Source organism: Dendropsophus ebraccatus, chromosome 11 (genome assembly GCF_027789765.1).
Source record: "Dendropsophus ebraccatus isolate aDenEbr1 chromosome 11, aDenEbr1.pat, whole genome shotgun sequence".
NCBI classification, from domain to species: Eukaryota; Metazoa; Chordata; class Amphibia; order Anura; family Hylidae; genus Dendropsophus; species Dendropsophus ebraccatus.
The window spans coordinates 73925653-74214010 of NC_091464.1; the positions used below are offsets into that span (position 1 = coordinate 73925653).

The 288358-nt window shown below is 40.7% G+C and overlaps 1 non-coding gene across 1 annotated transcript; it reads left to right on the forward strand.

Moving 5' to 3' along the window:
• Nucleotides 1-211931: 211931 nt before the first annotated feature.
• Nucleotides 211932-212115, forward strand: LOC138768242 (U2 spliceosomal RNA). Its single transcript, XR_011358968.1, has one exon. It is a non-coding gene; the product is annotated as a U2 spliceosomal RNA (small nuclear RNA).
• The last annotated feature ends 76243 nt before the right edge of the window (nt 212116-288358 follow it).

Genomic DNA, 288358 nt, shown 5'->3' on the forward strand with positions numbered 1-288358 from the left:
AGAATTGCCTACCTTTATGGCTGGAACCTTTCCTGACATACATAGTAAGGTTAGACCACTAACAGTATAGATCTTTTCCGGTTAAATCCTGTGCATTCTGCTACTGCAGGCTCTCCGGAGAAGGAACAGAGCGTTGGTGTGCATGTGTCGCCTGCAAATCCATTCACCGGTTATTTCAGGGTCCCCTGTGGATACGGTAGATACAGCGTTACTTGTCCAGATGTACTTACCCCTTTAAATTTATGGGTGGAGACACTAGAGAAATTGTTATCTAATCAGTGTTTTGATAACATGGGATATTGTGTTGAAAGGTTGTAATTTGTTATAAAAAAAATTACCCCTTTGATTCCAGCCATCTGCACTGGTTTCTTCATATGCAAAACATGCTGCTCTGTGCACTGGAGTCGGGCCTGTCACGCCCAGTGCTGCAATATCTCCTCCCCTCTGTGACACGCCTCTATCAGAACAAATCTGGTCGCATCACAGAGGGGATAACAGAGCATTGGGTGTGTAGAGTCCGTCTCCAGTGCATACAGCGGGATGAACTACATATAAACAAGAACCAGGTGGAGAGGGAGAGTGCCATCAGGATGTATGTTCTAGAGCCGACCACACAGTGTGTACATATATATATATATATATATATATATATATATATATATATTTTTTTTTTTTTATTTATTTATTTTTTTATTTTCACTAATTAAAGTGGTACATTCCCTGAAACTTATCAAAGGAATAAGGAAAACGAATAAATGAAAAGGACTAAGACTTTACAATCAGACTACAGGGGGCTTCATTTGTTGTATGTTGCCATAGAGATACATAAGAAAAACATGCTTCGATTTTCATTTTAGGTGAATTAGAAAATCAAAAATAATGTTTCGATGTGCATTGTCTGTATTGCTTCCTAATTGTACAAGTATCTATGAGTAAAGTAATTTAATGCAATGCAACTAGTAATAAGGTTTAATGCAATGTGTAACTATGTATGTACTCACATTGTATGTATTTAGCTTGATGTATTTTATGACTTCTGAAGGTCAACAAAACAGACCTTTTCATAAGCATATCACACTGGTGATCATTTATACAGAGAGCATTCTATTAATACTGATCACTTATACCCCCCCCCCCCCCAACCAGCATAAAGACAGTGGAGGAGCATGTATACTGCTCAATACAACTATGGAAGTTAAAGAAAAAGTTGGGTGAGTTTCCATAACCTCTAGACAGATTTATGGATAAGCAATGCCCATGCTTGCATAGGGTATAGAATTGTACTAATGAGGGGCAGAGGTAAGGGGATTTATGCATGCTGTTCTAATGATCTATCCTATGGGAAAAGGGGATAAATATGCGCTGGAAAACAAAATTAGCTTATAGCATCTATAACATCATGCTGATTGAGGAGTGAGAGTCAAAGGAAGTGTTCAATTCATGCAAAATGGGAATGGATCATTGAACATGTCTGATGACTCCACGTGTCCATTGAGGCGAGGGAGATACATTATATGATATAAATAGGGCGTATAATAAACATCTAATGAGGCCATCTTTGCATCTAATCCTCTGGGAAAACAAGAGGGTATAATTAGCATCATAAGACCCCCTGGTAACCCACCTACTAGTTAGCTATACAGATGCTTATTACGCAGCCAATTATCTTGAAAAAAAGTTACACTTTGCTCCTTTTGAAAATCCTGACCACTCCAAATGATAATTACCATATAATGCAACATTTTAATAGAAAAGACATGAATGAGCTTCATCGACGTACCGAAAGGAACACATATGAAAGCAAATGTCAACTAGAGCTATGATTTAATTTTGTTCTGAATGTTTAGCTATAAGGACTATGACATTCTTAAAGTTCACAATATGGAAAGTACGTTGTCTAGATATGATTAATACAGCGAAAGATCAATACAGAATTAACAAATGCTGCCATCTGGGAATTCTTTTATTTGCATAATTATATTAATAATCAACCCCCGTGGCTGCGACTGAACATGATCTATAATTGTAATGCCTTTGACTATGGCTAATTTAACTTTATTAAAGGAGCGGTTTGTCACAAAGTTAAGCAAGGCAGAATTCTGCAATATATTAACCCCTTCATGCCAACATTGCATATATAAACAGTAAAACTGATCACGCCCCGTGCAGTTAGAATGTGTATAAACACTCCTGGTGTGGAGGAGCTTTGATGTGCATGGGGCTGGTTCAGTGTAAGAAGCCCTGGATGCATTAATAAACCAGGAGCTGGGCATAGTGACAGACAGCTGCGGTTGCAATGCTTTCTGCCTATAAACCCTTAAACACCAGGATTTGTAGGGATCATGGCATTAAAGGGTTTGATTAGCAGCACTACCTGTCACTGGATGGTAGGAATCTGAGGGGGTCTTGGATAGTTTTCTAAGGGGGTCTCTGTCCAGTCGGATTGGTGATCCTCTCAAAGGGCTCATGCACACTGAACAAAAGGGGAGGAATTGAGGAGGAATCCACTCTTAAATTCTGCTTAATATTCCTCCCGTAAAATATGAACAAAGCAATGTCCCATTGTGTTTAACCCCTTAAGGTGAAAGCCAATTTTCGTTTTTGCACTTTTGCTTTTTCCACTTTATGTTTAAAAGGCCATAGCGCTTGAGCGCATGAGCCCTTATTTTTTGCGAAACCAATTGTACTTTGCAATGACAGGCATTATTTTTCCATAACATATGCTTCGAAACTGGAAAAAAATCATTTGCGCTGTCAAATTGAAAAAAAAAAGGAATTTGTTTTGATTTCGGAGAGTTTCGCATTTACGCCGTTCGCCCTATGGTAAAACTGACTTGTTATGCATGTTCATCAAGTCGTTATGATTACAACGATATGTAACATGTATAACTTTTCTTGTATCTGATGGCAAATATATGTTCCTTAAAATCGCTCCATTCCCAGGCTTATAGCGCTTTTATCCTTTGGTCTATGGGGCTGTGTGAGGTGTCATTTTTTGCGCCATGATGTGTTCTTTCTATCGGTACCTTGACTGCGCATATACAACTTTTTTGATCACTTTTTATTAAATTTTTTCTGGATTTGATGCGACCAAAAATGCCCAATTTTGCACTTTGAAATTTTTTTGCGCTTACGACGTTTACCGTGCAAGATCAGGAATGTGATTAATTAATAGTTCGGGCGATTACGCGTGCGGCGATACTAAATATGTTTATTTATTTGTTTATTTATTTATATTTATAAAATGGGAAAAGGGGGGTGATTTGGACTTTTAATGGGGGAGGGGATTTTTTATTAATAAAAAAACATTTTTACTTTTATTTTTACTTTATTTAGATGTCCCCCTGGGGGACTTATATATACACAGCAATGATCTCTCATAGACATAAATGCTGTGTATATACACAGCAAAGATTTATCAGATCGGTCATAGATTGCTTTGGCCTGCTGCAGGCCGTAGCAATCTATTGCCGAGCCGAGATCAGCGTCATTCCGACGCTGAGCTCCGGAACGGGCAGAAGAACGGATCTCCCCCCGCGATCGCATCACGGGGGGAGATCCGTCCCACTAGACACCAGGGACAGAGAGAGCACAGCATCTTAGTGCAGCTGTCAGGTTTGACAGCTGCACTTAGAAGCTTAATTAGCCAGCGCGGCAACGGGACCCGCGCCGGCTAATAGAGGTACTGCCCAGCTGCACATGTCATCTGGGATCAGCGCCGTTCAGATCAGATACGTCAGGGGTCGCTAAGGGGTTAATGGGATTTCCACTCTGTTGTTCACACTGCAGAATTTCCTAGCAGAATTTTCTGCCGCAGATCTGCTTTTTGCCCAAAGAAGTAACTTCTTTGGGTAGATTCTGCTAGAGGATTCCTATAGAAGTTAATGGGGCTTGGATTCTGCTTAAAATTCTGCTTGGATTCCACTCAAATTCTGCTCAAATTCAGCTCCTATTCTGCTCCTATTCTGCAAAAGCAGAGCAGTTTGCATGCGCCCATAGAGTTGGACCTCAGACTCTATGCAATCTAATGAGTGCTTATATACTTCCCCTAGTAAAGACCTATAAATCCCCTTCCACACTAAAAGTTTAAGTCACCTCTTTCACATCATACAGTACAAGTAAAATGTTCCATAACAACAGTGGAGGTAAATCCAGAACAGGTTTTTCTATTATAAATAGAAATAGATCCATAGATCCATACTTGCCATTGGTTCAAGTATATCAATAAAAATGTATACACATCTGCTTTCTATACAGATCCCAGACACTACTTGCTACAGTATACTGTAGAAACCATACTGGAATATAACAGACAAAGCTTACAATTTCTCCTCCTTTTAAAGTGAAGCTTGGCCTGACTAATATGCATATTCATGTTCCAGCTATCTTATTTGAGATGTTTATTAAAGGAATTATCCAGGATATGAAAAACAGAGCCATTTCCTTCTGGAAACAGCATCACTCTTGTCCTCAGTTTGTATGTACTGCAGCCCAGTTTAAGTGAATTAATAGGTTGGATTTTTACATGAATGTCGGTGTGTTGCATTTTAAATAAAACATGTTATAGTATTTGCATAATGCATTTTACGAGGAGTAGGGACATCTGCATTTGTCAAATGTACTTACTCTGTGTAGTTTTCTACAATGTATATGTAAAGTATGCAGGGGCGGTTCCAGGTTTTTGCGGGCCCTTGGGCGACAGAGCTTTAGCGGGCCCCTCATCCTTCCACTATGCACAATCACTTGAGATGCCACTAACATACACAAACACACATTACTGACAAGACACTGACTGACAGACACAGAGACTGACTGACACTGAAAGACTGACACTGACTGGCTGACACACTTACAGCTCAGTTTTCTCCCTGTTCCTCTCTGTTGGGCGCTCTACACACTGTAAGGTTGAGGACCTTCGGGTAATGTGATCAGGTCCTTCACCCTTTTCTCTCTGTGCAGGTCCTGCTCTGTCTCCTGTGTCTTATGATGTTCAGCCCCTCACCCTGCACTACAGTGATTGGGCTGAACAGGGCCGGATTAAGGTTGGTGGAGGCCCCGGGCGACAATCCCCCACCCCCCCCCCCCAAAAAAAAAAAAAAAAACTATACCGCGATGTATACAGATGGCTGCTTACTGTAGGTGAATTAGCACAGACCCCTCCTCGCTCCTGGCTGTATGGCTCAGCATCCTCCTCTGTTATGCACGTGGTCACTAGAGGCTGCAGTACAGGGGAAGATGCCAGGCCCTAGAGACAGGAGCAGAGGGGGGTGGGGGGTTGGACTAAGTATCAGAGTGTATTCCCACATTGTGTTTGTGTTAATAACGCAATGTGAGAACACAACACTTTCTGCGCACTGTTGCCCACTGTGTTAGGGTCTGATATCCTGGGTAAGCATCACCGTTCTGCTAGGGTTCGAGCTGGTGGGGGCCCCTAAGTGGTGGAGGCCCCGGGGCACGTGCCCCTGGTGCCCTCCCTTTAATCCGGCCCTGGGGCTGAACATTAGACGGGGCCCCTCTCCCTCTCTGGGCCCCTAGACGGGCTGTGGGCCTCGGCACTTGCCCAGGTAAGCCCTGTGCTGACGCAAGCCCTGAAAGTATGGAGGTTATATGCAACCCTATTTAACTGTCAGTGATTTACCAAGGTCACATTCAGACCCTAGAAAGTGAGTCATCATCCAACTCGTATAGCAAACTAATGCTGCTTGCTGTCAACTGCATACTGCCTCAGGGTTTTCAAGGCAGCAGCAGAATGTGCTGAATTTTGCCACATACCACAAGCACAGATAACACTGGAAAGGTAAAAAAAAAATATCCTGGGCTACTTCAAGAAGAATTATGATTCTAACTACTACTACTTAACCCTATATACTGTAAGTAAAAAAAAAGAGAGAGAGAGAGACACACACAAACAAAGGTTAACCTTTTTATATAAAAAACCGGAAATGCACCCCTTAACCTTTTTATATAAAAAAAAGGGTTCCATTATTAAAGTGACTCTGTACTGACACCTTGCCACCTCTGAACTGACACTACATTGTAGAGCTCCTCACGCTGTGCCCGGGTTGGGGGTCAGCCTGTCTCCTGGTGACGGTATGTAGAAGAAAAATTACCTTTATTAATGCAACGCAGTGGTCAGGCAAACTGGCGGGGCCTAAAGCATTAATGCCTTAGGCCGGCAGCACCTCTCTCCCTGCTTCCCTTCACTTTCAGAACGCCCTTGGGCTCGATGAGGTGGGGAGAGAGGTGCTGCAGGCTTAGGACACTGACGCTCTAGGCCACGCCATTTTCACTGCCCGTCTCACCGCAATGATAAAAGTAGTTTTTCTTCTAAATACCAGCAACGGGAGAAAGGCCGACCCCCGAACTGAGCTCTACAATGTAGTGCCGGACGTTTGGAGGCGGCAACGTGACGATACAAAGTTGTTTCTAGCTGCAACCTAAATTTAGCTTAAAAAAATGGCTAACACAAATGAGGGGCAAACCCTTTTTTCAAAAATAAATAAACCACAAAACTCAATGTCGTAGTGTACAGTAGTTTGATCATAAAATAAGAATCCTAATGAAGAATTCCTTGTTAACTGTATACATTTTGTGTGGTAAAAGCATGAGAAATCCCATTCTATCTAATAAAAAGTAAGGCTGGCACCATTTGTACAGGGTAGTCACCTATAGGAAGTGCTGAGAACATAAGAATGTGCATAACTGCTTATACGCCTTGGTACGCCAGCTAAGAAAAAGCTAATAGAGGCTACACAGCAATTATTTATTTATTTATTTATTTATGTCATTTTTGGTGCCATAAAAAATAAATATTCTAAACAAACAATACTATTTATACATGAACCTTAACAGATGGCGTAGACATTATTCATAAGCTACTATAGTGTAACACATCACATTGCATTGTGTTGGCATGTATTTATTTGAAGCATCACAAATCATTACGGATACCAGCAGACACTGGATGTTCTGCCAAGTCCTACTTAATTATCAATGTGCCAAAGAAAATAGTTGCTTGATCTGGGCATCAAACTTTAATAGAACTCTTTAAAATGCATTTGTCACTAGCAACTAGACAGAGACATTAAAGGGCATGTCCCAACTGGAACATCCCTTTGCATTCTGTATGGGGTTTGTAAGTTATGACCTTCATCTAAGTAACTCCTGCCCTGGGGAACTCAATACAGCCTTTTATAACATTGACCTTGGATTTGGATGTATGTTGTACTATATATTTGAATACTATACAGAGTAACTCAGTGACTTTGCCCTGGAGGCTTCCTGTAGAGTAGAGACCTGGGTCATGACATGTCCATTCAGCTCAGTGGGGCTGACATGTCATGACCCGGGTCCCTGCTCAGACCAGGAAGCTTCTGGAGGACTGGGAATCAGAGCAGAAGACAGTGGACCCCAGTGTTGGAGGTGGGGAGGTAGGTGCATGTTGATATGTTTTGCCACCTCTTCCCTGACTCTTTTGGGGGAAAAAAAAAGTCCAAGCCCAGACCTCTCCTTTAAACTCTATTAACTTCAATAGTACCAAGTTGCAAAACCACACCCTAACTGCAGACAATAGTGTTGCTGTCTAGAGATGAATTTCCCCCCAAAATATATCATATTGGTTCCTCCATTGATAGGCTTTAAGGCAATGTAGACCTCTGAAACCCCCCCCCCCTTTTTTTTTTTTTTTTTTTTTGCTTTGTACTTTTTGTATGTAAAAACTAAAAAGGCCATGTTCTCACCATGTCAATTATTGAAGGTGCATGGTCACATTTACCCAAGCACCACAAAGTGCTCGGTTGAGCGTCAAGCTCGATTAAGTGCTCCAATCCTTGATCAAGCACTATGCTCGACCAACCATGCTTGTTCAACACTAGTGGCTGTTTTTTATGGCAGTCCAGGAAGCAAAACCCCATTGTGGGAACATTGCCTTAGGGTTTGTTCACACATACAGGATCTGCTTTGATCCACAGCAGATTTGATGCTGCAGTTATTAATGTAACTAAATGACTGAACACAGCATCAAGTCTTCTCAGGTATGCTGCGGACCTGAAGACTGTTGAAGCTGCTTAATTTTTCATTCAGAAAAAAATCTTTTTCCATAACCCACTCTTTCTAGGCTTAGGAATCCAGTAGGGGGGTTATATCAGTGATTGACAGCTGCACACATTCAGGCAAAGCTGTGAATCATTGACTGATGTCATCCGCTTGGCTCCTAAGCCCAGAATTATAAAAAAAAAAAAAAAAAAAACTAAAAATGACTAACTATACTTAATTTGATAATATATGATTGGATCTAATTTATCCAATGATTAATCTAATTTATTTATTTATTTTTAATCCTTTTGTGTCGAGATAAAAATGGGAAGTTTTTTTTTTTTGGCATCTAGGCTTTAACCTTTTTATGAACCATAAGGAATGATCACCGGCTTGTATAGTTTGACACCCTGTTATTAATGCAAGGTAGCTGCACGATAATTGCATTTACCAGGTGGCTGATGTAATTCAAACATCAACAATTTTCTTAAGATGTCAAATTATTTTAGCAAATATCTAATTTCACAATAAAGCTGACAACTATTTATTTATAGCAATCACAACACCTAATACATGGTAAATGAAGCATTTTGATAGCTTTATTAACCACAAATATGTAACCGTTCTATATATATTCTCACGATTTCCAATTTATGCATTGTTGTTTAGAATTGGTAGAACCATGACTAAGGGCCCTATTACACCAGCAGATTATACAACATATTTTTTTTTCAAGCCAAAGCCAGGAATGGATTTGAAAAGAGGAAAAATCTCAGTCTTTCCTTTGTTACCCGATCTCTGTTTATAGTCTGTTCCTTGCTTTGGCTCAAAAAAAAATCTGTCAGATAATCTGTTGGTGTAATAGGGCCCTAAGGCTAAGGGTCCATTTACACAGAAAGATTATTTGACAGATTATCTGCCAAAGATTTGAAGCCAAAGCCAGGAATCGATTTGAAAAGAGGAAAAATCTCAGGCTTTCCTTTATCACCTGATCTCTGTTTATAGTCTGTTTCTGGCTTTGGCTTCAAATCTTTTGCAGATAATCTGGCAGATAATCTTTCTGTGTAAATGGACCCTAAATCAAATGCTGGACATGGAATCTGACAAAAATGCTGTAAAAAAGGCAATATGTATTAGTAATACACCAGTGTTGGTACAGAAATAAGGGGGTTGTCCTATCTCAACAAGTCCATTTCCAATTGAAGCCAGTTCAACAATCAACTGATCACCGGTCCTGCTTCTGAGGCTCAGATAATGGGATGATGAGCTATTACCACCAACCCATGACAGATTTTCCTTTTAATGATTTTTGTTAGTGGCTATCCTCTCTGACTCTTTGTGGCAAGGATGACATAATATCACTACCAATCATTATTATGGTGACATTTTATTCATGCTAAAGTGAATGGAGCTGAATTGTAATACCACGCAAAAGACATTTTAAACCTTTCCTGTTATTTCACTGTAAAGAGACATGACAGAGAGAGGAGAAGCCAAGGTGCCTTCTGTACATCAATAATGATAGTCGAACAGTAAAATGTTCGAGTTCGAGTCGAACCTCGAACAGTAGTGAAATTCAGTTCAAAGTTCGACTCGAACTCGAACTTGAACTCGAACCCCATTAAAGTCAATGGGAGATGTTCAGGTTAATTTTGACACCTATATGTAGTAGGAGAAACTGTAATTATCTTCCAGTAAACTGGAAACATGGAACAACTTATAGCCTGAAATGTGGCTTTAAGAATGAAAGAGATGGGTGAATAGTGAAATATTCGATAATTCGGATTGAATGGCTCCCGATATTGGTACGCATATTAAATCCCATTATAGTCTATGGGAGAAAAATACTTGGGACCTGGAAATCAACATTTGACCACTAGGAGGTCACCAAATGCCCAATGGAACCTCATGAAATGATGCCAACAGCTCTGGAATGCATATGGGACAGCAGGGGAAGCATGCCTGGGTGCATGAACGTAAAGTAGAAGTGTACGTTTTGGTATAGCGGTACCTGCCTACGTACTAGGGGGTGCGTAATATTAGGGTGTAGATTACGCACTTGTATGTATGATGCAATATGCACAATGAATGCAAGGCACCCAAGTATTGGCAGATCCGTTCTGAGATACGCTGTGGTGAGTAATAAGCTTAGAGCCTAATACTGGAGTGTGAAATATACTGGGGAGGGCTATAGAGAAAAACATGCAGCAAGGTAGATGATAAAAAGGAATGCAAAAAAATAAAGACCAACACTGCATACACAAATAACATTTTTATTAACAATAAAATAAGAATTTTTAAGAAAAAAAAATTAACTCTGCCTTTGGCCAGCATTGCCTGCATTTCTGCAAGCTCAAGTTGCAGGCCTCTCAGCAGGGGACTAACTGCATAAAGGCGGGTGGGGACCTCATACCGGGGTGTGTAATATGCTGTGTTCCTCATACTGGGGTGAATAATAAGCTGGGGACCTCATACTGGGGTGTGTCATATGCTGGGGACCTCATACCGGGGTTTGTAATAAAACAGCTTCTGACATGTGGGTACTGATTTATTTGGCAGAGCAACCCCAACAATGCAGGCAGCGTCCAAGACAGGCGGATCCTCTGCCCACACCTTCTAGTAAGTGTAAAGATATGTATATTAAACCCCTAATGACCAGTTGTAAAATGGGCTTAAAGGAGTAGTGCGGCAAAAAATTGTTTCCCCCATTCCCTCCCCACATGAAAAGTGCTTCATACTGAGAAAAACCCCCTCCTAAAAGCTATTGTACTACTAACAGTAACAACACTGGAACCGGATGGCAGATAAATAAAATGGCAATTTTTTGGCAATAAATATAAATATAATGGCAATAAAAAAAAAATTAAAATGAACCCTAGACTACATTATATAACCTATATAAGATTATATATATATATATATATATATATTGTAGGGATCTTCCCGGGGGATGGTGTGTTTGGACACAGTTCACAGCAGACTTGGACTTGTAAAATAACAGCTTGGCGTTTATTTGCAGCATAAACAGTCCATCAAACAAAATACAGCAGCACCGTGCTTTAAGAATAAAACAAACAAAAAGGTCTTGCCCGTCTAGGCGCTTACTAACAGGTTAGCTCACCTATCTGACACTTATCACAGTGCGTCTTTCACCTGGATACCGCAGGGTGTACACAAGCTCCAGCAGAGGCTTTATTCCCAGGTTGCTCCCAAACAGACACCCAGGCTGATCACTCCTGGCAAAGAGCAAGGACCTGTACACTGAGCACACCTTTTGCCTTCTCAGGCTGATTGGGATCAGAGCTCACCTGATCCCAAAACCCATACTGGATCGAGGGGGAGGGAATGGCAAGTCCCACTACCAAAACCTACCTGCCATTCCATGTAAATCCAGGCCCGGTAATAATAAATAATAGCTCAGCAGCATAACACTGCTGAGCACCGATGCCTCCTGGACTCACCATCTCACACTATGTATCAACCTGGGTGAGATGTACATCCCCTCGAGCACTTTTCACGTCACATGTCCACTATATATATATATATATATATATATATATATATATATATATACAGTGGTACCTTGGTTTAAGAGTAACTTAGATTAATAGCGTTTTGGTTTAAGAGCTCACAGTTTTTCAAAATTGTAACTTGGTTTAAGAGCATTGCTTTGGTTTAAGAGCTCCCTGTGCTGGGTGGGAGAGCGAGTGGGGGATGGGAATGGCCTGCATAGAGGGTCTACAGCACTGTATTCTGACCCAGAAAGTCTCCCTCACCTTCCAAATCATAGCAGATGCACTTCAGGCTGGGGCTCACATCAGGGGACAGGACTGTGGAATGCTAGGAGAATACTGCTATACTGTGCCCACATATGTCATGCTCATTCCTTCATACTCCCTGCAGTCTCTGTCAGTCCTTGTGTTTTTCATCCTTTCCATTATGGGGATCTGCAGCTCCATCCTGTATATAAAAACTGCTGCTGTGTTTTCAGGTTTATGCACATTGTATACATTATACACCACACACTGATTGCTATACTCTGCAGTAACTTATAATATCACATATCCAGCTGTAATTCTTTGTTTCATTTGTTTTACATGTTATTCAGAATAATAAATCATTATTTTTGGGGTGTGGAACCAATTGTCTGCATCTCAGTGATTTCTTATGGGAAGTTTTGCTTTGGTTTAAGAGTGGATTTGGATTGCAAGCACGGTCCCAGAATGAATTATGCCCGTAATCCAAGGCACCACTGTATATATATATATATATATATTGATTACAGATAAATGAAATGCCTTGTTTTTTAAATATAGCTGCTGCACCACAGAGGACACCATCTCCAGCAAGGAGCCCAGGCCCTCCCAATTCACCTCAAGTGATAAACGTAGACCATAATGGTAGGTACCTTACAGTTGGGCAATAACATAGCAGGGACCAAGCCTGCTCTGGGACACTGACCATTGTGCTACAGATGGAACTTCCTTCTACAATTTATATGCTAATTTGCTCTGTTTTATTTTTCAGCTCCAATCGTCATGGAGTCTCCAGGGGAATTTTCACCTTGGCCATTCCAAAATCAGCCATTATAGATGTCCTGGTCTGAGCTGCGGCTTGAGACGTGATGTCTCAAGGCAGCTCAGCCATTCAGCGGTTGGAGCAGAGTCCCATCTCGGCCGTCTCAAGTAGCGGCTGTACGGGAGAACGGGGTGGTGCAATCCAGGACCCGACAAAGTGATTGGGGAGGAAAGTGACCAGCGGCCTCTATTTCCACCCCTTCCCCGGCCATACTTTAAAAGTAACCACCGCCCTGAGTACCCCTCTAAGGCCTGGTAAGTACCGGCATGGGAGACTGACTGGGAATTCCAGCGGTTGACTTTGTTCTTAACCAGTAGAAAGAGGGAGATTGTGATTAAGCTGTATAGAGCTCTAGTGAGACCACATCTGGAGTACTGTGCCCAGTTCTTGAGAACTCACCTAAACAAGGATATTGATAAAATAGAACGGGTCCAAAGATGAACAACAAAAATGGTGGAGGGTGTCAGGCATAACACCAACCAGGAAAAACTTAAGGACGTGAATCTATATCGTCTGGAGGAAAGAAGGGAAAGGGGCAACATGATATGAAATCTTTATATACTGTATGTTAAAGGAGTAAATGAGGTTCAAGAGGGATGTTTTTTTTAGGAAACAACTGAATTCAAAAACAAGAGGTAAGTTGGGGGAAAAATCTGAAGCAACTTGAGAAAATATTACTTTACGGAAAGAGTAGTAGATGCACAGTGAATGAGGAGAAAATGGCGTCCAGAACGCAGCACAGTGACTTTTATATGAGATGGTCATGTGATTTTAGCAGACAATGAGACCCCTACACCTCAGCAATGACATTTCTGACACTTCTAACGAACAAACTCGAACAAACAGTAAAATGTTCGGTTCAGTTCGAGTTCGAGAAAATCGAGATGTTCGACTTGAACTTAACTTTTCTCGAACAGTTCGATCAACACTATACATCAATTATTGTCTACAAGGGATCCTGTGTTGTCTGATTCCAGCTGTGGAACAGAAGGCCCGTTACACATAGAGATTATTGTTAAAAATTGTTTTGTAGCGAACGATTCTGAGGTTATTACATTTAACCGATTACTGTTATGAACTATCATTTTTACATTACATTAAACCGCGGTAAATGGTTCCTCAGGACAGCCCACACAACATAGTTTATCGGCAAACAATGTATTACACAAACAGATATGCAAATAATCAGTAAACTACCAACCATAATTTTTCAACATGTTGAAAGACAAAAATGAACCATTTTTGTTTGTCATTTGACCATTGGGTATTATTACAGGACAGAAAATTGCTAATTTTTATTGTTATAGAGATTTGTGTAAAACTGAATTTCTGTTCAGGTATGATAATAAGACGACTCTTTACCCTGCTGCAATAAAACAAGCTGAAAAGCAATCTCTACTAAATGGAAGGCGTAAATTATATAAAATATAATTTATGTAAATTTGATCAAACAATTGCTCTTAATTTAGTAATAAGGTCCCTATAGGGTCCATTTACACAGAAAGATTATCTGACAGATTATCTGCCAAAGATTTGAAGCCAAAGCCAGGAATGGATTTGAAAAGAGGAGATATCTCAGGCTTTCCTTTATGACCTGATCTCTGTTTATAGTGTGTTTCTGGCTTTGGCTTCAAATCTTTGGCAGATAATCTGTCAGATACTCTTTCTGTGTAAATGGACCCTTAAAGCGTAACTGTCATGTTTTTTTTTATTGCAGAAATCAGTAGTATATGCGATTTTAAGAAACTCTGTAATAGGTTTCATCAGCCAAAAAAGCCTCCTTCTGTACTCAAGAAGCAATCTCCCAGCCTCCCCCCCTGACTTCTTATCTGTGCATTATCAGGCAAACACGTCTTCATTACAGAGAAGCCAGTGAAGACGGGTTCTGCTCTCTCCATTTTAAGCCTATGAAGGGGGGAGGGGCTGAGGGAGATGAGGGAGCAGGAAGAGGTGACATGAAGGTCAGCTGTTTGTAGACTGGGCACCTAATACGCAGGATTCTGGGGTCAGAAAGGTCAGTGCTTATCTATGAACTTACTGAGAGAAGATTGCAGGGTGTTGTGCTTTGCAAGACTGATCCGTGCTCAGTCACTCCTAACAGCCCCTCCCCTCTCCATAAACACATAATGGAGACAGAAATCCTGCTTCATCTGATGTGAGGGGGGAGGCTGGGAGATTGCTTTTTCAGTACAGAAGTAAACTCTTTTAGTACATAAAACCTATTACAGAGTTTCTTAAAATCGCTTTTACTGTTGATATTTAATGTTTTCAGAAAAATGGCCCTGAAATGACAGTTACGCTTTAAGCTTAGTAAACAAAACTAGAGATGAGCAAACCTCGAGCATGCTCGAGTCGATCCGAACCCGAACTTTCGGCATTTGATTAGCGGTAGTTGGAGCAGCCCCCCGCTGAAGTTCAGCAGCCCCCGCTAATCAAATACCAAACATTCGGGTTCGGATGGACTCAAACCCGAACCCTGTTCGCTCATCTCTAAACAAAACCATGAGTCATAATTGAAATGAGCGTAGTTGACTTAAAAAAATGCTATTTTTTTTTTCTTTTCAGTTAGATGCTTTTAAATCCCAAAATAAATCATATAATGGAACAATTTTAAATAGTAATATGCAGTGGTATCCATTTAAAATTGAAAGTTTTTCAGTAGTGGTCAATTAACCTTTGACTATACCATAAATTTCATTATATATGTGATGCTTTAAAGACCTAAGGGTTATTTTATGTTATGCCATGTCAATCCAATTTAATGGAGGCAACAATTAAGTAGCATTAATGTCTACAGTAATGGCTTTTTACATTTTGTCATGAAGTATATTCACTTGACAAATTTAAATCTATAGTTGAGGCGTCGCTTGGCTCTCCTCCACTGCACTTTGTTTAATATGTAATGTGGTAAACACACTGGCTGCAATTTATGGAGTATACAAAAATATAATGATTTAAAAAGGAAATAGAAAATCTTACTACAACAGTCGAACATGAAGAGCATTTCATATAAAATTAAAAATTACATTCATAATTTTGGATAGTCAACATTTTCTTTCAAAATGGTGACTGTGAATTTGTTGTCATGCTGCAGTGCGTGGTACCTTTATCTTCTTTTTTGCATACAATACATCTCCAATAGTAATGAGCAAGTAATAAAATGCTTGGGTGCTCGTTACTCAAGAAAAATATTTCCTGACACTCTGGTGCTCGTTTCGAGTAACGAACCCCATTGAAGTCAATGGGAAACTCGAGCATTTTTGCAGGGGCCAAAGTTCGGTAGAGGGAAGGTTGTGTGAAAACCTGTCAACCTCAGAAAATGATGGAAACACCACGGAAGTGGACAGGAAACAGCAGGGGTAGCATGCATGGATGCCCCTGAGGCTGCCTAATCGCACTATTACGCCAAATTATGGGCAATTGTATGGCAGTGATCACACAGTGAAGGATTAAAACAGAGGTAGCATATGAACTACCCAAAAATTTAGCCTGACACTGCATGGCGATGAGAACATAGGGAACCATTAAAACAGAAGTAGCATATGATGAACCACCCAAAGACTTTGCCTTACACAGCATGACGGTGAGGACACAGAGAACCATTAAAACAGAGGTAGCATATGAACCACCACAAAATTTAGCCAGACACAGCATGGCGGTGAGGACACAGGGAACCATTCGAATACGGGTAGCATATGAACCACCCAAACGCTTTGCATGACACAGCATGGTTGGGAGGACACAGAGAACCATTAAAACAGAGGTAACATATGAACCACCCCAAAATTGAGCCTAACACAGCATGGCAGTGAGGACACAGGGAACCGTTCAAACACAGGTAGCATATGGATCACCCAAAAACTTAGCCTGACACCACTGACCCAGACCAAGATGGACAATACAATTATCCAATTAAAATAGCTGGATTATGGCTAGATTTAGCCTAGCACCCTCATGCAGTTGTGTGTGAGAGGCATATCATTGGAGGTAGAAAAGAAGAATACCAATATAGTCTTCTTAAGAGGCGCCGGAATTTGAACGAATACACTTTTAATCCTTTAGGCCAGGTTCAGACTATGTAAGTGTGCGGCTGTAATTGTGCGGCGGTATTTTTGGTGGTTCATGCGTACGCTGGAAAGTATAGGATATACGGCTGCACAGTGCACACTATGTATGAATCTACGGCCCGATCGTAAACAGACCCGTAAAAAAAGAACAAGACCATTGTTTGCGGCTGGACATGCGGCCGTGGATTGACAGGCGGTCCGTACGGATTACTTAAAAAATAGCCGGCAATGATGCCGAATGCTGATGCCTCTAATAGTTAAGATATTAAATTAATAAAACACATTTTCTTTGTAATAAAGTCCCTTTCGTTGGTCAATAATTTAATTCTAACGAATCCATCATTTGGCAATTAAATATACTGTTAAAATAAATAGATATATAAATAAATGTATATTTATATATATATTTATTTTTTGACAGTATATTTAATTGCACAATGATGGATTCGTTAGAATTAAATTATTGACCAACGAAACTGAATTTATTTAATCGAAAATGTGTTTTATTAATTAAATATTAATTAGTACAGGAAGCTCCATAAGCCGTTAATTCATATTGTCGGCAATAGAGCTTTCTGTACTAATCATCACTTTACTTTAATGAAAACATCAAATGTTTCTTCTAATTATGTTATCACAATAGCATTATTAGAAGAAACATTTAGAATTATATGTGCGCTCAGCTGATTGGCTGATCGGCTCAGCGCACATATAATGAGCCGGTCCGCAGTACAGTGACTTCATTGTGCTGCGGACCAGCGAAGAGACAACATCGGGGTGAGTATAGAGCTCTCCCCACCCCCTCCCCAGCACTGCACCCCTCCCAGCAAGGAAGGGGGGGTCAGTTAACCCCTTCCTTGCTGGGATGGGTGCAGTCTGACATCAGTCTGGCCCCCAAGGGGTTAAGGGGGATGCAATACATCCTCCCTTAACCCCTTGGGGGCCAGACTGTAAGCAGCGATCTGTAAAGATGCTGCATACACCTACACCATACACATACTCACAATGATGGGTGTTGTGCTCCTGTTTGTGTGTTTTTTGTGTGTTTCTCCCTTTTTGTTTTTCAGATATCGGTATCCTGTGGATTACATCGGATTCCGTGGACTACGTCGATGACCAGCGTTTTTTTAATGTTTTTTTTAATAAAATGGTCAATGAGGGGTGTGGGGGTGTTTTTATCTGAATAAAAAAATGTTTTAACTTGTGTCTTGTCTTTATTTCTTTACTTTATAGACTTAGTAGTGGAAGCCGTCTAATAGACGGAATCCATTACTAAGTTGGGGCCTAGTGTTAGCCGGTATAAAATGGCTAACACTAACCCCCTATTATTACCCCAGTACCCAATGCCACCAGGGGTACTGGGAAGAGCCGGGTGCCAGTGGTCCCGGAGCGTCAAAATTGGCGCTCCTGGACCGGGCGGCAGCAGGCTGGTAAGATTTAGGCTGGGGAGGGCCTAAACCAATGGCTCTTCCCACCCTGGTGTTACCAGGCTGCTGTCGTTTGGTTTTTTAACCCGGCTGGTTATAAAAATAGGGGGGACCCTATGCGTTTTTTTTTATTATTTATTTATTTTAAAAAAAAACGCATAGGGTCCGGCTCTTCCCAGTACCCCTGGTGGCATTGGGTACTGGGGTAATAATAGGGGGTTAGTGTTAGCCATTTTATACCGGCTAACACTAGGCCCCAACTTAGTAATGGTTTCCGTCTATTAGACGGCTTCCACTACTAAGTCTATAAAGTAAAGAAATAAAGACAAGACACAAGTTAAAAAAAAAAATTATTCAAATAAAAACACCCCCACACCCCTCATTGACCATTTTATAAAAAAAAAAAAGGTTGGTCATCGACGTAGTCCACGGAATCCGACGTAATCCCCAGGATACCGATATCTGAAAAACAAAAAGGGAGAAACACACAAAAAACACACAAACAGGAGCACAACACCCATCATTGTGAGCTGTGTTGTGCACCTTACAGTATGCAGCATCTTTACAGATCGCTGCTTACAGTCTGGCCCCCAAGGGGTTAAGGGAGGATGTATTGCATCCCCCTTAACCCCTTGGGGGCCAGACTGATGTCAGACTGCACCCATCCCAGCAAGGAAGGGGTTAACTGACCCCCCCCTTCCTTGCTGGGAGGGGTGCAGTGCTGGGGAGGGGGTGGGGAGAGCTCTATACTCACCCCGATGTTGTCTCTTCGCTGGTCCACAGCACAATGAAGTCACTGTACTGCGGACCGGCTCATTATATGTGCGCTGAGCCGATCAGCCAATCAGCTGAGCGCACATATAATTCTAAATGTTTCTTCTAATAATGCTATTGTGATAACATAATTAGAAGAAACATTTGATGTTTTCATTAAAGTAAAGTGATGATTAGTACAGAAAGCTCTATTGCCGACAATATGAATTAACGGTTTATGGAGCTTCCTGTACTAATTAATATTTAATTAATAAAACACATTTTCGATGAAATAAATTCAGTTTCGTTGGTCAATAATTTAATTCTAACGAATCCATCATTGTGCAATTAAATAAACTGTCAAAAAATAAATATATATATAAATATACATTTATTTATATATCTATTTATTTTAACAGTATATTTAATTGCAAAATGATGGATTAGTTTAAATTTAATTAGTGAACAACGAAAGGCACTTTATTACAACGAAAATGTGTTTTATTATTTTAATAGATTAACCATGAGAGACATCGGCATACTGCAGAGGATCGCAAACCCCGGTAATAGCAATTCATGTAAACTGTGTTCCCTGCTTTCCCAGATGCATCCAGAGGTGTTTGCATCAGTTTCTTAAGATTTTATTTGTTATTTTTAGTTGAACCAGATTTCCAAGTAAATGACCGTATGTTTTGAGCCGCATGTCTATTTTTTCATCCGCACATTTACAGCCGCATAAAAAATACAGCCGCACAGTTACATAGTGTGAACCTAGCCTTAAAGAGTATCTAAAAGAGGACAAGTGCGGTAGCCTGTCTAAAAAGACCTTGTCAATCCTGCGTTCAAAAAGGCTACAACATCCAAGGAAGGTAGAAGGTAATGGTGAAAGACACAAAAACACAAAAAAATTCAACAGCTCACCATAATAGCAAGATACAGACCCACTACAGACATGAAAATATTTAAAAGTAGCCCTCCCAACTGCCAAAAAAAACTTATACAAAAATAATGAGGCTCTTGGCTACCATTTGAAAATGGTCTTATACCAGCACAGGTAATTACACCACCTGGGTGGGATAGGTGGAGTGCACGACCAAGTAGAGGCAGCCACTACCCCATCTGAAACACAGAAAAAAGGACAAATTTGGTCAGCTCTCCTAGAACACCATTCACACTAGGCAGGAGCACGTTGCTACGGCTGAAGTTGCAAACACAAAAACACAAAAAAATGCAACAGCTCACCGGAATGGCAAGATACAGACCCACTACAGACATGAAAATAGTTAAAAGCAGCCCTCCCAACTGCCAAAAAAAACTTCCACAAAAATAATGAGGCTCTTGGTTACCATTTGAAAATGGTGTAAACTACCGCACCATGTTATGGTGGCCTCATACACGAAGCAATCCTATTCCTATGCTCTGGGCATGCAAGATCTGTCTTATACCGGCACAAGTAATTACACCACCTGGGTGGGGTAGGTGGAGTGCACGACCAAGTAGAGGCAGCCACTCCCCCATCTGGAACACAGAAGAAAAGGACAAATTTGGTCAGCTTTTTTTTTTGGCAGTTGGGAGGGCTGCTTTTAACTATTTTCATATCTGTAGTGGGTCTGTATCTTGCCATTGCAGTGAGCTGTTGCATTTTTTTGTGTTTTTGTGTGTTTGCAACTTTAGCCATAGCAACGTGCTCCTGCCTAGAGTGAATGGTGTTCTAGGAGAGCTGACCAAATTGTCCTTTTTTTTTCTGTGTACTGGTGAAAGGCCGGGTCAATCCTGCCTTCAAAAAGGCTACAACAGCCAAGCAAAGTAAAAGGTACTGGTGAAAGGCCTGGTCAATCCTGCCTTCAAAAGGGCTACAACATCCAAGGAAGATAGAAGGTACTGGTGAAAGGCCTGGTCAATCCTGCCTTCAAAATGGCTAAAACATCCAAGGAAGGTAGAAGGTGCTGCTCAGCAGTTTGAGCACCGCCTGTTGGCGCCTACCCATGGAAGTGCTGCTGCGTCTAAAGCTACCGACTGAAGGCAACGTGCTAAAAAATTTAGCCTGACAAAGCATAGCGGTGAGAACTCAGGGAACCATTCAAACACAGGTAGCATATGAACCACCCAAACAATTTGCCTGACACAGCATGGTGTTGAGGACACAGAGAGCCATTAAAACAGAGGTAGCATATGAACCACCCCAAAATTGAGCCTAACACAGCATGGCAGTGAGGACACAGAGAATCATTAAAACACAGGTAGCATATGAACCACCAAAAAACTTAGCCTGACACCACTGACCCAGACCAAGATGGACAATACAATCATCCAATAGCAAAAAAAGGATTATAGCTAGTTTTAGCCTCACACTCTCATGCAGTTGTGCGTGAGAGCCATATCTTTGGAGGTAGAGACCTGGCCAATTCTGCCTTCAGAACAGCTACAACATCCAAAGAAGGTAGAAGGTACTGGTGAAAGGACGGCAGAAGACACCCGTAAGATGACATCCACACATAATATGGTTCGAAATGGACAAGACAAGCATGCTTAATTGAATTTGGCTTTGAATTTGACTGTAGCAGTTGGGGTAACATTCCCTGCATCATGTGACTCACCACTTCTTGCACCGCTGTTTTGAGTTTGAATTTGACTTTGAATTTGACTGTAGCAGTTGGGGTAACTTTTCCTGGGGTAGGTTTTAAGGAACCGTAACAACACTAGGTTGAAGACGTGGGCTAGGCATGGTACATGTGTGAGGCTGCCGAGTTGCAGAGCCACCACCAGGTTCCGCCCGTTGTCACACGCCACCAAGCTCACTGATAATCACACAGGGGCTCTGTCACACTAGTATTTGGAGGCTATCGTATAGAGTCTGTGTGTAAGTCATGGTCTGTGGTCTATGGCCCTGTTACACAGGACAATGAGCAGTGAAGTTCTATGCAGGTGTACTACAAATCACAGCAATACAATCTACGACAGCAGCACCACCAGCCACAAAATCATAAAATAGTACAGAAAATAGCACCTAATGTACCCTTTCTGCCACCAGCCGATCACCACAGTGTGCTGCTGAAATCAGGGTAGCTGCACTGCAAGTTCTAGCCAGCAGTCTGAATTACTACAAATAAAAAAACGATTATAAGCCCTTACAATGGCTGTTTGGTTCTTTTGCTAATAATCCCTGCTTCTGGAACGCTAATTCCCTCCCTAACGCTCTCCCTGACAAGCAGCAGCTCTGTCCCTTATCTCTTCCAGCATGCATGTGAACCAAGCGTCCGCAGCCGAGATTTTTATATGACAGGGTCATCTGATCTGACCAACAAATCGCTGCTATTGACATGTATGGGTTCCACGTGATCACAGGATGTACAGTACCAAAGAGTCTCTTGCATGTTGATTGGCTTAGAAATTGCACCCAAACTTTCAGGAAACGGATGATGAGATTTTCTCGAGTATCACAAGATACTCGTCCGAGTAACGTGTACCATTGAGTACCCTAATACTTGAACAAGTACCAAGCTTGGACGGGCATGTTCGCTCATGACTAGTCTCCAGTTGGTTTGAGGCCATGTTGACATACTGTAATACAATGGCTGTTGTTTAACAAAGTCTGTTGTATTACAGCGCAGTATCGTCCACATTTTTACGCTTTCCTGTAGCTGATACTGTAATATCGGCTGAAGGAACATTACTGAATGGTTACTTGAATTCCGGGCACCTTTGAGTGTGCCTGCAGTTCAACTAACCATTGACCTCAATACAATGTACGGCCATGAAAACAACCATACGTTGTGTGAACAGATTGTGAGCAATGTTCAGTCTACTGGCCGAAAATAATTGACAAGTCAATTATTTCCACGGCCATAGGGAAACAGCGGCAATTATGCAATACATTGTGTGCACAGCGGCTGCTGTTTTTTATAGGATTCAACACAGTTTGTTTTTTTTTGTACATAGTTATATAGATTTGTAAATGACTTATTTTACAAAAAAACTCATGGAATCAGCTGCTGTATGCCCTGCAGGAAGTATTTGTTATGACACTGCAGGAGTTTTCCGTCAGGGAAGGGACATGGTGGACACAGACAATGAACCCTGAACCCTGTCCCCGCCCACTGTTCCTGCCTACTTGCCTCGGATAGCCCTAGGTGACTGCAGGAAACTGGGCAACAGTCCCCGCAGTGGCGTGACAACACAGAACACATACTAGAAAAAAACAAAAATTTTATAGGAGACCAGGGACCCGGTCCAAAAGGTGAGCACCTGCCAGTCACACACTAATATGATGCTTCACAGCCTTTGAAGTATAAATCTCCTGCCTGTGACACAGACCCCCAGTGTCCCAGGTTGCTAAAGATGCCAACAAGTATCTGTGACACCACCTGCAAGGGATCAATGTATAGAGCATGCTCCTGCAGCTAGTTCACTGTGTGGCTGCTGGAGCGCGCTCCTACTTTCCTGGGGTAGTGCTCCAGCCACAGAGGAGGATGACACTGGAGTACTGGAAGGTGCATGTATAACAGTATTCTTTCCAGTCTGATACAGTGTTCTCTACTGCCACCTCTGTCTGTGTCAGGAACTGTCCAGAGCAGGAGGAGCAAATTTCCATAAAAAAAAAAAATATATATATATATATATATATCTGCTTTGGACAGCTCCTGTCAGAGACAAATGTGGCAGCAGAGAGCACTGCTTCAGACTGGAAAGAGTACACCACTTCCTGCAGATCATACAGAAGCTGATAATTACTGGAAGACTTGGGGGGAGATTTATCAAAGGGTGTAAAATTTAGACTGGCGCGAACTGCCTACAGCAACCAATCAAAGCTCAGCTTTCCTTTCAGCACTGCCTAAAGCTGAGCTGTGATTGGTTGCTGTGGGTAGTTTGCACCAGTCTAAATTTTACACCCTTTGATAAATCTCCCCCTTGATGTTTTAAAATAGAAGTAATTTACACATCTGCATAACTTTCTGGCTATAGCTGATTTATTAACTATTTCCTCCGGAGTACCCCTTTAATATATATTCCAACACTGAGCCTATTCCATTGCCATTCGCCATTTTCCATTAATCAGTGCCTTGCTGATATCAAACATTTTTGACAATTGTAATATTTTTATCAAACACTGAACATTTCATTCTACGCTTCTAGAATATTTATCATCTGACCTCGGTTTTGTTAATTTATTCCCCTAAAAATACAACAATTTATACGTCCCATAATAGATTGTAAGAATTAGAAACAGCAGGTTTCCGATGGGGCAGAATAACGGTGACAATCTTCCATTTATATTTGTGAGCTGTTTAATAAAAATGCAAATTATTTTTGTTAATATGCAAATGATATTGAATGATTGATTTTACACTAACTCACACGTCTCCGGTCGGTTTGAAAGTGCACAATGGAGCTTCTAATTGTTTCAGAACTGAGCCAGAAAAACGAGATTCAGGAGGTTAATACGACTCCTTCTGCACTTTGAAATGTGGGTTCGGATGGAGAGAATTGATCAGTATATCATATTTAGGCTTTATCAACCATATCATTGAGTCACTGAAGTACACACACACTTTATATGATCGCAGTTTATTTTATTTAGTTCTCTTAGTAAAATAGTAGAGAGTTTGCATCCCAATGGAAAAACAATTTTCTTATTTGAACATATATTATAGTAAGGCACTTCAGAATAAAGATGAGGAAACATGGTATCAGCAGTAAATCTCCAATTGTGGTGCCACATGCTGTATGCCACATAAAAGACAATGGAGGAACATATACTGAAATATGAATCTTTATTTTTTCAAATAGAAAATCTGACTATGAGAAATTCCACCATTGGTTAAACATCTTGAATTTTTTTTATAAATGTACTCAACCTTTTTTGAGGATCATGGAATTTATCCCCAGAAAAGCATCTGTTGATCAAATTAAAGAATATCTTTCATTTCAGTGTGTATAACTTGTATATAACATTTTTTACCTTAACCCTATGTCTGCCTCTGGGTTACTTGTCAATTCTTGTTTACCCCCCCCCCCCCCCCCTTGAAAAATCTGTACTCTGGCTGAACTTGGGACAAATTCTCAGACAGCAACAGATAACAGGCAGCTAGATGACAGACAGCTTTCACACTGTTGTGTGAGCAGCATTGGGTTCCAGGACTTATGTCAAGACAGTGGGCTGGGCACTTCAACCTGAAGAAACATGCAGGCCATGACCCCAATATGGTCTTTAGCCAGGCCAGGAGGTGAGTGTCACTGAATTGAGGACTACACTTCCCAGCACAACACATCTCTAGTCCTTCCATATTACATACAGCACTCACCATCAATCTGCAGCTGCCCCCCCCCCAATCCTGCAGTGTTATGAAAGCAGGTGACTGTCACTGCATGTATGTCACCTGATTGGAGGACTACAACTCCCACTAAACACTCACTGTGCATATAGTACTGCAGCAGGTGACTCCTCCTAAATGGCTGACAGTGCTGTGAGAGCAGGTGACTATGTTTGCCAGCAGTACACACACAGGTTCTTCCTTTCCCTGACTTCTCTAACCAGTCAAAGCACAATGTACTCCTTTTTGCTATTCCATGACTTAGCACTGGTAAGCGTACAGTAAATAGGCTTGCATTTTGTTAGGATAGTGCTTCATACTGTACAATACTATAGGTGACATGTGGACAGAGAAGCGGTTATTGGTGCAGTGCATTCACAAGGTGCTATGTAAAAAGAAATACAAGTAATAGCAGCAGTGTCACCACAACAACCTTAAAGGGGTTGGTCACTTTATAGTAAAATAGTTATGTATACAGTATTAGTAAGTGTACTCACTGTATATACTGACAGCACCTCCCTGGGTACCTCATAGAACTAATATCAGACTCCCCTCCTCCAGGCTGTGCTGTCCTTCTCTGTGGTGAGTCTCTCCATAAGATGGCCGACATGAAGGAGCATGTGACCATGCCACGTCCCCCAGTGTCCACCACTGAGCCTGTATATACCTATAGAGGACACCAGGGGCGGGGCATGGTAACATGCTCCTCCATGTTGGCCATTTTATGGACAGAATTGCCAAAAAGAAGGACGGCTCAGTCTGCAGCAGGGTAGTCTGATTGTCAGGACTTGAACCCAGAACCTCCAGTGTCCCAGGCAGCAGCTCTCCTCACTGAGCTACTAGCAATTCTGGACACTGCCTTTCCTGAATCTGTTGGACAGTTTCTTATTCCTTGAGAATCTTGCCTTGATTGCCTAATTAGCTTCATCCTTGGACTTCCTATTTAAGTCAAGCCTTGCCACTTCCTCCTTGCCAGATTATTGTGCTTCCCAGCCTATAGTCCAGCATTTTCTCCTGAGCTCCCTTCTGTGTACTGAACTTGGACTGTTATTTGACTACGCCTCTGCCTTAACCTACAACTGCTATTCTCCTGTGTACCGAACCTGGACTGTTATTTGACTACGCCTCTGCCTTAACCTACAACTTCTGCTATTCTCCTGTGTACCGAACCTGGACTGTTATTTGACTACGCCTCTGCCTTAACCTACAACTTCTGCTATTCTCCTGTGTACCGAACCTGGACTGTTATTTGACTACCTCTGCCTTAACCTACAACTTCTGCTATTCTCCTGTGTACCGAACTTGGACTGTTATTTGACTACCTCTGCCTTAACCTACAACTTCTGCTATTCTCCTGTGTACCGAACCTGGACTGTTATTTGACTACGCCTCTGCCTTAACCTACAACTTCTGCTATTCTCCTGTGTACCGAACCTGGACTGTTATTTGACTACGCCTCTGCCTTAACCTACAACTTCTGCTATTCTCCTGTGTACCGAACCTGGACTGTTATTTGACTACGCCTCTGCCTTAACCTACAACTTCTGCTATTCTCCTGTGTACCGTACCTGGACTGTTATTTGACTACGCCTCTGCCTTAACCTACAACTTCTGCTATTCTCCTGTGTACCGAACCTGGACTGTTATTTGACTACGCCTCTGCCTTAACCTACAACTTCTGCTATTCTCCTGTGTACCGAACCTGGACTGTTATTTGACTACGCCTCTGCCTTAACCTACAACTTCTGCTATTCTCCTGTGTACCGAACTTGGACAGTTTGACCACACTTGCTGCTATAACCACAGTCATCTGGATTGTCAGCCACTGGACTCCCACCTTGCCTTCCAGACTTTGACGATTCCACTATACCAGGTGAGCAATCGTATTAATATCATTACACTGATTTTAGCTCTATGAGGTACACAGGGAGCTGCTGTCAGTATATACAGTGAGTACAGTTTATAATACTGTACACTGAGAAATATTACTATACAGCGGCCAACCCCTTTAAGTAATTAACAGGCTGCACTGTTTTGGGGATGATTTGCACAGTACATTACTATAATAGTAGTGTGACGGAGGAGAGATTACTGGTGGACTGGGTTGGCAATGTGCTATATGCCAGTTCAATGATTGGTGTGTTTTGTTGGGCAATGTGCTATAGACAGTGCAAGCTCCACTTTTGAGTAACATGGTTTCTTAGAGTCCATAGTGGTGTTCATTTGCGTGTTTAGTACTGTGTAGGACCTCCGCTAGATTTTCCACCTGAACTCTTCCTTTATCATTTAGTTTTTTCTGTGTGCGGTCCCTAAATGTCATCTGCCACAACCAATCTGCCTGTCAATGACTATACTAACCCAACTCTGACCTATGCCTAGACCCCGACTTGCCTCATGTTTCACCCTTGGTGCCTTGCCCTGGTGTTGTCTGGTGTTTTGGACCAGACCTGGTAGCCCTCTGCATTTAGGTCCAGCTTCCTTATGCTGAAGAGTGATAAGGGGATATGTGTAGTTTTCATTGTGGATTTTAGTCCAAAGTCAAACCAGTTGCGTAGCACAGTGGGTCCATACCCATTATCACCACATCTGATGCCATCAACACCAAGACAAGCAACATCTCCAGAGGAACATGGAAATTCAGCAATGCTATCTGGTGGCTTTAGGGGCCATTGACAAACTGCATGTAACAAGGGCCTATCAGCGATACCTGTACCTAAATGGAGCCTTCATTACCATGACAGATCTAGCAGAAATTGTACATTGTTTGCATCTTTATTATGCATTCATACCATAAGTGAGATTTACACTTTGGAAAAACCTGAAGACATGTAAGAATACCTCACCAAAATTTTCTCAAAAGTTTCTTAATTGGTTAGTATTATTGTAATCACAACTTCCTAAGAGTCCATTCACCAGCTGAATACTAGGCTTATTTAAACCAAAATAACTTTTGCATTTCTTTAACTATATACTGTATATTGTAAGATTATATTTTTTTGTATAGTGTGTTTCCCTGAAAATAGGACAGCATATTAATTTTTGCGCCCAAATATGCGCTAGGTCTTATTTTTCCATGAAGAAGAATTGCATGCAAAACAGGGATGGACCTCTTGATGCCTTACCTGCCCATTTAAAAGTAATGGCCGCGGAACGGCTGGTCTCATATGTAGTGTGAACAATTTAAAAATCCAAAATCATTCATGATTAATCAGTTGTCTATATCCATCAGATCGATCCTCTGGGATCTGCTCTAGCACTGTCAAGGTAAAATCCACTGGGTCACACTGGTGTTTTATAAAAAAAAAAAAGTGTTTGGACACTATGTAAAAGGATTGCTTTTTTTAATGTTGAAACAATACTTATTCATGCAGCACTGCACCACCTGAACGGTGCGGCCCACATATTGAATACTATGGCTATGTTCACGCTACGTAAGTTCCGCAGAAATCACGGCCCTTTTTACAAAGGCCGTGATTTCTGCAGTACTTACGTAGTGCTGCAGGCTGAGGGATCCCTAGCAGTGCCGTAGAAAACTGAGATGTCCGTTTTTTGCGGTCACTATTCAGTGAATAGAGGCCGCAGAAAACCCTGTCAGTTCCCACAATGGAACGAGCGGCTCTGGCCACACGCTCCATTGTGTGCTGTGGGGAGTTCTGATGCGGGTGCTAAAGATCATCCAGGGAGGTAATTGTTTTGTTCACCCACCTCCTCCCTGTGCCCAGACTTTTCCTTCAATATATGTGTTAAAGGTGTACATTCCTCTTAAGTTATATTTATAGACTCATATTCAATGTTCACAAACAATGGCCAATGACTTTATGTTCACCTGGCCGATACTGCAGTATCGACCGGATGAACATCATTTAATTTTGAAATAAGGGCACATTCGGGTCTGTCAGCAATCCAATATACCATTAATTATACCATTAACTTGGCCTAAATGTGCATGATCAGGAATTCTGCTGTGAAAGGAGGGGGCAATTCTTGTCTGCTATCTGGGAGGTAAGCATGTGATGTGTTTGCTTCTCTTGTTTGGTGTTTTTTTTTTTTTTTTTTCAAATATATTTTAATTAAAAAAGATAAAACACAGATGAGTTAACATCTCTACACTTAGATTTCTGTGAAGGAGAATATTAGGGCAAACAAACCCCAGAAGACTGTATATAAGGATAATTAGTTGGAATGATAACACAGAGAGAGAACTTAATGAAACAGTAACTATGTACACTGTTTCCACAATTACATAGACAAATAATCACAGTAGAAAGTTATGCACAACAAAAATCAATGGTAATTAAACATGAGCAGGTTACTTCGGCAGATGGTTAATTCACATACACAAGCCAGTTATTCATTTGCTTACCATACAGTATGTGAGGGAAAAGTAGAAAGGTGGTCTACTGTTTACTCTGTTTAAAGTTAGATACAATTATTTAGCCTCGGTAAAGGTAAGCATGTCACCCTATAAAAGCAGAAAGAAAACCAAGCTTCCAACTCTTCTTACATCATAAAGTTCATTTCTAGGATTTATGTAGCGTGGATGTTAGAAGATGTCGGGTTTTACAGAATAGACTCATAAACAGTTTTGCTGTAGTTATTGCAAGAGTTGCAAAATCATTGCATTTAGGGAGAATGGTGCTTGAAGAAAGACCCAAACAGGGGTTAAAGGAAAAGTTTTTCCGCTGCTACTCCGTATATACTTTACTTGCTGCAATATACAGTAGCTAGCTATTCTCTTACCTGGAATAGGAGTGCAGAGGACCTCACCTCTGGGTGATTGAGCGTTGCAACATGGATAAAAGGTAACGTATTCCAGCAGTCCAATAAAATCCGGTATTTATTGTGTTAATTCCATAAAATCGTTTCATACAAAAAAAGTTGAAAAATGCTATGGCGGTGTAAAAGGATATAATGATTTTATGGAATTAAAGGTAGAAATCATCGGCACTACTCTCTATTTTGTGGCTTGTACATTGTATGCTGACATATAATGACGACTATAACTGGTTTGCCCTCGGGGTGCTCCTCATAAGTAATAAATATGGAAACGAAAAGAAGATGATGAGGGCACTCACCCGTATGTGGCAAAATAATTCTTAATTCACATAGCGTGCAGTTTAAAAGTCCATGAAAAACATCTCTCATGCGGGCAGACGTCATACCGCCTTCACAGCGTTAACATGATGACCATTTCGCGCACATGCGTGCTTCATCGGATGACGCCTTTCCCGTAGGTCTAAGGTGAAATACTTGTTCTGACGTACTAGGAGTGGGCGTTACAAAAGTGAGGTAAGGAAAACCTTCTTACATAAAGAGAAAAATAATACACTCTAAATACCAGGAGTGATCTATATAAACATGTTGAGTTCTATCTTGTCATTAAGACCGCACTTTCCTTGTGCTCCCATAGCTAAAATACAGCGTGCTTCTATCTTCAGTAGTTGTGTGTTCACATCTTGCCCCGTTTTACAAAATACTCTTTTTAGACCTGTGAAGGTGAGGCAGTTACTGTCTCCACTGTGTTGTGTGTTGACATGTTCTATTCTTGCTGCTTTTTTGTTTTTTATGGCATATATATGTTTATAAAATCTGCGGTTTAGGGGTTTTCCCAATGTAGAACATGCTGCTCATACACATAATAGCGTAGACTAAGCCTTTTGTTTTGCAACACTTGAATTCATTTATGTCATATCTAATCCCATCCAGAGTCACAGTTTTTGTTACTCGGGCCTGTTCACACCAGGAACACATCTGAACATGCCTTTAGGTGACATTGACTTAATCCACATGGATTCTTCTTTATTTTTGTTACTGAATATACTGTGGACTAAAATGTCTTTCAGGTTTTTACATCATTTAAATGCTATGGTTGGTTTTTCTGTGAATAATTCAGACAAGATTGGGTCTATATTTATTAGATACCAGTTTTTAATGATTACGTCTTTAATAGTTGTTGCCATGGGGCTATATTTGAAAGCTAATGTAAATTTTTGCTTTTTTTTTTTTTTTATGGCTAATGTCAGAAGTTTTTTTTCCGTTTTTTGTTGTATAGTAAAAATTATATCTTTGGAAAACGCCCTTTCCTCTGCACTGCGGAGTTCCTCCACTGGATAACCCCGCTGTACCAACCTGCAGGTAAGTTCTTTAGCTTTTTCTCAAAAGGCTGTATCTGTGCTGTCAGTGCGTCTTAGACACAAATACTGCTCATATGGTAAGGCAAGCTTTACATCTGGGGGGTGATAGCTATTGTGGTGCAACAAGGAATTACAAGCCGTAGATTTTTGGTAGCTTACTACTGAGAGCTCATTGTGAACAATTTTTACTGAGGTATCTAGGAATTCTAGTTCAGATGGGCTTATTTTACTTTTGAAATCAGGGCGGGCAGACGCCAATACATTTTTTACTAATTGTGACTAGGGATGGTCTGAACCCTCCGAGGTTCGGGTTTGTATGAACCCGAACGCTCGGCATCAGATTCCCGCTGTCTTCCCGCTCCGTGGAGCAGGTGGATACAGCAGGAGGACCGCCTGGAAAACTGGGATACAGCCTATGGCTATGGCTGTATCCCAGTTTTCCAGGCGGTCCTCCCGCTGGATCCACCCGCTGCACGGAGCGGACAGACATCGGGAATCATTACTGATTACTCATTACCGAACTCTGCTCGGACCATCCCTAATTGTGACCATAAAGATTCTATCCAAGTTATGAGTAGCAAAAACCTGGAATACAAAGTGCAACAACTAGCCGAGAAAGAACTAAGACTGTTCTGGACCGTTAGTTCGCTTAAATTCTATATTATGTGTGAACGTGTCCCAAGAGGCCTGCGACAATATAAAAGATGTTTCACAATTCATAGACAATATTGAATTCAAACAAGAGTGGGATCAATTACATCAGCAACATGCGTTTAATTTGTTACAACTGGTGTTAAAACAAAACGAAAAAGAATTTGAAAAAGTTACTGAAGATTTGTGCCGAGCTAAACTTGAATTGCGAACAAGATCACAAGAAAAAGACTTCAAAGTTTTCACAAAAAAATTAGACACAAAACCAGTGAGATTACAAGTGGAAATAAAAGAACAAAAAAAAGATAAGTTTATACGGGACAAAATAGATTATGACACAGGAAAGGCATTCGCAACTAAAACATCTAAAAAACCCTTTTCTGACGAAAAAAAGGAAGAGATGGCAAAAACCGCAGACAAAAACAACTAAGGGACAAAATATCACTAAACGAAAGAAAACATCAGATTTTTGGACAACAGAGTCCGATTCCTCATCCAATACAGATGAGATACTGCCAAAAAAAAAAAAAAAAAATCAACAGGAAAAACTTAGAGAAAAACACAAATACCCACTTGATGAGGCAAGATTGATGGAAACAGAAAAAAATCTTGGGACGCCATTTAATCAACCTAAAGAAACAACTAATGCAAAAGAAAGGTATGGAAAAGACGTCCCTTTAGAAAGAAAATCAGAAGAGGAAGGGGAAGGAAAAGAGCAAGAACAGAGAGAAGAAGCAAGGAGGAAGCAACTTGGAAACTACACTGAGTAAAGATAAAGACAACGATCCACATGACCCTCCTGTCGTAGTCAACCTGACAGATGTCTAACTTGATGAAGACATGATAAGCGTACTAAATAAGGGTTTAAATTTCTGCGTAACTGAGCCATTCAATCTAGCTGAATTTGAGATCGGTTTGTTTAAAAATACAAAAGCTTAATTTGAAAAAGTTATTTTCACAGAAAGGTGGTGGCAGCTCCGAGCTCAGAGAAGGTGAGACACCTGTTGAGTCAAATGGTTTGGGATTTTGTTTAGTGGGTGCTACCTCCGAAGAGGAAGTTAACTGCCTAAAAACATTATTGGAATTAGCAGATGGTCAAAAAACTAACAATGATGTATCTACATGTAACTATTCTCCTTCTTTTTTCACAGGAGGTGTGAAGTCCACATTTACCCCCCCCCCCCCCCCCCCCCCCCCCCCCGGTCGTGCCAGGTAGTAATATCGATTTATGTTGTATAAGTTATGGAAGATATAAGAGCCTTGGTCTATCCAAAACCTCCCAAAAATCTAACTGATAAAGCACAAGAAGCCCTGAGAAAACCCTAAGAAATGAAAAAGGCCGACAAGGGGGGTAACGTGTTAATTAGGAGTAGACATTACTATGTGGAAGAGCGTCAACTAGGAGACACATCCACATACACTAGACTCCCAAAGAATTCAATGGAAAAATTCAAAGACAAACTATGTACAATTAGAGAGAGGTGTTATCTCACAAAACAGAGCAGAAAAACTGCTACCCACTAAGCCAAAACATCCGTGCTGGTACCTCGTCCCGAAAATTCATAAATGTTTAATTTGCCCGCCCAGAAGGCCTATTGTTTCCGGGATAGGCAGTATAACTGAGCCCCTCTCACAGTATATTGACTGGCTTTTGCGGCCACTTCTGGACAAGGTACCAGCACTGATAAAAAATACGAATTATTTTTTTTTTTTAAGAGCTATAGACACATGTGTATGGCCAGAAGGTGCTTTCTTAACGTCAATTGACGTAGAAAGCCTTTATACAAGAATCCCTCAGTCTTTGGGAGTAGAGATACTTGGATCCCTCCTTAGGAGAATAGGTAAAAGTACCGATTTTTGTTTGTGAAGCCCTAAGTTTCATTCTGGAGAATAATGCCTTTTTATTTAATAATGTATGGTACCACTATGGGTACGCCAGTTATATGTACCCTAGCTAATTTATTTTTGGCAGAATTTGAGAGAGTTATGATAACCAGTGAGAAGAATCCATTCATGAAGGATATAAGTGTTTATTATCGATTCGTGGACGACATCTTTATTATTTGGAATGATACTCCAGAGGCATTTAGCGACTTCACAGCACACATTAAAAATGAATTTAATATGGCTTTCACAAGTAAAATAAGCACATCTGAACTAGAATTCCTACATACCTCAGTAAAAATCATTAACAATGAGCTCTCAGTAGTAAGCTACCGAAAATCTACGGCTTGTAACTCCTTGTTGCACCACAATAGCTATCAGCCCCCACATGTAAAGCTCGCCTTACCATACGGGCAGTATTTGCGTCTAACACTCATTAACAGCACAGATACAGCCTTTAGAGAAAAAGCTAAATAACTTACCTGCAGGTTGGTACAGCGGGGTTATCCAGTGGAAGAACTCCGCAGAGCAGAGGAAAGGGCGTTTTCCAAAGATAGAAAAAACGGAAAAAAAACCAATCAAACCATTAATCACAGAAAAACCAACCATAGTATTTAAAAGATGTAAAAACATGAAAGACATATTAGTCCACAGTATATTAAGTAACAAAAATAAAGAACCGATGTGGATTAAGTCAATGTCACCTAAAGGCATGTTCAGATGTGGAAATTGTTCCTGTTGTGAACAATCCCTAGTAACAAACTGTGACTCTGGGTGGAATTAGATATGACATAAATGAATTAATTTGTTGCAAAACAAAAGGCTTAGTCTACGCTATTATGTGTATGTGCGGCATGTTCTACATTGGGAAAACCCTGCAGCCCCTCAACCGCAGGTTTTATGAACATATATATGCCATAAAAAAAAAAAAAAAAAAACAAGAATAATAGAACATGTCAACACACAACACAGTGGAGACACTAACTGCCTCACCTTCACAGGTCTAAAAAGAGTATTTTGTAAACCGGGACAAGATGTGAACACACAACTACTGAAGGTAGAAGCATGCTGTATTTTAGCTACGGGAGCACAAGAAAAGTGCGGTCTAAATGACAAGATAGAACTCAACATGTTTATATAGATCACTTCTGGTATTTAGAGTGTATTATGTTTGTTTTTATGTAAGAAGGTTTTCCTTACCTCAGTTTTGTAATGCCCACTCCTAGTACGTCAAAACAGGTATTTCAGCTGAGACCTATGGGAAAGGTGTCATCCGATGAAGCACGCATGTGCGCGAAATGGCCATCGTGTTAACGCTGTGAAGGCGGTATGGCGTCTGCCCGCATGAGAGATGTTTTTCATGGACTTTTAAACTGCACGCTATGTGAATAAGGAAGTATTTTGCCACATACGGGAGAGTGCCCTCATCTTCTTTCTTTCTACTAAGCCAGTTTCACTTTACACCATGTTTGATAAGTTTCCCCCATTGAGTGTTTGGGCGTCCACTTGGCAAACTAGGTTCCATGTGGATAAATGTAAAGTTACACTGAGAGAGTCACTGGTAGAGAAGGATATAGATGTACTGGTAGATACTAGACTACAGAACAGCACACAATGTCAGTCGGCTGCTTCTAAGGCCAGCAGGATATTGTCATGCATTAAAACAGACATGGACTCTCGGGACAGGAATATAATATTACCTCATCTGGAGTAGGGATGGTCCGAACCTGCCGAGGTTCGGGTTCGTACGAACCCGAACTCTCGGCAATGATTCCCGCTGTGTTCTTCCTCCGTGGAGAGGGTGGATACAGCAGGAGGACTGCCTGGAAAACTGGGATACAGCCATAGCCATAGGCTGTATCCCAGTTTTCCAGGCGGTCCTCCCGCTGTATCCACCCACTGCACGGAGCGGCCAGACAGGGGGAAATCTGATGCCGAGCGTTCGGGTTCATACGAACCCTAACCTCGGCAGGTTCGGACCATCCTTAATCTGGAGTATGCTGTCCAGTTTTGGAACCTGATTAATAGAGAGCATGTCCTAGAGCTGGAAAGAACAGCACTGAGCAAGCCTGCAGGCTGCTCTCTCTCCCTATTTAGTTGTATCAGCAATTACTGATACAACTAAATACACTGCTGGCAGGAGCCCTCTGTTTTTTCTCCTGCTTTGTGTAGCGAGGAGCAGAGTGATTAGCTCCTCCCCCATACACAGCAGCTACACCTTGCCAGAGGAACCCAGAGCACCAGAGGAGAGCAAGAACAGGTGAGGGCATACAGTGGTGAACTACATGAAGGGTAAGACAGGGGCACACTACATGGATGGAACAGACAGGGGCACGCTACCTGAGGGGTAAGACTGGTACAGTACATGAGGGTGCAGGCAGGGGCACATTACATAAAGGGCAGACAAGGGCACACTACATGGAGGCAAACAGGGGAACAGTGCATTATGGGGCAGACAGGGACACACTGCATGAGGGGGCAGACCGGGCCCCAATACATGAAGGGGGAGACAGTGGCACACTACATGGAGGAGGCAGACAGAGGCATACTAAATGGAGGAGCAGATAGGGTCACACTACATGGAGGGGACAGACAATGGCACACTACCGGGGGGCAGACAGGGGCACACCTCATGAGGGGGCAGAAATATTATATACAGTGTTACCTTGGTTTAAGAGCGTTTTGGTTTAAGAGCTCACAGTTTTTCAAAATTGTGACTTGGTTTAAGAGCATTGTTTTGGTTTAAGAGCTCCCTGTACTGGAAGGGGCGAGTGGGGGAGGGCCATGGTCTGCATAGCGGGGTCTACAGCCCTGTACTCTGATCCAGAAAGTCTCCCTTACCTTCCAAATCATAGCAGATCCAGGCTGGGGCTTGCATCAGGGGACAGGACTGTGGAGGTAATCTCTCTATAGCTGTAACCCCTCTCTCCCTGGACAGAGAGCACTGCATGTATGTGCCCACATATGTTCTGCTCATTTCTTCATGTTCTCTTCAGTCTCTGACAGTCCTGATTGGTCCATGTTTAACACCCCCCCCCCGTCCCATTGCTGTCATGTGACCACACAGACCTCTGACAGCAGCCCTGCTTCTCTTTTCGAGCCCGTTGTACTACGCTACTGCATTATGGGGATCTACAGTTTCATCCTGTGTCTACAAATTGCTGCTGTTTTTCACATTTCTGCACTTACAATACATTATACTCCACATGCTGATTGCTATACTGTACAGTAACTGATAATATCACATATTCAGCTGTTTTTAAATGTTTCATCTGTTTTACATGTTTTTTAGAATATAAAATCATTATTTTTGGGGTGTGGAACAATTGTCTGCATTTTAAGTGATTTTCTTATGAGAAAATTTGCTTTGGTTTAAGAGTGGATTTGGATTACAAGCACAGTCCCGGAACAAATTATGCCCGTAATCCAAGGCACCTATATATATATATATATATATATATATATATATATATATATATATATATATATATAGAAATCTGTAGAGTTGCTAAACGGCACTGTGGGCTCAAGGCTCAAGTCGGGTGCTCTGCCCCAAGGTTCCAGACCCAGGTTCCAAGGTAATTCACAAACAAGGCAAGAGGCGGCACAAAGATCTCAACGAGTAGATTGAAACGTTGCATACTGGGTGAATAAACATCACTTTTTGTTCACTTTAAATTGGAGTGCCGCCTCTTGCCTTGTTTGTATATATATATATATATATAGTTTATTCATGAACACCTGGTGAGCTACGGCCCCCTTCGAAATACTGTAGATCGGACACATGCATCACTATGATAATGTCACTGTTTATACACAGCCATGATGCACTAAGAGATATATATTGTATAACACTGTTTTTCATATATTGTTTATTTTATATGTAATTATGGGCTGAGCTTAGGGACTTTAAATACCAGCCCCCTCTCAAACTTGTGTATGTGTTGCTTGAAAAAGGTTTCATTGGGAAACTGAAACGTTGTATTGCACATGATGGGTGAATAAATTAACTGTCTTATTCACTGAATTATGGAGTGCCGCCTTATCTCTATCCTCTCTCTCTCTCTCTCTCTGTATGTGTATATATATAAATATATATTAGGGTATTGTCTGAATCGGTGACAATACCCTAATATATTAAACTGTTTAAATATTTGTGCAACTGTACTGACACAGTAGCGCAAACATTTTAAAAGCATTCTGAGCTCCCTGAGTCGAGAATGGTCCATAGTTTAATACACTTTTCTCGACTCAGCATGCTCGCTCAACATTAGTACCTACAATTAAAATTTGAATGTTAAAAGTTAGGGAAGTTATAACCAGAGTGTAATCTCAAGTAGCTCAAAAAGATTTAGAGGTAAAAGTTTGAATACAATATTTAGTGGAAAGCAAATATTAAGCATTTGTAAATAAGGTATTCAGATATCACATAAGTAGAAATGTGTGTCATATAGAGTTCACTAGAAAATGTATCCGGCGCTGCCCGGGTATAAAGTGTCATTGTGTTAATTAGATTTGTTGTAAGGTGCCCAGGAGGCCAAGCTAAAGGTATTGTTTCATCTGAGTTAATCAGTGGAATTAGTGTATACCTGTAGTGCATAGTTGGAGGGGTTCTGTATACCCACAATGTATAGTTTTTAGGGCTCTCGCATATCTGTAGTGCATAGTTGGGGGGGCTGTATACCTATATTGTATAGTTGTGGGGGTCCTGTATACCTGCAGTGTATAGTTGGTGAAGGTCCTGTATACCTGTACTGTATAGTTCGGGGGTCCTGTATACCTGTAGTGTATATAGTTAGTGCTTTATCCTGTAATGTATAGTTGGTGGAGGTCTTGTATACCTGTAGTATATAGTTCGGGGGTCCTGTATACCTGTAGTGCATAGTTTGAGGGTCCTGTATAACTGTAGTATAGAGTTGGTGGAGGTCCTGTATGCCTGTAGTATATAGTTTGGGGTCCTATATACCTGTAGTATATAGTTGGTGGAGTTCCTGTATACCTGTAGTGTATAGTTTGGGGTCCTGTATACCTGTAGTATAGAGTTGGTGGAGGTCCTGTATACCTGTAGTGTATAGTTTTGGGTTCCTGTAAACCTGTAGTGTATAGTTTGGGGTCCTGTATACCTGTAGTATATAGTTGGAGGTCCTGTATACCTGAAGTATATAGTTGGTGGAGGTCCTGTATACCTGTAGTGTATAGTTTTGGGGTCCTGTATACCTGTAGTATATAGTTGGTGGAGGTCCTTTGCACCTGCAGTGTATAGTTTTAAGGTCCTGTATACTTGTAGTGTCCTGTATACCTGCAGGGTCGTATTTACCATTTAGGCACCCATGCTCTGGTGCGTAGGGTAGCACCTTGCAGAGGGGCAGTACCCTCCCGTTCAGACTTGCCAGAAAATCTGGTGTCTTTTTGAGGTGTGGGGGGGGGGGGTGACGGTATTGGTCAGGTCTGGTATAGAGGTGTTATCCAGTCACAGTATGGTGGTATTGGTCAGGTCTGGTATGGCAGTGTTATCCAGTCATAGTATGGCGGTATTGGTCAGGTGTGGTATCACAGTGTTATCCAGGCACAGTATGGCGGTATTGGTCAGGTCTGGTATAGCAGTTTTTTCCAGTCATAGTATGATGGTATTGGTCAGGTCTGGTATGACAGTGTTATCCAGTCACATTATGGCGGTATTGGTCAAGTCTAGTATGGCAGTGTTATCCAGTCACAGTATGGCGGTATTGGTCAGGCTTGGTGTGGCGTTGTTGAATGTGACGTCTGGAGCTATTACCTACCTATCCTGATGCTAATTGGTGAGTGAGGATGGGGCACCTTCAGGTTTAGTGCTTAGGGCAGCAACAGCTGGTAATACTGTCCTGTATACATGTACTGTATAGGTATAGATGGAGTAGGGGGCCCTGTATACATGTACTGTATAGATGAAGTAGGGGGTCTACCAGTTATTTCTGTGGATGTTGAGGCAGCTGCCCTAGTAACCATTGCTCCCTGTGAAAATGAAAGCAGTAATCCTATTGGTTGCTAAGGCTCCTAACTGCCGTTTACTGCTGGAGACATGCAGCTAATTATATCACCTGTGTTTGCAGTGTGGAGATTTTCCAATTCATCTCTATGGGCATGCTCTTACCCCCTCCCCCTCCCCTCCTGTACATCTGCTGGGAACGGGACCTTCGCAATAACCTTCCTGGGCACCCAATGTATCTGTGTTTTAAATATGGGGTCAAACGGTTCAGGCGTTTGGAAGTCTATTTGGGACATTTTTATTATATAGATGTTAGACCTTTTTGATGTGAGTCTGCATGCTGAAAGGTTATCACCCCACAGTCAAACAAAATTCTTGCACTTGGGTGGATACTAAGAGCAAAAGGTCCCTGTACAACTCTTATCTTTGGCCACTTTCCTTTTAAGTAACTCATATAGTACAACAAATGTATGTGGCACACAAAGCAGATGGAAAGAGTAACAATCACAGTTTATATTGAAAACTTTCTGGGTTATTAGAAATGGTTCCAATTCCGTGGTGCACCATGATATCTGGATATTGCACCATGACTATGATTGTTAACTTTCCTATATCTATGTTACACACATCAGACAAGGGCTTAAAGGAGAAGTTTGGCAAAACATTTTATTAAAGTATTGTATTTCCCACCAAAAGTTATACAAATTACTGATATATACTTATTAAAGGAAATGCACATTAAGTGCTCTTTTTCTCCTGCACTTACTACTGCATCAAGGCTTCACTTCATGGATAAAATTGTGATGTCACTACCTGACTCTCAGAGCTGTGTGGGCTGTGGCTGCTGGAGAGGATGATGGCAGAGGGATGCTCAGTGTGCCTCCAGTGTCCTGTGTCCCTCAGTGTTCTCCAGCCATCATCCTCTCCAGCAGCTAAAGCCCACACAGCTCTGGGAGTCAGGTCGTGACATCACTATTATATCCAGGAAGTGAAGCCTTAATGCAGTAGTAATTGCGAGAAAAAAAAGCACTTTATGTGTATATTGGTTATTTGTATAACTTTTGGGGGGCAATACAATAAGCAATTAGGTATAGAAGAAACACATTTACAATGGGGCTACAGCTTTTTAGCTACATCTTGGGCAATACACATATGTCCAACCTTACCTTTCCCTTAGGTAAGTTAAAGCATACCTGTCATTAGACAAAAAAAAAGTTTTAACATGTCTGAGTCTGAGAGGGAGATTTATCAAACATGGAGTAAAGTGAAACTGGCTCAGTTGCCCCTAGCAACCAATCAGATTTCACCTTTCATTTTCCAAAGAGTCTGTGAGGAATGAAAAGTGGATTCTGATTGGTTGCTAGGGGAAACTGAGCCAGTTTCACTTAACACAATGTTTAATAAATCTCCCCCTGAGTGTTTAGACTTAGACCAATCAAGAGAAGCCGAGAGGTCTAGTTCCTCTTTTAAGGAAAGTTTTTTACAATAACCTTTTACTACAGTATAGTGACATATTTTTAGCGTACTCAAAAGGCCTCATTCAGATGACAATGTCTGCATCTTTTCTCACTGACTTACCTTTGGTTGGCAATCGCAGAACATATATTACTAAATGTATTTTGCTTTGAGAGAAGATGAGACATGACCAATATGTCCACTTTCCATGTATTCCAGTAGTTGCCCTCTAGATTATCCAATGGATCTGCCATACATCTCCATAACTTCATCAATTATCCATATCTGAGAAAGGCATCACATTTGACGATAATGAGAGATCCACCATCATCTATCGAATTAATAGATACATTAATCATAATATTTTATGTTCCCTGAAGTTGTTGGGACTTTCTTGTTCTCTTCCCCCAGGAGACGGAGCAATAGGAAGCACAGTAATCAGCTTGTTTATAGAGGATTCACAATGTAAATAAGTCATTATATCTATATTACAGGGTAATGCGGTTTACCATTTTACCTTCACTTGGAGACATTGACGAACAAAAGGAAGGAAACCACTGTGTTCAAGTACTGCAGTAAACAAAGGCAGAGAAGACATACGTAATAGCCTTGGAAGCAACATGAATTCAGCGAATAGCCTACGGTTTTCTTAGCAAATAATTGACATTTTTCATGTTTAGATTTTAGTTTCTAGGAAAACTTATATGTTCATTTGAAATAAATTAGTTGAGGCAGCAGATGGCATGTTAATACAAATGAGTCATACAAGGCGGCTTTTAGATTCCATTTTATCTGGACAGGTTATGTTAGAAATCAGATAATATAAACACCACAGGAGTTATTCATCATTATAATTCCTTTCTGGTAAAATACAGCTTTCATGCTGCTTCCATGAAGAAATGGATAGAGCTATTTCACACAGAGAGAATTCTGCAGAATTATCAAAATAATATCAACAAGCTGCACACATTATCTGTCTGATGAGATCATCCCATGCTGTACAATGCAGGTTCTCAATATAGATGCAAATGAAGCAATCCTCTACACAATACTCGTCAATATGTCCATAAAGATACAGATGTGTCCACCCTTACCTTTTCACAAATTTTATCAAGGACCCCAATTGATCCCTTTCAAGATTTGATACATTATCACGACATGCTAGCAAAATGCTTGAGAAACTAAAGACTATCACAACTATTGGATACCACTGTTTGTTTGTTTGTTTTTTCCCCCTAAATCCTGGCTGCCTTTCATGACTGATCTCTGGATGTGTTGAGCTAAGAGGATAGAAAATCTGTTTATAGCAGAAACACTTTTACACAGGTGGTTTGTATATTTTTTTTCTTGTTCCACTATTGTTTCTCTAGGCTGTGTGTTTTATGCATGGTCTGTTTTAACACAAAATTGGAAAATGTAAATTTTAAAAAAATGTCAGCCAATCAATCAATAAATTTTCACCCTGGAGAGCAGTCGATGTTGATGGATCAGCGGCATAAAAATTTTTTTCTCCAAGGACAGTAAACATTGGTGGATCAGCAGTGTAAAATGACGCTTTCTACCACAATAGCAGTGGACATTAGTAGCTCATCTGCATCAAATCAAGTTTTTTTTTCCTAGGACAGCAATGTTTGTTGGTGCATCAGTGGTGTATACTTACCTCTCCTCCCTGGGAAGCATTGGACATTGGTGTATCAGCCTAAAATTATGCTTTCTCCCAGAACAGCAGGGGGCATTGGTGGATCAGTGGTGTATACTTACCTACAGTAGTTTCCATAGACATAAAATGACTCTTTCTCCCAGTATATCAGTAGACATTCTAAAGTGGCAGCACCATAAGCGGAATGTCCTATACCTAAAATTCCATAGAGCAGACAGCTGGAAGCAGCATCATCAGAAGTATAGACCCAGAAATGAACCTAGAACAGAAACCTTAAGGTGGCAACAGCATCACCCTGACTCTCTTCGACCCTGTGGGGCCTATAACAGATACCTGGAGGTGGCAGTGGCAGCACTTGGACTCTCACCCTGAGGGGGAAATTTACAATATTTTAACAGTTGAGCTGAATGGGCCATCCAACTGCCAAAAAATGGAAATGAACACCTAGACAATTAGAATACACCATAAAACCTCACTTACAAAAGCAAGTACCAAGCGATGGAGAATAGAATAGAGAAAAGCACAGATTCAAGAAAGCTGTACACTGATTGTATTAAATAAAAGAGTGCCAGATTTTACGACAACAAAAGTTGGTGAACATTTTCCCACTGTACTGTAACTTTAAAAAAAAAGAAATATGGCACAAATAATGTGTTCAATGTGTGAGGTGCAGAGCTCTTTTTTTCTCCCTGTCCGTAATGTGTTTATAAACCTTTCTGAATCTGGGCCTCCGGCTTTTTCAAAGACATGCATACATGTCAATAACAGGTTAATGATTCAACAAAGAAGCAACCCATGCACACATCTGAGTGTTTAAGCTGTCTCCATCTGAAATGAGCAGGGAAGGCGGTCACCCTCGATGGGGTATGAGAGTGACCTTCCCACCCTCACTTTAGTCACTCCCAAAAAAACCTTACCCTAATGACGCATTCACTTGTCACTCCAGGGCTGCTGCGTAAAACCATCATTGAATCTTTATGCCGGTCAGTACTATGTAGAATTTTGAAGTCCACAGTTTAAGTGTTAAATCAGGTAGTGTCACAATTAACTTTGTATTATCCGCCCACCCTATAGTACTGATGGTGGACTAAAAACAGCTGTGCATCCGCTGTGGTTTTAGGCAGCAGAAACCACAAAGCAACCATTCACAGATGAATGCACTATTAATAAGGAAAGGTAACCTGCCTCTTAGCAACAGATAGCTGCTGGCAGTAGCTTTAGAAATTTCTTATATCACATTTAGAAGGACATCATCCTCTGTGATATATACCCCATCAAGAACCCTTCCTATAGCTTTACACCACTCTATAAAACACCAGATCCATTAAAACATCACACAACAAATATCCTATTAGGAAACATTGTGCGGGTTCTAAGTACCCTCTTAATATCTTAAAAACCCCAAGAAAAGTTATTGTCCAGTTGTTACGCATATCAGGAACCTGAATGGTAAGATTCCTTGGCCAGGGTTGACACCCCATGGCTATTAACTATTATCATGGGGATTTGTGTCTGGATAATCCTGTTCTTAGGGCATGGGTTGTAGATAATGTAAGCCTTTGTTGGAAATGTTTTGGCATGGGCACTAAATTTAAAGATGGGGTTGTTTAAATATATCCAAACTGACTATGGATATTTGTTACAGGAGTATTGTAGTAATTTTGGGTGTAAAGGGTAAGATTGCTTGATATTTAAAAAAAAACAAAAAAAAAAAAACTTTACTTTACTTGGAAAGAGTGCCGACTGACGGCTGATGTTTCAATTATCAGGCTTGGTGGTGCAGGCTTGGTTCATCTACAAGAATGTGAGCCTCTCCACACTAAGGCAAGACAGCCTTGTCCTCCTGGGAGTCACAATGGCCCCTGTCGCACTAAATTGCCTCTCTGATGCAACGCTGCTGACTGGACATGAGAGCAGGGTGATAGCGAACTCCAACAGCTGCGGCCAGATGTTCAACTTTTCTGCCCAGAATTTCACCAGGTTGGAAATATTCAGGGGCAAGGGTGAGTTAAAGTATGACTTCACCTGGAACTTCAGCTGCTGCCTCATAGACATTTGAGTTTGTTGATGCTTGGATTCTTCAGCTGGTGGCTTGAGGAGGTCATTCATCATGCGGTTACTGTAGCTACTGCTGTACCTCCCGCCTCCACTACCAGTCATTATTGTAGAGACAAGTCACAAGAGACAAACCACACTAAAACAGCTAAATTACGGCAGCTCCACTAGTAGGACTATTATTTTCTGTGGTATTTAAAATTAGATTTTAGGCCTCCTACTAAAGAGGTGGCAATAGGGTACATTTAAAGTAACTCTTTGGATCCAATGGCTACATTTACTATTACCCCATAAAATGAATCAGGAGTGCAGTGTTTTCATTATTGCATTATTCTTATAATAGGATATAGTTCTTGTTCTGTAATTCTCTACATTTTTACATTTACAGATCTGCTGAACAACCACTTTTGTAATTAGTTTATATCTATGGAGACATTATCTTTATTATATTAAATATCATTTACTAATGTTACTCAATCTTCATTAATGTTTACTCTCTGGAGTAGGTTACCTAAATGCCACTGTGTGCCATGTATTTCTTCATTTATATAATTGGGCTTTTAAATTCACTAGGGGAAGCTATTATATGATTTAAGCCTGATGTCCTGATTCTCTTAATCAGTTTCCACCTATTACCTACAGTACATACACTAATGTGCCTGTATATTTCATCTTCTAGCATTAGAACTACTTGATTGATCGATTTTCAGCATCTCTTAACCATACCCAGTACATCCTGATGTTCTTCTGATGCTAGTATCCTCTCCAGGACATGTGCAGTGCTGTTCTATAGCCTCAGGTTACTGTACATGTGCTGATAATATAAATAGATGTCAGCATGGTGTCCTTATATGTTTCTAAAGCAACTTTATTTGCACATATATGAGTTTACGTTGTGATCTCTTTACTTTGTTAGTTGTTTTTTGCAGTAAAAATAACAATGATAGCTAATCTACTCACTACTATATACTTATCTACTTTAAAGACTTAAAGGGGTTGTCTGCCACCTCCAAAAAATGTACAAATAATACAGCTGCTTCTCCGTGGCCCCTGACATTAGTAATGGCTCCATGCCCAGCAGTGGCAACTGGCAGGGCAATCTGGGTCTATTGTCGTTTTTTATCTGCTTCTAGACAATTCCTTTAGTTTAGGCTATCTATTAATTAGACCATGCCTAGCCAGGACCACTTCTTTTTCAATGCTTGGGGAGGGGTGGTTGAAAGCAATTACATCCATTTACTTCTCTGGCTTCAGCACTGCCACCCACATTCTGCTGCTCTGATTTCCCAGTCTGCGGTTGCTACATGGTCTTGAGATGTGACATCACAGGCCCGCTCAGGCATTCAGTGGTAGAGGCGGGACAGAAAGGGAAAGAGTATATGTATGCTCAAAGCTACCAGTGAGGGTAGACGGATGAGGAGGAGGGGCATGTATCTTAACTTTGTCACGTCTTAGACCTAACTCAGCGCCATGGAAGGTGCCCTGAAATTTTTCCAAGGGGTCCATAGAAGTGAATACTTAGGATGAGATTTCTTTTCCCAACTCAGCAATTCTTCCATTTGGCAAAGGTTGTCCCCTTTAGTAAGCCAAGCTTCAGGCAACGAGGGTCTTTAGACATCCACAGCGTCGGAATCAATAATTTTGCTACAGGGAGTTACTGTGTGGCTAAGTCATATTTCTTCGGATTGAAAGATTGGTGAGGAGCCCAGATCAGTATGAGTGGAGCGTGGAGAAGTATAGTGAGGCCAAGCACCTTCTTAATGGTGGAAAAAATCTTTTCCGAAAAGGCTTGTAAGAGTGGACATGATATGCCAGAGGGGACCCAGGTCCCCCCCCCCCCCCACACACACACACACCTCCAGCATATGTCTTGTATATGTGTATATATGTGCCTTGTATAAGATTTATCTGGAAGAGCCAATCAGGGGTTCTGTACCAGTGTGTCAACAGTTTAAAAGAGTTTTCTTGCACTCTTACACACCTCGAGAATCGGTGGGAGTTGGCTAGTATAAAGGACTTCTCTTTCCGGTTCAGTTTAACACCCAGTTCCTGTTCCCAGGCCAGTATGTACTGTAGCTCGATGATTCAGGGATTTATAGACAATTGTAACTATTTTAACCCTTTGAGGACCAGGCCCAAAATGACCCAGTGGACCGCGCAAATTTTGATCTTAGTGTTTCCGTTTTTCCCTCCTCCCCTTCTAAGAGCTCCAGCACTTTCAGTTTTTTATCTACAGGCCATGTAAGGGCTTATTTGTTACAGGAATAGTTGTACTTTGTAATGGCGTCATTCATTTTACCATAACATGTATGATGGAATCCCAAATATATTATTTATGAAGATATAAATAGGTGAAATCGCAAAAAAGAATGCAATATGGTAACGTTTGGGGGGTTCCTGTGTCTACGTAATGCACTATATGGTAACAGCGACATGATACAATTATTCTATAGGTCAGTCCGAACACAACCATATGCAGGTTACACAGATTCTCTAATGTTATATATTTTTTTTAAATGAAATCCTTTTTTTTTGGCAATTAATTATAAATAAAATGGGACTATTTTGACGCTTATAACGTTTTTATTTTTTCACCTACGGGGCTGTATGGGGTGTCATTTTTTCTGCCATGATCTCTAGTTTTTATTAATACCATATTTGTGAAGATCGGACGTTTTGATCACTTTTTATTAATTTTTTTATATATATAATGTAACATAAAATCGGTAATCCGCGCACTTTTTCCCCTCTTTTCGTGTACGCCGTTTACCATTCGCAATGACACTTGTTATATTTTAATAGATCGGACAATTACGCACGCTACGGTATATTATATGTTTATCTATTTATTTATTTTTATATGTTTTATTTATATAATGGGAAAGGGGGGTGATTTCAACTTTTATTGGGGGAGGGGTTTTGGGGTTGTGTGTTAGTGTTTTTAACTTTTTTTTTTTACACATTTGAAGTCCCTTTGGGTGACTTGTACATACATTAGTCTGATTTCTACACTGATGAATGCTATGCCATAGGCATAGCATTGATCAGTGTTATCGGCGATCTGCTCATTGAGCCTGCCTGTGCAGGCTTAGAGTAGCAGATCGCCGATCGGACCGCATGGAGGCAGGTGAGAGACCTCCGGCAGTCCGTTTTACCGATCGGGACCCCCGCAGTCACACTGCGGGGGTCCCGATCGGTAAGTGACAGGGGACTCCCCCTGTCACTTACACTTAAACGCCGCGGTCGCGCCGCGATCGCGGCGTTTAAGGGGTTAATGACATGCGGCAGCGCGATCGCTGCAGCGTGTCATTACCGGTGAGGTCCCGGCTGCTCACTGCAGCCGGCCCCCACCTGCTATGAAGCGCGCTCCACTCCGGAGCACGCTTCATAGCGGGAGAAACACCCAGGGCGTACAGTTAGGCCCTAGGTCGTCTGGGGACAGACTTCCATGGCGTAACTATACGCCCTGGGTCGTCTAGGGGTTAACTATCGTGGTTATTCTGAGTAAGTTTTTTTTTTTCGTGACATATTCCTCTTTATGTTTGTGGTTTATTTTAGTTGATACACTCAGTTTTTAGTAAAAATTTGAAAAGATTTTCATTTCTTTATATTAAACTCTCTTTTCCTAAGAAAGATAGTCATGCCACATGAACTAATTATTAATGCAACATCTACAACATGTCTGCTTTTATGGTGACGTCATTTGGTGAATGTCCTTTTACTTGTTAGGATGTTAGAGGGCTTCGAAATTTTGCAGCGCTTTTTCAAATTTTCATGAAAATATCAGCTCTGATTTTATCAGGGACCAGTTCAGTTCTGAAGTGGATTTGTGGGGCCTGTATGTTAGTTATCCCCCACTGTAAAAACTGCACCCCTGAAAGTATTCAAAGTAACATTTCATAACTTTATTAACCCTTTAGGTGTTTCATAGAAATTTAAAAAAAATTGGTGGGGAAATCTAAAATTTTAATTTTTTTTGGCAGATATTATATTTTAATAATTTTTTTCCACAGCAAATACTAACTGAGAAATACCAATCACTATTTATTCCCCTTATTCCAGTGATTCTAGAAATCCCCCATATGTGGCCGCAGTGCGTCACCTAACTCAACTACAGGCCGCAGACATGACAGAAACCTGGTGAATTTTGGGGCCTTTTATAATTTCAGGGTTTTTGTTTAGCCAATATACCATGTCACAGAGGGCTCGGGGTGCCAAAATATTTGTGTAAGACGAGTTGACGTTTCCATCGGTACCATTCTGAGGGACATGTGACACCCTAATCATTTTTATTAAATATTTTATGAGGTGGTATGAATAAAAAACACAATTTAGAAGCAGATTTTCACCATTTTTTGCGCGCTGTTTACTGAACGTTACATATGACATGTTACCGTTATCCGTCAGGTCGGTACGATTACAGTGATATCCATTTTATATAGCTTTTGTTTTAGTTTATGGAATTTATGCTATAAAAACTGTTTGTGTCTTACATATTTTAAGAGCAGTAATTTAGCATTAACTACCTGAAATACATGACGTTCCCGAAACGTCATTTTGCGGCAAGGGGTTAAAAACACATTCATATTTTGCACGGAGTGGCCGGTCTCACACCAAATGTGAACATAGCCTAAGGTTATGCAAAGTTATAAGAAGTGTCATGGATTTCTTTTGCTACAGAAGCGTTGAAGAATCTGTTGAGGCTATACGAATAAATATTATCCATATTATTATTATGATATGATCTCTAAGGGGGAGCTTTATTAAACTAGTGTAAAGAAGAATTGTCTTAGTTGCCCCTAGCAACCAATCTGATTCCACCTTTCATTTTTCAAAGAGTCTGTGAGGAATGAAAGGTGGAATCTGATTGGTTGCTAGGGGCAACTAAGACAATTCTTCTTTGCACCAGTTTGATAAATTCCCCCCTTAGACTTTAAGAGGGCCTTCATGTGCACATCTCACAAGTACGGATCCCTACTTTTTTTTTCCTAACAGTAACAGATTTTGCTCTACAAATAATGGAAAATGTAACTATATGGATAGAGTTTTGTACAGTAGAGTAAAAGCACCAATATGAGCTTATTACACATGTTGTGACGGATTCATCTCCACCACCTGCTATTTTATATTAGAAATCGGTTTCCTGTAGCAGTCAGTATATTTACAGTGTATTCTTCTCACTCGTAACTCCTTCAGAATATTTATTTTTAAAATTGAATTTGGCACCGTATGAATGAATAAAAGCGCCACATTTATTTGCATATATTTCTTCACTTCCAAGTCTCATTGTCACATTCCTTTTATTAGAAATATTTTCGAGACTCAATAATCTGCAGCTGACAAAAAGTATTCATTTGCCTTCTCTCTCTCTCTCTCTCTCTCTCTCTCTCTCTCTCCTTTCTCCCCAATTCTTAACACCTAACAGCTGTGCCAAAATATTTTACATTTTAGGAAAGTCTGCAGTTTAGACAGATGCTATTTACAATTTACATGGTAATGACACTAGGCTAAGCAAAAATAGGAGTTTACTCTGAAGAATTATCTCATTTCTGTTGCAAGGGAAAATAAAAAGCAAATCGACTTTATCTCTGGAAAACATTAAATGTCACTTTTGCCAAATGTACACTTTCCGTACATAATGTATGTGCAAAAGCAATGGCTGCATCTATCCCCTTGGGTACTGCCTAACATTTTGAAACATCATCATGATCACCGGGGGAGTACTTAATGATACCCAGTGTTGGAATTTAGCTTATAAAGCTCGACAAGAAAACTAGCGGAGCGTTGTTTCTCAGAACAAAATGATTTCCTTTCTAATACAAGGACACTTACAGTAATCAGGTTTTACCTGAAACATTTCTGGCTGAAATTCTGAATAATAAACAGGAGCTGAACGGATGTGATTAAAAGCGGTATACATACCTGTAATATATTCATCATAGTAAAAAATTCCAATGTAGGCAATCCAATATTGTGTCATATATAGCAGGTGCACTAATGTGGCTGTCACTATCTATACCGGATGCATCATTGATGGATGTAATTCAGCTTTGCATTTCATTCTAAAAAATTTAAACTGTACATTACATTAAAGGGATAAGAAGAAAAGACTTGTTATCAAAAAATTATGGCATTTGGAGTAACTTTGACATGTCATCTGTAGTGCTGAGCCGGCACTAAAATGCTCAAGTGCTCGTTACTGAAGTCAAACATTTTTTTTTTTTATGCTTAAGTGCTTGACTCAAGTAACGAGTTCCACTTAAAGGGGTTATCCTGGTAACAAAAAGATGATTCTAATCAATCCCCCTTCCCAATGCCACCCTATGCCTAATATACATGTATAACCTATCTTGCACCTTTTTCCATGTTTTTTTAATCATTCTTATTTACTCTTGTTGTCTAAAATCTTCTACTCTCGGTCCAATCAGACCACGCTCAGCTCCCTCTCCCCCCCCCCCCTCCCTTTGTGGTCACAGGACATGTGATATTCTCTTTGGGGGCCAGGTTAGCTGTCTATTGATTTGATAACCCAACCCCTAGGAGACATTATATGGATAATCTCTATGCCCCTGTGCTGCTTCCATAGACTTACATATGTCCCTGAGCCTAAGTTTCTGTAATATGAAAAGTTCTAGTTCTATATCTGCTTGCTGTCAGTAAATGCAGGCATATGTACCTGTCTTTGTGTCTCAACTCTGTATATTTTAAGTCTTACCGATGTTCTTAGAGTCTGGATGGAACTAGAATGTTTTCATTCACAGTCAGCAAGCAGAGATCTAAACCTACACTACACCCCCCAAATGCCTGTTATGCAGCAAATAGCTACACCGTGTGCATAAGCTCTGCTATATCATTAGTTAGTATGGAATACATACTGGGGTGATGTGATGTAAAATCAATGAAAGTAACAGTCCTGTGTTTACTGTGCAATAGTAATTACAGCAGTGGGCAGGAAAGAAAGCTAAGGGGGCGAGTACACAAATGGACCAATCAGGGAAATGCATTATGGTAAATGTAGTTTCCTACAGTATCTTGGATATAGAACGGCTTTTAGAAAAACTTAGGAATGGCAGCAGCTAGAAAGACAGAACTTGGTGAGTAAGAGCAGCTAGCATTTCATTTTTCTCTCTTAGGTGGATAACCCCTTTAAGTTGATGGGAGACTCTAGCATTTAACCAGGTGCTCCTTACTCGGCAGAGCAGAGGTTGCATTGTTATTTTTTTTACCTTAAAAGAATGGTTTTAACAAAATGTACAAAAATTTGAGCAAAAAAATGTAATAGGTTTCTGCAGGAAACATTAGAACTCTGGTGGTATTTGACTATATTCTGCTGAATTTCTAATGCTAGTCTTGCAAAAACCAGTTATATTTATTTATTTTTACATTTTTATTTCATTTAGACATCCCTTTAACCCCTTATGGACAGAGCCCAAAATTACCCTAGGGACCAGGCCAATTTACAGTTTAGTATTTTTGTTTTTTCCTCCTCACCTTCTAAGATCTATAACCTAAGAGCTATAACTCTGTCATTTTGTCCAGTTACTGGGCCATGTAAGGGCTTATTTTTTAGGAACAGGTGTACTTTGTAATGGCATCTTTGAACCCCTAAAATACCCCCACACTTAGAAGGGGCCATTTTAAGGGCTAATGTTAAGCCCCTACTTTGCAGTGGTTGAGTTCTTTCATATGGTTGCCACTACTAAGCTAAAATAAGTTTATATACTCCAAATCAGTCCCAAAATTGGCATACAATCCATATAGAGGGAACCATGTGTCCAAAACTTCGTCCTTATACCCAAAGAACTTTGTGACTATTAATAGTTGGCACCAAGTTTGTTGTAATGGGGAAACTGTTGGCACAATAAAAACTATGAAACAGAATATGGACAGTATAGCAATTGCATCAGATGCAGCGCGCCAGAAGTCATGTTAGTGCATCATTAAAGGAGAAGTCTGGTGAAAATTTATTTGTATTGTATTGCCCCCTAAAAGTTATACAAATCACCAATATACACTTATTACATGAAATGCTTATAAAGTGATTTATTTTCCCTGCACTTACTACTGCATCAAGGCTTCACTTCCTGGAAAACATGGTGATGTCATGACCCGACTCCCAGAGCTGTGCGGACTGTGGCTGCTTGAGAGGATGATGGCACTTGAACAGCATGGATAAAAAAATAAATGTCTGAGTCTTTAAGGGTGTACATTATTTTTTATGAAAATAACACACATGATTAATTAATGCAATATGAGATCTAACATCTATGCATGAGCAAAGGTCAGTGAAATTATGCTAACATAGCTTGTTCTTCAAGAAATAATAATAATAATTTATTATTATTATTATTATTATTATTATTATTATTATTATTATTCTGGTGAAAGCATAGGTAGAGATGGTTGGTATGGTATCAGAAAGCAGGGCGCAGTGGTAGAGACTTGCAAAGAGGCCAAGAATGCTGTGAGATGCCTTTATTTTATTAAATAGCTGCACAGAGCAATGCCTCCATGGGGCTGTTAGAGGCAACTCCCAGCTACCGATAGATAGTGGCCAACTAGTATAGAGAGGCCTCATGTTGTGAGACTATTTAATGACATAAAGGTGTAAATGTATGTCCTTTGTTGTTAGGGGTTAAAGTCGTCAGGGCCTCAGAGAAGCATTGTTAAAGTTAAATCTAACATTTTTTACGTAAGTCTCCACACGTCTTTATGACGGGCTCTCCTTAAGGAGAATCACTATCTCTTTGACCCACGTTTATAGACCTCTCACTAGCCAGCCAACCCCCTGCTCTGAACTGATGAGGGGCAAATTCCCCCGAAACAGCTGTATTCAGATGGGAAATCCTTTTTTGAGAGATTGTTTGGCTTGGCATAAAATCCCCAGTCAATGTTCTAAGGCTCCTTGACTGAGTGAGACTTGACTTTAAAGGACATCTCTTTGTTCAAGAGGTGTGAGAGCTATTTTGCATATCCTTTCTTCCCTGACATTTAAAAAGAGATTATTTCATCCTTTTAAGCTTCAGCAAAGAGAAATCAAGTCTTTGTTAGCAGTTATGCCCAACCCTGAAACATGTGAAACATGTTGGCTGCAAAAACTGTATTCTTAGCTTTAAAAATTCAAAATTATTGAGGCACCGGAATACAGTATATGCTAGACTGAGTGGTGGATAGTAAGATGAGCCTGGTGACAGGACGACGTACTACAGGTATTAGCAGTCCTCCATTCAAATGCCTATATGGTTTATCCTTTAATATTTCAAGTTCATGAACACACCCAATTACTGATCTAAACTCAGGACTATTAACTGCCATCGACTGTCTCGATCAACAAGCGTTCCAAGGCACCCAGGTATTGCCTGGAGAGGGTGGGTTTGGGGACTAGGAGTTAAGGCCAGACAAATTGGCAGCCATGACTGCACACTATACATGCACCAATCATGGTTTGATTACTTCACCTATGTGACGTTTCACATTGTGCTAGTTTCGGAGCCCTTACAAATCTATTTTGTGGTGTGTTCCTTCCAATATAGTTATTCAAGTCACATTTAGCATTTTTGTAATTTTTAGGTGAGTAAGGTTGCAGTTTGATGTGTGCCATCATTTTGTACGTTATTGATTGACATTTAATTTTAGCTGAAAATGTAATAGTTATACACTAATAAACTCATTGGAAAAAAAATTGGAAAGATTGCCATCTTTTGCAGACAGAAACTTTTCTCCCTTAATGGATTTTTTTGTGCAACATAAACTGATGAGCTATATGCAGAATAGGCCATCAGTCACTGGTGCTAAATGAAGGTGCAGACACCCAGAATTCTAGCTGATCAGCTCTTAAGCGACCACACTACACTGTGAACAGGGCCGGAAGCAGATATTTCCATCCACTATGTATTGGCCCTATTAAAGCTCAGCTGCCCTTCACATAAACGAGAGCTGAGCGTCAATTATACGTCACCACTAGAGATGAGCGAACCTCGAGCATTTGATTAGCGGTGGCTGCTGAAGTTGGATTAAGCCCTAAGGCTATGTGGAAAACATGGATATAGCCATTGGCTGTATCCATGTTTTCCAGACAACCTTAGAGCTTTATCCAACTTCAGCAGTCACCGCTAATCAAATGCCGACTGATCGGGTTCGGATGGACTCGAGCAAGCTCGTGGTTCGCTCATCTCTAGTCACCACCGATACCCAGTGAATGGCACCAATGACTTGTGGTTCTGGAGACAAATGCTGGAGGCAAATTTGCACTCATCAGCTCAGAAGCTGAGCATGGGACGTAATTAGACATTCCAACATGATATGATCCAAAACACAAGTCCAAGTCATCCTGTCATTGGCTGCAGCAGAACAAAGTGAAGGTTCTGGAGGGGCCATCTCAGTTTCCTGACCTCAATATCATTGAGCCACTCTAGAGAGATCTCAAGCATGCAGTTCATGCAAGACAGCCCAAAATTCTAGCTGATGAGCTGTTCAGTGACCACACTACACTTTGAACAGGGCCAGTAGCAGAAATCTCCATTCACTGTGTTGTGGCCATACCTGGTTATTAAAGCTCAGCTGCCCTTAACTTAAACGAGAGCTGAGCTGCAGTTATGCGTCAACACCGCTACCCAGTGAATGGAACCGATGAATTCCGGCACTGTTCATTGTGTATTGAGTAGCTGATGTTGTGTACATTCACTGCACTAACCAGTGACAGGTGAGTCAATGGATAGGACAATGTAGGCTGGACTTACCTGAGCTGCAACAAGGATCACCCCCTAGCTTTTGAGACTCATTTACATATTAATAAAAAGGTAGATATTCCTACGCCAGTTCAAACTATCAAGATAAAAAAAAAGTTTAGTTGAAAAAAAAAAAAAGCGAAACCATTTGGGCGTCTATACAAAATCTGTAATAGTCATTCCCCTCATCTACCATGTATCATTTAATTTACAAGAGGCATCTGGTAAAATGCAGGAGCTTATGGGCAATTACTATTTTTACACTCCCTTTTAGAGATGGGTAAACTTTCAACTTTGGAAAAAGTCCTAATAGCCTTGAAGCCCTACTAAACTTGTGTATAACACTAACAGACCTAAAAGCTTACTGTTCATGGATGGGTCACATAGAGGTATATCAAAGCTCTTTGAACTATTTTTAAAGCAAAGACAATATCAAAGTTACAATGTGTATAGCTTTGGGGGAACAAGTGGTACTGGGTGGTAACCAACTATCTCTAAATGTCCTTCCTACTTTCTCTTTTTTATGTGGCCAATGCTATTTTCACTACACCCCACTCTCTGATGTCATTAACAGGCAATGTGGGGTTCCTAAAACAGAAACTCCTGCTGCCTATAACCCTCTACTATTTAAGCAGGTGTTGGGACTTGGGATGTGCGTTCAGCTCCTGGCGTAACCGATGCGTGCGGCCAAATCGTATATAACCGCTCAGGCCAGTTGTTAGGGGCGCGCGACAACAGCGTCCATAGAAGCCAGAATGCTTCTCATGTTTTTGTTCTACTCTGCTCTGCTATGTGAACTTTTGAACAAGTCATTTGGATGTTTTTAGTTATCATTGTGATTTTAAAAAGAGAAAACAATAACCACTAATCATGAATGGAAAAAACGTATTTTGTGTTATCATTCACATTCTCTGAAAAAAGGACAAGAAAGCAAAAATTCTGGGGTATATAGTAGATAGATAGATAGATAGATAGATAGATAGATAGATAGATAGATAGTAGAGATGAGTGATTCTACAGATGAGTGAAACGCTTCATTCCTATCTGCATTCTGTTGATCAGGCTGTGGGCTTTGAAGTCTGCTCCGCTCCGTGCAGCTCCTCCCCAGAAAAAGATTAATTCAGTCCTGGGAAATTGGGAGAAGTTTCCCAGAACTGGATCCATCTTTTCCTAGCACCTGGGGAGGAGGGGCATCGAACAGAGCAGACTTCATGGCCTTCAGCCTGAGCAGCAGAATGTAGATAGGAACAAAGTGATTTGCTTCTGTCCTACTGTAGATTCACTAATCTCTTATAGATAGTAAATTCCTTTTAAAAGTAAAGAGTTAATACAATGACCTTGAAAAAGAGTGGTATGCTGATGTGACTTTTTTTTTTTTCCTAAAGTGTTCTTATAATATTACAAGTGACTTATCCTTGTATGCCAAATTAGCCCAGTGCATGTTCTGGATCAACTAATTGACAATTTTTACATTAATTGACAGTCAAACAACAGTGAAAGAGTCTGAAAATTACTGGCAGTCAAGTGACCTTCATCATGAACAAAGGGTATGTAAATACAATGTACATTGATTTCTATTTTAGTAATTAAATCCATAATACATTGTGAACACTCTTAAGTAGCATAATACAATCATTTATCCATCTCTCTTAAACTTTTGAAAGCTGAGAACTCAGTGTGACATTTTTAATATTTTTTTTTAATCTCTACATCTTAACAAAATAGTGACTATAGATTACACAATGAGTTTAATGAAATGTACTCTGTTTACTAAAAGCTAGATGAATAGTAGTAATTTATATTTTCATTTATTGTTATCAATATGATAGATAGATAGATAGATAGATAGATAGATAGATAGATAGATAGATAGATAGATAGATAGATAGATGGATAGATAGATGATAAAATTAGCTATAAAAGACATCTCTCTCAATGTGAAAGACGTAAAGGTTGTAGTCTGTATTGTGACAGGATATATATATATATATATATATATATATTTATTAGTGGAGGTGCTTTAATAATACTAAACGATACTCACTCACCCTAATCCCCTGCCCTTTTGACAGCTCCCACTCAGCAGACTACCAAAGATTGTAATATTAACTCCCTCATTGCCTTTTACCTATTTATCTATTGACCCCTCTTTAAATTAGGCCACCAGGGCACTCACCCTTAATTAGAGGCAACAGCAATCCCGCTGCAGCCTTTCATTAACTCCTTAAAAGCAGAGATTGCGGCATGATTGCAGCGCTTACATGTCCTGTCACCAATTGGCACCCCTGCAGTGTGATTGTGGAAGTCCAGATCGCTTTCCTGGACTGCTAGAGGAGTTCAACTTACCTACGTGCAGTCTGATCGGTGATTTTGTCATAGAGCGCTGATTATAGTAATTATAGTAATTATAGTAAGTATAGTAATTATAGATGCAAAAGTGCTAATACTTGGCTCGATAAGGGGCTGTGCAAGGATGCAACCGAGTGCGCATGAATGCGATCGGTGCTTGTTTGCAGTGCCTTTAGAAGGCGCGACTGATCAAGTGGCCGGGCCGTGCGAATGATAACTACATTGTGTGGTCGTTTAAATGTATCGCTATTGGCCTTACATTACACAGGGAAATGTGTGGCTATGTTAGAGCTTGAGCCGTGTGTGCGGCTCCTGGCTCTGCCGGATCGCACGGTCAGGCTTGTGGAGACACCGACGGCATCCTTGGTAACCACTCAGGCCGGTTGTGGGGCGTGCAGGAAGCCTGTTTCTACATAGAGCTGTGGCACTTTGTTTTGATGTAGCTGTGGCGGTGCTGTGGGCCGATCGGCATAAGGTGTTTGCAATGTGTTTTGGATGACTGACAGCTGACACATCAGTCAGCTGTCAGCACCTGGGCGGGACCTGGAGTCTCAGCCCCAATCGCTTCTGGGGCTGGGAGGTATCTTCCCCTCTACCTCAGACCTTTCCTTCCATAGTGCCTAGTTTAGTAGTGTATCTTGATCTAGGATTATTTCCTGCACTGATTTTCATGTTATCTCACTACTGGGTCTTGACTGTTCGACTACCCTCTTAGATTCTGTATTGTACTGTGCTGCTCCTGTGTTATTGACTCAAACCTCTGATATTGCCTTATTGTGTGTTTTTGTCTTGTTTTGTTCTGTGTTGCACCTAGCTGAGTACAGGGTTTTGCCGTCTAGTTGTCCGATGCAATTTAGGGCTTCTGAGACAAGTAGGCAGGGACAGTGGGGTGGGGGCCAGCTTTAGGGCTTACTTGTCCTTTTTTCATCTTGCCCCTCATTCCCAACAGGCCGATAGTGATTATTGATTAGCGAGCATGCTCGTCCAAGCTTGGTACTCGTTCGAATATTGGGGTACTCGATGGTACTCTGTACTCCAACAAGCATCTCGCGATACTCGAGAAAATCTCATCATCTGGGCTAGCGGCGCTCGCCTTACATGCATGCTGGAAGAGATTAGGGACAGAGATGCTGATTGTCAGGGAGAACGTTAGGGAGGGAATTAGCGTTCCAATAGGCAGGGATACTAGACAAAGAAAATAACAGCCCTTGCCCTTTTTTTAGGAGTACTCCAGACTGCTGGCTGGGACTTGCAGTGCAGCTACTACGATCTTAGCTGCACACTGTGGTGATCGACTGCTGCCAGAAACAGTGTTAGGAAGGGAATTAGCATTCCTGTAGGCAGGGATACTAGACAAAGAACACAACAGCCCTTGTAAGGGCTTACATTTTTTTTTTTGGACTACTCCAGGCGGCTGGCTGGGACTTGCAGTGCAGCTACCCCGATCTTATCTGCACACTGTGGCTGCTGGCAGAAATTACAGCAGGTGGTGCACACAGACCCCAAAGAAGTCCTCAGTACTATTTTATTTTTATTTTTTTTTTGTGGCTGGTGCTGCTGCTGTACATTGTATTGCTGTGATGTGTAGTACAACTGCATAGAACCTCACTGCTCATTGTCCTGTTTAAGAGGTGGTATACACCATAAAGCACCACTTACACACAGACTCTATACGACCATCCATGCATGCTGCCCCTGCTGTTTCATGTCCATTTCCGTGGTGTTTCCATTTTCTAAGGTTGACGGGTTTTTACGCAACCTTCCCTGGGCCGAGCTTGGGTCCTCTGCAAAAATGCTTGAGTTTCACATTGACTACAATGGGGTTCGTTACTTGAACCGAGCACCCGAGCATCGGGAAATATTTGTTTCGAGTACCGAACATCCAAGCATTTTAGTACTCGCTCATGACTAATAGCGATACATTAGACTGCCTGCACAATACATGTGATCAGCTGTTGGGTGGGCATTTTCCAATTTCTCTGCTGACTGTTGACACCTTTACAGGTGCCAATTATTGGCCAAAAGAGCTTATCAAACAACGTTCCTGGCTAATAAGCGGCCAATGTAAAAAGACGTTTTTTTCCTTGCAGTTGTTAAAACACATTACATAGTTATCTAACTTTGTAATGTGCTTTAATTACCCTTCTAACCCCATTAACTATCCTGGAGGAGCGATCCACACATCCTGCTCCGGCCGGGCTCAGTGCTATAATGGCGCTAATCCCAGCTCGGCACTCGATTGCTTCCGGCTGCAGCAGCCAGAAGCAATCAAAGTGCCTATCTCATCGATCTATCCTGTATTAGTATACAGGATAGATCTCAATGAGAGATCAGAGTGCTTATACTAGAAGTCCCCCAGGGGGCTTCTAGTATAAATGTAAAAGTAAAAAAAAAAAGTGTTATTAATAAAAAGTACTCTTCCCTAATAAAAGTTTGAATTACCCTTTCCCATGCTATAAATAATAATAAATAAATAAACATATTTGGTATTGCCACGTGCGTAATAGCCCAATCTATTAATTTATCACATTCCTGACCTCGAACGGTAAACTGCGTAAGCGCCCAAAAAAATTCCAAAGTGCAAAATTGCACATTTTTGGTCGCATCAAATCCGGAAAAATTGTAATAAAAAGCGATCAAAAAGTTGCATATGTGCAATCAAGGTACCGATAAAAAAACACATCATGGCGCAAAGTAAAAGTGCTATAAGCCTTGTAATAGAGCGATTTTAAGGAACATATCTTTTTTAACAATGGTTTGCATTTTTTTCAGGCCATCAGATACAATAAGTTATACATGTTACATATCATTGTAATCGTAACAACTTGACAAACATATATAACAAGCCATTTTTACCCCAGGGCGAGCGGTGTAAAAACAAAACAAAAACAAAAATGTTTTTTGTTTTTATTTTTTCATTTCACCACACATTGAATTTTTTTCTGGTTTTGTAGTGTCCTTTATGAAAAAATTCAGCCTGTAATTGCAAATTACAATTAGTGGCCCAAAAAATAAGGGCTCATTTGGGCTTCTAGGTGAAAAAATGCAAGTGCTAGGCCTTTTAAGCACAAGGGAAAAAAAACGGAAATGCAAAAATTTTAAGGGTTAAAGGAGAAGTCCAGGGAAAATTTTTATTAAAGTATTGTATTGACCCCCAAAAGTTTTACAAATCACCAATAAACACTTATTACGGGAAATGCACATTAAGTGTTTTTTTTTTTCCTGCACTTACTACTGCATCAAGGCTTTACTTCATGGATAAAATGTTGATGTCATGACCTGACTCCCAGAGCTGTGCAGGCTGTGGCTGCTGGAGAGGATGATGGCAGAGGGATGCTCAGAGTTCCTCCAGTGCCCTGTGTCTCTCAGTGTCCCCCTGCCATCATCCTCTCCAGCAGTCACAGCCTGCACAGCTCTCTTTGTTTTCAGAGTAGTTCGGTAGTGTCACATCCGCGGCCGTGGCACATACCTCTCGCCGTGCCGCTGCTGCCCCATCTCCTGCTCTGTGCCGGGGTTCCTCCTCCTCCAGCTCCCTGTCAGCTTGACAGGCGCGTCCCTGTCTCCTAGGCAGCACGTGCGCGTGCTCTGCTTTAATTTAAAGGGTCAGTGTGCCTTTAATTGGCTGCTGCTCGGCAGCTCTCCTATAAATTGCAGCCCTGCCCCACCACAGGTTTTGGAGCCTCTGCATGCTTTCCTTAGTGTGTAGTCCCAGCTCTCCTGTATCCAGCCTGTGTATCCTAGCTGTATACTCCTGCCTGTGTATCCTGCTCTTGTATCCTGTCTAGCGGTTCCAGCCATTCCTGGTTCCTGCCATCTGACTGCGGTCTCCTGCTGCACCTCGCCACCACCAGTAGCAAGCCAAGCCAGGGGTAGCGACCTTGGGGTCGCCTGCCGCAGCAAATCCATCCTGCCTTGCGCCGTGCTCTGTTGAAGACCAGCGGCCCCTTTAGACTCCGCTCCCTGGTGCGGCTTACGTCATCGCTAGTGGTGGCACAGGGGAACCACAACTCCTAGCGTTACAGTAGGCTCCAACCATGGATCCCAGCGCGGTGCCTGATATCCGTGAGATTGCAAGAGTGGTCACCCAGCAATCTCAACAAATCCAGCAGCAATCTCAGCAGATACAGCAATTGGCTACTGCCCTAAAGCAGCGTGCATCAACACAACGGGCTCCTCCAGCAACTCCACCGCCTTCGGTGCCAGTAACATCACCTTTTGGTCCGAACCTACGCCCCAGCGGTCTTCCAGGAGTTCGGCAATGACATGTTCTGGGATCTCCTCTACATTTGTGTCATTGTGTACTTGGATGACATCCTGATCTACTCCCCTGATATGCAGACCCATGTGACTCAAGTACGCCAAGTACTGCGATGGCTAAGGGCCAACCGTCTGTATGCCAAATTGGAGAAGTGCATGTTCCACCAGTCCAGCCTTCCCTTTCTTGGGTACATAATCTCAGACCATGGTCTACAGATGGATCCAACTAAAACTCTCGGCAGTCCTTCAATGGCCACGCCCCGTTGGGCTCAGAGCCATACAACGCTTCCTGGGGTTCGCCAATTATTATAGACAGTTCATTACACATTTCTCCACCTTGGTTGCGCCAATCGTGGCTCTTACCAAGAAGAAAGCTGACCCCAAGCGGTGGCCACCCGAGGCTGAACAAGCGTTTTCCAAATTTGAAGTCAGCCTTCGGTTCTGCTCCAGTCCTCTCTCGTCCAGATCCTGCCAGGTCATTTTTGTTGGAGGTGGATACCTCCTCTGTGGGCGCCGGAGCTGATCTCACTCAGAAGGACCTGTGGCTTCTTCTCTAAGACCTTTTCCCCGTCTGAAAGAAACTATACCATCGTAGACCGTGAGTTACTGGTGATTAGAGGGGACAAGACACCCAATAAACATCTTCACAGACCACAAGAACCTCCTGTACCTCCAGTTGGTACAACGACTTAACCCCAAGGCAAGCCAGGTGGTCCATTTTATTCTCCCGCTTTAACTTTGTTATTCATTTTCATCCAGCGGAGAAGAACGTGAAAGCTGATGCTCTCTTGCGGGCTTCCGATGTCCTTGGACAAGAGGACACTCCCTTCCACATCATACCACCAGAAGGGCTGATGCCGGTCGCCACCTCTGTTCTCCAGAATGTTCCTGCCGGCAAAACCTATGTTCGCCCAGCGCTCCGAAGAAGAATTCTGAAATGGGGACACTCTTCGTTGATCACTGGGCATCCTGGAGCCCCTAAGGCAACTGTTCTCCCGCCACTACTGGTGGCCAAGTCTGTCCAAGGACATCAAGGACTTTGTGGCTTCCTGCACCATGTGTGCCCAAAACAAGTCCCCTCGTCAGAGACCAGCCGGCCTGCTGCAGCCTTTGCCCATTCCAGAGCATCCGTGGGCACATATTGCTATGGAATTCATTACCGATCTCCCGCCTTCTGAGGGAAACTCTGTGATCTGGGTGGTTAACGATCGGTTCTCCAAAATGTCGCATTTCGTGCCTCTGTCTGGTCTGCTTTCTTCCCCTTGCCTGGCCAACCTGTTTTTCCAACACATCTTCCGGTTGCATGGTCTACCACAACAATTGTGTCTGACAGAGGACCTCAATTCATCTCCCGGTTTTGGTGTGCTCTCTGTTCCCAGCTCCAGGTCAAGTTGGACTTTTCTTCGGCCTATCACCCGGAGTCCAACGGGCAGGTTGAGAGGATCAATCAAGTTCTAAGGAACTACCTAGGGCATTTTGTTTCTGCTCGCAAGGACAACTGGGCTAACCTACTTCCCTTGACAGAGTTCTCCTATAACCACCTAGACTCAAGTTTCACCGGCAAGTCATCGTTCTTTATCGTCTACAGTCGTCACCCTATTCCCCCGCTACCTCTATCCACATCTACTGAGGTACCAGCTGTGGAGGAACTAGTAAGAGACTTAAAGTCCATCTGGGAGCAGACACGCCAATCCCTGATACATGCAACCAGTCGAATGAAAGTGCAGGCAGAGAAGAAGAGGAGACCTGCCATAACTTTCAATCCAGGTGATAAAGTCTGGTTGTCGGCACACTTGTGTGGAGAGTGTGGCCAGAGCAGCACGCTCCATTGTGTGAGCTGACAGGGTTTTCTGCGGCCACTATTCATTGAATAGCGGCCTGCAGAAAACTGACATGTCAGTTTCTTGCGGTGCCGCTAGGGATCCTGGCCGGAGTAAATACTATTAGGGAGATTTATAAAAGGGTGTAAATATACACCTGGTGTAAACTGCCCACAGCAATCAATCACAACTCCTCTTATATTTTACCAGAGCTGAAGGCTGAGCTGTGATTGGTTGCTGTGGGCAGTTTACACCAGGTGTATATTTACACCCTTTCATGAATCCCCCCCCCATGTGTATACACTCCCGCCGGGATTCCCTCTGTCCTCGACATAACGTAAGGTCCGCAGTAATCACAGCCATTACAAAAACAGCCGTGATTACTGCGGAACTTATGTTGTGTGAACATATCCTATGTCAGTTTTCGACCACAGTAAAAAAAAAAAAAAAGAAAAAAAAAAGGAGAAAAATTGATGAATTAATGCGTAAACATCTGCACAACGTGAAGCTCATTATAATCCCTAAGTGGTTCCACACCTGCCATATAATAGATCTATGCATCATATCACAGATAGCACATTACAGGCAATCAAGATTACAGTTACACACTGTTACAGTCTGGGTAATATATTTATGCATATATACTCAACAGAATTGCCCTAAATAAAAGTGCCACCCGTGTACACAAGGTAATTTTAATTGAACACAAATATCCTGATGTGAACATGTCGAACAGCATGGAGGATCATCTCTCCAGCACTTTAGTGATCTTTTTCTACCCTTGTATATAAATAATGGAAACAGAGTTGGAATCAGGTTATAAAGATGCTTTTTAGATGTTTATTCAGATTTTTGCAGCATGTTAATAAAAGCACAAAGTACTCAAATGACAGTTTACACATAGTGCCAGGACTTTCTGTTCCTACAGCAGTATTGATTAACTTGCCCCATTATCAAAGGGTTCTGGGAAGGAGTTCTCAGAGTGTATGAGGCATACTCAGGCAAACATGTAACCAATACCCCGATTGCCATGCTCCTTTCTCTGTTACCTGGCTCGATGTCGCTTCACAAGATATTGGAAGACGCTTGAGACCCCTGCACTGCGGGAGTGGTTCACCGAGATGCAGGGAATCCAGAGGGCAGAGGAGTTCGTAGCCGAGGTGCAGGGCCAATCGGAGGCGTACCGCAGGGTCTGGACGGCGTGGACGCTCTTTGTTGAGACGCCAGATTTCACTAACTTTCTATAGAGGCGTTGTGGAAATGAGGCAGGTCCGTGGTGCCACAGGTCTGTGCTCTCTGCCCCCCCCCCCCACCCCCTCCCTTCCTTTCCCCTTCCCCCTTTTCCTTCTTTGTCCGTTATTTGTCTTCTGATCTCTTCCTTTTTCTTTTCTTTCAATCTTTCTTTTAGGGCCCTCTTTTCATTGTGATTGGGCTTTTTTTCTTGTTAGCCCTTTTGCTCAGGGGTCATTGGAGGGCTCTTGTTATATCCTATTTCCTTCAAAAATTATAGCACCTCTTGGTGCTAGATTATATATAGTTTCATAAAGGCTGATGCATAGCCATCTTGGGTCTCAAGTTGAGTCATTGTTCCGCTTCATGTTCAATATAAAAAATGTGATGTGCTATGTATCACGGTAATATTTTATACCGCTGTACTCATCATTTGTTCAAGTGTTTGGATTGTATCTGTGTGTTGGCTTTTACCAATAAAATCAGAGCAAACATAACCTGCCCCATTATTGCTTTAGATAGAACACAATGTCAATACATCTCAGTTAGTATAAAGTGGTTACAGCTCTTGTTGTTATATAAGATTTATGTTTGATTTTATTATAGGGGGAAAAAAACATACAAACAAGTGAATAAAATTGCCTTACTTTTCAATTAAAATTTGAACATTTGTGGTGTAAAGGTATGGTAAGGGATATATTCATTCTTGCTTTATGTTTAGATTTTTACTGATACCTTATCAGAGGCTGGGTTCACACTACATATATTTCAGTCAGTATTGTGGTCCTCATATTGCAACCAAAACCAGGAGTGGATTAAAAACACAGAAAGGCTCTGTTCACACAATTGTTGAAATTGAGTGGATGGCCGCCATATAACAGTAAATAACTGCCATTATTTCAATACAACAGCTGTTGTTTTAAAATAACAGCAAATATTTGCCATTAAATGACGGCCATCCACTCAATTTCAACATTGTGGGAACAGATCCTTTCTGTGTTTTTAATCCACTCCTGGTTTTGGTTGCAATATGAGGACCACAATACTGACTGAAATATACGTAGTGTGAACCCAGCCTAAACATGCGGTCCTGTCCCCGGGGAAAACAGTAAGTTTGGAACTGAGCCCTGCCCACTGTCCCTGTCCACTTGGACAATCTACACTAGACAGCAGACCCCAACTGGGAGACATTCTCTAGTCTTACCAGATGCATGGCTATTTAGGGGTAGCAACTTCACTAGACCTGTTGAAACTAAGAGTGCACATCAAAAAACTAATTGCATTGGATTCAGGCTGAGGGCCGACTATTATTGAGTTGACTGATGCCTTTGATGACCAGCCCCAGTGTTACACCCCTGGTACCTATCTGGCTGTCTGGATTCAGCGTCTGGGTGTCATACACAGAAACAGGTAAAATTGGTGATAAGTGGGGGTAACACTAAAAAACTAATTAAAATTAGAATTCAATTTATATTGTAAGGCGGGAAGGGGAGTGTATCACCTAACAAGTTTTACTAATTTAAAACCATATGCTGATAAATTTTTTCTTATTTGTTTTTATTTTCAGAATGTACTCCTTTTAATTCCATTTTATGTGCTTTTAAGGGAAAAGGTTTGCCATTTTGCATAAGCTTCTTTCCATGGCCCTTAGAAATATGCTTTATATCGCCCACATGGAAATGTAATGTGGAGCTTACCCATTGACTTCTATGATGCTTAGAACCGAGTCTAAGTGTCCTCTAGGTCTTCACCCTTTATCCTGCTCTAAGACACTGAAGCTGGACTTCTGCGGTTACCACTACAGATTACCCATAAATGTGGTCCCAGTGTGAGCTGCAGCTGGTCCCCAGCAAAGCACCAGGAAATAGGCCAAGTAATCGTAGTCAGGAGCCCAGGTTGACAGCTATAGAGCCATCATGGTACCAGGGTTGAGGTGAAAATTGTAGTCAGATAATTTATTTTGCTATATATAATTTAAGATAAATTTTAAAACCTTGCTGTTTCATTCTGCCCCCTAAGCCCAATGATTAGCTGAAACGTCTTGTTCTATCACTTTTCAGTAGTGTGCTTATTATTATAACAGTAAACAATGACTGCAGTGTTCATGATAGCCAATGATCAGAGCTCAATCTTGCCTGTTCCTTGCATGACTTTTGCATAGGAACTTTTTCTCACAAACTTCATTAGAAGTCAATAGGCCTGGTAGCAGTCTATCATTACTAGAGATGAGCGAGTAGTGAAATATCCGACTTTCGAAAATTCGAATCAAATAGGCACCAACATTCGACTATTCGAACGAATATTTGATCCCATTATAGTCTATGGGAAAAAAATTCTCGGCACTTGGAAATCCAAATTTGACCACTTGGAGGTCACCAAGTCCCCCATGAAACCTCCCTAAATGCTGCAAACACCTCCGGAATGACACTGTGACATCAGGGGGAGCATGCCTGAGTGCACCCAACACCCCAAAATTGCAGTATATTGCCACTCTCCGCAGTTGCGAATGAAAAATATTTGCGAACGCTTTACAAATGTTTACGGCAATGTTCACACATTTCCTTCGTAATTCTTGTGCAGCGTTACATACATGATTCCAATGTGCGTCCGTAGAGCGTCTCGTTATTTGCGCGTATCACACATCATGCTGTACAAATGTTACTGGAACAGTATGTATGACGTGCCTTTTACTAGGCTACTGGAACAATAGCTACACGTGCCTTTTACTGGGCTACTAGAACAATAGGTATCACGTGCCTTTTACTGGGCAACTGGTACAATAGGTATAATGTTTACGTGCCCTTAGTGGGCTAAACCAGGGACACTATAAGTCACTTGTACTCACAGGGTACTGGAATAAATACAGCTGCTGATGCTGCTGCTGTTATATCATCTATGTCTTAGCACTGAGAAGTGCTTTGGATTCAAAGATGCTACAAACAATAAAAGACAGCGCTCCATAGCATAATTCTGACAGGTAACAATGGTGAGTCAGTAATGGAGGTTCTCACCTAGTGAAGTTGTGCTAACTGCAATTCACAACTCTTGAGTAAGCATGCAAACAGGACCGCTGCCACTCCCATGTGATCCTCATAGGAACAAGCATATGACAATACACCTCCTCTCCAAGTATGGGTCAGCTGGGCGCAGGTCCAATGGACCTGCGCCCAGCTGAGCCATACTTGGAGAGGAGGTGTATTGTCATATAGTTGGATTCAAAGATGGCTTTTTTGCTGGATCTTAGCCCTGAAAAGGACTTTTGGGTTCAGTAGTAAGCCTGCCTAACCAAAACTCTACTAAAACCTATCTCTCCCTGCTCCAAGACCTCTCCCTGGTTAGGTTGAAAGCGCATCTGCGGTCGAGAGGCAGAAGTCAATTATTAAACATTCAAGGTCATGTGGTTCAGCCATCCAATGAGGGTAGAGACCGTTTTCGCGCTGTGTGCGTACTCCCAGGGTCCCTCACGGCCTCATCGCATGGTGATTGGATTTAAAAAAGCGCCAACTGCGATGGGAGGGCTTTCGAATGTTTCCTGCGTATTCGTCACACTACTCGATTGAATTCAAATCTTTCGAATACCGCAATATTCGCTCATCTCTAATTATTACCCATGTCCTCTATATCTCTAAATTCTGTGCAGAAAGCAAAGTGTGTGTGTGTGTGTGTGTGTGTGGGAGTATGCCCCTACACTGTTTCCCCACTCTATATGTTATTTAGCCACCATACTGTCTGTCCTATTGTTGTTAGGCTCCTATACTGTAGCTTCCATTATAGTAGGCCTTCATACTGTATGCCCCTTTCCCCACTTCTTACCACTCCTGCCTCCCCTGCAGCTTGTGTTGGGCAGGATAGGGTGGGGCATAACAAGTCTGGCAGAGATATGGTCACCTGACTTTAAGGAGGACTTATTTTTGGACTTATATTTAAATCCTATTCCAAAAAGCAATTCCAAAAATAAAGCTACATGTTAGGGGTAAAGCTTATTTTTGGAGAAACAGGGTGTGTGTATTTATGATACAGTACTTGGTTCTTATCTGTAAGGCTATGTTCACACAACTTAAATTTTCTATTAATCACAGCCGTTGTTGCTGATTTGCTAAATTTATATTGTGCTGCAGACATGGAATTTCCTTTCACCAGAGATAGTAGCTGAGCTGTAATTGGTTGCTGTGGCCAGTTTGCACCAGTCTAAATTTTACACCCTTTGATAAATCTCCCCTATAGTAAACGCTTCTTCCGGAATTGCAAGCAGCCACAACAAAAACTGACATGTCAGTTTTGTGCAGCCGCTATTCATTAAATAGTGACTGCACAATCCTGACAGTGTACATAATGGAGAGTGCAGCTCCAGTCACACTTTCCATTGTGTGCAATAAGGACCTGCATCCCAATTTAATAGAAAGGAAGCTGGGATAAACTTCACTAACAACGGGATAAGGTCGGGTCACAGAACAGCTGCTGTAATAAGTTGTGTGAACGTGGCCAAAAATATATATATGGCAAAAATATTTTATCTATATTGATTAGTGATGAGCGAATAGTGAAATATTCGAATATTTGAACCCATTAAAGTCTATGGGAACAAGTATTTAATTATTGAAAAACATCTATTCAACCACTTTGAAGTAAAAACCGGAAGCTGGGGGATTTGAACGCTTATCGAATATTTATCGAATATTCGGCAAACTATTTGATAATATTCAATAGATCAAATACCTTACTATTAGATCGAATATCTATTCGATCGAAGAGTATTCGCTCATCACTAATATTGATCTATGTTTAAAACTATTTCAGGTATCTTAACATGTTACACATGTAAGGAATATGGTGAAGTTGTGTGTGTGTGAGTTTTTATGGGGTTCTTGACAGCGTGTCACACTTCCCACCCTTGCCAATACAACCCAGTCATTCAATGGCTACACAACTCCAACATACCAATGAGTAAAAATGAAGACTACTTTCTTTACCATAGTAACTTGTCCCATTGCTGGGAGAAATAATTATTGTTCTAAAGTAAAGTGCTGCCTATTAATCCACAGAAACAAAAAGTTTTAGTTACAAATAATTCAGCTGGAAGTAATATGCTTCTTTAAAAAGTTTTAGGATATGTACTTATCTGCAATTTTTCGTCAACATGAAAATGTACTAATCTCTGTCACTGCTCCTTGTAATGTATAACTGAGCAGATCTTAGAGCTGCCATTATTACAGTCACTCAAAAACTGTTTACAATGATTACATAAACTGCAAAAATCATCATCAATGTCAAGGCAATGACAGGCATATTTTAAGAGTTTACGCTATTTTCTATTTTGCGCATGAGAAATATTAGTACAAAAAAGTAAAGTAAAAGAAGTACTCAAGATTTCAAATGCCAAAGTACTTTAAGGTCACGAGGACTTTACAGAGTCACTTCAGATGTTTGACATGGATCAGTGAAGTTTAGTATAATACTACTGTACACATTAATGAAATTTTACAGTCTATAAAAAACTAGTTTAAAACATATATTACATATCTTTTCAATCGTACATTAATTTGTATGTATTTAATTTTACTTTATTAATGTATATTAACATGTACCGAGTTCGCAGTGGATTTCACGCTGTAATTTAAGCAGGGACATCCGCTGCCATACTCTGAATTGTCATTGCCTGTTTTCCTATTACCTGTTTTTTTCCACTGTGAAAGTGTAGCTTCTGTCCACTTAACCTACCAGCTGGTTGGCTAATACAGTAACTGCCCACGCTCCCACCTGCTTCTCTGGCTCCGAGGTTACTGATGTCCCACTCAGCCAGTCAGTGGCTGCGATGGGACAGCGCACTAATTGGCTAATTGGGACATGAGTTACCAGGAAGCCGGAGAAGTAGGTTGGAGTGTGGGCAGGTAAAGTACTAGCATCTGGTGGGTTAAGTGGGCAGTGGCTACATTCTCATAGCAAAATAAAAATCTACTGCGAGAATGTAGAGCTATAGACAGAGTATCACAGCGGATTTTAGTTCTGAATTCTCAGCGTGAAATCCACTGCAGACTGGTACATGTGAAAGTACCCTTAGGCCATGTTCACATGGCGTATAACACCAGCCATTCTGTGACCCGGCCGGATCACATAACGGCCGGTGGTACTGAGGATCATCCCGGCTGGTACTGCAGTACCGGCCGGATGATCTTCACAACTAATGAATACAGATGTGGATGCATCAGTGCGTGCCCGCATCCTAATTTCCTGCTGCAATTAATGGAGCGTGCAGCTGAAGCCGCATGCTCCATTGTGTGAACTGACAGGGGCTCTGCGGCCACTATTCAATAAATAGAGTCCGCAGAAAACTGACATGTGAGTTTTTGCGGCGCCGCTAGCGATCCCGGACGGAGTGTATACTATTAGTGTATACTTTGGCCGGGATTCCCTCAGCTGCAGCACAATGTAAGTAAATCATCAATCACTGCCGTGTTGCAAATGGCCAACAATGGCTGTGAATAATACTTTACTTATGTTGTGTGAACATGGCCTTAAAGTGTTAATGACATAAAGACATTTTTAAAGTCGTGGTCTGAGTGTTCAACTTTGTGGGGAGAGAAAATACTTCCGCTTTCTCACTCGCCTTATAAATTACATTAGAAGAGTTGGAGTTTCATAAAGACTTATATGCCATGCATACTGCACTGGGAATTCTGGGAAGAATGTATGCAAAACAGCTCTCTGACTCCACATCATGGGGGTAGCTTTGCCTTCAAGTCAATGTTTGACACCAATAAGTATTCCTAAAATATGAATGTGGATTAAATAATCCAAGCCCTATAAATCTGTCTCTCATCCACCATTAAGACTTTCAAAATTAACCTGAAAACCCATCTCTTTAAACTAGGCTACAACCTATAATAACTCTGCACCACACTTTGACAGGCTGCACTTTATCTCCCCTCCCCTTACCTTATAGATTCTGTAAGCCCTTGCAGGCATGGTTCTCTCTCCCCATGTACCAGTCTGCCCTTTATCTTCTTAATTTAATGTGTTTTTGATCTTGTAATGTTCTTATTTGTTGACTCCCGTTGCTTGTATAGCACTCTGGAATCAAAGGTGCTCTAAAAATAAATAATAATAATTATAATATTACATTTTTGAGTTTTGAATGATTAGTGTATACAGGACCATTGCTGTTGTTATAAAGAAAAAGGGAAATAACCAGCATTACCCTAAAAAAGGAGTCAGATTGTCTTTGTTACATTTCTAAATGTATATAAAACACAATGTTTGATTTTTTTTATTGTTCCTTTTTAAAAAAAAAATGAATTTGTCAAAGAGTAGAACATGGTCTTTTCTCCTGCTTTTCAATAAAATGTCAAAGTTATTGTTGGCGTTCTCTTATTCAAAATCTGTTGCTGCATCCCGCAGGGTTAATTCTTTTTTAACGTAAAATAAAAGTAACTTATTTGAGTAAAACAAAAATGTAAATGTAAAAAAGTTTGAAAGCACTACAAAAATTTAAATTTGTATACCCAGTAGTGTATTTGACATTAGTGTATGGTTTGCATTCTTTCACCTGGTACCTGGAGGAAGACAACTGAATTGAGCATTACTTTCTTCAAGGCTACTTCAGTGTAAACTCTGAACTTGAGGCTTAAACCCTTGACCTATAAGCATTATCACTTACTTTCCCACTGTACTAGTACAATATTTGGCAGTAATTTATTATGGTATGGCAATAAAGACTAATTGGAAGCTATTCAAGGAAGATATTTATACATGATACAGATTTTTTTGGCAGAATTTTCTGCCACCGCCCCATTCATCTAATTGAAGCATGGATAAATCCATGTATTTGCTGCCAAACTCTCATATGTATAGAAATTATTTTTAGCTGCACATATTTCTTCAACAAATCTGTCAAATGTGAAACCACAAATGTTTGCAAATGTACAAATCCACATGGTAAATACTATAACTTTGTCTGTAGGTAGGTTATAGCCTGAGCAGATGCAGGGAAGGACACAGTGTGTCCAAATCTGGTCCCGCCAACTGACTCTGCCTATTTGCCTCAACAGTCCTAGGTGCCTTGCGGACAACCACAAAGACAGTCATTTTTTTGTGGTAAGGTGATGACACTGAAGAAACTTAGGAAACTTAGAAGGAACTTAGCAGGAAATCAGAAGGAGCAGAGCAAAAGGAGTAGGATAGTGTTCAGACAGAGCTCAGACAAATACAAAAACATATAATTCAAATACAAAACATGACTACAGGTGTAGCCTTGGCTGCATACCACAAGCCGAGGGCCACGACAAGCTCCAAACAGGCACCGGCATGACTAAATTCATATAGGTTTAGGATTGGGTCACAGTTTTGCTGCTAAGAATGACCTTTTGCTAGGCAGCTGATGCTGGAAGAACAGGTTGCTGAGGGAACCCAATCTTCTGGTGTCAGCTGAGTCTTCATATTGAATGGTGGAGAGAAGTTTGGGCCATAGAAACCAATAAAACTATTTCATACATGTAAAATTATGGCAAAGTAATTGTAGCTAATAAATAATGGTCTAAAATGTGTGTTGTTAAATCTCATGTCATGTTGGCTCTCACTGCTAAGATGAGTTCATCTGCGGAAATAACAGAGACTGCGGTTAGCGGGGGACTCTGAGACACCACAGGAGGAAACAATGGAAAGGTAAGCATAAGATGTTTATTATGTTTTATGTAAGGGCAGCACTATATCAAAAGATGTTAAGAGCTGGATTACCCATTCAAGAAGGATAGTGTCACATACAGTAAGTGGGTACATAGGTAGGGTACATTTAAAGGTACACATTTAGTGTTTTTTTCCACTTGTAGGCATCTATAAAATTGCAATATGTATAGTAGTACATAAATAATATACTGACTGTATTAGTTTGTTAGCACTTTTCTATAATAAGAGAAGAAGAAAAAAACAAAGTATTAAAAAAGACATACAGTATAAAGTTTCTAAATGTTATAAAGCATACACAGTGTATTTTCTCAGTAAGGTATTCCACCAAATGTAATTATTTTCTTTATCTGTTATTTTATTTAAAAAAGGAAACTAATTTACCATCGGCCCCATAAAATGAATGTTCCTTTCACCCGACATAACAAAAGCTGTGCAGAGATAGGAGTACAATAATAATGCAGTACAGAGATGTATTGACCTTTTGAAGTAATGCTAATTTATTTTGAAAAGCGATCATTATTTAAAGTGTACATGTTAAAATGATGATAAATAAATAAATAAACTGGCATTTTAAGTGCAATGTTCTTGATAAACTAACAGCTGCCAGTGAAATTGGAGAATATAGTCTAAAAAAAAAGGAAAACTTTTAAAGTTTGTCAGTATTTTTTTTTAAAAACTGGGTCAAGTACTGTAATTTATTATAAAGGATATTTATTTTTGTATACATGAAGCTTGTGATTTCTGATGTCAATTTCAACTTAGAAAGTTGTGATATTCAAATCAAATCATGATATTTTAGCAGATGCCAGATTCGATAGCAAAGCAAGTTTGGCCCACAATGCAAACAGTGGCAAATCATACTGCACATTAATATAAATTAATACACTCCTGTCCCACAGACTCAATACTATACTCAGGCACAACTCTGTGGAAATAATGAAGTCCTACCACCAATGGTATATGCCAAATGTAATAAATATCATCAATACAGGTGATACAGTAACTGCTAGCAAGAGAGGATTGTTTGCAAAGGATTCTAAGATGCATAAATAAATAGGTCTGGAATAGCTAAAAAAAAACAAAAAAAAAAAACAGTTTCCTGGACTAATGAAGATAAAGACAAATACATAGACAAAGCAAGAGGTTACACAAATAAGTAAATAACAGGATATACGTAGCTATGGATAAAGATGATGGCTGTTCAGAGGGAGGCCCTACATTGACTATCCAACACATTCATAGTTAGAGGGTAGTTGCACTTGAGCAGCAATGTCACACATGAACTATGTAGCTCCAAAAGGCCCACATTGTGATCCCTGCACCTGGATTTTAAACACTTTGGGGGATATTTACTAACAAATCTAAAAGCACGATTTTGTCAAAGATGTTTTGGCATAATTTCCAATCTAATGTGTTTAGTCAAATTTATGTAAATTGTCTAATAGCATAGTAAATGTGTCTTAAAAAATAATGTTCTTATAATTAGTCTAATAAATTCACCTGGTTCGGAGCAGACGTAGCGATGCGCCAATATATGCAACTTTTTAAAAAATTGAGCCGTTAATAGAGTTAGCTAAAAAAGAATTCTGGCGCACTTTCGTTCTAATTAACAACAAAAAATCTAATTCAAAAAGTCGCATCTAATTTGGATAGTCTTGTCTAAAAAAGCGTCATAAATTCATATTAGATTTATTTTGAGTGCAAACTAGATATATTAGACTAAAAACCGGTGCAACTAGTTTGATAAATGTCCCCCTTTATCTCCACCCTTTCTCAAACTTTCCAGAAAGAGTCTACACCTCCCCCATTTAGATCTGAATGTGGATCCTCAACCACCAACTGGTACAAGTTATAAACCATCCAATAAACACTTTCCAGTTGATTCCCAAGTGATAAAATATTCAGCAACTAAGACAACTAAGATAATTATTAGACTAAAATAAAAGGGAAGACAAAAATTGGAACCTTGGAGAAAGTCTAGTATGAACAAAGTAAGAACACATTTACCTCTTTCATATACATTTCATTCATGGCTACTCACTAAAACCATCTGATTTTACTTTACTATTTAAAGTTTCTTCTAAAAACAATGCATAAAAAGCTTATGAATATATTAATATATCTGCAGATTTAATAAGGAACTACCCACAGAAGTACAGCCAATCAAGCAATTAACTCATAGGAATTATATTCATGGGTAGATAGGGATAATGCCACCCTACTCTCACCCACAATCCCTGTTCCTACCTACCTATCCGCTCCAAACTTCAGAGTTGTGCCTGTAGTATTTACTTAATCCATAAAATCGGAGGCTATGCCATATGTCAAAATATATACAATAGCCAGTGTAGTCTGTAAATAGTTAGAAAAACTTTAATTATGCTTTTATAATGAAAATTTCCAGTGCTCTCTAGAGCTGCATATTGAGCATTCGGGTTCGGGCAAACCCAAGCGTTCGGTAGATTTGTTCATCACCAATGCTAATGCCTGGTTCAGAGATGCTAAAACAGTAGCATGAGAGCAGTGATTTAACAGGTGAGTAATGGGTCTTTTATAATTTTATAGTAACCCCACTTCCCAGGCGATTTTTTTTTTTTTTTTTTCCCCCTGACCTCAGAAAACCCCATTAACCCCCTTTATTAGTAATTTCCAAATTGGCTTGTTTGACTCTCCCCCTTAGTGTTAAATATATCTTCTTAGAGACTTAATAAGCCATAAATAAAAGTAATATCCTTTCCTTATTTGACACTACGAACATCATAATAATTTCAAATAACAGGTCAAATTTAAATGCAAAATTTAATAAATGTCCCTTGGTCCAAGTTCATTTAATGTCAAATCCTCTTTTGACTTTGCTTTAGTACACATATTAATTTCTAAGAGCTTTATTATGCAACCATAAACTGTAAGTACCTTTAAATATCTCTGCTAACTCCCTCTGCATGAAAACATTTATAGCTCACTTTCCATTAGGGATGCACAAATTGGTCCCATGTAGATCTGTGGGAGTGATTCCAAGCACAAGCAAAGCGCACAATCTTCAAAAAAAGAGCAAATGAAGAATATTTGAAACTTAATATTCAAATATTTTGATGCAGTTGTTGGTACTTTCAAAGAGACGGATATAAAAGGCTTTGATAATGAAAGCTCAGATTAACATTTTCTCACAGTAAAAGGTGCCGGTCTAATGTTCTTGAAAAAGAAAATGAGGGCAAACTCTTCCTTTCTAATATCTTGATTAAATGATTTACATAACAGTTGAAAATAAAGTATCATTATGTGTTTATTAACATTTCCAATAGAAAAAAAAAGATATTCAAACATTTATACTAAATGTCACATAAGTTTATATGTACTGTATGTCTATTGGTCCCACACAATGTATGCCTCCTCAGTATGTAGTACCATGGTTAAACTAATACAATGCCCAATTTGATTAAAATCTCCAAAGATAAATTTCAAGAGATTAGTTTACCATTAGTCATGATAATAGGTGCCACAAAGTTGTTCTGGATCAGTGGCTTCTAATCTTGAAGTTCGGGTCTTAATTGAAACAGAGACACAATAATAATAATAATAATAATAATAATAATAATAATATGCATGACCTCCGTTGGATCCAATAGAGTTTGCGATTGAAATTTATTTTTAGATAGCACCTCATGGGAACTAAAAAAAAAAACAGTATTTTTGTACTGTAAACACTTTGGCCATGATATATATAAGTGTGTAAAACAAATGTGGTGCAGACTGCCTACAATAGCAGATCACAGCTCAGCTCTTAGCTCTGGTAAAATGTTTGTTCTACAAAGAGACTTTGACATAAAAGTTCTTGACCATAGCTATAATACACTTCCCCTATATTATATTGCAGTGTATTATGATATTCAGCTTGGCCATGTAGGCACACTCACACACTGACGTGGCAGACCGGGGTACTTCCATTACATCCTTCCTGCCATGGAAGCCCATCACATGGAGACTGTGCTGCAGGGGAGGCCAAAAGAGTAAGCCCGCTAATTTCCGTGGTCTCGGGCAATATGTGGCACATTGGACCGCGGCGGTACAGTGCGGGGTCACTGCGCAGCCCCACTCTGAAGTCCCTAAGGTGGCCACAGGGCGTAAATATACAGCCGCAGGGTGTAAATATATGCCTACGGTCATTAGGGCCCATGTGCAGACAAAGAACAGAAACTGCAACAGCATCCTACAAGTATTTACCGTACATACTTCCCCCGGCATACAATTAAAACCTGCTCTTTAGATATTAAAAAATTAGGATCTTAGCAAACTATTTCATCAGAGTGTACCATGTCACCACGTTAAGGTGTCCTTAGAGACTTGGTCCCACTCTAGCATTCCCACACTAGCAATGGCCTCTCCTGGGCTAAGAATAACCCTTAAACTAGGCGAATAAACAGAAAGCTGAAGGTTTTGTGTGTGCCTTTACATTGTTTGTATGTTGTTGTTGTTGTTTTTTATAATTTTGTTTTGAATTTTGAATTGAGGTTTTAACAAACTCCATTCACACATTATAAAAGCTCTGTTGCAGATGCTAGACATCTAGACATTGTCAAATCCACAGCCTGACCCTTTTTAAATATAAAGTAGTTTTATAAAAAAAAATTGAGCCATCTTCTTACATATATTAATCGTAAAATCCATAGCTGCACTGTAACTGTGAATTCATATAAGTTATGGTCCTGATGGCTTTCTGCTGTAACCTTAACTCCATCATTGACTATTGCCAAGATAAAGCCCCGCATTGAACAGCACATTTAAATAACGTTCTCTGCTTTATGTAGAACATAAAGAAATCTTCATTGACTTTTACATTAGAAATTCAATTCTAATGTTCCTTTTACTCCTTTTTGTTTATTTCCTACACATTGCAGCAGCATGCAGAGATGATATGAACTCATTCACATCCTCATAAAATTGTTGCTTTGATCATTTTCATATTAGTAGTCAATCAATGACTCATGCCAATGCGCACTCCAGTTAAGCTCACCGGGGGGAGAGCTGAAGCGACTGACAAGCTCTCTTAAGGTTTCGTGCTGCTCCGCCATACAACTGGTGATAATTACACAAACAAAACATTTGTAGACCTATTTTATTTTAAGGATGCCCAAGTCGTATTGAGTTATATTTTGGTGGTTTGTATCCTGCACGAAACTTCTCAAGTGCAAAATCTCATTAGCGGAGCAATAATAATTAGCGATGAGGAGTGAAATTTTGTTCTGCATTTAGACCAAATGTGTTAATTGCGTTAATTATTCAGCCTGTGTCTTTGGAAAAATGAAAGGAAAAAAAATATATATATTTATCTCCTGTTAAATAGAAATATACAGAACAGACTTTTTATTACCCTACAATATACAAGTAAAATTTGGATGCACAAAGAAAATGGATTTAAAAAATATGTATTTAAACTTTTCTGGTGTCTCTTTTCTTGGTATCTTAAGGTAGGAAAGGGGATCAATATTTGCTTAACAAATGTAGGGTTTCATAGAGATGCAGTGGCCACTAACATCTTCACATCAAGGCCGGGTTCACACAGTGTGAAACACCAGCTTGGTCACAGAACAGCTGGTGTTAGTAAAGATCATCCCAGTACCATCTGCAGTACCGTCCAGATTATTTTTATTTCTGTTGAATTTGGATGCATGCGCCCACATCCGATTACACAATTGCACACAATGGAGAGTGCGGGCGGAGCCATTGTGTGAGCTGACATGTCTTTGCGGCTGCTATTCAATGAATAGTAACAGCACAAAACTAACATGTTAGTTTTCCATGTGGCCAGTTGAAATCCTACCTGGAGCATATACTATGTATATACACTCCGGCTGGGATCCCATTCATTAATATACAACATATGTTTGCATAAATCATGGCCATCGTTGCAAATTGCAACAACGGCAGTGATGTTTGCAAAACATAGGTTGTGTGAACATGGCCTGATACTGTTTACAAGAATGTATTTAGACGAGCAGGGACTACTGTTTATCACTGGGCTCCTAGCTTCTGTGCATTAAACAGTGACACAGCCTAGCAGATACTGTATATTGAGTGGTGATGCGCAGAGTACTGGACCTTCTACTTCAAGCCAGGTTCTAGTCAGCACTCATAAGCTATAACACTGCCACACTCATAATGGCAAGTATATATGTACTTGTAATCTGGTGCAGTGATTCTAAACCTCAGTCTTCAAAATACTAGGGAAATATTGGAAGCATGATCTGTTGGGAACCCTGGAGGACAGGAGTTAAAAAAAAAAACAGAAACACCAGTTTAGGAAATCTTTAAAAAATACTATTCATGCACAAAGCCAAATATAAGACATAGGTTATAAGAGATTTTAGTGTTTTCTTCTTTAAATAAAACACATAGAAAAAAATGATATGCACATCTTCATGAAGAAAAAGTAACAAGGAAAAATAACAGTTGGAAATGTTAAATGCTAGTGATGTCATGATATGAGGAGCTATAATTTAGTAAAGATCTATGAGGAGGTTAGTTTGCCCACTTGAAGGTATAACATTCAGTTTTATGTCAGATAAAAATAAGAAATGCCAATGGGTTGGAATACAGAAGAATAAGGAGAGAGGAATTGGTAATCTAAGGAGAATTGTTATTAAAGTAATGTAGTCATAGCTGTCACATAATTAGGTAAAGATGCTTTATTCTGTCATTTTTTATATGCAATTTTGAAAGCCACATCTTTATAGTGAATGGAGATCTGTCCCTCCATAACATAGAAATAAGCAGCTTTTCTGTTGACATTATGAGTGCAGATATGATTGTACATCAACAAGGGATCCTAAAGATGAGCTATTTCAATGAGCTGTGAGACTCATGCAAGTATCCTTACTGTTAAGTGTGCTTGTTCTTGCGATTGCATGTTAATGAATTTGTAACAGTGGAGCCAGACACTGCAGCATTGTCTCTGACTACAAGAATGGGCACATATAAACACTGAAGAGAATACAGGGCTTGCAGGAGTGCTGCACAAGTGATTGGCACAGGTGGAGAGTAAAGCTTCAATAACCTTTTAACTATATATTTGTATATTAAGGTAGAGGCAGATTATGTTAGATTTCTTGAATAAAACATAAGGCTACGTTCCCACAACGTATATTTTGAATTAATCATGGCCTTTGTCGCGATTTACAACAACAGCCGTGATAAATTTAAAATATGCATTGCGCTGAAATCTATGGAATCCCGATCGGAGTGTATACACATAGGGGGGGATTTATGAAGTTCGGTGTTTTTCACGCCGGGCTTACAAATGACCCCAAAGCTCCGAAACTCAAGGGATTTATGTAGAGGCGCTTTGCCTCTACATAAATCCTGATCAAGCTGAGCCTGTCCGTATGAAAATTTTTAAACCTACGCTATCTCGGAGCTGGCGTAGGTTTCAGTATCATTTTTTCACAGAAAAAATTATAAATGTGGCGGATGCTGCCACACCACCGGTAATGCCCTCCTCTCCGCCCCACTGGCAAAGATGGGGCAGATGAGAAAAAATATTCGCAAAAATTTTAGCAAATATTTTTACACCGATTTGCCCCATCTGCGCCAAAAAGGGCATTTATGCCTTTTCAAACATGTCCCCCATAGTATACACTCCGGCCGGGATCCTTAGCGGCTGTAAGAAAAACTGACGTGTCAGTTTTGTTCGGCCGCTGTTCATTGAATAGCGGACACAAAGAACTGTCAGTTCACACAGTGGAAAACGCGGCCCTTACTTGTGTGCAATGCTGAATTATAATGGAGGTCCCACTTTAATGTAAATGAAGCTCATCTGACTGGATGATCTTTACTTATACCTGCCATTCTGTGACCCAGCCAGGTCGCGGAATGGCCGGTGTCTTACGCTGTGTGAACCCGGCCTAAACATGTAAGTATATATTCATAATGCTATTTAATTTGCAATATTCATCCAAATATACTCATAAGGGCAATGGGTTTTGCAACCAAACCAGTTTGGATTTAACCACCCTTTTAATTGTCAGCATTGTAGCAAGGTCAGAGACAAGCAAAATGGTCTGGGTAGGCAACTTACATTCTTGTTCACCAGTCCAGGCCATAGACTAGAGAGATAACAATGTATAGGATCTGGCAGAAATAAAGATGGGAGCACAAGCAGTGGTCAAACCCAGGATATTGCACACTATAGGACTCCTAAAACCTAATGTTTGGGCAAAGGGGATTATGTCCCTTAAATACATGATACAAGAAGGTAGATGGCTGAGGGCAGGTTTGGGTGCCACTAAAGATAAATAACTTTTCAACAATTCAGTTTGACAGGTTTGCCATACTTTGAAACAAAGTTTGGGTTTGGATCTGGATAGATCTGAACTTATCATGTTTCCCTAAGATAATATAATTATTACTATTTTAGTGGATTATGCAGTTGCATACAGTTAGTTTTCTGTATGCTAGCTTTGTATAAATGTGATCCCTGTGTATACTGATTGCTTTCTATCCTGCCTGCTTGTTTTGTGTATATTTACTTATGATGGCATATTTTCGTTCCAATGTTGCTGTTTTTTTTTTCCTTCCAACAAAAACATTGAAGCAAAAACATGCTGTCATAATGAATCAATAAAGGTTCGATAAACTGAATTTAACCAATGAATGAATAGTGCTGTTGATAAAAGTTATGCTCGGTGTCCCCGGTGGGTGCTCATTGTCTTTAAGAAACAGTTTGTGCTTGTGCATCTCTCATCACTCCATTACAGAGGATGAACATTCATCTTCAATGTCTCTGGCATCCCAGTCTGGGCCTGTGTCAACAATTGTACAAGGCTGTCAACCTTTTTCTCATCATCTCCTTGTATCGTAAGACCAGTCTGGGATACCAGAAACATTGAGCATGGAGGGGCTCCTCCTGTAATGCTGGAATGGTGAGAAGACCAATAGCATCAACTGTTTTGTGCCTTGCGCCCCCTGAAAACAAGCACCCCAAGGGAACTACAAGCGTAGCTTTGTTCAAATCATTACTAAGAATCTGTTGAATTTAACACTTATACACAGGTGGTGTGCAGGTTTAAGGACCTTATGAGGACAAACCCTATCTAACAACTATATTGACTAATCCCTTCTGGATATTACTCATTCACACTGTTCATTGATTGGTTGAAATAGTGATACTGAATCGTTATCGATTCAGTATGACATTTTTTTGTTCCAGTGTTGCTGTTGGAAACAAAAATCAGCAACATTGGAACAAAAACATGCTGTCATAAGTAAATATACACAAAACAAGCTGTTGAAGTAAAAGGCAATCATGATACACGGGGATCGCATCTATACCCTGCCACTTTGTTTTATGTATATTTACTTATCACATCATGTTTTTGTTCCATGATGCTGTTTTCAACAGCAACATTGAAACAAAAACATACTGTAATAAGTAAATATACACAAAACAAGCTGGCAGGGGACACTGGAGACTCGTAGGAGGGCACCAGTGGAGAACAAAAAAGGATAAGCATAGGCTCTTTTTTTTTTTTTTTTTTTTTTTTTTTGTACATTAATAAAATAGTTTGGCCATCATATTTACGCACTGGTTATGAACTGCAAAAGAATTGGTTCAGTAACAAAGTTTGTAACAAATCTTCATTATTGATGTTCAGTTCGGTCATCTCTAGGTGCCACCCAAGAACAAGTAAGGAATTTTGCTATCTAAGAGGGAGATATAAAAAAAAAAAAAGCATGTTTTGTATGCTCAATATAGTAGTATAGTATAGAGATTTTCTCACCGGCATCCAAATGTTATCTTTTTTCATAATACACACACATTGCCTTTATGTTCCCCACGGCAATGACTGAACAACACATATTTTTTGAAGAATTTTCCTTCTAATTTCATGTTATCATCCTGTTATTACTATCATCAATCCATTTATCACTTCATTACCAGTATTTTGGAGATTAGACTTGAATACATATTTCATAATTCTTGCCTCTGTGATTATTTGTTATTGCTTGGCAACAATGTTGTACTGTAGTAACCAACTCCATGATCATGTTATATTTTCATATTTGTACTTGTGAGAGGCCATGAACTGTTACTGAATCTCTCAGTATACCGCAGGTTATTGCTCCACTCATAACTGATTATGCCTAGTACAAAGATTTTTTTCAGTGCAATTTTTGTTTTTTAATTTCATTGTTTAAGTAGATCATTTATGATGTTCAATATTTGGATTAAAGAAAAATCTAAATAAATATAAATGCATACATTTATATATAGACTATAAGGAGTACTGCTTTGAGGTATTATATCTTTAAATGTTCTACAGACTCATTTGTGGAGTCTTTTGAGAACAGACTGAGATTCTCAGTTACCATAATTATCGTCTCTCTTGTAAAGCCAACAAACCAACAAGAAAATACCACCTACTGTTTTGACAAAGCAAATTGTACACATCCGCAGGTGTGTAAAGCTACGTGCAGTATTGAAATGAGGATAATCCTGCCTGGGAACCACTTGTAAAATGGTAATGAAAAAAAAGAGAGAGAGAAAGTGTTAAATTTATTTTCCTGTCACGATTGACAATGAATATATTTGACACATTTCTCTATGTTTATGGATAAATTAAGCCTGAAGGAAGATATTGAGTAATATGGGATTGTGAATCCATTGGATTCAAGTGGTGTCCCAAAAAATCTGTAAATAATATGTAAATCTGTAAACTACTAAATTATTGGAGGTTTCTGGGCAAAACTCATAGGGCATCAAACAAATAGTAATTAATCACAGTATAAGTTACCAATCACTGATCATTAGGGTGCTGATACTGACCCCCCCCCCCATGATCAGCCATTCAGTGTCTGCACTAAAAATAAATAGAGCAGGAGGCAGGCTTACCTGTCTATGTTTTGTTTTTTTTTAATTGGGGGGGGGGGACAGCTTCACATGGCTGTGAATAGTGTCAAAGAGGCGGGTGTATCTTTCCTTAGGCCTTAACATCACTATGCCTGATTGTGCTTTGTACATAGTGTACGTCTCTGATACAGTGAGACATAGCAGTGCTAGGGCCACAAAAAAGATAGGCTCTGCCTCTTTGGCACTATTTACAGCAATAATCAAGTTTAAAAATATATATATATATACTAGAAAATGTACCCGGCGCTGCCTGGGTATAAAGTGTCAGTGTGTATGGGGGGTCCTGTATACCTGTAGTATAGAGTTGGTGGAGGTGCTGTATACCTGTTGTATAGAGTTGGTGGAGCTCTTGTACACCTGAAGTATATAGTTTAAGGGTTCTGTATACCTGTAGTGTATAGTTTGAGGGTCCTGTATACCTGTAGTATATAGTTGGTGAAGTTCCTGTATACCTGTAGTGTATAGTTTTGGGGTCCTGAATAAATGTAGTGTATAGTTTGGGGTTTTGTATACCTGTAATATAGAGTTAGTAGAGGTGCTTTGGCAGTTTTATCCAGTCACAGTATGGTGGTATTGGTCAGGTCTGGTGTGGCAGTGTTATCCAATCACAGTGTGGCGGTATTGGTCAGATCTGGTATGGAGGTGTTACCCAGTCACAATATGGTGGAATTGGTCAGGTCTGGTATGGCGTTGTTATCCAGTCACAGTATGGTGGTATTTGTCAGGTCTGGTGTGGCGGTGTTATCCAGTCACAGTATGGTGGTATTTGTCAGGTCTGGTGTGGCGGTGTTATCCAGTCACAGTATGGTGGTATTGTTCAGGTCTGGTATGGTATGGAGGTGTTACCTATTCACAGTATGACGGTATTGGCCAGGTCTGGTATGGCGGTGTTATCCAGTCACAGTATGGTGGTATTGGTCAGGTCTGGAGGTGTTACCCAGTCACAGTATGGCGGTATTGGTCAGTTCTGGTATGGCAGTGTCATCCAGTCACAGTATGGCGGTATTCTTCAAGTCTGGTGTGGCGGTGTTAAATGTGATGTCTGGAACTATTACCTACCAATCCTAATGCTAATTGGTGAGTGAAGATGGGGTGTCCTTAGGTTTAGCGCTTTGGGCAGCAGCTGGTAATACTGCCCTATATACATGTACTGTATAGATGGAGTAGGGGGTCCTGTATACATGTACTGTATTGATGGAGTAGGGGGCACTGTATACATGTACTGTTTAGATGGAGTAGGAGGTCCTGTATACATGTACTGTATAGATGGAGTAGGGGACCCTGTATACATGTACTGTATAGATGGAGTAGGGGACCCTGTATACATGTACTGTATAGATGGAGTAGGGGGTCCTGTATACATGTACTGTATAGATGGAGTAGGGGGTCCTGTATACATGTACTGTATAGATGGAGTAGGGGGTCCTGTATACATGTACTGTATAGATGGAGTAGGGGGTCCTGTATACATGTACTGTACAGATGAAGTAGGGGGTCTACCACTTATTTCTGTGGATCTATTGTGAGGCAGCTGCCCTAGCAACCACAACTCCCTGTGAAAATGAAAGCAGTAATCCTATTGGTTGCTAAGGCTCTCAACTGCCGTTTTCCAGCTGCAGCTAATTATGTGTGTGCAGTGTGGAGTTTTTCCAATTCCTCTCTATGGGGCGCTACTCTTCCCCCTCCCCTCCTGTACATCTGGCGGGGACTTGACCTTGGCTAAAACCTTCCCGGGCACCCAATGTGTCCGTGTGCCAAATTTGGGTTCAAACGGTTCAGGCGTTTGGAAGTCTATATGGGACAGACGGACAGACAGACAGAAGGACAGACAGACTTTCATTTTGATGATCATACTACAAAATGTACCCGGCGCTGCCCGGGTATAAAGTGTCAGTGTGTTAATTAGATTTGTTGTAAGGTGCCCAGGAGGCCAAGCTAAAGGTATTGTTTCATCTGAGTTAATCAGTGGAATTAGTGTATACCTGTAGTGCATAGTTGGAGGGGTTCTGTATACCCACAATGTATAGTTTTTAGGGGTCTCACATATCTGTAGTGCATAGTTGGGGGGGCTGTATACCTATATTGTATAGTTGGGGGGGTCCTGTATACCTGTAGTGTGTAGTTGGGGGGCTGTATACCTGTAGTGTATAGTTGAGGGAGGTCCTGTATATCTGCAGTGTACAGTTGGTGAAGGTCCTGTATACCTGTAATATATAGTTGGTGCTGTATATCTGTAATGTATAGTTGGTGGAGGTCTTGTATACCTGTAGTATATAGTTCGGGGGTCCTGTATACCTGTAGTGCATAGTTTGAGGGTCCTGTATAACTGTAGTATAGAGTTGGTGGAGGTCCTGTATACCTGTAGTGTATAGTTTTTAGGTCCTGTATACCTGTAGTGTATAGTTTGGGGTCCTATATACCTGTAGTATATAGTTGGTGGAGTTCCTGTATACCTGTAAGGTATAGCTTTGGGGTTATGTATACCTATAGTATAGAGTTGGTGGGGGTGCTGTATACATGTATTATATAGTTGGTGAAGGTCCTGTATACCTGAAGTGTATAGTTTTGGGTTCCTGTAAACCTGTAGTGTATAGTTTGGGGTCCTGTATACCTGTAGTATATAGTTGGTGGAGGTCCTGTATACCTGTAGTATAGAGTTGGTGAAGGTGCTGTATACCTGTAGTATAGAGTTGGTGGAGGTCCTGTATACCTGTGGTGTATAGTTTGGGGTTCTGTATACCTGTAGTATATAGTTGGTGGAGGTCCTGTATACCTTAAGTGTATAGTTGGTGGAGGTCCTGTATACCTGTAGTGTATAGTTTTTGGGTCCTGTATACCTGTAGTGTAAAGTTTGGGGTCCTGTATACCTGTAGAATATAGTTGGTGGAGGTCCCATGCACCTGTAGTGTATAGTTTTGGGGTCCTGTATACCTGCAGGGTCGTATTTACCATCCCAGAGGGGCAGTACCCTCCCGTTGCCAGAAAATCTGGTGTCTTTTCGAGGGGGGTATGGCGGTATTGGTCAGGTCTAGTATAGCGGTGTTATCCAGTCACAGTATGGCGGTATTGAACAGGTCTGGTATGGCAGTGTTATCCAGTCATAGTATGGCGGTATTGGTCTGGTCTGGTATGACAGTGTTTGCAAAAAGACGCTGGTTGACCTCAGGGAGATCAACCAAAACACCGCAGAGACACCATCACGTGTCTCAACGTCAGTGTATTCTAGAACATTGCCCCCTGGGAAATCAAATATGCAAAAGAACACTGCAGAGACACCATCACATGTCTCGACGTCAGTGAACTAGCCAGACCTTCCCTCCGGGAAGGAACAACCAAGCCAAAGGCGTTCTCCAGTTAAGGAGACCACCTCAGCAAGGTATCCATCCACAGACAGCTGTTTTCGGGGTTTTTGCCCCTCATCAGTGTGGAGTAGGTTTCTGGCTAGTGGGAGCAATGACTAGTAGGTGCATGCAAAAAGACGCTGGTTGACCTCAGGGAGATCAACCAAAACACCGCAGAGACACCATCACGTGTCTCAACGTCAGTGTATTCTAGAACATTGCCCCCTGGGAAATCAAATATGCAAAAGAACACTGCAGAGACACCATCACATGTCTCGACGTCAGTGAACTAGCCAGACCTTCCCTCCGGGAAGGAACAACCAAGCCAAAGGCGTTCTCCAGTTAAGGAGACCACCTCAGCAAGGAATCCATCCACAGACAGCTGTTTCGGGGTTTTTGCCCCTCATCAGTGTGGAGTAGGTTTCTGGCTAGTGGGAGCAATGACTAGTAGGTGCATGCAAAAAGACGCTGGTTGACCTCAGGGAGATCAACCAAAACACCGCAGAGACACCATCACGTGTCTCAACGTCAGTGTATTCTAGAACATTGCCCCCTGGGAAATCAAATATGCAAAAGAACACTGCAGAGACACCATCACATGTCTCGACGTCAGTGAACTAGCCAGACCTTCCCTCCGGGAAGGAACAACCAAGCCAAAGGCGTTCTCCAGTTAAGGAGACCACCTCAGCAAGGTATCCATCCACAGACAGCTGTTTCGGGGTTTTTGCCCCTCATCAGTGTGGAGTAGGTTTCTGGCTAGTGGGAGCAATGACTAGTAGGTGCATGCAAAAAGACGCTGGTTGACCTCAGGGAGATCAACCAAAACACCGCAGAGACACCATCACGTGTCTCAACGTCAGTGTATTCTAGAACATTGCCCCCTGGGAAATCAAATATGCAAAAGAACACTGCAGAGACACCATCACATGTCTCGACGTCAGTGAACTAGCCAGACCTTCCCTCCGGGAAGGAACAACCAAGCCAAAGGCGTTCTCCAGTTAAGGAGACCACCTCAGCAAGGTATCCATCCACAGACAGCTGTTTCGGGGTTTTTGCCCCTCATCAGTGTGGAGTAGGTTTCTGGCTAGTGGGAGCAATGACTAGTAGGTGCATGCAAAAAGACGCTGGTTGACCTCAGGGAGATCAACCAAAACACCGCAGAGACACCATCACGTGTCTCAACGTCAGTGTATTCTAGAACATTGCCCCCTGGGAAATCAAATATGCAAAAGAACACTGCAGAGACACCATCACATGTCTCGACGTCAGTGAACTAGCCAGACCTTCCCTCCGGGAAGGAACAACCAAGCCAAAGGCGTTCTCCAGTTAAGGAGACCACCTCAGCAAGGTATCCATCCACAGACAGCTGTTTTCGGGGTTTTTGCCCCTCATCAGTGTGGAGTAGGTTTCTGGCTAGTGGGAGCAATGACTAGTAGGTGCATGCAAAAAGACGCTGGTTGACCTCAGGATCTCCCTGAGGTCAACCAGCGTCTTTTTGCATGCACCTACTAGTCATTGCTCCCACTAGCCAGAAACCTACTCCACACTGATGAGGGGCAAAAACCCCGAAACAGCTGTCTGTGGATGGATACCTTGCTGAGGTGGTCTCCTTAACTGGAGAACGCCTTTGGCTTGGTTGTTCCTTCCCGGAGGGAAGGTCTGGCTAGTTCACTGACGTCGAGACATGTGATGGTGTCTCTGCAGTGTTCTTTTGCATGGTATGACAGTGTTATCCAGTCACAGTATGGTGGTATTGGTCAGGTGTGGTGTGGTGGTGTTATCCAGTTACAGTATGGCGGTATTGGTCAGGTCTGGTATAGCAGTTTTTTCCAGTCATAGTATGGTGGTATTGGTCAGGTCTGGTATGGCAGTGTTATCCAGTCACAGTATGGCAGTATTGGTCAGGTCTGGTACGGCGGTGTTATCCAGTCACAGTGTGGCGGTATTGGTCAGGTCTGGTATGGCGGTGTTATCCAGTCACAGTATGGCAGTATTGGTCAGGTCTGGTGTGGCGGTGTTATTCAGTCACAGTGTGGCGGTATTAGTCAGGTCTGGTGTGGCGGTGTTATCCAGTCACAGTATGGCAGTATTGGTCAGGTCTGGTGTGGCGGTGTTATCCAGTCACAGTGTGGCGGTATTGGTCACGTCTGGTATGACAGTGTTATCCAGTCACAGTATGGCGGTATTGGTTAGGTCTGGTATGGCAGTGTTACCCAGTCACAGTATGGTGGTATTGGTCAGGTGTGTTATGACAGTGTTATCCAGTCACAGTATGGCGGTATTGGTCAGGTCTGGTAAGACAGTGTTATCTACCAGTTATTACTGTGGATCTGTTGTGAGGCAGCTGCCCTAGCAACCATTGCTCCCTGTGAAAATGAAAGCAGTAATCCTATTGGTTGCTAAGGCTCCAAACTGCTGTTTTCTCTGCGCAGCTGAAACTAAATATATCACCTGTGTTTGCAGTGAAGAGATTTTCCCATTCATCTCTCTGGGGCGCCGCTCTTCCCCCTCCCCCTCCTCTCCTGTACATCTGGCGGGGACGGGACCTTCGCAATAACCTTCCCGGGCACCCAATGTATCTGTGTGCCAAATTTGGGGTCAAACGGTTCAGGTGGAAGTCTATACGGGACAGACGGACAGACAGAAGGATAGACAGACAGACAGACTTTCATTTTTATGATATAGATGTGTGTATATATATATATATATATATATATATATATATATATATATATATATATATATATATACTGTGTGTGTGTATATTAGGGATGAGCGAACCGAACCGTAACGAACCACATTCGTTACGAACTTTGCAAAAAGTTCGGTTAAAATCTGGTTAAAGTAACAATAACAAATAGAATCAAAGACATCTTTAACCCCTAGACGACCCTGGACGTAGGGTTACGTCATGGAAGTCTGTCCCCAGACGACCCATGACGTAACCTTACGTCCTGTTTTTTTTTCCCGCTATGAAGCGCGCTCCGGAGCGGAGCGCGCTTCATAGCAGGTGGGGGCCGGCTGCAATCAGCAGCCGGGACCTCACCGGTAATGACACGCCGCAGCGATCGCGCTGCCGCGTGTCATTAACCCCTTAAACGCCGCGAACGCGGCGCGACCGCGGCGTTTATAAGTGACAGGGGGAGTCCCCTGTCACTTACCGATCGGGACCCCCGCAGTGTGACTGCGGGGGTCCCGATCGTTGAAACGGACTGCCGGAGGTCTCTTACCTGCCTCCGTGCGGTCTGATCGGCGATCTGCTACACTGAGCCTGCACAGGCAGGCTCAATGAGCAGATCGCCGATAACACTGATCAATGCTATGCCTATGGCATAGCATTCATCAGTGTAGAAATCAAAGTACTGTATGTAGAAGTCCCCCAAAGGGACTTCAAAAGTGTAAAAAAAAAAAAGTTCAAAACACTAACACACTACCCCAAAACCCCTCCCCCAATAAAAGTCTAAATCACCCCCCTTTCCCATTATATAAATAAAACATATAAAAATGAATAAATAGATAAACATATAATATACCGTAGCGTGCGTAATTGTCCGATCTATTAAAATATAACAAGCGTCATTGCGACCGGTAAACGGCGTAGACGAAAAGAGGGGAAAAAGTGCACGGATTACCGATTTTATGTTACATTATATATTTAAAAAAATCAATAAAAAGTGATCAAAACGTCCGATCTTCACAAATATGGTATTAATAAAAACTAGAGATCATGGCAGAAAAAATGACACCCCATACAGCCCCGTAGGTGAAAAAATAAAACCGTTATAAGCGTCACAATAGGCCCATTTTATTAATATTTAATTGCCAAAAAAAAGGATTTCATAAAAAAAAAAAATATATAACATTAGAGAATCTGTGTAACCTGCATATGGTTGTGTTCGGACTGACCTATAGAATAATAGTGTCATGTCGCTGTTACCATATAGTGCATTACCCCCCAAACATTATCATATTGCATTCTTTTTTACGATTTCACCTATTTATATCTTCATAAATAATATATTTGGAATTCCATCATACAGGTTTTGGTAAAATGAAAGACGCTATTACACAGTACAACTATTCCTGTAAAAAACAAGTACTTACATGGCTTGTAGATAGAAAACTGAGAGTGCTAGAGCTCTTAGAAGGGGAGGAGGGAAAAACGAAAGCACTAAGATCAAAATTTGCCCGGTCCACTGGGTCATTTTGGGCCTGGTCCTCAAAGGGTTAAAAAGTGATGCAAACACCTCTTGAATGCATCTGGGAAAGCAGGGAAACAGTATTAGAGGAACCGGCATTACGGGGTTAGCGATCCTCTGCAATAATGCCGATGCCTCTAATGGTTAATATATTTAATTAATAGAACATATTTTCGATGTAATAAAGTCACTTTCGTTGTTCAATAATTTAATTAAAATGATTCTATCATTGTGCAATTAAATATACTGGTAATATATATATATATATATATATATATATATATATATATATATATTTTTTTTTTTTTTTTTTTTTTTTTTTTTTTTACAGTATATTTAATTGCACAAGTATGGATTCGTTTAAATTAAATTATTGAACAACGAAATTCATTTTATTACAACGAAAATGTGTTTTATTAATTAAATATTAATTACAGGAAGCTCTTTCAAAGCCGTTAATTCATATACTCGGTAAAAAGAGCTCACTGTAATAATTAATACTTTACTTTAATTAAAACATCAAATGTTTCTTCTAATTATGCTATCACAATAGCATTATTAGAAGAAACATTTTGAATCATATGTGCGCTCAGCTGATCAGCTGATCAGAGGACACATGGGGGTGAGTATACAGCTCTCTCCACCCCCTCCCCTGCACTGCACCCCTCCCAGCAAGGAAGGGGGGGTCACTTAACCCCTTCCTTGCTGGGATGGGTGCAGTCTGACATCAGTCTGGCCCCCAAGGGGTTAAGGGGGAAGCAACGCATCAATGGATTCAGTGGACTACGACGATGACCAGCGGTTGTTTAGATTTTTTACCAGGCTGGTTATGAAAATAGGGGAGACCCTTTGCGTTTTTTTTTAATTATTTATTTATTTATTTTAAAAAAAAAAAACTAGTAGGGTTCCCCCTATTTTCATAACCAGCCGGGTTAAAAACCAAGCGACAGCAGTCTGGTAACACCAGGGTGGGAAGAGCCATTGGTTTAGGCCCTCCCCAGCCTAAATATTACCAGCCTGCTGCCGCCCCAGTCCAGGAGCGCCAATTTTGACGCTCCGGGACCACTGGCATAGACACTCTAGGCCACACCAATTTGACTGCTAGTTTAAAAGTAGTTTTTTAGGACAATACCTGCATAAGCTGCCCAACGGATTAAATGCAGATATCTGATGGTACAAGCAGTTGGGAGTGGGGGGGTCAGATTGTGGGTACAGAGTCCCTTTAATTTCACCTCACAAATAAGTACTGTGTATGTGTGTGTATATATATATATATATATATATATATATATATATATATATATATATAAATAATATATATTATGTATAATATATATATATATATATATATATATATATATATATATATATTTAGGTTTTGCTGAATATTTTATTAGGGATGGTCCGAACTCTCTGAGGTTCGGGTTCGTATGAACCCAAACGCTCTGCATCAGATTCCCGCTGTCTGCCCGCTCCGTGGAGCAGGTGGATACAGCGGGAGGACCGCCTGGAAAACTGGGATACAGCCTATGGCTATGGCTGTATCCCAGTTTTCCAGGCGGTCCTCCCGCTGAATCCGCCCGCTGCACGGAGCGGGCAGACAGCGGGAATCATTACCGAGAGTTCGGGTTCGTACGAACACGAACTGAACTCGGTTCGGACCATCCCTATATTTTATAAACAAATGAAGACTGCTGCAAAGTACAAGTGTTGTCATTGAAAAAAAAACTCCTCATATGCGTCTGTGGATGAAAGGATGAAAGTGCTATGACTTTGAAACAAGAGGAGGGAAAAACTAAAGTGCAAAAATTGCCTGTGTGATGAAGGGGTTAAAGAAATTATAGCACTACTTTAACCCTCCTACAATAATAATAATATGGACAAAGAGAATGTTTTGTATGTCGTAGGAGTCTTGAAGACAACATATATCAAAGTTCAGACACCCCTGTTTATACAACAAAGGCAATAGCTATTAAATGCTCTCACCTCTCAATGTGAAGAAATAACTTTACACATTCTTCCCGTCTACGTTATCAGCTTGACTTAAAATGTAGCGAAACCAAAAGCCTCGTCTTAATTTCACAAGACACATTCTGTAACATTCAGGCAAATTCGTCAAACTAAATTGCAGCAATTCATGGACAAAGTACTCTAAATGGTCCGAATTTATCAGGGAAAATGGTTCCCAGGAAATAAGCAGAATGTTTTTCGCTGATAAAATAAGTTATTATTTCTTTGTCTCAGGATTTACCATGTCTACCTTGATACATAAGAACAAGAGAAGATATAAATTTCGAGAACATTGTTTTTTTTTTGTTTGGTAAACATGCATTATCATGAAGAATCGCTATTGGAAAAAATTACCAAAGCGTCGTGTTTACCTGGCTAGGTCTTATCTCAAAGTCGCAAAGCAAAACTCATTTCTAAGCATCCAGCTTGAGATACTTCTGCTTGACAGTTTGAGTCGGATTGAATGTCAAAATAAATACATGCAACTGTTGACCTTTATGTATCTTGTAGCGCTCTATTCTCACAAAGCTATTTTACCAGAGTGGTGCATTACACAACTTAACAGCAAGGAGTATGGCCCCTGTTGTTACAGTTTACAGCTTAAGTCATGCAATTTTTTTTATTATTATGTTGAATATATTTTATGACAGTATAACTACAATTAAATGCTACATAAAGACGTAATATCACTCAGCCGAGGATGTTCAGGATATAGAGTGGTATGAGGTTTTTCGCTAGTGCGTCAAAACACATCAAATTCTCTAAATGAGATCGAAAATATGTATGTCATCACCCGCTGTTTTTCCATGCATTTATTTTCTGCTCTATATGTTGCGATGACCCCAGTTGATTGTATATAGTCATAACTTCCTGAGTTTGCTTTGGTTGTTATACAAAGTAAATAACTTTAAAACAATTCTACCAACTTTAAGTTTTTAGTATCAGTATTCTGTGCGGATTCATTCTATGGTACAAAGCTAAATTATAAAATCTTGGCTTCCTTATGCCACCAGTAGGTGACACTCCAGAGCTGACTGCATCCTGTAGTTAAATTTAAATGGTGGGAAAATGAATTAATAAATTCTAGATGTCAGCTTTATTAGCTGTACTGTTCTATATTGTGTGTTCAAATGGAAACCTGCTGCCGAACTGCTATATGATCACTGCCTTCTTCTCTTATAGGTTGTAAGTGCTTGGCAGGATGATCTTTCCCTCTTTAGTCCGGCAAAATTTTTATTGTATTGCCCCCCAAAACTTATATAAATTACCAATATAAACTTATTATGGAAAATGCACATAAAGTGATTTTTTCCTGTACTTACTAGTGCATCAAGGCTTCACTTTCTGGATAACATGGTGATGTCACTTCCTGGATAACATGGTGATGTCACTTCCTGGATAACATGTCGATGTCACGACCCGACTCCCAGAGCTGTGCGGGCTGTGGCTGCTGGAGAGGATGATGGCCCGGGGGACACTGAGGGACACATGGCACTGGAGGGACACTGAGCATCCCCCTGCCATCATCCTCTCCAGCAGCCACAGCCAGCATAGCTCTGGGAGTCGGGCGTGACATAAATATTTTATCCAGGAAGTAAAGCCTTAATGCAGTAGTAAGTGCAGGGAAAAGCACTTTATGTGCATTTCCATGCATTATGGGGATTTGTATAACTTTTCAGGGGCAATACAATACCTTAATAAAAATACCTTAATTTGCCTCACTTTTCCTTTATTGTCTTGGGTACCTGTTGTCACATTTTCTATATTTTGGCTTCTTTAGTACAGTATGTACAAATGGGAAATTGTATGTCACATTTTCTTGAAAATTGCATTAGATATATTGCTTATACAGCCAGCCAAACTAGTGTCAGTTGTGTGTTCATGTGTATTCCATAGCAGATAGGTAGTGGGTTATCTCCCATCAAAATGCTAAATCAATCATGTTGAAATGTCTTCTCATATTGACTGTCAGAGAAAAATGCTCTACTGGTTACTAAATAGTCACTAATGGACCAAGAAAAGAATATTTGCCTGAGTCTGGCTATAAACAGGAGCTGACAACAATCTGATTTATTCTGAAATGATTTAGGGATATAACACTAATAAAAAGAGAGTGAGTATCCACTAAATCGTCTAAATACTATTGAGTAGAGATGAGCTTCAAGCCCATGTTTTCCAGAACTCTCTTTGTCAGCCAGTGCTAATTGAATGACACTTGCTCGGGTTCCCATGAACCCGAACATGCTCAAAGTTTGCTCAGCTCTAATAGTTAGATAGTAAGGTTGACACATGTCCATCAAGTTAAACTAAGAGAGGACTTTTTCTTAATACTTCTGAGAGTAAAGTAGGACTCTTTCAAGACCTCTTAAAGGAAAATTCTGGCAATTTCTTTTTTTTTTTAAAGTATTGTATTGTCCCCCAAAAGTTATACAAATTACCATTATACACGTATTACGGGAAATGCTTATAAAGTGCTTCTTTCTCTGCACTTACTACTGTATCAAGGCTTCACTTCCTGAATAACATGGTGATGTCACTTCCTGGATAAAATGGTGATGTCACGACTCGACTCCCAGAGCTGTGCAGGCTGTGGCTGCTGGAGAGGATGATGGCAGGGGGACACTGGGGGACACAGGTGCCCTCTAGGGACACTGAGCATCCCTCAGCCATAATCCTCTGTAATAAGTGTATATTGGTGATTTGTATAACTTTTTGGAGGCAATACAATACTTCTCCTTTAAGCATTTACCACCTATGGTCTTCCAGTAGAAAATTCTATGGCTTCCATGGTGCAGTTTTGGCAATACTTTGTTCCATGGTCCACATACATACAGTATATCTCCCAAAAGAGTATTGTGGAATCCCACATTTATTCAAAGCCGGTCATCTAGCTCCACTCAATACTGGACATGTTGAGTCAAGGTGAAAGGTAGAGAAAGACACATTTGTGTTTAGTCACAGCTAATGCTGATTTTATTGATCGACTAAAAGATTAAAAGAATAGATGAGGGCAACAGAAAAACAGTATATAGGCTTTCCAGAACAAAATGCTAAAAATTACTTAATCATCTAATTTTACCCGTTTTGCTTTTTATTACTATTATGACTTCAGCTTTCTGAGCACAAGTTTTAGAAATGCACATCTATGCTTCTGTGCCAGTGGCCATCATTTTATTGCATTGTATTGCAATGTATTAAAACGTATCACAGATGGTTTGTAAAAGTAAATATTACTGCCTGTGTCATCCATCACATTATGTCACACTGTGATATTATGCCAATATGGCCAATGGCAAATGTCAAAGCAATATCAGTGTTTGCAGGAAGGCTTGAACATTCTCACTTTCTCTAAATGGTTTGAAATACTGACAGGGAGCACTTGATATCAAGAGAGAGAAATGTAATTTCTGTTTCCTGCTTCCATCAACAATTCTGTTTTGTTTTTGTTTTTTAACTAGAATAATATAGTGTGTGGCTGTATTCTTTGTTTAAAAAATACAGGAGCCCTGACAGAAAACTGGTGAATCCCAATATAAGGAACATAGATCAGGATTAATTTATGTTTGGTTTTACATGGATCCGTTACACCTGTCCTTAATCTGATATGAATGGAAACTGTGAGGGAGATTTATCAAACATGGTGTAAAGTGAAACTGGCTTAGTTGCCCCTAGCAACCAATCAGATTCTACCTTTTCATTCCTCTCAGTCTTTGGAAAATGAAAAGTGGAATCTGGTTGCTAGGGGCAACTGAGCCAGTTTCTCTTTACACCATGTTTGATAAATATCCCCCCTTGATCGTAATTTGAGTCTAATGCTCTGGCTTATGTTATACCCAAAATTTCAAGGTGCCTACCAATATGAACACATTTTTGGTCAAAACATAATATTATTGCATATTTATTTATTTTTCACAACATTGTTGTTGTTGTTGTTGTTGTAGTATCTCTTCCACTTCTGTTAGTGGTGGTGGTGGTGGTGGTGGTGGTGGTAGTAGTAGTAGTAGTAATAGTACAAGTAGTAAAAGAAGTTGTAGTAGTAACTATTTCTTCTATAAGTAGCATTAAAGGGGTTATCCAGTGCTACAAAAATATGGCCACTTTCCTCCATAGATAGCTTCACTCTTGTCTCCAGTTTGGGTGGAGTTTTGCAATTCAGTTTCATTGAAGTGAATGGAGCTTAATTGCAAACCGCACCTGAACTGGAGAAAAGATTCATGTTGTCTCTGAAAGAAAGTGGCCATGTTTTTGTAGCACTGGATAACCCCTTTAATAGTATTTTTTTCTTCTATTAGTAGCAGCAGTATAGATGGTGATGGTGGTGATGATGATGATGATGATGATGATAAAGATAAGTGGTATCTTTTGGTAGTGGTAATAGAAGTAGTATATGTTTCTTCATTTTCTTCTACTCCCCCCTCCTACTTCTATTTATTATTATTATTATTATTATTATTATTATTATTATTATTATTATTAGTAGTAGTAGTAGTAGTAGTAGTATTACCGTATTTTCCGGCGTATAAGGCAACTGGGCGTATAAGACGACCCCTGACTTTTAATCAGATTGTCAGAGATTTGCTTTATACACCAGAAAATGTTAACCCCTGCCTGACCACAGCCCTGCTGCGGTCAGGCGGGGGTAAACTGCAGCTAAACTAATGAAAAAACAAACGGTTAACTCACCCGGGACTGTTCCCAGCCTCCGCGCGTTTTCTCCTTTGCTCCTGTTGCTGGCGCAGACAATGTGACGTACACTTTCTGCGCCGGGGATGCCCAAAACTCTCCCCAGCAGCCAAGCGTCTAATCGGAGACGCTCGGGAGAGCTTCGGAAAAATGACAGAGGCTTTGGGTACTTCCGGAGCCTCCCGAAGCCTCTGTCATTCTTCCAAAGCTCTCCCGAGCAGCCGAGCGTCTCTGATTAGACGCTCGGCTGCTCGGGAGAGCTTTGGGCATTCCCGGCGCAGTCAGTGTACGTCACACTGGCTGCGCCGGCAATGGGAGCGAAGGGGAATACACACGGAGGCTTGTAAAGGGCCCGGGTGAGTTAACTGTTTGGTTTTTTTAAATGGTCCCCCCATATGGTGGGGATGCGGGCCATTTTTTAGCTCCCCCACCGCATAGGGGCGACCATACCCAGCGTATAAGACAACCCCGACTTCTAACAAGATTTTTTGCGGTTAAAAAGTAGTCTTATACGTTTTTTCTTTTTTTTTTACCCAGATAGGGTCTGCCATTTAGGGCAGCACCTCTAGCAGGCAGCGAGGGCTGATATAAGCTTATCGCTCACTGTTCCCACATTATAACAATACAAGTGTATTGCTGCCAGATAAGACTCCCTGACGGTGATACCATCCTGTTTGCTCTTCATGTTCCTCTTCAATATTTTACTGTTTGATTAAATATCAATAAAACCACATGATCAATAGCACAGTGGATTTTTTTTCCATATTACATACAGTAGTTAAAAAAATGCTACCAACCACAAAAAACTATTTATAACTGTTAAAGATCCCAAGCCAACATAATTTATCTCTGTGCACTGTACATTATAACTAAAAGAGGGCATTTTTCTCTAATGGCCTTAAGAGCTTAGCACATTATCTCATCATTTTAGGTCACAAATAATTACGGCATAAGCACTGATTTTCTTTTGACATACTGAAAATGGCAATTAGGCAGAAATAACAAGACAGTTCCAGCTTTTATTTCTTAGGATTTCTCATCCATTAAATAAACAAATTAATCATTATCTGTTCTTTAATGTTCGACATGAAAGCAATGCTATTTTTTATTTCATTCTGCTAAAAAAAATTGAGACCTATAAAAATGTAATTAACACATGCACACACACACACAAAAAAAAATCTGCAATTCAAAAATGATTCTTTATTGAAATCCTAGGGTTACAGGATATCAGCACATAGTAAGAAAATAAAGGGGGTAAAAAAAAACCTTAAGGTCCTCTAGTCAAGGTAAAAAGATGAGTTATATAGTATTGGTTATTGTAGGTAGTGATCAGAGATCAAAGTATAAGTAAAGTAAACTTATAGATAAGATGCATTTAATATAAATTAATCCAACCCAACATGAAAGAACATAGACAAAAACCTTATTCAAAGAAAATGTAAAAAAATATATACAAATTCAGCAAAATATAAAAAACATATAGAAAAAAACATTTAGGTACCGTACAAAATGTAAAAATGAGTGAGAAAATAATGTATTTCATATATTCAGGAATTTCATATCAGGCAGTTCATATTTCATCAATAATTGATGTACTCTATTGTAGTGGTAAGATCGTCTTGGTTATTAAATGTAGAATCGTGGGAAAAATTGTGAGAAATCAAGCCAGATCCCTGAATGGATAAGTGTACCTGACCAGCAACATGGACAGGTAAGTACTTTACCAACCTACTTTTTTTTTTCATTTAGAAAATTTTTATTATATCAATCAAAAATAAACCCAAGTACAATTTTCCCCTTGGGACTCAACCCACAAATAAAATTACAATATTCAAATCATTAACACCCACTTACCCACCCTACCTCCCACCTCAAGCCAAACCCAAATAAAAATTCACCCCCAAATTCATTAGCCGTCTTTTAGCCATAACTGCCAGCCTTTAACCACAGATTACCAAACCTTCCTCCCCTTAAAATAAAAAATTTCATACCTCCCAATTTTCATAACAACTTTTTCCCAACGCGAAACCTGTGGCGGGGAGGTATCCATCCAACCTCTCACTATTTCTACCCTTGCCAAGTGTATCAATTTAACTATTAACATTTTATTTTCCTCCTTCGCAATTGTCTCTGTGTACCCCAATATTAAGAACAATGGGTTCCAAGCTATATTTGCTGAGATTCTGTTCTGAATAGTATCTATAACTCCCCGCCAAAAGTCCAGCGTCAGGGAACACTCCCACATTATATGATAAAGGTCTACATCTTCCATGCCACATCTTAGGCAACACTTCATGTCTAGATCTCCTTGCCTCATCTTATTTAGTTTCTTAGGTGTATAATACAAACCATAAACCAACTTTAGCTGAGTTAATCTATGGTTCACATTTACCGAGATTTTTGTAATATTTCTAAAAATGGATTTCCACATTTCTTCTGAGATTACCCCCAGTTTCTCTTCCCAATACTTTTTATTTTTAGGTCTAGTTTTTTCTGCTGTTATCATCATCAAACCTTTATACAAATATGCCAGTGTAGTAGTGGTAAGATCGTCTTGGTTATTAAATGTAGAATCGTGGGAAAAATTGTGAGAAATCAAGCCAGATCCCTGAATGGATAAGTGTACCTGACCAGCAACATGGACAGGTAAGTACTTTACCAACCTACTTTGTAACTTTACAGTGATCGAAAACAATAATATTCAGTGCTTGTTAACTTAACATTTTCCTATATAACAAATGATCATTATGGCTTTAGGTTTTAGAAGGCTTTAGATCATGGGTGTCAAACTCATTTCCTCCAGCTGTTGCAAAACTGCAATTCCCATCATGACTGGTCAGCCAGGTTTAGCTTTGGATGTCCAGGCATGATGGTAATTGTAGTTTTGTAACAGCTGGAGGGCCAAAGTTTGACACTTGCTTTAGATTCTCAGGGGAAAAAAAAACAAAAAACATTTCATAGGTTCTTGTCTTTAAAGTCCCACCTGGCTGAAATCTGAAAGACGGCAAGGATGAACATAAAAAACTATACTTACCTCTCCCTCACTCAACCAATCAGTGACTGCAGTGGCGTCCCACCCCAGTGACTGACTGGCTGAGTGGCCAAACCATCAACCTGGTCGTGACGTCAGCTCTGGTGAAGATCCTGGGGCCCGTAACGGTGATCCAACACTGGAGGGGCATGGGGAGAGGTAATTTGTAAGGTTTTTTTTGTTCTCCCATGCCTCTGCATTTTGAAGGGGGAAAAAAAAAAACATTACATGGCGAGAGTTCTCCTTTAAGCTAGAAGCAATATACATGGTGATGACTGTACTGCTTCTGGATACCATAGCAATCCTTTTTACCTAGGCTCTTAAAATTTACCATAGCTACAGAACTCTAAAGGCCCTATTCCACGGGTCATTTAGAGGAGCAATATCGTTCGTATTCGGCCGATATCGGCCGGAACGATATTCGTCCAGTGGAATAGAGTGCAACGATCAGCCGACATCGTTCATGTCGGCTGATCGTTGCAGTCGATTGTTTTTCAACATGTTGAAAAACAAGCGACTGATATAGCAGCGATCTGCTGCCATCGCTCCATTGAATAGGAGCATCGGCAGCAGACGCTGCTGTATCCTATGGGCTAATAGCGCTTGTTTGCTCCTCCAAACGACTCGTGGAATAGGGGCATTAGATTTTTGTAGGTTTCTCAGCCCCGCTACTTGCTACCGCCTCTAGAATTAGTAATCACACATCTTGTCAGCTTTATCTTACTGTAAATTCATTGAAAAAAAATTCAGATTAAGGGTCTGTTCTCATTGTGTTTTGAATTTTCATGAGAGGTATTCAAGAAGACCTGCATATACATCAACAAACAGTAGGTCATATATCTCTAGAATGACGTGTCACCTATAGCCACCAATGTAAAATGTTGGGCCCCTTGTTAACTTTCCTTTTGACACCATGTTCCCTTAGATGAGTGAAGCAAGAATTTTGATAAAACCAGAATTTTTGGTATTCTATCGAATGCTCACGCCAAATGTATCTGTTATTCCTGATGAAGAAGCATTTATGTATTTATTTTCAATTTAAGGCTGCAGCTGACATCAATTAGAGACAACAGCATACATGAGGGCTTCTTTTACTACAATGGACAATGGACTACAATTTGCTCAAGGCAAGGGTGAACCTGTCCTTCTCTTGAAGTATTTAACTATGAAGGAGACGACATGGAACAAAACTGGTGGAATGGCCGACTGGTGGAATGGCAGACTACTGGAGGCTCGCGCACCTCCTCTCTCCGCGCCCCCTCCGCCCGGAAGAATTGAGATGTCCATTCTTCCGCATGGAGAGAGGAGGCGCCCAAGCCTCCCATAGATGGCCAGTATGACACTGGAGGGATTCCGCCACAGAAATAAGCCAGTTTTACTTCATGTGAACTGGCCCTAAAGTTCAAATTTTTTAAAATCAGAAATAGTATTGAGCGAGCATTCTCTATAAAGCACCTTGTGGTACTAGGGTAAAGGAAGGGATGTGTAAAAGAAATTGTTATGAAAGTGTATTTTGTATATGTCAATAACTGTGGACTGTTATGTGTATTCCTCTCACTACACTAAACATCATAAACTCAGGATGCCTGTTTTATTAGGGGTCTCTGGTCAGGACACACTAGGTCTGGTTTATAGAGGGTGGGGGTAACAAGTTATCTCCAAGTGTGACTTATGACATGGAGCCTGGAGTTTTGTACACTTCAAAGGAGGGATAGATTCATTCAACCCCAACAAACCCCCACCCACCCAATCACCCAACCAAAGTACATTAGTTCGATCAAAGCACTTATACAATGAAGAGTCCCTGGTCTGGCCTCATTATCACCTAATCAACCAATCAGGGACAATTACAGTAATGAATTGATGGGCAACTGAGTTTTGACTCTATACAATATGGCTGCAAGAGAAAAAACTGTACAGGAGACAGTCTGACTGAGTTAGATTCATGTTTTTCTCCCACCCCCTGAGAAGGCAAACAACTATTGTAAGTGGTAGATAGTTTCTGCTTATTTCTCCCTTTTATTTTATAACTGTTATTTCATGTATGTATGTAATCTTATTGTATCTTCTTTAATATACCTTCTATATATTAAAGCTTAAAACTTTAATAAGTTTTGTCCTTGTATGCTCTAAGAATCCATAGCCTTTGGTTGTGGTGTTTTAACCCTGTCAGTGCTGGTAATCAGTATTTTGGGGTGACAGTGTCCTTTCACTTTGAAAGGTGGTGGCAGCGTGTGTTGTGAGGTTGTGCGTTGGGGTGTGATATAGAGCATCCTTAATTTGCCACCTGAGTGGAAGGTGAGTGCAAAATTGAGCAAGTGGAAATAGATTAACCCCCTGCAGTGGCATCCACATCACACACTGGTACTGTGTGTACATACAAAAATTACAAAAAAGTAATACACATTACTGCAAGATGCATTACAATTTACAATACAATGCAATACATTTTGCATTTTTTAGTTCTAATTTTTGTATATTTCCTTTACATATGTCTTGATGGTGAACCAGGCACATCTGGTTAAATGCGTGTGGTTAAATTCTCAAGACCCCTTTTAATTTCAAAGGGTTTCGTTTTTCGAGTCAAGCACTCAAGCACTGAAGAATGCTCAACTTGAGTAACCAGCATTAAAGCATTTCAGTGCTTAATCACCAGTAATCAGAAACTCTTCCTTTCTTCTTTCACATGTGGATATTTATAACTTAGAGAAAGGACATTTAGGAGAGTTCTTTTGTGAGGCTTGAGGCTATTTTCTCACTACAGGATGTCTTAAGTAAAGTAAGGGCCGTTGTTTTTAAAATTATGGGCATTGTATAACGGAGGCAGTAAATAATTATTATGGTCATTATTAAAGGCCGTCATTGTCAAACAACGACATTGTGGAAACATAGCCAGACGCCGACTCTTTACTTTACAATTTTCTAAAAACATTTTCTATTGCAATCTGCCATCACTTTCTGAGCTTACATTAAACAAAACTGATGTGTTTAATCAAAGGAAACCATTTATTATCTAAAGCGTATATATTCAAGGACATATTTTTATAGGGGTGAAATTTTTTACAAATGGAAAAATAGAAAAATAATTTGTAAATAAAAAAAACTAAAAAAAAAAAAACTCACCACATTCTACAGGGTGAGTCAAAAGTCTCAGGTCACTCTTTGGAATAGAAAGAGGAAATAACATATCTGACTATCCCAGCAAGGAATGGGCGAGGGGGAAAAACTTTTGGAGTATGTCCAGAACATCGACTACCATAAAGCTGCTATGTTGGATTGAGGGAAAGCTTTTCCAATATGTACTGTATGGAGGCTGCGTTCACACTATGTATATTTCAGTCAGTATTGTGGTCCTCATATTGCAACCAAAACCAGGAGTGGATTGAATACACAGAAAGGCTCTGTTCACACAATGTTGAAATTGAGTGGATGGCCGTCATATAATGGCAAATATTTGCTGGTATTTTAAAACAACGGCTGTTGTATTGAAATAATGGCCGTTATTTACTGTTATATGGCGGCCATCCACTCAATTTCAATATTGTGTGGACAGAGCCATTCTGTGTTTTCAATCCACTCCTGGTTTTGGTTGCAATATGAGGACCACAATACTGACTGAAATATACTTAGTGTGAACCTAGCCTTAAAAAAGACCAACATTATCCCAGAAATAGATGGCCATAGCCAGATTTGCAATATATCCTGTAGCTCAAAAGTTATCAGCATGAAAAAGGTCTCAAAAAGTTTAGGCCATGTTCACACGTAATTTGCAACACAGACTGATTAATACTTGACTTACATTGTGCTGCAGCTAGAGGAATTTCCGGCCAGAGTGTATACACACAGGATACACTCGAGCCCGGATCACCAGTGGCCATGCAAAAAAACTGACATGTTAGTTTCCCGAGGCCGCTTTTAATTGAATAGCGGCCGCTGAGAACCTGTCATTTCACACAATGGAGCATGCGACTCCATTGGGTGATGCGCCCGTATCCGAATTCAGCAGAAATTAAAATCATCCGGCTGGTACTGAAGTAACGGCCAGGATGATCTTCAGTAACACCGGTGGTTTTGTGTTCCGGCCAGGTCACAGAACGACCGGTGTTATACATAATGTGAACATGGCCTTCCAGTGTTTGGATCCAGTGCCTTTGACTCTCTGTTTAGCACCATGGAAAGTACGCCAAATAGATGTGCATCACAAGGAATTTTTCTGGTTATTTTTTCAACTTTCCGTAGTGATACATTTTGAACCACAAGCAATTAACAGTAGCTAAGGGTAGCGTAAGCTATGAAGCAGGATGCTCCCTTCTACGGTTAGCTTTACCATGATACTTCACTAAGCTGGCCTATCCCTAGACCAACTTTAGCAATTTTAGTAAATGATGTGTTTAAGAGGAGACAAGGAAGAGAAGTCTGATAAGTGGAGAAAGAGGTACTATTCTCTAAAAAGATATATTATAGGAAAAAAAAAATTAAGCCATTTTCGGTACAGAGTGAAAATTTCACAATGTACTAGGGATCATGCAGGTATGATTTAGGTAAAATATATTTTTCTCTTTTAGTGTTTAGCCTTTATTGTTGTATGTCAAAAGAGGAATTTTGAAAGAGGAATTTTATAAGTTTTGCAGTGGTCAAAGTCATTTTGATTAATAAACAGGTAATTGGTAAAATACAAATTCAGATCATCTTGTGAAGTAGTTAATATAACGGAATGTGCGCTTAGTTATCTATGTTCTGACCAAGAAAAAAAAAGTTGCAGAATTAAAACCAATTGGCTTCTCAAGACTGGAAATAAAAGGTCGCTATGTGAACTCATTAGCTTAACATCAGGCAAATGAAGTCTTGAAGGATTTAATTATTCTTTTTTTTTACACCACAGAATGAATGGGAGAAAACTATAAAGCATAAAAGTTAATCAGCTTCATCCATTTCATAAACCTCTAAATCCAACACTCACAAAAAGAGAGGTTCAAACAACAGTCAAGTCATTTGGGTTTTGACAAGCAGAATCTATATAATTTCTGCTTTCCATGGCTCTTCCCTCAGGTAGTGGTCTACTTTATTTGTATGAACCTGAATGGAACTGCTTTTTACTCTGTGTTACTGATAGACACACAACAGCATACCATACAGATGGAAACAGTATAGACAGTGTCAAATCTATCAATAAACATCATGCATAGAGTGGTCCCCACTGGCTTTGGCCTCCTATAAGCCTTAATAGATAGATCTTTTTATAGCTATCTGTTGTGTGTGAATTTATGAGACATGTTCTTTATTTGGTATTGGTTGAACGACGGGTGGGAACTGGTAATGTGTGTTGGGACACCCCGACATAAAGAACTGTCAGAAGACACTGATTAGGTATCTTACTATATGTTCATTGGGGACGAACTGGTTCTGAAGGAGGAATTTTGCCAACTTTCTACCTGCCAAACCAATCAATAATTCAAGTGGAAGACCACTGCAGTCACTGATAGTGAACAGTTTTTGTGGGGCCATTAAATCACAGTAACTAGATGAAAGAAGAGCCCAGTGGGGGATTGGAAAGTGATGCAGGGGACTTGGAGGGGTAAGTATAACTTGTTTATTATGTTTTTCACTTATCCCCTCCCATCCTCCTTTTTTTAATTTTACCTGGATCCCCATCCTTAAAAAATCAAATCTATTTAGTCCAGAGGAAAAAAGGGAAGAGTGGACATGATCGAAACCTTTAAGTAAATTAAAACACTAAATAAGTTGGAGGAAGGAAACATTTTTACTAAGAAACTGAACACAAGAACAAGGGGCCACAATCTGAGGCTAGTTCGGGGAAAGATCAGAAACAACATAAGATAATATTTCTGTCTATTTCTATTGTAATTCATTGATTCTTAGATACAGTACCCAAAATAAGAAAATTCATTTGCGAATAATTACCTTTTTTAAAAGTTCTAGGTAAAAAGACAGGTCACCTGGAAACTGTTAATTGACTTATCATTACAGTGGGAGTTCTCACATTTTTATGGTACAGTGATCTACTGTCATAGCAAGAATAATTCAGGTATAGGTAAATTACTCTGTAAACTCCACAGTCAAATAAACATCTCTAACAGGAAGCGAAGCAAACTGTTAATGTGTTTCCAGGCCGGTCCGGCCTCTTCCTCAGCCCCTGAGGAAGAGGCCAAAACCTCCTGGAAACATGTTGTGCTGTATGTCAATTAATTTCATTGTTTTAATACATTTTTAATTATTCTACTCACAGACTATCTTTTATTGGCTCAGATTGCTGTGTATTTGAGTAGTGGAGGTCTGCATCTCTTCATATCCCCAGCATGGGTACACAGAAAAGGCTGCACATTGGTATTTTTCCTCTCAATAAGCTTAGAGATTTGTGTCTCAGTCTTGCATAACTCCGTCGGGTGAGGGAATCCACTGTTAGAGTCCTGATGAATTCACTGATTCTCCTAATGATCCTACACCAAGGATCACTGTCTATGTTCTCTCTCTGTTAACATAGTGTTAAGCTACTGTCCAGTTAACCCAGTGTGTGGGTTAAGTTAACCAAGTGTTAAGTCAGTGTCCAGGTAACCCAACATCAAGCCAGTGTCCAGTTAACCCAGTGTGTGGGTGAAGTTAATCCATTGTTAAGCCAGTGTAAAGTTAACCCAGTGTGTGGGTGAAGTTAAAGTGTTAAGTCAGTGTCCAACTAACCCAGTGTGGGTGCTGTGGGTGAAGTTGACCCAGTGTTAAGCCAGTGCCCAGTAAAACCAGTGTGGTTGCTGTGGGTAAAGTTAACACAGCGTTAAGCCAGTGTCCAGGGGACTTAGTGTGTAGATGAAGTCAACACAATGTGTGGTTGCTGTGGGCAAAAATATTTACTAATTATGGATAAAATCTTGGGATGAATGAACCGAACCATAACGAACCAGATTTAATATGAACTTTACAAAAAGTTTTGTTCATCACCGAGCCGAACTTTGAGAAAGTTTGCAACGAATCTAGTTAAAACAACAACAAAAATAAAATCATAGAATAGACAAGGATACAAGGGATTATTACTCCTATAATCCCTTGTATCCTGGTTTTCTGTGAATATCAAGATGTGCGACGTCACCCATGTTAGGCTGAGACCTCAAATTAGTCTCCTCAGATATACTTGGGTGCTGCCTAATAAAAAACGTAATGTGACAGCTGTCTGTGAGTATCAACTAAGACACATAAAAGCAATTTCAGTGTTCAAGCTGATCTACTTTATTAACCTGTTAAGGACATATGACGTACCGGTACGTCATATGTCCTCATTAGCACTTCAAAGCGGGGACGCGCGGCGACCCTGCTTTGAAGCACCGCGGTCCCTGGTGCCGCGTGTAGCCCGGGACCGCCGCTGTTAGCGGGCACGGTCTGATCGCCGTGCCCGCTAATTAGCTAATCGGAGGCAGCTGTCAAAGTTGACAGCTGCCTCCGATTACCGGAGGCAACCTTTCCCTGGGGTCTATTGGGAGAGATTGCTCCTCCGGGACGTTGTCCTGGAGGAGCGATCTCCGTTACTGAAGCCGGCCGCGTCATCAGCCGCTGAGCCGCGATTGGCCGAGCACAGTTATGCTCAGCCAATCGCGGCTGAGCAGCTGATGACGCGGCCGGCACTCTGGAAGATCGAAGGTGTTCGGGCCGGCCGGCCGAAGATGACGTTTGGCACAAGATGGCGGACGCGTGTCGGCACGGATCAGGTATGTATAAAGCACTACACTTCCGGGTACACGGGTGGGGGTGGTGGGACACGGGGAAAGGGGCCATTCACAGACATAACATACATTACAAAGTTGTATAACTTTGTAATGTGTGTTATTCTGTGAATAATTTTTTACCGCCGCACTACCCCTTTAAGTGAAAATCTCAGTTTATATCTTTACAAGATTCAAAAAAATAATAGGAGAACCCCGTTTAGCCGCAACCAAAAAAGTTAAAATAAATAAATAAACATTCCAAAAAAAAAAAAAAGTCCCATCACTGTCCCAAAAAAAATCAGCTGTCCCATTACTGCACAGTTGTGTGGAAAAAATGGCCCAATACAGTACTATTACTGCTGCTGGTTCCACTGTCAAATGTCCGTTTTCTACCCTACTGGGTCCAAGGAACTTTGTGTCCTATGTCCCGTGTATTTTTTCCACTTTTTTCATTGTAATAGCAACTGCAACGAAACAAAACTATACCCTATCAGACTCCCACTATTGTAGCTGCAATTATTCAGCCGTTATAGCAAGGTTTGTTTTTGGTTCGGTTCGTACGAATCCGAACTTTTCAAAAGTTCGCTCATCTCTAATAAAATCTATATTTTATAAAAAAAAAATGAATGCTTCAATACTTTTTGTGAAGTCTATTGGATCCCCTAGCTTTCTTATCACCAATGAGGTGTAGACTTTGCTGCAGGAAGAACACCATAACTCAGTCCCCTGATTGACATCATTAGCATGAAAAAACTGTAGTCAGAAATGTAGTCACCAGAATAAAAGTCAGGGTACAGTACATCAGGCCAAATAAGAACATAGGGGCAAGGATAAAGCTAAGTGTAGCACAACAGGTAACAGGCAGACAATCCAAAGAATACAAGAAGAAGGTCAGGAACAAAGCAAAGGTCAGGATTAGAGACATAAGTGGCTAATATCAATGCACAAGAAAAAGCATGAACCCTTTTAATGAAACAGCCAAAATGGCCAAAATTGCCACAGCTGCAGCAGCTGCTTCCTATCTGATTCCTGCCTATTATTGCAGCCTGTGACTCCTAATTTCTATCCATGAGTCCCGCTATGTTCCTGCCTACTGTCCTGCCTACATCTACAGCTACACCTCGCTTACCACCAGTAGTAAGCCAAGCCAGGGGTAGCGAACTGGGGGTTACCTGCCACACCAAATCCAATCCACCTTACGGTTGGCTCACCATCAGGTACATTTGCTTTAAGTGTTGCATATGAATAAAATGGCACCGGCTATGAATAAAATGGCACCGGCATAGGGAAGCCGATGCCATGGCCCTTTTTTTGAAACACGGCCTAATACCAAGCACTGGCCCGGGCTGAAGCACTGGAAGCAGGCCTACCCGCCCCCAGTGGGAGGAAACCCCTGCCCCTATATGGCACAGCCCCATTGATTCTAATGGAGCCGTGTCATTGAGGGAAGGGGGTTTCCTCCAACTGGGGATGAGCTGGTTCACCTCCCGACACACCGGCGCCGTTCTATTCATATGAAACATTTAGCGCAAATGTACCTGAAGGTACATTCGCTTTAATAATCAGGTAATAGAGTGTAGAACAAGGTCATTTTAAAAAGGCCTGATTTTGTCTTTTAAGGCATGATACCTCCAGACATCACTTCGACAGGGGAGTGATGAGGAGAAGAAGGAGAAGATGAGTAGGAGATGAACAGTATTCAAATACCTTGAATAATGTGGCAATTGGGTAGAGTTTTAGCTGCTTTTTGGGATGCAAGGCGCCAGCTGAGGAAACAAGGAGATGAAGTAATTGGGCTTTAGTCACCTTCTATGCTATAACAGACACTTTGGAATTAAATTTATGCCTTTCATAATAAGGTTTTGTTAAATTTAATTTCTTGCTAGAAGCCAATACTTATATTGTGTGGATCTTTTTCCATTGTATTTGACTGAAGCATATTTGTTTTATGTTGGTGATCTACCGAGTGTTTAATTACTAGTTTTGTTTATGTTAATTATTAGATAAAAAATGTTGTGTTTATGAACTGTTGGTTTTACAGCCCAGTCACTTCCACAGAATTAAACTGAAAGTAACAATACATATTATGATATTACTCAGCAATGACATAAGATTAATAGTTATTTTTTTGCCTTTCATAAAATACATCTGAGACCTAATTATATTTTTTATATCATTCTTCTTCTGTTAAAAATGTCTTATCAGTACATAAATTACAATTTGCAATTGTATTTTTTTGTACTCTATGGTATACAGTGCTATATTTATGTGAACTATAGGGACATATAATCTATTTATTTACATATTTATTAAAAGTGTTAAAAATGAATAAATAAACCAACAGCTGAAAATTAATAACACTACACCAATATACCAGGCGTCAAATCATTATATCATTCTATTTGATTTAATTAATGCTGTGGAACAGCACTGGAATCACAACACAAATTATATTTTCTCTTTGTTTTAAGGGCCCTAGTAATTTATTTATTTTATGCACACAAATGTGAATGCATATATACTTCAAAAGTTTGGGGTCACCCAAACAATTTTGTGTTTTCCATGAAAAGTCACACTTATTCACCACCATACATTGGGAAATGAATAGAAAATAGAGTCAAGACATTGACAAGGTTAGAAATAATGATTTGTATTAGAAATAACATTTTTTTTACATCAAACTTTGCTTTCGTCAAAGAATCCACCTTTTGCAGCAATTACAGCATTGCACACCTTTGGCATTCTAGCTGTTAATCTGTTGAGGTAAGCTGGAGAAATTGCACCCCACTCTTCTAGAAGCAGCTCCCACAAGTTAGATTGGTTGGATGGGCACTTCTGGCGTACCATACGGTCAAGCTGCTCCCACAATAGATCAATGGGGTTCAGATCTAGTGACTGCGCTGGCCACTCCATTAACGATAGAATATCAGCTGCCTGTTTTTGCTGTAAATAGTTCTTGCACAATTTGGAGGTGTGTTTAGGGTCATTGTCCTGTTGTAGGATGAAATTGGCTCCAATAAAGCTCTGTCCACTGGGTATGGCATGGCGTTGCAAAATTGAGTGATAGCCTTCCTTATTCAGAATCCCTTTTACCCTGTACAAATCTCCCACCTTACCAAAGCAACCCCAGACCATTACATTACCTCCACCATGCTTAACAGATGGCGTCAGGCATTCTTCCAGCATCTTTTCATTTGTTCTGCGTCTCACAAACCTTCTTTGTGATCCAAACACCTCAAACTTGGATTCATCCAACCACAACACTTTTTTCCAGTTTTCCTTTGTCCAATGTCTGTGTTCTTTTGCCCATCTTAACCTTTTTCTTTTATTGGCCAGTCTCAGATATGGCTTTTTCTTTGCCACTCTGCCCTGAAGGCCAAAATCCCGCAGCCGCCTCTTCACTGTAGATGTTGACACTGATGTTTTGCAGGTACTATTTAATGAAGATGACAGTTGGGGACCTGTGAGGCGTCTGTTTCTCAAACTAGAGACTCTAATGTGCTTATCTTCTTGCTTAGTTGTGCAACGCGGCCTCCGACTTCTTTTTCTACTCTGTTTAGAGCCTGTTTGTGCTGTCCTCTGAAGGGAGTAGTACACACCGTTGTAGGAAATCTTAAATTTTTTAGCAATTTTTCGCATGGAATAGCCTTCATTTCTAACAACAAGAATAGACTGTCGAGTTTCAGATGAAAGTTCTCTTTTTCTGGCCAATTTGAGCGTTTAATTGACCCCACAAATGTGATGCTCCAGAAACACAATCTGCTCAAAGGAAGGTCAGTTTTGTAGCTTCTGTAATGAGCTAGACTGTTTTCAGATGTGTAAACATGATTGCACAAGGGTTTTCTAATCATCAATTAGCCTTCTGAGCCAATGAGCAAACACATTGTACCATTAGAACACTGGAGTGATAGTTGCTGGAAATGGGCCTCTATACACCTATGTAGATATTGCACCAAAAACCAGACATTTGCAGCTAGAATAGTCATTTACCACATTAGCAATGTATAGAGGGTATTTGTTTAATGTTAGGACTAGTTTAAAGTTATCTTCATTGAAAAGTACAGTGCTTTTCCTTCAAAAATAAGGACATTTCAATGTGACAATAAACTTTTGAACGTTAATGTGTGTGTATATATATATATATATATATATATATAGAGAGAGAGAGAGAGAGAGAAATACAAAATGACGTGGCACTCGATGCAAGGGTTGAAGATGGGTGCCTGCAGTATCACCAGATCCCCTGGTATTAATACAGCAAAAATATAGCACTGCAGCACTCCGGTAAAGGTGAACAAACGATGAGTAGTTTATTAAAGCATCACACGGTACAGCAGCGACGTTTCGGTCGTACAATTCCGACCATTTTCAAGCTAGTGATCACACCACACTCAAGTGAGTTATATACATGTGTCTATACATCAGCAATCAGTGAGTCATCAAAGTAATCAAGTGAATATACAGGTAAGTATTCATCACATCAATATCTACAGTGTAATTATACATATGAGGGTCCGCAATTGGCCCATACAGTAAAAAGGTAAGAGTGATCAGTGTATACATTATGAAATATTAAGCAAATACAGTTAATGAACAAATTGGAACAAGCTGGGTTCACTCACAGTTCTTGACTATCAGCATCACACGTATTGTAAATGTGCTCACATGATCACTTGTAGCGTTATCGTCACGGATGACGTTGTCTTTGTTCATTGGTCCGGGACCCACGCATGCGCGTAACATTGTGCGTTCCATACTAGCGTGCAGTTCAAAGGACGGAAGTCATTGGTCTCAACAATACGTGTGATGCTGATAGTCAAGAACTGTGAGTGAACCCAGCTTGTTCCAATTTGTTCATTAACTGTATTTGCTTAATATTTCATAATGTATACACTGATCACTCTTACCTTTTTACTGTATGGGCCAAATGTGGACCCTCATATGTATAATTACACTGTAGATATGGATGTGATGAATACTTACCTGTATATTCACTTGATTACTTTGATGATTCACTGATTGCTGATGTATAGACACATGTATATAACTCACTTGAGTGTGGTGTGATCACTAGCTTGAAAATGGTCGGAATTTTATGACCGAAACGTCGCTGCTGTACCGTGTGATGCTTTAATAAACTACTCATCGTTTGTTCACCTTTACCGGAGTGCTGCAGTGCTATATTTTTGCTATATATATATATATATATATATATATATATAGAGAGAGAGAGAGAGAGAGAGAGAGAGAGAGATAAAATTGCAGAATCTATACAACGCAGCTAGTATTAAAGGCTTTGTCCGTTATGGACAATCTCTTTCATTTGAAGGATCGCTTTTTGAAAGCTGAGCACATGGGATCCCAGTGATTATTTATGAGGGTGCTCTAAGGGCCCTATTATTCAGAGTGATAACCTGCTGAATCAGGCCGACTTGGCAGAGCATCACTCAATTAGTGATGAGCGAATAGTGAGATATTCGAATATTCGATATTCGTACGAATATCCCGCGAATATTCGAATATTCGATCGAATATTTGATCCCAGTAAAGTCTATGGGAACAAGTATTCGATTAGTGAAAAGCATCTATTTGACCATTTGGAGGGTAAAACCGGAAGCTGGGGGATTTGAACACTTATCGAATATTTATCGAATATTCGCGGGATATTCGTACGTCTATCGAATATTCGAATATCTCACTATTCGATCGAATATCTATCGAGCCTATGGCTATGGTTATGGCTGTATCCCAGTTTTCCAGGCGGTCCTCCCGCTGTATCCACCCACTCCACGGAGCGGACAGACAGTAGGAATCATTGCCGAGAGTTCGGGTTCGTACAAACCTGAACCTCGGCAGGTCCAGATCATCCCTAGTCCTGACCCAAAATCATCGGCCGCCTGGCATGCATCACTACATGTAATAGCAATGTGCAGCCTACGGCTGATGAATGTGTAAAGGTAAGAAAAAGTTCACACTTGTCCAAACTTTGCGGTCCTTCTGCTTACTCCCTGATATCTTCCTCACTTCTGTCTGCGTCCCCTCAGCGTCAAGTAGAACTTTAGAGCCAGTCTCTGAAGTGACAGGTCGCTCAGCCAATCACTGGCCAACCAACCATGGCCAGTGTTTGGCTGAGCAGCCTATCACTTCAGAGACTGGCTTTGAAGTTCTTAGGAGTGAACAGAAGAGAGAAAGTTACCGGGGAGCGGGTAATAGCATCGGGGAGCATGGACAGGTATCTATTATTATTCTATACTTTTAAAGAAAGGGCTGCACAGACATCGGTAATAATGTCTGTGCATCCCTTGCTGCACGATAGTCAAGCAGAGTAATAGACTCAATAAACGAGCCCCAATCTAGCAGATGTGTAATATGGCCCTAAGACTAATATTAAATTCTTAAAGGGGTTGGCCATTTTATAGTAAAATTGCTCAGTGTACAGTATTAGTAAGTGTACTCACAGCAATTACTGACAGCAGCTTCCTGTGTACCACATAGAACTAAAATCAGACTCCCCTCCTCCAGGCTGGGCTGCCCTGCTCTGTGGTGTTTCTGTCCATAAGATGGCCGACATGCAATACAGAAAAGGTACATACATTTATACATTTATACAGAAAAGGTAGAAACAGGGCTCGGGTAATACATGGTAAATAACACATTACTATACACAACACTTGAAATGTACCACAGTTAAGTCTGTGAGGCTAAGGCTAGAATCAAGCCTGATTGTTAAATTACTGTTGTTTATTTATTACTATAGGATGAGTTAATATTAATTTAATTGTATACATTGTGTGTATTTTATTATACCAGTGTTTTCAGTAGGTTAACCCTTTGAGGACCAAGCCCAAAATGATCCAGTGGACCGCACCAATTTTCATTTTTGCATTTTCGTTTTTTTCTCCTCCCCTCCTCTCCTCTCCTCTAAGAGTTCTAGCACATTCATTTTTCTTTTCATCTTCAGGAATAGTTGTACTTTGTAATGGAAGCTTTCATTCTACCATAACATGTATGATTTAATCCCAAATATATTATTTATGAAAATATAAACTGGGGAAATTGGAAAAAAGAATGCAGTATTGTAACTTTTTGGGAGTTCCTGTGACTATGTGTCTATAATGTATCTATAATGTCTATAATGTACTACACAGTAAAAGCGACATGATACCATTATTCTATTGGTCAGCCTGAACAAAAACGGCCCTAATGTGACTCTTGTAACGGTTTTAGTTTTTCAGGCTGGGTTCACACTACGTATATATCAGAGTCAGTATATTTCAGTCAGCATATTTCAGTCAGTATTGCAACCAAAACCAGGAGGATCTGTTCACACAATGTTGAAATTGAGTGGATGGCCACCATTTAATGGCAAATATTTGCTGTTATTTTAGAACAACGGCTGTTATATTGAAATAATGGCAGTCATCCACTCAATTTCAACATTGTGTGAACAGATGCTTTCTGTGTTTTTAATCCACTCCTGGTTTTGGTTGCAACATGAGGACCACAATACTGACTGAAATATACGTAGTGTGAACACAGCCCCCACTACGGGGCTGTATGGGGTGTAATTTTTTTGCACCATGATCTCTAGTTTTTATTAACACCATATTTCTCAAACTGCGGGCGTGCCAGTCGGTAAGGGACGGGGACAGCAGCGTTTAAGGGGTTAATGACAGGCTGCAGTGCGATCGGTGCAGCCTGCCATTAACGGTGAGGGCCTGGCTTCTTATTGCATTCTGATTGTCCGCTGTCCAGCGATGTTTCTCACTTCCGGGTCCATCGGAGAGAAAAGGCTGCCAGTGCGCTTGCGCACCGGCATCCTTTTCATTGGCTGGAGCGCATCACATGGCTTCAGCCAACCTCAGCCAATCAGGGCTGAGCAAGCTGGAAGCCATGTGATGCGCTCCAGCCAATGAAAAGGCTGCTGGTCCGCATGTGCACCAGCAGCCTTTTCCGTCCCATTCACTTTCTATGAAGAAGCCGAGGAGGAAGAAGACTCGGACCGCCCCCCGGCTTTGACGTCGTCGTCACCAGATGCCGCCCGGGAGGAGAGGACCGTGACGATCGTAATAGGTAATGTATAAATTCTTTATACATTTATACATTATTCTCCGAAAGTGGGGGAAGGGGGCCAGACCGGTTATTTAACCACATTACAAAGTTATATAACTTTGTAATGTGTGTTGAATAAGCTAAAAAAAATCTTGTGGGAGTTGTCCTTTAAATCGAATAGTCACCCAGACTCGACTACTCGAATGAATATTCGATCCCATCATAGTATTTGGCGAGAGCCAAGTATTTAAAGGGGAACTCCGGGTAGAGGTAAAAAAAAATGAAACCTCTGCAGAAGCATATAACAATACTTACCTATCTATCCCAGTTTTGAAACTACCAAAAATCCATTTGTTTTGGGGGGTTTGTTCTGTTTTGTGTTTCTGTATTTCCTGGTTGAGCAGATGTACTCAGTACTACAGGTTCCAGAATGTAATGCTTTCCCTCAGCTGTTCCATCACAGCCCCCCCACCCTGCCTATTCCCCGCCCAAAGCTGTTGCAGAACATCTAGGCTGTGTTCACACATTGCAGTTTCATTGTGTTACTGAATTATTTGCAGTACTTCATCATTTAATTGTGGTCTCACCCGCACAGCACGCTGTATTCTCTACCTGTAATGCTGATATTTCAATAAAGCAAAGAACTTTTAAATTCTTTTTTTTTTTCTTTTCATCGCCATGCACATATTATGATCAAGCATCTTTTATCTTTTGAAGTTGATTTCCACAAAAGGACTTTATCCGATATTATCTTACATGGGATATACTGTTTATGCCTTGTTTTTTGTGCAGGTGGGATTGGCAGTGCCGCCTCTTATCCTCTTTGTTTGTGTTAGGGTGCGTGCACACTACGGAATTGCCGCGTATAACCCGCGGCGTACTCCGTCGCTCGTCCCCGCACGCGGTGGCGCGCTTTTCCGCCGGTGCCATAGACACTGTTCTGTGCACGGGCGGATTACGCGTTCCGTTGAAAGAATTGACATGTCAATTCTTTTGGCGGAACGCGGAATCCGCCCGTGCATAGAATAGTGTCTATGGCACGGACGGAAATGCGCGCCGCCGCGTGCGGGGACGAGCGACGGAATACGCCGCGGGTTATACGCGGCAATTCCGTAGTGTGCACGCACCCTTACTGCATAATTTTTTTGTGCAGATGCTGCAGTACTGCAATGACACTCCAACATGTGTGAACACAGCCCTAATTTCTCTGTAGACTTTGCAAATCAGTGAAGCTGGAACACCTGCTTCTGGCCAGTCTGAGATGGTGAAACACGCCCTGCCCCCTCTCTGCATCATCAGCCTGTGCCTAGTAAACACACACAATGTGAGACACAGACATGGAATATTTGTCTCCTAAGGTGGGAGAGCAGTGGGAGAAGGAGACAATGTGGATTTGTACAGGGGCCAACTTTTTTCACTTCCTGGATTTTTATCAGCTACCAGTGTGGCAGAACCGCACAGATACGGTAATACATTATATAGACACATCTATATAACTTTTAATGTACTTTTAATAGAAAACAAGTCTTTCTTATCCGGAGTTCCTCTTTAAGATTCAAGGTCATGTGGTTCAGCCATCCAATGAGGGGAGATGCCGTTCTGGTGATACATACTCCCAGCGTCCCTCACAGCCTCCCTGCATTGTGATTGGATTAAGAAAAGCGCCAACTGCGATGGGAGGGCTTTTGAATGTTTCCCACGTATTTGCCACATTACTCGATTGAATTTGAATCTTTAGAATACTGCAATATTCGATTGAATACCATCTCGATCGAATTGTATTCAATCATCTCTAGTGAGCAGTAAGGAGACAAACACAAGAGGAGAGCACAGTTGGAGAAAAATGGAGTGGATGTCAAGTGGGGCCAAGCCAAGGTTAGTATTAGCTCAATTAAAAAAAAGCATCTCTTTTATTTGGAGGGTAAAACTGACTTGTTTTATATGTTCCTCAAGTTGTTACGATTACATCGATATGTAACATGTCAAATTTTTATATTATGTGATGGCTTGTAAAAAATTCAAACCATTGTATACAAATATTTGTTCCTTAAAATCGCTCCCTTCCCAGGCTTATAGCGCTTTTATCCTTTGGTCTATGGGGCTGTGTGTGGTGTCATTTTTTGCGCCATGATGTGTTCTATCGGTACCTTGATTGCACATGTATGTGACTTTTTGATGACTTATTACATTTTTTCTGGATTTGAAGCGACCAAAAATGCGCAATTTTGCACTTTGGGATTTTTTTGCACTTGTGCTGTTTACCGTGCGGGATTAGGAATGGGATTAATTAATATTTTGGGTAAATACACACATGCAATGCAAAACATGTTAATTTATTTTTATTTATAACATGGGAAAAGGGGGGGGGGTGATTCGAACTTTTATTAGGGGAGGTTTTTTTTATTAACAGCAACACTTTTTTTTTTCTTTTACACTTATACTAGAAGCCCCTCTGGGGGACTTCTAGTATAAGCACACTGATCTCTCATTGAGATCTATGCTGTATAGTTATACAGCATAGATCAATGAGATAGGAAGCAATCGAGTGCCGAGCGAGGATCAGCGCCATAACGGTGCAGACACCGGCCCGAGCCGGACGTGTGGATTGCTCCTCCGGACAGCTTTGTCTGTCCAGACATGATTAGAATTGCAGTTTACAGCAGCCGGAGGGCAACATGTTCCCCATCTCTGATATAGACATACTTCCAGTTGGATCCATTATAAACACCCTTACATAACTTCCTGCTATGAATATTTTAATATTGAAAACAATACTGCTATGTTACATTTGCTACACAATTTTTCCAAGATGAACATACATCAAACCTGACATGTGCAAAAATATCAAATATCTCTAAATGCTTGTGCCAGCCAAATAGAAGTACAGTGGTACCTTGCTTTAAAAGTAACTTTTGAGAGTGCTTTGCAAGAGGAGTTCACAGTTTTTTCAAAATTGTAACTTGGTTTAAGAGCATTGCTTTGGTTTAACAGTTCCCTGTTCTCGGTGGGAGGGGGAGTGGGGGAGAGGCATGGTCTGCATAGCGGGGTCTACAGCCCTGTAATCTGACCCAGGAAGTCTTTCTCACCTTCCACCTGCTGTATAGAAAAGTTTTTGTCACTGTCCTACTGCACAGCTCAGTGATTCTCACTTTCTGATTGGTCGATGCTAAACACATCCCCTGCCACACTGCTTTCATGTGACCACACAAACCTCTGACAGCAGCCCTGCTTCTCTATTCTAGCCTGTTGTACTACACTACTACATAATGATTTGCAGTTCCCTCCTGTATCTACAAACTGCTGCTGTTTTTTCAGGTTTATGCCCTTACTATACATCATACTCCACATACTGATTTCTATATTTTCCAGGACTTGTTCAAGCTCTGTATTCTTTTCTACAAAAGCAAAGCTGTAGAAATTGGTTATGAATTTGGTTTCCGTCACACAAGGCATTTTTAACTTAAAGCTAGAACTGCATTCAAAAGGAATAGGAGATGTTTCCTCTTTGCTGGATCCATTTTTGGTTTTAGATGAAAAGACTGAATGCAAGAAATTGCAGGAAAAAAAACAGACACAAGAAGTAAAGTGTGAATCCTGACTCATCGATCTAAGATAATTGAGCACTACTTGTTGCTAAGTCAGGGTTCACATCAACTTTGTAAATCAAGTTCCATCAAATAAACGTTCTATATGTAAATGATGTAATGCCTACTGTGTTTTGCCAAAAATAAGACAGGGTCTTATTTTATTTCTTACTCTAGGGTAAGTTCCATATTAGGCAACGTTCACATGGCGTCAGACACTGGCCATTCTGTGATCATGGAACGTCCGGTGTCAGAGAAGATCATCACATCCCAGCTCCATTGTGTCAACTGATATGTCTTGTGCAGCCACTATTCAATGAATAGCAGCTGCAGAAAACTGACATGTCAGTTTTTCGTGTGGCCGGATGGAATCCTGGCCGGAGCACATACTATGTGTATACGTTCTGGCCTGGATTCCATTAATTCAAATGCAACAAATGTTTTGCATAAATCATCGCCGTTGTTGCAAATTGCAACAATGGCCGTGATTTATGTAAAACATACGTGTGAACTGCAAAAAGCAGTAATATTTTTGTCCTCAGAGTCCTCCTCGATTTCTTTCTTGTATTCCTCTGAGCGTCTGTTTTCTTTTTGAACTCATGTTGTCTAGGAGTAAAATGAACCATTACCTATACAATATACCAGTTAGAAATGATCAAATCTATTTGTAGATTTGGCCTAAGACTATGCACTCAGGAGGCAGGAGTCTGAAGTGGGTGAGCGGATTTCACCCTGCCCTGGGTGAGGACATAGAAGGGTACTGGGGAGTTTGGAGCTATGGTATGCCTAGGGCTGAAAGCGCTGACTGCAACTAGGGCTTATTTTAGAAATAGGACTTATATTAAAAGACCACTCAAAAAATCCTGCACAGCTGTATCAGTACAGTATTGGGAACATTTACACAGCTTCGGAGCTTCCGGCATCATAATGATACATGTTGCTGGGTAGCTCCAAACTCTATAGTGTTGCACTCGTGTAAATAAGTCTTTAGACTATCCTATGTGCCAAAAACAAACAGTGGAAATTAGACCAGGTACAGGGACTGTGAAGTAGCCAAATAATGTGTCAGACATGCGCTACGGAAAGCACATGTACTTGATGTAAACTATAACCAACTTACTTGGCAACACATATCTCATGTACCAACTCAATATTTCTTTTAGACTATTTTGACATGTTTGACTTACAGTATGATAGACCGCAGATACTTTACACATACACACATTAAGAACATTTCCTGACATATGCAGAAATGGGGAGTAACGTGATTCCAGCTTAAAGCATATAATATATGTTGCCAAAATGACATAATTTATAGTAATTAATAAAATTATTAAATAATCACTGACATAAGGCAGCAAACACAGTCTAATATTGCTAACATTTTACTGCCCTGAATCCTGTTTACCTCATATTCCACTAAAATAAATTTGTGATCTCATTTCTCAAAATTAGTATTTCAATTACTGAAGTCCAATAACAAATCTTCTTGGGTAAAAAAACAAACAAACAAAAAAACACATTTCAACTGCAGTATGTGTGAATGTAAATAATTTTTTTTATTATATATTTTAAGATTTTGTTGAGACAAAATTCCAACTTTCTGTCAGAAAGCTTTTAGCACCTTGCAATAAATTCAGACACACATTAGTGAATGTATCTTGCCTGCAACGGGGGGAAAGGAGAGAGCAGTATTTAGTTATGTTACACTCATACATCTTCCTTTTAATAATATTTTTGCAACACTTGTAATTGCAATTACAGCAATGGTAAAATAAGTATATTAAGTCGACCAGTATCCACCTCAGAATTTTTTTTTTATGTTTTCACACCATGTTTACATGGCATAAGACACCAGCCATTCTGTGACCCAGCCGGGTCACGTCGCCGAACGGCCGATGTCAAAGATCATCCTGGCCGGGTGATCTTTACTGCCTCTAAAATCAACTTAATGGTTGTTGTAATCATTGATTTTTTTTTTTTTTACAAACTAAGTATATATATATATATATATATATATATATATATATATATATATATATTTATAAGCTTAGTTTGTAAAAAAAAAAAAAAAAAAACAACAATGATTACAACAAGCATTAAGTTGATTTTAGAAGACTAGATTTTTCAAGTAAATAGAACTCCTGTCGCATAAAGAATATCTGTCCTCAGAATGATAAGTATAAACACATTAAGCCTATGCTCACACTATGTAAGTGCCGATTTGCAACAATGGCTGTGATTACTACCCTGTGCTGCAGATGAGGGAATCCCAGTTGGAGTGCATCCACATAGCATACACTCCAGTCGAAATCAATAGCGGACATGTCAGTTTTCTGCTGCCGCTTTTCAATGAATATCGGCCGCAGAAAACCTGTCAGCTGAGAATTCGCATGCGGGGGCACACTGATCCAAATTCAGAGGCAGTGAAGATCACCCAAACGGTACTGCAGTACCGGCCAGGATGATCTTTGACATAAACCGTTCGGTGACGTGACCCGGCTGGGTCACAGAATGGCCTAAGGGTGCATTCACACATACAGGATCCGCAGCAGATTTGATGCTGTGTTCAGTTATTCAAATCTGCTGCGGATTCACAGCATAAAATCCGTTGCGATGTGGTATGTGTGAAGCTACCCTAAAGCTATGTTCACACGCAGTATTTTTGCTTAGTTTTTTGTTCTGTTTTTTGCAACCAAAACCAGGAGTGGATTGAAAACATAGAAAACCTATGTTCACATGCTGTTCAAATTTAGTGAATGGGCTCCCTTTAATAGCAAATAACGGCCATTATTTGAAAACAACTGCTGTTTTAAAATAACAGCAATAGATATTGGAGCCAATAAATGTGGTAGTGACATAGATCTAGAGCTAATTTATATTCTGTGTGTTGTTCAAACTAATGCAAAGTTAAATGGAATTCAGAATGGGAAACCTTAATTTGTTTTTGATCAAGATTTTTCCTTAGATAATCTGGTGGATAAGCTTTATCACTAGCATGTGTTTATTACCACACTTTTCAGAGCTAATTCATTAGTTCTTATATATGTTTATAGCCCACATGGTTTCATTCCCTCTGATAGAGAGCACCAAATCCCCTCTACTGACATAGTTTTAATAAGAAAATTTGATTATATATATATATATATATATATATATATTTTTTTTTTTAAAGAATAGAAAGAATATAAAAGTAGTTTTTACATTTAAAAGCCTTGTACAATTGGTACTGAGAGGTATATTTAGGTACTTGTTGAGCTTCATTCTGCTTTGAATGACAGCAGCATAAACTAGTGACAAAAATGATGAACAGATCGGTGTATTACTTACATCATTTTGTTCAGCCGTTCTCCTAATTTGCAGGAGAATAGGATTTGTGCTGCACCCCTCCCCCAGCCCTCCAGCTGCTGATTGACAAGTGACTGCCTATACACATCATGGATAGATAACTGCGAATCAGCAGCTGGTGGGCAGATGGGGCAGCCTAAACCTGCTGACAGAATCCCTTTAAAGTGACACTGTCAACCCCCTTTTTGCATTCTGACTTCTCTACACAGGTGTAAAGGGTAAATTTTGCAGTATTCATCTTTATTTTATATCATAAGTCATGGTGCTTGTTCCAGTCAAAAACAATCTTTTATCATCTGCGGATTGTGCTACCCGGGCGGGGCTTCACGGCTGCAGCACCACTTAGCCCCGTCCACATCACCACCGTGGGCCCCTTTGTGACATCATCAGCACATAGGCCCTGACCCCTCATCTGCCATTGGTATGGGCTTACCTAGAGGGGGTGGGGCCTAGACCTTTAGGCCAGCCTGTTCCAATGGCCATCGAGGGGACGTGCCTAGATGACAATGAAATCACAGAGGGGCGGGGGTCTATAGCACCACTGTGGATGGAGCTAAGTGGCTTTGGTCAAGAAGCCCCGCCCAGATAGCACAATCCCCAGGTATGATACAAAATAAGGTATGAAAACTGCAAAATTTACACTTTACACCTGTGTTGAAAAGTTTCACAAGCAAAGTGGGTAAAATCAGATCTGTAGCACATACATGACAAGGAAACATATGTGCTTTTTAATGTAAAATAACTTACATCCAAGTAGATTTCTGCCTACACAGGCACATACAGTCACATATACATATACACATACAGAAACACAGGGAAAATTTAAAAAAATGTATGCCTATTTTTGGTAATGGAAAAGTCACCGACATACACTGATCATGTCTACTTCAGCTCAGGCTGAAAGTAGGCATGATTCATCATGTGCGACTAACTTAAATAGTCGCACATGGGTCCCAGACTAACTCCACACTAGAGGTGGTGTATTTCACCACCTAATGTGGTGTCGGTATGCTCCGTGGGTCGGGTGCAGTGCACCCAGTCCACGGAGTGTAAGGGGTTAAGTAGCCCCTCTGGGGCTGTACAGTAAGGAGGGGTGCATACTGCACCCCTCCTTACAGTACAGGAGCAGGGAATCCCCTCATTAAGCCAGGATTCCCTGCCCTATGGGTTTTCCCACCCAGAAGCAGAAAGCAGTCTGCTTTTGAGTGGGATATTTAAAATCCCAGGTATGGGAGTTAAAGTCTTGCTCCCAGGAACTTAGTCCCCTGGGAGCCAGACTGTAACTCATATGCCCATGCTGAAGGTCACCCAGCTTTCCCAGAATCCTGTAAGGTTAACCCTTACATGATCCTGGGAAAGCTGGGTGACTTTCAGCATGGGCATGGGAGTTACAGTTTGGCTCCCAGGGACTTAACCCCCTGGGAGTCACACTGTTCTGACACTGCATCTGCACCAGCAAGGAGGGGGTTAAGGGCCCCCTCCATGCTGGGGCAGATGCAGTGCACTCTCCATGGGGGGTGATGGTAGGGGCTGGAGGGTTATCTGCTGCTGCTTCATTCAGAGTTGCTAGTAGTCCTGGAATGTCCTGGTAAGCTTCGCCCCTGCGATGTCTATTCATGCCAAAGCAGAAATAGACCACACCTAGAAGAATCCCTTGTTAATAAATTTCCACCACAGTGTATATACTGCTTACACAGACACATACAGGCACACATTATATATATATATATATATATATATCTTGCTAACGTAGACACACATAGTGTCACATATACACATAGAAGTAGGCACATGCTCATCTGTCTCTGGTCCAGGGGAGGAGCATTAGGGATGGCTTAGGATGATGGAATTATATTTCTACCACAGCCACTCAGGAGCATGCTGGGAGTTGTAGTTCTACCACAGCCACACAGGAGCATGCTGGGAGTTGTAGTTCTAACACAGCCACAAAGGAATATGCTGGGAGTTGTAGTTCTAACACAGCCAAACGAGGGCATGTTGGGAATTGTTGTTGTCCTACCACAGCCACACAGGAGCATGCTGGGGGTTGTTGTTCTGCCAGAGCCTCACGGGAGCATTCTGGGGGTTGTTTTTCTACCACAGCCACACAGGAGCATGCTAGGAGTTGTTGTTGTTGTCCTACCACAGCCACACAGGAACATGCTCAGAGCTGTTGCCCTACCTCAGTCACACAGAGCATTAACACACACACACTCCACTAACACACAGACACATAGACAGATACATACATATACTGTACTCCCCCCACACAGAAATAGCAGGGGAGGACTTCTCTGTCAATGAGGAGGAGGAGAAGGAGGAAGAGCAGAGAATCACACTGCTGATCTGTCTCTGTTCGGAGGGGGGGGGGCAGGGGTTGGAGCATCTGTGAGCTGGGAGACACTGTGAGGGTGGAGGATGGGGCTAGGCTGCAATCACATATCGGGGGAGAAAAGCTTTCTCTTGCTGTCTCTCTGCAGGGCTACTGTGCTGAGGCAGGGGCCGGATATATGGGCTCAGGGGGCCACAGGTGTCGCCCCCTTCCTGCTGGGAGTGCTTAGCACCCTTTGCGGCCCACTGCTCGCACACCTCTAAGGCCGTCCCTAAGGAAATCCCCTTTGTTTGCATGCTCAGTGGAGACCAACTGTCAGTAATCTCTAGAGATTTCAGTGGAACTGAGCTTGCCTGACCCAGTGAGTGATAGTAAAGGGCAGCAGATTATAAAAACAAAGCAGGTATATTGAGGATTAGTTAATCTTTATCTCTCAAACAATAAATTTTCAGAAAATTCTTTTACATTTGAAAAAAACCTCCATGAAATTTTCACAAAAAAGAAAAACTAAATGTGTATGTGGACAACGCTGTCTTGGTGGGTTTAACAAACATTTGGACCGAAACCTGAGTTTGAAGGGTTCCGTTTACTTGATAAAATATTAGTAACAAAATGTTAAACCTTAAATTTCATTACATTAAAATGCAGATGATCAAAAGTGTCATTGGCTTATAATAAGTTTATAATATATTCATACTCTTTTCCAGTAACATAAACCGATATTCAGTTAGGCTTTTTACTTATATATAGAGCCTTTTCTTTTCTTGTTACGTGCTCATTGCAAATTTTCACTAATGATTGTTAAATATTTTATTTTAGTTTTTGCAAAACTTTCAAGCTAGCAAGTAAATTACAGTGATGTACCTTCAAATTAGCAAGAAAATTACTGTACTGTACTGTCCACAGTCACAATTCAATAGGCCTAGTATTTTGTTTGATCTTTACTGGTAAAGCTTACTAGTTATTCTCATTAAAATTGTCTAAATGAGTAGCTATAGATATACTTCTAATTAAGTACCTTTCAATTAGTCGGTTCCCCCTCTTATGAGACATGATGGACTTTCTTTGAAGGGTCAATATTTTTTAACTGATAATATGCAGTGTATCATATGTAAAGCCCAAAAGAATTACATGTGAAAAAAAGAATTCAAAAGTCCTCATTCAAATTAAAAGTTATGGACACCTTTCAACTGATTTTTTCAACTGCTGTTGGGTAAGTGTAGGTAATACATTCGGCTAAAAATAAGAAAAATCGATTAGATGTTTTTTCTGCTCTCACCCTCCTTTATTTGAGTTAGTGATAGTGGGGAGACCATGCATAGAGGCCAGCTCACACAGGCTGTACATAGGAAGAAAAGCACACAAAAGGCAGTTTGCAGGGTAGTACAATATAGAGGAATAACAGATGACACATGGCAGGCTCTAAACTCCAGAGTACAGAGACCCCACTTCCAGCATGTATAACTGGGGGAATTATACCTGAAAGTATACAAGCTGTACTTAGAGAAATGTATATTGCAAACTTGCTTTACATAACATCAACTGTTGATTTAGATTTTGAAAGTTAGTGACTGTGACACTTTCAACTTTAATTTCTCACTTGAGACGGACTACACTGAGTAGAGAGAAAATATTACTCAGAAAGGTGAATGAATTTAAAGGCATTTCCCATCTTACAACATTATTCCATATTTATAGTCTAATCACTGTCAGACCCTGTGATCTCAGCAATGTGGACCTGAGTCTCCCGTTAGAATAAAGCAGCGCATGTGCTCCACCATTACATTTGTTCTCTATAGGAGCCTATTGTATATTTAAAGCCTTTAACTGGAGACTCTTTTTAAATACCCATTTTCCAAGTGTAAAAGTCTCAATGAAATGTAATAATAAATGGGGTCATGTACACCAGTTTTTGGTTTAAATTGTACCGAAAAAATGATGCCTTTTCAATAGTAAATAACATATCAGAATAGTTGAAAATATATTTATCATGCTTGGCTTCATAATGTGGCTCATATGACAAACAAGGGGTGAGGTCAAACAAGTGGTACATTGTAGATTGGTTTTATAAATGTTAATACTTTCACAAAATTTACATAATTCCATTAGTGGTAAAGTTCTGAGAGCAGAAAATGTCTTAACGGGGAACTCCAGGTAGAAGTTTAAAAAAATGAAACTTCTGCAGAAGCATAACGCATTACTTACCTGTCTATCCCAGTTTTGAAACCACCAAAAATCAATTTGTTTGGATTTTTTTTTGCTCTGTTTTGTTTCTGTTCTTCCTGGTTTGGCATTTCCCAGAATGTAATGCTTTTCCTCATGTGATCATCACAGCCCCCACCAATTACAATCAGTAAAATTAGTGCAGCAGCTGCTTCTGTTTGGTCAGAGATGGTGAATCAGTCAGGGGATTGGGTTATCCAGCCAAGCCTCCTGTGACATTACGCCCTGCCCCCTGTATGCATCATCAGCAAACACACACAATGTGAGACAGAGGTATGTAAGATTTGTCTCCTAGGGGGGGATAGCAGAAGGAGCAGGAGATTTTTATATTTTTTTTTACTTCCTGGATTTCTATCAGCTACCAGGGTGGCAGAACTGTACAGATACAGTAATACATTGTACAGACACATCTATATAACTTTTAATGTACTTTTAATAGAAAACAAGTTTTTCTTATCCGGAGTTCCCCTTTAACTTTTACTTTCTACCCTTGGCTGCTTCAGAAGTATACAAGGAGGTGAGTGCATGTTGTTAGTATTAAGTGCTGACAAAAATGCACTTACACACAATGTCCATTAGTTACACAACTTCACAGACAACACAAAGCCACTATCTGACATTGCATGTGGGCAAACCTTGTGCACACACAACACCCCTCTTTGTAAAAAAAAAAAAAAAGCACTGGGGACAAAAAAATTGGACCAATGGGGACAAAAAATGGACAAATTTATGTCAACTGAGTTTGTTATGTAAAAATTTCTGCCATTTTACCAATAAGGAAGCTGGGGCAAAATTACCACTGATTGAGCCCATAGTGCAAACAGAGCTTTTTAAATTAAACATTGCTTAAAATTTGTGTCAGTAAACTGTAAGAGTCTACATTTAAATGTTTCTGATTTAAAAATATGTACTTTTATAATGATTGAGTCACCAAACAGTTTCAAATGTTGTAAACCAAATGTTTTATAAATCAGCAGAGAAAAAAAAAAGTATGCATTTATAATTTTTCGCGATGAAAAATAATACTGAAACCTATGCCAGCTCTGAGCTGGCGTAGGATTCAAAATTTTCGCATTGAGAGGCTCCGCAAAATCGGGTTTTATGTAGAGGCAATGCGTCTCTACATAAATCCCCTGAACTCCGGAGCTGCAGGGACATTTTTACTCCCCGCCGTAAAAAACGCAAACGTAAAAAATGTCCCCCTTAGTGTTGTTTAGCAAAAAAAATAATAATAATTTGTTTCAATAAAGAGTTGATAGGAAAAATTAACACAAACATTTCCCAAACAGGTGCAACGTCTCTGAAGTCTACTGAATGTATGATCTACCTGGTCTTGTCAATCATTAGTGAGTCATTTCTGCTCCATACCGTGTACAGAGCACCACTCCTGTGGTTGTGTCTTCTTGACATTTTATCATAAAAGACTGATAGACAGCCACATTTGGGGTAATTGATACCTGGAAGCAGTTAGCCTTAGGCATTCTAGCACACACCATAGGAATTAGACAGCTGCATAAATTTGCTCTCCATCTTGACGTTAGATGACCATAAGTTAAAACCCTTGTATCTCTATTTCTGAGATTAATATTCCACATGAGTCCTTAACAAATGAAGCAATGTCAATTTTAAATAGCCCTCATACCATTTGTAAATATAAGGTTCACAAAGATTTCAATCAATTTGTAGTCAGAAAATATATACTATAGTTGCTCAAGTGTTTCTTACGAGGCGTCTGATTGAAAAGATGCCAAATATTTCCATTGTGATAAAGCAGATTGGATCTTTTAATATTATTATTCTATATGTCCAATCTTCATTATTCCTAAGACTTGTTGCTATAGGTAAGGTAATGTACTCTCTAAAACTACACAATGGTACATTCTGAAAGCAGCATAGTAATAGTACTAGCTTCTGGATGAGAAAAACATACCACCTCATTTATCCCTGAGCTATTGTATCCCATACTAAGAAAAAAACATTATTGAAATACCCTGTATGTTACAAGCACGAGTCAGGACTGATCAGACAGATTCTGCTTCACCACCTCATCATTAGCCTCCATTATCATATAAAATACTTGAGCAACTTCTAGTTCTTCAACCGACAGAATATAACGCTATCCACAGGGGTCACAAATTGTTATATCTTTTAACTGCCAGAGCTAAGACTACAACAGATGGAACACAAATAAAAACAGAAATCTCCCCTACAAAGCAAAACAAAGAGAAACTAAAGTAAACAAAGAAACAAAAATGAGCAAGTCTGTAATGTTTTTTTGTGCAATGTTATTTCTTTGTATCTAAGTAATAAAAAATATTGATCTTAGGGGGGAAAGGCAGCCATCTCTTAATATTGATGGCCAGTAATAATGATCATTATTGGCAGCTGTCATTATTAATCAATGGCTGCCTTTCCCAGATATAGGATGACACATTCCCGTACAGGGAGCATAACCTCAGCCCTCAATATTAAAATGAGGGAGTGCTCCCAGAACCTCCACCTATTGGCTGTTCATCAGAGTCTCAGCACAAAGTGAATGATGGGTAACTCCAGCTCAGATATCATTTACGTGAATAGGATCAGAGCTGTGGTCTAAAACATCCGAACCCGAACTTTCGTCATTTGATTAGCGTTGGCTGCTGAACTTGGATAAAGCCCTAAGGCTATGTGGAAATCATGGATATAGTCATTGGCTGTATCCATGTTTTCCAGACAAGCTTTAGAGCTTTATCCAAGTTCAGCAGCCACCGCTAATCAAATACCGAACGTTTTGGTTTGGATCGACTCGAACCCGAAGCCGATTTGCTCATCTCTAATGACAATCTTTACTTATGGTTTATTATAGAAATGATACTTTTACCCTTTTACTGTTGTTTTTAGACACAATCACTAATAAATGTTAATAGCATTATCAATTACGTCTCATGGAAATGCATATTTACAGGTGCTGAGCAGAGAGCTGAATAAACTGATTTAATATTCTATTACGATTATTATCTAAAGAATTTCCAACAACTCCTAATCCACCATTATGGGAGATATCCCTAACCCCAAACAGCCCAAAACAACAAATATTAACCATATATCCTGTCCATCTTCATTTCTATCTTGTAAAACGTTCTACCCTGTGGCCAGACAATGAGTAACAGTATACAGTTCAAATTTTCTATTGCCTTAAGGGCTTGAACTTTTCTCACAATGCTCAACCTTCCTGAAGGTGATTAATAACAACACTAAAAGTTACTTCCACTTCTATACGTAATGGAATATTAAATCTTATAATGTGCAAGGACTGAACTGAAAGAAGAAAGATGTCCTAATCTTAACAGTCTTGTTCTGATCTTTAAAACAAAAGAAAAAATCACCCCAAGAAATACACTTGGGCAACAGCAAAATCCTAATAACTTTATTAGTTTCCATTTGTCCTTAGGGACAGCTACATTTTATAGAGTTATGACTAGAGATAAGTGAATAATTAAATATTTGATAATTCGAAATTCGATTCTAATAGCTCCCATTATAGTCTATGGGAGAAAAATACTTGGGACCTGGAAATCAATATTCGACCACTAGGAGGTCATCACTGGAATGCATATTGGACAGCAGGGGAAGCATGCCTGGCTGCATCTAACACTAGTGATGAACGCAAAGTAGAACGTATGTTTTGGTCTAGCAGTACGCCCTTGCGTAATATTAGCGTATATATTATTTATAGATATAATATTATATAAATTAAAATAAAAGAGCTATTCAACTCCTTTACAGGATGCAGACTGCCCAAATCAGTAATAGCAAGATAACAGGTATTATCCCACAATCACAGTATACAGCCGTATACACTAACAGTAGATGTCTGAACTCACTGCCTGTCTCACAACAGCTTCTAAATATATGGTTTTTATACTTTTTTGGGGTCCCTTCCTACCTAATGTCACCTAAAAGCTTTCTCTCTCTAGTAAACAGTCTGTCCCTTTCTTGCTCCCACTGGCAAGTGACACAAATCTGGAGTCCACTATTGTAGTTATATATTAGTTCATGGGGGGCACCTCTGGGGGCATTATTAGCTTATGGGGGCATCTCTGGGGGCATTATTAGTTCATGGGGGCACCTCTGGGGGCATTATTAGTATATAGGGGCACCTCTGGGGACATTATTAGTTCATGAGGTTTACCTCTGGGGGCATTATTAGTATATGCGGGCACCTCTGGGGGCATTATTAGTATATGGGGGCACCTCTGGGGGCATAACTAGTTCATAGGGGGCACCTCTGGAAGCATTATTAGTTCATAGGGGGCACCTCTGGGGGCATAATTAGTTCATGAGGGCACCTCTGGGGGCATTATTAGTTCATGGGGGGCACCTCAGGGGGCATTATTAGTTCATGGGGGGCACCTCTGGGGGCATTATTAGTATATGGGGGCACCTCTGGGGGCATTATTAATTAATGGGGGGCATCTCTGGAGGCATTATTAGTTCATGGGGGCACCTCTGGGGGCATTATTAGCTCATAGGGGCACAGCAGGGGATCCTACATACAGGGGGCATCCCAAATTCCTACTCGCTTTACTGCACATAACACCAAACAGCGCAGTTACTTTGGGAGCCTACAGGAGGGAGAAAGTATAGGAAGTTGCTAGAAATGTGCGGAGCCTAAATTGTTTGTCTCTCAGGTTCTGAAGAGATGAAACGTAGCTGGAAGGAATCATCATGAAGGACTGGACTGGATGGAGAGGAAAAGGGAGTGACGCCTCAGATCAAAGAAGACGTCACCTGTGAGTCACTGTATGACGGTTTTCTTATTTTGTAGAACATTATTTAGTAGGGGTGCCCCCAGAATTTTTTTTTTCCAAGGGGTGCCCCGAGGTGGAAAACGTTGGGAAGCACTGCTCTAGGGTCATGATTATATTAGGCAGTGTATATGCAACAGTAGCCAAACTTACTAGATCCCAAAAGCACTTGATCAGATCTATTTTGCAAATTCCCCTAACAAATTGTCGGCATTTCGCTTTTCAGAACGAAGCGAATTGACGGCCTCATTCACAGCACATTTGGATTCGCCAGATTTGCTTCGGTCTTCTCCACACAAGACAAGACAATAACTATGTTCACACTCAATAAACTAATACCGAACAGAATTTTTAATGTAGAAATGTGCTCCATTGAAGTCAATGGGGAATCTACCCAGCAGTGCACACACCATACATAATAATAGCTGGTATTGAATACAACCATAAAAAAATTAACATTCTCATTATTTACAACCTGCTTTTAAATAAAATAAAATAAAAAAAAACATTTTTTTGTCTACATTAACACTCTGTTATTTTTACTCAAAATTATGGCCGTATTTTTATATTTTTTTTCTGTGTCTGCACACAGAGTTGACCACATTTATCAAAGTCCATCATACTGCATATTAACCCCTTCCCCCAATATGACGTCCAGGGACGTCATCAAAAGCAGTGGCAGAACGCATCCCCCCTCTGTCCCTAGGTGAGATCGGGCAGCAGGAGGAGGCTATGTCACACAGCATCCTCCTGCTGCCACTGCCCGGAGGGGAGCCGCGCTCCCTCCCGGGCAGTTAACCCCATAAACGCTGCGGTCAATGCGACCGCAGCGTCTATGGGGAGATTCAGTGTCCCCCGCCGATCGGGCGGCGGGGTGAGGCTGCAGAACGCTGCCTCCCCCCACCGCCACTCAATATGTGTTCCCCGGCCCCCTCCCCTCGTCCCCCGATACCGGTGGATCGCCGCTACTGCCGTTTTAGCGGCGATCCGCCGGTACCAGCATTACCGGCGCCGCCGATAGATTTCATCTCCGGCCACCGTGGGGGGAGATGAAAAATGTCCCCTCAGACCCCAGATCAGCCCCACGATCACCCTACCCGGGCGGCCATCAGATCCAAGATGGCCGCCCCCATCCCTGCGAACAAACTATGTTTGTTTGCAGGGATGGAAATGAATTAGGGATCAAAGCCCCATGCTCTCCGCCACCGGAGGTAGCGGAGAGCATGGGGCAGTGATCGGGGACCCCCCGTGTGGTCCCGGAGCAGGCAATCGGCGGTATATACTATATACCGCCGATTGCCTGCTCCCAGTGCTGATCAGCACTTTTTATCCCCTGTCACCATAAATCATTGGTGACAGGGGATAAAAAGTGTCACTGTGCCCCCCCCCCCCAAGTCGCCCCCCACCCCCCAGTCACCCCCGTCCCCCAGTCACCCCCCCTTCCCCACATACGTTACCTGATCCAGGGAGGTCCGTCCTCCTCGACGTCCAGGCTGATTCTGAAGTGCGCATGCGCTCCAGAATCAGTTATCTCAGAAAATTTTAAGTGACAGAGACCAATTTGGTCTCTGTCACTGAACTATGATTACTGTGATAGAAAATATCACGGTAATCATAGTAATACAGTGAAAATTTATGTATAAAGTACAAAAAGTGAAAAACATACAAAAAAATAAAACACACACTTTTTATTATAGTAATAATTGAAGTTTACACCCAGATCACCCCTAGCCCCCCCAAATTACCCGTAACCACCGCAGGTTGCCCATATTGCCCCAGATTGCCCGTATCCGCCCCAGATTGCACGTAATCACCGCACGTTGCCCATAACCACCGTACGTTGCCCATAACCACCGCACGTTGCCCATAACCACCGCACGTTGCCACTAACCACCGCACGTTACCACTAACCACCGCACGTTGCCCATAACCACCGCACGCTGCCCATAACCACCGCACGTTGCCACTAACCACCGCACGTTGCCACTAACCACCGCACGTTGCCACTAACCACCGCACGTTGCCACTAACCACCACACATGTCTATAACCACCACACATTGCCCATAACCACCGCACGTTGCCCATAACCACCGCACGTTGCCTATAACCACCACACATTGCCCATAACCACCGCACGTTGCCCATAACCAGCCCACATTGCCTGTAACCACCCCAAATTGCCAGTGAGCCCCTCCAGATGGTCCGTAATCAGCCCCGATTGCCCGTAAACCCCCATATTGCACATAACCACTGCACGTTGCCTCTAACTCGCACACGTTGCCAGTGACCCCCTCCAGATTGCCCGTAACCACACCAGATTGCCGTAACCACCCAAAATTACATGTACCCACCCCTAATTACCTATAAGCACTTCAGTTTATCCGTAACCACCCCAGATTGTCTGTAACCACCCCATGTTGCCCGTAACCACCGCAGATTGTCTGTAACCACCCCATGTTGCCCAGAACCACCGCAGATTGTCTGTAACCCCCCCAGGTTGCCCCTAATCACATGTAATTCCTACCAGATTGCCTCTGACCACCGCACGTTGCCTATAACCACCGCACGTTGCCTATAACCACCACACATTGCCTATAACCACCGCACGTTGCCCATAACCACCGCACGTTGCCCATAACCGACGCACGTTGCCCATAACCACCGCAAGTTGCCTATAACCACCCCAAATTGCCAGTGACCCCCTCCAGATGGTCCGTAATCAGCCCCAATAGCCCGTAATCCCCCATATTGCACGTAACCACTGCACGTTACCTCTAACCACTGCACATTGCCTCTAACTCACACACGTTGCCAGTGACCCCCTCCAGATTGCCCGTAACCACACCAGATTGCCGTAACAACCCAAAATTACATGTACCCACCCCTGATTACCTATAAGCACTTCCGTTTATCCGTAACCACCCCAGATTGTCTGTAACCACCCCATGTTGCCCGTAACCACCGCAGATTGTCTGTAACCACCCCATGTTGACCATAACCACCGCAGAATGTCTGTAACCCCCCCAGGTTGCCCCTAATCACATGTAATTCCCCCCAGATTGCCTCTGACCACCGCACGTTGCCTCTGACCACCGCACGTTGCCTCTGACCACCGCACGTTGCCTCTGACCACCGCACGTTTCCCCCGACCCCCGCCGTTTCCCCCGACCCCCGCACGTTGCCCCCGACCACCGCACGTTGCCCCCGACCACCGCACGTTGCCCCCGACCACCGCACGTTGCCTCCGACCACCGCACGTTGCCCCCGACCACCCCAAATTGCCAGTGACCCTCTCCAGATTGCCCGTAACCACCCCAAATTACAGGTTCCCATCCCAGATTACCTATAAGCACTTCAGTTTATCCGTAACCACCCCACGTTGCCCGTTACCACCCCACGTTACCCGTTACCACCGCAGGTTGCCCATAACCACCCCAGATTACCCGTAACCACCCCACATTACCTGTAATCTCATTTTTTTATTGTATTTTAGTTACTGCGCTATTCTAATAACCATTAATAGCTGCGGTTTTGCTCCAGCAATTTTGGCGCTCCCTTCCTTCTGAGCCCTGCTGTGTGCCCATACAGTGGTTTATGCCCACATATGGGGTACCGTTCTACTCAGAAGAAGCTGCATTACAGATTTTGGGGTACGTTTTTTATCCCATTCCTCGTGAAATTGAGAAATTTTAAACTAAACGAACATATATTGGAAAAATTCGAGTTTTTCATTTTTACTGTCTTATTTTGAATACTTTCCTCTAATACCTGTGGGGTCAAACCGCTCACTGCACCCCAAGATGAGTTCTCTGAGGGGTGTACTTTCCTAAATGTGGTGACTTTTGGGGGGGTTCTCTTCTGCTGACACTACAGGGGCACTGCAAACGCACCTGGCGCTCAGAAACTTCTTCGGAAAAATCTGCACTGAAAATGCTAATTGGCGCTCCTTCCCTTCTGAGCCCAGCTGTGTGCCCATACAGTGGTTTATGCCCACGTATGCAGTACCATTCTACTCAGGAGAACCTGCGTTACAGATTTTGGCATGCAGCTTCTCTCCTGTTCCTCGTGAAATTGAGAAATTTCAAACTAAACAAACATATTATTGGAAAAATTCTAGTTTTTCAATTTTACTGTCTTATTTTGAATACTTTCCTCTAATACCTGTCGGGTCAAAATGGTCACCATACCCCAAGATGAATTCTTTGAGGGGTGCACTTTCCAAAATGGGGTGACTTTTGGCGGGTTTCTCTTCTGCGGACACTACAGGGGCACTGCAAACGCACCTGGGGCTCAGAAACTTCTTCAGCAAAATCTGAACTAAAAATGCTAATTGGCGCTCCTTCCCTTCTGAGCCCCGCTGTGTGCCCATACAGTGGTTTATGCCCCCATATGGGGTACCGTTGTACTCAGGAGAACCTGCGTTACAAATTTTGGGGTGTGTATTCTCTCATGTTCCTTGTGAAATTGAGAAATTTTAAACTAAACGAACATATTATTGGAAAAATTCGAGTTTTTCACTTTTACTGTCTAATTTTAAATACTTTCCTCTAATATTTGTGGGGTCAAAATGGTCACCACACACCAAGATGAATTCTTTGAGGGGTGTACTTTCCAAAATGGGGTGACTTTTGGGGGGTTCTTTTCTGCTGACACTACAGGGGCACTGCAAACGCACCTGGCGCTCAGAAACTTTTTCAGAAAAATCTGCATTAAAAAAGCTAATTGGCGCTCCTTCCCTTCTGAGCCCGGCTGTGTGCCCATACAGTGGTTTACGCCCACATATGGGGTACCGTTGTACTCAAGAGAACCTGTGTTACAAATTTTGGGGTGCAGATTCTCTCATGTTCCTTTTGGAAAGGAGAAACTTTAATCTAAACATATATATTATTGGAAAATTAAAATTTTTGATTTTTTTTTTTTACGGCCTAATTGTGAATACTTTCCTCCAGCCCCTGTAGGGTTAAATTGCTCATTATACCCCTAGATTAATTCTTTAAGGTGTCTAGTTTCCAAAATGGTGTATACAAGCCTTCTAAATCCATTTAAAAAAAGAACTGGTCCCTAAAAAAAATCAGTTTTGGAAACTTTCACAAAATGTGATAATTTGCTAATAAATTTCTAAGCCCCATAACAGCCTAAAAAAGTAAAATATGTTTCCCAAATTATGCCAGAATAAAGAGGACATATTGGTAATGTGATTTAGTAACTAATTTATGTGCTATGACTTCCTTTTTTAGAAGCAGAGAATTTCAGAAGTTCATAAAATGCTAAATTTTCAAATTTTTCATGATATTTTGATGTTTTTCACAAAAAACACACAAAGTAATGACCAAATTTTGCCACTAATATAAAGTGCCATATGTGACGAAAAAACAGTCTCAGAATCGCTAGCATACGTTAAAGCATCACTGAGCTATAAGCGCATAAAGTGAGACAGGTCAGATTTTGAAAAATGAGCCTGGTCATTAAAGCCAAAACAGGCTGCGGAGGCAAGGGGTTAAGGCAATGTTCACACAATGTAAGTTCCGTACTAATCACTGCCGTTGCTGTAATGGCCGTGATTGGTCCGGAACTTACGTTTTGCTGCAGGCCGAGGGAATCTCGGACAGAGTGTATACACATGGTATACACTTCGGCCAGGATCCCTAGTGGTGCCGTAGAAAACTGACATGTCAGTTTTCTGCGGCTGCAGAAAACCCGGTCAGTGCACATTATAGAGCGTGCAGCTCCAACCGCACGCTCCATAGTGTACAGTGGGAAGTTCTGATGCAGGCGCACGTGCAAGCGCCCGCATCAGAACTCTGCGGCTCTAAAGATCAGATGATCTTTTCTGAGACTGGCCGTTCCATGACCCAGCTGGGTCACGGAACGGCCGCTCTCATACTAAGTGTGCACATAACCTAAATAAGTATTTGGCTATGTTCCCACTTCAATAACATATTGGAAGAAGGCAGCCATCCCCTTAAATAGAAGACCACTAATAATGATAATGATCTTTATTAGCGTCCACCTATTTAAAAAGATGTCCACATTCCCTTCTGATATGTTCCCAAGGTGTTAACATAGCCTATACAGTAGCTGTCTAGTTTCCATTTAGAACAACTACAGTATTATGCCCCTATTCCACAGGTCGTTTAGAGGAGCAAACGAGCGCTCTCAGCGCTCGTTTGCTCCTCGTTCGCCGCTCGCTGCCACCGCTATTCAACGCGGCTGCAGCGAGCGGGTGAGTGCGGGAGGGGGCGGCGGGGAGCTGCGGGGGGGCTGCACGGGGGATCGCTGATCGTCCGGGCAGCCCATAGGATACAGCAGCGTCTGCTGCCGATGCTCCTATTCAACGGAGCGACGGCAGCAGATCGCTGCTATATCAGTCGCTTGTTTTTCAACATGTTGAAAAACAAGTGACTGCAACGATCAGCCGACATGAACGATGTCGGCTGATCGTTGCACTGTATTCCACCGGACGATTATCGTCCGTAGCGGCTGATATCCGCCGAATACGAATGATAATCGTTCCGTGGAATAGGGCCTTTAGTTGGGTCAAAACTGGGTCAAAAAATTGCACCAAAATTATGGTGTACTTGGTGCAATGTTGTAAACAATGTAAGGTTGTAACCTAGGTTCACCCTTACACTCTTTATGTGGTTTTACAGTAGTCCCAGTCCTCTGATGCAGTTTTCTGCCTGCTCTGTTTCTCTTCCCTTGCACTGCAATCAGACTACATACAGTATAACAGTAGTCTTTGCGGTGCATACTAAGAACATTTTTTTTTCTCCATAGATTATCCAAGATTAGAAAAGGCACAGCTACTTTCTTGCAAAAACAGCACCATTCCTGTGCCTAGGTTGTGTGTGCTTTTGAAATTCAGGTCCATTCACTTCAATGAAACTGAGCTGCCAATCTGCACCAAAGGGACACGAGTGGTGCTGTTTCTGGAAGCAAGCAGCCATTTTTTTCTAAGCCTGGATACTCCCTTTAAATAAACATGGCCCATTTTGTTTAATAACCTTTGTAGCCAAAAGAGTTTACACAATACAGTTGATAGCTCTAAACATTATGCAGTGTCTTCTAAATATTTTAACGTCCCCATTTATTGTAAACAGTTTTTCCCTTTTAATAACAGTTCTTGTAGTGTCTATGGTACAATATACTTGAAATCTATTATCCTCTTCTCTTGAGAAATGTCTTTAAAAAATTAGAACTTTTTACTTCTGTCTCTCCTGCAGCCAAAGAAGCAGTGACGTAAATCCTATAGTTACAATTTAAACGTAATTGAAATCATTTTAATTGATGTAGCCTGAAGGCAAATTACCTAGCTACATGTCATTGATTTTATTACAACGTGCAGTAGCTAGACCTCCTTTTCTAAAGGATGCATAGTTTTATTCCACTGAGATATATATGATAGATAGATAGATAGATAGATAGAGCTAGTGCCCTGTGTAATTGTTCGTTTGAATAGCAGTTAACGACTAACAACCGAACGAGAAATCGTTGATCGTTTAATAAGACCTGGACTTATTTTTATTGTAGCTCGTTCGCAAATCATTTGCATTGAATAAGAAGACGTTCGGTCGTTCCCAGTAGTGACGAACGCAATAACGATGACAAAACGACTGCAAGAACGATCATAAGTAACGATTATCTTTCCATGTAAATGGGCGAGCGATTTCGGGTCTTTCGTAATAGCGGTCGTTTGGATCGTTAATCGTTAACGATTATGCGAACGATAATCGTCCGGTGGAATAGGGCCCTAAGCAAGGACTTACCTTACGTAATTTACATGGCTTCTTATACTATTAGTGTAGGGCACTATAGAAAAAGAAACAGGGACACTATAAGACACTCTGGGATGGACACTCTATGCTTTAGCCAGGGAGTCTCTACTACTACCCAGAGGTATACTACCAATGGCTTATGCATATTTTGCTGTCAATGGATTCCTTGGACCAAACATATTCAAATTCAGATGGAAAGTACCCAAGAATATTTTTCTCGAATTCTGAATCTTATGACACAGCATTTCCGAGTCCCACATAGACTACAAACATTGCTGATGTGGAGTCTTAGGATGAGCTGGTCGCTGACATTTATTTGTGTGTACTGAACCACAGTAGCAGCATTTGCTCATCTGTAGCATAAGGACATGTATCTATACAGTACCATACAAATGTAACCAAACTTAGGCAGGTAATTGTGATGCAACTTGCCCAGCACAGATACAGTACACAGCTCTATGTATAGTACTTTGTGTTGTACTGTGTACTGTACAACCCCTATGGCACACTGTAACTTAGGGAAAACAGTAACCTAGTGGTCTTTTTCTGTTGAAAATCTTCTATGTTTAAGCCAACGGTGCTGGAATCATCATTGGCTTGATGCCAACTACTTACTGCCATTGGAATGCTGTGTAGAAATACAAAGTTTTGGCACACAATGCACCAAACTATGGCCCAAAACTTTCTGCTTCTGCTCAGAAAACCCTGTGGCAGAAAACATAGGCAATGCTGCATGAAATCTTATCAGTTTGTCTTCTCCAGACTTTGCCCAGTTTCCCACTTTACTAACTTTACCACTGAGCTCTCAGACCACAAGTTCCTTTTCTTTATGATAACAAATAGACACAATCCGTCAGGAGATCATCTCCCAGATTCATTCCCGTCTAGACTACCGCAATTCCCTACTAATCGTCCTTCCTTCCTCTAAACTCTCCCCTCTCCAGTCCATTCTTAATAAAGCGGCCAGGCTAGTCTCCCTGTCCAGCCGCTATACCAATGCCTCCCCCCTGTGCCAGTCACTACATTGGCTCCCTATTAAACACAGGATACAATACAAACTCCGCCTGCTCACCCACAAAGCGCTCTTCAGTGCTGCACCTCCCTATATCTCCTCCCTCATCTCTGTCTACCATCCTACCCGTGCCTTACGCTCCTCTAATGAATTAAGACTAACATCCACCTTTATCCGCCCCTCTCATTCCCATCTCCAGGACTTCACCCGAGCTGCACCAGTTCTATGGAATGCACTACCCAAGACTGTCAGACTAACCTCCAATACCCAAAGCTTCAAATGTGCCCTAAAAACACATCTGTTCAAGCAGGCTTACCAGATTTCCTAATTTGACTCCTACACTCTACCCCCACACCACCACTACCACCACCACACACACAGACACATACATACATACATGCACACACAGACACATACACACACACACACACACGCCAAGCATTTAAGCACTTAGACCTGTGCATGCAGGAATTGGCTGTTGACAGGTTCACCCACCCTTACCTGCACTGCCTTATTTATAAAGATGGCCGGACCATAAGAACAATGAAGCACTTTGCCCCTCTGCCATTTTGTCTCCTTCCCCCTCCTGATAGTATGTAAGCTCATGCATGCGAGCTCACTCCTCACTCTTCACTCCTCATGGATAATTATATGTATACAGTATCTCTGTAATGTCTATTTTTATCTATGTATGTACCTCCTGAATTGTAAAGTGCTGCGGAATCTGTTGGCACTATATAAACAAATTGTTATGATTATTATACCCCAGGATGGATTTTTTTTAAAACAAATAATGCAAATACTGTACATACACTTTATCTTTTTGATCAAGATTTTTAAAAACTTAAAAAAAATGTACTTTATAGACCATTTTTCCCTTTAATTTATATTTTGATATTTTCCAGTAGTGTATAGCTTCCACTATTGCTGTCTATTTCAGCTTAAAGGTAAGAATATTTACTTTCTCAGCCAGGAATATATATTTAAATTTCAGAAGAGCATTTGAAAGTTGTTCTGAACATCCTCACCGTTTTAATGGCATGTTCTTCTCATTTGCTCAAATGATATATGAAGCTGGATTTATAAACTTTCTCACACAAATAATGTTTTCTGATTACTTGTTGAGTTTGCTTGCTGTGCAATGGAGTCATTTTTCTTCCTAACCTTAAGGATATAAGTGCTACAGATTTTGCTTCTATAATCCAATAAATGACGTTTTTTTTCTCCTGCTAGTAAATGGGTTTTGTGGTCATCATCTATCATTATAAGAAATTGTTTTTGAAAGTTGCAGCAACACTCATGGTATCTACTCGTTGCATTTCTTTTTTCATGCAGACAAGCTTAATAAATAGTCAGAAAATAGAAGACTAATCAAGCAAAGGATTAAAAACATGAATATGAAACCATTTTGCCAGAATCGATGACAGAAAACATAAATTTTTCCATCTCATCTGCTGAGATTGTCTTATTTAAAAATGAATGGAACAAATAGGATTAAAGCGACTACATTAAAACTCTAGGTAAAGATTATTCATGTCTTTTAAGGAAAGAAATATGTAAATACAAATGATGTGTTTTCTGAATAGTCACACTGATCTGTCACATCTCGGAGGTTTGATGATCTTTTATATTTATAATTAAGTAGTAAAAAAAGATGAGGAGAGGGGGTTGAGCAGATTATTTTTTTACATGCTTTAAACAGAAAACCGAAAGGAGAGAGAAAGGGGCAGGAAAAGGAAGCAGTAAAAGTGGAAGTGGAAGGTAGACAAAGAAAGAAAAGGAAATTAAAAGATGCAAATGAAGTGAAGACGAGAAGGAAGAAATGAAAGAAGAAAAACAGAAGAGTGGGGATAAAGCATAGGAAAAATGTGTGGAAGAAGAGGAAAAAGAAAATGAGAAAGAAGAAGAAATATAGGAAATATTTGATAAAATAAACAAATACTTAAAATACATTAAAAATTGAGATGAGCGAACCTCGAGCATGCTCGAGTCGATCAGAGCCCGATCGTTTGGCATTTGATTAGCGGTGGCTGCTGAAGTTGGATAAAGCCCTAAGGCTATGTGAAAAACATGGATATAGTCACTGGCTGTATCCATGTTTTCCAGACAACCTTAGAGCTTTATCCAAGTTCAGCAGCCCCCAATAATAAAATGCCGAACGATCGGGTTCGGATCGACTCGAGCATGCTCAAGGTTCGCTCATCTCTAATTCCAAATGTTAAACAATTGTTATTTTGCATTTTTTTCTGTCTTTTTAATAGGTTGTCCCATATATAAATCTAATATTTTTAATTATGTTAAACATACATTTCTAATTTAAATAAAAATTAAAGGGGTGATCTTGGCATGGGCCTTTTTTGTGATTTATTAGGGGATAGGTGGTTTAAAAACAGTAAAGTAAACCTACTTCTCTGGCTTCTGTATTACTGCTATACTGCAACATCACAACAAAAGATCCCGGAAGGAGTCGCACAGAGGGATAAATCAGTAATGAACCGACGGCAGCATGGGAGATAGGGAGTAAGTGTACTTTATTTTTTTATATAAACTATTCCAAAGCATATGACAAAAAGGCCCCTTCCCCGAGCACTCCGGTAAATTACAGTTAAAAAAAAAAAAGTTAATTCATCAATTAATTGCTATTACATAATTGCTATGACTTCCCTTTGTATTTTGAATCTGTTTCAGAATGTCCACTTAAAGGGATTCTTTAGCCATCAGAATTTAAAAAATATATATATTGCTGCTGGTGCATATAAAACAATAAACATGTTATCCTTACCTGTCTCCATTTCTGAGACAAATTTGTCTTGGGAGTGACAGCCTGTTCAGCCAATCATGGCCCACGGGGATTTCCCGATATCAGTCAGTGTTTGGCTAAGTGGGCTATCACTCTCAAGACTAGTCCATCTCAGAATTGAAGGCTCTGCAGTCGTGGGGGGGGATAAACCGGCGACATCAGAGGAGGAAAAGAGGTAGTACAGACAGGTAAGGATAACATGTTTATTGTTTTATATGCACCAGCAGTAATTTATTAAAAAAGATTGACTACTGGACAACCCTTTTAACATGTTTACATCTTACGGCCATGCTCAGTATTTTATTCCCTCATCCAAACCTTCACGTGTGCAGGAAATGTGGTGATTTCTGCAATATTGAAGGCCAGCCAATAACAACAAAACATGTACAGTTCTGAATAGCACTGGTGAATGTTCGTAAATAATATCAAAACAACAGAAGGGATTGCACTATGAGGCTATGTTCACACTATGTAAAAGTACGGCCATTGTTGACATCCGCCATCAGTTTTCTGTGGCCGCAATTCAGTAAATTGGGGCCGCAGAAAGACCTGTCAGTTCACACAATGAAGCGAGCGGCTCCGGCTGCTTGCTTCATTGTGTGCTGTGGGAGGCTCTGATGCAGGCGCACGCCTTAAGTACCAGCTGGGATGATCTGGGCAGAGACCGTCCGTTCCCTGACCCGGCCGGGTCACGGAACGGCCGATCTCATACGTTGTGTGAACATAGCCAGTGTAATGTTAACAAATTGTTATGTTTTGTGTGATCTACCAGAGAAATGTAATTTCATTGTAGAAAAAGAAAAAAAAAAATAACTTTTTAAAGAGGTTTTCCAGAAAAAAAAACAACAAACAATTGATAACCTATCCACAAAATTAGCTATCAATAGTTGGGTGCCAACACCTGGCTCTTCTGGCAAGAAGCGGTGGCACCACAGAGGCAATGAATAATCACTATACAGTATGAAAATACCCCAACTAAGAATTACAAAAGTGCTTCTCATTACAATCTCTTTTTATTATATTAAATTGGAAATTTAATGAACAATAACTACTGTATGGATGACATCTTCCTGCAGTAGAAGGGATGAAAAATCAAATTTAATCAAGGAAAGTGAACTCACACCGATCAGGCATCACATTAAAATCATTGACAGGAAATGTGAATAACACTGATTATCTTGTGACAATGGTGCCTGTCAAGAGCTGGAATGTATCAGATAGTTAATTGTCTGTTTTTAAAGATGATGTGCTAAAAGCTCAAAGAATGAGCAGCCGTAAGAACCTGGACGTCATTGACAAGGTCCAAACTGTGATGGCTAGAAAACAGGCATGTGCATTTGAAATTGCAGGCTTCAATGTGGCACCATGTAATTACTTTCAGATGCAATTCCATGTAGAGGCTCTAAAATGCCCCACTATACTTCTTAAGTCCACAGCAATACACCACATAAAAGATTGATCATTGGGCTTTTCTAGACAAGCTTTAATGAAAAGTACTCACAATACTACTTTGCTATGTCATGCAAATTATTTATGTTTTTGTTGTTGTTTTTTGCTTAACCCCTAAACGACCTAGGACGTACCGGTACGTCATGGAAGTCTGTGCCCAGACGACCCTGGATGTACTGGTACGTCCTGAGCTATGAAGCGCGCTCCGGAGCGGAGCGCACTTCATAGCAGGTGGGGGCCGGCTACAATCAGCAGCCGGCACCTCACCCTTAATGACGGCGTAACATTAACTCCTTAAATGCCGTGACTGTGGGGGTCCGGATCGTTAAAACGAACCGCTAGAGGTCTCTCACCTGCCTCCGTGGGGTCTGATTTGCGATCTGTTAACTAAGCCTGCACAGGCAGGCTCATGTAGACGAAAAGAGGGAAAAAAGTGCACGGATTACCGATTTTATGTTACATTATATAAAAAAAAATAATAAAAAGTGATCAAAACATCCGATCTTCACAAATATGGTATTAATAAAAACTAGAGATTATGGCGTAAAAAATGACACCCCATACAGCCCCATATGTGAAAAAATAAAACTGTTATAAGCGGCACAATAGGCCCATTTTAATAATAATTAATTGCCAAAAAAAGGATTTCATAAAAAAAAATATATAACATTAGAGAATCTGTGTAACCTGCATATGGTTGTGTTCCGGCTGACCTATAGAGTAATAGTATCATGTCGCTTTTACCATATAGTGCATTACCCCCCAAACATTACCATATTGCATTCTTTTTTACAATTTCACCTATTTATATCTTCATAAATAATATATTTGGGATTCGTCATACATGTTGAGAAAGACGCCATTACACAGTACAAATGAAAGATGCCATTACACAGTACAACTAGTCCTGTAACAAACAAGCCATTACATGGCCTTGTAGATAGAAAACTGAAAGTGCTAGAACTCTTAGAAGGGGGGGAGGGAAAACTGAAAGCGCAAAGATCAAAATTTGCACGGTCCACTGGGTCATTTTGGGCCTGGTCCTCAAAGGGTTAAAGTGTCTCTGTTGTTATAACTTTCAAAATCTAAAACAACAGTAGATGTGATCTAATGTACATTTGAAATTTATATTCATTATTTTTTAGTTATCATGGAAAACAAGGCTCTTCTTGTTTTCTAGGGAGAAAAAAACAGAAAACAGGAAGTCTTGTGTTTCCTGGTCATCTGAGCATTCACAGAGAGAAGGCAGCCATGTGATTGATGAACACATTGAGCCGTGACTCTCTGTACTTGCCGGAATTCCTTTGTTTAGTTTTTTTTTTTTTCAAACAGCAAAAGCCAGAAAATCTTCCTTCAGGAGACTGGACCTGGATTTCTGGTAAGTTCAGCTTTGTTTTACAGCATAACAACAATAAAAAAACAATAATGAATGTATACTGCAAACATGCTTTATATCACATCTACTGTAGATTTAGATTCTAAAGGTTATAACAACAGGTATACTTTAACATCTTTACCATCTAAAGAAATAATTGATTCCTAAGGCTGCACCCAAACATCTTAACTGCTGATGACCATTCAAGAAACTCTGTAGTCTGAAATACTGTTATTTGTTATCTGTATGATCGAACCTTGAACATGCTTGGGTTCGTCTAAAACTGAATTCTCAGCATTTGAATAGCGGTGGCTGGAGAAGTTGGATGCAGCCTTGGAAAGTCTTGAAAAACATGAATAGAGCCTAGGGCTATATTCATTTTTCCCTGAATTCTTAGGGCTGCATTCAAGGTTCGCTCATTTCTAGTACTCATTCTTCTTTGTTTTGTCCACATTATTGTAATGTACATTATACATATCAATCCGACCAATGATTTTAGAGCAGAGTGGTGGCCAGTAACGTACCAAATGAGCTCTCAACATTGGGATGAAAGAGCAGCATATCAAATGATGGACTCAAGTTTGCTGAATGATTGTATTCACAAAAATATTTAACTTAAAGGGGTAGTGCGGCGCTAAGAAATTATTCACAAAATAACACACATTACAAAGTTAAACAACTTTGTAATGTATGTTATCTATGTGAAAGTCCCCCTTCCTGTGTTCCCCGCCCCCCGCCCGTGTACCCGGAAGTGTAGTGCATTATACATACCTGATCCGTGTTGACCGACCCCGTCTGTAATCTTGTCAAAGACGTCATCTTCGGGAGGCCGGCCGACGCGCCATCAGCTGCTCAGCCCCGATTGGCTGAGCATAACTGTGCTCAGCTAATCGCAGCTGAGCACAGTTATGACGCGGCAGAGGGGGGCCGGCATGAGGGACGGCAGGAGCGGGTTGGCCGGCCTCCCGAAGATTACGTCTTTGACAAGATTACAGATGGAGTTGGTCGACACGGATCAGGTATGTATACTGCACTACGGTTCCGGGTACATGGGCGGGGGGCGGGGAACAAGGGAAGGGGGCCTTTCACATAGATAACATACATTACAAAGTTGTTTAACTTTGTAATGTGTGTTATTTTGTGAATAATTTCTTAGCGCCGCACTACCCCTTTAACAAATCCTACTTTATAACTGTATCCTACATGTATAACTATTTTAGTTGCAATGGACACCTGGTAAAAGACCCAACCTCCAATCCAAAGCAGGTGAGGCAGGGTTCCGATAAGATACTCAATTGTATAGCTATTCAACCATGCTTACTGATGTTCCAGTGCCATTTCGAAATCTATGTTACCAATATTATTAAGGTGGATAGCTGATCTGTTTATGCTGGATTGATTTTCAATCACATATGAAATTGCATCTGAGTTTAGTATTATTGGTTGTTTCCAACAGTGTTTTATGACATTTAATAAGGCCTAATTTTAAAGACATTGCAGTCTGAAGGAGTAAATTAGATTAACTAAAGCATCTCCATATTAACCCCTAGACGATCCATGTCGTACGTGCAAAGCAAACATGCCTGTCACCAGACAACCTGTGCCGTATATGCACGGCATGGGTGTTTAATGTGCTATGAAGTGCACTTCGGAGCAGAGTGCGCTTCAGAGCAGGTGGGGGCCGGCTGCAATCAGCAGCCAGGCCCTCACTATTAATGACAGGCTGCACTGATCGTGCTGCAGCCTGTCATTAACCCCTTAAATGCTGCGTTTGCGATACAATAACTGTGTTTCAATGTAAGTGACAGTAGCAGCTCCTGTCACTTACCGATCGGGACCCCCGCAGTGTGACTTCGGGGGTCCCCATCGCTGTCTCTTACCTTCTTTCATGCGGTCCAATTGGTGCTCCGCTCATTGAGTCTGCCACAGGCAGGCTCAATGAGCAGCGCGCCGATAACACTGATCAATGCTATTTCTAAGGCCTAGAAATTATCAGTGTATGCAATCTAATGATTGCATGTAAAACTCCCCCTGGGGGATTTAAAAAGTGTAAAAAAAAAGTAAAAATGTTTTTAAAAATATCCCAAAGCCCCTCCCCAATAAAAATAAAAAATCTCCCCCCTATCCCATTATATAAATAAAACATATAAAAATAAATAAATGAATGAACATATTATATACTGCACCGTGCATAATTATCAGATCTATTGAAATATATCAATCTTAATCCCGTACGGCAAAGGGCATAAAAGAAAAGTGGAAAAAAACCACCAGCATTACTGATTTTTTTTGTTACATTATATATTTTAAAAAATGAATAAAAAGTGGTCAAAATGTCCGATCTACTCAAATATCGTGTTAATTTTTGTTATAACATGAAATCCATCTAATATTACTTCCAAATTGCATGCACAGATGCCCTGGGATCTATTCACTGGCAATTTTTGGAATGTGAGAGAACCCCAGTTACCTAGCGAACTCATAAAATTTGGTGTAATTCTACTCAAGAAGACATGACATACTTAAAAGTGGGTGAGGGTTTGGTCTGGTTGGGTAAATCCTGTGGGCTGTAGCTTAAATACAATTACTTGTTCCAATATGCCAACAAAACCCCTAAAAACAGTCATTCTTAACAGAAAACACAAGAAAAGATGTCATGGCCACTTTGCAACACTTTCAATTTTTCAGATTATTTTTACTCTGAGCAGAGTAAAATATATTTAACTATATTGAAACAGCTATCAAGCCATTGTCGACAGATCTTTTGTTTTGCACTGTTGTTATTATTACATTTATTGCTTTCAGTACACATTTGTATATTATTTTGAATGAGCTTTCTGACCTTAAGGCTGGGTTCACACTATGTATATTTCAGGCAGTATTTGGTCCTCATGTCAGGTCCTCATAGCAACCAAAACCAGGAGTGGATTGAAAACACAGAAAGGATCTGTTCACACAATGTTGAAATTGAGTGGATGGCCGCCATATAACAGTAAATAACGGCCATTATTTCAATACCACAGCCGTTGTTTTAAAATAACAGCAAATATTTGCCATTAAATGATGGCCATCCACTCAATTACAACATTATGTGAACAGAGCCTTTCTGTGTTTTCAATCCACTCCTGGTTTTGGTTGCTATACAGCCTCACAAATACAGCCTCAAATATACATAGTGTGAACCCAGCCTTAAAGCGTAACTATAAAATATTTTGACCATTCAGTATTAGTTAGCTTAGGTCATGATAAGAATTTTTGCAATATACATTAATAACCTAAAATGAACAGTTTTTTAAATATACAAGGCTGATTATGTCCTTATAGCCCTCTCTGGCTGTGACTTATTTCTGCATTCCTGCTGGACACGCCCCCTCCCTGCAGATCCGTCCTGAGTGTACGGACTCTGACAGGAGGATCAGATAACAGCCCTGACACAGAGAGAAACATAAACAAAACCTCCCCCCCCCTCCTAGCAGCACGTCCCCCCCCCCCTCCCCTCACAGAGCTCACTAAGCAGAACTGATGTCTGTGAGGCGCAGCGCAGGGGAAGAGCTGGATGGAGGAACAAGTGTTTCCAGTGTCACCATCACTCCAATGTACTGCATGAGGGAGAGTGGGTGAGTCACTGAGGGGAGGACTACAAGTCCCAGCACAACACAGCTGTAGTCCTTCCATAGTACATAATAACATTCACTATCAGAGGTCTGCAGCAGGTGCCCCCACCTCCATGGCTGACATTATCCTACAGTGTAATGAGAGCAGATGACTGTATCTAATCCCACTGTGTGTGATACCATCTGCTGGGGCTTTGTATCTAATCTTACATTGTGATACAGTATGTTGGGGCTGTATCTAATCCTGCTATGTGTGATACATCTGCTAAGTTGCTGCTCAGTGGATAGAGGGACGCAGCCAGGGAGATGAGGGATAGGCCACACCCACTTTCATTCAGCCAGAAGTAAAATTCATTTAGTCTTTTGAGCCAAACAACTGGTGATATCTCAGCAAGCGCACACACTATCAAAGCAGTTTAGGGCTCTTTTTAAAGGGTAACACGTGGGCTTTTTATTTGATGAATTTAATTTTTTTGGCTACTGAAATTATAGTTACGCTTTAAATACCTTAATAACTTCAGCAAATTGAATCTAATTCAGATATGTTGTATTCATAGATTCGTCAGCCCACTTGAGTATTTATGTGTTAATGAGCCCTTAAGTACACCATTTTTGTTAATAAACCTGACTGCCCTTGGTATTTACACAAGTCATGATTAGAATAAAAGGCTTAAAAACATGATACAATCTGCCAACACATACAGAACAAACAAATTAAAATAAGTCAAAACACCAAGTTTCAGGTTGAGCATGTCAACGGTGTGTTGATATGAAGCATTAACTGTCCTAGACCCCTAAAATATAAGTGTGAAGGGGTGGAATAGTATCTCAAATTTCATCAAATAAAAGCATCTTTTGGGTTTTTACATTTTTCAATAAGCTTTTATAAACGTTTAATTTATTTATTTTTTTTACTTGAATGTGGAATTATTTTTGTTTATAATCACTTTTAGGGTACAAACCCACTTGACGTATTTGCTGCGTGAATCAGTCTTAAAAATAAGCATGCAAAACGCAGGTTGGCTTTATACAATTGTTCTGCGTTAAAATACGCAATTGCGTATTTTTGAAGCGTGAAGCTTGTTGTTAGCAAAGCATCAGTTGTTAAAATACGCAATTGCGTATTTTTGAAGCGTGAAGCTACATGCCTTTTTCGCACAGGTTGTTAACAACTGATGCTTTGCTAACAACAAGCTTCACGCTTCAAAAATACGCAATTGCGTATTTTAACGCAGAACAATCGTATAAAGCCAACCTCCGTTTTGCCTGCTTATTTTTAAGACTGATTCACGCAGCAAATACGTCAAGTGGGTTTGTACCCTTAAAGCAGCACTATCTGCAGGTTCTGCCCAATAAACATGCTGATATGCCCTAGTAGCTCTTTACCTTCCAACTGCATGGCTGCTAATGATTCTCCTCTTCAGCATTGTGCAGAGAGCCCCTAATTGCCCCAATGCTAATCTGGAGCTTAGGAGCATGTGGGGCGTTGCCCGTCAGCCCGGAGCACACCTTCAGCCCGCCCAGCCTGCCCCCTCTCGTGCCACTCACTATACATATTCATACATAGTGGGCAGCCCCAGATTAGCATAGGGGCAATTAGGGGCTTTCTGCACAATGTCGAAGAGAAGAGAAGAATCAGTAACAACCCTGCAGTTAGAAGGTAAAAAGCTTCTGAAGCATATTAGCAGGTTCATTGGGCAGAATCTGCTGATAGTGACGCTTTAGTGACTGCATTCTAAGGGATTATGTCTGTTAGTATTAAACTGACAGGCAACCTACTATACCATGTCTTAGATACTGAATGTAAATATGGAAGACCTTGGGACTTTTGTTAGTCCCTCAGCTGCCATTGAATCCTATGGTCAATCCTTTTCTCGCATTTCAGGGAAACTAAAAGCACCTGCAGTTATGTTCCCATAGAGCAGGAGATATTAAAATAGTTTTCTTACCATTATCTTCAGCACTGTATGAAAATTTATGAAGAGTTACAGACAGGTGAATGGTCTCGCTCCCAGTGCTCCAAACCACCTAATTAACATACTAATACATAAAAGGAATTACGGAACACAAGGGTGAGGATAAAGGACTATCGCCTTTATGGGAATTTACCAGAAGCTTAGTGTCATAAATGCAACTTTGGCGCAGTCCTTGGTGCGTAAGGTACGACCGAGACTGTGATTTTGGCCATAATCTTCCATTTATTCTGTGTTTTGGTTGCCTTTGTTTGTGCCCTGTCTGAACTGTGTCTTATGCCTTCTGTTTTGCTAATTGTTTTCCCTGCCCCACCCGTATCTGTTCTGCTAAGTTTATTCTGGTCATGTAACACTTAACCTGCCTTTTAGGGATGGTCCGAACCGAGTTCGTACGGAGTTCGTACGAACCCGAACCATCCGCAATGATTACCGCTGTCTGCCTGTCTGTCTCCGTGCAGCGGGCGGATCCAGGCCAGGGATCGCCGCCCAGTTGCTCGCTGCCATTTTAGGGCAGATTGTGACAAGTAGGTAGGGACAGTGGGCGGGGCTGAGCTTAGGGCGCACTGTCTCTGTGTGTTTTGGTGAGACTGGTCTTCTAATCTTCTGTTAGCTTTCCGTTAACCATTCTTCATTCATACGGATAGGGCAACACATTTGTCTACAACATTGGAATTCATTGTATAGTCATCTCTACTATGAACAGAGTTTGGCCACCATGGTCAGGGAATAATAAGGGACATACCAGGGAAGAGGTCCTGTGCAAAATTGGGAAGTAAAGTATATTTATTGCAAATCAGGACTATCTTGAGGCCAAATTGACCTATACCACCAAAGGAACATAAGTGGAGACTTATCAAACATGGTGTAAAGTAAAACTGGCTCAGTTGCCCCAAGCAACCAATCAGATTCCCCCTTTTATTCCTCACACACTCTTTGGAAAATGAAAGGTGGAATGTGATTGGTTGGTTCACTTCACACCATGTTTGATCAATCTCCCCCATAGTTCCTAATGTTAAAAAGGTCACAAATACATTAAGTCCAAGCTATAACACTACTCTGTTGATCCAGAACCTACAGTATAAGCGGGATGCCGAACAGGCCCCTCTTGCACATGTTAAGTGAATCAACCCTCACAACATCATGTGGCATAGAGTTACATAGTCTTACTCCTTAGACTGGGTTCAAACTGCATTTTGGCAATCCGTTTAACGTATAGGTTTTATGGAAAAAATGGATGCAAAAACAAATGCAATTGTGTGTTATCCGTTTGGATCCATTTTTCCATTGACTTCCTTTATTTAAAAAAACAGATGCAAAAAAAACAGACACAAAAATAATGTTGACCATGTTTTTCTGTCAGTTAAAAGTGACAAATTAAAAACGGCTACGTTGAATAGATTGCAAAAAAGCAGTGTAAACTGACAGTGAAGAATAGTGATGAGCGAAATGTTTTTACGAACATGACGCTAATTGTTCCTGTTCGCCAATCATGAACAGTTAGTTTAATGATTGGAATGGTTATAGCGATCATTTTTTAACATATTTGAACTTGCGAGTGTATGCCACTGCTTAATTTACACTTTGTACTGAATAATCTGTGCTCATGTGTGTAGCTCTAAACCGAAACGTACGCAATCTGTATGAAAATGCGAACGCAAGTGAGTGTAAATTCTACTGTATGTTCGTTATTCATTCGTGAATGTTCGGCAAACACGAACCGGATATTTGCTCATCACTAGTGAAGAACGCCCATCTGAGGTTATGGGAAGGAAAACTCTCCACTAGACCAAATGACTTGCTCTGTTCCATGATTGCAGGCTTAGATGTAAATAGATCTTTAGAAAGAATTTATTGGGGAGATTTATCAAACATGGTTTAAAGTGAAACTGGCTCAGTTGCCCCTAGCAACCAATCAGATTCTACCTTTCATTTTCCAAAGAGTCTGTGAGGAATGAAAAGTGGAATCTGATTGGTTGCTAGGGGCAACTGAGCCAGTTTCATTTTGCACCATGTATGATAAATCTCCCCCTATATTTGTACAGTACATTGTGATCAGATTGTCGCTAAACATTTAATTTTTACACTAAATAACTTTGATAGCCTGTCTTGGTCCTGTAAATGATACATTCTTTTCATTACATTGGGCATCCTCCTCGGCACCAAATCCATTTCGGCAATATCCTTATGTACAGATGCCTTAATTTATATACATATACTCCATATGTGGTCTGACTATGGATTTGTTCTTGTCATGAGCATATGTACTGTAACTTTTTGATGCTTCCCGTGATTTAATTAGATTTGTCAGCAGCTGCTTGAAACTGGTTACTAGATTACTAGTCTACTGGTCAATATTATCTGCCCTGAGCACGGTGCCAGAATGTTCTGTTCACTTTCAATATCTCTGTGTCATAGCATAGTAGAGAGAAGGATCTGCTGTGCTGGGAATGGGCAGAGAAGTAAGGGAAAGGAAGTCCTGTGTGAGTACTACTGGGAACTGTCTCAGCACTGACCCAACTCTCTGGAATGGAGACAATGAGAAATAGCTGTGCACCAGGGAGGGGGAATAAAATCGTTGTGTCACCATTCTGACGCTTAAGTCTAACCAAATCATGCAAAGTCAGTAAAAATGCTTTGAAATGACAGGTAATCTTTAATCATCTAATCATAGGTTAGTTTAATTAATACAAAATACATAAAAGAACAGCTTGAACCTACAGTGCTTCAATGAAGAATCTGAAGCAGGTTCGTTCCTCCATACTACTGTTTTCTTATCTGGCAGGGGGATCTTTGAACCGCTGAAAGGACCTGAGGCTGGGGGTGGCTGTTACCTCTGTATCCCTATAGCTTCATCTATGGCTACACACAAACAAGACTTTCTAAATGTTTATGATATGACAGGTGTATATCATTACTAATAATACCAGGATTTCAGAAGCATAGAAATATGTTCACACTTGGTGGCAATAAAATTACTGTATTTGATCATATTGTATTTTAACAGATCTGATAAGGTGGATTTCCCATGTTACAATCAAAATCTTCTCTTGCCATAAGCTAACAACCAGATCAAAGAAGAAGAAGAAGCTTTTATATTCCCATTAGATGTAAGATTTTGACTATAGACTACAGATTAAAGAGCGTTTTAAGAACATGTTTTTATTCCACAAATCCCTACTACATTGTTAACATATTACTAATGGCAGATTGTATAAAGAAGATACTTCTATTATATGTAATATTTTAAATTATATAATATTATATAATAATATTATATAATATGAATTTAATGACTATATGCTTCCCTTATAATCTACATTCCCTAATAAAATTAATTAAGTGATACAGTATGCACCAGCTGTGTACATATATATATATATATATATAAAGAACTGTTCACAGCTGTTGCACACGGCATTATTTAATTAATTTAAAAAAAAATATATATATATATATTGTCTATTGTAGAAGTGTCACTGGGAAAGTGTTCGAGGGGAGGTACATCTCACCCAGGCTACTGCATATGGTGAGGTGGTAAATTCGTGAGAGATCTGTTACTCAGCAGTGTTATGCTGCTGAGTTGTTCTTTACATTTTCCGGGCCGGATTTACTGGAATGGTGGGTAGGTTGGTAGTGGGACCTGCCATTCCCTTCCCCCCGATCCAGTTCGGGTGTTGCAGTCAGGTGTGCCCTGATGAGCCTGCAACAAGTTAAAAGCTCCACAGAGCTACAGGGGATTGCTCTCAGCCAGGAGTGAACAGCCTGCATGCTGTGTTTCCTGGAAGCAAAAGAATACTGCCACTGTTGGGGCTGATTTATACCGTGCGATACTGCTGGTCGAAGTGTCAGATAGGTAACCTGTTGGTTAGTAAGCGCCCAGACGGGCAAGACCTTTTTGTTTTGTTTTTAAAAGCATGATGTTGCTGTATTTCTGTTTACTGGACTGTTTATGCTGCAAATAAACGCCAAGCTATTATTTTCAAAGCCAAGTCTGCTGTGAACTGTGTCAAACCACACCATCCCCCGGGAAGATCCCTACACTATCTATGATTTTTCTTCAGTTATGGTCTATGTTCTCATTGTGTAAAACAGCCGACGTTATTTATGGTGTCAAACAACGGCCATTGTTTTAAACGATGTGACCAATACTGTCATATTGGCTGCAGGAACATTATTTAAAGAGAACCAATCACCTAAGTATAACTGTCCCTATTATGACAGTACATCTCTCCCTAAGTCTATTCATGAAGATACAGACTGCCTTTGCAGTCTGTATCTTTATACTTTACCTGATCCTCTGTTCCCTGGCTGTTCCGGTGAGCGCCGCCAGCGTGAGGTCATCAAGATGGCGGCGCCGCCGGAACAGCCAGGGAACAGAGGATCTGGTAAAGTATAAAGATACAGACTGCAAAGGCAGTCTGTATCTTCATAGATAGACTTCATGAGGATACAGACTGCATTTGCAGTCTGTAGCTTTATACTTTACCTATCCTCTGCTTCAGTGCCGCAAGGCCGGGCACCGCCATCTTGATTGCAAGCTGGAATGCAAGTGACATAATCAAGATGGCGCCGCCGGCCTTGCTGCACCGAAGAAGAGGATTAGGTAAAGTATAAAGATACAGACTGCAGAGGCAGTCTGTATCTTCATAAATAGATTAGAGAAGAGGGATTTTAGATAATACACAGCGATCTTACGCTGTATAGCGCGAGATCACTGTGTGTTAACAGAGCGGCCGGCAAAGGATCATGGGAACCTTTCCTGCCACTCTGCATGACGGGAGTTTCCTGTCTCGCGCCGGCTCTTTTGAAAAGAGCCGGCTCGAGACAGGAAAGTAAAAAGGGAATAATTCAAAAACGTGACAATAAAAATAATTAATTATATTTGCAAATGTCAATTAAATTATGATTTGCATCTAATTAAGGAATAAAAATTTTTTAACTTTCGTCCATGATTGGTTCTCTTTAACCCCTTAAGGTCCAAGCCAATTTTCGTTTTTGCGCTTTTGCTTTTTCCATTTTATGTTTAAAAGTCCATAGCGCTTGCATTTTTTCACCTAGAGACGTATATGAGCGCTTATTTTTTGCGAAACCAATTGTACTTTGCAATTACAGGCATAATTTTTCCATAAAATATGTTGTGAAACCGGAAAAAAATCATTTGCGCTGTCAAATTAAAAAAAAAACGAATTTGTTTTGATTTCGGGGAGTTTTGCATTTACGCCGTTCGCCCTATGGTAAAACTGACTTGTTATGCATGTTCCTCAAGTCGTTACGATTACTATGATATATAACATGTATAACTTATATTGTATCTGATGGCCTGTAAAAAATTCAAACCATTGTTAACAAATATATGTCACTTAAAATCGCTCCATTCCCAGGCTTATAGCGCTTTTATCCTTTGGTCTATGGGGCTGTGTGAGGTGTCAGTTTTTGCGCCATGATGCGTTCTTTCTACCGGTACCTTGATTGCGCATATACGACTTTTTGATCGCTTTTTATTACATTTTTTCTGGATTTGATGCGACCAAAAATGCGCAATTTTGCACTTTGGGATTTTTTTGCGCTGACGCCGTTTACCGTGCGAGATCAGGAATGTGATTAATTAATAGTTCGGGCGATTACGCGCGCGGCGATACTAAATATGTTTATTTATTTATTTATTAATTTATATTTATAAAATGGGAAAAGGGGGGTGATTTGGACTTTTATTAGGGGAGGGGATTTTTTATTAATAAAAACACTTTTTTACTTTTTTTTTACATACACTAGAAGCCCCCCTGGGGGGCTTGTATATACACAGCAATGATCTCTCATAGAGATCATTGCTGTGTATATACACAGCAAAGATCCATGAGATCGGTCATAGATTGCTATGGCCTGCTGCAGGCCATAGCAATCTACTGCCAAGCCGGGATCAGCGTCATTCCGACGCTGAGGCCCGGCACGGGCAGAAGAACGGATCGGGAGATCCGACCCACTAGACACCAGGGATGTGATGTCTGAAGCCCTTCAATGCAGCTGTCAGGTTTGACAGCTGCATTGAAGTGCTTAATTAGCCGGCGCGGCAACGGGACCCGCGCCGGCTAACAGAGGCACTGCCCGGCTACACGTGTCAGCCGGGATCAGCGCCGTTCAGAGCGGGGTCCCGGCGGGACCCCGCTCTGAACACCCCCCGCGGCGCCATGACGTATTAGATACGTCATGGGTCGCTAAGGGGTTAAAGCCTGTTGGAAGTAACCATTGATTTCCATGCACTACGGCCGACATGATAACCACACTGAGTGTGAACTGTCAATTAGTGCCCACCATTGTTTTAAAAAAATGACAAGAAATAATTGACACTTTTTTTTTTTACACTTATACTAGAAGCCCCCCTGAAGTTAGGGTTATTCCCCCTGGGGGACTTCTAGTATATGCACACTGTTCTCTCATTGAGATCTATGCTGTATAGTTATACAGCATAGATCAATGACATAGGCACTGGATTGCTTCTGGCTGCTGCAATGAAGAGGCACACACGTCAAGTAACATTACTGTGATCCGATAGTTGAGCTGATTCGGCCATCCAACTGGCAAAAAATATAAATAAAAAAATAGTCAATTGGGATGCATTTAATTAGACCGGAAACCGAAAAATCATGAACCATGTAATGGAGAATGATCAATGATCAATAAAAAAAAAAAATGTCAAGGGCAGCGCTGGATCGCCCCCGGAATTGCCATGACGCAAATCAGACACCTGGACCTCAGCATGGGACTCCTGATCAGGTGTGTATAGTACCACACTTTATTTCAATAAACTGCAGTTTGATCTACCCAAACATTGAAGACCTAGATTTTGTCAAGGGCAGCTCTGGATCGCCCCTGGAATTGCCATGACGTGGATCGGACACCTGGACCTCAACGTGGGACTCCTGATTGGGTGTGTTTAGTACCACACCTGACTGGAACCCATTACATGCCACTGTCATGACTTGACAGTGGCATATAACAGGTTAAAACTACCTGGAATAATAAATTCATTGCAGCAGAAGATCAGTTGTCATGATGACAGCTGACTTCCTGCGGTATTGACGCTCCTGCACCAAAAGCAATTATTCTGTCCCCGCCGTAAAAAGCCAAAGGGGACAGAATAAAGCCCAGTAGTGACTGCCGTAAAAAGCTGATACAGGGGTAAAGGTGGGTGAACATTTTATTGGGGACTTTACTTTGATGGAGACTGGCATGTGCCCTTGGAGTACCGGTTCTTCTAGTCAGTGGGGTGGTGGCGCTCCCTATGCTGATGGACCCAAATCACTTTTGGCTGATGCTCTACGTCTACGCTCTATACGTAACTCTTTTACCTCCTGACCCAGAATCTTTGGATGGGACCTGACTCTAAGTCAGTGGCAGAGAAACAGCTTCATCCTCTGATGATGATGCAGATGATGTCATTTGTGGACATAGATTCCATGGGGGGTCTGCCACTTCATCATTTTGGCAAAACCTGTCTCTCCGAAGCTTTCTTCCTCAATAGCCATGCAGTACAATCCCGTATTGCAGCCAGAAGCTAGCCCTGCCTTGCTCTCCTCACTGCTCTGGGGAGTCTTAATGCTTCATTCAACTTGTTTCCTCTCAGATGATTCCTCAAAAAGGTCCTTCAAATTCAGAGTCTCAGGGTCTAGGAAAGCTACTAAGCTCAGCAGCAGCTCTCTTGCTGATGGCACTGGCTATTGCAATTGGGTCTCAGCTACCCAATCACCACTCCCATGAGTCTGTGTTTGACTGGGACCACCTTCTGTGACACTGGCCGTACCCTGATAAGGGCCAGATTTTATGACACACTTGGACCTTGTGTATTTATTTTTAAAAGGAACAAAATAAATATTTTTCTGATAATGCAAATGTATTTACAGTTTTCTTGGATTTATTAGGTGAAACACAATGTCTTCACATTACCTTGTCACTTGTTATGCACATCCAGTGACTTGCTATAATGCACACAACAAGCACCCAGTTACTTTGTGCAAGGCTCCCACAAGAAACCACCCACAATTTACCCACAATCAACTCGCGATCCAACCCCCTACCCTCTCCTCTCTGTCCCTGTCTCGGTATTTCTCTCCCGACTTTGCTTTAACTAAATGCTGCAACCTACTCTCCACTACACAGAGCTGACTGCCCACCTTCAGGAAGTGAACCTATATAGAGGGGGAGGCACTGACATTACAGAGGGGCTTGCAGGTAATTGGACGGGCACAAGGGATTATGGATAACCCCTTGCTCTTACCGAGTGACAGTAAGCTAACATGTGCAGCCACCATGTTTAACAAATTTGGTAATGAATCGTTGAGAATTTGGTTAGCAGAACAAACTGAATTGACGACGTGCTTTTCTCATCTATAATTATAACTGTTAATATTTGTCAGGATTGCACCTGGTAAAACCATGCTCGTGAGCTCTGGTCGCCGGTTAAGATCATGGCGGCAAAATGTATGTGCAAAATGTATTTATTCTTTTTCATATTATTACTGTGAACACGGTGTGATTCTGCTTTGGCATTTATATTGATTTAGGTTAACTTCCTACTCATTGTCTGGGAAGATTTCTTCCAGCAGGTATACAGTTAACACCTTGCCTTGGATAATGACTGACAGCCTGGTCCGCCTGTGCAATCTTGTTTTGCTGCTCCAATCATCTCTGAGACCGGGACCTGGTTTCAGATAAAGCTCAGTCATTTCCTAAGCCTGATGCCTGGTATAGGTTTACACTTGTTGTACCTGTCTCTGGCTTTCTGCTCCTGTGTATTCCTGTGAACTCCTGTTATACCTGACCTCTGCTTGCTTTTGACTATTCTTTGGCTCTGTGATTCTGATCTATATTTTGATTCTCCTGGTTCTTATCGGTTTTTGCCTGACTACCCGCCATTGTGTTTTGTCTGTCTTTGTTATCGTCTTTTGTCTCGTCTCACAATTCACCCTATTCCAGTGCAGGGAACGTCACCTAGTTGTCCGCCATAATTTAGGGTGGTCTAGTGGAAAGTAGGTAGGGACAGTGGGAGTGGGACAGTGTCAGGGCTTCACCTGTCTGTGTGAGTATTTCCTTGTGTGCCCTGAACTGTCCTGACAATATTATTATGTTCTGCTCAAACAGTACTAGGTAAGACACATTATTTTTTCAATATTTTACAGCTAGTCCGTTTTTATTCTTTTTATTTTATTTGTATTTTTTTACTATCGCTTTTTTTCCATTGTTTATATTTGCCTCATTTAGTTCATACAAGAAGATTATTCTTTGCAGGTTTGTTGTATAGAAATGTCTAGACGAGAAGAGAAAACATCCTGTAGAGTTATTAATTCTTCTTAGATCTTAATTATTACATTATTTTTCTAGATGAACACGGATCATGTTCTTAGACAAAAAAGCAATTACAAGATGGCATTTAAGAATGCAGCCTCGTGGTAAAACAATTCTTAATATGAAGAATAATCAATGTAATATACTTGGCCCGCTATTTCTGACCACAGTAAAGCACATTATCGCCTTAAAAATTTCGATTAGATTAGAGAATCATCGGAGTAGTAATTCAATGAGTCTGTCAATTCCTATTCTCCTCTGTGTATATAGCGTGCCTGTGTTATGTAAGGCAAAGATGATTGTCACATTAAATTGCCCTGAAAGGAAATCATCTTTTGTATGCAAGAGTGGACATGGATCTGCTTAAGAAAAAAATCTCTCATGACTTCTGAAAAATAATTTAAAGAATTCTTATTATCTCCAAACACTTTGTAAGCGTTAGTGTGAACTGGAAATAAAAAAAAATAAAATAAAAAAGGGGGGGGGGGGGGAAATCAAGATTATATGTGTCAAACTAAACAATCAATCCAGTTAAATGGGATCAATGAGGGCATAACCTGCTAATCGAGCCTAATAGGGGATGTTACCCAGCAGCAGATGTCATCTTTAATTTGGTGCTCTGGTGTCATTTATATACTATTATTATTATGCTAATGAGGTCATTTGGTACACTGGATATGGTTCATTACCTCTGGTGCAGCCATTTTTACACTTTTAAAATATGTTTTTTTTTTGTAATTAGCATATTGTTAATTAGCATAAAATAAAAAAATATTTAAAAAGTGTAAAAATGGCTGCACCAGGGGTATTGTACCACATCCAGTGTACTAAATGACCTCATTAGCATATTAATAATTTGAAACACTGGAGGTGGTACATAACCCCCCGGTAGACTGGAGCCGGTTAATTTCCCCAGGTGCACCAATACATTCATTTTTACACTCTAAGGGCCCGTTCACACTAAGGATTCAACACAGAGATTCCGCCGGGAACCTCCGCCTGTGGTCTCCGCACCGAATATCTCCTGCTATTTCTATGAATGGGAGGGAATTGCACGCTTACACTCTCTGCTCGAAGAATTGACAGGTTCGCTCAAAGAATTGACGCGGAGAGCCCTTCCATTCAAAGACACAACAGTAGAGATTCGGCTTGGAGACCATAGGCGGAGGTTTCCTGGTGGAATCTTTACGCTGAATCACGTAGTGTGAACGGGCCCTTACCATTGTTGTGATATGATACACCAGAGATTGTCCATTATCCCCATTAAACTCAAGGTGGTATATTGATCCTCTTGCAGGATCCACTTTTACATTTTATTAATCTGATTAGGTCATTTGGTACACAGGCAGCTACCAGCATGACCCTAATGAATACTGAGCCTTCTTTCTGCAGTGGTTGTCACTGCATGGAGGGGGGGGGCTCAGTATTAATTAGGGGAGTGGTTAAAAAGGTGGATGGGAAGCACGGTGGCTCAGTGGTTGGCACTGTAGTCTTGCAGCACTGGGGTGATGGGTTCAAATCCCACCAAGGGCAACATCTGCAAAGAGTTTGTATGTTCTCTCCGTGTTTGCGTGGGTTTCCTCCGGGTACTCCGGTTTCCTCCCACACCCAAAAACATGTGGGTTTATGTGGATTTAGATTATGAGCCCTAATGGGGACAGGGAGCAATAATTGGCAATAACTATGTATGTAAAGTGCTGCAGAATCTGTGTGCGCTATACAAATAAAAGCATTATTATAAAAGCATTATTATGACCATATTGTTACACTGCAGAGTAGGTATAGCCGCTAGTACACCCAGCATTCTCATTACCATATTACTAATACAGTGATTCCTAAACCTACAATATTAATTGGTTCCATGACAACCATTGTATGTTGAAAATGTTGACACCAAAATTCTATGCAGCAGAGGACATGTAATATCACACTATACTCTGGAGAATCACTACTAGACAGCTAACCAGTGCAGGCACTTCACTAATACTGGGGTTGTATCAGTAAAATGCCCAGTTTTATTAGTTGATCATCTAGTTAATCATATGTGCCGCAGATCCTGACTGTTCATAGCATTGTATGTTGAGTCTGGTCTCAATTTATGATGGTCCAGAAAGGACCATTGTATGTTGGAAATATTGCATCTTGAGGCCATTGTAAGTTGAGGGATCACTGTACTGAATTTTCATTTTTACATAAACAATAACCGGCAGACTGAACAATTGGCTTTAACATTAAAAACCAAAAACAGAAACTGATGCACAGTCCAGTATTTATTGCATGCTCATGAAAAAATTTACATAGGTAAATGTACTAATGTTTACATTAGACAACCAATACGTAAATACTTTTCAACATGGGCCTAGATGTAGGTTCACATACCGGAGGATCCTATGATTTGATCTCCCGCCACTTATCCCAGCATTTGTCAAATCTTGACACACTATTTGTCCTGAGGGCAATGGCAAACTCTATGGTATAATTAAATTGATTGATTGTTAGTTTTACAAGGCATTTTATTTATTTATTTTAGGGAGAATGCTAGTCAAATAGATGTCTTTGGTGCTATTCCCACTTTTTTCTTCCTTTTTGAATGTCTCCGGTACAAATAGGGAAACCTAAGATGTGGCACCGTAAAGGAATATTTATTGAGTACACATAGGGGAAAATTTATCAGTTTACGACAAAATATAGACATATATTGTTACATGTTGTTTTATACCAGAAATATGTCTCTATACTGAAAAGTGTATCATCCATTTAAAGCTTGATTCTCTTTTAAATTTTGCTCTCGAAGTAGACCGTAATGAAAATACTCTAAACAGTTTGTACAATTTGACAGAATTGTTACACACAAGGGACAGATATCTGGCACATGATATACAAAATTCTGGCACATGATATACAAAATTCTGGCACAAGACCTCTAAAGAGAGAATAGGACAGATTTACTAAGTGATGTGCACTAGAATAATAAGTGTTGAAAATGAGAACAGTTTTACAGAAAGACAGAAAAAGAAAAAAAAAAGGATAAATTAAGCCATTGAGAATAATGGACTGAAAGCCTAGTAGAGCTTACATTAATGTAATATTCTGGGAAAAAATATTTTCAAATTAACTGGTTTTAGAATGTTATAAAGCAGGGGTCCTCAACTGGCGGACCGCGGTCCGAACCCGGACCGCGGAGGCCAGCTGTCCGGACCCCTGGTCAGACGACCTAACCGCCCCGGATCCGGTCCGTCCCGCTCCCCACCGCACTGCCTCCCGCCCCATAGGCGTACTGTCCTTAGATGTCAGTACGCCTGTGGGGCTGGGGGCAGTGTCTGTCCGGCCCCCGGCTGATACGCGCTCTGTAGGGATGTCCCGGGGATTCCCCAGCAGAGCGCGCACCACAGACCTCAGTGTACGCTGCCGGCCTGTCCTTCCCGGAAGTGCAGGCTGGCGGCGTACGCTGAGGTCACTGATGCGCGCTCTGCTGGGGAATCCCCGGGACATCCCTACAGAGCGCGTATCAGCCGGGGGCCGGACCGACGGGAAGAGAAGAAGACAGCCGCAGCGGGGAACGAGGTGCTAGGTGAGTTGTTTTTGTTATTTTTTTTTTTCTGTTTGGGGGGCATCTACAAGGGGAGAGCGCACAGGTGGACTATATACTACAGGGGGACCTCACAGGGGGCTATATACTACTGAGGGTGCTATATACTACTGGGGGGAGCGCACAGGGGGCTATATACTACAGGGGGACCTCACAGGGGGCTAAATTCTACTGAGGGGGCTATATACTACAGGGGGAAAGCACAAGGGGGGCTATATACTACTGGGGGGAGAGCACAGGGGCGCTATATACTACTGGGGGGAGCTCACAGGGGGCTATATACTACAGGGGGACAGCGCATGGGGGGGCTATATACTACAGGGGGAGCTCACAGGGGGCTATATACTACAGGGGGGAGCTCACAGGGGTGCTATATACTACTTGGGGGGAGCTCACGGGGGCTATATACTACTGGGGGGAGCTCACAGGGGGCTATATACTACAGGGGGAGAGCACAGGGGGGCTATATACTACTGGGGGGAGCTCACAGGGGGCTATATACTACTGGGGGACAGCGCACAGGGGGCTATATACTACAGGGGAAGAGCGCACAGGGGGGGCTATATACTACTGGGGGGAGCTCACAGGGGGCTATATTCTACAGGGGGAGAGCGCACGGGGAGGCTATATACTACTGGGGGGAGCTCACAGGGGGCTATATACTACAGGGGGAGAGCGCACAGGGGGGCTATATACTACTGGGGGAGCAACAGGGGGCTATATACTACTGAAGGAGAGCGCACAGGGGGGGCTATACACTACTGGGGGAGCAACAGGGGGGCTATATACTACCAGGGCAGTCACCCCCTTTGTACCTAATATCAAAGGCCTGGTGAGAGAGAAAAAAATGCCAATTTTCCCGCTAATAAGCAGCAATTCTGTATATAAATAGTTGAACGTTTGTGACAAAGTAACAAAACACGTTTCCTACTGATGTTCAGCTCGGACCTTCACCTGACAATAGACCCCGGTAAGTGGACCCTCACTAAAAGTTGTTGAGTACCCCTGTTATAAAGGATTCTAAATGACTTCAGTTTAAAAAACTCAAGACTTCCAGTACTTATCATCTTTTGTATGCCCTAAAGGGAGTCATGTATTTTTTCCAGTCTGACACAATGCTCTCTGCTTCCACCTCTGTCCATGTCAAGAACTGTCCAGAGCAGTAGCAAATCCCCTTAGAAAACCTCTACTGCTCTGGGCAGTTCCTTACATGGACAGAGGTGGCAGCAGAGAGCACTGTATCAGACTGGAAAAAATAGACCACTTCCTGCAGGGCATACAGCAGCTGATAACTAATGACAAAAATAAATAAATAAATATAGAGTACCTATTTAAATTAATTTCCCAAATATAATAAATAGAGCTGAGCGAACCTGGAGCATGCTCGAGTCCATCCGAACCCAAACTTTCGGCATTTGATTAGCTGCTGAACTTGGATAAAGCTCTAAGGCTATGTGGAAAACATGGATATAGTCATTGGCAGTATCCATGTTTTCCAGACAACTTTAGAGCTTTATCCAAGTTCAGCAGCCCCAGCTAATCAAATACCGAACGTTCGGGTTCAGATAGACTCGAACCCAAACCCGGTTCGCTCATCTCTAATAATAAAACAAGCAAGTACAAACTGTCTGTGGTCTAAATGCCACTGGACACAATAATCTTCTATAGTAAAATGTCACTATTATATTCCTTTACAAATTCAATTCTGCAATGGTTTTCAAATATTGCAACTAATGTTACAGATAAGAATGCCAGGGCAAGCAACCATTAACCCCTTGCATGTTAATTAGATGGCTTGATGTGTGGAGGCATTGTGTCTTTGGAGTGAGATACATTTAGCCAAGTTGAAGAAATGCTAGCTAGGTATACGGTGTATACATTTTACTATGTTAAACAATTTGAAAACAACAGATTGGTATATATTCTACACATACTGGAGATGTAGGGTAAACCTGCTAACTAAAAAAAAAATTACCTCTTAACTACCACCAATACTCTTTTTTAGGTTATGTGCACACTTAGTATGAGACCGACTGTTCCGTGACCTGGTTGGGTTACGGAACGGCCGGTCTCAGAAAAGATCATCCTGGCTGTAACTGCAGTACCAGCCGGATGATCTTTAGCACCGCAGAGTTCTGATGCGGGTGCATCCGTGCGCGCCTGCTTTAGAACTCCCCACTGTACACTATGGAGCGTGCTCCATAGTGTGCACTGACAGGGTTTTCTGCGGACGCTATTCAATGAATTGCGGCCGCAGAAAACTGACATGTCTGTTTTCTATGGTGCCGCTAGAGATCTCCGCCGGAGTGTATGCCATGTGTATACACTCTGGCCAGGATTCCCTCGGCCTGCAGCACAACGTAAGTAACATACTAATCACGGCCGTTGCAACAATGGCCATGATTAGTACGGAACATACGTTGTGTGAACATGGCCTTACGTTGTCCTGGTGATCGTTGCATATAGTGCAGGCTCAGAAGCTTAATCCACACTATATGCAGTGGGTGTCACACATGTCTCCAACTACCAGGGGCAGACTTCAGTCCAATCACAGGAGTTTAACCCTGTGCATGCAGAGATAAATATTGAACGCAGCGTGTGCAAAGTAACCTGACAGGTGCCAGAACTGCTAAAAAGTCAGCGGAGCCTAAGTTACAAGTAAAAAAACACGGGGTAAGCCAGATATTCCTCTAGGAAAGGACCTACCTGTAAGGAGACCACCAAAACCATCATATGAAAACAGCACTTTCAGTCAATATCTGACTCAATTACAAGTCTGAGGATATTACAAGTGAAATTCCAAGCCAAGTATCCATCCACAGACAGATGTTTCAGGGTGTTGCCACCCATCAGTTTGGAGTAGGGTTCTGGCTAGGTGGGAGCAATGCCTAGTATACAAATATGGTCAACAGATTACTGATCACAGGAAGACCAGCCAAAGAAGACACTGTCAGCTGCTAGTTAAAGCACTCTTCACTGTGAAATCTTGCTGCTTGATTTTCTTAATATGGTTTTGATGGTCTTAATGATTGCATATTATAGTCCCTTAAGGAAACTTAAAAAGTATTAAAAAAAAAAATTTTTTTTTTTTTTAAAGTACAAAAAAAAAAATGTAATAAAAAAAAAAAAGTTAACAAATTAGGAGCAATATCCTTAAGTAGTTCCAGAATTGCAGTTTTTATTTACAATATGACTTATGAGGAGTTGCCAAAAATCCCCCCCTTGCATGGTGGAAGGGTTTAAAGGGAAGAATAGACATTTTTGAAAATTATAATAGAGTCCATGATTCATTTAAAATATAAATTAAAGTATGTTTTTGCAACATAAAAGTTATACAAATTATACAATAGACACTTATTTTGGGATATACACATTTAGGGGGAGATTTATCAAACATGGTGTAAAGTGAAACTGTCTCAATTTCCCCTAGCAACCAATCAGATTACACTTTTGATTTCTCACAGACTCTTTGGAAAATGAAAGGTGGAATCTGATTGGTTGCTAGGGGCAACTGAGACAGTTTCACTTTACACCATGTTTGATAAATCTCCCCCATAGTGTTTTTTTCCTTCCACTTACTACTGAATCAAGTCTTTAAAATCCTTGATAAAATGGTGAAGTCACAACACACTGTATAAGTCCCTGATGTGCTGGCTGGGCTGTGCAGCGGCGGCGGCTGTGGTGTGTGCAATCACAGCAGCCTGTTTAACATCATGACCTTTGTCCCCATCCCGTCTGCTTGCCGGTACTGGAGTCTAGAGTGAGCCACAGCCTCCTCCCACTGCTGTAATCAGGCTGCTTGGTTGTGTGGGGCTGCTCCAGACGGCTCCTAATGCCGAAGCTGTCATCCTGTTTGTACCCACACAGCAGCCGCCGTATAGCGCACACTGCGATGCGGTCTTTCTCCCGCCCTTCAATGCTGTAAATCCATCACGGAACAGCCGGTCTCATAAAACGTGTGAACATAGCCTTATGTTGTTAACCATGCGGGATCAATATAATAATAATTTAATATTTCTGATAGTTCTGCACACTATGATAAAAAAATATTTTAATTTTTTATATTTTTATGTAAAAATTATAAAAAAGAGGGGTGATTTCAATGTTTATGGGAGAAGGGGCTTTGTAATATAGATTTTTTAAAAAATACTTTTTTACAAATTGTATCTCCACCAGGGGACTTTTATAAGCAATCATCAAATTGCTTATACTAGTCAATGCTATGTTACTAATTAGCATTGAACAGTGAGATTGGCACTCTGCTAGAAGAGTTAAAAGAAGAAATAAAATCTAGCATCAGATCACCAATTGGACTGCACAGAAGTAAACAGAAGACCCCTGAATGTCCTGGAAATGAAATGACACTTCCACTCCTGTCACTGACAAAATTAAATGCAGCAATTGTTATACATTGTAGCATTTAAGTGGTTAATGGTTGATATCAGCATGATCACTGGTATCCATCACTGACTGTAAATACTGCTATCTACTATCTATCAGCTGGTACTGTCTACTACATACATACTCAGTACCCCTTACTTAAAGCCCAGGTAACTATGCCATAAACATACAGCATGCCTCACCAAGTGGTTACAGGCATTAGGTCATTATGTGCACTGTAGGCAGACTTACAGGTGTTGATGTTTTTTAATGTGAATATTTTTTTTTCTTGTAAATAGAGTGCGCTATTGTTAATACTAACACTTTCAAAGTGCAGACCTGACTGGAGAAAGAAACTTTAATACCTGACTAGAGATGAGCTTTACTAACGCTGTTACTAAACCATTTATAGGAATAGAGAAAGGGAAAAAAAGCCAACAAGTTTGGTGGAGTTTCTGTATTTGTCACAACATGTCGAATTATGAAGTTGCAAAGTGGCTCGGAGTATACATTTACATTTCCATATGCAATACATTCACAATAATGTAATACAATGTGAGCAATGACAGGCAAATGCATGTGAAGGAATTCAATGTGAAAAGAAAAGCTTTTTCCTGCCCCTCCACTTTAGAGCTGGGGGATATTAGTGAAAGGTACAATTGTTCCTGCCAGTCACATCTTTGTCTCCGTGTAACTACAATATTCCATCTGTATTAAAAAGCCATTAGCCTTTAATGACAGTTCTGTCAATCACAGTGGCTACTTTACCATTGTACTGCTATCATTTAAAGTCTGTTCCTTGTACAATTTCACAACAGAAACCATAGGACTAAACAAAAATCATCAATTCTCCCCAAAATGTAGATATGCAGATTTCTTTTTTAACTGGATATTTACAAAGTAAAAGCTAAATGTGTCACAGTATTTTTTTTTTTTTATTATTTTTATTATTATACAGTACTCTACATCAAGTAAATATCATATTTTATAAGGTAAGAGCAGAATTATGTCTTTTCAAGTGATCCGGAAGAGTGCTTACTTGGCTTTCTCTGGCACTTCCATAGGAATGAATAGAGGGTCGCGTGCCATACCCAAGGCTCTATTCATAACACAAAGTCCAGGGGCCAATACATAGATCGCCAGGGGATTCGGAGGTCGGACTCCCCATGATCTCTTACTTTTCCCCTACCTACAGTTAATTTTTCTTGTAATAACCCTTTAATACACTGTGGTACAATTCAGTACATGGAAGAAAACAAGCAGGGGCTAGGGAAGAAAGGAAAGGGGAAAATAACAAAATCAGAACAATTTAAAAACTGTAATGGCCTGATATACATTGTGTTGTGGCTGTGTTGGGCTTTTCATTTTAATTGAAGCTGAGCTGCAGTATCCAAACATAGCCACTACTCAATAAATAAAGTCCTATCCTTCTCTTTCCATATACATTGTAGATATGGCAGCCATGGTTTTGCAAAATGGCTAATCAGTGTAAGCACCCCACCAATCAGATATTCATAAGAAATCCTTAGGATATGTATAACTGGAAAAACAATGTAAAACATACGCTGCTCTATGATGGTACTCAGCAGAGAGGTGAAGGGTCTTGGGGACACGGCTAAACTAAATTGCATGAGTGCTCATTATTCAAGTTTTCAATGCTCAAGTGCTTAACTCGAGTAATGAACCCCATTGAAATCAGTGGGAGACTCAAGCATTTAATAAGGTGCCCCCTGCTTGGAAGAGCAGACAGTGCCTGGTTAACCTATTTTATTTTTTATTTCTAGGTTTTTTTGTATATTTTGTCCCTTTAAGGGATGTTTAAATAAGATATACAAAATTTTAAATAAAAAAAATGCAACACGTTTCTGCAAGACACTTTATAACGCCGGTGGTATGTCGGGAAAGTTTACTGGCTGATTGTTTGTCTGTCAGTTAAAAGTGTATGATAACCTTTAACCAAGCACTACAAGGTACTCAGTTGAGTATCAAGCCGATCGAGCGTTCCGATGCTTGAACGAGCAATATACTGGACCGAGTATGCTCACTCAACACTAGACATTGCCAAGTTGTAAACTTTTCAAGAATCCCAAGCAGAAGTGACTAATTAAGGAGCCAATAAAGTGTTGACATAAGAAAGATCAAATGCATCAAGAAAAAAACAAAAGCAAAGAATGACTGAATTTACCCCCTAACCTTCAGGGGGACTGAATCTACTGAAGAATAGAATCACAAAGAGGTCTCTCTTTTTTTGCCATTTTTTGTTAAGCGGTAATCCAGGTTTAGAATTAAACAAAACAACAACAAAAGCATGGCTGCTTTCTTCCAGTAACTTAGTCACATCTGTCCTTTTTGCAGGGTATTGCAGTTTTATGGAAGTGAAAGGCACTGACTGAATTGCAATACAGGACAGGTGTGTCACTAGTGGGCTGTTGCGACCACACCCCTTTTATGCCATACTTTTCCCTCTTTTTAAAAAGTGATGAATGCAGCATAAATTAATTGAGAAATTGCAAATTTACATATGTGTCTATCCCCAAATATGTATAAAATAGATGCAAAATCAATAAATTCTTATTTGTTCCAGGGAGGTTTGAATCTATCTATCTATCTATCTATCTATCTATCTACTGTATCTATCTATCGCCCACCATTAAATGCACATAAATTGCGGAGGTCGGAACGAAATTTCAGTAGATGAGAACAATCATTCAGGTTAGCAATTAGCAGTAATGCTTTCTAGTCAATCTTCATGTTTTTTCAGAAGTCATTTATTCAATTAGTTTATACTTTTAAGACAGTGTGCATAATAACTTTAAGAGCATTTAGACTTTTGCATTAGCAGCTGTCATTCAAAAGATCTGAATAGAGTCACAAACAGCCTCCCATATAACCTTCTACTTTATTAAATGGTTTTTTTAACCAATGAAGGTAAACAGTGCATTTTCTTGAAGTTGGTTAAAATTTTAAATTTACACTTTTTATTATTTATAATTGTGTTTTAAGGCTAGAAGTAAATGTTTACATTAGATACAATTATATCAGCAAACATAAAAAAGGAATAAAAAAAATACAATTCACATCTTAACTGCATTTAATTAAAACATATTTAAAAAGTTGCTCACCAGAGAATAAAGAAACCCGGCCTGATTAAAACGGCACCCGGACTTCCATTGGATGTCATTTTCTACCCGCTTTCTGGTACATCATCACTCATGAAATCACCTGACCAGGCTAATTGGCTGCCCACTCAGCCAGTCAGTGACTGTAGCGATGTTCCACCCCAGTCAGTGACTTACTAAGTGGGCAATTCATCAGTTGGGTCATGGTGTTGCACCAGGGAGAGCAGAAGGATGCCGTTGGAGGTCTAGGAGGGGGGATGTGGTGCTGAGGGGCACAGGGATTAATAAGTAGGCATTCTTTATTATGTTTATCCCACCCCTTGCCCGCACTGTTTTTGTTTTTTTTCTGCCAGACCTATCCTTTAATGTATGTTGCTAATCAATTGCTAATTTAAAGAATTCTTCATTAATGATTGCAAAATGTAATCAGTCCCCTTTAAATGCTGCGGGAAGAAGCAATATACATTTTGTCAATGTTTATTATATATTGGAATAAGCTATAGCTAGGAAGTGATTATTTACAGAAGTGTCTTGCCTTATACATTCTGCTTGCCATACATTTTAGAGAAAATGCATGCAATTTAACAGTTTTCTTCAATCAAAAATGACATTTTGCATTACTAATGGATGCCCATTTATAATGTAATAGCTTTTAGAGACTTATCTACTTAAACAAATGTATGAATAATTTTACATTCAATTTCCTATGATAATGGGGTGCAATCAAAAAACAAATAAAGTATCTTAAGGTTGCTATTCTATACAATCTCAGAGGGAAAAACAGAAGAATTTAAAATAAATAATAATAAATGATATCAGAGTGCACCTCTAAATTATTTCTATTTTTCAATAGATGTTTATACAAAGATTACAAACGTTATGATAGTTCTTATATTTTTTCCACTCTTTTTTCTCCACTTTAATATTTCTTTTCCCCACACCTGAATATTGCATTATCTGTAACTGACTGTACACTCACTAAAAAACCATTATAACTAAAAATGAGCGAAACGAATCTGGCGAATTAAGATTCACTGCAAATAACGCTGTCAATTTGCTTCGTTCTGCGAAGCGAATGCAAGCCAATTCGTTAAAGGGGTTGGCAACTTTATAGTAAAATAGTTAAGATTAAGAATAGTTACAGTAGTTCAGTGTATAGTATTAGTAAGTGTGCTCACTGTATATACTGACAGCAGCTCCCTGTGTACCTCATAGAGCTAAAATCAGACTCCCCTCTTCCAGACTGTGCTGCCCAGCTCTGTAGTGAGTCTGTCCATAAGATGGATGACATAGAAAAGGATGTTACCATGCTCTGCCCCCCGTGTCCTCCATAGGCATATACAGGCTCAGTGGTGGGCACTTGGAGTTTGGGGCATGTTCACATGCTCCTCTATATCAGTCATTTTGTGGACAGACACACCACAGAGCAGAGAAGCACCGCCCAGAGGAGGGAAGTCTGATTTTAGTTCTATGGGTATACAGGGAGCAGCTGTCAGTAAGGGCTATGAATACACCTACTAATACTGTACACTGAACTATTTTACTATGAAGTAGCCAACCTCTTTAAGGAAATTTGCTAAAAAACAAATTTAACCCCTTAGCGACCCATGACGTATCTGATACGTTATGGTGCCGCGGGGGGAGTTCAGAGAGGGGTCCCTCCGCGCCCACTGCTCTGAACGGCGCTGCTCCCAGCTGTTATCTGCAGCCGGGGAGCGCCTCTATTAGGCGGCATGGGTACTGTTGCCGCGTCGGCTACTTAAGCCTCTAAATGCAGCTGTCAAACCTGACAGCTGCATTTAGATGCTTAGCTCCGTACATCCCTGGTGTCTAGTGGGTCGGATCTCCCCTGCGATGCGATCGCTGGGGGGAGATCCATCCTTCTGCCCGTGCCGGCCTCAGCGTTGCAATGGCTCGGCAATAGATTGCTGTGACCTGCAGAAGGACAAAGCAATCTATCACCAATCTAATCGATCTTTGCTGTGTATATACACAGCATTGATCTCTATGAGAGATCAGTGCTGTGTATATACAAATCCCCCAGGGGGAGTTCTTGATAATGTAAAAAAAAAGTTAAATTTTTTTTATTATTTTTTTTATTATCCCCTCCCCTAACAAAAGTCCAAATCACCCTCCTTTTCCCATTTTAAAAATATAAATAAATAAACATATTTGGTATCACCGCCCACGTAATCGCCCGTACTATTAATTTATCACATTCCTGATCTCGCACGGTAAACAGCATAAGCGCAAAAAAATTCCAAAGTGCAAAATTGTGCATTTTTGGCCACATCAAATCCAGATTTCAAATGTAATGAAAAGCGATCAAAAAGTTGCATGTGTGCAATCAAGGAACAGATAGAAAGAACACATCATGGCGCAAAAAATGACACCTGACACAGCCCCATAGACCAAAGGATAAAAGTGCTATAAGCCTGGGAATAGAGCGATTTTAAGGAACATATATTTGTTAACATTGGTTTAAATTTTTTACAAGCCATCACATAAAAGAAAGGTTATACATGTTACATATCGTTGTAATAGTAACAACTCGTGGAACATATATAACAAGTCAGTTTTACCCCAGGGTGAAAGGAGTAAACACGAAACTCCCTGATATGAAAACAAATTCCTTTTTTTTTTTTCAATTTGACAGCGCAAATGATTTTTTCCCGGTTTTGCAGCATATTTTATGGTAAAATAAAGTCTGTCATTGCAAAGTACAATTGGTTTTGCAAAAAATAAGGGCTCATGTGGGTCTCTAGGGGAAAAAATGCAAGTGCAATGGCCTTTTAGGGTACAAACCCACACACCGTATACACAGCAGATACGCAACAAATAAGCAGCAAATATGCAGCAGATTTGTTGGTACAGATTTCATGCTGTGTTCAGTTATTTAGATCTAATCTGCTGCGTATTTGCTGCGTGTTTTCTGCGTATCGCAGCAGTAAATACGCTGCTTATACGGTGTGTGGGTTTATACCCTTAAACATAAAGTGGAAAAAGCAAAAGTGCAAAAATGTGAATTGGCTTTGACATTAAGGGGTTAAAAAATGGCGGCCCCACATGCTGTCTGAAGCATCACTGGGTGGGAGAAAGGGATTAACCATAATCCTTAGTGCCTTTTCAATCAGCTGCAATATAGTTAGTGAGCAGCACACTTTCCAGGACATGTACTCCCAACAATCGAAGAGAACACTTGTGCAAATTATCCAATAATCATTTGTGTTGCCGTTGACTCCCAAAGCGTGAAGGCTTCTTTGTGAACCAATCAATTTGTACATAGTCCATTAGACCTTGTATCAGGCATTCGTCTACCTGTGTAAATGGAGCCTTAATTATAATATTCTTGTGACCAAAGAGATGCTAATTATTGTTTAGAAGAGTATTATGAAAATGTGTGGAGATTTAAAGGCCATTACAAGGTCATCCCACTCTGGGAAGAAAGCATATATATAAAAAAAAAAAAAAACTCACACTTTTCAAGCCATTGTTTTAATTAAACTAGGGATAATAATATATTGACTAGACATTCAGATAGAGGAAGCTTGATTCATTGGATTGATTCACTTTGAGAGAATGCCTTTTTTTGCTTTATTAATGTCAATACATTATGTTTTTATTATGTTATGTACAAAGCTTATGCTTGGCCTAGGAATTGGTGTCCTGCAGCAGTTAGTGGTGCCATCATGTCCTGTTATAATATTCTAGTACCACAGGGCTGGAAGAAGCGCACCTGCACAAAACAAGCTTTCCTGGTGGAAAGCATCTGGTCCATGTATTCCTCGCTATATCTGCTTTCTAGAAGCAATAATAAAGATACATGGTGAGTACATGGTGAGTGCCGCTATTCGTTTGTGCTTTCTTCTTGTGGGTATAAATGTCCTGTTATAATAACTGTCAGTTACTAAAAAAAAATGTCTTTTAGCTGAAAGAAGTGGTACCAACACCAGGCCAAAGAGAAGCCTGATGCCGACACAAAAGACATTCAATGTTAGGGATAGACAACAGTGAGGAATGGAGTTTTGTATGTATAAAAATACACAAAAATAAGTTCAAATCTCACAATGTGTAACACATGGCTAGTACAGTGTATTATTACTTTGGTGAACCCAGTCAGCTGAACGGGAAGAAGACAATCATTTGTAATTTAACGGACTTCTGAGTGACTGTGACCTGTTTAATGGATACAGATGGCTATATCCCCTGCCGGCTATTTTCTCACAGGTTTAAAATTAACAAGAGAAAAACATAAGCTTCACGCAGAACTGAATTTTCACAAGTCTAAAATATTCTGTATTAATATTTGAAGTAGTGTACTGGAAATTATTCATAATTGTACCTTTCAAAAAATAATTTCCAGGTGCACATGTGTGGGTAGAAAGGATTTTTTTTAAATATTGTTCTTGGAAGTATTTAAAAAATTAAACTGTTCTGTGCACCACCAACTTTTACATTTTACCTCTTATTTTGCTCTTGTGCTCTACCTTTATCAGATGTTCTAGTAATATATATATTTTTTTTCTATTTCTTTTCTTTGTGATAACGTAATAGTTGAATAGGTTGAAAAAAAAACACAAAGCAATCACCTGTAACCTATTATTTTCTTCCTGTGTTAATCCACATGAAGCAAAAATAAAGCCAAAGTAAGGTGGAGGCCAATAAACCGTAAGCCTTCCTGTCTTCAAATACAACAATCAGAAGTAATCCCTGGATCAATTGTCCATCATAAGACATCTAAAGCCCCTTACTTCTGTCGTTTTTTATGAGATAGACATACAAACACTCTTTAACTTGAGTGAATTTATAATCCATGAAACTACGACGGCCAATTCCATAGGCTGCTCATAGACTACATTAAGGCTCATGCATATGATACAGTCTTAGGCACTTGATGACGATAAAACCATGGTGGAGTATGCAACTTTTGTTTGACTTCCTTATTTGCTTTCTTTCAAAATATGAGGCATACAATAAGCAACTATTCAATCAGAGCAGGTAGTCATCCCGGCACTACCCCTACATGTATATGCACTCAAATCTGACTCCCCAGAACTACCGCTGATACGTAACGCCATAGGCTCATAATGATGATGGTGGTGATGGTGCTCTGCAATGGTTCAGAATTCATAGCAGCCAATTCACACAACAAGAGAGAAACAAATGGCTTGCGGCACTAGCCATCTCGTGGGATGTGTATTGAACTAGCGCCTTAGCGCTATCCACATCCCACATCTGTTGATGGAATAAAGCAATTATACGAAGATGTTAAGTGTCACAAGTAATTTTATCACTCTTGTTGTATACAATAAGCGAGGATTTTTTTTCCAGGGAAACCAGAGGTTTTAAAAGGAAAATGTACTATTGTATGAATGTGTTACAGGTAAAATGTCATCCATCAAATATATGATCAGTTCATTGCACAGCAAGTGTGAAGGATTTTGCTGAAAGGTGGTGGTGCTCCATAATTTTCATATTCCAATTTCCATGTAACATACAGTAAAAAAGAACAGAAATAACCTGTTACATAATCCATACATACAGGGGCATAGCTAATGTCTCTTGGGCCCTGGTGCAAGAGGTCAACTTGGGCCCCCCTTCCTCAATGCTATTGGTGTGTATATCTATATCAAAACCGATATTACCAATAATACCAGTATATAGGAAATATAATCACCATAAATATTACCGCCATACTGTTACTAACCAAATTCTGTATACTGAGACCAATATTGCCAATAATACCAGTATACAAGGGGCAAATATTACCACCACAACTACTACCAACTCCACAATATTGTTACTGACCAAATCTAGTATACTAAATCTAATAAAACACAGTATCAGATTTCAAGTAACAAATATCACCACAACATACTGCTTAAAGCGACTCTGTACCCACAATCTGACGCCCTCCACCCCCAAACCACTTGTACCTTCGGATACCTGCTTTTAATCCAAGATCTGTCCTGCGGTCCGTTCGGCAGGTGATGCAGTCATTGTCCTAAAAAATACTTTTAAACTTGAAGCCCGTGCCAAACGGGAGTATCTGTGCCCTAACTTTGTACAACCTCTCTGTCCCTCCTCCCCACCCTCTTCATCATTAGGAATGCTCCAGGCAGATTGCCTCCTATTCCCAACCTGTAGCAGGCCGGCACATGGGCTGGATCGTTAAGGACCTGTGCAATGTTCAGCATGGAGGAAATGTTTCAGTGGCATTCCTAATAATGAAGAGGGTAAGGAGGAGGGACGGAGGGGTGGTGCAAAGTTAGGGCACAGATACTCCACTTTAGCACGGGCTTTAAGTTTAAAAGTATTTTTTAGGACATTAACTGCATCACCTGCCGAACGGACAGGACATATCTTGAATTAAAAGCAGCTATCCGAAGTTGTTTGGGGGGGGGGGGGGTCAGATTGTTGGTACAGAGTCGCTTTAACACCGCCACATTCTGACTAATACACAACATACTGACTAACACCACCACTGCTACTGAATAAAATCCACTGTACACAGATCACTATCACCTCATCCAGTCATATAGAGGTCGCCCCAGCTCCACACAGGCTCTGTACAGGATATACATTACACTGCAGTTATATGAAGTGACTCACAGGGGACGTCTTCTTTTATCAGAGTTTTTCCCTTTTCATCTTCTTCTCCATCTGCTCTGGGCCATTATGAGAACTTCTCTGAGCCACGAATCCACATAATCTGCCAGAGAAACATATTAGGCTTCACACTCTGGCACCATCCTTATCTCTCTACAAACTGCACATCTGTACTGGCCCCTTTACACCCTCATTTAGTGGGTAGATTGACAATATGTGACCGCCTTATAGTATATGCATCACTCTGTGCCTGGCCTATTATATCCACCCCTTCGTGTTGTCCCCATTATAGATGCCCCCCAATGTTTCCCCCTTATAGGTAGCCCACTGTTTTGTCCCTCTTATAGATGCCCCCATGTTATCCTCCTTTTAGATGGCCCCCCATGTTATCCCCATTATAGATGCTCCCCATGTTAGCCCCCTTATAGATGGCCCCTGTTATCCCCTTATAGATGCCCCCATGTTATCCCCCGTATAGATGTCCCTCATGATATCCCCCTCATAGATGCCCCACAATATTCCCCCCATAGATGCCTCCCATGACATCCCCTCATAGATGCCCCCATGATATCCCCCTCATAGATGCCCCCATCTATGCAAAGCACATTAAATTAAAAAAAAACACAACTCATCTGACAACTTGCTCCCCCGTGGTGCCGTATTTCCCAAAGCACACAAAGCTCACTGGTGTGTGTGCTGCCGGGGATGGGGCCAGACTGGACTGCCTCTTGTGATCGCAAGCTAAACACTGCTTGCTGTCACAAGAGGGAGTGGGAGGGGGGTAGTGCAGTGGCAAGGGGGGTAGCGGCCCTGTTGCAGCGGTGACCGCTGCGACCACGATAGCTACGCCACTGCATACATACATAACTTATATTTCACCTAACCCTTGTACCCACCCCTAAGAGAAGGAGGAGGAGAAAGAAAAAAGAAAAACAAACAAAAAAAACCATTTACTAATGTTTTCACTATGGGATCAACAGTTCAATATAAACTGGTGCTATATGACCTTTAATTTTTGTGCTTACATCTTTTCCTACCGTAATTTTTTTTTGTTGTTCGTATTTCTTATTTCTATTTTAGAATAATAATTCAATTAATTTTCTAACTTGTTCTGCCAAGTTCTCTCACAAAGTGATAGGAGATACATTATTTAAACCCAAAATCTCAGTATTATAATTCTAGTAAGTGACAATTCCCAATAAGATCTCTATTTTCCATAAACATTGGCACATTTTCTAAAATTATCAATATCAAATTCCAGGAAATGAAGACCACACATAATTTTAAACTGAAATATCCAATGGTTGAGATTAATGGAGGACCTAGGGAAACTTTCTAAGATGATATCCCAATCTTACTGTGAAATTACTCCAATATTATTGTCCCACTAATTCTTACTCTTTAAGTGCCGTTTCTTTGCTATGTTTCTAAGCAGACCCGTGTACAAGATTGACAATATTTTCTTCCTACCTGTCTGTGTGTCTATAATAATTTCTATTAGACTGTGTGTTTGTACTACAAAACATCCTGGGTTTATTTTGGGTCTTGTTTTATGCATTCCTGATTAGTAATACCTAAATCTAGGTAAGTTTTCACCTACTTTGAATTCTTACTGTAGTTTTGAAGACAACCTTTCTAATTGACTTGACAGCATCTACTTGCCATTGGCTTCCTTCACATGAACTCTCATCACTTATCAGTCTGTAGGCAATGATAAGCGAATTAGAAGTTTCAGGTGAAACAATAGTAACAAACAGGGAGAAAAAATCCAGTTCAAAATAAAAAAAATATATTATTTACAATCATTATTAGAGATGAGCGAAGCAGTCAAAAATTCATTTTGGGAGATTTGTGAATATTTGATCGGATTGAAGAATATTTGTGAATCTCATGCTGATCTGATCCTGTATTTTAATTTATTCATTGTATAGTTTAATATATAACCTGTATTTATATATGTATTTATATATTTAAAAAAAAGCGCTGCAGAATCTGTTGGTGCTATACAAATAAATATTATTATTAAATATTATTATTAAACAAATCTCAATAAAACAGCCAAATCATTGTAGCTTTACTAGTGGGACTATTACAACAGTAATGTTTTGTACAACAGCTATGAAAAATGGAAAATTTTCAGTCAGTCAAGCATTACATTTTCACCCTGATCAGCAGTGGAGGTTAGTGCACAGTGGGAGTAAAATCCATGGACAGCATTGGACACCAGTGGATCATCGGCGTAAAATTACGCTTTCTCCCAGGACAATAGAAGAAATTCTAAAGTGGCAGCAGCATAAGGGGCATTGTGTTAGACCTAGAACCCCTAACATATACACCTGAAAGTAGCAGCACCAGTAGGGGCACTTTATAGATGAAGAAAGGCTTATAACATAGACCTGGATGTTCTGTGTATTGTCAGCTTTAAAAACAAACATAAAAAACACAATATTTATGTTTCTTGTCGCATTCAATTCCATATACAGCTGGCTACAAATGTAAAAGTGGAAAGAGTGATTTTGCAAATCCTTAAACAATTTGTCACCTTGCTTTTCTAAAGAATTGTTTTCTCACAAAAAAAAATAAAAAAAATTGCAAACCACTCTGCACAATGTAGGTATCAACAACGTTTACTATTATTCATTTTCTTTAAGGCTATATTCACACGATGTATAAACAATGGCTGGTCAAAATCATGTTTATTAATTCCGGCTGTAGGTAGTGTTAAACTATGGCCATCTATGATCTATGGGGATCGGCTGTTGTTTCTACAGCATGTAAACATAGCCTAAAATTGTTTAAAATAGAACGAATATGAAGAAGAAAAAGCTATTTTAATGTAGCAATAAAAATTATTATAGGAGTTTATAAACACATCTGCAACAATTTTGAGGTTTTTTAATTTTTTATTTAAGTATTGTATTGCTTCCCAAAACTTATACTAATCCCCAATATACACTTATTATGGGAAATGCTTATAAAGTGCTTTTTTCCCTGCACTTACTACTGCATCAAGGCTTTGCTTCCTGGATAAAATGGGGATGTCACAAGTCACGACCCGACTCCCAGAGCTGTGCGGACTGTGGCTGCTGGAAAGGATGATGGCAGAGGGATTCTCCATGTCCCTCCAGTGCCCTGTGTCCCTCAGTGTCCCCCTGCCATCATCCTCTCCAGCAACCACAGTCGCACAGCTCTGGGAGTTGGGTCGTGACATCACCATGTTATCCGGGAAGTGACATCACCATGTTATCAAGGAAGTGAAGCCTTGATACAGTAGTAAGTGCAGGGGAAAAAAGCAATTTCGGTAATAAGTGTATATTGGTGTTTAGTATAACTTTTAAGGGGTAATACAGTACTTTAATAAAAATGTTCACCTTCACCTTTAATACCACATATCATGGATGGCAGTGGGAATATTGATTGCTGTTATTTTAAAGAGAAAATATTTTAAACACCTGAAAAAAATAAATAAAAATATAGCACACATAATCAAATAAAATCCCATAAAGTGCTTACAGCTGTGTAGTATGGAAGCATAGGGATTCCATGGGATGTCTGCAAGACAATGCAAGATTGATCATCACAGTAGTCTTCCAGCCCCTACATGCCATGTTACTTCCCACTGGCCAAACCCAGCAGCCATGTTACCACCGACTGCCCAACCCAAAAAGTTATGTTACCACCCTCTGACCAGCCCCAACAGCCATGTTACCACCCACTGTCCAACTCCAAAAGTTATGTTACCACCCTCTGGCCAGCTTGTATATGCTGTAGCAAAGAGTGTGGGGGGATATTATGCTGAGCTGATATGAGAAGGGTTTAGGCAGGGTAGAAAGGCTACAGTGCACTGAGCTGGGGAAAAGAAAACACTTGAACTGGTAGTATTTGATGATACCACAGAACATTGAGATTTGCAAATAGAGAGACTGTGAAGTGGTATTAATAACTTCTGGAGTGTTAAGCTGTGTTTACACTACGTTTTTGCAATCTGTTTTTGAAAAAAAAAAAAAAGATGGAAAAAAAACGGATGCATATGTGTCTATATTTTCCCTAACTTCCATTATAATAAAAACAATCGTTTTTTTTAACGTACACAAAAACTAACGTTCGTTACAAAAACTGATCCGTTTGATCCATTTTTTTTTTTAATAATGGAATTCAATGAAAAAACGGATCAAAACAGATGCACACACATGCATTAGATTTTTTCTTCAGTTTTTTTTCTTTGAAAAAGAAATGGATGAAAAAACGGATTGAAAAAACGTAGTGTAAACCCAGCCTTATTTGCCCTTTTTGACAGGTATCAGATAACCTAATTTACAGGTATTAGATCACCATCATGTCAATCAGCTCACTGATATCTCTACTGACCTCCTCATACACTTGCGTGCATGTGTTCTAAATGTGGAGAGATTATTAAGCCATTGCCAAATTTGACCTGTTTAGAAAACAATAGTCTAATGTATATGACAAATTTTCATACAGTTGGACATATGGTACACTATCCATTTCCTGGACACCATTCCTGGAGCTCTGCTGCTTCATTGACTTGATCTAAATGCTCAAAAAAATCCAAGGTTTAGAAATTCGACTTGCCTGATACTTTCTCCATTGATAACATTTGTCAAGAAAGAATTGCAGCACCCTCTGTTTGTTTTTGTTTTTTTCACCCTAATGTGTTTGGGCACCTTTAGTTCTATGTAAAACAATAAATAGCTATATTATAAAAAATTCAGATTTGCTACATCTACTGTATGTAATAAACAAATGCAAGCATATACATAAAAAAATACAAAAATATAAAACAAATAAATGCCTTATTGTACAAAGTGTTTAATGTAACATGGTCTAAAAAGAATTAAAAGTACAGAGGCCATTTTCTTTTTCCTCTATCCTACTTATCTAAAGTATAGAATAATGCTTTTCAATTAGATGAAACGTGTTAATTTACATTCATGAATATTAGAATTAGCCCAATCAGTGTACAAGATAAAAAGGACGGCCATGCTGTTCATTTCCTTGATTATTTTAGACCTTTTTTTTCTCAGTTCCATCTGCAGACACTGATAAGGAGAACAAATTGACATTGATCTTTAAAGTAAAGAAGTGCTGTACACTTTCCATAGTACTCCTATATAGTAACAACTAAATGCTCTAAATATGCAATTACTGTCAAAAGCTGTGGGCGTATATCTGATAAGTCCATATCCCGAAGAGATAAAACTGCTTGAAAACACTTGTCACTTTTGTACTCAAATGGGATTAAATACCTGCAATTTGTTTCCCTGAAAGGGCATATTATCTTTAAAACATATTGAGATGTACTTTGCCAACCATGGAACATCTTTTAAATTGAGTAGGAAATAGTACAAATATGTCGACAATAAAGTCCTTGTAATAACAATGTGTAGCTTCTATTTATTGGAGAGTATTTCTACATGAGTCACACTTTAATTTAATTTATCTTTTAATTTTAAATTTAAAAATTGCACTTTCAACTTATATACTGCACAGAATGTAAAAAAAATATATATAAATTTAGCTGAAAACAACATTTTAAACCCTTTACAACCCAATTTTTTTTTTAAGCTTGACTCTCGATTCCATCAAGTATTAAGTGTACTTCTAAAGGTAGCATCCCTCCTAGTGTTGACCGGATCTGTAAAACTGTTTGGGTTTGGCATCATTCTCCAAACTGATTCCTTTCGAGTGGAGAAGTTGGATAAAGCCTTAGAGCTTCCAGGAAAGCATGGATACAGCTTCCAGCATCCAACGTCTGAAGCCAAGGGTAATTAAATGCCATGCATACCGGTTCAGAGAATGTTGCCGAACCTGAACATTTTAATAGGTCTACTCAATACTAATCCCATCAAATCATTATTCTACACATTAAAGCCTTGAGATGTGACTGGAAATATGACTTGAGCCAGGATATCTTTCTTCAATAAGGCATAGTTACTAGAGATGAGCGAACCTCAAGCATGTTTGAGTCGATCTGAACCCGAACTTTCGGCATTTGACTAGCGGTGGCTACTGAAGTTGGATAAAGCCCTAAGGCTATGTGGAAAACATGGACATAGTCATTGGCTGTATCCATGTTTTCCAGACAACCTTAGATTATCCAAGTTAAGCAGCCCCAGCTAATCAAATACCGAACGTTGGGGTTCGGATCGACTCGAACTCGAACCTGAACCCGGTTCGCTCATCTCTAATAGTTACTCATCTTTAGACAGCCTGTTTAAGTGGTAAAAACCTCAAAGATAGTAGCAGTCATATAAATGTGTTTTAATGTATTCCTAGTACTACAATGTATTTCCAAGCACTACCTGCTTATGGAAGTTAAACATAATAATCAACAATAGACAGCTGACCAGCAAATTGTGTCTCCGTTGTTGGAGTGACAATAAGAGCCTTAGGATACGTGCACACTACAGAATCGCGATGTAAAACCTGTTGTGGTTTCCGCAGCTTGCGCCCGTTCAGTGACTCTGGCGGCCGCACGTCTCCGCCTGTACCATAGACTCCATTCTATGCACGGATGGATTCTGCCATCTGTCCAAAGAATGCGCGGACGCCAGAGTCCGTGAGCGGGTGCGAGCTGCAGAATCCGCAAAGGGTTTGCGTCGCAATTGCGTAATGTGCATGCATCCTTAATGGGATCAGCACCTGTCATATAATTGCCTAGTCGCTGAGGTCACTATTGACTATTGACGGAGAGAAGGTCTGGCTAGTTCACTGACGTCGAGACATGTGATGGTGTCTCTGCAGTGTTCTTTTGCATACACTATTGACCATGGCATCTCAATGTAAAAAAAAACTAGCATCAAAAATGTCTCCCATGCCAGTTACTGATATACAGACAGAAGCGATTTATCAGTCATTTCTAAAGGACACTTCCCAATCATCCAGTCTCTGCCATGGTCCTTAACAGGCATTGCCTTTCCTAATAGCCTATCAGCAAAAGCACGAAATAAAAGGACTGTAATGGAGACCGGGTGGTAAATATTGCAGTGGAGCTGGCTGCATAAGTATACCTGTTTGATAAATTCCCTGCAGACTGGACCATACATTTGACATGTCTCTATGATATATGATTTTTTTTTTTTTTGTAACAGTGACACTTAAAGGCCAGTGTGGTGACCAGGGGCCACATCTGCTCTGCGACAATGCACAAGGTTAATATGCCAAAATTCTTCTGCCAATTGTAACATGTTGCTGGATGGGATTATTCACCTCCTTAATGATTCTATTTCTTAAAGTGGTTCTGCCCAGTGAACCTGCTAATATGCATCAGCAGCTCTGTACCGTATAATTCATTTGCCGTTAACAATTCCTTTCAACTCCTCCACATTCTGTCCACAGTCCCTAGCTTCCCCTATGCTATTGACCAGCTTTGGAGCATCCCCTTGACCTGCCCAGCCTTCCCCCTCCCAGGCTGCCCACTATGCAGATTCATATATGCATAGTGAGGCCTCTATTTATTGTGCCTGCACAGGAAAGATACTGTATCCCGTCAGAGACGGGTTGCTTCCCGCACATGCGTGATTTGGCCTGGCCTCCTCACTCACTCCGTGAGAACAATCCTGCAGCTTTAACGTTTTCATCATCCCAAAGGACACTGAAAACGTTGAAGCTGCTTACTGCGCATGCGCAATGCGGCCTGGCCTCCTGAATCGCTGCGTAAGAACAATCCTGCAGTTTCAAGGTTTTCAGTGTCATCTGGGATGATGAAAATGTTGAAGCTGCAGGATTGTTCTCACAGAGTGAGTTAGGAGGCCAGGCCAAATTGTGCAAGTGCGGGAAGCAACCCGTCATCGACAGAACATCTTCCCTGCGCAGGCACAATAAATAGAGGCATCACTATGCATATATGACATTGCATAGTTGGCGGGCCGGGAGGGGGCAGGCTGCGCTGGCTAAGGGGGCCACCTTTAAGAGAAAAACATTTTCAACTTCAGGCACTATCTGTTTATTTTCTATTGATAACTAATTCTACGATTATACAATGAATTTACTCTGACTTTAGGCTACCAACTGTATTTGTAGTTTTATCACGTTTTCTCTACAATGTTGCACCTAACTTTTTAATAGCATGAAAGAAAGTATTTGTATTTCACTGTGTCTAAATAATATAGCAAGACGGCACAAAAGCAATTTTGAAAAGCTCAACAAAAAAGGAAAAGGAAAAAAAAAACACTAATAATGTGAGATGTATACAGTATCTAATAACAGCAATATTCAAAAGCCTTTATCCAGCAATATCAAAATGTAATCAAGCTGGATCATGCTGCTATGACTGCTTGAATACAGAAACTTAGAGAGAATTTTAACTATGATATGGTTTTCTATGGTATTTAAATATTTATGGCATCTATACATTTTTTTTTTTTTTTTTTTATGACTTATATTTTATTTGAAATTGCAAGATAAACAATGACAGTAAAGTCAACAGAGTTAGCAACGAAGAGACCACAAGGTCTCACATAGCTCGCAAACAGAGAGCAAAGTAAAGAATAAACTGAATCAAGGTAAACAAATAGATAAACAAACAACATTGCAGCAGTTGCCTAATAAGATACCATAAAACATTTACAAATGTATACAGAAATCCTAATCCTAATGACGTCCCTTAACATCCAGGTTATATATTATTTATATTAAACACTTATGGTAATATTTTCGTGTCGTCCCGTGAGTGGTGCATATGGTCTGTCCACTTACCCCATATTTCCCTTACCACTATGTGTCTATCAGTTCGCATTGCTATGGCGAGTTCCATATTGTAGTTGAAGTTCACAGCTGTCTCTATCTCTGTAATGCTGGGGACCTCCACAGACTTCCACCGTCTAGCAATAGCTGTTCTGGTTGCCATTAGTATGTGTACCATTATCGTCATGTCTGAGACTAGGAGGTCGTCAGCAGTCAAAGACAAGAGGGCTAAGCCTGGGGTCCAGTTCACTGGAAACATGAGTACCTTATTTACAAATGTTTGGACTTTGCTCCAAAAAGGAGTTAAAATCGGGCACTCCCACCATATATGGAGTAAGTTCCCCACTTCCCTATTGCATCGCCAACATGTAGGTGAGGAGTCAGGGTAAATTTTTGATAGGCGGTAAGGGGTTAGATACCAGCGGTACACCAATTTCCTAGAGGCCTCTAAATGGCCTATACAGTGTGAGACCCTGGAGACCGTGTTAAACATGCGGTACCAACTCTCCTCGTCAAGTGAAGTGTTTAGGTCTCGGTCCCATTTAGCTATAAATGGTAAGGTGTCAAGTCTGGGTTGTAAAGCTTTATACGCTAGTGATATCCCTTTAGGGGGAAGTGTCTGGTTAAAAAAAAAGCTTTCATAGCGAGTTTTTCTAGAAACATTACTGATATCAATATCCCGCACACAGTGCCGTACCTGCAGGTATTTATAAAAATCCTTATTGGGGATATTATACTTTACAACTAAATTCTCATAGGAAACCAGGTTCCCATCCTCGTATAGTTCTCCCAGTGATGTAAGACCTTTATCTATCCAGGACTGAAAATTAGAGTGTGGGATGAGATGTTCTAAGACCTTCAGCGGAAGAGAAATTGGGTGCAGAGGGAGTAATTCCATTTTAACTAATTCCTTGTTCCACACCTTAAGTCCTGCTAATATTGTAGGCGGGATTCCCACAGGTAGGGTAGGTGATAGCCTAGAAGCCCATAATGTTACGCCCAAGTCTGTGCTGTTCAGGAGGGCCGATTCTATTCCCACCCATAGTTTGGTAGTATCTCCTGCGAACCAGTATCGCAGCTGATCAAGAATGGAGGCGTAATAGTATAAGACTATATTGGGGCATCCCAACCCCCCTTGGTCAACAGGCTGACAGAGCACCTTCTCTGACACTCTCGCCCTCTGCCCTCCCCAAACAAATTTATTAATAAGTTTTTGTATCCTGTGTAGTACCGTCAATGTAATAGGGATTGGGAGGTTTCGGAAGAGATACAGTACTTTAGGGAGGAGCATCATTTTTGCAGCCGATACTCTGCCTATCCAGGAGACGGGTAACTTTAAATATTTTTTAATGTCTTTATTTAAAGTCTCCAGAAGGAGATTGGAGTTAACTGTAGATAGGGTGTTAGTGGGATACGTCAGAGTGATCCCCAGGTAAGGTATCTTTCCCTCTGACCATATATAGGGGTATGTTTGTTGCAGGTGGGATTTTAAGGAATCCTTCAAGCCCATGTTAAGGATAAGCGATTTGGAGGGGTTGACTTTATAGAAGCTTACTTCTCCAAAGTGGTTTAGTATATTGGAAACTGCTTGTAATGATGATGCCGGGGAAGAGAGGGCCAGGATAATGTCGTCGGCGAAAAGGCCGATTCGGTGATCCTGTTCGCCCACTGTTATCCCAGATATTCCTTTTTCGCTTCTAATACGTTGGGCAAGGGGTTCTATAGCCAAAACAAAAATGGACGGGGAGAGTGGGCACCCCTGCCTGGTCCCATTGGAGATTTGGAAAGGAGAAGAAGACAGGGTCCCGGAGGAATATATTTGGGCCGAAGGGGAGGAGTATAGTGCCATAATGGCTTGTAGTATCGGGCCCTTAAAACCAAACTTATCTAGTACAGATCGCAAATAGCCCCAGTGGACCCTGTCAAACGCCTTCTCCGCATCCAATGTGAGGAGCAGAGAAGGCGTTTGCCATCTCTCCACCGCCGCCATCAAATTAATGAATCTCCGAGTGCCATCACTCGTTTGGCGCCCTTTAATAAATCCAACTTGGTCATTGGAAACCAGCCCAGGGATCACATCTGACAACCTAAGCGCCAAGAGTTTGGCGAATATCTTCAGGTCTCCGTTTAGGAGTGAAATAGGCCTGAAGTTAGCCGCCAAATCCGGGGATTTCCCCGGCTTAGGCAGGGTAACAATTAAAGCTTGCAGCATTTCTGGGGGAATTGTGCCATTTTGCATTATGTAGTTAAATACTCTTACCAGGTACGGGATTAGAATAGTGCTATGTGTTTTAAAATATTCATTAGCTAAGCCGTCCGGCCCAGGAGATTTATTGTTCTTAAGTGATTTGATTACAGAATGCACTTCAGTAGCTGTTATGGGTTGGGACACCTCATCTAGTTGGGTAGGGGACAAGGAGGGTAACTTAATACTTTGCAGAAAATCATCAATAAGGCTCTGAGTGGGCTGAGGAGTGGAGTGATCATCTTTTAGGTTGTACAAGGCCTTGTAATAGTCAGCTAGGACATCCGCAATCCCCTGGGGGTCCATAATTTTAGTGTTTAGTTTATTGTATATAAATGGTATTCTCGCTTTAGCGGCTTTCTCTTTAAGTTGTCTGGCAAGTGAGGCAGAAGGCCTATTCCCCTGCCAGTAATAATGGGATTTCATCCTTTTTAATGTAATTTCATAATTATGAGCATTGAGTTCATGAAGCTCGCCAGAAACCTTTGTGATCTCCTTCGCCACCTCCTTATTAAATCGTTGTTTGTTAAGTCTGTGTAAATCAGATAGGCGGGTTTGTAATGCCACCAATTTTCCAGATCTCTGGCGTTTGTCATGAACTGCCTGCTTTATAAATTGGCCTCGAATGGTTGCCTTATGAGCACACCAGATAGATAGATCACTCACCTCTCCATTATCATTGATGGTAAAATATTCCACTAGGGAGTTTTTTATATCTGCACAGTATTGTGGATGGTTTAAAATAAAGGTATTGAGCCTCCATACATTACTTTTAGGGGCCCCAAATTGTTCAGAGATTTCTATGCTTATTGGGGCGTGGTCTGACCACGTTATATCTCCGATATGGGAGGTTGCTATATTGGGTATGAGCAAGTGATCAACTAAAAAATAATCTATGCGGGAATATGTTTTCCTCGGGTGGGAAAAAAAGGTATAATTATTAGTAGAAGGGTTTTGTAACCGCCAGATGTCATACAGCCTATTTTTATGTAAGGTTTGGGCGAATATCGTAGGTTCTTTAGAGACAGCCGAGGACGTAGAGTCCATGGATGGCCATATAGTTTTATTGTAATCTCCCCCCATAACTACATATCCTTTTTTAATTTTATTCATGACCGCTAATGTGTTCAATAAAAACCTGTGTTGTCGCTTATTCGGGGCATAAATTGCTGAGAGCGTATATATTGTATTGTTGAGTGAACAGACTAACATAACGTAACGTCCGTTAGGGTCTAACGCACTATGTATAACTGTTACTGCTACTGTATCCCTAATGGCAATAGTAACTCCCCCTTTTTTCCCGGAGGCTGCAGCAGAGTATATGTGGGGAAAGTGATTATGTTTCAGGCGATGGATGTCGGCCTTATCCAGGTGCGTCTCTTGTATAAACAAGACATCCGCATTTTGAGATCTGGCCTCTCTCCACAACATGGATCTCTTATAAGGGGAGTTCAATCCCTTAGTGTTTAAGGACAATATTTTAATACCCATTTTAGAAGATGGTGGGTGCGCTCAATGCAGCGGCCGGGAAAATCGAGGTCTGTCACGTGGGAAGCCACTTGAATCCTGGACAGATAGGGAGGACATTCGTCTATTAGTGCAAGGCTGCAAATAAATAACCAAACAAGAAAAGCATAAGAAACAAAACCAGAAAAGAAAAAACAGTTTGTGATATAGACAATATGTCTATCCTGTGGGGGAAAGGTCATCATAACCAATAACAGCTAGGTTACATGTCCCTCACAGCCTGTAAATGTAGAAAAGACAGTAATAATACTGAAAACACTGTCAGAGCTGTAAGTAAGTAATAGGAGCTCTGAGTAACATATGGGTAAATATGTAGTTAACCTCCAGTGACTTATGGGGTTTTAGGGTTCTAAGAGGCCTTCAACAAATATAGACTCAGACATGTGTCCAGTATAGAAAGGGACAGGCCTCGGAGTATATGCAATTAGGATTTTTACTTTCTTGCAGGTACTGAGATCCACTCCTGGGTCAAAGTTGTCGGGCGGGACCTCTTCTCCTGTATCATCGAGGATGAAGATGAAGCAGGAAATGATAAAGGGTCAGTAGTTGCGGCTGAGACCAAGTCCCATTCCTTACAAAGCTTCATGGCCGCTTCAGGTGTTAGGGCCACCCTTATGGACCCCTTGTATGTAATGAGGAGTTTGACTGGGAACCCCCATTTATAAGAGATGGAATTGTCCCGAAGGATCCTGGTGCTCTGAGTAAATTGCCTGCGTTTAGCCAAGGTGGCCGCAGAGAGATCTGCAAAGATGGAGATAGGTTTGTACTTGTCTGGGAGTGCCGGCTCCTTCCTAGAGGCCATCATAATTTGCTCTTTAACGTGGAAAAAGTGGATTCTCAGAATAACATCCCTCGGAATGTCTCTGGCTAGGTTCTTAGGTTTGGGCAAGCGGTGCACCCTATCAATTATGAGATCTGTGTTGGATGCATGAGGCAGGAGGCACGAAAAGTAATCAACCACAAAATCCAGGAGAGCATCCTGTTTAACGGTTTCAGGTACGCCCCTCAGCCTCAGGTTATTTCTGCGAGATCTATCTTCTATATCAGCCAATTTCATCTTTAGTTGTTCCACCTCGTCCTCTAAATCATTAGTAATGTTCACCACTTCATTATGTGCATTAGCATATTCTCCCATTTTGTTCTCTATGTGCGATGTTCGGTCTCCTAGGGAGTTCATTTCTTTCTGCATGTTGGCACACATTTCTTTCATGTCAGCCTGCAACGAGCTTTTCAAGTCCTCAATGAGGGACTTCATTATGGAGACCGTAATAGGGGCTTCTCCATCATGCATGGTATTGCCGATAGCAATAGCTGGAATAGGGGGCCCAGATTTATTTCGTATGGGAGTCCCTTTCCATGAGAGGGGTGTAGGTGGAAGCGATGGAATATCAAAGTCTACTAGTGTGTCTAGCAGGGTATGGTGCTCAGCTGCAACATTACCTCCGGTCGCCATGTTGGCTGCAGACTCCGAGTCGTCTGAGGTACAGCTGCTCTCCGATGAGGGCAAGGATAGAAGTGGGCCGTTCAGTGACATTCCGCCACTAACCTCAGGCCGCTGTGGTGATGGCAAGGCTGGGTATTCCTCGTCAGCATCCGATCGGGCGGTCCGTCTCACCTCGTGCTGCCGGCCATCGGCGCCATCTTGCCCGCGCTCCGGCACTGTGAAGAACTTGGTAAGCTTCTGCGGGTTCTTACGTTTATGTTTCCCCATCGCAGTTTGGTTCTTCGGTTGCTTTGTAGGTTCAGGCATCAGATAATGGTGTTTTAGCCTGAGTATCAGCGCTCTAAACAGTTGCTTTTAGCAGGTTTTGGGCTGTGGTAAGCGGGAGCTCCTCTCTCTTGCTTCCTACTCCATCCGCAGCAGGACACGCCCCCCCGGCATCTATACATTTTACCAGTGGGACTTACAAGTAAATAATTAAAGGGTTGCGATATTAAGGGAAATAAAACTGTTTCAAACAGTTTTCCCTTGTCATTCTACAATTGATCCTTTACATAGACAATGTTAATTTCCCAGTATGCATTGATTTATTACGATTTATAGTATTAACAAGCGTTAGAAAAAAATCTATAAATTGGCTTACCTTTGATTTTAGACGGTAATTTGAATTCATTATTTAGAAGCTATCTACTGTACCCGAATTCATTATATAAGAAATAAAATGTAACCTTTGAATGATCTGTCCCTAGGCAACTTGTGTATCCATCTTGAAAAGCTCTGGTTTCTTTGCTCCAGAGTTTCCAACTCATTACAGCAAGTACTTAACTTTGATTAATAGGGATGGTGTTGTACAGTATGCCGTAGGTTCTTAGAATGAGAGTCTTGAAAAGTTGCACTTGCAAAGTATTATTGCCTTTATCAGTTGTTTAAGAGGAACGTATACTATACATTGTGGTAAAGTAAAAAAAAAATCTTACGAATTAGAAGAAGAAATAGAAAATTATCAGCAGAGGGTGTACCAACTGGGCACACCAACTGGTGTACCAAGTAGGGGTAGATACAAGTGTCCATTGGGGCACCAAAACATTTTTAAGGTTAACAGTTAATAATAATAGTAGTAATAATAATAATTTTTATTTATATAGCGCCAACAGATTCCGCAGCACTTTACAATTCTGGGGGTACATACGTAGACAAAAAATAGACGTTACAGAGATATACATATAATTATCCATACATGAGGAGTAAGGTCCCTGCTCGCATGCATGAGCTTATATACTATCAGGAGGGGGTGTGAGACAGAATGGCAGAGGGGCAAAGTGCATCATTGTTCTTATGGTCCGGCCATCTTTATAAATAAGGCAATGCAGGTAAGGGTGGGTGAACCTGTCACCAGCCAATTCCTGCATGCACAGGTCTAAATGCTTAAATGCTTGGTGTGTGTATATGTATGTGTCTGTGTGTGTGTGCTCGTGGTGGAGGTGTGTGTGTGTGGGGGGGGGGGGGGGGGGGCGTTGAGGGTAGCAGTTTCAAATTAGGGAACCTGGTAAGCCTGTTTGAACAGATGTGTTTTGAGGGCACGTTTAAAGCTTTGTGTATTAGAGGTGAGTCTGACAGTCTTGGGTAATGTATTCCATAGAACTGGTGCAGCTCGGGTGAAGTCCTGGAGACGGGAGTGAGAGGTGCGGATCAAGGTGGATGTAAGTCGTAAGTCATTAGAGGAGCGTAAGGCATGGGTAGGACGGTAGACAAAGATGAGGGAGGAGATATAGGGAGGTGCAGCACTGTGGAGGGCTTTATGGGTGAGCAGGAGGACTTTGTATTGTATTCTGTGTTTAATGTAGTGACTGGCGCAGGGGGGGAGGCATCGGTATAGCGGCTGGACATGGAGATGAGCCTGGCCACTGTGTTGAGAATGGACTGGAGAGAGGAGAGTTTAGAGGAAGGAAGGCCGATTAGTAAGGAATTACAGTAGTCAAGCCGGGAATGGATCAGAGCAACAATAAGAGTTTTAGCAGATTCAACAGTAAGTAAGGGACAGATTTTAGAGATGTTTTTTAGATGCAGGTTACAGGAACGTGAAAGAGATTTAATATGAGGAGTGAAGGAGAGATCCGAGTCACACATAACCCCAAGGCAGCGGGCTTGCTGAGCAGGGGCTATGGTTGCACCACAGACAGAGATGGAGATGTCAGGTGGGGGGCGGTTAGAAGAGGGAGGGAATACAAGAAGCTCAGTCTTAGAAAGGTTTAGTTTTAGGAATAGGGAGGACATAGCGTTAGAGACGGCAGACAGACAGTTACTGGTGTTCTGTAGAAGAGCAGGGGTGATATCACGGGAGGAGGTATAGAGCTGGGTATCATCAGCATAGAGATGGTACTGAAAACCAAATTTGCTAATGATTTGTCCGATGGGTAAAGTGTAAAGTGAGAAAAGGAGAGGGCCCAGGACTGATCCCTGGGGAACCCCGACTGTAAGGGGAAGAGAAGATGACGTGGAGCCAGAAAGTGATACACTAAAGGAGCGGTCAGAGAGATAAGAGGAAAACCAGGAAAGAGCAGAGTCCTTGAGGCCGTTAGAGCGGAGCGTGGAGAGGAGGAGCTGGTGGTCTACAGTGTCAAAAGCTGCAGATAGATCCAGGAGAATGAGGAGAGAATAGTCACCTTTAGATTTGGCGGACAGGAGATTATTAGCGACTTTAGTAGGGGCAGTTTCGGTAGAGTGGTGAGGACGGAAACCGGACTGAAGGGGGTCAAGGAGGGAGTTTTCAGAGAGGTAGCGGGTTAGGCGGGAATAGACCAGGCGTTCTAACAGTTTGGAGATAAAAGGAAGATTAGAGACAGGTCGATAGTTGGCAGCACAGGAGGGGTCTAGGGAGGGGTCTAGAGAGGTTGAAGATTTTAGTAAGGTAGGTAGTGACAACAGGAGAGAGAGACTGGACAAGGTGTGAGGGAATAGGGTCACTAGGGCAGGTGGTGGGACAAGAGGAGGAGAGGAGTCTGGAGACTTCCTCTTCTGTTACAGGTTCAAATACTGAGAGGGAAGAGGAAGAAATACAAGAGGGAATGGGATCAACACTACTTGGAGACTGGGAGGTGATCTCCTGACGGATAGTATCTTTTTCTTGAAGTAGGATTCTAGGTCTTCAGTACAGAGGTTAGTTACGGGTGTCTGAACTTTGGGTTTGAGGAGGGAGTTGAGGGTATCAAAGAGACGTTTTGGGTTATGGGATAGAGAAGAGATGAGAGAGGTAAAGTAAGATTGTTTAGCAGAATGAAGAGCGGAGTAGTAGCTTCTAAGCACAAATTTGTAATGTAGGAGGTTTGCATCAGTTTTAGACTTCCTCCACAAACGTTCAGGACACCTAGAACACCGTCTAAGAAAATGAGTTGAAGGTGTGTGCCAAGGTTGTGGTCGTCTGCGTTTTGCTGATTGAGGTGTGAGGGGGTGCCATTTTGTCAAGTCTTGTTTTAAGGGTGTCGTGATAGCATTTGGCAGCCAGATTGGGACAGGAGAGCGAAGAGATAGGAGGCAGTGATGACTGTACAGACTCTGTAAGTTGTTGGGTGTTGATGGCACATAAGTTTCTGTACATGACTAAGGTTGGGGTGTCAGGAGGAGAATAAGTATTAGTGATTGAAAACAGTTGCATAAAGATGTCTATATATTGGAGATAAGATATGTCAACCATCAATTTGTCTTTCCCCTTTTTGTAGGGATTTATGATCTTTGTGGTATCAATCAATATGCAATACAGAAGATAAAAATGAGAGCAGAAATGTTGGTACCCCCTTGCTTAACAAAATAAAAACCCTTTCTTTTTAGATGTTTAACTGTAAAACTTCTTAGTAGCTTCTATAATATCATCAAGGCTTTCTATTTAAAAGACAATTCCAGGAATGGGAATTTTTAGCAGAACTCCAGAGGAGGGGAAGGATGGAAGAAATAATGTGCAGTTACCTCCACAGCTCCAGTGCTGATGGCCTTATTACAGTGGTTCAGTCCACCAGTTTCTGGTCGCTTCTTGGATAGAGGGGGGACCAGGGACGTGATGTTCCAGGCCCTCTCAGCTAGCCCACTGTTGAGGTGGGACCTTGATTCGACCGCTGACTGGCTGGGTGAGCCTAGACTTTAACGTCCCAGGTCCCCACTCCAACCAGGAAGTGGCCAGGGACCGGAACGGCGGTATATGGACATCAGTGCTAGGGAGGTAAGTGCATACCATTTCTTACATCATCTACCTCCCCTGAGAGATCTACAAAAAAAAATCCCCTGGCCAGTCCTTTAACCCTTTGAGGACCAAGCTCAAAATAACCAAGTAGACCGCATCAATTTAAATTTTTGCGTTTTTGTTTTTTCTTCCTCCCCTTCTAAGAGCTCTAGCACTTTCATTTTTATATCTACAAGGCCATGTAAGGGCTTGTTTTTTTAGGACTAGATGTACTTTGTAATGGCATCTTTCATTGTGGTAACTTTTGGGGGGGGGGGAGTCTGTGTCTATGTAATGCACTATACAGTAAAAGTGACATGATACTATTATTCTATAGGTCAGTCTGAACACAACCATAGGTTTACACAGATTCCCTAATGTTATAAATGTTTTCTAATGCAATCCTTTTTTTTTTTGGGGGGGGGGGGGGGGGTTAATTAATTATTAATAAAATGGTCCTATTGTGACTTCTTTATCGGTTTTAGCTTTCCACCCACGGGGCTGGTTGGGGTGTAATTTTTTGTGCCATGATCTCTACTTTTTATTAATACCATATTTGTGTAGCTCGAACGTTTTTATTATGATATATATATATATATATATATATATATATATATATATAACCAAAAAATCATCAATCCTGGTGTTTTTCTCCCTCTTTCCCCCCCCCCCCATTCACCATATGCAATGATGATTGTTATATTTTAATAGATTAGACAATTATGCACACTACGATATATAATATTTAATTAATTAATTATTTTTTATATGTTTTATTTATAAAATGGGATAGGGGGGATTTTAACTTTTATTGGGGGAGGGGCTTTGGGGTATTTTTAAAAACATATATATATATATATTTTTTGCACACTTTAAGTCCCCCTGGGGTACTCTACATGCAATCATTGATCAGTGTAATAGACGCTCTGCTGATTGAGCCTGCTTGTGGCAGACTTAATCTGCAGAGCACCAATCGGACCGCATGGAGGAAGGTAAAAGACCTCCGGTGGTCCGTGAAAGTGATCGGTAAGTGACAGGAGATGCTGTTGTCACTTACACTTAAACGCCGCTATCTCTCTGTGATTGTGGCGTTTAAGGGGTTAATGTCATGCTGCACCCTGTCATTAATGGTGAGGGCCTGGCTGCTTACTGCGACCGGCCCCCACCTGCTATGAAACTCAATCTGGTCCGGAGCGCGCTTTATAGCGGGATAAACACCCAGGACGTACAGTTACGTCCAGGGTCATCTGCTGACAGACTTCCAGGGCGTAAATAGGTCCAGGGTCGTATAGGGGGTTAAACCCAGACAGATTTCACACTCATTGCCCAGTTCCTGGGACGTTTGCTTACTTTTGCTATTTTGCCTAACCTTTTTTGATTATGCTTTGATTACGGCCTGCCCTTTGAACACCAAATCTGGAAATTACAGTACTACTTATCCTAACTCCTAGCTAAAGTTGAGTATGTTCCTTCTTTAAACAATGAATTCTGCACCTGGTACATATAATGCCATTGGTGGTTCTGACTTGCTCAAGACTGGGGAGAATTTAACAAGTTTTGTACACTAATGGTTGGTGTACGAGAGTTGCACATTCTTCTAAAGCCTCATTTTACACAAAAATATTTTGCTATTGCTTTACCTACTATCAACCTACCTGTAGCAGGTAAATTTTGCTTGATTTTTTAACGGTGCTCATCCACTTTATACTAAAGGCGGCTAAACCACCACTGGTGGAAGGTTCAAATGACAGTAAAAGTTGTATGCAACACTGACAGATGATGGAAGTGAAAAACTATATCCTTGATCCTTCTGTTCTGGGAGTATTAACCCAATCTCAGAGCAGTCTAATTGTGGCTTATCCTCCCCATAGAAAACATATATACATTCTGCCTTAATTGACATTCATATGTATGGGAAGAAGAGGAATAATAATAACTTTTTTAGAACAAAACTTAGTTTTAATAATTAAATATTAACTATTACAGGGATCTGCATTATTGCCGGCAATTGCTAATTGCTGGTAATACCGTTCCCTGTAATACTGCTTCCCTGCTTTCCCAGATGCATTTCAGAGGTGTTTACAGTTTCTAAAGATGTCTTGGACTTGGCAACCTCCAATTCGTCAAATCTTAATTTCCAGGTCACAAGAATTTTTCTCCCATAAACTATAATGATATTCGATATTCGATCAAATAGTCGAATATCGGGAGCTTTTCGAATCTAATACAACTGAATCGAATATTTCACTATTCGCTCATCTCTAGTGACATAGCAATAAATGGTGCCATTCACTTTAGGATAGCAATTTTTGTGTTCCCATATAGTTCACCATAAAGACTTCTAACAAGACTTTTACAAGGAGACAAATTAAAGTGTAAATTATAGGAAATTATAGACAATATAATTCCCCTTTACTTTGTCGAAATCAACATATTTTTTTCTTATAGAAATACATAATATTTGACCTAACAGGACTATACTAATTTGATACTATTTTAAGTTTCTCATATGAAATAACTCTAATGGTTGTAATTTGCTGCATTTGTGTGGTGTGTAAGCAATGTTTCCTTCATAAAATCTATGATAATGTAAAACTCACTAAGGCCAGTTCAGGAAGTTAGTCATTCTTTTGTCATCACAGTTTGAGGCTATTTTCAGACTACATATATTTCCGGCCATAGTGCGAACCACGAATATACGCCCGTAGTTTTGAGGTTGATGCGTACTTTTGAAAGTATACGATATCCGGACGCGGATTTCAATGCGGCCCCGTACGGAATACTTTTTTCAGCCAAATCGAACTTGATTTTTATATTAAAAAGGTGTGTGGTTTATTGGGCTGGGCGAAGATTTTCAAGTAAATGACCTGCTTCAGACCGCTTCAAAACAAGCTAGGAAGCATAACTGTACTATGGGCGTATGTTCGCGGTTCGCCCGCATGTTCGCAATCCGGCCGCATGTCTATTTTTCCCACGGCCGTAGTTTCAGCCGCACATGTACGTAGTGTGAACATAGCCTGAAATAGCAAATGCAACACATTGGATCCTTTTTTTCTTGGCATCACATGCAATTTGAATAGGCTGAATGGCACTAGACCTGGATATAATCCGGAATAGTTGGCCTTTGGCATGGTTGTGCAACATCAAAATACTGCATGCAATATGTTGTTTTTCTTTTGTGTGTGTGTCCTGGATCAGGCATTTAAGATGGTAACTATTTACCTGATAAATTTAAACCCAGCCCTAATTTAATACATTGGTCACATGAACCTGGGTACATACAGTATACATATGTATAAGACCTGTGTTTAAAATAGGTGCAAAAAGCTTATAGGCTATTGTATGTTCCCACAACATCTTTTTGGATAAAATGATCATGATAATTTTTAATGAACATCAGACAGCTTTTCCTCCACTCCAGTACAGGAATAATGGGTGCAGGTCCAAGGGAGAAGCAATAGGTAAAGTTAAAAATATTTTATTATAACAGACACAACGCGTTTCGAAGTTGGTCTGACTTCTTTATCAAGTGTCATCAAGTTATCAAGGTATGAAACTTGATAAAGAAGTCAGACCGACTTCGAAACGCTTTGTCTCTATTATAATAAAATATTTTTAACTTCACCAATTGCTTCTCCCTTGGACCTGCGCCCGTTATTCCTGTACTGGAATGGAGGAAAAGCTGTCTGTTGTTTATATCGTAAGGGAAAGACTGTGGTTAAGTATTTTTGGTATACACTCTTAAGAGTGTTGTGCCTCGTTTTTGCACAACCTAACCAGGTAAGAGTTTCCATTCCACTTTCAACAAAAACAATTCATACTATCTAAACCATGGAGCGGTGTTTGTCTTTTCTGTACAGTGAGAGGCCACTCAGCCAATCACTGACCAAAACAGATGGGATAGCATCCCAAGCAATGATTGGCGGAGCGTCCTGTCGCTTCAGAGACGACTTCAGAAGCTTCAGAGGTGGCTGCAGTGAGCTAGGAACAGGCAGAAAGACACTGAGGAACATGGACAGGCAAGTGTAATGTTTATTATTTTCCTTTACACATTGCATAACAAAGCGGCTCTTCAGCGGATCGTTATCTTTAATACACAGAGCGCTATCTGCCCGAATTGGCAATACTTGGCAGTTTATTGCTCCATGTAAAAGGGTTCTTACACCCTGCAGTGATCTGGGAAGAGAAGCTCTTCTGCTCGTTCTAACTATTTGGGTGGCATGAACAACCAGACCCAGAACGATCAAAACTTTTGAAATGTCTCAGTGGCTATGACTATCTACAGTATCTATCTATCTATCTATCTATCTATCTATCTATCTATCTATCTATGTAATAATATTTACTGGGGTTCTTGGTAAACAGCAATAGGGTAGTTGCAAATACATTTAAATTGAATAATAACAATACTCATTATATATTGCGAGAGGTAAGTATTAAGATTACAATACTGATGTGAATCTAATATTCATTTAAAACATTGGTAATAACCTATCTTTGTGTTTATCAAGATGCAGGAAAACATACCTCTAGTCACCTCCCAAATCTTACTGTCTCTTATGATTTGGAGAGGGTTATGAGGGTTACATAGTTTGCATTTGTTTTTTAGTAGTTTCATTTATGTTTACTTCAGCTATTTCCCCTTTTAAATGTATATCAAATCACTGGTTACTTCGACAAGAAGACTGCTGTTAGGATTTAAATGTGGGCACCAAGAGTGTGATTAGCAGCATAAAGCCGCTCTCCTTTTAGATTATGCACCACTGAGAGGGGCTATTAACAAACAGCATTAAAGCAATTTGAACAAAACAAGTCTTGGCTAAGCGCAGTATGCGCTATACCACAGGATTTATCCTCAATCCTTAAGAATGCAAATTAATATTTTTTTCTTTCCTGTAAACACTACTTATATTCTCCAATAATTGAAAATATTATTATGTTTTAATAAAGTAGCAGTACAGGAAAGAAGTTGGTGGCACAAACAACCCTTCTGGAACACCTGCCAAGTTCCCTTGTGCTTAATCTGATGCCTGATGAAAAGGAGATTGTACCCTTGAAACGCGTTGCATTGAACAAAAGCCTAAACTTGATTCTACATCAGTGCCAGGAGTTATTTCCATTCAGATAAAGCACAGGGGAATGTGACCAGTGTCCAAGAAGGGGTGCTTGCGCCAAATGATTTTCACCAACTTCTTTCCTATAATGCTACTGTGATTGACACAGAGGATACACCCTGGATAATCCGACAGTGGTAGGAAGCCTCCCCGGTGGATCCAGAGCACATATTAGAGTCATGCCTAATTGTGTATAAACCACTCAGGTGAATGTGTATTTGCACACACATGCATGTTCTTCCAAAGTGTGTTTTGACCTGCAGCGTCGTTTGTGTGTTTTTTTTTCTTTGCACATATGTTTTCATAAAAGCTGTCTACACATTTGAAAATTCCCCAACCAAGCAATTAGTTGAAGGAAGTAGTTGAAAATAACCTTTAATTTTTTTATTACCTAATTTTTTTATTTTTTTTTTCATTTGTACATATGATGGTGCAAAAACAATTATCTCCATAGGGTTTTAAAAGATTACTTAGTTTCTTTTCGACAGCTTGCACTGTTTGTTGCACAAGTTCTTCTTTCTCCCTACACTTGTACACAGCCTCTATGAGTCTTCAATATAAATGGTCCTTTATGTACTTTCTTACTACAGCCTGCTCGAGCGGTCCTCCATGGTTTATCTTCCCTTGCCCATAGTCTAAGCTGCAGTTTTAGTCCCTCCCTTTCCCCACTGCAATCTCTAATATTTATAAAGCAGAAAGTCCATTTGAGTAGCAGCTAAATAGTAATTTTCTAATAAACAAACCTTACACATTTTCTTCATTTTGCGATCAAGAAAGAGAAAAAAATCCACAGAAACACATCCTCAGCCTTTGAGCAATAGTTACTATTATTACTAGAGAGCAGCAAATTGAACTTACAGAACCAAAATTTGTTCCAATTTGGTTGGGTAGTGAACTGAACTTTCAGAAAAGCTCTGGATATCCTGTGGATCCTTTGGATGGGGGACATGTTATATTAAATTGGAAAACCCCTTTAACAATAGCAAAAATGGTTTGGATGTTTAAGGGTTAAGATATTGTCATTTTTGGATTTTAATATTAATCAGAATGCCCCATATTGTGTGCAAAACAGGAGACATTTAATAAAAGAAAAGGGTAGTGAAATGTGAAATTGTGAAAAAAGGATGCCATAGAGTGGTGTAATTGAATTTGACATCTATCAACAGAGGTTGTGAGACGAGTTGCGCTTTCACCTGTATTTTAATGATGCAAGGCAGTAGGGCCACTGAAGACCTCATAAAGGGTTTTATCCAGATGGTGATCAGGAAAATGAGTTTGTTAGGTTCAGTATTTCAAAAACAATGAAAGAGAACCTGTCACATAGAACATGCTGCTCTACCTGCAGGCAACATGTTACAGCTCAGCATATACTGTATGGCTGTGTAGGAAAAGAATTAGTATTCAGTACTGGCATATCTTCATTTACTATATAATGTATCCCTGCTAACTTTATGTTAATGGTTTCAGCGGGTGGCTCTATTCAGTGAATGAAAAACACTATTTTCAAATATTATTTTAGTGCATTAAGAGCAATTGAGGTAATGAATAGAATCCCAACTAAGAATGGGTTTTTCCTATGCTAACATGATTGATGGCTCATCTTTAAGACAGACCCTCAATCGTAGATTACAGAATGTATAGAAGAAAGAAAGGAACCGGCATTGGTGTTGGCACAAACTAACAAGATGACTTTAACCCCTGGGCATCCCATGACATGTCTGGTTTGTCATGGAGCTGCTTGAAGGGTTCAGAGAGTCGCACCAGGACCCGCTCTAAACAGCACCGCTAACGACTGCAATCAGCAGCTGGGGAGCACCTCTAGCTACAACGGCTGATTAAGCATTTAAATGCAGCTATCAAACCTGACAGTTGCATTTAAATGCTGTAAAGAGAACATCCCTGGTGTCTAGTTGGGGGGTGATCTAATAAATAAATAATACATTTATTTGTATAGCGCCAACAGATTCTGCAGCATCTTCCCAGTATCGTGATCCTGGAGGAGAGATCCCTTCAACTTACCTGGTCAGGCCTCAGCTTTGCACTGATGCTGATCTAGGCTTAGCAATGCATAGCTCTGGGCTGCAGCAGCCAAGAGCAATACAGCACTGACCTTATTGATCAGAGCTGTATATACTGTATATACAGCATTGATCGTTATGAGAGATCACTGCTTAGAAGTCCCAAAGGGACTTCTAGTTAATACAGTAGTGCCTTGGATTACGAGCATAAACTGTTCCAGAACTGTGCTTGTAATCCAAATCCACTCTTAAACCAAAGTAAATTTTCCCATAAGAAATCATTGAAATGCAAACAATTGATTCCACACCCCAAAAATAATGATTTTATATTCTGAATAACATGTAAAACAAATGAAACAAACATTTAGAAACAGCTGAATATGTGATATTATAAGTTACTGTACAGTATAGTAATTAGCATGTGAAGTATAATGTATAGTAACTGCATAAACCTGAAAAACAGCAGCAGTTTGTAGATACAGGTTGGAGCTGCAGATCCCCATATTGCAGTAGCGTAGTACAACAGGCTAGAATAGAGAAGCAGGGCTGCTGTCAAAGGTCTGTGTGGTCACATGACAGCAATGGGGAAGGGATGTGTGTTCAATATGGACCAATCAGGACTGACAGAGACTGCAGGGAGCATGAAGGATTGAGCAGGACATATGTAGGCACAGTATAGCATCGCTTTCTGTCCGGGGAGAGATGGGTTACAACTATGAAGAGATTACTTCCCCAGTCCTGTCCCCTGATGTAGGCCCCAGCCTGAAGTAGATCTGCTATGATTTGGAAGGTGATGGAGACTTCCTGTGTCAGAGTACACTGCTGTAGACCACGCTATGCAGAACATGCCTCTCTCCCCTCCTGCTACCATCCAGCACAGGGAGCTTTTAAATCAAAGCAATGCTCTCAAACCAAGTCACAATTTTGAAAAACTGTTAGCTCTTAAACCAAAACGCTCTTAAACCAAGTTACTCTTAAACCAAGGTGCCACTGTGTGTGTGTGTGTGTGTGTGTGTATATATATATATATATATATATATATATATATTTATGAAAAAAGATTCCATCCCCTAATAAATGTTTAAATTACCCCATTTTCCCACTTTATATAAATAAATAAAAACATATTAAATTATCAAATTTTTGATCTTGCACAGAAAACAACATAAGTGCACAAAAATTGCAAAGTGCAATTTGTTTCATCAAATTTAGAAAAATTGTATTAAAAAGTGATTAAAAAGTTGCAAGTACAATTAGTGGGGCAAAAAAATAAGGGTCAGGTGGGTCTGTAGGTGAAACAATGCAAGTGGTATGGCTTTTTAAACATTAAGAGGAAAAAGCAAAAGTGTAAAAACGATAATTGGCTTTGTTCTTAACCCTTAGAGGACCGGGCCAATTAGAATTTTTGCACTTCTGTTTTTTTCTTCCTTGTGTTTAAAAGGCCATAGCACGTTTGCGCCACCAATGATAGGCTGATTTTTTACATAAAGTACACTGCATAACCAGGGAAAAGTTCAACGTGTGGTGAAATTGAAAAAAACAAACAATTTTTTTTTTTTTTATTTGGGGGGTATTTGTATTTACGCCATTCACCCTGGGGTAAAACTGTTATATATGTTCCTCTAGTTGTTATCATTAAAACGATATGTAACATGTATAACTTTTTTTTTATGTAATGGCTTGTAAAAAATTCAAACCATTGTTAACAAAGATATGTTCCTTCGTTCTATTCCAAGGCTTATAGCGCTTTATTTTTTGGTCTATGGGGCTGTGTGAGGTGTCATTTTTTGCGCCATAATCTGTACTTTCTATCGGTACCTTGATTGCACATATACGATTTTTTAATTGCTTTTTATTACAAATTTTCGGGATGTGACCTGATGTGACCAAAAATGTGCAATTTTGCACTTTGGGATTGTTTGGCGCTTACGTGGTTTACCGTGCGAGATCATGAATATGATAAAATAATAGTTCAGGCGATTACGCACGCGTCAATAGCAAACATGTTTATTTATTTATTTTTATTTATAACATGGGAAAAGGGGGGTGATTCAAATTTTTTACTAGGGGAGGTTTTTTTTCCATTAATAATAACACTTTATTTTTATTTTTTTACACTTATACTAGAAGCGCCAGTGGGGTTAGGGTTATTCCCCCTGGGGGACTTCTAGTATAAGTACTCTGATCTCTCATTGAGATCTATGCAGTATAGTTGTAATGCATAGATCAATGAGATAGGCACTTGATTGCTTTCGGCTGCTGCAGCCGGAAACAATGGAGTGCCAAGCCGGGATCAGGCGGGATCCACGCCATTACGGCGCAGACCCCGTTCAGTCCCGGAAGCAAGGAGTGCCCCTCCGCGCGGCCCCGCTCTCAACTCCCCGTAGGCGATCCTGGACATGGGGTACTCCCAGGGTCGCCTAGGGGTTAAGGGGTTAAAGGTTGATCTTCAAGGAAGTTGTTCACCAAGCTATTAAAGATAATACAATAGATGCAACACTCAATATTTTTCTGCTCTGCCTATATCAATTGCTGATTAGCAGGGTGTTGACACACTTCACCCCAGCTAGTCATTTCCATGCCGTGATCAGGGATGAAAATAGTTGGTTCCATCCAATGAGTAGTGGAGGAGCCTGGTTACTGCAGCTCAATTTTCATTTACTTCTGCAGTAACCACACTTAGCAACTATTCAGTCAAGCCAACTGTTTCTGTCTCCATTCAGTGCATAGATATGGTCATAGCACCCCTATTACACAATTGATTGGCAGTGGTGCTGGGTGTTGGCAACCTGCACATTCATGATATATTAGGCTGTCATAGCAATTCAGCAGGACCTCATAGTTACACCGCAGGAAAGAGATCAGAGCTAAATTTCTATATAATTGTTAGGTAGGACCCAGATCAACCAGACCTTCATGGCATATACTTTTGAATACCTATTTGAGGTCTGTCAAAGTTCCATTGGGGATTTTATACATTTTTTTTTTTTTTTACAGCAATGGTAAATATGCATGCAGTGTAATTTTGTAGTCAAGAATGTCCAGTTGAGAATGATCTTATTTTAAAATTAATATTGTAAAATTATACATTTATAACAATATTTAACAATAATTGTACTTAAAAAAAAATCAAGTACAAGAAAACTTTGGAAAGCAAAATGTGTTATCGATTAACTGAATAATTTTTAGAAGCTTTGAAAAGAACATTATCACATCTTACTGTGCAAACCTTAGAACATTCCCTAAGCCACGGTACATTACATGTTATAAACAGATATGAAATCATTCTACTAACTGATCCAGAAAGGGAATCATATTGCAATAAAATGTATTAGAAGTACTAATGCCTTAAACCCGTGGCTTATGTTTCCAACAATACCTGATTAATTATCTCCAACTTCTTGGTGTCTGGTTAATTGTAATTTAATGTGTTGCACAATATAACAACACATAAAAGGAACTTTCTAAGCGTTAGAGGTGTGCATAACAAATGGAAATAAGTTTACGAGACATGAACGGCTTGCCAAAAATTCCAGCTTCAAGCTGGGGTCAGAAATTAAATTGCAGGAAAACTATTATTATTGTTTTTGTTTTTTTGTTTTTTCCCAAAAGGTAAATTGTTTCTAAGGTGAAAAGATGTTTCGAGCAATGTTTTGATATTTATTGAAACTACTAAAAATAGAGGTTTGTATGATCAAGTAAAAAGTAGATAGATGATGTCCATAGCGCTTGCATTTTTTCACTTAGAGACTTATATGAGCGCTTATTTTTTGCGAAACCAATTGTGCTTTGCAGTGACAGGCATTATTTTTCCATAACATATGCTGCGAAACCGGAAAAAAATCATTTGCCCTGTCAAATTGAAAAAAAAAAAAAAAAAAAAAAAAAAAAACGAATTTGTTTTGATTTCGGGGAGTTTTGCATTTAGGCCGTTCGCCCTATGGTAAAACTGACTTGTTATGCATGTTCCTCAAGTTGTTAAGATTACAACGATATGTAACATGTATAACTTTTTTATTATCTGATGGCTTTTAAAAAATTCAAACCATTGTTAACAAATATATGTTCCTTAAAATCGCTCTATTCCCAGGCTTATAGTGCTTTTATCCTTGGGTCTATGGGGCTGTGTCAGGTGTCATTTTTTGCACCATGATGTTTACTTTCTATTGGTACCTTGATTGCGCAAATACGACTTCTTGATCACTTTTTATTACATTTTTTCTGGATTTCATGCGACCAAAAATGGCCAATTTTTCACTTTGGAATTTTTTTGCGCTGACGCTGTTTACCGTGCGAGATCAGGAATGTAATTAATTAATAGTTTGGGCGATTACGTGCGCGGCGATACCAAATATGTTTATTTATTTGTTTATTTATTAATTTATATTTATAAAATAGGAAAAGGGCTGGATTTGTACTTTTATTAGAGGAGGGGATTTTTTATTAATAAAAGTACATTTTTACTTTTTTTTTTACATAAACTAGAAGCCCCCCTGGCCTCATAGAGATCAATGCTGTGTATATACACAGCAAAGATCATTGTAATCGGTGATAGATTGCTGTGGCCTACTGCAGGCCACAGCAATCTATTGCCGAGCCGGGATCAGCGTCATCGTGACGCTGAGCCCCGGCACAGGCAGAAGAATGGATCCGTCCCACTAGACACAAGGGATGCTGTGTACAAAGCACTTCAATGCAGCTGTCAGGTTTGACAGCTGCATTGAAGTGCTTAATTAGCCGGCGCGGCAACGGGACCCGCGACGGCTAATAGAGGCACTGCCCGGCTGCAGATTGCAGCCGGGAGCGGTGCCGTTCAGAGCGGGGTCCCGGCGGGACCTCAACTCTGATACTTCACTACCTCAAATCTGCTATGTCACTACCTCAACTGTGTTACATCACTGCCTCAACTCTGCTATGTCATTACCTCAACTCTGCTACTTCACTACCTCAACTCTGCTACCTCACTACCATGTATCCAGTTTACTCTTCTTGGTGGTAATTTCAGCTTCTTCTCGACTGTATAGGTCTAAAAATTAACCCGAAGTGTCCCGTTGCCTTTAATGGGGTTCGAGTTTGAGTTCGAATTAAACCTTAAACTGAACAGACGATTATTCGAAGTTCAACTTATTTTTTACTTTTACTGTTCGCTCATCACTTAACCCTATGTGTCCTCTTTGAAGGCAGCAGATCAAGTACACCGCAAGCAATGTACTGTATATACAGCATGTAGTAAATCCTCTATGGCACTCTAATAGTCCAAAATGCCAGCATGGTTTATTTCATCACAGCAAAAAACGTGTACAGGAAACAATCACATGATGTTCGGGTGATCTCACATCACCATTTTCAGGTACAATGCAAGTAACACAGATGCAGGTTTAAACCTAGTATGCATGACATTAGAAAGCTACACATCAGGTGTAAGATCTGTACTTATCAGTTTAATATCTGATACATCCCCCATCTAGGAAAAATACAGAGTGGATTTTTGCAGCAGGGAGATAGAGAAGGAGCTTGCTCTGACCTTTCCAGGCATTGACCGGGTGTTTCAGTTGTTCCAGGTTCAGTGCAAAAAATTGCCAAAATAATAAAAACTAAACGAGTAATTACAAGGGACTAAAAGGCCAGCATTATGGTCCTCATCTATTTACTGACATTGTTGCTTTTGTGCGGTCTCAATGAGAAAGAGACTGGACCGGTCTCAAAACGTGCTGTGTCTCGTACCATATGTTTTAATAAATAATTTTAATGTTCACTATTAGAGATGAGCGAACCTCGAGCATGCTCAAGTCGATTCGAACCCAAACTTTCGGCATTTGATTAGCGGTGGCTGCTGAACTTGGATAAAGCCCTAAGGCAATGTGGAAAACATGAATATAGTCATTGGCTGTATCCATGTTTTCCATAATCCTATATAAGGCCAAAATAGTGCGGTCTATGCGCACCCAAAGCTATCCAACATAAAAACCAAAAAAAAAGAAATTACAGATGCAAGACCAATATATATATAAGTACTTATTTTTATTTAGAATATCAAAGAATAATTATTTCAGTTAAAAAATACATAATACATAACAAAGGGGCTGGAGCAAATACAAATCCCCATAAAAACGGTGGATAAACTAGGTTCTTATACATAAGATGCTATATCACAGAATAAATAACAGTAAAATAGAGAACCTATATATACATACACGTATACTGGGCACTGGGTTGGTACTACATATAATATATAAATACAACTCAAAGTGAGTACATAGAGAAAAACCCCATTTAAATGTAGTAAATACTACCCATACATGTCCTTGGTATACGAGTCCACCTCACCATACACCCTTCATCCATGTTTTCCAGACAACCTTAGAGCTTTATCCAAGTTCAGCAGCCCCAGCTAATCCAATGCCGAATATTTGGGTTCGGATCGACTTGAACCCGAACCCGGTTCGCTCATCTCTATTCACTATCTATTCCTGGCTACCTGAACCTGTACCTGGCATCCTGTTGTTGGAGTGGACCTCTGTCCAGGTTTTTAATATCTGAACATTTATTATTTATTATTATTATTATTTATTTATTTATTTATTTTTAGGTAAAATTCTCTATATGCCATCATGAGAGGTAAATGTGGTTGTACCTCCATTTTCTTCCACATAGAAAAAATACTGGATATTTCTCATTCATTAATATTCTCCCCTCTTCATATTCCTTATTTCTTTTCAATAAAGCACCTGCATAATGTCCTTTTGAACAGAAACCGAGATGTGGGAATAACACAGAGAATGCAAATAAAGAGAATCCTTTTGTAGCTAAACAATAGATATAAGATACAGTCTGAAATGTGATTTCCTTCTGTCAGGATCGCGCAAAAGCGATAAGTCTTTATATTTTATGTATGAATAAGATAACTGTGTCAGGACCAAATAACAAATACAATGTAAGATAAGATGAATTATAATATCAGGCAACATAGTAACAAGGTTGAGCAATCATTATATCTAAGCACTTCTCTTAAAAGCTGAGCTGCAGCCACTAAATCCCTCAAATACTCAGAACCACCCGCACACTGACACTAACATGGTATCCTGATGTGGGGGTAGATTAGAACATAGGCAGTGCTGGGGACCATCAGTTTTAAAGATGTACTCAAAGAGTATTCCAGGAAAAACTATTGATAGTCTATACTGTATATTGCATTAGCTAGCTATCAATAGTTTAAGGGGCACTCCAGGGAAATGCTTTTTTTTTTAAATCAACTGGTTCGATAAAATTATACAGATTTGTAATTTGCTTCTACTTAAAAATGTTCAGTCTTCCAGTATGCTTATCAGCTGCTGCTCTGGACAGTTCGTAAGTCTGGGTTCACACTACGTATATTTCAGTCAGTATTGTGGTCCTCATATCGCAACCAAAACCTGGAGTGGATTAAAAACACAGAAAGGATCTGTCCACACAATGTTAAAATTGAGTGGATGGCCGCCATATAACAGTAAATAACTGCCATTATTTCAATATAACAGCCGTTGTTTTAAAATAACAGCAAATATTTGCCATTAAATGGCGGCCATCCACTCAATTTCAACATTGTGTGAACAGAGCCTTTCTGTGTTTTCAATCCACTCCTGGTTTTGGTTGCAATATGAGGACCACAATACTGACTGAAATATACGTAGTGTGAACCCAGACTTACGAACTGTCCAGAGCAGCAGCCGATAAGCATACTGGAAGATGGAACATTTTTAAGTAGAAGCAAATTACAAATCTGTATAATTTTATCGAACCAGTTGATTTAAAAGAAAAGCATTTCACCTGGCGTGCCCCTTAAACTATTGATAGCTAGCTAATGCAATATACGTAGTGTGAACATAGCCTAAATATGCAAATGGTTCAGCATGGCTGCATTTAAGTGTCTCAGTATACAGGACCATCAATATATTCCTCAAGGTAAGGAAAAACCTAGCAAAGGGGTGGCTCCAGTAAAGAGACCAACAAAATCTAGGCGAGAGTTCCTTAAACACCTTAAGGAACCATGGCATACTGTTATACCATTAAGTACATGGCCTCTATGAAACAAGCTCAAGAGCTGCGCTCGCTTCATAGAGAGTGAGGACCAGCTGCTATCAGCAGCTGGCTCATCACCATCTATGAAAGGCAAAAGTGATCACTCATCCTTTCTACATCAGAACATAGCTGTACGTCCAGATGCTAGAGGGGTGGTTCAGAGTGGGGCGGCAAGGTGACCCCGCTCTAAACCGCTGCAATCCTGGGTGCTATCTGTAGACCGGGACCGTGGCTATTAGCGGAGGGGAGATCCCTTCTACTGAGCCGGCCTGGGCTCAGCATCGCAATGACACTGAGCCCATCTCGGCAAGCCATGTGTCTGGTGTGCTGCAGACCAGAGCAATACAGCAATGATTTAATTGATCTTTGCTGTATTAAGTATACGGTAGTATACTGTACTCTATTGGAGATCACTGCAGTAATTATAAAAGTGTTTTTATAAATAAAAAAACTCTCCCCTAATAAAAGTTTAAATCACCCCCTTTTTCCATTTTACAAATAAAAGTAAATAAATAAATAAATAGACATGTTTAGTATTGCCGCATGTGTAATCACCCATACTATTAAATTATCACAATTCTGATCTTGTACGGTAAACGCAAAAGCGCAGAAACCCACCTAAGTGCAAAATTGTGCACATCAAATCCAGAAAAATTGTAATAAAAAGTGATTAAAAAGTTACATAAGCGCAATCAAGGTACCGATAGAAAGAACAGATCATGGCGCAAAAAATGTTACCTCACTTAACCTCATAGATCCAAGGATAAAAGCATTATAAGGTTGGGAATAGAGCAATTTTAAACACATTCGGACGTTGTAAATAGGGATGAGCGAACCTCGAGCATGCTCGAGTCCATCCGAACCTGAACTTTCAGCATTTGATTAGCGGTGGCTGCTGAAGTTGGATAAAGTCCTAAGGCTATGTGGAAATCATGGATATAGTCATTGGCTGTATCCATGTTTTCCAGACAGCCTTAGAGCTTTATTCAACTTTAGCAGCCCCCTCTAATCAAATGGCGATCGTTCTGGATCGGATGGACTCGAACCCGAACCCTGTTCTTTCATCTCTAGTTGTAAAAGGTTTTAATTTTTTTAAAGGCAGTCAGATAAAATAAAAGTCGTATAAATTACACATCTTTGTAATCTTACTAACTTGAGGAACAAACATAACATGTCAATTTTACTATAAAATGAATGGCGTAAACACGAACACCCCCCCCCCCCCCCAAAAAAAAAAAAAAAAAGAAAAAAGAAAGAAAGAAAAAAAAAACAAATTCCTTTTTCTTTTTCTTTTTTTTCAATTTAACTGCACCAATATATTTTTTTTTCTGGTTTCACAGCATATTGTTTGGAAAAATAAAGTCTGTCATTGCAAAGTATAATTAGTGGCGCAAAAAATAAGGGCTCCTGTGGTTCTGTAGGGGAAAAAATGCTCTATAGTCTTTTAAGCACGAGGAGAGAAAAACAAAAGCATCAAAACAAAAACACTCTCTTTGTGAAATATAAAGTCAGTTTGCTCATCCCCACTAAATAACACAGGTCTTGGCTGTAATCTAGTAGAGGACAATAATAAATCTTAATGAACTTAAGAGGATACATAATACTTAATTGGTTTACACTTATTATACCATCTCACTTTACACAATTTACACATACAGAGAGATACTAAAAATTCAACTGTTAATGAGTAACACAATATCAAAAACTGGCAGATTATTTCTGACATTTGGTCCATTATGATATGAAGGTGACAATCGTGACCAAAAGGATAAAAATATTGCATTTAGGTGTGAAATAGAAAAAAGTTCCAAAATAGAAACATTCAGGAAACTGTAACGACCAATAAGTAATATGTTTTTTTATTAGAATTTTAATGCATTAAAATGTTCAAATGTTAAAAATTGATAGAGGATCAGATCTGTAAAGTTCAACACCTACAGTTAAATGGAGTTTCTCGAGTCGAGTAATTTCTAATGCTTAAGAGCTCGAGAATGATTCATTGATTTGTGGGCACAGTATCAGCTGCAGGAATGACTCACAACGGACGGTGTTAGACACTGTGTGAATTTAGCATTTGATAGTTGTGGATATAATTGACTTGTACAAGATGTATATCAGTATAGTATTCTACAAATCCTACAAAGACTGACAACACTATATATTAATTCATATAAACATCTTTATTATTCAGAAATTCATAAAATACATATTATAGATGAACTGGTTAAAAGGAGCTAATGGCTGCATACACAAAAAACAACCACCCACAGGACAAGTAAATCTATAGATGAGAAGACAATATGATATGAAATGTAAACAATGGGTCTAAGTTAAATGATAAGTTAAATGACACATTGCAACACCCCCAGGCCTATAAAGTGCCAATAGTAATTGCATAATGCCCAGGTCCTCAATTATGGCCAAACTGGAGGTGAAAAAAAGTAAGTAATACTACTATTACCTGTGGTATGGAAGTGTGCACGTCCCCCTCCAACGCACGTTTTGCGCTGAGCTTTTTCCAGGAGGTGTGGAAGCCCCTGCTTACTGCCCTTTTATATGTGTATTATTGCTGGAGTCCAGCCCCCCTGACGCCTCCCCGACGCCGGTCAAGTGATCGCAATCCAGCACAGCGCTTCCACACCTCCTGGAAAAAGCTCAGCGCGAAACATCCGTTGGAGGGGGACGTGCACACTTCCATACCACAGGTAATACTAGTATGACTTACTTTTTTTCACCTCCAGTTTGGCCATAATTGAGGACCTGGGCATTATGCAATTACTATTGGCACTTTATAGGCCTGGGGGTGTTGCAATGTGTCTTTTGGAAAATAGTCCACTGGGTATCATTTATCTTAGACCCATTGTTTACATTTCATATCATATTGTCTTCTCATCTATAGATTTACTTGTCCTGTGGGTGGTTGTTTTTTGTGTATGCAGCCATTGGCTCCTTTTAACCAGTTCATCTATAATATGTATTTTTATGAATTTCTGAATAATAAAGATGTTTATATGAATTAATATATAGTGTTGTCCGTCTTTGTAGGATTTGTAGTGTTTCAGCCAGGGACCGGCTGGTATTGGTCAATATAGGAGTTTTCAGTATAGTATTCTGTATAATACTGGTATATTATATGTAATTAGCTTTTTTTTTTTTAAATATACACTCAGACTACTAATCATAAAAAAGGACTTTTGGACACTTTGGGATATAACTGAGAATTACTAGCTATATACCAGTATACTATTCCATACAGCACTGGTATATTGTATGGAATTAGCCATACTACTAGTCCTTAACCCCTTGCCTCTAAAGCCTGTTTTGGCCTTAACCCCTTGCCGCATAAGGACGTACCGGCACGTGCAAATCTGCAGCCCGTTCCTGCAGATGGACATGCCGGTACGTCGTGATGACAGGGGCGCAGGAGCTGCACTCCTGTCATCCCCGGCAAGGCCCGGCTGTCAGTGATAGCCGGGCCCCTGCCACAACTGCCGAGATCTGGGCCGTGCCCGGATCTCGACAGTTAACCCCTCAATGACCGCTAATACGGCGGTCACTAATGGGCTGGCGCTGCACTACCTTTCATCTCCCCCCACCGTGAATCCACGGTGGGGGGAGAAGAAATAAATCAATCAGACCCCAGATCAGCCCCCCTAGTAGGCTGGTCATTAACCCTCTCCCTCCCCCGACGGCCATCGGATCCAAGATGGCCGCAGCCATTGCTGTGAACAGACTTATGTCTGTTCACAGCGATGGAAAATAAATAAATAATCAAAGCCCCTTGCTCTCCGCCACCGGAGGTAGCGGAGAGCATGGGGCAGTGATCGGAGACCCCCCTGTGGGGTCTCGGTACAAGCGATCTCCGGTATATACTATATACCGCTGATCGCTTGTGCCATGTGCAGGGATGCACTTTTTATTCCCTGTCACCATAAATGATTGGTGACAGGGGATAAAAAGTGTTAGTCTCCGTCCCCCAAGTCGCCCCCCCCCCCCAGTCACCCCCCCCCCTTCCCATTATACTTACCTGATCCTGGGAGGTCCTTCCTCCTCGGTGTCCAGGCTGCTTCTGAAGTGCGCATGCGCTCCAGAAGCAGCCAACTCTGAAAATTTAAAGTGACAGAGACCAATTTGGTCTCTGTCACTGAACTATGATTACTGTGATAGAAAATATCACAGTAATCATAGTAATACAGTAAAAATGAATGTGTAAAGTACAAAAAGTGAAAAACATACACAAAAAAAAACCATACACCTTTTATTATAGTAATAAATACAGTTTACTCCCAAATAACCCCTAACCCCCCCAGATTACCCGTAACCACTGCAGGTTGCCCGTAACCACCGCACGTTGCCTCTAACCACCGAACGCCGCCTCTGACAACCGCATGTCGCCTCTGACAACTGCACGTCGCCTCTAACCCCCGCACGTTGCCACTTACCACCTCACGTTGCCTCTGACCACCGCAACTTGCCTCCGACCACCGCACGTTGCCTCTGACCACCGCACGTTGCCTCTGACCATCGCACATTGCCTCTGAGCACCGCACGTTGCCTCTGACCACCGCAAGTTGCCACTGACCACCGCACGTCGCCACTGACCACAGCACATTGCCTCTAACCACCGCAGGTTTCCTCTGACCACTGCACGTTGCCTATAACCACCACATGTTGCCTCTAACCAACACAAATTGCCAATGACCCCATCCAGATTGCCCGTAACCACGCCAGATTACAGGTACCCACCTCAGATTACCTATAAGCACTTTAGTTTATCCGTAACCACCCCACGTTGCCTGTAACCACCCCACGTTGCCTATAACCACCCCAGGTTGCCGTAACCACAGCAGGTTGCCCATGACTACCCCATGTTGACCATATCCACCCCAGATTATCCGTAACCACCCCTGGTTGTCCGTATACACTCCAGATTACCCGTAACCACACCAGGTTGTCGGTATCCACCCCAGATTACCCGTAACCACCTCCAGATTACCTGTAACCACCCTACGTTGCCCGTAACAACCCCGCATTACCTGTAGTCTCATTTTTTTAAATTGTATTTTAGTAACTGCGCTATTCTAATAACTATTACTAGCTGCGGTTTTGCTCCAGCAAATTGGCGCTCCTTCCCTTCTGAGCCCTGCTGCGTGCCCATACAGTGGTTTATGCCCACATATGGGGTACCATTGTACTCAGGAAAACCTGTGTTACAGATTTTGAGGTACATTTTTTTCTCCTGTTCCTTGTGAAATTTAGAAATTTCAAACTAAACCAACATATTATTGGAAAAATTTGAGTTTTTTATTTTTACTGGCCAATTTTGAATACTTTCCTCTAATACCTGTGGGGTCAAAATGCTCACCAAACCCCAAGATGTATTCTTTGAGGGGTACACTGTCCTAAATGGGGTGACTTTTGGGGGGGTTCTATTCTGCTGATACTACAGAGGCTCTGCGAATGCACCTGGTGCTCAGAAAATTCTTTAGATAAATCATGCACTGAAAATTCTAATTGGCGCTCTCTTCCTTCTGAGCCCTCCTGTGTGCCCATACAGTGGTTTATACCCACATATGGGGTACCGTTATACTCAGAAGAACCTGTATTACAGATTTTGGGGTGAATTTTCTCTCCTGTTCCTCGTGAAATTGAGAAAATTCAAACTAAATTAACATATTATTGGAAAAATTCGAGTTTTTCATTTTTACTGCCCAATTTTGAATACTTTCCTCTAATACCTGTGGGGCAAAAATGCTCACCACACCCCAAGGTGTATTCATTGAGGGGTGCACTTTCCAAAATGGGGTGACTTTTGGGGGAGTTCTATTCTGCTGACACTACAGAGGCGCTGCAAACGCACCTGGTGCTCAGAAAATTCTTCAGATAAATCATGCACTGAAAATGCTAATTGGCGCTCCTTCCCTTCTGAGCCCTCCTGTGTGCCCATACAGTAGTTTATGCCCACATATGGGGTACCGTTCTACTCAGAAGAACCTGCGTTACAGATTTTGAGGTGAATATTCTCTCCTGTTCCTCGTGAAATTGAGAAAATTCAAACTAAATTAACATATTATTGGAAAAATTCCAATACTGTCTACTGTCTACTTTTGAATACTTTCCTCCAATACCTGTGGGGTCAAAATGCTCACCACACCCCAAAATGAATTCTTTGAGGGGTGCACTTTCCAAAATGGGGTGACTTATGGTGAGATTTTACTCCGCTGGCACTAAAGGGGCACTGCAAACGCACCTGGCGCTCAGAAACTTCTACAGCAAAATCTGCATTGAAAAAGCTAATTGGTGCTCCTTTCCTTCTGAGCCCTCCTGTGTGCCCATGCAGTGGTTTATGCCTACATATGGGGTACCGTTCTACTCAGTAGAACCTACGTTACAGATTTTGGGGTGAATTTTCTCTCCTGTTCCTCGTGAAATTGAGAAATTTCAAACTAAAGGAACATATTATTGGAAAAATTCGAGTTTTTCATTTTTACTGTCTACTTTTGAATACTTTCCTCTAATACCTGCGGGGTCAAAATGCTCACCACACCTCAAAATGAATTCTTTGAGGGGTGTACTTTCCAAAATGACTTGTGGTGGTTTCTCTCTCTGCTGACACTACAGGGGCTCTGCAAACGAACCTGGCGCTCAGAAACTTCTTCAGCAAAATCTGCATTGAAAAAGCTAATTGGCGCTCTTTCCCTTCTGACCCCCGCTGTGTGCCCAAACAGTGGTTTACGCCCACATATGGGGTACCGTTGTACTGAAGGGAAACTGCGTTACAAATTATGGGTTTTTTTCTCTCATTTTCCTTTTGAAAATGAGAAACTTTAATCTAAATGTATATGTTATTGGAAAATTTAAATTTTTCATTTTTTTACAGCCTAATGGTGAATACTTTCCTCCAGCCCCTGTAGGTTTAAAATTCTCATTATACCCCTAGATTTATTCTTTACGGTGTCTAGTTTCCAAAATGGGGTCACTTATGGGGGTTTTCAGAATACAAGCCTCCTAAATCAACTTAAAATAAGAACTCGTCCCTAAAAAAATCAGTTTTGGAAACTTTCACGAAAATGTGATAATTTGCTGATAAATTTCTAAGCCCCGTAACACCCTAAAAAAGTAAAATATGTTTATGAAATTATGCCAGAATAAAGAGGACATATTGATAATGTGACTTAGTAACTAATTTGTGATATAACTTTCTTTTTTTAGAAGCAGAGAATTTCTAAATTCATAAAATGCAAATTTTATGAACGCCAATTAGCATTTTCAGTGCAGATATTGCCCCTGTAGCGCAAGCAGAATAAAAAAAAAACATAAGTCACCCCATTTTAGAAATTAAACTTTTCAAAGAATTCATCTTGCGGTGTGGTGAGCATTTTGACCCCACAGGTATTAGAGGAAAGTATTCAAAATTGGCCATTAAAAATGAAAAACTCGAATTTTTCCAATAATATGTTCGTTAAATTTGAAATTTCTAAATTTCATGAGGAAGAAGAGAAAAAATTCACTCCAAAATCTGTAACGCAGGTTCTTCTGAGTAGAACGGTACCCCGTCAGTGGCGACGTGCAGTGGTCAGTGGCGACGTGCGGTGGTCAGAGTTGACGTGCGATGGTCAGTGTCGACGTGCGGTGGTCAGAGGCGACGTGCGATGGTCAGATGCGACGTGCAGTGGTCAGAGGCGATGTGCGGTGGTTAGAGGCGACGTGCGGTGGTTACGTGTAATCTGGTGTGATTACGGGCAACCTGCGGTGGTTACGGGTAATCTGGGGAGGTTATGGGTAAACTGGGAGTAAACTGCAATTATTACTATAATAATAAGTGTGTGTTTTATTTTTTTGTATGTTTTTCACTTTTTGTACTTTACACAGTCATTTTCACTGTATTACTATGATTACTGTGATATTTTCTAACACAGTAATCATAGTTCAGTGACAGAGACCAAATTGGTCTCTGTCACTTTAAATTTTCAGAGTTGGCTGGTTCCGGAGCGCATGTGCTCTTAATAACCAGCCTGGACGCCGAGGAGGAAGGACCTTCCTGGATCAGGTAATGTACTGTATATGGGGAAGGGGGGTGACTGGGGAGGTGGGGGGCGACTTGGTGGGGGGGACACACTGACACTTTTTATCCCCTGTCACCAATCATTTATGGTGATGGAGGATAAAAAGCGCCAGCTTGCACTGGGAACAGGCTATCAGTGGTATATAGTATATACCGCCGATCGCCTGCTCCGGGACCACACAGGGGGGTCCCCGATCACGGAGGTAGCGGAGAGCATGGGGCTTTGATCATTTATTAATTTCCATCCCTGTGAACATACTGTCTGTTCACAGGGATGGGGGCGGCCATCCTGAATCTGATGGCCGCCATGGGAGGGAGCGGTTTAGTGATCGGGGCACTCGTGGGGCTGATCTGGGGTCTGAGGGATACGTTTTCATCTCCCCCCACCGTGGATTTACGGTGGGGGGAGATGAAAGCTATCGGTGGCGTTGGTACCGGAGATTGCCGCTTTAACGGTAATAGCGGCGATCTCCGATATTTGGGGACAGTGGAAGGGGGGCCGGGGGACACAGTGACAGTGACGGCGGGAGGAGGCAACGTGCCGCAGCCTCCTCCCGCCACCCGATCAACGGCAAATATCACATCTCCCCCATAGATGCTGCGGTCACATTGACCGCAGCGTTTTTGGGGTTAACTGCCCGGGGGGAGCGCGGCTCCCCTCCGAGCAGAGGCAGCGGGAGGATGCTGTGTGATACAGCCTCCTCCTGCTGCCCGATCTCACATAGGGACAGTGGGGGGAGGCAGGGAAAGCATGACGTTTGGGGAACGTCATGTTGCAGGAACTACCTGCTTTACATGACGTTCCCCAAACGTCATTTTGCGGCAAGGAGTTAAAACCACTGATGGGTGTTTGTTTAACCTCATCACCTGCCTGACTAACCACACTAAGCCTACACTACCTCTGTCGCTGCTCCAGCAGCTTTCCCAGTTAGCTAACAGGAAACAAGTTGAGCATCTGGAGACCTGGGCCTATACACACCCAGGTCACCTGATGCAGCTGGCTAATAACTGCTATGCCAGCAGCCTACATAGCTGCCACATAGCAGAATCGTTCAGCTTCTTTCCTGCATGTTTATTGGCTATATAAAGCCACCAAAGATGCAGTAAGGAGACTATCAATTTTATTTGAGCGTCACACAGAATTTCTTCGAGTATTGAGTACTTCCGGGTACCCCGATACTTGAACAAATAGTTAGCTTGAGCGAGCATGTTCACTCCTAATGCTTAATCCTATGCTGGGCTGTATAGCTAGAGGTACAGTATAACCAGTAGGAAGAGATTGTGATCCAATTGTATAGAACTCTAGTGACATCACATCTGGAATACTGTATCCAGTTCTGGAGACCTCACTGACAAAAAGATATTTATAAAATAGAATGGTTCCAAAGACGGGCTACAAAAATGGTGGCCAGACTGAAGCATAAAATTAGGAAATCAGGAAAGACTTAAGATCTACATCTGTGTGCGCTATACAAATAAAAGTATTATTATTATTATTATTATTATTATTATTATTATTATTATTATTATCTAAATCTGTATAATCTGGAGAAAAGAAGGGTAAGGGTATATGCACACTACAGAATCCATGTGTATCACCAGCAGCGAATTCCGCAGCTCAGCCCCGCTCACGGCCGCGCACATTTGCCCGTGACATAGACTCCCTTCTATGTTCAGGCGTATTTCGCCGTCTGTCCAAAGAATGAACAGGTTCATTCTTTGGACGGATGGAGAAACCCGCCCGTGAATAGATTGGGGTCTATGGCACGGGCGGAAATGCGCGCGGCCAGGAGCGGAGATTCCGTAGTGTGCACATACCCAAAAGGAGATAAGCATTGAAAGGAGGATGTTACTTATATTATCAATATATCACATGGCAGCATATCCCAAAGACAATTGACGTGTGATTCCACAGAGCCTTGATCAATGCACTAGCACTTCATTTTGTATACTGTTTTGGGGAGTTTATATTGTTTGGTAATTTCTACATTAACATGTAATAGCTGTAAGCAGATGCACTTTGTCTGACAACAGTCTTTGGGATTTGCTGATATGTGATATGTTAATAATATAAGTAACATTCTTATGTTATGGCCACCATTTTTGGTTCTTTTTTAGGGGGTTTTATATGATATAATATATATGTTTATTAATAAATATTTAATTTGCTACTGTAAACTAAACAGTACCCATGTAAAGCACATATAAGAGGGATTCATCATTTTTACATCACAAGATTTATATACTATTATAATTCCCCAGTGCAAACAATATTGTACCCCTCTGATCTACCTCTAATTGTGCTGCTTGGTTAACCCGCTGTCCACACGATTTCCCCCAAGATGCATCCCCAACATTCTGGAACTCATTGCCCCAATACTCCAAACTGTCTCCAACTATTAAAACCTTCAAAAGCAACGTGAAATCCTGCTGCTTTAGAAAAGCGTACAAATATAAGCCCACTGCCATTGCACTATATTATTAGCAGCTTTTACCCCCACATACTTTGTGGGGCAGTTTCTTTACTCCTTCACTACAAGTCTGTTGGTCATGTTTAAAGTACTTGTAGTTCTTATAGTCTTAAAGCACTTAAAAAAGATGATGATACTACTACTACTACTACTACTACTGATGATAATAATAATAATAATAATAATAATAATAATAATAATAATAATAATAGATTGATAGGTACAAAGCTGTTGGCAATGGATGATATTTATAACTTTAAATCTGTCCTAGTTGATATTTATCATGTTCTTTTCAAGTAACCGATGTGTAATTAAGATACCTTGTACAATGAAAATGCTACATGTGTATGTGAATCAATGACTTGCACTTTCTGTGGATCTGTCACATTAATGTACTGGCCTATGTAAGGGCAGCAAATTACACTGACAGCTCTATTTTCCTTAAAGGTAAAGTGGCACAAAAATATTGTTCAGTTTTTTTAGTATGGGCGACTAATGTATGCAGCAGATTCATAATGAAGAGTCTTGTTTTCTCTTAAGGAAAACACATCCCCCTCCCTGCAGCCCCCAGCAGTGATTGACAGACTGCTAGGTAATAATGTAGGAGCTTCCCACCTTTCGTAGTACAAATTGAAAGCAATCAAATTACAACCACTAGGTGGCTATACATAGACACACACACACACACACATGTATTCATCTATATAGGGAGAAAAAAGGCGATCCAAAGGTAACTCACAGCAAAAATAAGGTAGTACAGTATATAAATGAGAAGAATAGGAAGAACTTACTTTGATATGGGGGAGAAGATCGGCTGATAGATTGAAACCCCCTCCAGGTACACAGGAAAATAATACTGATGCCTGTCAATGAATTGTAGTGATGAGCGAAAATCTAGATGTTCGGTCCCGAACACAAACACAATCGAGATCGGTTCATATTCGTATTCACTAAACATTCATAACAAACATACAGTAGAAGCATACATTTTGGACTACGGACATGCGTACATATTATCAGGTGCAAATAGTAAATTACGCAGTTGCGTACGCATTTGCTAGCCATTTTATTTGCATTAATTTGTGTACAGATTGCCCACGTTTTGGTTTACAGTGATGCACATACATACAGATTATCAGACGTAAAACGTAAATTACGCAATTGCATATGTTTCAAATTCAAATATGTTCGAAAATGATCGTTATAACCATTCCGATCATTGAACAAATTGATCGGCAAGTGATCGGCAAAACACGAACAATTAGCGTCATACGAACATACGAACATTTACGAACATGTTCGCTCATCACTAGTGAATTGCAGCATGATCATTTATTCCTTACAGACAATACAGGAGTATAAAAGGCGACGCGTTTCGGTGGGTCACAATCCACCTTTCTCCAGCCAAATACCATAAATCATACAGTTTTGAGTAGTATATATTCTATTAACTAAATTAAACAACTTACATTCCACTGTGAAATAACACTGTCCTCCTCGCGGTGAGGCCGGAAACAGCGCTCTCGGCAGAAGCAGAAATTACATCAGTGCTTTCCACCTATGGAACGCATAGCGTTTCTTAAGAGGCTCTATAAGGAACACACAGTTAGTGCGCTCCAACTGTGGAACACATAGCTTTTTACTAGAGGGTCTGCACACAGCCTATTGGATGCACGCTTCTCAGCAGAATTCAGTTCCAGCAATAAGAACAAAGTATTTAAACATTATACGAGTGGGGAAGCGGCTATCAGAAGAATTCTGTCAAACAGAGATGTTGTGGATGATGACTCTCTCAGTGGAACAAAGGGAAAAAAATAATAAAATTTAGGGCACATCACAATAGAATCCATCAAAGAAAGGACATAAATTATAAATAAATAAAATTAAACTAATGTTTGAATCAATAAAAAATACATTTAAAAAATCAATCATATTTTGTTTTGATGTATCCCAGATACAATATTATATATCTAAATTGATAAATAGTTAACCCTTTCCTAATAAGGTTAATAATCATAATGGTGATGATGGGTGATAAATAATTAGATAATTAAAGGATGATGATAATCTCATGTTGGAAACAGCCCAGGACTTGCATCCAACGCCTGTGTCGTCTGTGTTTCAGGGACAGAACATGGGACGTTTAAATGCAGCCTAAGGCTATGTTCACACAATGTATATTTTCGTAAAAGTACAAACAATGTTGCCGACTGCAACAACGGCTGTGATTAATACGAAAATATGCATTACGTTGCCGTCTATGGAATCCCGACCGGAGCGTATACACATAGTATTCGCTCCGGCCGGGATCTCTAGCAGCGCCGCAAAAAACTGACATGTCAATTTTCTCATTCATTGAATAGCGGCAGCAGAGAACCTGTCAGGGCACACAATGAAGCTCGCAGCTCCGGCCGCACGCTCCATTGTGTGCAGTGGGGAGTTCTGATGTGCCTGCCAGGCTGATCTTATTTGAGACAGGCGTTCCGGATCTGTGACAGGTCGGGCAAGGCAAACAGCAGATGATAAGTACTTTATTTTATTCTTTATTTTGTTTACTGGAAGGCTTGAGATATTTTATTAATAATGATTTACAAAGTTGTATAACTTTGCGGCACCAGCTGATTTTTTTTTTTTTCCCCGGCATACCCTTTTAATAAATCTGTAGTTACTCTATACTACACCAATCATGTTTTGTCTTCTCTTTAATCTTTAGGCTAAGTTAACACAGAGAAAATAGCAGCATTTTTATTGATGTATTTTTTACATCAGTTTCATTCTCAGCAAAATTTATCAAATACCTGTTTAATTTTCCATTGAATTATCTACAGCAAATTGAAGCTGTGTAAGCTTCCTTCTTTTTCTATTTTCATGATGTGATCACCATTAACTAATATATATATATATATATATATATATATATATATATATATATATATTTTTTTTTTTTTTTTTTTTATTTAGTAGCTTTTGTAGATTATATCATTATAATACTGCCAAGAACATTTTGTCTGTGTTTTGTCAAGCTGGCAGCGGATGTTAAGATCTAATGTGACTCTAATTTAGAAGTCCCTTTAATTACTGCAGAAGGTAGTTTACAAAGGAGGAATGATCAGGAAATGATCTTGTAAAAGTCTTAAAAAGAAAAAACTTCTTTTAAAGAAAGTTAAATAAGTAACATTTAAAATAATAATTTATTGTGGTAAGTATTAAGAAAATAGTTCAATGAATATTATTCATTTAAATAATACTAACATATTCCTCAGCACTGTACTCAGTTTTCTTTCCTCACATTGGTCACTACCCTCATTGGGGCTCACAATTTAAGTTCCATATTAACCCCTTAAATACACAGTATATTTTTGCTTTGAGGATCGGACCAATTTTCTTTTATGCATTTTGCATTTGTTTTTTCCTCCTCGCCTTCTACAACTGGGTTTACACAGCATATGGCACTGGCCGTTCTGTGACCCGACCATGTCACAGAGCGGCTGGTGTCTGTGAAGTTTATCCTGGCCGGTACTGCAGTGCTGCAGTACTGGTTAGACTTAATTTCTATTGAATTGAGCCGCATTTTTCATTGTATGAAACTGACATGTTTGTGCGTCTGCTATTCAATGAATAGCAGCCGCACAAAACTGATGTGTATACACTCCGGCCAGTATTCCCTCTGATTTCTATTGCAATCTATCTTTTGTGTTTATCACATCTGTTGTTGCAATTTTCTACATGGAAGGCTGCTGGCTGCAGCCAATTGAGGGCATAGTGGTCCTTTAAATATACAGAACCCAGCACACAAGTCTCTAGGAGGTGGGGACTAGAGATGAGCGAACCGGTTCGGCCGGTATGGGATCCGGTTTGGATTTTTCCAAAAGTCCGAGTTCGCTCCAAATTTTTTTTTCTCGCTTTTTAAAATGGCAGCCGCCATTTTAGAAAGCAGGAAGTGTTCTGGGTGGGAAAAGTGCTTTCCCATGATGCCCGGAACAGATCCAATCAGCAAGGATGTTGCACTAGCCCACCCCCTGTATGATGTCGGTATTGCTTTAAGAGGAGCGGTCACATGACCGCATGAGGCAGTCTGCACAGAGAGAGGAAGTAGACTGTTAGCAGTGCACAGAGCTTGTCAGTGACAAAACGCTGCTGCTGCACGCTGCTGTACTGAGAAAATATTGTACAAAAGCAAAGACAAAAATATTATTAGGAAAGAGGAGAGGAGAAACATATAGTGATTGAGAGAGAAAAATAGATAGGGCGAAATATAGATAGGTAGATAGATTAGGCATAGGAGAGCAAAGGGTGCACAGAACAAAAATGTGCCATAAAGATATCCAAGTACTATACTGTTACCCTTGCGAGAGTGTATATGACATAGGTGTTTTCCTGAGGCACAAATAGATACATTGTGCATGTGTGTAGAATAAAACTCTAAAAAAAAAGTACTATACAGATATACAAGTACTATAGTTTGACCCTTGTGAGAGTGTATATGACATAGGTGTTTTCCTGAGGCACAAATATATACCTTGTGCATGTGTGTAGAATAAAATCTTAGACCCTGCAATGGTGAATTTCCTTCATAGACCCTGTAATGGTGAATATTGAAGTTTAAAAAATAAATTGACTTTGAGATATTGAAAAGATAGTGATATAACTAAATTCAACCAAATACACTACGTCCGTATGATATAGGTGCTTTAAACTATGAAATCCGAAGAAATCCGAAATTCGGTGGAACCAAACTTTTCAAAAAAATCCGGAAGTCCAGCCAGAACGAACTTTTGAAAAGTTCGCTCATCTCTAGTGGGGACACTCGCCAGGCAGAAGACCTGAAGACAGGAAGAGGTGAGGTGCCCTGAGGAGCCGGAGGAAAGGCTGTGCTGGGCCCTGGCACATGGGCTTTGTCACAGAGGAACATAGGAGGGAGCAAGTGCGGCCATGGGAGTAAATTATACACCAATTGATTTGCAAACATTTTTATTTACTTCAGAGCACCCTTTAGGAAATCTATGTTGATGCTTTGACACCCTGTACGGGAAGTCATGATGCAGATTTAGCAATCTGTCAGTATTGTTTGCTATCTTCTCATATTGCTTAGTAAAAATTTTTAGCATGTTCAAAGATAACATACTGCTTTAATTTTTCTACTGTATAAAGCCTTTTTATTATGGTAATCTTTTGTGGCTTAGAATTACAGATACGGGACCTGAGTCGAGTTTTTTTTTCCAGTGTGTCTAATTTATGTTTAATAAAGATAACCAATCATATCTCAGCTTTCATTTTTCAAATTGCTTTGGTAAAATGAGAGATAGGCTGTGATTTAGAAATGTTTTATGGCAGTGATTGGAGCACATTTAGCTATGGCTGCACAGATGCAATCGGGACTTCATTCATTGTGGGGATGATAGTGGGTGTCTCCGTTCTCAATCATCAGACCACCAGAGATCTGCTTTTTAACAAGCTGAGGTGGGACTTTCCATTTTAAGGGCATTCTCTTAAAGGTATAGAATCACTTTGGACTCTTTGATAACCCTTTATTGACCACCAATATGGCTTCCTACGGCGGTCACTGCTGGCCCTTATTCTGATACCACTGGCTTTTAAAGGTATATAATCACTTTCCACTCTTTGTTAACCCCTTATTCAAAACCAATACTGCTTTCTACAGCGGTCACTACTGGGCCCTATTCAGGTCCTGGCGAATTTTTACAAAGGGATTTGAAAAAGTGTTTGCCTTACTCCTACGCCAACATTGCAGGAGATCAGCGGTCAGTGGGACAGCTGATCTCCTGCTGTAATTACCCAGAGCGGAAAATCCTCCATTTGGGGAAGTTTAACCCAGTGATTTTCAATTCCAGTGTTCATGGCCAACCAACAGGTTTTGAGGATATCCCATAGGCTATGTTCACAAAATGTAAAAAAGTCCGTCATTGCCGTGATTTAACTGACTGCAATTGCAATGCATTGAAGTCAATGGAAAGATGGACGTCCAATGCACACTGTGTTGAATAACGGACATTTTTACCACGGACGTCAAAATAATGAACATGATCATTATTTTCGGAACATCTTTTGCAAACAGCGGGTGTTTTTTATTAGTTTTTTATCTAAACCTCTGGCTTGGGACATCATAGAATCCCACGGCTTCAGGTACCATCTCTACGCCGATGACACTCCAGATGTCACCTCTTTGCTATCTAGGATTTCAGAGTGTCTATCGGCCATATCTTCCTTCTTCTCCTATCACTTTTTAAAGCTCAACATGGACAAAACAGAACTAATTATCTTTCCCCCACCTCGCTCTACCCCGCCGTCTAATCTGTCATTCACTATCAATGGCTGCACTCTTTCCCCTGTCCCCCAAGTCCCAGCCTTGGGGTCATCTTTGATTCTGGCCTGTCTTTTAAACCACATATTCAGGCCCTGACCACCTCCTGCCGCCTTCACCTCAAAAACATTTCCAGAATCTGCTCTTTTCTCACCCCTGACTCCACAAAACAGCTGGTACATGCTCTCATTATCTCCCGCTTGGACTACTGTATCCTCCTCTCTGGCCTTCCATATAACTCCCTGGCTCCTCTCCAGTCTATCCTTAACTCTGCTGCCCGAATAATCCACCTTTCCCCTCGCTTTGCCTCTGCCTCTCCCCTCTGCCAATTCTTTCACTGGCTCCCTATTGCCCAACGGATTAACTTTAAATTGTTGACCATGACGTACAAGGCCATCCACAACCCGTCCCCTCCTTACATCTCTGACCTGATATCCCGCTACAGTCCCTCACGCAACCTTCGATCCTCTAGTGACCTCCTTCTGCACTCCCCCCTCCCCTTCCTCGCACAACCGCCTCCAAGACTTTGCCCAAGCCTCCCCCATACTTTGGAATTCTTTACCCCGACACATCCGGCTCTCACCCACCATCAAGTCCTTCAAAAGTAACCTGAAAACCCATCTTGTGAAAGTAGGCTACAACCTATAACAATTCTGCATCACACTTGACTGGCTACACTTTACCTCGTGTTTCTCTCCCATTACCTTATAGATTGTAAGCAAGGTCCTCTTCCCCCTTGTACCAGTCTCCCATTTGCCTACATGTAACGTGTTTTGATCTTGTATTGTTCCTGTTTGTTACCCCCATAGCTTGTGTAGCGCTCTGGAATTAAGGACACTTTATGAATAAATAATAATAATAATAATAATAATAATAATAATAATAATATTAATAATTAGTTGTTCACACAGTCCCCCCCCCATTAAATCAATGGACTTTTCAATTCAGCCACACCCAAAGGCCAATTAGTGAACCAAACTAGAATAGTGTACAAACACCAGCGCAGGCCAGGCTGCTAAATGATGTCTGTTGTTTTAGACTCAAAATTATTTTAAACAGAGCTAAAAAAAATGTTGTGTGAACATAGCCATACACAGAACACCTGATGCAAAATTATATCACCTGTAAAAGGCTATGTTTACACAACGTCTTTTTATCTCTGTTTAAAATCACGTCCGTCATTTTGGGTCTAACATAACAGACATTATTTAGCAGCCTGACCTCCCCTTAGTGCACTGACGGGTGTTTGTACATTATTCTAGTTTGGGGTTGCTAATTCTACTTTGGATGTGGCTTAATTGAAAAGTCCATAGAATTTAACAGTAAAAACAGACAGAACGGGGACATAAGAAAAACTGTGTGGGAACTACAAATAAAAAACGTCCGCTGTTTGCAAAAGACGCCCGAAAATAAAAATAATGTTCATTATTTTGACGTCCGTGGCAAAAACATCCGTTATTCAATACGCTGCGAGCCTTGGACGTCCGTCTTCCCATTGACTTCAATGCATTGCATAAATCTCGGCAAAAACGGACGTTATTTTAAATATGAAAATAGGCCGCCTTTTTAATATTTTTGATGTTGTGTGAACATAGCCAAATAGTGTTCTATGGAAATCCTGACAACATGACCTGTTGGTGGGCTATGAGGACTGGAATTGAGAAGCACTGGTTTAACTCATTACATGCTGTTTCAAATCATGACAGCGGCATGTAACAGATTCTGGCGAGGTATGCTCACCTAATCAGAAGTCCACCGATGTCGTCTGGCTTCTAAGCAGTCTCTATGGCAGACATATCCATGACAGACCCCGGGTCTGTCATGGATATGCCTCTATAAAGCCATGGCTGAGGTAGTTTCTGTTGTGTACTAGTTTTTATAAATGGTAATAGTTTAAAAATTTGTTATCACTGTTATTGTACTTACCCGGAAAATACATTTCTTATGCATAATTTACTGCTTTGCATATTGCTGAATAGTGTAAGTTTAATATTTTAAAAAAGAAAAATCATAATTTTTCACATTTTTCATGATACTTTGATATAGTGACCAAATATATAGACATAGTAACCAAATTTTGCAACTAACATAAAGTACAATACGTCACAAAAAAAATAATAATCTCAGAATTGCTACCATATGTTAAAGCATTCCAGAGCTATAACTACATAAAGTGAGACAGGTCAGATTTAGAAAAATGAGCTTGGTCATTAAGGCCCAAACTATCTGCAACACAAATGGGTTAAGCCCTTGATCGGAGACTTCTTAATGTTATTGTCTCACGTGTAGACATGCAAAATAATTTAGGATGAATTTAAATGTAGGGTCAAAAAGTAACATTTAGCAAAAAAAAAAATATACAAAAAATAAACAAATACTGTGTATAACAAACATAGTCACTTTTACTGGCTCAGACCTAATATAAACAACTGTCATGAGGCTACAAGTCATGGTGTGACTGTGTGCCTAATGACCTGAATAAACAGCGTCATTGTTCCCTATTATACTGTTAGTTTGGGTCATTAGAGTGGTGATCAGACCATTTCAGCCATGTGAATAAAACCTTAACCTTAGGATACTTACATATAACCTTTTACCACTTTATGCAAGGAGATAAAAGTGACTGTTACTGAGACATATGTGTTTATGTGTTTATTTAGTGTATATGCTCAGGCAAGCATGCTGATGTTCATTTGCAAGTGCATTTTATGTGTTTTAGTTTTTTTTTTTTTTTTTTACTTCCTTTAGTTTGAAATGATATGATTAGACAATCCCCCCTAAAAAAACAAAAACAAAACACTGATTGCACCCCCTATTCTCAGGATTAGTTGGGGTCCCAGTGGTCAGATCCCCACCAATCAGCTTGCTATCCCATATCCTATTGATAGAGGATAAGAAGTTCAGATGGTGATATCCCTTTAAAAGGCTTCAACATACAGTAAAACATAAAGAATAGACTACAGACAAATCAACCTGTATTGAAACCAAAAGGCTAACTGTCCAATCCTAAAGCAAAAAAAGAAAAAAGAAAGAAATAATAGAATATATACTGATAGCAAAATATAAAATAAGAGTTAAAAAAAAGTAAGAAACAATGGAAAGATTTGCACTTTGGTGATTTTTTTTCAGACGGGAAATATCTGCAACACAGAATGACAATTTTTAAAGTGGTAAATCTCAGCTGTTTTATTGCTAATGTTCTATATCCGGAAATTAAGACTGCAAAATAATCTCACATATTCAATTTACTCAACAAATAAATTCCGCTTTGTGGTGAGGTGATCTGAAGGAAGCCTGAGAAGCACCTGTTAGTTTTTGGTTTTTACAGCCCAGCTACGTGTGCTGCCCAGAGTGAATGTGCATTATACCATGCTGATTGAATCCTATAACATAATGGGGCACCTGAAAAAGAAAATTCTTTCATTTATAAGGTAATCAATATCAGGTTTATGACATTTCAGTATGAAAAGGGAAAGTTATGTTTTAAATAGAAAATCAATAACGTTGTACAAAGTAATTTCCTACAAGAAATTATTCACTTGGTTTCCCAGTAAGTCCTGAAGGATGGCAGACTCGGCAAATGTAACATGAGCACAATAAAAGTTTGAGTTTGAAATATTCTGTACTTTACAGTATGACAACTTATATAAGAAAGGAAAGATTATTTTTCCAAATCAAGTAACTTACCCAATACCGCTGTAACCTTTCCCTGTAGCAAATTTGTAATTTTTGATATTTTTCAAAGGCCTTTCTTAAAGGGGCATTCCCATCTATACAACTTATGCCCAGTCCATAGTATGCAAAGGATAGGGTATGACTGTGTGTGTGTGTGTGTGTGGGGGGGGGGGGGGTCTGACCCATGGCAGAGATGACATAGGTGTGACAGATCACAACCAACAGAGGAATAAATACAATATTCAGACTAGGCACAGAAAAGGCAAACAAGACACAGAATAGGTAGAAATTATGGTCAAAAGCGCAGTCTTGTCTGTACCTTACGCACCAAGGACTGCCCCAAAACCCTTATGTGCATACATAACAGGCACATTGTGCAGCTATTGAAAATTGTTTACAGGTGCGGTTTGAACTGCACAAAATGATTGGGATATGTGCTTACCCATCTACATCTTTGAAGGATTACCACCGTCCTCTGCTCCCCAGACAGCTTCTTTAAGATACTACATGACCTTTAAGTACTGACTTTCTTTACTTTTCCTTTAAGTTCCCAGTGGCCCTGTAAATCATCATAGAGAGGGACTTCTGTCATAGGGTCACTTTTGTTATTGCTATTGCTTTGTTTTTAGTATTTATTTGGGATTGAGGACTAATTTAATTCTTCTAGGCAAACTAATGTTTCCTTATTCAGTTAAGTTTCTGTCCTGTTTCATACACGTGTCAAGAGAGCAATCTCAGCTATTTACCTTCTATGTTGTTTTTGATGCAAAGTCATCTGCAGAATACTGGGAGCACTATTTTAGCATCAGTGAAGATTTAAGGAAGATTTAGCACATTTTAAAATTGGTATTATTGGTGGAAATCGGTAACTGATACCTGAGAGTCACATTTTACTGCATAATGTGTAATTCAGGTATGAGAACTTTTTTTTTCCTTTTAATTTTAAATTCAATGAGCAAATTACCATGAAACATAAACAATTCCAATAATAACTAAAAATAAACAGCTGCTAGGAAAAAAAGGAAAGCATATAAGCTCTCTATTTTTGATAGCATTTTTGGAAGGAAAGTACCAAAATTAACAACACATCTATTTTGTGAATTCAAGTAAATTGCCTAAAACATACAAAACAGAATGAAACAAATAATAAATTAATTAAGTAAAAGAACAAACAAAACTAATCTTTTTTAATTACATAAAACATTGACTATCTCCCTAAATGACATGCCAACAGATCAGAATGGGAAGGTGTTTTCAGTTACTATTCTGACTTGGGTACAGTAATTTGAGAATTAAAAAAAACAAAACAGAACACTTAAAAAGGAAGGTCTACGTGTCTCTGCATGCTAAATAGATGTCATATTAGAATAAGTACAGAATTTACAGTAGACATTGTTAATAATAAATGTTAGAAGGTTTGTGAAGGCCACAGTGCCTGGCCCGGAAAAGCTCTTATATGGCTTTCGTAATAAATTCACAAAGAAACCAGAGACCAGTTTCTATAAATCACTTGCAGTAATAACCGATCTCTCACTGGGTGAGGTGAGAAGTCACCATGAAACACTGAGAAGAAAGGTGAGAACGATGACAGGAGGTCAATATTTTTATGCTTCAAAACCAAATAGAAAAATGTTGAAGCCTCTGGACATTTTAGGCTGAAACTATTGAAATACCTTTAAAAAATGGCTTAAGAGTTTTGCTTTTAATTATTTCAGTTTTTGAGAAGAGTTAGAGATTTAATATTTTTTGAAAGTTCTTTTTTAAGGATGTTGTTTTAAGATAAAATGTCCAGCAAGTAGGGCATCATGCACATGGCAGAGCCATGCGCCATAGGTTGTACGGGGGTACAAGAAGTTCTCTGCGGCTTATTGCTAGGAGCCACAGAAACTCTGCGTGTTGCCAAATGCTGCTCCGTTGGGTGCTGTATGTCAGAGCTATTTTCTCCGTAAAGCAAAACTTCAACATCCGATGATATCAGAGGCATAGAGAGGTTTAGTAGGGATCATTTCACCTCTTGTGTGCTTTAGTTCACGAATCCGTTAAGAACCCTATGAGCAAAAGCATTTAAGTTTTATTTACCAAGACTTATTACATGGCTTAATATTTGCCAGGCTTAGCCACAATACTGATCACCGCGGTCCTTTGTTTTGCCATAGGTCGACATGTCCTATCATTAGGGAGATATGTGACCAACAAAGAGCGATTTTTTAAAGTTGTAAAAAACCCCTCGATTAGTTGATGAATGAGCAAACGCTTGCTCGACTATTCAAGGACTTTAAGTTTGCATGTTCACCAACTAATAACTTGACTTGGCTTGGGTGGCTGAAAGACTAAGTGATACTGCGCTTGCTAAAGATCTTTTTCTTTAAAAGTGTTTGTTAATTTAGCAAAAGATAATTGATCCTCCTCAATGTGAGCATCAATATAACTTGCACCAAAATGGGTGGCTACTAGTGACCCCTATAGTCCACTATTTCATACCTTATAGTATTACCTCCCAAGAATTTAATGACAGGTCCAATGGGTATTCTGTAAATGTTTGATAAACGGAGATCCCACTTCTGGGACCAACATTTATTTCCTAAACATATGTCTTTTAAACTCTGTGTGTCTGGTGAAGTGGCAGTCGGCTACTGTATACAATCAGGAAATTAACAGCGAAGGAGATGTGCATGCACCTGAGCGTCTCTCTCATTTCAAAATAAGTTTCTGAAACAGCCAATCAAGCGTGCAAGGTCACCTCTCTAGTATCCCCAATTTAGATTCAGCATCTGCCTAATCTGACAGGGACCCCTGTCCTGAAGATGGGGACCCGGATTTGTTTGACAATGTTAGGAAATGTGCAATTATTGTTTTAGATGTGTGCATTCCCTTTAAAACTAATGTGCCAATAAATCAAATCCTGCGTGAAAACTCCTCTCCATTTAAGATATCTAAGATTGTCTTAAATGGGTTATCCCGTGCTACAAAAACATAGAAAACTTTCCCCCCCTCTTGTCTCCAGATTGGGTAGGGTTTCAAACTCGGTTCCATTGAAGTAAATGAAGCTTAATTGCAAACAACATCTTAACTGGATATAAGCGAGGGGGGAAAGTGGCCATGTTTTTGTAGCATCAGATAACCCCTTTAAGTGAGTGAGCCAGGCTTTTCCTATTATTTGAACAATGTATAAGTCAACATATATGTGACAAGCATGCTGAAAACTAAATTATTGGTATATATTGATAAACCAGCAATATGAACACAATGCTCCCGAGCAGGATTACCACCATATTGGTCAGTTTGGCTTCTTCCTATTCTAGTCCCTTGAGTTCTAAAACCTCCTTTAATGCCAACTTTCCTTCGGGACTCAACAATATGCCTTTTGATTTATCACACTATCTTGTCAATAACAGCCACTTCCCTACACCTGATTACCACTTACTAGCTCCTTTCAATTCCCCACAATTTCATATATGTAACCACCTAATCACGCCTCTTTCTATAAGCAACCATTTTCTTTATTGTCTCTGGATCAATGACAGTCTATAGATATATTATAACAATGGAAAACTCATGAGAATCCAACCTGATAAAATATATGACAAAACAAGTTTCAAAAGGATGAATAAAGAATACCAGTCATTAGAAGAAGCTATTGATATGTCAAAGTGGCCGATCAGAAGTCTGTCTCACCGTGACGGCCCTATAGACTCTCATTATGCAGCCATCCAAGTGACCAGAAAACAAAGTGCCAGGAAATAACTTCTCTTGAGTCTATCCCCTGATTTGTTGAAATCTAAACACTCAGACTCCAACTGATTAAAAACTGATAAAATATATTTAGGATAATTGTATTGTTTGGTGTGCTCATTTAAAGGGGTATTCTGGGAAAAAATCACTTTCCCCCTATCCTGTGATAGGAGATCCCGGGGTGGGGGGGGGGGGTTGTCACACTCAGGTCTTTTTGTCACTTAATAGGCATGAATAGAGCTGCAGGTCACTTGCCTACCCGAGGCTCTATTCATAACTGAGCCGGTGTGGTCCGATACAGAGATGGCTGTGGGGGTTCAGGGGTTGGACAGACCGCTATCTTCTACTTTTCCCTTATCCTGTAAATAGGGGAAAAGTGATTTTTTTTCCTGGAATACCCCTTTAGTGTGTCTTCAGTTTCTTGTATGATCGTGGTTTACTTACATGTTTTTCCACTAGAACAAATTTTGCAAATCTCTTTCTCAAAATGTAAAATGCATATAACTTATGGAAATTACAACTCTTTTTGCTGTATGTTGCTGTGGCTAATGCTATCAATGGGAGAAGCAAACAGGCTTTTTTTTAACCTTATATCTCAATCTCACACGTAATGGTTATGACGCCAATGCCGCTCCAGATGACACAAACCAACCGTTGTCTATGTCCTAGCTGGAAAGGTGAAACCCATTTGTGCAAATTGTTTGTTCAGTATAAGCGTTTTGCCAAGCTAGACCAGACTATATAAGAATTTAGGGTTTCTTTTATTTTTAGATCATTGTCATTGTTAGTTTCAAATACATACTATTATTTTCTGTCCTGAAAAAACAGAGTTAGAGAGACATGGCCTCATGTCAAGGAAGGGTTCTACAAGGTCAAACAAATGAAGTCACTTCTTCTGGGGACATGAGAGTAGTCAATATTGAAGAAATAAAATCAATCTTTGTTCATTGTCCGTTGCTGTCATAATAGATTGTCTGCATTTGGTGGAAAAGTAATTTCATAGTTGACTGTCACTCCCAATAGAGGTGTATAATGGCAAGAAGACAAAAATGCAATATGAACTTAAAAAAAGGTTTATGAATGAGATGAACACAATCTGGACTACCTGTTTTTGCTTTAACTCCTTAACAACACTTACGCCCCATGTTTCCCCGATCGCCGATGCCACCCCCACGATCGCCATGATAGGCCGGCCAGCACCGGCCGGCCCATCACGGCGGTCAAACAGCCAAAAAAGTGTCTCCCTGGGTTCTGCACCCCTCAGCTAGGTAGCTGAGGGGTGCAGAACAGTTGTGTGTGGTGTAGGTGCACCATACTCACCTGATCCCAGCGTCCGGAGCGACGTTCGGCGGTCCGCGCTGTCCTTGCGTCTTCGTCGGCTTGCTTACGGGTTCGATCGGCTTGCGTCGGGAATCTTCGAAGTACTCGGGTCTTCGGGCTTCGGCAGGCCTCGGCCCTCTCCAGCAGCTCCATTCTACTGCCCCCTAGCGGCTGATCAGTGAATATTATTCACTGATCAGTTGCTTTGAGTTAAAAGATTTTTTTTTTTTTTTTCAATTTCTTTTTTTTCCTTTTTATGCGCCTTAACGCTGAGTGCTGAGTGCTGAGTGCTGAGTGCTGATCAGCATCGCACGTAAGTGCGCCGCTGATCAGCAACTCCTCCTTTTGGCGTAGGGCATTTTTCCCCCCTATATTCTAATGCCACTGGCTGTTGATAAGTGCCGCACATAAGTGCGGCATTTATTAGCAGCTCCTTTCTTGGCGTAGGTATATTTTTTTCTTACTGTCAAAAAACCCCCGTAAAAAACATTACATTACACCACATTACATGAAATAAAGTTTTACACTACACCAGTACAAATTTACATACCCCATATACTAGTCCCCGTATAAAGATAGCCTCCAGGGTGTTTTCGACGTCAGACTCATACGCGATTATTGCCTCCGACACCGAAAAAGCCAGTGAGGATCCTTCTTTTCTCCATTTATCCTCATCCTCATCATCCAGTGACGTGTCTGAGGGTAGCGTAGCGTTCGCTGCCCCCCAGACACGTCTTTTCCGCCAGTACTGTCCCAATAAGAGATAATGGTATGGCGTGAAATTCTACAAACTCTGTGAGAGTACCTCAGGGTACACTTACAGATTTAGGCTATGTTCACACTGTGTATGAATCCATCCGTAGTGCGAACCGCGAATATACGCACGTAGTTTTGAGGTTGATGCATTCGCTTGAAAGTATACGATATACGCCCGCACAAGTGCACACTACGTATGAGCTTATGGCCGGATCGTATACGGTGCCGTGAAAAATGAACAAGACCATTGTTTAAGGACGGAAATGTTGAAACTCACGGCGGTGGATTTACATGCGGTCCCGACGAAGTACTTATTCCAGCCAAATTGAACTTGATTTTTAGATCCAAAATGTTCTGTGTGGTTTTACGGGGCTGGGCGAAGATTTCCAAGTAAATGACCTGCCTCAGATCACTTCGAAACAAGCTAGGGAAGCATAACTGTACTACTGGCGTATGTTCGGGGTGCGTACGCATCCGGCGCATGTCGATTTTTCGCACGCCCGTAGTTTCAGCCGCACATGTACGGCAGCGTAAGACCTGCGTACGGATTCGTACGCAGTGTGAACATAGCCTTAGGTGCGTGAACACTGTGGAATGGCGAAGGATAACCCTTTGTGCAGCTGGCAACAACCGGCGGACTGATGCAGGCGCGTCTCCACCCGTGTCATAGACTCCATCCTATGCACAGGCGGATTCCGTAGTCTGTCCAAAGAATGAACACGTTCATTCTTTGGACAGCTGATGGAATCTGCCCATGCATAGAATGGAGTGTGACACGGACGGAGACGCGCGCCTGCATCAGTCCGCCGGTGGGTGCATGCTGCGGAATGCACACAGGGTTATCCTTCGCCATTCCACAAGTGTGCACGTACCCTTAGAGTGTATGAAGGAAGGGACACCCGAATCCAGCCCCCAGATGCCCCCCCCCCCCCCCATCCTCGGAATTAGTGGGAAGATCATTTCGGGAACTGATCTTCCCACTGCTGGATAAAGGTTACCACCTGTATGGGGATAACTTTTATACCAGCACCCCCCTCTTCCGGTCCCTCGCTGCCAAGCTACTTTAGCTTGCGGCACAATCCGAACATATCAAGAAGCGAGTAATAGAGCCCTAATATTTAGCAGCCATGGAGCGGACCCAGCGCTTCTGGGTATGTGGGACCCCGTATCGCACCAGGGAAACATTTTCCAGGTGACGTCCCCCACACTGGAAAACAGGGGACCCCAGAAGAAGTGCAGAGTGTGGCGTATCAGGGAGATCAGGAAGGACAAAGTGACCCCATTCTGGAAACTACACCCCATAAGGAATCTAACAAGGGGGGCAACCGGGATATGACTCCCTGGTGACGGTCACATTTGTGCCGTGAAATTTAAAAAAAAATGGGATTTTTTATTTTCTCACCGCACATGTTCTACATATGTGCCCGTCACCAGTGGGGTCCATATGCTCACTGCATCCCTTGTTAGATTCCTTATGGGGTGTAGTTTCCAGAATGGGGTCAATGTGGAGGGTTTTTACTGTCCTGGCAGCACAGGAGCTTTGTAATTGCGACATGGCCTCCATCCTCCATTCCAGACTCTAAATGGCGCTCTGTCCCTTTGGTGGCTTGCCCTATGCCCATTTGGCACATTATGTCCACATGTAGGGTATTTTCATACTCAGGGGAAATTACCCTACACGTCTTGCATTCGATTTATTTTTTAACCCCTTGTGGAAATGGAAAAAAATCAAGGCTAGACCAACATTTAGTGTAAAAAATGTTTAATTTTTACACTAAATCATTGATTTTTCATTTTCACAAGGTGTTAAAAGATTGAATAAAACACAAAAATGTGTAGAGCAAATTGTAGAGTCCATAAATACCCCACATGTGGACTTAAAGCGCCATGCGGGTGCAAGGGTAAGCCTCCCAAAGGGAAGGAGCGCCTTTTGGTTTTTGGAGGCTGGATTGGCTGGAATGGATTTCGAGGGGCCATGTTGCATTTGAAAGGACTCTGTGTTGCCAACACAGTTGAACCCCCCCACAAGTGACCCCATTATGGAAACTGCACCCCTCATGAAATGTAACAAGGGGTGCAGTGAGCATATGGACCCCACTGGTGACAGGCACAAATGTGGAACAATGTGGCGTGAAAATGAAATATTACATTTTTTACACTATAATGTTGGTTTAGCCTTAAATTTTTCATTTTCACCAATGGGTTAAAAGAGAAAAAAAACACACAAAATGTGTAGAGCAATTCCCCTGAGTCTGTAAATACCCCACATGTGGACATAAAGGGCCATGTGGGCGCATGCCATGTGGGCGCAGGCCAGAATGACATAAGTGCCATGTTTGGCCAGAATGAATGATGAACACCATGTCGCATTTACAGAGCCGTCGTGCTGCCAAGACAGTGAAAACCCCCCACAAGTGACCCCATTCTGGAAACTACACCCCTTAAGGAATCTAAAAAGGGGTGCAATGAGGATATGGACCCCTGATGACAGGCACATTTGTACCGTGAATGTGAAAAAATGAAAAATTTCCCTTTAACGTCACATTGCTCCACATTTGTTCCCATCACCAGTGAGGTCCATTTGCTCACTGCACCCCTTGTTATATTCCTTGAGGGTGTAATTTCCAGAATGGGGTCACTTGTGGGGGGTTTCCAGTGTTTTGGCAGCACGAGGGCTCTGTAAATGCGACATGGCCCTTAAAATCCATTCCAGTAAAATCCACCTTCCAAAGGCCATTTAGCACTCCTTCCCTTTGGAGGCTCGTCCTGCGCCCGCTTGGCACTTTATGTCCACATGTGGGGTATTTCCGTACTCAGTAGAAACTGTGCTTACATTCCTTGAGGGGTGTATTTTTCTAAATGATGTCCCTTTAGGGGTGTTTTTTAGGTTTTGGAACCCCAGAGCCTCTGCCACCTGAAGTGGTACAGTCAAAAATGACCAAATAAAACGGAGGCATTGAAATTCACTAGGCGCTCTGAGGCTTGTGGTTGCATCAAATAGCGCATTAGGGCCACATATGGGGTATTTCTATAAACTGCAGAAACAGGGGAAATCACTATTGGGGTGCATTTCTCTGGAAATAGGATTACAATAAAATCTCTGCACAGAAAATTAAAATTTTCAAATTTCTTACACGCTTTTATTTCTGTGACTCCCTAAAGGGTTAAAAAACTTTCTGTATGTGCTTTTGCAGAGTTTGGGAGGTGCAGTTTCTGAAATGGAGTGCTTTGTGGGGCTTTCTAACATACAGTCCCCTTAAATTACTCTTTCAACCTGAACAGGTCCTAAAAATGTCTGATTTTGAAATTTACTGAAAATTGGAAATTTGATGCTAATGTTTTAAGCTTCCTATTGTCTAAAAAAATTAAAGATAGTTTAATAAATGCCGCCAACACAAAGTAGACATATTGCTGATGCTATTTAATATATAATTTATGTGGCAAAAAAGTTCCAAAGTTGGAAAAATGCATTTTTTCGCATTTTTTTCACGTTATTTTGTTTTTTTTTCATAAAGATTCGTTATAAGTATTGACTCTATTTTACCAGAATTGTAAAGTACAATATGTCACGAGAAAACAATCTTAGAATCAGCCGGATAGGTAAAAGCATTCCCACAGGTCATATTCATAAAATTTGTCTCTGTCCTTAAGGTCATTTCAGGCTCTGTCCTTATGGGGTTAATCATTATTACTATCTACATTTAAATTAAAGTCTACTCAACCTCAAGAGTGTACATAGAACAACAATAAGGGCCCATACATGGTGCTGGTTTACACCACTATACTCTATAAACGTCTGAAGAACAGAAGAATTGGGTGCATGTTTCCCCATTTCCTGATCATGATTCTTAACCCTTAGATGACCCAGGGTGTATAGTTACGCCATGGAAGTCTGTCCCCAGACGACCTAGGGCGTAACTGTAGCCCTGGGTGTTTTCTCCGGCTATGAAGCGTGCTCCGGAGCGGATGCGCGCTTCATAGCAGGTGGGGGCCGGCTGCAATCAGCAGCCGGGACCTCACCGGTAATGACACGCTGCAGCGATCGCCCCGCTGCCGCGTGTCACTAACTCCTTAAACGCCGCAATCGCGGTGCGACCGCGGCGTTTAAGTGTAAGTGACAGGGGGAGTCCCCTGTCACTTACCGATCGGGACCCCCGCAGTGTGACTGCGGGGGTCTCGATCGGTAAAACGGACTGCCGGAGATCTCTCACCTGCCTCCGTGCGGTCTGATCGGCGATCTGCTGCACTAAGCCTGCACAGGCTCAATGAGCAGATCGCCGATAACACTGATCAATGCTATGCCTATGGCATAGCAATGATCAGTGTGTGTGTAATCACACTAGTGTATGTAAAAGTCCCCCAAAGGGACTTCAATTGTGTAAAAAAAAAAAGTTAAAAACACTAACACACTAACCCAAAACCCCTCCCCCAATAAAAGTTGAAATCACTCCCCTTTCCCATTATATAAATAAAACATATAAAAATAAATAAATAGATAAACATATAATATACCATAGCGTGCGTAATTGTCCAATCTATTAAAATTTAACAAGAGTCATTGCGAACGGTAAACGACGTACACGGAAAGGGAAAAAAGTGCGCGGATTACCGATTTTATGTTACATTATATATAAAAAAAATTTTATAAAAAGTGATCAAAACGTCCGATCTTCACAAATATGGTATTAATAAAAACTAGACATCATGGCGGAAAAAATGACACCCCATACAGCCCCGTAGGTGAAAAAATAAAACTGTTATAAGCGTCACAATAGGCCTATTTTATTTATAATTAATTGCCAAAAAAAAAGGATTTCATTTAAAAAAGATATATAACATTAGAGAATCTGTGTAAACCTGCATATGGTTGTGTTCGGACTGACCTATAGAATAATTGTATAATGTTGCTTTTACCATATATTGCATTACATAGACCCAGGAACCCCCGCCCCCCACCCACCCCCGTGCCGGGGTGACAGGCTCGCGACCCAAGCTAGATCTCCTTGTACTGACCTCATCTCGCCGAGTCCTGCTCCCGGAGCTGGTCCCGGGACGGAGATATCCTGGTCAAAAGACAGCGTGGAAGCTGTGGAGAAAAGTTCGGCGTCCATAGAGAATGAATGGAGCCGGACTCATCTCTGCAGCGTGCGCACGGCTCCATTCATTCTCTATGGATGCCTATTCTATCTCCACTGTGCGCGCGCCAGCTTCTGACAATAATATCTCCACCCCCAGACCAGCTCCGGGAGCGGGACTCGGCAAGATGAGGTCAGTATAAGGGGATCTAGCTGGGGGTCGGGAGCCTGTCACCCCGGCATGGGGCTTTAAGCTAAGAAACCCTATTACATGGGGCAATGTGGAGAGCAAGCAATTGCAGTCAGGCCAGCGCTCGCTTGCTCCTCGTTCCCACGGCTGCTGGTGGCACTATTACAGTACATGTGCTGACATTAATCAAGGAGGAGGGGGGTGCAGGTAGCAACAAGGGGGGGGGGGTTGCCCGAGTGATCGTCAGATTGTTTGGTAAGCCTATAGGAAACAGTGGCGGTCTGCTGCCGCCACTCCTATTTCACAAAGCGACGGCAGCAGATTGTTAACAGGGTGATCATTGGTGTTTCAGCCTGTTGAAAGACAATGATCAGCTGAAATCGTGCATGTTGGCTGATCTTTGTCTTCTATTTAGAATACAGCTAATAATCGTTTAGTGTAATAGGACCTTTACCTACATTCTCATTGTCCAGTGCACTATAGGGACATAGCAGTAGTTTCCCTTTAAGGTTTTGAGTTACCATCTATGTTACCACCAAAATGTTGTAAATATTCAAGTCTTCTACAGAGCTACTATAGGGTCAGTGAAGCCTTACAGACAACCCATTGAAGCACACACGCTGTACATGGATATGCTATCCCTCCAGAACTAACTACATTTTTATAATTATCCTGCATTTAACTAATAGATGAGGGTCCTAAGTGCTGCCCCCCTCCCCCAAAACCCTCTAATAACCCTGGGTAACTTGAAATTGTATACAATGCCATTAAGGACACTATACCTCTTGTTGTATTCCCAATTCCCAGGTCTCATTTTGGTTGCCGTTCACTTACTTTGTAAATGTTCTAAGATCTTTAAAAATAAGAGTTATATTTCAAACAATCAACTCAGTTTTTGAAAAGTCGAATAATATTCTGTTTTTCTCCCAGCATGCAGTTACAACATGGTATTTATGCTACTGTACCTATTAATAACACCATGAATAATGCACTCAAGCATCACAGCTCTTATGCCAGAATCAGAGCACTTTGATGTACTGTGATTATCAGCTCATTTGAAGCAACCTTGCTAACTTCTAGATTTAACACTATAAAAGCTTCTCATTGATCAAAATAAGTGGAGCACATTCAGAAAAAATAAACACATTAGTAACACATAGTTTTTAAAGCTGCAATTTAACTAGTCATTTTTAGGATATTGATTCTACATGTCTTTCTGCTAATATTTTCTATTGTACTGCAGACTTTGCTAATCTTTTCTTGCTGCTGTATTGATTATAACCTAGAGTTTAAAAACAGTTGTTTTGAACAGGCCATTTACAGGATATTAATTGGCTTTAATTGCTTTGAATGAAATTTTAACCCCTTCCTGCATCAGAACTAGCGACCCCGCTCTGAACCGCAACAATCCCAGGTACTATTTGTAGCCCGGGACTGTGGCTATTAGCGGGCACTGTCCGATCAAAAAAAAATGAGGAAAAATAGGCAAATTTGACATAATTTCACACAAGACTCCAAATATGGTCCGGACAAAATTATTGGCAACTTTTTGAAAATTGAGGGTAAATAACTTTGTTTCAAGCATGTGATGCTCATTCAAAACTCACTTATGACAAGTAACAGTTGTGGGCAATTTAAAAATCACACCGGAAAGCAGATAAAAAGGAGAGAAGTTGACTCAATCTTTATATTGTGTGTCTGTGTGTGCCACACTAAGCATGGAGAACAGAAAAAGGAGAAGAGAACTGTCTGAGGACTTGAGAACCAAAATTGTGGAAAAAATATCAACAATCTCAAGTTCCATCTCGAGAGATCTTGATGTTCCTTTGTCCACCGTGCACAACATAATCGAGAAGTTTACAATCCATGGTACTGTAGCTAATCTCCCAGAACATGGATGGAGGACAAAAATTTATGAAAGGTTGCAACGCAGGATAGTCCGGATGGTGGATAAGAAGCCCCAATCAAATTCTAAAGAAATTAAGGCTGTCCTGTAGGCGCAGGGTGCATCAGTGTAAGCTCGAACTATCCGTCGACATTTAAATGAAATGAAACGCTATGGCAGGAGACCCAGTAGGACGTCCCTGCTGACACAGAGACATAAAAAAAACTAGACTGCAGTTTGCCAAAATGTATGTAAGTAAGCCAAAATCCTTCAGGGAAAACATTTTTGCACAGATGAGGCCAAGATAGAGCTTTTTGGTAAAGTACATCATTGTACTGTTTACCGAATACGGAATTAGGCCTACAAAGAAAAGAAGAGGTCAACCAGCGTCCTTTTGCATGCACTTACTGGTCATTGCTCCCACTAGCCAGAAACCTACTACTCACTAATGAGGGGCAAAAACCCTGAAACAGCTGTCTGTGGATGGATACCTTGCTTAGGTGGTTTCCTTAATTGGAGACATTCCTTGGCTTGGTTGTTCCTCTCCCAGAGGAAGGTCTGGCTAGGTTCACTGACGTTGTAACACGTGATGGTGTCTCTGCAGTGTTCTTTTGCATACAAAGAAAAGAACACAGTACCTACAGTCACATAGGGTGGAGGTTCAAAAATGTTTTAGGGTTGACTGTGTGCAAGACATCATGAAATCTGAAAACTACCAAAGGATTTTGGGTGACAATGTAGGGCCCAGTGTCAGAAAGCTGGGTTTGCATCTGAGGTCATGGGTCTTCCAGCAGGACAATGACCCCAAACATACTTTAAAAAGCACCCAGAAATGGATTGAAACAAAGCACTGGAGAGTTCTAACGTTGACAGCAATGAGTCCGGATCTAAATCCCATTGAACACCTGTGGAAAGATATTATAATTGCTGTTGGGAGAATGCACCCTTTAAATATGAGAGACTTGGAGCAGTTTGCAAAAGACGATCAGTCCAGAATTCCAGCTGAGAGGTGTAAGAAGCTTGTTGATGGTTGATAGAAAGCCATTGATTTCTTGATTTCAGTATTTTTTTTCCTAAGGGTGTGCAACTAAATATAAAGTTGAGGGTGCCAATAATTTTGGCCGCCCCATTTTTGGAGTTTTGTGTGAAATTATGTCCAATTTGCCTTTTTTCCTCTGTTTTTTTGGGGTTCTTCTAATACACACAAAGGAAATAAACATGTGTATAATAGCACATGTGTAATTGCAATAATTTTCTGGGAGGAACACTTCCTTTTCTGGATAGAGTTCAGGGGTGCCAAAACTTTCGGCTATGACTGTAAATTACATATCGTTGTTATCTTACTGACTTGAGGAACATAACATACATAACATTCCAGTTTTACTGTAGAACAAATTGCGTAAATACGAAACCCCCAAAATTAAAACAAATTCCTTTTCTTTTTAAATTTCACTGCACAAATAATTTTTTTTTCCGAATTTAGAGCATATTGTATGGAAAAATTAAGTCTGCCATTGCAAATTACAATTAGTTGCACAAAAGAAAAAACAAGGTAAAATTTCACATACGTGCAACGTTTCGACGTCTCTATGACATCTTTCTCATGCTTGAGAAAGACAACATTGAAATGTCGAAAAGTCACACATATGTGAAACTTTACCTTAAATAAACACCATCGAAACCATGGAACTTTGGAGTGCTGTAAGACTTCTGTTTAGAGATCAGCGAACCGGGTTCTGGTTCGAGTCCATCTGAACCTGAACGATCGGCATTTGATTAGCGGTGGCTGCTGACCTTGAATAAAGCCCTAAGGCTATGTGGAAAACATGGATATAGTCATTGGCTGTATCCATGTTTTCCAGACAACCTTAGAGCCTTATACAAGTTCAGCAGCCCCAGCTAATCAAATGCCGAACATTCGGGTTCGAATGGACTTGAACACGAACCCGGTTCGCTTATCTCTACTTCTGTTCTCTACAGTATCTATCTATCTATCTATCTATCTATCTATTTATCTATCTATCTACAGTATCTCTTTCTACAGATGTGTCTCTTTAAAAAAAAAAAAAAAACATTTGACTTTTTTTTTAACCTCTTATCGACAAAGGGTGTATATTTCTGCCCTACTGTTTGTCAGGGCATTCAGAACGGGGCCGTGCGGCGACCCCGCTCTGAACCGCCGTGATCCTGGGTGCCACATGTAGCCGCTAGCGAGTCCGATCGGCGTTGTCCTGGAGGAGCGATCTCCATATCTCCTGCCAGCTGGGGTCTTCGCCAAAATGGCGCTGATCTTGGCTCGTCACTCGTTTGGTTTCGGCTGCAGCAGCCGAAAGCAAACAAGTGCCTATTTCATGGATCTATGCTGTATAAGTATACAGCATAGATCTCAATGAGAGATCAGAGTGTATATACTAGAAGTCCCCCGGGGGGGCTTCTAGTATAAGTGTTAAAAAAAAAAAAAGTGTTGTCAATAAAAAGCCCCCTCCCCTAATAAAAGTTTGAATCACCCCCCTTTTCCCAGGTTATAAATACAAATAAATAAATAAATAAACATATTTAGTATTGCCGCATGCGTAATCGCCCATACTTTTAATTTAGCACATTCCTGATCTCGTACGGTAAATGGCATAAGTGCAAAAAAAATCCCAAAATGAAAAATTGTGCAATTCTGGTCGCATTACATCCAGAAAAATTGTAATAAAAAGCGATTAAAAAGTCGCATATGTACAATCAAGGTGCCCATAGAAAGTAAACCACATGGCGCAAAAAATGACACCTCACACAGCCCTATAGACCAAAGGATAAAAGCGCTATAAGCCTGAGAATGGAGCGATTTTAAGGAACATATATTTGTTAACAATGGTTTGAATTTTTTTACAAGCCATCAGATAAAAGAAAAGTTATACATATCGTTATATATCGTTGTAATTGTAACGACTTGAGGAAAATAAATAACAAGTCAGTTTTACCCCAGGGCAAATGACGTAAAAACAAATACCCCCCAAATAAACAAAATGCATTTTTTTTCCCAATTTCACAACACGTTTATTTTTTTCTGGTTTCGCAGTGTACTTTATGAAAAAATTCAGCCTGTCATTGCAAAGTACAATTAGTGGCGCAAAAAAATAAGGGCTCATGTGGGTTTCTAGGTGGAAAAATGCAACTGCTATGGCCTTTTAAGCACAAGGAGGAAAAAACGAAAACACGAAAATCGAAATTGGCTCTGTCCTTAAGGGGTTAAGACATGTCCTTGTCACCCTCCCCTGACATTTGTTTCATTCTATATAACCCTTCTATTCCAACATCTCCTCCCCACAATTAGGCTATGTTCACACAACAAAAATATTGAAAATTAAAAAAAAAAGTCAGTTTTTGCCGCAATTTAACTCTCAGCAATGGCAATGCATTAAAGTCAATGGTAAGACAGACGTTCAATGCACACCGTGTATTTAATAACGGATGTTTTTGCCGCGGACGTCAAAATAATGAACATGATCATTATTTTCGGACGTCTTTTGTAAACAGCGGACGTTCTTTATTAGTTGTTCACTACACAGTTTTTCTTTTTTCCACCGTTCTCTCTCCATTTTTACTATTAAATTCAATGTACTTCTCAATTAAACCGCATCCAAAGGGCAATTAGTAACCCCAAACTAGAATAATGTGCAAACACCAGTCATTGAACTAAGCGGAGGCCAGGCTGCTAAATGACGTCTTTTATTTTAGACTCAAAATGACGGACGTCATTTTAAAAGGGGTTGAAAAAACATTGTGTGAACATAGCCTTAGACTTATACCGTAATTTCTTAAAATTGGATTCCTACTTCCTTAAAATACCTTCAACACTGGATGGCCAAAACTTACCAAAAATACTGCAGTGAAGAAACCTCCCATTGGGAATCCCCATTTAGACAATCATTTCTTGCATTATGACAATCTTGAACACTTATCAAAAGTTTAACTCTAAAATCACTGGTGTGTTAAGATGTTGTACTCCTAACAGCTAAGCCCAAATTTATGAATTACTGCCCTTATCTTCATCTGTTTTATACTGAAATACACTGTATGCTAGGTTGCTCATGCCCTAGTTGATTTGACTAGTGTGCCACACTTCTGTCGGCTCCCAATAGTCTCTTTCTGTGCGGCCTCTAGTGACCTTTTAGTAATTACTGGAGTTTTTACTGGGTTTTTCTCTGTTACCCCTGGTAATCACTATATGGCTACTAGTGGGAACACAGCTCCTTATACTGCATGGGCTGGGCATTGTGTCCCTTTTTCAGGGAGTATAGGCTGAATGTACAGTAAACCAGGCTGAAACATATTTGATGATTGATTAATAATCAAATTTAACAGATGACTTCTATAATAGACTTTGCTATAATCAATGATTATAGCAAAATCTGTTATAGCAGTAATCTGTTAAATTTGTAATGTCAGAAATTGGGGTCTTATATGAAATGTCTGGAATGGTAAAGGTGGGCATATCTGTAATATGTAAACATATATGTTTTGTATGTTTGTATGTATGCATTTCAGTGTCTGCCACAGACTGAGAAAAGCATGATATGCCATGGACTTCTATCTCACCTAGTGTCCACTATCTCCATTCCTACCCAATCATTCTTTACTTGATTTGCTAATCTTATTATGTATTTGGTCTTGCCATTAAGCTTGTTTAATAGATAGATAGATAGATACAGTAGATAGATAGATAGATAGATAGATAGATAGATAGATAGATAGATAATAGATACACAGTAGGTAAGTAGATAGATAGATAGATAGATAATACCTAGAAAGTAGATAGATAGATAGATAGATAGATAGATAGATAGATAGATAGATAGATAGATAGATACACAGTAGGTAAGTAGATAGGGGATAGATAGATAGATAGATAGATAGATAGATAGATAGATAGATAGATAGATAATACCTAGAAAGTAGATAGATAGACAGACAGTAGGTAAGTTGATAGGGGATAGATAGATAGTAGATAGATAGATAGATAGGTAGATAATACCTAGAAAGTAGATAGATAGATAGATAGATAGATAGATAGATAATACCTAGAAAGTAGATAGATAGATAGATAGATAGATACGATAGATAGATACAGTAGATAGATACAGTAGATAGATACAGTAGATAGATAGATAATAGATGCACAGTAGGTAAGTAGATAGATAGGTAGATAATACCTAGAAAGTAGATAGATAGATAGATAATACCTAGAAAGTAGATAGATAGATAGATAGATAGATAGATAGAAAGTAGATAGATAGATAGATAGATAGATAGATAGATAGATAGATACACAGTAGGTAAGTAGATAGGGGATAGATAGATAATACCTAGATAGATAGATAGATAGATAGATAGATAGATAGATAGACAGTAGGTAAGTTGATAGGGGATAGATAGATAGATAGATAGATAGATAGATAGATAGATAGATAATACATAGAAAGTAGATAGATAGATAGATAGAATAGATAGATAGATAGATAGATAGATAGATAGATAGATAATACATAGAAAGTAGATAGATAGATAGATAGATAGATAATTTATGCTGCAAATAAATCCTTTAAAATTTTAAAGTTTAGTGTTTATGTTTAAGTCTTATTTATATGTGTGAAATAATATTGATTAAAAAAGTAAGAAATTCTCTTGATTTCAAAATAACTCACCTTGTTTCCATGGTGAAACCAAATTAGCTCAGGTACAACAAATTGCCTTAATCAGAAACAGAATTTTCAACTAAATAAGTCACTTCTGGATCAATCCTGTTTTCTGATTCACATTTCTGCATAATGTTGGAAACTTTTGACCTCTAATCATCCGGATATTTTTTCTGTGTTTATTTTGTAAGTAATGTATTCCTTTATTTATAAATAAAAAAAACTCCCTTGGGTACTAGGACAAATTTGGACTTAAGGACAAGAAGAATGTTTTGTGTCTTTGTTAAGCATTTTATTTTATTTATTTATTTATTAAGGGGGTGTTACTTCATTAGCTTTACTTCATAAGTTTTATTTATTTAGAAATTGTTATAGATTTTTTGTGATTTATGGTTCTGGGAATAACATATCTTCATTTATCTATTTATTACAAAGTTACATAATGTTAGGTAAGGTTAAGGTTAGAAAAAAGACTAGGGTTCATCAGGTTCAACCTATAACCTTAATATGTTGATTCAGAGGAAGTCAGAAAACCCTCATAAGGTAGATGCTAATCTTCACGTGCCACTTGAAAAAAATTCACTTTTTTTTTTAGGGAAAATGTAAATGGGTAGTACAAAAACAAACTTACATATATGCCCTTGTCTTGTTTAAGCATGATCTACAATGAGTCTGATTGTGTGGGTCTTCTTGTAAGAATATAAACAGAGCTGGAGCCTTATTTGGCGCCCCATTATTTTAAAGCAGTAGAGTCAGATGGTTAACAAGTGACAGACAAATGAGCTTTTGCTCCAGAGACAATACCATACATAAAATGTACAATCTTTTCCATGTTTGTATATTGTATTTGTCACAGGCGTCATTATTTACCATCATTCTTTACAAAGAAAATTGAATTCAATCTTACACATCCATAAAATACATTTCATACAGATCTCTTTCTACTCAGTGTAGTCAAAATATAATTAGACGTTATCTGAACCTATGGATTTTACTCATTCTAATTGAAGGTGTTGAAATATGAAAACTGCATAAACCATGCTGAAAAGCTGTAAATGTAAATACAACTGGGACACATCATTGACAAGTTTATTTCATTGAATGACTATATTCCTTCCTTTACACCAGTGAGAAGCACTGCTTTACAAACATGCACACAGTCATGTCATAAGTTAGTGTTTTATGCTTCGATATATGGTGCTTTGGATCCATACTGAACCTTTTTACATCTCCAGTTTTGCATAAAGCCATATTGTGTTTTTGATACATTATGTAATATGTGCGTAAACTTTGGTATCTTCCATCACACAACTCATGACAAAGTTATTCTTTTCTAGAATTGTTACTTCTAGCCTAGAATATGGGAGCACAAACATTACAGAACCATAAGGACTTCATATCCCCATTGTACAAGCCTGGTGTTCATGGCTTTGCCAAGAAATTATATACTTCCTTACTGCTAGGAAGTGTTCATGTTTCTTTGCTATTGATGTCTCGGTATCAATCCAAATTGTATTTCTATTATATTTACCGTGCAATGCTCTAGTGCTGAGCGCTGTGTCCTCTGCTCCCCATTGTCTGCGATGCCTGATGCTCTTACAGACTATTTTTTTTTTAAACAAGCATCAGCCTATGAACAGGAAAAAAGTAAGCCAGGAGTCCAGGGAATGGTCCAAAAGTTTATTGCATAAAACAGACTTCATGCAGAAGATACACAGCTGACATTATTCGATCAGCCGCTCTTAATTATCTGTACATTGAACCCCGTTAGCTGTGTCTCTCCTATCTAACCTACTGGCTATAGGACCTTTGGACTGTTTGGTAGAATCCTGGAGACCACCACCATGGTTGGGTTCAGCCTTATCAAGTCAGAGGCTCATGGTATTGATACCCCTTTGATCAATGATTGCAGACCTATCCTGAGGATAGGCCTTGATCAATTTTATGACATTGAGAGTTGTGTAGTGTTTTGAAAGTACTGTATTATCGGAGACATGCATGCAAGTTTAAAGGGAAACTTTTAGCAGGTTAAAAGAATATAAACTATGGGGGAGATTTATCAAACATGGTGTAAAAGTGAAACTGGCTCAGTTGCCCCTAGCAACCAATCAGATTCCATTTTTAACTCCTCACAGACTCTTTGGAAAATGAAAAGTGGAATCTGATTGGTTGCTAGGGGCAACTGAGCCAGTTTCACTTTACATCATGTTTGATAAATCTCCCCCTATTTTCCTATAGTGCACGGGTGCTGAGGATGAAGGTAAGAAACTTCCTCAGCGCCCCATGTGCAATAGGGACATATCAGCAGGTTAGATTCTTCTTATCTGCTAAAAGTCTCCCTTTAAAACAGTTAAGAAGGTTATTGACCACTTAGTTGAGGAGGTGGGGTCAGCGGTCAGCTTCTAAACAAGCTTCTTTTAAAGCATTGAAGGAGTCAGTGGGGGTACCTGCAGCCTTCCAGCTGTTGCAAAGCTATTGGCTATTTAAAAACTATTTTCTGCCCTGGCATGATCAGAACTGCAGTTTTGTGACCTCCTACATGTATATAAATTTATTCTGGTTCAATGAAAAGACAACAATATGTTTAAGATTTCAGTATAAACAAAATAAAATGCTGAAAATGCAGTGGATGTAAAATGGATGTGGGAAAATAAATACCGGGTCAATTGGTCAATACTTTTTGTTTTACTTTTTTTTCCTGTAAATGTTTACTGCTTATTGTATAAATGATTTTGAGTTTAATGGTTGAATGGACAGGAACCAAACAAAAGCTGCTTCTAGTGGTTGTGAAAATGACCTCATTTCAAATCCCTAGCATATAGAACTCTCACAAAATACTATTGCTATAAATAGTCATAATCAAAAGTATTTTGTCTTTTTGGAACTCTAGTTCTAAAAGAGAGAAATTAGTCCCCCCCCCCCCCCCTTAATTAATGGCAAAATACTGTTAGTAACTGGTTTTCCAATTCTGAGTTGATATCTGTTTTTATAGTTTTAGGGCATATGGACTTTTTAAAGTTTCATGGATTTTAATATTTAATAAATAAAGCAGCTTTAAGTGAATACCTAGATGTTGGCCTCTTTTCTTTTGTCTTGCAAAAAGTGTCCTTTAGCCATAGGGTAAACACCTACAAACCATCGATTGGCTGAGCAGGCTGTGGGGCTGTGACTTTTAAGCAACTGGGAGGTACAGAAGGCTGACGGGAGGAGAAGCTACTCTTTTGGACCTGGATTGGTAAGTGTGACTTTTTTAAAAATATTATTATTATTATTATTATTATTATTATTATTATTATTATTATTATTATTATTATTGCAGTACCTCCTTTTTTTTGGGGGGGGGGGGGGGCTCTGTTGTCCACTGGTGTCTTATTTTGCTTACCTTAGACAGTATTGATCGTCTATGTTACAGAAATGACAAGTTGGGGCTTCATGCTGTATGTTAGTTAAAGCATCATTTCTACTGAATTATCAGCCACAATTTGAATGACTGTGATAGGAAGGATGGTATGGGGAATAGGTAGGAGGAAAAAAAGAAAAAAGAAGGATGAATGGATGGATGGATGGATGGATAAAGGGAAGGGAGGGGGGAGGAAGGAAGGAAGGAAGTAGATAAGGATGGATAGATGGTGTTTAGTGGTGTCCTAAAAGTATTTGCCCAAGATTGTGGTAGTCAAAATATAGCTCTTTTTTTTTTTTCTTTTCTTTTTTTTTATGTGAAAAATTTAAAAATTAATTTATAACAAATGACTGGCTTGTTCAAAGTTGGGAGCAAATGTTTACATTTTAGCACCTTAATATATTAAACATGGCATAATATTTCTGGATGATGCATATGTAGCAATAAAACCTGTTGAACTAGAAAATTAATGTTATTTTTTTCCTTTTAAACTGCAGCCACTATAGTATATATTGTATATATTTTTTCGACTTTGAGATGTTGCCCGCTTCTTGCATGAGTAAAATTGAGTTTAATGGTTGAGTGGACAGGAAGCAATCAAAGCTGCTGCTAATGTCTGTGAAGATTATATAATTAACAATAATTTCAGCAGATAAACAGGAATACTACTACTAAGAATAAGAATAATTTTGTTGTTTTATAACTTATTTTCTTACTGTAATGTACATAAACAGCTTTATGACGTGTCTGTTTGAGTAAATTCCTAGAATTATCAAAAAAAAAAAAAGTTATTTTTCTTATTATTTTGAAGGTACTTGAATACTTCTTGGGCCCGTAGATGTTATAAGGCCAGCTATAAGCGACAAATGAGAAAAAACTTATTTGTCGGCTGATTGGGTTTTTGACAGGTTAAAAAAAATCATCAACCATTAACCTCAAATCTTTCCTTGTAATAAGGACTGAGCGATAGCTGAATACATCAAAGAACCTCACAAACCACCCGCCAATTGCTCATGCAGCTTTCCCATCACGAATACGGAGTCATGATCAGTGAGATTGGGTCTCATTTATAATGCAGCTCAGGCCATTTAATATGTTTCATGAAATCATGTTGTGAAAAGCTGTTACTTTTTACATCCTTCATTTCTGAATACATTGGCCACAATACATGTACTGTGCCAGAATTCTGTCATAAAATGTGCTACGTGGATCTCTCTATATTGATTTAGCATTTTTGACACTTTAGAGACACTTTTCCATGGGGTTAAAAATAGGGGCATGGGTTTCATACAAATGGAGCCTGGTTTCTAGGCGTAAACCTTAATAAATCTGGTGTGGGAGGAAACCACGCCTCCTTTCTGCCTTGCTATATCCCCGGCTGGCGTACACAGGGAGAAAGCGAGAACCTGCACCAGGGGCCAACGATAATAAATCCTGCATCACAATTCACCATTGCACACAATGGAGCATGCGACCGGTTGGAATCCACTCCGTTCATTCACATACAACAAATATCTTTTTCATAAATCACAGGCATTGTTACAAATTTCAACAACGGCTGTGATTTAGGCAAAAGATACATTGTGTGAACATGGCTTAATGTTGCACATAAATTTTTTGTCTGGGCTACTGGGTTAACTCTTAGTTAGAAAAGGACACATCTGCAGTTTAACTCAACAATAACACCTAATTAGTAATTTTTTCATATATATTCAGAATGAATGACATTTTTAAAAGTTGTTAGTAAAAAATCCAGCAGTGTTGTAATTTTTGAAGAAATTTATTTGAAGTTACAGTATTTGAAAGTATAGAAAAGTATTTGAAAGGATAAAATCTTCATGACTGGATTAATTAGTGTTTTAACTAGTGTTGATCGAGCATGCTCAGGCGAACATAATGCTAAATTAAACATTAAAGTGCTCAATCGAGCTCAATGCTAGACCGAGCTCCTCATAGAGCTTGGATAAAGGTGGTCCTACACCTTCAATAACTGACAGACAATCATTTGGCCTTTAGTTATATCTCCCTCCTGCCGCAGATATTTCTCCCTCCTGCCGCAGTTATATCTCCCTCCTGCCGCAGTTATATCTCCCTCCTGCCGCATCCCTTGAAGGGATGTTTAAATGAAATATGCAACAATTACAACAACAAATTATATTTTTCTGCAAGACACATTAGAACTCTAAAGCAATGCCACCTTGGTTCTAATTTGTTTTGCAGAAACCTAATATATTTTTTTCTTCTATTTGTTGAATATTTTATTTAAACATCCCTTCAAGGGACATTAAAAAAAAAATGTGATAGGTTAACCAGGGACCCTCTGCTCCTCTAAACAAAGAGTACCTGGTTAAATGCTCAAGTCTCCCATTGATTTCACATGGGTTCCTTGCTCAAGTCGAGCATTCAAAAATGCTCGACTCAAATAACGAGCGCTCAAGCATTTAAGTGCTTGCTCAACACTAGTTCTAACACCTTTGCATTTTAACCAGTATTAACTTTTCAGTGATTTTTAGCTATCTTTTACCACACACACCAATATGCCTTGGACACCCATGACCCTGGCTCACTAGCTGTCCTTCTCTGGATCAGTTATGGTAGGTACAAACCACTGCATAGTTATCTAATCATTACAATATAGTCATTTTTTAAGTTATTCTGATCCTTACGCCTGCCCATTCTTTCAGCTTGCAACACATTATCTTCACATGATAACCGGTGCCATTAGCATGAGACAATCAATGATATTCACTTCTCCTGTCAGTATCTTTTCAGTTTTGACTAATTGGTCTATCTGCCCCCAGTTGCATTGCCAGGCTGGTACTGTAACGGAAAATTATGATTCATTGTGATAAAAGGAGTGCAGATTGAAGATATGCAAATGTAGTAATGGTGCACTTCATTATTGCAATTTTACCTTAAATATGGGCTATATATATTTGTCAGTGAAAGTGTACAGCAAGAATATAGGCATAATGTAAGAGAAGCAACATTTAACTTTGCTCTGATGTGCTCTAAATGTCTTGTCGTGTTGTCTTTGTATTACACAGTGCTGAGCTTTTAAAGGGAAACTGTTCTATCTTTCTTGCTTCATAAACCATAAGTAACTAGGGTAAACGGACACTTCTCTTCACCCAACCAGTGAGATTGACTGGTCACTCTGGAGACACTTATCAATCAAGGCTTGTGGGGAAGGCACAAGTTGCTGGGGACTACCCTGATGGTTTAAGCAGCAAGTGAGCTTTGAAACGGACAATGAAAATTAAAATCTAACATCAGAACTAGTCATTAACCCCTAGCCGCACCATGCAGTTATAATACGTCATGGTAGAAGGTTCGTTTCAGCACGATGACGTATTATAACTGCACAGCTTCAGATGCTTGCTGTTTACACAAACGGTGACCGGGAGCCGCAACTAAACTGTCAGCTGATAGCTGACAGTCTAGAGAAACTGCCACTGGACCCCCAAAAGAGTTTCAGCATCGGCAATTGCCGGCATTGGTGGATCGGTAACGGTAATTGGTGTGTTAAAAAATACATAGGATTACATTGGAATCTCTGCAAAGAAAACGCTAATTTTAACTTTTCACTCTTACTTTGCAGCTATTCCTGTGAAATGCCCAAAGGTTTAAAAAAAACTGTGTGATTGTAGATTTGAATACTTGAAAGGGTGAAGATTTCAAAATGGGGTAAATTATGGGGGGTTCTAGTATACAGGCCTCCAAAATATACTCCAAAACTGAACTGGTGCCTAAAGAAAAATTTGAAAATTGCAACTAAACATTAACGGCCTCTATCATCCTAAACAAGTAAAAGCATGTTCACCAAATGCTGTTATTATAAAGTAGACATGTTTTAGATATGAATTAATAAATAATTTATGTAGTATTACTATTTTTCTTATTGGCAGAGACTTTCAAATGTAGAGAAATGCAATTTTTTCAATTTTTCACAACATTTTGGAGTTTTTTCACAAAAAATTTCTAAAGTTAAAAACCCAAATTTACCACTAACATAAAGTAGAATATGTCACGAAAAAAAAAAATCTTGGAATTACAAGGATTGGTTAAAGCATTCCAAAGTTATTGATGCTTAAAGAGTAACTGTCATGGTTTTTTTTTTTATTGCATAAGTCAGTAGTATAAGCGATTTTAAGAAACTCTGTAATAGGTTTCATTAGCCAAAAAAGCCTCCTTCTGTACTCAAGAAGCAATTTCCCAGCCTCCCCCCCCTGACTTCTTATCTGTGCATTATCAGGCAAACACGTCTTCATTACACAGAAGCCAGTGAAGACGGGTTCTGCTCTCTCCATTGTAAGCCTATGAAGGGGGGAGGGGCTGAGGGAGATGAGGGAGCAGGAAGAGGTGACATGAAGGTCAGCTGTTTGTAGACTCTCTGGGCACCTAAAACGCTAAATTCAGGTGTCAGAAAGGTCAGTGCTTATCTATGAATTTACGGAGAGAAGATTGCAGGGTGTTGTGCTTTGCAGAAATCCTCCATGCTCAGTCACTCCTAACAGCCCCTCCCCTCTCCATAGCCACATAATGGAGACAGAAATCCTGCTTCATTTGATGTGAGGGGGGAGGCTGGGAGATTGCTTTTTCAGTACAGAAGGAAACTCTTTTAGTACATAAAACCTATTACAGAGTTTCTTAAAGTGACACATGTCATATTTGAAAAATTTGGCCGTTTCATAAAAGCCAAAACTGGCTGTGTCCCCTATGGTTTAAGGGGCGTTTCAGAACTTAATCAAGGGGCAAGAATTTAATAACAAACACCCATAGCCCAGGGGTACACAACCCACATTGTTAGACTGGATTCCTCCTAAGTGCCACAATAAAACATATAGAAGCATTTTCATCTGGGACATTTGTGCACACTGAAGATATGTTTCAGTAATGTCTGTAGAAGGATCCTAGTTCTGGAAAGCTCACCAACTAGAAGACCAAGGGTTTATGTTCCCCACTACAAAGAAAAGAATGGCCCAGATTTATCAAAGTGCAAGTCACATCTCAGCTTTCAGCTATGGTCGATTGATTGGTTGTAGGGGGTGGGGGCAGTTTAGACCAGTTTCTGTTTAAAGGGAAACTATCAGCAGGTTAAAATAATCTAACTTGCTGATATCTCCCTATAGGGCAGAGGGCACTGAGAATGAAGGTAATTTTCTTACCTTCATCCTCAATGCTGTTCTGCAAACACAGAAGCGTGCCTTCATTTTCAACACCCTGTGCCCTATAGGGGAATATCAGCAGGTAAGATTTAGCTAACCTGCTGATAGTTTCCCTTTAATAAAGTTTGATAAATCTGGGCCAATATTTGAATATGCTTGTGGATATATTTTTTGCAGTTCTTGGGAGTTAAAGAAATAGCAGTGTGTTTAAAGTGCACCCATCATAAAAAAAAAATGAATTAAAAAAATTACATTTCACTAGGACATGTAAAAATTTTTGAAAGGTTGGGGTCTCAATGGCCCCACTGATCATGAGAATGAGCTGTACTTACCTGCTGTCTATCATCTTTATCTAGGCTGTCCCAAAAATTTATAATGGCAGTCCCTGGAGGGAGATGAGAGCTGTGCCACTGCAAACATTTCCCTGCTTGCATTGAGACCCCCTAGATAAAAAGTTATGACATGACTAACTTGGAGTGGGCCCGCCACTTGCATGTGAGTCCATGTGACGCATGGTGGGTGCTGACTGATTGCCTCAAGTCCTGGCCAGTTGACCCTGTAGATTTCATAGACTCTAGGCAGTTAAGGTCAGGTGAAGGTACCCCCTCCCCCATTGCTCCCCTATAACAAAAATGCCAAGTTTCAGATTGGTTGATATGTCAGCCATTGACCTTTTCAAAGACCATAGGTGGCCATGATCATGCTTCAGTGAGTATGTCACTGAAATACATTACTATTGTAGTCTTCTATACAAGCAATCTACCGCTTGTACAAGTCCCCTAGGGCTTGTATTGTTTGTTAATGGCTAAACAGCATATGTAACATTGTAGCAATAACACCACTTTTCCAAGGTTATCTTTGAGTGCTATATTTTATACTGACTGCTTTACACTCCCCTACCAAGATCAAGTATTGATTTGTGCGGCTACTCTGATTTTCTGACACAGTCTTCCACCCATCACAATTTAGCCCTTGTCAAAGTTGCTCAGATCCCTACACTTGCCCACTTCTTCTGCTTATAACACATTAACTTGAAAAACTACCTGCTCATTCGCTGTCTCATATACAGTATTCTTCTTCTTGATAGGCACCTTTGTCACATTATAATCACTTTGCCTGTTAGTGACTTTAATATTATGGGGTAATCAGTGTCCATCACCCAGATATTGTCATACTGTACCCATAAGAAAAGAAGTATCCATGTTATGCCTTATGTGTCCCTATATAGAATAATGAGCAGTCCCATAGCGGGGCATTGAGACACACTGCTAGTTGCATGTAGATCTAGCCTGTCTTATATGTTAGCTGGCATATGCAGTAAATTAAGCTTGGGGAATTAGATGTAGTGTAACATGGATAAAAGCGAACAGGGGATTGTTAAGAGAAGAATGCTGAAAGCAAGCGCATTACAGAAACTGACATGTAGACAGCAATGGAACTAATGAATTCTCAGTAGTAGGTATTATTGGGAATAAGCGAAGTTAGCAAGTGAGTGACAAGAAATTGTTACATATTGACTAGCGTCAGGATAAGACATGAACCAAATCAAGAGTTAACTAACGGAGAGTCTTTCAACTGTGCACGGGAATACTGAAGACACTGAAGATTAAAGGCTTCTTGTAGCAACCTCTGTTATTCACACCTGATTAAGCTTTATACATATAAACAATGGTAGAAGCCAACCTGATTCATTATGGGATTTTTAGCACTTTCCACAAGCTGCTTTGAATCTAGTGAATTTTTATTCCATAAAAAGCTATGTTAAGGGCAAAATAAGTACCCAATGGTGAATACATATAGACCCCTGTATTCTCCTGCAATTTAGGTCTAAGACATCTTTTGTATCTTACAACTTTGCATAAGTAATTATTACTGATAATAACAACAATAATAATAATAATAATAATAATAATAATAATAATAATAATAATAATAATAATAATAATAATAATAATAATATAAAAACAAACATGATTGTGTGATACTGCTCTATGGCTCTCTAGTATTAGCATAGTGTTTATTCATTCATGTATGGGTAAATAACCACTTTGCAAATACTACAGAGTCATGAAGCTTTTTCCATTCAGAATTGTGTAACAATTTTAGTGAAGGCAAGATGGATCAAGCCACCCCAGATATGTATACCATAAGAAGGTACTGCTCCCCCTCTTTTCTATATATGTTCTATGGGTCTTTCTGGCAAACCAGTGGTTGTGATATGGCTTATAACTATTAAAATGATTTGTCCAGTCAGACTCTCCCCCTCCCCAAAGAAATTTCACTTAATCACCTGAAATTCAAGGGTCAAGCTTCAATGTCCTTCAATATTTATTAGAACAAAGAGATTGAGACCACTGTACAGTGAAACTCCCATCAAGGTACTATGCAGGGAACTAAATAAAATTCTGCCAAATTTATTGGACCCTTGAATTTCATGAAGGTACTGTAAGTGAGATTTCTGAGGGAAAAAAGTCAGATCAGACAACCTCTTTAAATGACCACAAGCCATAGCACAACCTCTGGTTGGCCACAAAGACCCACAGTACATCTTTAGAAAAGAATAATGAGCAGCACCTTCTGATTAGCCGCTACCAATGTAATAGTGCCAGAGATCAGCTGACAAGCAAGTAAACTTCTGCTCGACAGCTAACTTGATCATCTGTGCGGCCATAAAATTAATTTTTATCGGCTTCATCTCTCTGTGTAAAGGGACATTATTTCTCCTTGTTAGTACAACCAGATATTTTAAACTTTGTGGTACAGCTCCGTAACATCCTCCATGCTGTTGCTTCTTCTGAGGATGTGCTGTGGAGATGGGAGACATCGAAACAGCTAGTGTCCATCCATTAAATAAGAGACAACTGAAAATTAGAGAGAAAACATACAGAGGAGGTAAAAAATACCATATACAAGTATATCATGCAACACCGCATGTACACACATTGCACCTTATCCTGAAAAAAAAAAACAGTAAAATAATTAGTTAATTAAAATACTAAAATTAATCACAAATAGGCACTTCATCTGAACACAAATATGCCCGAACCTTGTCAACTTTCAATGGAAAGAGCTCACATTTTAATAGCATCACAACAACTCCAGATTCCAAGTTGTTCTATTTCAAATTCACCACCAATGATCACAGATGATCAATCTTCTACTGACATTTCCATTAAACTTGTTGATTCAAGACAATCAATTTTACAAGACAGTATTGATTTCTGTTTTGAATGGGCCATTTAGGTTGTATTGTCCAAAAATACAAGCTCACCGAGTGTTAAAAACTAAAGTTAGACCAAAACCACATCAAAAGTGTACCAGATTTAATGAAAATAATTTATAGTCTGCATACAAGTGAAAGCTACTGCACAAACCATTACGGAGTGTAATATATCTTCACAGTGCAACGTGCAATCAAAATGAAGCAGTTACAAAGATGAAAAGATTTCTCAGGATACAAGGAAACAAAACTTTTCAACACAATGTATAATTTATATTTCAGACATATTTCTTTGTAGTTTTTTTTGTTTTTAATTTAAAGAATACAAGAGAAGAAATGTTAGGACTACAAATATGTTTTCTTCGAAATATGGTTTCATACTACAAATGGTAAGCCTGGTTAAGGTAAAAAAAAAAAAAATAAAAGAGAAAATAAATGGACTGCAGGACCAAGGGACATGGTAAACTTTAGGTCATTGAGTTTAAAAAAAGGCAACTTAGGGCTATGTTCACACAACATTAAAAAAAGAGAGAAAAGGCAGCCACCTTTGCTATTTAAAAAGACGTTCATTATTGCTGTGATTTTATTGACTTTTTTTATACAATGTATTGAAATCGATGGAATGACAGTCGTCCAATGTGCACAGTGTATAAAATAACAGACATTGTCTGTGCGGACGTCAAAATAATGATCATGTCAATTATTTTTGGCCGTTTTTTTGCAAACAGTGGATGTTAATTTTTAGTTGTCTACACACATTTTTCTCTTTTTACCGTCCTTTCACTGGTTTTACTAAATTTGATGGCTTTTCAATTAAAGACACAGCCAAAGGGCAATCAGTCCATCTAGACTAGAATAATGTAGCAACAGCTGTCATTGCACTGATGAGCGGCCAAACAGCAAAATGACAGACGTCATTTTAACCCCAAATGATGGCCGTCATTTTAAACGCAGAGGAAAAAAAGTTGTGTGAACATAGCCTAGCACTGATATAATTAGACATGGAGAGAGAGGAGCGGCTGCACATCACACCTATTGCTGATACTAATTCTGCTAGGCCTATTGTAAAAAACCAACTTCAGGATGTTGGAATATGAATTGATCAAGCCATATCGCCCCGTGTACAAACGTGCAGGTCTCCTGGTTCACACGGGTCCCTACGCTAACTCCACACTGTCAGTCAGCGACCGCCACCCCGCAAAGCGTGCACATGCAGGGAAGGGAGGCCATGGAATGGCCCTGCAACCCCCATGTCACAGGACCAAATCCAAAGTGCCCCCCCAAAGTCCCAGCCAGCACCATCGGCGGGGAAGGCTGCCCCCAAACAACACAAGTATGGATATGGTATTACACTCATATATAGTATCAGCCATAGGTGTGATGTGATGTCGGACTGAAATAATTACTATGTACAAATATATGAATAGACAATACAGAATAGTATTTATCATATTGATCATCATTTACCTACATATGTGTTCATCCTTACTTTTGCATCAGTAAATTTACATGTATGATTACTTAAATACTTCACCATGCTCTACTCCCTGCTCCAAAATAATGGCATGATGATAATGGAAAGCATCGAGAAAACCTACTGTAAGCCTTCTTTGTGAACAGGATAATACATGGTATACAGATGTGGCTATGGTTATCTTGAGTGGATTAACCTTACACAACAATGTATTATATTGAGGTCTTCTAATGCACTAGGGATCAAGGTAAGGCCAGTAATAGAGGAGTAATGTTACACTCAGGGTTGTGAAATGCGTTATCCTATTGTACTGTACTCCTGAATACGTGTGAGGCTATATGTGTATGCAGACAAATTTGGTCTACAATGTGTTTAATTATGTTTAAGATGTAGAAATATAAGTTATTTAAAGGACTAAGCAGCTAGGGGAATAGTTAGAAGCCTTGGTGAATACTTAAACATAGCAAGTTTAGAAATTATTAAAAAATTAATTATTATGTTTTAATAGTATTTGATAAATATAGGTAGTTAAAAATTAGAGAAAAGGTGAGTTAGCTTTAATGGGTCAGCTATTTTAGATTTATTTTAATCAATTAGTTGGAAAAAGCAATATATGCAACTTACAGCATCAATTCCTTAGCTTGTGAAGTGTTACCCTTTTGAAACCAAAGTCTTCTCCCCAGCCATCACTTCACTATGATTAACTTATAACATTGTAAAGTGTCGACCTCCTTGACACCAAAGCCTTCTCCCCACAGGTCACTGTAATAACATAAACCTATTAAACTGTGAAGTGTCACCCTCTTGAGGCCAAGCCTTCTCCCAAGCCCCCACTTTACGTTTATAGCAGAAACATATTAGCAGTTCATCACTTTAAAGATGTCTCCACAGCTCACACATCACTACCATCTTAATGGACAGGGTCACATATTTATCAGCTTATTTCATAGGAAGAACACTGAGCATGTGATAGTTTTCCTTGCACAGAGTTTTTCAGTGGAGGGCACTAATGGATGACATGTCTGCTCATGTAAATTTTATTAGCAGCCATTATTTCAGGATGCAAAAATCTACAGATGAGTAAGGATGACGATGGCATTCTAAATCAAAATTTAGATTTTATACCCTATGTAACCTATTGTGTTTCCTTTAATGGTAGGGAGGAGCAAAGAAGGCTTGACACAGGTTTAATTATAAAGGTGAGTATAAATGGTAGTAGTGGAGATCCCTGGTGAGTACCATTTATAATATGATTAGAGATGAGAAAAACAAACTTTTCAAATATTTTGCTTTGGTACCAAACTGAATTTTTTAAAAATCCAGAACAAGTTTGGAAAGATGGAGTTCTCACATCTAAAAAAGGAAAAAAAGAAATCTTGCTTGTCAGCGCTCCCCCAGTATCCTACCCTGGGTCTTCAGTGTCTTCAGCTGTCTCCAGTCCATTCAGCCAATCACTGACTAAGATAAGAGAGCACCATAGCAAGTGATTGTCCAAAAGGGCTGTTACTGTTAAGATAGGCTGGCCCATCTCTGTCAGTGAGTGATTAGCTGAGCCACAGAGTGACAGCCTGCTCAGCCAATCACTGGCTGACTAGCACAGGATAGCTGTTAGGGCTCGGGTCTTGCATTCAACTCGGCGTCCATAGCAAAAAGAGTGCTTATGTTTTTGCTATACTCTGCTCTGCTGCTCCTGGTTGTAGCAGTGTCCAGTGTTGCACTCCACCTGCTGGGACTTCTAGTCCTATAAGTCTTTTACTTTGTCTCAAGTTCTCTGCCTGTAATAGCGCCTAGTTTCTAGTGCATTGATCTAGTGTCTCTGATCTAACTATTCTGTATGTTATTTGACCTTTGGTTTTTTTGTTACCTCTCCCGGACTCTGATTTTGTACTTTAGCTCCCGCACATTGCCAACTAGAACCACTGACCTTTCTATTATTGTGTGGGTTTGTCTTGTCTTGTTTTGTGTTTCCACTTGCTGCAGTATGGGGAACGCCGCCCAGTTTTCCACAGCTGCTTAGGGCTGTTGTGGCAATTGGGTAGGAACAAATCAACCAACAAAACACAGTAATCACTGAACTCAAGGAGAACAGTGAAAAAAACTCCAATGAAGTACTCAATCAAGAGTCTCCACTGATGCCCCAAAAAATTTAAATATGCAAAACAAGAGTCCATGGAGTCTCGGTTGCGAGTCTCAAAACACGTGCTATCCAGATATCTCTAGCCTGTTGCCACGGGGTGCCTCCATGATGGGGAGAGCACCACACCACCCTGATAAATAGCCCCTTAAGTCCCACTCGGTTGCGAGTATTGGAACACAAACAGGAAAATACCAGGGTGGCCCCTTTTTGTCAATGTCTAACTCAAGATACGAGTATTGCGATCATGACAAGGGCTTGCCAAGGCAGGCCTCCATCCACAGACAGCCATTTCGGGGTATTTGCCCCTCGTCAGTGTGGAGTAGGATTCTGGCTAGTTGGGGAGATAACAAATCAACCAACAAAACACAGTAATCACTGAACTCAAGGAGAACAGTGAAAAAAAGTCAAATGAAATAACTCAAGAGTCTCCACTGATGCCCCCCAAAATTTAAATATTCAAAACAAGAGTCCGTGGAGTCTTGGTTGCGAGTCTTAAAACACAGGCTAGCCAGATATCTCTAGCCTGTTGCCACAGGGTGCCTCTATGATGAAGAGAGCACCACACCACCCTGATAAATAGCCCCTTAAGTCCCACTCGGTTGCGAGTATGGGAACACAAACAGGAAAATACCAGGGTGGCCCCTTTTTGTCAATGTCTAACTCAAGATACGAGTATTGCGATCATGACAAGGGCTTGCCAAGGCAGGCCTCCATCCACAGACAGCCGTTTCGGTTGTTATGTAGTGTGAACATAGCCTTAGAGACTTTATGAGATTTACATGTACAAATGGTAAGCTAAATATCTAGAAAAGTGGAGGGCTAAGAGTAGTATAAATATGTAGGGGAAGGAGAAAATGACATTTAGGTATTGGTAGATTGATGCATTATAGAATCTGTATGAAAACTACAAAGTGAATCATAAAAATCTGCTCTGACATCTGCTATAGCTTAAGGGCCAAAAACTTTTTCATTTTCTATTATTTACTATGTATGGTTTTATAGCTGCTTGAGATTTAAGTTGCAAGGCTAAAAGAGCACCAGTTTTATTTCCCTGCCAATAATACTTGGCTTTGAGCTTATGTAAGGCTTAATCATATGTATGTAAGTCAAACTTATAGTTGGTTGGACAGTTTATGAAGTGTGTCTGTAAAGGGCAACTCTTACCTTAAAGTAATTTTTTTTATTTTTTTTTGCAGAAATCAATAGTCTATGCGATTTTAAGAAACGTTGTAACTGGGTTTATTAGGCAAATATGCCGTTATCTGCATTTAAAAAGCCTTTTCCCAGGTCCCCCCTCCTCTCCTGTCTATCATCCACTGCTCAGAATCCGGAAATCTCAACTGTTTTTTTATCAGTCGGATCCTGTTTGGCGCGAGATTAGTCGGCAGCAGAGAGCAGGGGCTATTCAGAGTGCTATTCAGAGGTCAGAGAGGTCAGTGGTGACATCAGAGGAGAGAGCCTGGTCATGTAGCTGTAACTTAACTCTTTGTTGTCCTGTTTTGGTGCCTTGTCTCACTCTCTCCATAGGAAAACTATGAAGACAGGGGAAGAGCTTCAAACTGCTTTTTCATGACAAAAATTCATTTTTCGGCTAATAAACCCAATTACAAAGTTTCTTAAAATCGCCTGTACTATTATCCATTATCGCCTGTATCATTATCCATTATGCCTTGCAGCTGGGCAATCGGCTGAACTCCAGAATAGCAGCTAGTCTCTCCTCAGGGTATGCTTTACCTTGATCTGGATGCTCCAGGTGTCTTCTGATGTTCCACTTGTGCAGGAAGGCAGTGGCGTAGCTATAGGGGTCGCCAGGGTCGCCATGGCGACCGGGCCCCTACGCTTGGAGGGCCCGCACGGCCCCCCTTGCCACTTGTGACAGTGTCACTTTAAGCATCCCGAGAAGCTGCGCGGCCGCAGCAGCTTCTCGGGATGCACAGATCGCTTTGATGTTCCGCCCGCACAGTGAGCGGGCGGAACATTAAAGCGATCAGAATACAGGAGAAGGACCTGTCAGTGTCCTCCTCCTGTATTCTCTTCCATATGCTGCCGGCACTTCATACCAGCAGCCTATGGGAGGCCGGGCCGTGACCTCTCCGGCAGGCGTGAGGATGTGACGTCATCACGTCTGCCGGAAGTCCCGTCCCTGCGGCTCGCAAGATGGAGCCCGAAGAGGAGGAGGAGAGCTGCTGCCTGCAGCTACAAAGCGCAGATTAGGTGAGTAGGATGTTTGTTTTTTAGGGGCACCTCTGGGGGCATTATTAGTATATGGGGGCACCTCTGAGGGCATTATTAGTTCTTGGGGGCACCTCTGGGGGCATTATTATTGTATGGGGGCACCTCTGGGGGCATTATTATTGTATGGGGGCACCTCTGGGGGCATTATTAGCTCATGTGGGCACCTCTGGGGGCATCATTATTGTATGGGGGCACCTCTGGGGGCATTATTAGTATATGGGGGTACCTCTGGGGGCATTATTATTGTATGTAGGCACCTCTGGGGGCATTATTAGTTCATGGGGGCAACTCTGTGGGCGTTATTAGTTCATGGGGGCACCTCTCGGGGCACTATTAGCTCATGGGGGCACCTCTGGGGGCATTATTAGTTCATGGGGGCACCTCTGGGGGCACTATTAGCTCATGGGGGCACCTCTGGGGGCGTTATTAGTTCATAGGGGGCAACTCTGGGGGCATTATTAGTTCATGGGGGCACCTCTAGAGGCATTATTAGTTCATGGGGGCACCTCTGGGGGCATTATTAGTTCATGGGGGCACCTCTGGGGGCATTTTTAGCTCATGGGGGCACCTCTGGGGGCATTATTAGCACATGGGGGCACCTCTGGGGGCATTATTAGTTGATGGGGGCACCTCTGGGAGAATTATTAGTTCATGGGGGCACCTCTGGGGGCATTATTAGTCCATGGGGGCACCTCTGGGGGCAGTATTAGCTCATGAGGGCACCTCTGGGGGCATTATTAGCTCATGAGGGCACCTCTGGGGCCATTATTTGTTCATGGGGGCACCTCTGGGGGCATAATTAGCTCATGAGGGCACCTCTGGGGGCATTATTATTGTATGGGGGCACCTCTGGGGGCATTATTAGCTCATGGGGGCACAGCAGGGAATCCTACATACAGGGGGCATCCCACATTCCTACTCACTTTACTGCACATTACACCAAACAGTGCAGTTACTATGGGAGCCTACAGGAGGGAGGAAGGGAAGGAAGTTGCTAGAAATGTGCGGAGCCTAAATTGTTTGTCTCGCAGGTTCTAAGGGGATGAAACGTATCTGGAAGGAATCATCTTGGAGGACTGGGCCGGATGGAGAGGAAAAGGGAAAGTGACGCCTCAGATCAAAGAAGACGTCACCGGTGAGTCACTGTATGACGGTTTTCTTATTTTGTAGAACATCATTTAGTAGGGGTGCCCCGAGGTGGAAAAGGTTGGGAAGCACTGCGCTAATCTGTCCCGCTGCGCCCGCTGGCACATGCTGTCATCTGATTGGGCCTCTTACCTAATCAGATGACAGCAAGTACCAGCGCCCCCTCCTCCAGACATCTGCCTTGGCGGCCCAAGCTATGTCCTATGGCCGTATCTTTACCGCGTTGAGCTCCAGCTTGTGCTGCATCTACATTATCTGTACTCAGAGATATCACTGTGTTATCTGTGGTGTTACATAGGACTGCAGGGGACATCTACTACATGATCTGTACTCAGAGATATCACTGCGTTATATGTGGTGTTACATAGGACTGCAGGTGATATCAGGTGACTTCTCCAGGTTGCAGAAGTTCAAACTTCCTCATGCCCTGCTGACAGTTTATAATGGGAGTTGTAGTTTTGCAGCATGTGGCTCTTCAGGTTGCAGCACTACAACCCCCATCGTTTCCAACTGGCAGTTCATGATGAGAGTTGTAGTTTTTCAGCTGTAGAGTCAAAGATTGGAATACAATGATTAGACAATGACACAGTACAGTCCATTAATTATAGGGGGCAGTAGTGCAGTACATGAGGTGGAGGCAGTGACAGGGCATTAGAACATGGTGGCACATTAGAGTAATTGGATATAACGTTAGATAGGACTTTGCCTGATCGGGGGGAGATGGGGGGGCCCCAAGCTAAAATTTTGCACCAGGGCCCATCAGCCTTTAGCTACGCCCCTGGGTGACTATGCTCATCCTAGCCCACATGAGAATTGGCCACTAAATGTTTTTGGAGGGGGCTCAGGAAAGCCTGACGGTTCAGTGGGAATGCTACATGCTCATAGCAAGACGGCCTCAGTGGGAATGCTACACACTGATTATGTGGAACATCACTTACATCAGTGTCTATGCTCCTTGCTGCCTCCTAATATGATGATGGTGGATCCTCTGAACCTAGTGCCCTTTAGCTGGGCGCTAGAAAATAGGGAGCCACTTACAATTACTCTCTCTCTTCCTCAGGCCCCTCCAAAGGCATCAGCTAATGGGCAAACTTAAGGCAAGAGGCTCTAACTGGACCAACTGCTCCAAGCTGCTGTTTGCTATATTTTCTTGGAGTACTTTTATTTTTATACAAGGGCAGAAACACAGGGGCAGAGATGCAAGTCCTGGGCGGTGCGGTGGGGGGTGTAAACACAGGAAAGCAGCTGCTCCTTCCTATTAGTGTTAACCACGCATTTCTGCTTCAGGTTTTGATGCATTTTTCGCCTGCAAAATCGCAAGCATATACACTCACAGAAACACACTATAGTAACTGCCATAGCCATTTTAGGGCAGTTTGTTTAGGGGGTCACACAAACCCAAACTTTTCATCGAAGTTTGTCAAACCTGTCAAACCGAACTTTTGAAAAGTTTGTTCATCTCGAAAATGTAAAATTTTGAAAAAGCTACATTTTAAAATTGGCACAAAGAAACTAAATGTTTTCATTTCTGAATAATAAAAAAATGGCTTTCAAATTTGAAATTATTCACAGTCATTAAGAATGGAAAAAAGGGCCGGATCTCTTAAAATTATATATGTTAATATGGTAAAAAATAGAAAAAAATATAATAATAATTAGTACTGCAAAATAGGCTATTTCTAAAGTATCCAGCGCACTTAACAATCGTTGACCTTGCAGAGAAAAATTCGACTTTGTTTTTTTTTTTCCTTACGTGTCAAGGACATTTTTGATCCTTGAGTTGGCGTTTAACAACAATATTAGCAAATTAGGTTTGCCTTTTAATTTACCTCAAGTGCGATATAATAAGATATTTATAATTGAAAGATGACTTGTGTCAGTTCAGAATGAACTTACTTGTACTAGGTTAATTGTTGATAATTACTGGAGCTTAATGTCATCTCGTATTATAGTGAACCTTACAGTAAACTAAAGTTTCTGCAAAAAAGATATGCAAAGCAATGAATTCATAAATTTTACAACAGGATTTAATCTACACTTGAAATATATTAAATAAAACATAAAAAAAATAAAATGATATTTGGATTTTTACATAGGAATTAAAATAATTGGAACCTTTCATTTTAGAAACCAAATTTGTTTTACAGAGTTACTGAAATTTATTTTTTGAGAAATTATATAATAAACCAAATAACGATATAATAAATAATCATAACAGCTCATAAATACTGAAAGACCAGATTTTCTTTTTTAATAGACTTAAAGGGGTTGTCCCACGAAAATCTTTTTCTTTAAAATCAACTGGTGTCAGAAAGTTATATAGATTTACTAATAACCTACTGTTCTCTACTTCTATTAAAAAGAATCTGGTCTTCCAATACTTATTAGCTACTGTATGTCATGCAGGAAATTTTGACATAGTGCTCTCTGCTGACATCTCTGGCCGAGAGAGGAACTGTCCAGAGCAGGAGAGGTTTCCTATGGGGATTCATAGAAAACCAAGACAGAGTTCGGCTATGTTCACACAACATCACAAATAGAGAAAAAGCAGCCGATTTTCATATTTAAAGTAACGTCCGTTTTGCCGCAATTTAACTGACTGCAATGGCAATGCATTGAAGTCAATGGGAAGATGGACGTTCAATGCGCACAGTGTATTGAATAACGGACGTAATGTACAAACACCAGTCATTGCACTAAGGGGAGGCCAGGCTGCTAAATAACGTCCTTTTTCTTTTTAGCCTCAAAATAACGGATGTCATTTTAAACGGAGCTGAAAAAACGTTGTGTGACCATAGCCTTCCAGAGATGTCAGCAGAGAGCACTGTGTCAGACTGAAAAGAAAACATTTCCTGCATGACATACAGCAGCTAGTAAGTATGGGAAGACAAGATTTTTTTAATAGAAGTAAATTACAAATCTACATAACTTTCTGATATCAGTTGATTTGAAAGATAAAAGGTTTTTCGCTGGACAACCCCTTTAATTTTATAAGTCTTTATAACTATCTGACACCGCAGCTGATTTAAAACACACTTTTATTTTCTCCGGAGTTCCCCTTTAATGCACACTCTTTTTTAAAAAAAATATATATAAAGCTTACTTGATGTATAAGAAGTTTCCATTACCACTTCTGATATCTTCACTGCTGTGTCCACACAATGATGAATAATGAGTATGATAAATGACAAGAGACTGTAATAGTACATTGATTGCCTGAATAAAGATTTTTAAATACAATTCTGAATTCACAAGTATCCGTGATGAACTGTACGAACAGTCCCTGCCATGAAGCTTTAACAGCAATCTATTTTCACAGGGAGAGAGGATTGTAGCTGACAGGTCACTAATGGGTAGAAATAAGAAGAACTGGATGATATAGGTTCCTACTCGAATGTATGTTATATGCTTTATAATGCTCAATAACCTTTTTGTTAGAAGTATGGCAATATTAGAAGGGGTTTTCCTTGACATACCATTGCTGCTTTGTTTGAACCCAACCCTATCACGTTTATTTCAAGGTCTTGGATATTTGAAGCTACATGCAGACGTGTCTCATATAATGATGCACTTGTGAGGGATAAATATTATCAGAACGGTATGCAATAGCTCCCGCAAAAAGCATTACACTTCTTTCAAATGGTATCATGGCATCTTGATCGACCTAAAGTGATATCTAATCAAACTATGAACATTTATCTTACGCATATGTGATACATTTTTGTTATGAGAAAACCCCTTTAACCCTTTGAGGACCAGGCCCAAAATGACCCAGTGGACCGCGCAAATTTTGATCTTAGTGTTTCCGTTTTTTCCCTCCTCCCCTTCTAAGAGCTCTAGCACTCTCAGTTTTCTATCTACAAGCCATGTAAGTGCTTGTTTTTTACAGGAATAGTTGTACTTTGTAATGGCGTCATTCATTTTACCATAACATGTACGATGGAATTCCAAATATATTATTTATGAAGATATAAATTGGTGAAATCGCAAAAAAGAATGCAATATGGTAACGTTTGGGGGGTTCCTGTGTCTACGTAATGCACTATATGGTAAAAGCGACATGATACAATTATTCTATAGGTCAGTCCGAACACAACCATATGCAGGTTACACAGATTCTCTAATGTTATATATTTTTTTTTTTATGAAATCCGTTTTTTTTGCCAATTAAATATTAATAAAATGGGCCTATTGTGACGCTTATAACGGTTTTATTTTTTCACCTATGGGGCTGTATGGGGTGTCATTTTTTCCGCCATGATCTCTAGTTTTTATTAATACCATATTTGTGAAGATCGGACGTTTTGATCACTTTTTATTGATTTTTTTTAATATATAATGTAACATAAAATCGGTAATCTGCGCACTTTTTCCCCTCTTTTCGTGTACGCCGTTTACCGGTCGCAATGACGCTTGTTATATTTTAATAGATCGGACAATTACGCACGCTACGGTATATTATATGTTTATCTATTTATTCATTTTTATATGTTTTATTTATATAATGGGAAAGGGGGGTGATTTCAACTTTTATTGGGGGAGGGGTTTTGGGGTAGTGTGTTAGTGTTTTGAACTTTTTTTTTTTACACATTTGAAGTCCCTTTGGGGGACTTCTACATTCACTAGTTTGATTTTTACACTGATGAATGCTATGCCATAGGCATAGCATTGATCAGTGTTATCGGCGCTCTGCTCATTGAGCCTGCCTGTGCAGGCTCAGTGCAGCAGAGCGCCGATCGGACCGCACGGAGGCAGGTAAGAGACCTCCAGCAGTCCGTTTTACCGATCGGGACTGCGTGTGACTGCGTGTGTGACTGCGGGGGTCCCGATCGGTAAGTGACAGGGGACTCCCCCTGTCACTTACACTTAAACGCTGCGGTCGCGCCGCGATCGCGGCGTTTAAGGGGTTAATGACACGCGGCAGCGCGATCGCTGCAGCGTGTCATTACCGGTGAGGTCCCGGCTGCTCACTGCAGCCGGCCCCCACCTCCTATGAAGCGCGCTCCGCTCCGGAGCGCGCTTCATAGCGGGAATAACACCCATGACGTAAGGTTACGTCATGGGTCGTCTGGGGACAGACTTCCATGACGTAACCCTACGTCCAGGGTCGTCTAGGGGTTAAGACTTTTTCCTATTTAGCGTACTCCTGTAATGGACATTATGTTTCTGCTGTACATTCCAGACAAGAATTCAGCCAACTTTATCTCCCTCAAACTACACCTTCTTGACTGCAATTTTATCCACTGTTACAGACAGTGAGTGTATACACGCTGTCCTACTCAATTGGTTTGGCTTTGGCTTTGGCTTTGGCTTTTGGCTTTTGGAGTCTAATTCCCCTTTAGGTTTTCCCTATAATATCCTGCTTCAGAATGTGGAAGCTGAACTTCTGCATCTAGAAAACACCAAGTCATTCCACAAGGGTGTCCCCAGAGGGAGCAGCAGATGATCCCCAAGGACAAGACAGAGTCCTTGCAAGGCACCGGGGAATAAAGGAAGTATACTTTGTCAGCAGGCTGAGTCATCAACGAGAGAGAGAGAGTCAGCACAGCACCAGGTGTAAGAATCATAGTTATAGGCGAGGCAGGCTAATGATCAAGGCAAGCAGCTTTAAAGGGGTACTCCGGCGTGGAGGCTATTTTGGGGTCTGGGAGGAGGTGGCTGAGGGAAACAACGTTAACACACTTCCCCGGTTCTAGCAGTGGGTCTTGTGTCGCCGCGCTTCGGTCCCCAGTGCCGGTCGCTTCCTGGTGTCTGACGCAGGCTCGAGACATGACAGAGGCGGGATCCGTCTCAAGTCTGCTCAGATCCAGCCTCACTAACTGGCTGAGCGGACTTGAGATGGATCCCGCCTCTGTCACTGACTGGCTGAGCGGACTTGAGACATCACATCTAGAGCCTGCGTCAGACACCAGGAAGCGTCCGGGCCGCTGGAACCTGGGAGGTGAGTGGATGTCGTTTCCCTCAGCCACCTCCTCCCCGGCCAAATCCCAAAATAGCCCCCCGACGGAGTACCCTTTTAAAACAGGCAGTCCAAGATGACAACAGAAGGGGCATCTGATACAGATGAGGATCAGGCAGAAAGCGGAAAACCAAGAAACTTGCAGTGGACAGGATATATGAACAATCACAGAATGACAGAGAGGCATTGTCGCTTGAAATGCATAAATGCAACAACATTCAGGTAAGGAGGAGCAAGTGAACCTAATTTAACCCCTTTGTGCTACAGCTAGTTTGGGCCTTAATGACCAGGCTAATTTTTCAAAATCTGACCTGTCTCACTTTATGCTCTTATAGCTCAGTGATGCTTTAACGTATGCTAGCGATTCTGAGATAGTTTTTTTTGTCACATATGGCACTTTATGTTAGGGGCAAAATTTGGTCACTACTGTGTGTTTTTTTGTGAAAAACATCAAAATATCATGAAAAATAAAAAAAAATTGCATTTTACGAACTTTGAAATTCTCTGCTTCTAAAAAACGAACGTCGTAGCACATAAATTAGTTACTAAGTCACATTACCAATATGTCTTCTTTATTCTGGCATAATTTGGTAAACATATTTTACTTTTTTAGGGTGTTATGGGTCTTAGAAATTTATCAGCAAATTATCACATTTTCATGAAAGTTTCCAAAACTGATTTTTTTTTAGGGACCAGTTCTTTTTTTAAATGAATTTAAAAGTCTGGTATCCTGAAAACCCCCATAAGTGACCCCATTTTGGAAACTACACACCTTAAAGAATTAATCTAGGGGTATAATGAGCATTTTAACCCTACAGGGGCTGGAGGAAAGTATTCACAATTAGGCAGTAAAAAAATGGAAAATTAAAATTTTCCAATAGTATATACGTTTAGATTAAAGTTTCTCATTTTCAAAAGGAACATGAGAGAAAATGCACCCCAAAATTTGTAACGCAGGTTTTCTTGAGTACAACGGTACCCCATATCTGGGCGTAAACCACTGTATGGGCACACATCCAGGCTCAGAAGGAAGGGAGCGCCAATTAGCTTTTCCTATGCAGATTTTGCTGAAGAAGTTTCTGAGCGCCAGATGCATTTGCAGTGCCCCTGTAGTGTCAGCAGAGAGGAAACCCCCCCATAAGTCACCCCATTTTGGAAAGTGCACCCCTCAAAGAATTCATCTTTGTGTGTGGTGACCATTTTGACCTCACAGGTATTACAGGAAAGTATTCAAAATAAGACAGTAAAAATGAAAAACTCGAATTCTTCCAATAATATGTTTGTTTAGTTTAAAATTTCTCAATTTCAAGAGGAACAAGAGGAAAAAAGTACCCCAAAATTTGTAACGCAGGTTCTCCTGAGTACAATGGTACCCCATATGTGGGCGTAAACCACTGTATGGGCACACAGGAGGGCTCAGAAGGGAAGGAGCGCCAATTAGCTTTTTCAATGCAGATTTTGCTGCAGAAGTTTCTGAGCGCCAGGTGCATTTGCAGTGCCTCTGTAGTGCCATCAGAGTAAAATCTCGCCATAAGTCACCCTATTTTGGAAAGTGCACCCCTCAATGAATTCATCTTGGTGTGTGGTGACCATTTTGACCCCACATGTATTAGAGGAAAGTATTCAAACTTAGACAGTAAAAATGAAAAACTCAAATTTTTCCAATAATATGTTCCTTTAGTTTGAAATTTCTCAATTTCACGAGGAACAGGAGAGAAATGTCACCCCAATATATGTAACGCAGGTTCTCCTGAGTAGAACGGTACCCCGTATGTGGGCATTAACCACTGCATGGGCACACAGCCGGGCTCAGAAGGGAAGGAGCGCCAATTAGCATTTTCAGTGCAGATTTTTCTGAAGAAGTTTCTGAGCGCCAGGTGCGTTTGCAGAGCCCCTGTAGTGTCAGTAGAATAGATTCCCCCCAAAAGTCACCCCATTTTGGAAAGTGCACCTCTCAAAGAATTCATCTTGGGGTGTGGTGACCATTTTTACCCCACAGGTATTAGAGGAAAGTATTCAAAATTGGCCAGTAAAAATGAAAAACTCGAATTTTTCCAAGAATATGTTGGTTTAGTTTGAAATTTCTCAATTTGACGAGGAACAGGAGAGAAAACGTACCACAAAATCTGTAATGCAGGTTCTTCTGAGTAAAACGGTACCTCATATGTGGGCATAAACCACTGTATGGGCACACAGCAGGGCTCAGAAGGGAAGGAGCACCAATTTACTGGAACAAAACCGCAGCTAGTAATGGTTATTAGAATAGCGCAGTTACTAAAATAAAATAAAAAAAATGAGATTACAAGTAATGTGGGGTGGTTACGGACAGTCTGGGGTGGTTATGGGCAACGTGAGGTAGTTACAGGTAATCTGGGGTGGTTACGGACAACCTGCTGTGGTTACGGCAACCTGCAGTGGTTACAGGCAACGTGGGGTGGTTATGGGCAACGTGTGGTGGTTACGGGCAACCTGCAGTGCTTAAAGACAATCTGGGGTGGTTACAGGCAACGTGGGGTGGTTACGGGCAACGTGTGGTGGTTATGGGCAATGTGTGGTGGTTACGGGCAACCTGCAGTGCTTACAGACAATCTGGGGTGGTTATGGGCAACGTGGGGTGGTTATGGGCAATGTGGGGTGGTTACGGATAAACTGAAGTGCTTATACAGTAGGTAATCTCGGGTGGGTACCTGTAATCTGGCATGGTTACTGCAATCTGGAGGGGGTCATTGGCAATTCAGGGTGGTCAGAGGCAACGTGCGGTGGTCAGAGGCAACGTGCGGTGGTCAGAGGCAACGTGCGGTGGTCAGAGGCAACCTGCGGTGGTCAGAGGCAACCTGCGGTAATCAGAGGCGACGTGGCGTGGTCAGAGACGACGTGCGGTGGTCAGAGGCGACGTGCGGTGGTAACGGCAACCTGCTGTGGTTACAGGCAACGTGCGGTGGTTACAGGCAACGTGGGGTGGTTACAGGCAAATTGGGCTGGTTACGGGCAACCTGCTGTGCTTACAGACAATCTGGGGTGGATACGGGCAACGTGGGGTGGTTACGGGCAACCTGCAGTGCTTACAGGCAATCTTGGGTGGTTACGGGCAACGTGGGATGGTTATGGGCAACCTGCAGTGCTTACAGACAATCTGGAGTGGATACAGGCAACGTGGGGTGGTTACGGGCAAGCTGCAGTGCTTACAGACAATCTGGGGTGGTTACGGGCAACGTGGGGTGGTTACGGATAAACTGAAGTTCTTATAGGCAATCTGGCATGAGTACATGTAATCTGGCATGGGCACTGCAATCTGGAGGGGGTCATTGGCAATTTGGGGTGGTCAGAGGCACCGTGGAGTGGTCAGAGGCGCCGTGGCGTGGTCAGAGGCGACATGGCGTGGTCAGAGGCGACGTTTGGTGGTCAGAGGCAATGTGCAGTGGTCAGAAGCAACGTGCGGTGGTCAGAGGCAACGTGCGGTGTTTACGTGCAATCTGGGGTGTTACATGTCATCTGGCGTGATTACGGGGAACCTGGGGGGGTTATGGGCAACCTGGAAGGGTTACAGACAATCTGGGATTGTTACTGATAAATTGAAGTGCTTTTAGGTAATCTGGGGTGGGTACATGTAATTTGGGGTGGTTACGGGCAATCTGGAGGGGGTCACTGGCAATTTGGGGTGGCTACGGACAACGTGCGGTGGTTACGGGCAACGTGCGGTGGTTACGGGCAACGTGCGGTTGTTATGGGCAACGTGCAGTGGTTACGGGTAATCTGGGGGGGTTAGGGGTAATTTGGGAGTAAACTGCAATTATTACTATAATAAAAAGTGTGTGTTTTATTTTTTTGTATGTTTGTCACTTTTTGTACTTTATACATTCATTTTCACTGTATTACTATGATTACTGTGATATTTTCTAACACAGTAATCATAGTTCAGTGACAGAGACCAAATTGGTCTCTGTCACTTTAAATTTTCAGAGCTGGCTGGTTGTGGAGCGCATGTGCACTTCACAACCAGCCAGGACGCTGAAGAGGAAGGAGCTCCAGGATCAGGAAACTTGTATGGGGTAGGGGGGGTGACTGGGGGACGGGGGTGACAGGGTGGTGGGGGGCGACTTGGGGGGTGGGGGGCATCACTTTTTATCCCCTGTCACCAATCATTCATGGTGACAGGGGATAAAAAGTGCCAGGATGCACGTGGCACAAGCGATCAGCGGTATATAGTATATACCGCTGATCCCCTGTACCGGGACCCCACAGGGGGGTCCCCGATCACTGCCCCATGCTCTCCGCTACCTCCGGTGGTGGAGAGCATGGGGTTTTCATTCATTTTAACTTTTCCATCGCTGTGAACAGACATTAGTCTGTTTACAGCGATGGCGGCGGCCATCTTGGATCTGACGGCCGCCGGGGGAGGGGGGTTAGTGTTCGCCCTACTAGGGGGTGCTGATCTGAGGTCTGGGGGACGCTTATTTCATCTCCCCCTGCCGTAGATTCACGGCGGGGGGAGATGAAAGGCGGCGGCACCGGTAATCCCCTTTACCGACGTCCGCCGCTATAACATTAATAGCGACGATCGGCGGTAGGGGGGGGGCGGGACGGACCCCACACACTGCCCCAACCCCTCAGCTACCTCCGGTAGCTGGGGGGATGGGGTGGGGGCCGTCCCGGCCCCGCTATCTTATTCTCTGCCATCGCCGTAAAAAGCTGATGGCAGCAGAATAAAGACCCTTAGTGACCGCCGTAAAAAGCCGTATCGGCGGTCACTAAGGGGTTAAATAGATAAAGGTGGCTCTGGATTGTAAGAAGGCAGTAGCAGATGACCAACATAGGCTGAATTCCGAGTTAGATTGTTCAGCAGGAACAGGATATCAGACAGGAAGATAGGAAGTGGGACAGTGAAGACAAAAGTTTAGTTTGCCTCAAAAACAGAAGTAAAACATAAAAGACCACATAAAGAGAAAAAACTTGATTTACTAATAAATGTTTGCTGTTGAAAATAGGTTTTACCGTCAGAAACTTTGATGCACTGGGATCAATATATTCACTCAATCCATCTTTACTAGCAGCGTTGCCATCAATGAGGAGTGGAGGCTTTAAGTCAAATATCTCTGCCAAAGTTTAGAAACAATAATAATTGATGCAATGACAGGAAAGCTAAAAAACTGAACACTTTTAGCTAAATTAATCCAAAATGTCATCTCATTTCCCTGCTCTTGCATTGATTTCTGTAGACAGTTGATAAATCTGTTTGTTACTGTTTATATAATACACCAGGATTTGGCAGGAGGCTCAGGTATTATTTTGTATCATATTTGCTGTTTAGATGTGAAGTTCAATAGCTTTTAGGTTATTAGTCTTATTAAAGGGGAACAATAAGTGATATACCAGAGGCCTCTGATATATGGAGACATTTAAATGATGTAATATAGTGGTATGATGATTTTCTTCATTCCATTATATGCTTACTTATATTATTTCTTTCTTTACAATAAACTCTGTCTTCATCATTTAAGAGTTTACAAGGAGCTTTGCCACACTTTTATTTTGCAGGATGTGCATGCAGCCATTATTGACACTTAAATTGGGCAGAATACATGGACACCAGACAGAAAATCAATGGGCCCCATTGAAGTCATGGGATCTATCAGGATCCTTATGATTAGTTCTATAATAGCCCATCCCAATTTGTTTTGTGGTACTAAATGGACATATATCTATCATAAACTAATGCAAAAAGATAACAGGACATAGCTGCTTTCTTCCCGAAACAGCACCATTCTTGTTCACAGGTTCTGCAACAGTAGGGTCGCTGGACTGCTGGGCTACTTTCCCCTGTGGACAATGGCTTTGAGCAAGTGGTGGTCGCTGGTGAATGCTATGCTGGTGAATGTTTTACCATTGCTAGAGTAGGCACGTGGTACATGAGGCAATATGGTTGATAAAATTATATACTACCTTCTGATGTTGTTTTTTAATGCAGCTGAACAAGCTTTAGTATCAACCATGGGTGTGATGTACAGCCATTTCTCTGTTATCCCTTTTCTTTGTGGTTTTTGCACTCTTCCCTGTAAGACCCATATGTTATGTGCATGGTACCTCCTCTTTCCTAGTCTAGCCTGAAGCACATGGAGCAGGCTTTTAGATCTTTTCACAATAGATGTTGGCTGCCGGCCATTGCCTCTGCCGGCTGTGCCTGCGGGGTGGTGCAGCTCTGGCCCTGGGGGGTTTGGTTCTGTGACAGTAAGGTTGCTGGACCGCTGGGCTGCTCCTCCCTGTGGCACTGGCTTTGCGGCAGTGGTGGGCGCTGGCGAACGCTGTACCATGGCTAGAGAAGGGACTCCTGTGGATCAGAAAAGCTGCACCTGGTACATGAGGCAATATGGTTTGATCAAATTATATACTAACTTCTGATGTTGGTTTTTAATGTAGCTGAACAAACTGTAGTATCAACCAAGGGTGCAATGTGCAGCCATTTCTGTGTTCTCCAGGCTTGTGCATTGTGTGTGGAATTGCAGCTGAGCTGAGTTCAATCAAAACCCAAAACATCACATCTCTGGTTTGTAAAATAGTGACACACACAGCCTGTTTCTTGACTCACCCGAATAAATTGATTGTAAATGTTTCAGCTACAAAATGGATGGAATAATGTCTATTGTTGGTTGCAGTTATTGCTAGTATACTGATAGCAACTGTGGTGGACTCCTTACACAAGTGTGGAATTATGGTAACCTCAATACAAAGTGCAGTGCATTGGTTTAACTTAAAGGGACTCTATCACCTCCAACCCACTCTCCTCAAAACCCTAAACTATAGTCATCTGTAAGTAGGATAAAGGACGCTGATAGGTAATCTGTAACTTGTAGCTTTGTACTCCTTTACCTTTCTCCGCTGCAAGCCTACAATCTGGGCATGTTAATGCATAGAGAGGACTACTTAGGTCCAGAATATAATGTAGGGGACTACCTAGACTCCTTCATTTGTGGGCTTATAGCAAAGGAACAAAAGAAAGTATAAAGATAAAAATTGCAGTTTCAGAATCAGTATTGTATACTCTACTGATAACAAGTTTAGCAGGTGTTTTGGAGGCGACAGAGTCTCTTTAAGGCCCTCATACATCGTCAGTGATCCTTCTTATCTGTTATCCTCATACACAGGTACATTCACACGGCCAAGCACTTCTGTGTTCTTTATGGGTAGGGGAGGAGTAAGCGGCAGCCAGAGCGATTATCTCTCCCAGAACAAAGGGGTCAAGCAGAAGATTTCCCATCACATCCAACCACTATCACCACCAACATCATCTGTCTACACACCTTATACTGATGACTGAACCCATTACGAATGATGGTTATGGCCAACAAAAGTAAAAGGTGCATGGGGACCAATGCCATCAATGTAAAATATGAGGGGTGAAACATACAGTAGCAGCAATAGTAGAAAAGAGGCAAACAACTTTGTTTCCAGTCGGTTCCATTTGAATGTATCAGATGAATTACATTATGCAAAAAATTGTTTCATTGAAATATAAAACAAATTGACAGGCGTTAAGATTTCAGAAGCACAGCTTTTATTACAGTACAATATTATACCCAATGATGTAGTTATAACTATTTACAGAATCTGGCAGATGCAAATTTAGGGCCATCAAAAATTCTTTGTAAAACTATTTGTCCTCAGGATTTAAGTATGGTTTTTTTATCTACCAAGAAATCTTAATTATAAGACAGCCATTTATTTTTTATGATAATTAGATATCGCTAGTATTGTAGCCATTTACATTTCATTACAAAGTCATTATATTAAATTGTTAATTAGTCTGAAGCTTTCTTAATGAAAATTGTTCAAATCTAATGGTATTCTAATATGACTGGAGAAAAAAGGGGGGAAAAAAAATCTAATGACAAATGTAATAAAAAGTATAAATTAAAGGGCTATTCTGTATAACAGAAACTTTTATTAAATTGTGTAAGGGTTGCAATGAAACAAACACATACATCTAGTCCCCCACTGTACCCTCTGGCTGCTATACACCTTACCGTTGTAAAGGTTTGTGTCCCTGTCCTAAAACCTACCTGACTTGCGCCTGTTTACTGAAGTTGCCCTGCCTTGTCTCCTGTGTATCTGACTCTCCTTGCATGACGCATAAACATGAGCATGATTTTGAACATTGGCACAGATATATCAATCTGAGACTAAAATCTGACATATTTTATCTCTGACAGACAGCAATTAGAGATGAGTCAATTTTCAAAAAGTTTGGTTAGTCCGTTTGGGTCAACAATTTGGTTTGACCCAAATCAGTTTGGAACAAGCCAGCATTTGCGGTCTGGTTTACACGGTTCTCTACTGCACCTCCCCCAGCCTCTACTGCATCTGACCCCCCCCCCCCCCCCCCCAAACCACTTGTACCTTCGGATAGCTGCTTTTAAGCCAAGATCTGTCCTGCGGTCCATTATTGTCCTGAAAAATACTTTTAAACTTGAAGCCCGTGCCAAACGGGAGTATCTGTGCCCTAACTTTGCACAACCTCTCTGTCCCTCCTCCCAACCTCTCTGTCCCTCCTCCTCCTGTCCCTCTTCCTCATTAGGAATGCTTCAGGCAGATTGCCTCCTATTCCTCACCTGTTTAGCCCGGCTCATGGGCTGGATCGTTAAGGACCTGTGCAGTGTTCAGCATGTAGAAAATGTTCCAGTGGCATTCCTAATGATGAAGAGGGTGGGGAGGAGGGGGGGAGTGCAAAGTTAGGGTACAGATACTCCCGTTGGGCAGGGGCTTCAAATGTAAAAGTATTTTTTTAGGACAATAACTGCATCACCTGCCGAATGGACCACAGGACAGATCTTGGATTAAAAGCAGCTATCCGAAGGTATAAGTGGTTTGGGGGGGGGGGGGTGAGATTGTGGGTACAGAGTCGCTTTAAATAACCCACTTTATTGCTGGGCAGGGGACAGTGCACATCTATAGATGGGGGGAAACGGGGGGTCCTGGTATGTTCTATGTTCACCAGACTTTACTTTGTGCTGGGTCGGCACTTTCATTCTGTGCTCAGTCAATCAACAGCTGAGTTGGTTGAGGGGAAAAACTGCAGAAGTCTCCACTCAGCAAATCAGCTGCAGCAGTGGTGTCCGTATTTAGCCACTGATAAGGGCAGACTGAAAGAGCAGAGCCAGCACACACTAAGCCCTATATGCTGGGTCCACTGGCGTAGCTACTATTGGGGCAGGTTACGCCGTTGTTATGGGGCCCGGGGGGGGGGGCAGGGGGCCCGGGCCCCCGCGTTGAAACATGTGGCCTGCATGATTGCATTCAATCCATGGTGGGTGCTAAAAGTGCTGAGTGTGGTAGCAGTTCGCCAGTAACCCCCCCCCCCGTGAGACATTGCGCCGTGCGCCAGACAGCGTAACTTCCTAGTTGCGTGGGTAGCCGTCCCGCCCGCGCGTCACCTCACCCGGCTGGCAGCTTTTCTTCATTAAAGCCCATTCCCCTACTGACCAGAAGTTCTTCCACACACTCCTCCTCCCAGCTGAGGCTTAGGAGTACATCTTCAAGTAAGCTGTGTCCCTCTGCGGCTCTCGCTCCCGTCCTGTTTCCCTCTGCGGCTCTCGCTCCCGTCCTATGTCCCCCTGCAGCCCGCATACTGTCTCCCCCTGTGGCCCCCGTCCTGTCTCCCCCTGCGGCCCCTGCTCCTGTCTCCCCCTGCGCCCCTGCTCCTGTCCTGTGTCCCGCTGCGGCCCCCGTCCTGTCTCCCCCTGCGGCCACTGTCCCAGTCCTGTGTCTCCCTGTGGCCCCCCCCATAGTGTCCCATGCAGTGTCCCCAGCCGCCCCCCCTATATAGTGTCCCCAGCAGCCTCCCTCCCCATAAAGTG